The sequence below is a fragment of the Myxine glutinosa genome, chromosome 6 (assembly GCF_964187855.1).
Source record: "Myxine glutinosa chromosome 6, kmMyxGlut1.1, whole genome shotgun sequence".
In the NCBI taxonomy this organism is placed as follows: domain Eukaryota; kingdom Metazoa; phylum Chordata; class Myxini; order Myxiniformes; family Myxinidae; genus Myxine; species Myxine glutinosa.
In genome coordinates this window covers 125833972-126122329 of record NC_136266.1, presented here as the reverse complement: position 1 = coordinate 126122329, position 288358 = coordinate 125833972, and the positions used below count along the sequence as shown (strand labels likewise).

Genomic DNA, 288358 nt, shown 5'->3' with positions numbered 1-288358 from the left:
GTCGTCACCCTCTGCTTCGGCAGCCAGCGTTTTCAATGGACTTTTGTGACCGCCTGTGTCCCCATGGCTTTGCTGGGCGCCGACTTCCTCTGCGCGCACGGGCTGCTGGTCGACGTCAAACGTCGTCGCCTTGTCAACGCCAAGACCTTCAGCTCCCTGGCGTGCACGATGAGCAGCTCCGCGCCGACCGAACTGGCGTGCGCCCTCCCAGCAGCGAACGAGTTCGCTCGCCTGCTCGCGGAATTCCCGGCCCTCACGCGGCCGACGTTTTCGGCCGTCGCGGTGTGGCACGGGATCGAGCACCACATACCCACTACGGGCCCGCCGGTCTACGCCAGGGCCCGCCGCCTCGACCCGGCCAAGTTCGCCGTGGCGAAGGCCGAGTTCGACGCGTTGGAGCACCTCGGCATCGTGCGGCGCTCCGATAGTGCGTGGGCCTCGCCACTGCACATCGTGCCAAAGCCGGGGGGTGGATGGCGCCCATGTGGCGACTACCGCCGTCTCAACGACGCTACCACCCCCGACAGGTACCCGATCCCGCATATTCAGGACTTTTCCGCCCGTTTGGCGGGACGGGTCATCTTTTCGAAAATTGACCTGATACGGGGCTACCACCAGCTACCTGTCCGGGCGGCCGACGTCCCGAAGACGGCCGTCATCACGCCGTTCGGCCTGTTCGATTTTTTGCGGATGCCGTTTGGCCTCAAGAACGTGGCCCAGGCGTTCCAGCGCTTGATGGACGGCGTGCTGCGTGACCTGCCGTTTCTTTTCGTCTATCTGGACGATATCCTCGTCGCCAGCACGTCCCGCGCCGAGCACCTCCTCCACCTCCGAACACTGTTCGGTCGCCTCAGCGAGCACGGCTTAATTGTCAACCCGGTCAAATGCCACTTCGGCGCGACGACCGTTGACTTTTTGGGCCACCGCATCACCAAGACCGGGGCCGTGCCGCTGCCGACCAAGGTCGAGGCCATCACCACGTTCCCACGTCCCCGTTCCATCAAGGCCCTCCAAGAGTTCCTCGGCATGGTGAATTTTTATCACCGATTCGTGCCCCGCGCTGCTCAGCTCATGCGGCCCCTTTACGAGGCCCTCCGGGGCAAGCCGGCCAAGCATGACATTGTTTGGTCCGCGGCCATGGACGCGGCCTTCGCCAGCGCCAAACGGGCCCTCGCCGACGCAACGCTGCTGGCTCACCCGGTGCTCAACGCGCCCATCGCCCTCACTATGGACGCCTCCAACTACGCGGTGGGCGCCGTCCATGAGCAATGGGTGGACGGGGTTTGGCAGCCACTCGCTTTTTTCAGCCGGCAACTCCGGCCGAACGAGTTAAACTACAGCACGTTCGACCGCGAGCTGCTCGGGCTATTCCTGGCCGTTCGCCATTTCCGACACCTCCTGGAGGGCCGCCCGTTCACGGCTTTCGTCGACCACAAGCCGTTGGTCTACGCAATGGCTAAGGTCACGGAGCCGTGGTCGGCCCGCCAGCAGCGCCACCTCTCCGCCGTGTCGGAGTTCACCACGGACATCTGGCACGTCGCCGGCAAAGACAACGCCGTGGCCGACTGTCTTTCTCGGGCCAGCGCGAACGCGGTCCACCTCGGCGTGGACTTCGCGCTCATGGCGACCGACCAGACCACCGACGCCTCGGTGCAGGCACTCCATGCGGCGGACACGGGCCTCCGCCTGGCCGACATTCCCTTTGCGGGCACCGTCCTGCTCTGCGACGTCTCTCAGGGCCAGCCTCGCCCCATCGTGCCCGTTTCCTGGCAGCGCCGCATCTTCGCCTCCATCCACGGCCTTTCTCACCCGGGCCAGAAAGCTTCTCAGAAGCTAGTGTCGGCGCGTTTCGTCTGGCACGGCCTTCGACGAAACATCCGCGACTGGGCCAACGCCTGCACGGCCTGCCAGCGGGTCAAGGTCCACCGCCACACGCAGGCCCCGCTGGCCCTTTCGCCGTGCCTGAACGGCGTTTCGACCACGTCCACGTGGACCTGGTGGGTCCCCTGCCCCCCTCGCGGGGGTTCACCCACCTGCTCACCATGGTGGACAGGACCACCAGGTGGCCGGAGGCTGTGCCCCTCGCCTCCACCACCACCGCCGACGTGGCGCAGGCGTTCATCGCCACCTGGGTCGCGCGCTTCGGCGCACCAGCGGACATCTCGTCCGACCGCGGCCCACAGTTCACGTCTGAGCTTTGGGGCGCGGTCGCCCGTTCGTTGGGGGTCACGCTGCACCGCACCACGGCCTACCACCCCCAAGCCAACGGGTTGTGCGAGCGGTTTCACCGCTCCATGAAGGCCGCACTCATGGCCGGCCTTCAGGACGACGATTGGGCCGACCGGCTGCCGTGGGTCCTTTTGGGCCTTCGCACGGCCCCCAAGGAAGACCTCCAGGCGTCCGCCGCCGAGCTCGTCTACGGCCAGCCGCTCCGCGTCCCGGGCGAATTCGTGCCCGACGCTACCAGTCCCTGGTCCGCCGCTCGCCAGCGCTCGGACCTCCAGGAGGCCGCCCGACGATTTGCCCCCGTGCCGACGTCCCGCCACGGTGGCCCCCAGTCCTACGTCCCCCCGGCGCTTCGCACAGCGGAGTACGTCTTTGTGCGTCATGACGCGCACCGGGGGCCACTCCAGCCGCCGTACGACGGGCCCTTCCGGGTCCTGCGACGGGGCGACAAGTCTTTCATCGTCGACTTCGGCGGCCGGCCGGACCGGATTTCTGTGGACCGCCTCAAACCGGCGCACATGGACGTCGACCGACCACCACGGTTGGCCCTTCCTCCGCGGCGAGGCCGCCCCCCGTCCACAGTTCCCCCCACTCGACCACCCACCACCACGTCGGACCCCTCCCCACGACCCTCCAGGGGTCGCTTCGGCCGGGTCATCCGGACCCCCCTTAAATTGACCCTGCCGGTGCAGGTCGATTCTGGAGGGGCGTGTGTAGCGGTTACCGCTGGATGCACACAATCGCCTTGCACCGGCCAGAACACGGCCAGACGCGCCTCTCCCGGGCATGCCCGGACTCACTGTTCCCGGGCACGCCCGAACCTCCCGGGCACGCCCGGTCTCGTCTTTCCCGGGCATGCCCGCTCTCGCCTTTCCAGGGCTCGCCCAGAGCGTCCGGGCATGCCCGCTATCGCCTTTCCAGGGCTCGCCCAGAGCGTCCGGGCATGCCCGCTATCGCCTTTCCAGGGCTCGCCCAGAGCGCCCGGGCACGCCCAGCCTCGACTTGCCAGGCCGCAGCCAAACACGCCCGGGCAGGTCCAGACTCGCCTTTCCAAGGCTCGCCCTTGACACCCGGGCATGCCCGGTATAGCTTTTGCCGGGCAAACTTCCCGACATAAATGTGTATATATATTGCTGCCCGATAAACGGGCTTGGGAGAATACCTGAGCTGTTTTGTTTCAATAAAGCAACTCGGACGAATTCCGTCTTTGGTCGCGTCAATTCTTTCGACTCGCGTTGGAGCGCAGTTCCTTCAATATTATCATTATTATTATTATTGGCACACAACCCTGGTTTACCTGACAGTTTCCCACACGTGCTCCTCACCTGGCATACATGATACATAATTTCCAACGTTCAAGATCCACAATATTCGAATGAAACCCCCTGATAGACCCACAATTCGGTATAGGACCTTGAAAAGCCACGGTCCACCCACGGAGAGTGCGGCTGACGGACCCGCCAAGCCGATACAGTAACAATCCCGGGACACGGCGACAGTTCAACATACTCACCCAGACAACCTCTGCCTCTGCAACGGGAGGAAGACCCGGACCTGGCTGCGGCGCTCAAGGTGAGCAAGGTGAGCAGGACAAGCCGAGAACGGGGCGCGCCCGACCACGAGTCGCTGCTCCCCATCCCGGCCGAAGTGCGCTCACAGAAGGCCGCCCGCGGGGCGCATCGTGCTGCCTGCCGGGCGGCGGATCTTGCGCGGATCCACGGGGTGCGGAGGATGCGCTGGCGAGCGGGGACGCCCGACGCGGTGGCTTGAGCAGGAGAGCGAGGTATTGAAAAAGAGCGGACGGATGGTGGGTAACTGGGTGGGGATAAAATGGGAGGGGCGCAGGGAAGGTGCGAGGGGGTGGGGTCGATATTGGGTGTGGAATGGGGATGGACGGAAGAATGGGAGGAGGGGAGACTCGGGATGATGATTCGACTCACATGAAGTTAGTGTAGAAGAGATTTGGCGCCTGAATTAGTCCGGTGCTCGGTTGGGGAGGCAATGGACGCTCCAGAGCAAACTGTAATCATTACCGAAGCAACACCTCCGCTATATTAACACCTCCACCTCCACCGGAGGTAATTATATTCGAGTCGTACGAATGGCTGGCTATACCAGGTGCAATCAGCAGCATGCGTTTCTATACCTTTCCTCCAGAATATTTCGGCATGGCCACTCGGAGGTCTAGGAGGCAGACCCCTATACTCGGAGGACCTGAGCCCTATATGTGAACACACAAACATTTGCCAAATTACGAAAACAAGGACACCAGGTGACCAGACCTATAGCAGACCTGCTTTGGTCTGCTCGGGACTCTGTCAAGGATTCTTTGTGCCAAGTCTTGTATGGATCGGTCGAAATATAAGTGCTCGATAGGCCAAACCAAACAGCCCTAATTATAATCATTCCTATGTTCTGATATTGACCTTTGACCCATGTAAAATCAAAAACTGCCCTCTTGTAAACCAGAAGCGAAAAAAATAATGAAAAAATATATTACAAAACGTTGGTCAATGCAAACACTCTTACCAAGTGGCCACATAAACCAGGTGCCCACATAATCTAGGTTGTTCGACATCGCAAAATATTGCCTCTGTGCAAACCTGATCACCGCTGAGTATTTTGACCACATACGACAGACAGGTGGCTACATAATCAGAGTTCACTAGTTAGTATACATTGGCTAAAGGTCAAATCAGGCCATTAATAGGTCAGTGTGACCTAGTTTGCAACAAAGCTACTACGACACCCCAAGTGCATCATCACCTACATGTGGACGCATGAACCTTTGCTAAATTAAGTAAGTACGACACTAGACCAGGCCAATGTCTGAGGGGCTGTAACAAGGATTCTTTGTGAAAAGTCTTGCCTGTATTTATTGAAATATAAATGTTTGATAGGCTAAACCAATCAATTTCATGACCAGTTTTGACCTTTCACCCCTGTATAACCCTGAAAAACGACTACTCATCCCAAATGTTTTTTGTCATCCCTATAGGGTCTGTTTGAAATCACCTTTGTGTCAAACCCCCTCTCTGTCGGCTTAAATACAAGGGAATAGCAAAATGTGGGATTTTTAGTGGGAATGTGGGAAAAGTGGGATTTTTAGGGTTCCAACTTTGACCCCTTAGCATCAGAACAGGGAGCTACATCAAACAAATAAAGGGGCACCGTATGTATTGCGCTAAGGCACCTCAATGCTAAATTTCAAGAGGATTCAATCAGAAATGAAGGAATAGTGTGTGATTGTAATTTGTTGGAAAGAAAAAAAAGATGAAAAAAACCAAAACAAAATAAAAAACAATATGTCTCCACTCCCGATATGAGGGGAGACGTAATAATTCGATGAACAGAAGGAAAAGGACAGGAAGGGATGGTAATGGGAACACTGGGGTGAAGAGAGCAGTGGAGCGAGGGATTCTTAATAAGGAAAAGGACAGTCTTCGTGTATGGAAGGAATATTTTGAGGAATTGCTAATGGTGAATAATAGGACCAATGCCAAGTTCATGAAAATTCTTGACCTTTGACCCCTGTGGGATTGGTCAGCAAGGTGCAAGGGTCAGTTAGAGATTTAGAACAGGAGGAGGTTGTGGCATCTCTAGAGACTATTCGGATAGGGAAAGGTAGTGGACCACCAGGTATCGTGGAGGGTTGTGGGACAGAGAAGTGGATTGGATTTGGCAATTGTTGGTTAAGATCTGGAAGGAGGACAGCATACCGAACGATTGGCAGCCAACTTCCTTTCTGGACGTTTTCAAGAATAAACGGGATGTTGTGGAGTGTGGAAGTTACAGGTGTATGAAGTTGATGAAACAAGTATTAAAGGTATTGGAAAGGAATTGCGAATGATGGGCTGAGAGTTGGTGGGGATTGGTGGGTGGGATGCGGTTTTGGTTTACAGCAGGTAGGAAGACAACAGAGGTTGTCTACATTAAACAGAGACAGGAGAAACATTTGAAAGGGATCTGCAGCTTGTGTCATGTGTTTGTGGATCTGGAGAATGCACGCGATCGATTGGCTTCCAAGTGAGGTGGTGTATTGGTGTCTTAGGAAGTAGAGGGTACCTGACAGACTAGTAAGGATACTACTGAGGGAGCTGCGCTCCAACGCGAGTCGAAAGAAGTGACGCGACCAAAGACGGAATTCGTCCGAGTTGCTTTATTAAAACAAAACAGCTCAGGTATTCTGACAAAAGTCCGTTTATCGGGCAGCAATATATATACACATTTATGTCGGGAAGTTTGCCCGGCAAAAGCTATACCGGGCATGCCCGGGTGTCAAGGGCGAGCCTTGGAAAGGCGAGTCTGGACCTGCCCGGGCGTGTTTGGCTGCGGCCTGGCAAGTCGAGGCTGGGAGTGCCCGGGCGCTCTGGACAAGCACTGGAAAGGCGAGAGCGGGCATGCCCGGACGCTCTGGGCGAGCCCTGGAAAGGCGATAGCGGGCATGCCCGGACGCTCTGGGCGAGCCCTGGAAAGGCGATAGCGGGCATGCCCGGACGCTCTGGGCGAGCCCTGGAAAGGCGATAGCGGGCATGCCCGGACGCTCTGGGCGAGCCCGGGAAAGACGAGACCGGGCGTGCCCGGGAGGTTCGGGCGTGCCCGGGAACAGTGAGTCCGGGCATGCCCGGGAGAGGCGCGTCTGGCCGTGTTCTGGCCGGTGCAAGGCGATTATGTGCATCCAGCGGTAACCGCTACACATGCCCCTCCAGAATCGACCTGCACCGGCAGGGTCAATTTAAGGGGGGTCCGGATGACCCGGCCGAAGCGACCCCTGGAGGGTCGTCGGGAGGGGTCCGACGTGGTGGTGGGTGGTCGAGCGGGGGGAACTGTGGATGGGGGGTGGCCTCGCCGCGGAGGAAGGGCCAACCGTGGTGGTCGGTCGACGTCCATGTGCGCCGGTTTGAGGCGGTCCACAGAGATCCGGTCCGACCGGCCGCCAACGTCGACGACAAAGGACTTGTCGCCCCGTCGCAGGACCCGGAAGGGCCCGTCATACGGCGGCCGGAGTGGCCCCCGGTGCGCGTCATGACGCACAAAGACGTACTCCGCTGTGCGAAGCGCCGGGGGGACGTAGGACTGGGGGCCACCGTGGCGGGACGTTGGCACGGGGGCAAATCGGTGGGCGGCCTCCTGGAGGTCCGAGCGCTGGTGTGCGGCGGACCAGGGACTGGTAGCGTCGGGCACGAACTCGCCCGGGACGCGGAGCGGCTGGCCGTAGACGAGCTCGGCGGCGGATGCCCGGAGGTCCTCCTTGGGGGCCGTGCGGAGCCCCAAAAGGACCCACGGCAGCCGGTCGGTCCAACCGTCGTCCTGAAGGCCGGCCATGAGTGCGGCCTTCATGGAGCGGTGAAACCGCTCGCACAACCCGTTGGCTTGGGGGTGGTAGGCCGTGGAGCGGTGCAGCGTGACCCCCAACGAGCGGGCGACCACGCCCCAAAGTTCGGACGTGAACTGGGGGCCGCGGTCGGACGAGATGTTCGCCGGTGCGCCGAAGCGCGCGACCCAGGTGGCGATGAACGCCTGCGCCACGTCGGTGGTGGTGGTGGAGGGGGGCACGGCCTCCGGCCACCTGGTGGTCCTGTCCACCATGGTGAGCAGGTGGGTGAACCCCCGCGATGGGGGCAGGGGACCCACCAGGTCCACGTGGACGTGGTCGAAACGCCGTGCAGGCACGGTGAAAGGTGCCAGCGGGGCCTGGGGGTGGCGGTGGACCTTGGCCCGCTGGCAGGCCGTGCAGGCGTTGGCCCAGTCGCGGACGTTCCGTCGAAGGCCGTGCCAGACGAAACGCGCCGACACCAGCTTCTGAGAAGCTTTCCGGCCCGGGTGAGAAAGGCCGTGGATGGAGGCGAAGATGCGGCGCTGCCAGGAAACGGGCAAGATGGGGCGAGGCTGGCCCTGGGAGACGTCGCAGAGCAGGACGGTGCCCGCGAAGGGGATGTCGGCCAGGCGGAGGCCCGTGTCCGCCGCCCGGAGGGCCTGCACCGAGGTGTCGGTGGTCTGGTCGGCCGCCATGAGCGCGAAGTCCACGCCGAGGTGGACCGCGTTCGCGCTGGCCCGAGAAAGACAGTCGGCCACAGCCTTGTCTTTGCCGGCGACGTGCCGGATGTCCGTGGTGAATTCCGACACGGCGGAGAGGTGGCGCTGCTGGCGGGCCGACCACGGCTCCGTGACTTTGGCCATTGCGTAGACCAACGGCTTGTGGTCGACGAAAGCCGTGAAGGGGCGGCCCTCCAGGAGGTGTCGGAAATGGCGAACGGCCAGGAATAGACCGAGCAGCTCGCGGTCGAACGTGCTGTATTTTAACTCGTTCGGCCGGAGCTGCCGGCTGAAAAAAGCGAGTGGCTGCCAAACCCCGTCCACCCATTGTTCATGGACGGCGCCCACCGCGTAGTTGGAGGCGTCCGTAGTGAGGGCGATGGGCGCGTTGAGCACCGGGTGAGCCAGCAGCGTTGCGTCGGCGAGGGCCCGTTTCGCGCTCGCGAAGGCCGCGTCCATGGCCGTGGACCAAACGATGTCATGCTTGGCCGGCTTGCCCCGGAGGGCCTCGTAAAGGGGCCGCATGAGCTGAGCAGCACGGGGCACGAATCGGTGATAAAAATTCACCATGCCGAGGAACTCTTGTAGGGCCTTGATGGAATGGGGACGCGGGAACGTGGTGATGGCCTCGACCTTGGTCGGCAGCGGCACGGCCCCGGTCTTGGTGATGCGGTGGCCCAAAAAGTCAACGGTCGTCGTGCCAAAGTGGCATTTGGCCGGGTTGACAATTAAGCCGTGCTCGCTGAGGCGACCGAACAGTGTTCGGAGGTGGAGGAGGTGCTCGGCACGGGACGTGCTGGCGACGAGGATGTCGTCCAGATAGATGAAAAGAAATGGCAGGTCGCGCAGCACGCCGTCCATTAAGCGCTGGAACGCCTGGGCCGCGTTCTTGAGGCCAAACGGCATCCTCAAAAATTCGAACAGGCCGAACGGCGTGATGACGGCCGTCTTCGGGACGTCGGCCGCCCGGACAGGTACCTGGTGGTATCCCCGTATCAGGTCAATTTTGGAAAATATGACCCGTCCCGCCAAACGGGCGGAAAAGTCCTGGATGTGCGGGATCGGGTACCTGTCGGGGGTGGTAGCGTCGTTGAGGCGGCGGTAGTCACCACATGGGCGCCATCCGCCCCCCGGCTTTGGCATGATGTGCAGTGGTGAGGCCCACGCGCTATTGGAGCGCCGCACGATGCCGAGGTGCTCCAACGCGTCGAACTCGGCCTTTGCCATGGCGAGCTTGGCCGGGTCGAGGCGGCGGGCCCTGGCGTAGACCGGCGGGCCCGTAGTGGGTATGTGGTACTCGATCCCATGCCGCACTGCGACGGCCGAAAACGTCGGCCGTGTGAGGGCCGGGAATTCCGCGAGCAGGCGAGCGAACTCGTTCGTCGTCGGGAGGGCGCACGCCAGTTCGGTCGGCGTGGAGCTGCTCATCGTGCACGCCAGGGAGCTGAAGGTCTCGGCGTTGACAAGGCGACGACGTTTGACGTCGACCAGCAGCCCGTGCGCGCAGAGGAAGTCGGCGCCCAGCAAAGCCATAGGGACGCAGGCGGTCACAAAGGTCCACTGAAAGTGCTGGCTGCCGAAGCAGAGGGTGACGTTGCGCGGGCCGAAAGTGCGTATGGCCGAGCCATTAGCAGCGACCAAAGAGGGGCCGCAAACGGCGTCCCGCCTGTCCTGCTCGGAGGCGGGTATGACGCTCAGTTGGGCGCCGGTGTCACAAAGGAAACGCCGCCCGGACGCTTTGTCCCGAATAAAAAGCAAGTTGCCCGAGTGGCCGGCGCTCATGGCTGGGAATGAACGCCGGCCCGGCCGTTTACCGACTTGCCGAAAGTGCACGGGGGTCGGCACGTCCGAGCCTTGTGTCCGAACCTGGCGTGGTAATAACACCATGCCTGGTCAGGTGGAGGCCCCGGCCGTCGTGTCGGAAGCGGTCGGTGCGGCGTGGCGGCCGCCAGTTTCACCGGCAGTTCGGCCTCCAACCGCGCAGGGCGCTCGGGCGTCGTGGGCGTCGCCTCAGAGGGCGGCAGGCTCCAGGTAGCCACGCCGATGTGTTGGCCCGCCGAGGAGATCTTATCGGCTTCCCTGGCGAGGGCGCGGGGATCGGTGATCGACGTGCCAGCCAGGGCGAGGCGTACCGGGTGAGGCAGCTGGCGAAGGAACAACTCGCGGAACAGAAAATCTGGAGAGTGCTCACCGAGCAGCGAGAGCATATAGTCCATGCGCTCGGACGGGCGCGTGTCGCCGAGCTCGGGCAGGTCGAGCAGGCGCCGTGCGCGTGCCGCCGGTGAGAGGGCGAAAGCGTCGAGGAGGAGCGTCTTCAGCGCGTCATACTTGTCGGCAGCGGGTGGGTGCTCGAGGAGGCTCAGGGCGCGGGCCGCGGTGGCGGAACCGAGCGCTGCCACGATGTGGTGGAAGCGGGTGTCGTCCGCGGTGATGCCTCGCAGGGCGAACTGGGAGTCCGCCTGGGCGAACCAAACAGCCGCGTGAGCCTCCCAGAAGGTAGGCAGTTTAAGAGTCACTGCCGTGTCCATGTCGGTCGGTCACCAGTGAGGGAGCTGCGCTCCAACGCGAGTCGAAAGAAGTGACGCGACCAAAGACGGAATTCGTCCGTGTTGCTTTCTTAAAACAAAACAGCTCAGGTATTCTGACAAAAGCCCGTTTATCGGGCAGCAATATATATACACATTTATGTCGGGAAGTTTGCCCGGCAAAAGCTATACCGGGCATGCCCGGGTGTCAAGGGCGAGCCTTGGAAAGGCGAGTCTGGACCTGCCCGGGCGTGTTTGGCTGCGGCCTGGCAAGTCGAGGCTGGGCGTGCCCGGGCGCTCTGGACAAGCACTGGAAAGGCGAGAGCGGGCATGCCCGGACGCTCTGGGCGAGCCCGGGAAAGACGAGACCGGGCGTGCCCAAGAGGTTCGGGCGTGCCCGGGAACAGTGAGTCCGGGCATGCCCGGGAGAGGCGCGTCTGGCCGTGTTCTGGCCGGTGCAAGGCGATTGTGTGCATCCAGCGGTAACCGCTACACTACCATGATATTGTTGCGGATATGAGGATTGTGTTTTTTTTTATTGTGTGCTTTATTATTACTAGGACGTGCCCGTACGTGGGTGCCCGTTCCTTGCCAAAAAAAAAAAAATAAATAAAATTTGTGTAGGGGTGTGTGTGTGTAAACATCCTAGGGCGTGCCCATACGTGGGTGCAAAAAAACATGCGTGCAAACAACAACAACAAAAAAAAACTTTGAAACCACGTGGCAGTAACGACCACAGAACCCCCCCCCCTCTATTTACATGAATGGTTTGGTCCATTCGCAACGACCACAGAACCCCCCCCCCACTATTTACATGAAATGGTTTGGTCCATTCGCAAAGCCAAAGCGAACGGCGAACGGCTAAATCGCCATAGCTCGGTAACTACTTCTCCGATTAATATGAAACCTTGAAAAGGCACATCCTCGGGTCCCCAGCAATATACCTGGTAAGTTTCAAGTATATCGGACCCGTGGTTGTCGAGAAACAGCGGTCACAGACAAACACACAGACACACAGACATACAGAGATTACTGGAATTATAGATAGACTAGGGCATGCCCGTACTATATATATATCTAAAATTATATCCCCCCCCCCTCTATTTACATGAAATGGTTTGGTCCATTCGCAAAGCCAAAGCGAACGGCTTGCGAGTACGGTGACAATCCCCCCCCTCTATTTACATGAAATGGTTTGGTCCAAAGCGAACGGCTTGCGAGTACGGTGACAATCCCCCCCCCTCTATTTACATGAAATGGTTTGGTCCAAAGCGAACGGCTTGCGAGTACGGTGACAATCCCCCCCCCCCCTCTATTTACATGAAATGGTTTGGTCCAAAGCGAACGGCTTGCGGAGTTTGGTAAAGAAATCGCCATAGCTCGGTAACTACTTGTCCGATTAATATGAAACCTTGAAAAGGCACATCCTCGGGTCCCCAGCAATATACCTGGCAAGTTTCAAGTATATCGGACCCGTGGTTGTCGAGAAACAGCGGTCACAGACAAACACACAGACACACAGACATTCACACAGAGATTACTGGAATTATAGATAGACTAGGACGTGCCCGTACGTGGGTGCCCGTTCCTTGCCAAAAAAAAAAAAAAAAAAAAATTTGTGTAGGGGTGTGTGTGTGTAAACATCCTAGGGCGTGCCCGTACGTGGGTGCAAAAAAACATGCGTGCAAACAACAACAACAAAAAAAAACTTTGAAACCACGTGGCAGTAACGACCACAGAACCCCCCCCCCCCCCCTCTATTTACATGAATGGTTTGGTCCAAAGCGAACGGCTTGCGGAGTTTGGTAAAGAAATCGCCATAGCTCGGTAACTACTTGTCCGATTAATATGAAACCTTGAAAAGGCACATCCTCGGGTCCCCAGCAATATACCTGGCAAGTTTCAAGTATATCGGACCCGTGGTTGTCGAGAAACAGCGGTCACAGACAAACAAACAAACACACAGACACACAGAGATTACTGGAATTATAGATAGACTAGGGCATGCCCGTACTATATATATATCTAAAATTATATCCCCCCCCTCTATTTACATGAAATGGTTTGGTCCAAAGCGAACGGCTTGCGAGTGGTGACAATCCCCCCCCCTCTATTTACATGAAATGGTTTGGTCCAAAGCGAACGGCTTGCGAGTACGGTGTTTTTTATCGGACCCGTGGAATTATAGATAGTAGTTTTAATTAGTTTTAAAACATAGTTTAACGGCAACATAGTTTGCCAACGTGAAATAAATGAATACGCTCTCAAATGTGCCGTCCGAGGCAGAGTGTGTTCGCCACGTTCGGCACACGCGATAGCTCGCTGCTCTCTGATTGGTTGAATCGTTTTTTGGACATAGCTCGGTAAGTACTTGTCCGATTAATATGAAACCTTGAAAAGGCACATCCTCGGGTCCCCAGCAATATACCTGGCAAGTTTAAAGTATATCGGACCCGTGGTTGTCGAGAAACAGCGGTCACAGACAAACATACACACATACACACATACAAACACACATACACACAGAGATTAATGGAATTATAGATAGACTAGGGCATGCCCGTACTATATATAAGCTAGGACGTGCCCGTACGTGGGTGCCCGTTCCTTGCCAAAAAAAAAAAAAAAAAAAATTTGTGTAGGGGTGTGTGTGTGTAAACATCCTAGGGCGTGCCCGTACGTGGGTGCAAAAAAACATGCGTGCAAACAACAACAACAAAAAAAAACTTTGAAACCACGTGGCAGTAACGACCACAGAACCCCCCCCCCCTCTATTTACATGAATGGTTTGGTCCATTCACAACGACCACAGAACCCCCCCCTCTATTTACATGCAATGGTTTGGTCCAAAGCGAACGGCTTGCAGTGTTTGGTAAAGAAATCGCCATAGCTCGGTAAGTACTTGTCCGATTAATATGAAACCTTGAAAAGGCACATCCTCGGGTCCCCAGCAATATACCTGGCAAGTTTAAAGTATATCGGACCCGTGGTTGTCGAGAAACAGCGGTCACAGACAAACATACACACATACACACATACACACATACACACATACACACATACAAACACACATACACACAGAGATTAATGGAATTATAGATAGATTATTGGTTATTCTGCGCCTCCTGCCTCCGGAGCTGTGTAAAGGTCAAAAGGGCGTCCCATAATTAGTCCACAAGCATACATGTCAGCCAATCATAGAATACCCCTGTTCGATAGTTATATCTTATTCTGTGTTTTAGGGTAAGACTGTGTCTCCCATTAATAGAAGTACTCCATTGCACCAAGTGAAAGAGATAGATTCCCTTCATTCCCATTCCCAAAACCTCCATTCCCCCTTTTCGTCGATTGGAAACTACCTCCGCTCCAATTGCCGCCATTGACCACGAGGCAGGGTTGGGGAAGAAAGGCGGGTCCCCACCTCGTCATAGAGGGGAGGAGTGAGTCAGCCCCACTCAACCAACCACGAACAAGGGGTTGGACTTGGAGAGGGTGTGGAAAGAAACATCGAGGAGGTTCGCGAAGGTTGAGGGGTGGGGCCTATATAACCCACGGCAGGGCGTTCCCAAGGCAGACGGGAGAAGAGCTTTTGACGACAGAGAGACGAGAAGAAGTCCAGGGTTGAACTGCAGCTCGAGCCACCGAAACTGCACTCACTGCAGCTCGAGCCACCGAAACTGCACTTGCTGCAGCTCGAGCCACTGAAACTGCATTTGCTGCAGCTGGAGCCACCGAAACTGCAGCCACAGCAGCGTGAGGCCTGGACGGCAGTTTGGAGCAGGGCCGCGAAGGAGCGGCGGCTGCCCACGAGTCGATCAGCTGCAGGACCAGTTGGACCTCCCTATCCCGCAAGCCATCCATCACCTGCCATCCCTATCATCATTCCCCGCGTAAGTCTGTCCGTGTTTGTTCTGTCCCTGGGTTAATTAAGACTGTAGGTAAGCTAGCGTTGCACTGTGTATCTAATCTCGTCTGTAAATAAACGTGACTACTTTCTTCTTGATTATATGTGTAAATAATAAATCCAATTACTCTTCTGTACGTCTCCTCGTCTTATTCCTTTTCCTCTTTGTATTCGGTCGCTTTAGAGTTTTCCCGATTGAATAGCGGTGGCGCGATCCGGCCAAAGTTTGGGGCAAATCGGGTATTAATCAAGGAAGCACTGTTCGGTCGCGGTAATACCAACCGCTCGGTCAAAATAACATCTTTAACCGCGTCCGTAACAATTGGTAGTCAGGAGTTGGGATTCGAACCTGGGACTAAATTTATTTAGCCCAAATTTTGGACACCAATTGTGTTATTACCGTAACAATTGGTGTCGGGGAGTGAGATACGGGGCCCGAAGCGCGCTTAACGCGCTCAAAATTACAAGCAGCTGGAAATTGTTGTGTTTTAAAAGCAAAACCCGAATTTTGAAATCGCGCCATGGCTGGTCAAGGCGATCGGATGCCGGTGGGTGAGCTAGAGGAGGGGTTAGGAGTAACCCAGGATCAGAGGAACGAAGTAGAGGAGAACATTGGCAATGTGGTTGAGGGGGTATCAGACGCACAAAATGGCGCTCTCGCGCACGTGGTTGAGGGGGCCACGGCCGCGGAACCAATGAGCGCGACCCAAATGCAAGCCTTCATGACCCAATTCATGGTGGAAATGCAGAAAAAAAACGATAGTGAGAAAATGGAAAGCAGAAAAATGGGGGCCCTTATGGACAGGCTAGAAGCAAAAATGGATGCTCAGAGTGAGCGATTGGAGGGCCAAATGGGGGTAATGAGGGACGGAGCGAGGGCTGATAGTGAGCGATTGGAGGGCCAAATGGGGGTAATGAGGGACGGAGCGAGGGCTGATAGTGAGCGATTGGGGGGCGAAATGGGGGGCAAAATGGGAGAAATGGGGGGGAAAATGGGGGAACGGCTAGAAGCTAAATTTGAGGGGTTAGACAACGGGATAAAAGAGGTAAAGAATGGGTTAACGGGGGTGGAAAATAGAATGGCTGCCCAGGAGAATCAGTTAGAGGGGGTGAAAAATGGGTTAATGGGGTTAGAAAATAGGATGGAAGACAAATTGCGGGAGATAGGGGAGCAATCCGCCCGGGAAATCGAACAGATGGGGAACCAGATGGAGGAGATGAAGGAGGAGATACGACGAGGTGTAAGTGAGGAGGTCTCGGGGGTACGCGAGGAGGTAAAGCGAGGCGAAAAGCGTATAGAGAAAGAGGTGAGGAATAATACGGCGAGGTTACAAGGGGGAATAGAGGGTCTGACGAAGGGAGTAGAACAGCTGACAGTGGGACAAAAGGAACTAGTGGACCAAGTGGAAAAGAACACGGCAATAATCGGGGGGTTAAAAGCGACACAAAAAGACATTAAAAACGAATTAATAGCGACACAGAAGGAATGTCAGATGGTACATGAGGGGTTGACGAAGAAGTTGGAGGAGGTGACAGAAGTAATGGAGACGAAGGACCGAGAGGTGAGGACGCACATAGAAACGGTTAAAGTGGCGTTAGAGGAAGAGATAGAGGGGGCGCACAGGGAGATGAAGGAGGTAAAGGAAAAATTAGAGGAGGTGGAAGAAGGGGTGAGTGAAATTAAGAAGAGACGGAGGGAAACTAAAAAGGAGATAAGGGAGGAAGTGATGGAGTATGTGCAAGGTCTGTGTTCAAATCATGATGATGTGCTCACTAACCAAATAAAGAGTTTGCAGGTGGCAGAGGAGGTGCGACGACGAGGTACCGAGGTGAGTGGCGATATACGAGGAAATGTATATGATGTGAGGGGAGCTTCAGTCGGCTTGGGGGTTGATTTAGACCCGGGTGTTCGTGAGGGACCAATGGTGAGGTGTGTGACTGGTCCGGAGTGGGTGGAAAGAGGAGGTGTGCAAGGAGGTCTGGCTATGGGGAGTGAGGGGGGTGCTGGTGAGCAAGGATGTGGGGGTATGGAGTGGGTAGCGGGTTGCGGAAGGGCGACCCAGGCATCGACACCACGGGGGGTAGTGTTTGGAGGGACGGGGACGCGCGGGAGCCCCCCGGGAATAGCGGACTGTGGGAGCCCGAACGGTTTGGTCCCGCGTTGATCCCGCAAGGAGTGACGCGCGGGGTCCGACCTTCGGGCGCCCACAAGGTCCCACTCGCGCCGTATGACGGCAAAAGCGATTTGAGGGCGTACCTGGCGCAGTTTGAGTACGTGTGTAAAGGCAACGGTTGGAATCCGGACGAAGGTGGAGTACACCTGGTAGGGGCACTGCGCGGTGCGGCGGCGGAGGTGCTGACAGCTTTACCACCGGGTGCTCTCACCCTGTCAGCTCTCCGTGCGGCTTTAATTAACCGTTTCGGTATTGAGCAGCAAAGTGAGCTTGTTAAAGCTCAACTTGCGCAGCGTAAACGCAAGCCCCAGGAGACCATCGGAGAACTTGCTCACGATATTCGCCGCGCGGTAGGGATCGCAGACGCGGACATGGCAGCGAGTTCCCAGGAAAGCCTGGCGCTGGATCACTTTATTCAGGCCCTTCCGGATCTGGAGCTCCGACAACAGCTCGCCATGTGGCGCCCGCAGACCATGAGTCAGGCGGCCGACGCTGCAGCCCGTTGGGAAGCAGCGAGGCCCCTGGCCCGGGGAGGTGAGCGCCACGCAGTGGCGGTGCGTCAGGTAGGGCCCGTGATGGGGGTCGCCCCCCCTAGGGGGCCCGCCCCCGACGGGGGCCCTGACCTGGAGAGCATGGTTCGGAGGCTGGTGGATCGGCGTCTAGCGGGACCTGGACCATGGCAGGCGGCTCCAGTGGTGGCCCCCGGTAGTCCCCGACAGAGTACCCCAATTCGGACCTACAGGGGGGGAATTTGGAATACCGGAGGCAAGCATCCTACCAGGTGAGGTGCTATAATTGTGCTCGGATGGGTCACCGTGCGTGGGAGTGTCGAGCTCCGCGCCGGGACGTTCCCCGCCAACCGATGCCCTCAACTCCGCCCCGTATCGATCGGCCTAGCCGACCGCCAGGACCCGGGAAACTAGAACGTGCCGGGCATGCAGGGCGGTGTTCGGCAGTAGGGGATGGGGAGAAGCCCTCGTTGACGCGACAGGTCATTCATTGTGGCCAAATTGGAACGGGTAGTTTGACAATTCGGTGCAAAATTGCCGGCGTGGGGGTAGACGCCGTGGTGGACACGGGAGCCAGCGCCACGATCATCAGCCCCGTGGTCCTTAATTCGAGTGCAGATGGCTGGGGTAAAATCCAGCGTCTGGAAAATCATAGCTTGCAGCTGGCTACCGGGGCAACGGCTCCGATCATAGGGCGTGGTTTTGTGACCCTCAAGTTGGGATCGGTAAAGCAAGAGATAGAGGTTTGGGTGGCGGAGGTGTGCGACCCGTGCTTAATAGGGTTGGATTTGTTGACTGCCGGCGGTTGTAAAATCGACTTGGGCCGGGGGATCCTGCAATGGGGGGTGGAAGAGCTACCATTGGAGGGGGTGAGCACGGCCGAGAGGGTGGAGCTGGAGGCTCCTGAGGCCGTGACCATCCCTCCGGGGGCCGAGGCCATAGTGCCGGCCCGATGGTCAGCCTGCCCGACATGGCAGGAATCCTGCAGCCTGGTCGAACCGGTGGCAGCGCGATCCATACCTGGTTTAATCGTGGGCCGCACCCTTGTAAAAACGGACGGGCCGGTAGTGGCCGTCCGAGTAATTAATATTAGCACAGAACCACGCACTATAGTAAGGGGCACGAAGGTAGCTGGCTGCACCCCAGTTAGAGAAGTCGCGTCAGTGAGGGGCGAGAACGTCCAGCCGAGCCGGCCCCAGGGGGAGCCTTCAATAAATACTAGGAATTGGCCCGATCCCATTTGCGAAATGGTAAATCGTAGTAGCGTAGAGTTGGGAGGTACCCAGAGGGAGGCCTTACACAAACTGGTTGGGTCCCATTTGGACCTCTTCTCCTTGTCCACCGAGGATATTGGACGTACGGGCCTGGTGAAACATCAGATCCACACCGGTGAGGCCCGGCCTATTCGTCAGGCCGCCCGACGGCTCCCTTGGAGCAAGAGGGCGGAAGCTGATGAGCAGGTTGAAAAAATGCTCGACGCAGGCGTGATCGAGCCCTCTACTCGGGAAGTCCTTGGATGTCACCTGTTGTGCTGGTCAAAAAGAAAGATGGGACCACGCGGTTCTGCGTGGACTATCGCCAGCTAAACAACGTGACACTCAAGGACTCATATCCCCTGCCAAGGATTGATGACACCCTCGATGCCGTTGCGGGCTCAAATTGGTTCTCAACTTTGGACCTCAAGAGTGGGTATTGGCAGGTGGAGATGGATAGGGCAGGGAAGGAGAAAACGGCATTTTCCACAGGTAAGGGACTGTATCAGTTTACTGTGATGCCGTTTGGTTTGTGTAACGCCCCCGCCACCTTTGAAAGATTGATGGAACATGTACTAGGCGGCATGCCATGGCAATCATGCCTGGTGTACCTGGATGACGTCCTAGTACATGCCAAAACGTTCCCCCAGGCAGTAGCTAATTTTGACCAGGTGTTCGGGTGCCTCAGACAGGCAGGGTTAAACCTGAACCCGAGTAAGTGCACTTTGTTTGCAAGAGAGGTGGCCTATCTAGGTCACGTGATCGGCCGCAAGGGGGTAAAAACGGACCCAGACAAAATTAAAGCGGTAGAGGAGTGGCCCGTACCACGTACCATCAAAGAGGTGCGGGGATTTTTGGGACTCTGCTCCTACTACCGGCGCTTTGTGGCAAAATTTGCGGAGTTGGCCCGTCCCCTCCACCGGCTTACGGAGAAGGGGACGCGATTTAATTGGACACGGGAGTGCCACGAGGCCTTCCAAAAATTGAAGGGGTGTCTAACATCCGCACCCCTTCTAGCTTACCCCACTAGCAACGGGGCATTTACCCTGGACACGGATGCGAGCCAGGAAGGATTGGGCGCAGTTTTGTCTCAGACACAGGAGGGCGTGGAGAGAGTGATTGGTTACTATAGTCGGGCCTTAAGTAGGCCCAAGCGAAATTATTGTGTCACTCGCAAAGAGTTATTGGCTATGCTGGCTGCCATGAACCATTTCCACCCGTACCTGTACGGGCGGAAATTTTCGGTTCGAACTGACCATTCCTCCCTGCAATGGCTCCTTCGGTTCAAGGAACCGGAGGGCCAAATTGCAAGGTGGTTGGAAACGTTGCAGCAGTACGATTTCAATGTGACCCATAGGGCCGGGAAGGCCCATGGTAATGCGGACGCACTCTCTCGGCGTCCTTGTCTGGGGGAAAACTACAAATTTTGTGCGAGACACGAGGAGAGGGAACAATTGGGCGACTCTGCCCCGATTCTCGTCGTCCGGGCAACCCGGGTGAGAGGGCCAATTTTGCCACTAACCACGGACGAGGAATTTGGAGAATTGGCTTGGAGCACGGCCCAGCAGGAGGATCCTGTCCTGGGGCCGGTGTTCAATTGGGTCAAATTGGGGCAAACACCAAAGGGGGAAGAGGTCACCCCCCTCGGGGCGCAAACAAAGGCGTATTGGGCTCAGTGGCAGACCCTGGAGTTGAAAGGCAACATCTTATATCGCAAGTGGATGGAGGTTCCCTCTGATAGAACTTCCTGGCTGGTGATAGTCCCTGACAAATTCAAGAACGTCATATTACAACAGGTGCATGGTACCCGCTCCGGCGGCCATTTGGGCAGGACAAAGACAATATCTCGGGTCCGCCGGAGGTTCTATTGGGTGAATATGGGGCGCGACATACAGGACTGGTGTCGGAGATGCGACGCCTGTTCTGCCAAAAAGGGACCAGCACGGAGGATGAGGGCCCCCCTTCAATTACATCAGGTGGGGGCCCCCCTTGAGCGGGTGGCTATGGATATTCTAGGACCGCTGCCCCGCACCCGCGAAGGTAATAAGTATATCCTCGTTGTAATGGACTATTTCACCAAGTGGCCGGAGGCCTACGCCCTCCCCAACCAAGAAGCCGGGGTTGTGGCGCAGGCCTTCGTAGAAGGATTTGTATGTCGGCACGGGATTCCACAGGAGCTGCACACCGATCAGGGTCGAAATTTTGAAAGTCAATTGCTAAAAGATGTGTGTAGACTCCTGTCAATTCGGAAAACCAGGACCACGCCCTTGCGGCCACAATCTGACGGGATGGTGGAAAGGTTCAATCGAACATTGATCCAACAACTGGCATTGTTCACCACCACCCGTCAGGATGACTGGGACGAACATCTCCCGTACCTGTTGATGGCCTACCGAACTAGCCAGCACGGGGCCACCGCATGCAGTCCAGCGTTGCTTATGTATGGGCGGGAGTTACGGGCTCCCGCCGACTTGCTATGCGGTCCCGTGCCAGACACCACGGATACACCGCCGAGGGAGGGTTACGCACGTCATTTGGAGGAAGGCATGGAGCGGGTCCATGCCTTCGCCCGCCGCCAGCTCCATCTGGCGGGGGCCACGATGAAGCGCAGGTATGACGACCGGAGCCAGGGGAGTCAATACGCTCTGGGGATGAAGATTTGGTTCTTTAATCCCCGGAGGCGGAAGGGCAGGTGCCCAAAACTCACCTCCCCCTGGCAAGGCCCGGGAGTCGTCCTGTCGCAAATCTGTGACGTGGCCATTAAGAGGATCTTGGGGGATCTCGCGAGATCTTGGAGACGGCGGCAGGGATTTTCGAAGCTCCACACGGTCTCCACGTTTTTCGAAGTTAAGTCTGTTCACAATTGTATTTTGTCGAAACTGTATTTATCTTTCGGTGTGTGAAGTTATTGTGTGCAACTTTGGTTGTTTCTCGGTGTTTATCTTTCATAAATTGATCGTCTGTTTGCCGTGTCGTGTCTTGAGGCCTTGTACAGTGTGCACTGTACAACCTTGAGGCTTTGTTTTTCTCAGCGGTCCGTCGTTTGTGATCCAATAACTTTCGTTCTCTGTATTCCCAGGCTTTTCACCCATAGCCTACTTCCTTGTGTAAATCTCAACTCAAAAAAAAAAATAAAAAAAAATAAATAAACATTTCCTTCTCTGTTCTCATTCGTTTATTCATTCTTATTCGTTCGTTCGTTCTTCGACCACGTGTTTCTCCCCCATTTCCCCAGATAGTTTTCACTCATTAACCTTCAATGTTTACACTTTCCCCTCAAGTTATGTATTCCGTCATATTTTATAACACCTTTTTCTTCTTCTTCTTTAAAAGGCTGCTTTCGACTTGCTCACCAAATCAATTCATCCCAAAAAAAATATCCATCTCCTATAGTGCCTTTTTTCTACATTCCCTAAACTCTCCTGCACTCCATCCTCCATCCAGCGTCCTTAAACGTATTTTTAACTCGAAGGTCACAAGAAACTCATTTTGCAATAAATGTTCGTTTCCCATAAATCGTACACTTTCAAAAATCCAATCTCACCCCTCCCCTCCAAATCTTCCCCATAACCCCTCCCCTCCAAATCTTCCCCATCACCCCTCCCCTCCAAATCTTCCCCATCACCCATCCCTTTCAAATCTCCCCCCTTGCCCCCTCCCTCCTAAACTACCCCCTCACCCCTCCCCGCCAAGACGCCCCCTCGCCCCTCCCCTCCTAGACTCCTGCCTCACCCCTCCCCTCCAAATCTCCCCCATATCCCATCCCTTTCAAATCCCTCCCCTTGTCCCTTCCCTCCCAAACTCCCCCCTCACCCCTCCCCTTCAAATCTCCCCACCCTCATTGCTTCTCAATTTCCCCCCTCTCACTCCCCCTCCTCAAAGCGTCCTCCCCGCTTCTTCCCCCTTCAAACTCTCACCTCCATCTCCCCCAACCTTCTGCCTCGCTCTTCCCCCTCCTCAAATAACACCTCATTGTGGCTCACCCAATCACCATCAAACCTTTTGTCCGCCCCATCCTTCCCTTTCTCCGAGCTATTCTGAAATCTCTGACACACCTTCAACAGCTCTCCCTACCTCTTCCACCTCTTCCACATCTTACCCTACCCCTCCTCCCCCCTGTTCTGTATCTGATGCTCCCCCTTCCTCTTCATTAACGGTATGGACCTCAAACATCCGGGGCCTTCGTTCAAACTTAACTGATCTCTCCATACAGGTTGCTTCTGTCAAACCAGACGTGATCTGCTTAACAGAAACTTTCCTCCTTTATGATGTCTCTGATTCCATAGTATCTCTCCCGGGCTACTCCCTCCTCCGGTATGATAGACCTGAGCCTCGTCCTGGAGGCAGGGTTGCTATCTTTATCAAAAACTCTCTTCCTCACTCGCCCTGCACTGCACTCTCTCCACCTCACCCCCAGGAATACCTCTGGCTACGGCTTCCCCTTCGCTCCCACCTCTTGTTCATATGTGTGTTGTACCGTCCACCAAACAGTGATGACTCCATCTACATAGCGCTGTCTGATGATATGGACCAACTTCTATCTACTCATCCCAACTCTCTCTTCCTCATATGTGGTGATTTCAACTGTCATCATGCCAGTTGGCTGGGTGTGGGTTCCTCTCTCACCAGCCATGGCTCCTCAGCAAAGGACTTCTGCGACTCACTGGGACTGACACAATCTGTCAATTTCCCGACCCGGATCTCAGTCAACGGAACATCTTCTCTTCTGGACTTGGTAATGACTAACTTCCCTGAAAATGTCTGCTGCTCTTCTTCTGCTCCGATCGGATCATCTGATCATGTCCTTGTTAAAGTGGACATCTCTCTGACCATCCTCAGGGAGCCTGCTCAGCGTCGACGAGTCTGGCATTTCACTCAGGCCAACTGGCACGGTCTTCAAGCAGCCATCAATCATCTGGACTGGTCTCCCATCTCTACCACCTCTGACATCAACTCATCCTGGGAATTCTTCCAAAGTAAATTGCTCTCTCTCATGCACAAATTTATCCCATCTCGTCTTCAGTTGTCATACCCTTCCTCCCGTCCATGGTACACGGAATCTTGTGGTGAGGCTGTTGCCCAGAAACAACTTGCCTTCGTCTCCTGGAAAGCAAATCCAACGGAAGGAAATCTCATTTCCTTTCACAAAGCCCGAAACAAGTGTGTGTCCACCCTCAGGAGAGCCAGGAAACAATATCTCTCCGTTCTCAAGACCGAACTCTCTTATCTGTCTCCCTCTTCCAAATCCTGGTGGCGTCTGGTCAAATCCGTTTCTGGTGTTTGTTCCCCCTCCATCCCCTCCCTTACCTCAAACGGCTACACAGCTGACTCCGCCCGTGAAAAAGCTGAATGCCTCAACTCTGTGTTTGCCTCTAAATCTTGTGTCCCAAACCCATCCCTCTCTGTACCCACCATACCCAGTCGTACCCTGCTGCTCCTGGACTCCGTGTCCTTTCCTCCTGACAAGGTGGAAAAGTTTCTGTCAACCCTTGACTCTGATTCTGCAACTGGACCCGACGGCATCAGCCCACGGGTCCTAAAATCCTGCTCTGCTGCTCTATCTCACCCTCTCTCTGTTCTCTTCACCCTCTCTTTTGCTCAAGGTCAACTGCCATCTGCTTGGAAATCAGCCAACATCACCGCTTTGCACAAAAAAGGTGCAAAAACAGATCCTAGCAACTACAGACCAATCAGCCTTCTCCCAATTATCAGCAAAGTCATGGAATCCATCATTGCTTCGGATATGAAATCTTTCCTCTTCTCCAATGGCTTGATCTCTGATCATCAATTTGGTTTCAGACCAGGTCACTCTACTCTGGACATGCTGCTTCTGCTGTCTCAACAATGGATGGAGGTCCTCAATGCCAAACAGGAAATTAGAGCTGTCTCCCTCGACATATCACGTGCCTTCGACACGGTCTGGCACCCCGCTCTGCTCACCAAACTCTCCTCCTTTGGTATCCATGGAAATCTCCACGCATGGCTGGCGGACTTCCTCTCTAGTCGTCGTCAACGTGTGGCCCTGAATGGGTTTCTCTCATCTCCTCTTCCTGTTCAGGCTGGAGTTCCCCAAGGCAGTGTTCTGGGCCCCGTGCTTTTTCTGGTCTTCATCAATGATCTCTCTGACTCTCTCGAAAATCCTCTCTATCTCTTTGCTGATGACTCCACTCTCTGCCGCTCCATTCCTCTTCCCTCAGATCGGCAGTCTGCTGCCTCCTCACTCTCTGAAGACCTGGACAAAATCACAGACTGGTCAAACAAGTGGAACATGTCTTTCAATCCTGACAAATCTCACACTCTTACTATGTCTCTCCGAAAAGATCGACTGGACAACCCTCCCATCTACTTTCTCAACAATCCTCTCCAAGAAGTTCTGTCGCTCAAGATTTTGGGTCTCACTATCTGCCATGATCTTTCTTGGGAAAACCACATTTCCAAGCTGGCCTCCAAAGCCAGTCGCCGACTGGGCATCCTCCGTCGTGCGAAGTCCTTCCTCGGCACACCTGAGCTCCTCACCACATACAAGGCTTTCATCCGCAGCTCAATGGAATACTGTTCTCCCCTATGGGCCGGTGCTCCTGCCTCACACCTAGCTCGGCTTCACGCTGTTGAAACCAAAGCTTTCAGAATTATTGGAATCTCCCGCGATGAAGCTATCTCTGAGGGCCTTTCACTCACTCACCGCAGGCAGGTAGGTGGTCTTTCTGTCTTCTACCGACTCCTCTCCGGCCTTGCACCCCCAGCTCTCTCTGTGCTCTGTCCCCCAAATATTCCTACAGGTCGCACAAGATCTGCCAGCAACCCTCTTATGGTTAAACTGCCGAAATCTCGGCTCTCTGCTCACCTTCACTCTTTCATTCCTCTTTTCTCCCGCCTCTGGAACAAACTCCCTCACTCCCTTCAATCCCACTCCTCCCTCCAGGTCTTTAAAACAGCTGTTCACCACCATCTCTTATCTTCCCCCATCCAAAACCTTGATCTTTTCTACCCCCGCTAATTCACCCCAGATCCACGTTGTTTGAAATTCCAACTTCTTTCCTGGAAGTCCTGGCAGTGTCCATATGTTTTATACCTCTCCCACCGCCCCCTTCCCACGCCCCCCCCCCCAAAGCCCTCGCCCTCTCTCAGATCTCTCGATGTCTCCATGTCTCTCGGTCCCTGCTCTCAAATGTTGTGTTTGTGTCCTTCCCCTTCTCTCCCCATCTTGTCTACCGCTCCCTATGTTATATGTTTTATGTGTCGGTTTGTCTTTCTGTGTGATTAATGTTCGCTCTTTCACGAGCCTCGATCTTGTATACAAAAAAAAAAAAAAAAAAAAAAAAAAAAAAAATGGGGCCACGGGCCCCCTCTCGGATCGTCCATGCCGACCGGATAAGACCTTATGCCGGCGAGCAGGCGCCCTCATGGATCGCCTCGGCTCTAGATGCCGAGGCAGGACCCAGTACCTCTTGCGACGGGGGCTCGTAGCGTCAGAGGACTGGGGGGGATGATAGTGGGAACGTCCCCCATGTGGTGGGATGGCAACTCTGTCATCCCTCACAGGGGGGGGGCAAAGGAGCACTAGATTATGGGGTGTATGGCAGTGAAAACTAGCCCGGGTGGGTTTTAAGATATTGTGTGTAGGGCCCTAGAAGATGACATTAGGTAACGTTAAGATTAGTTAGTGACAATGATACCTGTAGTGGGGACGCAGGTAGATTAGAGTGGATGATAATGACGTGTATGTGCTTAGTTTAAAGGGAAGACGGGGAGCACTAAGTTAGCAGGGCAACAGGTAGTTTAGATGATGCCGTGTGAGGATTGAAAGTGTGTGAGGAACAGGTGTGATTGAACAGGTGAGGATTGCACAGGTGTGCAACTGAACAGGTGTGTGGAGCAGTGTATGAGTGAGTGAAGGTGATTGTGTATTGTGCTGACCCAATGGTCCAGGAAGAGGAGGAGGGTGCAGGTGGCACCAGGTATGATTGCACAGGTGTGCAACAACAGGTATGACACCAGGTGTGTGGAATAAATGGTAGTGTGGAATATCTGGGGTATTGGAATGGATGGTCGTGGAGTGAGTATGGTGGAAATTGTGGAGTGGAATGGATGGTGCGAACGTGTGAATGGGGGAAGGATGGACCCCCATCACGGATACCCGGGGCGGGTAGTGTAAGTGTTAGGTAGAGGGGATAGGTAAATTGTGGTTGGATATTGGCATCTGTGGTGCGGGTGAGAGAATGGTATTTGGATGGGTGCATTAGTGTTGTGGAAATGGCTGGGCGTGTAGCCTGTTAGTGTGTGTAGTTGGTTTGGGCACTCCACCACTGTGAGGATGTCGGCCAGGTGAGGCCGCAGGTGGGCTCTGGGAGCCGGTAGAGTTGTTGTGGATGGGGCCTGAGGATCCGGAGGACGGACCCAGGTAGCCCAGTGCCAGAGGGCACCAAGGGGTGACAGAGCCAGGAGGGGCCTTCCCCAGTTAGTTAGGTTAGGGTGAGGAGCTAGGTAAGCTCGGGTGGCAACTGCAGTGGTGGAGGTGTGCAGGTGGGTAGACCTGCTGGGAGAGCTACACGTCGCAGCCCAGAAATTGTGCAAGGGCACCGGGAGATGAATCGGGGGAGTGAGACCCCAAATTGAGAAGCACCACAGTTTGGTCAATGGGAATTGGTTTTTAGAACCCATAGTGTAAGTGGCCAATGGATTGGCAGGGAGAGACCCCGGGTAGTGTAAAGTGTGTTAAAATCATTAAGAGGATAGTTAGGATGAAGGATCTCCTCGCACCATCTACATCCACTCACCTGAGGTGACAGGTACTCCACACCATGCCATGTTTAATTATTTTTTTATGATGCAGATGTTTTGGATTGTGAGACGCATCATGACGTGGGTGTGACATTGTGCTTTATGTTCCATCTCTTCCTCCTTAAGAGGATTGATGATGAATTGGGTGATGGCAAATTTTGAAGTAGAGGGATTGTGGAGACGAATTTGGTATAAGGGAAATATGGGGAGACGAGACATTAGCGACAAATTTGTAAATGTGTAGATTTTTGTACATATGGGGTAAGGGCAAGGGTAGTGTAGGTGACAGGGGGGTGACGTACGGTAGGGACGAGTTTTCTCACTTCGCCCTCCGTACGCATTTCGCCTTGCATTGCCTTATTGATGTGTACCCTTGTGACCTTACCCCTCGCTCATTTGTCTCTTTTGTCTCCCACATGACCTGTGCGCCATTGGGCGCCGAGGGGAGCGTGCGTGAGTCCTCCATTGTGCGCCCGGAATTCCCAGAACCAGCTGTCTGCATCGATGCACCACATTATGGACCACATGCCTGTGGCCGAGCACCACTGATGGACCCCATGGGTTGGGGCATGGCCCCTCTGCTGGAACCGGCCATGAGGGCCCGAAATCTTGCTGGCGGACCTTGGCCACAGGGCACCGATGCCCCACAGGTGAACCACACGTAGTCGGCCCTGTGGGCCATAAATAAAGAAAATAAAATGGACACGTTGGGCACACTTTATTGCAAATAGGCCGCCAGTAAGAAAATGAGAGAGAATGACAACAACTGGAAGACATAATAATAGCCAGCAGAGGGAGCCGAAGAGCAAGAGACCACCTGCAGGGTTAGGGGTTGTTGGTTTTATTTTCTTGAACAATGGTGACTGCACCGATTGGTGCTTGGGGGTGTATTGGTGCGTTTTTGGGTGCTTTAATGGTGCATTGATGCAGAGCAGACTGTCTCCCCCCCAGAAAGAACAATTACAGGTCCTGGGTTAGTCTTGTAAATAAAAGCAGAGTCATTGTAAATAATGCTCCCCACCATCAGTGTATAGTTTGAAGACCATTCCGCAATTCGGTTAAATGTGGGCGTAAGTCTGTTAGGCAGGGTGCAATGGAGCAGCGGGACACATTTATTTATGTTTTAAAACTGTCGCACTCAGGGTCAGGTTAAAAGTAGAGGGAACTACACCTACGTGTCACACTAAATAAAAAGTTGTAGGCCCGGGCCGTGCCTAAGAGGAGGAGGGTGCAGTGTTGCGGATATGAGGATTGTGTTTTTTTTTATTGTGTGCTTTATTATTATTATTGGTTATTCTGCGCCTCCTGCCTCCGGAGCTGTGTAAAGGTCAAAATGGCGTCCCATAATTAGTCCACAAGCATACACGTCAGCCAATCATAGAATACCCCTGTTCGATAGTTATATCTTATTCTGTGTTTTAGGGTAAGACTGTGTCTCCCATTAATAGAAGTACTCCATTGCACCAAGTGAAAGAGATAGATTCCCTTCATTCCCATTCCCAAAACCTCCATTCCCCCTTTTCGTCGATTGGAAACTACCTCCGCTCCAATTGCCGCCATTGACCACGAGGCAGGGTTGGGGAAGAAAGGCGGGTCCCCACCTCGTCATAGAGGGGAGGAGTGAGTCAGCCCCACTCAACCAACCACGAACAAGGGGTTGGACTTGGAGAGGGTGTGGAAAGAAACATCGAGGAGGTTCGCGGAGGTTGAGGGGTGGGGCCTATATAACCCATGGCAGGGCGTTCCCAAGGCAGACGGGAGAAGAGCTTTTGACGACAGAGAGACGAGAAGAAGTCCAGGGTTGAACTGCAGCTCGAGCCACCGAAACTGCACTCACTGCAGCTCGAGCCACCGAAACTGCACTTGCTGCAGCTCGAGCCACTGAAACTGCATTTGCTGCAGCTGGAGCCACCGAAACTGCAGCCACAGCAGCGTGAGGCCTGGACGGCAGTTTGGAGCAGGGCCGCGAAGGAACGGCGGCTGCCCACGAGTCGATCAGCTGCAGGACCAGTTGGACCTCCCTATCCCGCAAGCCATCCATCACCTGCCATCCCTATCATCATTCCCCGCGTAAGTCTGTCCGTGTTTGTTCTGTCCCTGGGTTAATTAAGACTGTAGGTAAGCTAGCGTTGCACTGTGTATCTAATCTCGTCTGTAAATAAACGTGACTACTTTCTTCTTGATTATATGTGTAAATAATAAATCCAATTACTCTTCTGTACGTCTCCTCGTCTTATTCCTTTTCCTCTTTGTATTCGGTCGCTTTAGAGTTTTCCCGATTGAATAGCGGTGGCGCGATCCGGCCAAAGTTTGGGGCAAATCGGGTATTAATCAAGGAAGCACTGTTCGGTCGCGGTAATACCAACCGCTCGGTCAAAATAACATCTTTAACCGCGTCCGTAACAATATCAAACACCTCTGAACAACCATTCGTTGGTAGTACTCCATATGTTTTATATCATGGAAGTACTCCATATGTAGCGATGTGACGAGAAAAAATGGCCATCAAATGTGTACAAAATGATATTCTGAAAGTGTATATTACAAGAGGGATGTCTGTCTGTCTGTGTGTCTGTTTCACCATTTTTCTCTCTGAGATGTCCAAACCAATCTTCGTCAAACTTTCAGAGGTTCCTCAGTGAGTCCTGGGGAGTGTTTTAGGCAAAAAAAAAAAAAAAAAAAAAAATTCAATAAAAGTTTCTTTAAAAAAAAAATTTACTCTGGCGTATCGTTTATATCTATGTGAAAAGTTATATTAAATGATCCCCGACCCAATTCCTTAGTGGGTGAAGTGAAGTGTTTTGACCCCCACAAAAAAATAGAAAACAAAATTGATTTATTCAAAATGCCAACAGGATTAGAACAGCACCGGTCAATGCTGGGAACCCTTGACATTTGTTGATAAATGTCATCCATCAACAACAACAACAACATGCATTTTAAGGCCATGTTCCCTGCTAGAGCGGGGGTTAGCCTTGCGGTCCCCATGACAATCTTCTCCATTTTGCCCTATTTTCTGCATCTCTCCTTGTTAACCCCCTTGCCCGCATTTCTTCTTCCACCATCTTTAGCCAAGTCTTTCTCGGTCTTCCCCGTCCTCTACTTCCTTCTACATTAACTTCCATCACTCTTCTCAACCAGTCACTTTCATCCTTCCTCAATACATGACCAAACCATCTCAACCTGTTCCTCTTCACAGCATCAATCACAGGCAATATTCCCATCATCTTTCGCAATTCATCATTTGTCTTCCTCTCTCTCAACGATACTCCGCACATCCATCGAACCATTCGCATTTCCACCCTTTCCAGCCTTCGTTGCTGCTCTACGTTCATTACCCATGTCTCGCTCCCATAAATCATAACACTTCTCACACATGCAGCATACACCTTTCCCTTCAGCTTCAGCGACACTCTCCTCCTCATCAGCACGCCACTCAGTTCCCGAAACTTCTTCCATGCACATCTCACTCGAGCAACCGTTGCCGAGTCTGATCCACCTTCTCCATTCAGCATGTCTCCGAGGTAGCAAAATGTTTTCACACCTTCCAGCTTCACGCCGTCTCCAAGATCCAACTCAACATTTCCTCCATCTGCAGCTCCCTCTGTGCACACCTTACATTTGAATGTAGCTGCCACACTGGTTAATGACCCTCTCAGACCACTACATTTTTGATGAACCCACTCAGCGCACATTGTACACTGAATGGAGTTCACTCCGACACCCTTCCTACACACAGCACAGGGCCACTTCCCAGTTCTTTCCACCTCACCACATGCTTTACCACTTGCCATCACCTTTGTCTTTCCGATATTCACCTTCAGACCTTTTGTCTCCATACATTCCTTCCACTTGTTCATCTTTTCCTTCAGTCCATCCATACTTTCCGCAATCAACACCAGATCATCTGCATACAACAACTCCCACGGTAAACCCTCCTTTACGGTCTGAGCCAGCACCTCCATCACAGCTACAAATAGTAGTGGACTTAGTACCGACCCCTGATGCACTCCCACCTTCACCTCAAACTCACCACTGTTCCCGTCCTTCGTCCTTACAGCTGTGCGTGCTCTTTTGTACATTGCCATCACTACTCTGATCAACCATTCCTCCACTCCTAACTTCCTCAATGCCCATGTCAATACTTTGCGTGGAACCCTATCGAATGCTTTCTCCAGATCAACAAACCCAAAAAACAACTTCTTCCTCTTATCCATGTACTTCTCCTGCAACTGCCTCACAATGAAAAGCGCATCTGTCGTTCCTCTTCCTGGCATAAATCCAAACTGCATTTCGTCGATCTTCACTTTCTTCCTTATCCTCCTCTCCAACACCCTTTCCAATACCTTCATTCCATGCTCCAATAACTTTATCGCTCGGTACGAGCCACACTCCAGAGGGTCACCTTTCCCCTTGTATAGAGGGACGAGGGTACTCAGTTCCCAATCCACTGGAATGCGGCCTTCTTTCACAACCAAATTACAGATCTCTGTCATTCTCTTCACACCCCAACTTCCTGCTGCCTTCAACATATCTCCCACAACTCCCGTCGGCCCTCCCGCTTTTCCACTCTTCATTGCTTTTATCGCTTCCTCAACTTCCTTCTCAGTTATCTTCTCTGCCGGTCCTAAAACTGGGTTACTCTCTATGTTGCCATCCCATTCATTCTCTGTATTCAACAGCATTTCCATATATCTTTTCCATCTTCCTTTAATTCCATCTGGGTCGACAACGATTTGTCCCACTTCATCCTTCAAGCAACTCACCCCCATCAAATCACACCTCTCTTTCGCTATCTGCTTTGCAATCCTGAATACTGCTTTCTGACCCTCTTCCGAATCCAAGCGTTCTCCGAACATTTTCCTACATGCCTCCTGCGCCTTTGCTACCTCTTTATTTGCAGCCTTCCTGGCTGCCTTATAACTTTCATGCTCTGCTGTTTCTGCTCCCGTACCCTTCGCCTTCTGCCACTCTTTGAACTTCTTCCTCTTCTCGTCAATCCTCTTTCCAACCTCAACATCCCACCACCATGTTTCCGAGTGCCTCGGTGGTCCTTTTGTCCATCCACATACCTCACCAACGGCTCCCAACAGACTAGCTTTCATTGACATCCAACCACTTTCAAGCTCAACCACATCATCCTCTACCCTACTCAGCCTCTCTTTTAATGCCTCCCTTACTGTCACCTCTTTCAACCTCCACACCTTCATTCTCGGTTGGTACTTCACCCGCCGAGCTCTCCTCGCACCTTTCACCCTTATGTCGCAGACAACCAAGTGGTGCTGTGAAACAGCCTCCTCCCCCGGGATCACCTTTGTGTCCCGGAGGTGCCGCCTATCTCGCCGACGCACCATCAGGTAGTCAACGGTTGTCGTCGACCCACCTGACGTGTATGTAACAAGCTTATTGTCCTCTTTCTGGAACTGAGTATTACAAATCAACAAATCAGCTCCATCAGCAAACTCCAAAATCCTTTCACCTTCTCCATTTCTCACACCATATCCGTAACCCCCATGAACTCCCTCAAAACCATCCATACTCCTTCCCACATGTCCATTCAGGTCTCCTCCCACCACAACAACTTCCTCATCTTTCACGTTTTCCATCAGCTTCTCTATCGCACACCAGAACTTGTCCTTCTCTTCATCGCTTCGACCAACCTGCGGAGCATATCCCGAGATGACGTTCACCAAGAGCTTTCCAATCATCATTTTCACCATCATCAACCTATCACTCACTCTAGTCACACTCACCACACTGTCTACAAACTCCTCAGAAAACAGGACACCAACACCATTCACGCCCTCTGGGCACCCTTGCCACACAAACTTGTATTTCTGTCCCTGCCTACCCTTCACCATTCTCACACCACTTCCCTTCCATCTCGTCTCTTGCACACAACATATGTCCACTCTTCTTCTGACCAATACTTCCACCACTTCTCCTGATCTCCCTGTCATTGTCCCCACATTCCATGTCCCAAACCTCAGAAACCGATCTCCACTTCGGGCTGCACCCTGCCCATATGTACTTGTGATTGTCATGGTTCTCTTTCAATCCTAGCACACAATAAATGTCATCCATCCTAGCACAATAATGGTTAAAGCAATTACTACGATTCTAATAGAAGGAAGGGCCGTTGTTTCTTGGGTGTTGCATCTATATCATTTTTTTTATTTATTGGATTGAAAAAACAATTCAACACAATACACCACGACCTGTTGAAAGCCATTTACACAGGTGCAGAGTACATGTATGAAAGTAAGAACTCACTGTCTGCCGTAAAGTCTCTGTCATGGATTTGTGAGGCCTCCATGAAATGTAAGGTACGACAAAATGCATAATTTTCGAAGGAAAAGGGCCCAGAACGGTCTGCTGAGTCTTTCATTGAGGTTCACTGGGGGTCATACCGATTATACGTATATTGATAAGAGCATTCTAAATTCACCTTTCCATACACCATGTGCTTATTATTTTGCCATATATAAAATTTTGCCATGTTAGCAACTAGCGTACAAAATAAATAGACGACTCCAAAAGTGAAGGAGAACAGCATTGTGGAAAGTCTGAGTGGAGACAATTGGGACGGGAATATTGGACTGGATATTAATGGAACCAAGGAAGGGACTTGTATGAGATATATTGTTGAGGAGGTTGTGGATCAGAGGTGCTCCATATAAGCGCCCCTCAAAATAATTTACTGGATGATGACGTCTTTTTTTTTTTCTTTTTTTTCTTTTTCTTTTTTTTTGTATACTGAATCGAGGCTCGTGAAAGAGCTAACATTTACTTCACAAATAAATCAACCAGACAAACAAAACACACAAAAAGAGGGAGCGGAAAACAAGATGGGGAGAGAAGGGGAAGCACACAAACACAACATTTGAGAGCAGGGAGATGTGTGGAAGGGAGAGGGCTTGGGGGGAGGAGGCGTGGGAACGGGGGGGGGGGGGGGTGGAGGGAGAAAAGTATAAAACACAAGGACACCAAGGACTTCCAGGACAGAAGTTGGTATTTCAAAAAAGTGGAATTGGGGTGAAATTAGCGGGGGTAGAAAAGATCAAGGTTTTGGATGGGGGAAGATAAGAGATGGTGGTGAACAGCAGTTTTAAAGACCTGGAGGGTGGAGTGGGATTGAAGAGAGTGAGGGAGTTTGTTCCAGAGGCGGGAGAAGAGAGGAATGAAGGAGTGAAGGTGAGCAGAGAGTCTTGATTTTGGCAGTTTGACCATAAGAGGGTTGCAGGCAGATCTTGTGCGACCTGTAGGAATATTTGCGGGACAGAGCCCAGAGAGAGCTGGGGGGGCAAGGCCAGAGAGGAGTCGGTAGAAGATGGAAAGACCACCAACCTGCCTGCGGTACGCCGGTTTGACCGTCCAGATCGGGAAAATTAGAGTTAAACTAAGATACTTCCACCAGGCTGAACCGTTTACGTGTTGTATCCCACTGATAGGCCAGATCTGGACCTGGAACTGAACCTAAATCTAATCACGTTGTTATTGACGCCTCAACAACTCATCTACCAAGTTTTGTTATAAACTCACCCACAACTTTTTGAAATATCATGCTGTATATCGTTTTTGGCCACATATCCCAATGGTGAAGAATCACTTTAAGAAAATCTCGCATCCAGATCCGGATATTCACCAAATTCTAATCGATTCTTCCTTGTCACGCACCCAACCTCTCCACCAAATTTAGTCCGAATCCATCTATAAGTTTTTGAAATATCCTGCTATATATCATTTTCACCCTATCACTCAATGGTGAAGAATCACTTAAAAAATTCTTGCATCCGGATCCGGATCTTCACCAAAATCGAATCAATTCTACCTTGGAACACTCCCATCCTGTCCACCAAATTTCGTCCAAATCCATCAGTTTGTGGCGGACACGAAAGCACTGACGTGGTGACATCACCCCGCACACCAAGTGGGGATGGGCCACGCCAGGGAGAGAGGCGTGGCCTCACGATATACATGGGGCGCGCAGCCCTGAGCAGCTCAGTGCTGCAGTTTGAGTACTTTCAATAAAGACTCTTTTATGAACCGCGTTGTCCGCTTGCTCCTTGCGTAAGCATTAGCGCGCGCAGCATCGCGCTTCATATGGTGACCTCGACGTTGGATCTGCCGTAGCGATCCTTCCGAACACGAAGCCATTGCAATGTCGATTAAACTTCCCGAATTTTGGGAGGCCCAGGCCGAAGTCTGGTTCGTCCAAGCCGAAGCCCAATTTCGGCTTCGGCGCCTCACCAGCGACGACACGCGCTACTGCCACGTCGTCGCCTCCCTCGGGCCCGGCACATCCGCTCGAGTTGTGTCCGTCCTTCGCCACCCACCGGACGGCCACAAGTACGAGGCACTCAAGCGGCTACTCCTAGCCACGTTCGGCCTCACGGACGACGCACGGGCCGACCGCCTCCTGGATCTCCCCGAGCTCGGCGACACGCGCCCGTCGGTCCGAATGGACCATATGCTGTCACTGTTGGGCGACGAAGCCCCCGGTTCTCTATTCCAGGCGCTTTTCCGTCGCCAACTTCCAGCGCAGGTTCGCCTCGCGTTGGCTGGGACCGTGCTAACGGAACCCCAAGCATTGGCCGCCGTGGCGGACAGGTACTTCGCAGCTTCGGACACGCGGGCGAGAGTCGGTGCGGCCGTCATGGACCTCAAGGCTGATGCTGCTGATGCTGCTGACGATGCTGATCCACAGCATCAGCTTACACAGCATACGCAGCATGCTGATACGCCCCTCGTGACCGCCGCCACGCCCCGCCCACCGCCGCGGTGAAAACCGCCACCGCGGGGAAAACCGCCAACTCCACCGGCCTGGCAGAGCCAGCCGCACTCCTCCAGCTCCACCACCTGGTGCTGGTTCCACGCCAAGTTTGGCCACGAGGCTCGGCAATGTCATCCGCCATGCTCCTTCAACAGGTCGGGAAATGCCCGGGCCGGCGCTCAATAGTGGCGATGAGCACCGGCCGTTCGAGCAGCCTGCTGTTCATAACAAACACCTTATCCGGGTGCCGTTACCTGTGCGACACGGGAGCGCAGGTGAGTGTCGTTCCCGCCGGTACGTCAGACAAGCACGCCGCGGGCGGGGGCCCCGCGCTGCTTGCCGCGAACGGGACGCCCATCCGTATGTACGGAAAACGCTGCCTCTCTCTGCGGTTCGGAGGGCAGGTTTTCCGATGGACGTTCGTCACCGCCGACGTGCCCATGGCACTGTTTGGCGCGGACTTCCTGTGCGCTAATGAGCTCCTGGTCGACGTAAAGCGCAGACCTCTTGTCCAGGCCGAGACGTTCAGCTCGCTCGCTTGTGCGCTGCCCAGCTCGTCGAGCAGCTCAATGAGCGGCTTGCCAAGCGGCTTGCCGAACGGTTCGGTTCCGGCCACGTTGATCTGTACGCTTCCGGCAGCGGACGCATTCACCCGCCTCCTCGCCGGCTTCCCGGCCCTCATGCGGCCCACCTTCTTGGCGGGGGCCGTCAAGCACGGGGTGGCCCATCACATCCCCACCGTCGGGCCACCGGTCTACGCCCGGGCACGCCGCCTCGAGCCGACGAAGCTGGCGGTGGCAAAAGCGGTGTTCGCTACCCTGGAGCGACTCGGCATCGTTCGGCACTCAGAGAGTGCTTGGGCGTCGCCGCTACACATCGTGCCGAAGCCCGGCGGGGGATGGCGACCGTGTGGGGACTATTGCCGTCTCAATGACGCCACCACTCCCGACCGCTACCCCGTCCCCCACATTCAGGACTTTTCCGCCCGTTTGGCGGGCATGTCCTTCTTCTCGAAGGTGGACCTCATACGCGGCTACCATCAGGTCCCCGTCAGGCCGGAGGACGTCCCGAAGATGGCGGTCATCACGCCATTCGGACTCTTCGAGTTCCTGCGGATGCCCTTCGGTCTGAAGAATGCGGCTCAGGCGTTCCAGCGACTGATGGACAGCGTCCTGCGCGACTTGGATTTTGTCTACGTCTACCTGAACGATATCCTCGTCGCCAGCGCGTCCCACGAAGAGCACCTACGCCACCTCCGCATGCTCTTCGAACGCCTGGGCCAGCATGGCCTGATTGTGAACCCTGCAAAGTGCCTGTTCGGCGTCGCCGTAATCGATTTTCTGGGGCACCGTGTCACCAGGTACGGAGCCGTCCCCCTGCCGGCCAAGGTGGAGGCGGTGAAGGGGTTTCCGCGCCCCCGCACGATCAGAGGGCTGCAGGAGTTCCTGGGCATGGTGAACTTTTACCATCGGTTCCTGCCCCGTATCGCCCAGCTCCTGCGCCCCCTGCACGAAGCTCTCCGAGGTAAGCCGGGCAAAGGCGACGTTACCTGGACCGAGCAGATGGACACGGCGTTCACGGGCGCGAAGCTCGCCTTGGCTAACGCCACCATGCTCGCGCACCCGACGCCCGATGCACCGATCGCCCTCACCACCGACGCCTCGGACTACGCAATGGGCGCGGTACACGAGCAATGGGTGCGTGGAGCTTGGCAACCGCTGGCGTTCTTTAGCCGGCAGCTTCGCCCGCCCGAACGCCGTTACAATACCTTCGACCGTGAGTTGCTCGGGCTTCACTTGGCGGTCAGGCACTTCCGCCATCTGCTCGAGGGCCGTGCGTTCACGGCCTTCGTCGACCACAAGCCACTGATCTTCGCGATGGGCAAGGTCACCGAGCCGTGGTCGGCCCGGCAGCAGCGTCACCTCTCGGCCATGTCCGAGTACACGACGGACATCCGGCACGTCGCGGGGAAGGACAACCCGGTGGCAGATTGCCTTTCCCGGGCCGTCACCCACGCAGTCCACCTCGGCATCGACTATGCCCGGATGGCAGCGGACCAGGCCGCTGACCCCGAAGTCCAGGCCTTGCGGACCGCCGTCACGGGCCTCCGCGTCACCGAGGTGCCATTCGACGGCGCGGGTGCAGCCCTCTTGTGCGACGTCTCCCTCGGGCGGCCTCGCCCCATCGTGCCCGCGGGCTGGCAGCGCCAGGTGTTTGACGCCATCCACGGCCTGTACCACCCGGGCGCGAGGGCCTCCCAAAGGTTGATCGCCGACAAGTTAGTCTGGCATGGCCTCCGGAAGGCCGTCCGCGGCTGGGCCAGGACGTGCCTCGCGTGCCAGCGCGCCAAGGTGCACCGGCACACCCAGGCCCCGTTGGCCCCGTTCACGGTGCCGGAACGCCGTTTTGACCACGTCCACGTGGACCTGGTGGGACCTCTGCCCCCCTCGCGGGGTTTCACCCACGTCCTCACCATGGTGGACTGCACCACCCGGTGGCCGGAGGCCATGCCCTTGGCGTCGACGATGGCGGCGGACGTCGCGCAGGCTTTCATCGCCACCTGGGTCGCCCGGTTCGGCGCCCCCTCATACATCTCGTCCGACCGCAGCCCCCAGTTCACCTCGGAGCTCTGGGGGCGGTCGCGCAGGGGCTCGGGGTCCGGCTGCACCGAACCACGGCCTACCACCCCCAGGCTAACGGCCTGTGTGAGCGATTTCACCGCTCATTGAAGGCCGCGCTCCGGGCCACCCTCCGCGACGGCGGCTGGGTCGACAGGCTCCCCTGGGTCCTGCTGGGCCTCCGGACGGCGCCCAAGGAGGACCTGCGCGCATCCGCGGCGGAGTTGGTCTTCGGGCAACCGCTGCGGGTGCCGGGCGAGTTCCTCCCCGACTCCACGGCACCATGGTCCGCGGCACAGCAGCGCTCCGCTCTGCAAGAGACCGCCCAGAGGTTCGCCCCGGTGCCAACGGCATGCCACGGGCACTAGGCTGAGCCAAATCAGGGGTGATTTTCAATTTTTCATACTACAAGGTTGTAATTTACCTAAAAGTTGTGGCTGGTAACAGAAACAAAACCATGAAATTTTTTTTCAAAAATATTGACGTCTTACGGTAAAACAGCCCGTTACCATAGCAACTGTTACAGACGACTCAGAAAATTCTTTAAATCGATGATTTCTCAGGCTGTGTATGACCCCCAGAGTTGATTCTGGTACCAAAAGATTCAGAATTGAAAGCCAAGGATGATTGGATAGCTTAACAATGTCTGTGACACAATTCAATACAACTTTTATCCCAAAAACTCATTTTTATCTCAAATTTAAGGCATTTGTTTGAAAAAAAAATGAAAATTTTGCTTTTTAATCATAGGATAATCATTAATCAGAGCTATAGTCAAATTAAATGTACTTTAAATTAACTTTTGTTATTGATTAAGCTTTTTTGTCTCAAATTTAAGGTCTGACATTGAACATTGATAACAAAATAAAAAACCTAGTCCCAATTGTAATCAATGGAGGCCAATGACTTCTTAGTCACAACCTCAGTGGATGTTGCCAGTCCATGCAGCTTCTCCCTGACGCCCTTCACAACCCTGTATAGAGCCTGGAGCTGCGCCTCAGATTTGGGGGCCTTGTTAGTGTTCAAATCTGTGGCGAGTCCAAGTGTCCGCTCTGCTGCGTCATTGACAACTGGGAGTTTGGCCACAACTTCCTTGCCATGACGATAGCTGTCTGAGGTGGGCCACTGTGCAACGGGGAGCTTGACAAAACTGGAGTCAATACCCAAGAGTTCAAACATGCTCCAAGAGTCGTAACCAACAAAGTCTTTGAGGGTTATTCCCCAATTGCTGTGAGGCTGGCATCTCCTGTATCATGTTATGTGCAGTCCCATGGTACCTGAGCATAGCCCTTCTCATAGTCTGCTTGTCAGATGACGTTCTGTCCGAGAAGAGTGCCAAAGAGACCAATCTCTCTGAGAGGTACCACAAATGGTTTTGTAGCTTCTCTCGGGCCACAGTCACAAAGGACAGAAATTTGGCAGGCCACTTTGTTGGATTCTTTGCGATACTGGCCTCAGCCTTGAGGAGGTTCTTCATCAGGTACATGTCGTTAGATGGTGCATCTGCAGCACTGGTACATGTCAACCACGCTTTAGTGTAGAAGACTGACATGAATGCAGCGAGACTGGTTATGTCTTCCAGCTCTTCGGGTGTGTAGATATCTCCCAGCTGCCAACGGAAGAGTGCCACCTTTATAGTGTATAAAGTCTTGCTCATCCAACGGGCGTGGTGGAATGCCCCAGGAGCTTTGATAGTGATGGTCCTCATACCATCAGGGACATTCCCTCCAAGAAACAGCAGTGTGAGGTGTGCCAGCTCCAGGTAGTCGTGTCGAAGAGTCTCCTTTGTGCTATTGTCCATCCACGTCTGAAGGAAGGTGATGGTGGCATGTACATGGCCAGCCAGCTCTCTCTGTTGAGCAGACACCTCGACCAATGTGTAGTTGCCCTGGTCCAATTCACTCCAAGTGTTGAGCAGTCGCTTGAACAGCTGTTCATTAGGTCCTGTGGTGGGGCCATACACTATTGAGCAAGACGCCCCTCCAACCAATTCGTGGATGTGGTGCCGACACGCCAGTTGCAGAAGACTCCTGCCAAACTCAGTCTCCAGTCTTACTACGACTCCACTCTTGACCCCAGAGTTCACTGCCGTTGTATCGAAGACAGATGCTGGAGGAGCTGGATGCTGGATGATGGAGGTGCAGGCTCAGACCGTAAAGGAGGGTTTACCGTGGGAGTTGTTGTATGCAGATGATCTGGTGTTGATTGCGGAAAGTATGGATGGACTGAAGGAAAAGATGAACAAGTGGAAGGAATATATGGAGACAAAAGGTCTGAAGGTGAATATCGGAAAGACAAAGGTGATGGCAAGTGGTAAAGCATGTGGTGAGGTGGAAAGAACTGGGAAGTGGCCGTGTGCTGTGTGTAGGAAGGGTGTCGGAGTGAACTCCATTCAATGTACAATGTGTGCCGAGTGGGTTCATCAAAAATGTAGTGGTCTGAGAGGGTCATTAACCAGTGTGGCAGCTACATTCAAATGTAAGGTGTGCACAGAGGGAGCTGCAGATGGAGGAAATGTTGAGTTGGATCTTGGAGACGGCGTCAAGCTGGAAGGTGTGAAAACATTTTGCTACCTCGGAGACATGCTGAATGGAGAAGGTGGATCAGACTCGGCAACGGTTGCTCGAGTGAGATGTGCATGGAAGAGGTTTCGGGAACTGAGTGGCGTGCTGATGAGGAGGAGAGTGTCGCTGAAGCTGAAGGGAAAGGTGTATGCTGCATGTGTGAGAAGTGTTATGATTTATGGGAGCGAGACATGGGTAATGAACGTAGAGCAGCAACGAAGGCTGGAAAGGGTGGAAATGCGAATGGTTCGATGGATGTGCGGAGTATCGTTGAGAGAGAGGAAGACAAATGATGAATTGCGAAAGATGATGGGAATATTGCCTGTGATTGATGCTGTGAAGAGGAACAGGTTGAGATGGTTTGGTCATGTATTGAGGAAGGATGAAAGTGACTGGTTGAGAAGAGTGATGGAAGTTAATGTAGAAGGAAGTAGAGGACGGGGAAGACCGAGAAAGACTTGGCTAAAGATGGTGGAAGAAGAAATGCGGGCAAGGGGGTTAACAAGGAGAGATGCAGAAAATAGGGCAAAATGGAGAAGATTGTCATGGGGACCGCAAGGCTAACCCCCGCTCTAGCAGGGAACATGGCCTTAAAATGCATGTTGTTGTTGTGTTGTTGTATCGAAGACAAGAGCGCCTATCCTTGATGTGTGCAAGAGCGCCTTGAACGCCCTGATGAATGGTTACAGTAACAACCGAAAGCAGGCATTAAAATTAATGATTGTAAGCTGCTTTTGTTAACTTTTTTTAATTGAAATGAAGATGGCCAAATTTAAACAACGTTATAACAGTTATAAAAACTGGACAATACAAGGTTGTAAAAGACAATTTAAAGTAAATTTAATCTGATTAATGGTTATCCTATGATTAAAAAGCAAAATTTTCAATTTTTTTCCGTAAATATGCTTGAAATTTCAGACAAAAATCGGTTTTTTGGATAAAAGTGGTATTGAATTGTGTCACAGACATTGTTAAGCTATCCAATCATCCTTGGCTTTCAATTCTGCATCTTTTGGTACCAGAATCAACTCTGGGGGTCAAACACAGCTTGAGAAATCGTCAATTTAGGCATTTTTTGAGTCGTCTGTAACTGTTGCTATGGTAACGGGCTGTCTGACCGTAAAACGTCAATATTTTTGAATTTTTTTTTCATGATTTTGTTCCTGATACTCACTCACAACTTTTAGGTAAATTACATTGAATTAGGAAAATCACCTCCGATTTGGCCCAGCCTAACGGGCACCCACCGACGCACGTCGCCCCGGAGCTTCGTACGGCGGAGTACGTCTTCGTCCGCCACGATGCCCACCGGACACCACTGCGGCCCCCGTACGACGGGCCTTTCCGCGGGCTGGAGACCGGGGCGAAGCACTTCAACCTGGACATCGGCGGTACTCCTGACCGCGTTTCTGTAGACCGCCTCAAGCCGGCCCACCTCGACGTGGACCATCCACCGCCAGTGGCCCGACCCCCGCGTCGGGGCCGCCCCCCTGCGGGCGGACCCCCGACACCGCCCAGCCCCGCTGCCACGCCACCCCCCGGTCCTGCAGCCGGAGGCATCCCAGATAGCATCCCTGCACCCCAGACGCCGCCAGTCGCCAGGGGGCGCTTCGGCCGGGTCATCCGTTTGCCCCGCAAACTGACCCTTCAGGTGCGCGGGGATTCTGGGGGGGCGCGTGTGGCGGACACGAAAGCACTGACGTGGTGACATCACCCCGCACACCAAGTGGGGATGGGCCACGCCAGGGAGAGAGGCGTGGCCTCACGATATACACGGGGCGCGCAGCCCTGAGCAGCTGTGTGCTGCAGTTTGAGTACTTTCAATAAAGACTCTTTTATGAACCGCGTTGTCCGCTTGCTCCTTGCGTAAGCATTAGCGCGTGCAGCATCGCACTTCAAGTTTATATTTTTGAGATATCCCACTCACAGACAGACAGGCAGACAAACAGACAGGGATGAAAACATAACCTCCATCCACCTTTGGTGGCACAGGTAACAAGTCAGAAAAACCATTTTTAAATGAAAAAACTATGACGGGTTGGAATCCCCAAAAAAGAACCAACCAAGGTAGGAAGGAATGACAAGATAGGAATAACATCACAACACAACACCACAATCCCTTTACAGATTGCCATCATGACATCTTTTGACTTTTGACAGGACAGAGAGAAGAGAGGATACGGATATTCGGAAGAGGGAAGGCAAGGAGTCAAAGCAGGTGAGAAAATTTGATCAACTGGGTTTTCTTCTGGAGGAAAATGATGTTGGGGATTGGGCTTGAGTGTTTGCAGTGAGCATTAAAGGAAAGAGAGAGTATGAACAGGGTGGAGAAAGTGGAGGAGTGTTTCTGGGGTGGTCTATAATCAAAAGATTCCAGTTATGGTGAGGGTGAAAGTTACAACCTGATAATACTAGACGTTCTCCATGTCTGGGGGCTAGCAGGATAGCTTTGATCTGCCTAGTCCAGCTTCGAGTCCCGACTCAGCTATAAACTGTTACCCTAGTGTTTGTTTGTCAGACAACGTCGCTTCCTTCCATTGGAATCATTGTAATTGCTTTAACCATTATTGTGCTATGATGGATGACATTTATCAACAACTATCGGGGGTACCCAGTGTTTCCCGGTGCTGTTCTAATCTTGTTGGTATTTGAATAAATCAAATTTAGTTTTCTTTTCTATTCTTTTTGTGTGGATCTAAAACACTTCCATACACCCACTAAGGAATGGTGTCGGGGATCATTTACTATTACCTTTCACATAGATATAAAGGCTTAGGCACTTCACGTGAAGGGTGAGCCATCAATGCGTGCGCCATCCATCTGGTGTATGTTAAGCCAGTAAAAATGTCTGTCAGCACGAGTTGTTGATGGACATTAACGATGAAGGGAGTGTCTTTGAAGATGAAGGGAGAGACCAGGGTGTCTTTTGCAAAGAATTAGGCAAATGATCGTCTGCACCCTGAACAAACTACAATCCTTCAGCCGGTTTGTGTAAGACTTGGGCCGAAAACGTCCTCCGCGACCTCACAAGAAGATGAGGCTCATGGAAGAGCTGAATGACAGAGAGTGCGTATGTGCGTGAGATCTGCGTGTGCGTGCGTTTGTTCGGGCTGTAACTTTTTTTTAACCATTTTTTTTTCTCAACAAAGCTTTATTATGAGAATATAGAGAAGGCAAATTAATAATTCGGTCAAAGGTCATTATATAAAATCGTCATTTTCTATCCTATTGACCTGAAATTTTAAGAATTTGCATATTGGGACACTGAATTGATGCACCAATCAAAAGGTAGAAGCTGGTTGTTTTCTTTTTAGATCAAAAGGTCAAAGGTCAAGTTTGCATAAAATCGTCACTTTTCATCAAATTGACCTGAAATTTTAAGAATTTGCATATTGGGTCACAGAATTGGTTCACCGATCAAACGTTAGAAGGCAATTACTTATTTTTTTAATCAAAAGGTCAAAGGTCAAGTTTTCATGCGACCGGTACTTTTCATCCAATTGACCTGAAATTTAAAAAATTTGCATATTGAGTCAGAATTGGTTCACCAATCAAAAGCTAGAAGCTGATTTTTTTGGGTCAAACGGTCAAAGGTCAAGGCTGCATAAATCATCTATTTTCATTTTGTATTTTTTAAAACTGTTTTCAGCATGTCTATCATATGGAAGAAAAAAAGAAGAAGACGCCTGAATACAATCGGACGCGGACAGGTTTTGCATTTTCAGATGCTATCTAGTACCTGCAGTATATCGGCTCAAAAGACTATAATCCGCAGCACTGGTTGCATCACCTGGTTTTGTGCACAAGCCTGCAATGCTCACCGCAATGAAGAAATTAAAATGCATTCGTGCCCTACCCCAAAAGCAATGCCTTGTAAATTATAACAATCAACACAATCCCTCTGAGAATGGACCAAAGTCATTGTCAGCAATTAATTAGTCCACTGGAAGTAATCACTTACAAACCCTCTTAAAATTATTCCTCTTTCCCAAAAGAGAAATCGGCTGTTTGTCATGAGATGCAGACCAAAAAAAACATGTCAGGTGAGTTATTTTGACAGTTTTGTGTGAGGAGGCGTTATTATTGGGAAACAATTGTCAAAGTAGAAAGAATTTCAAAATACAAAGCCTGACCTCGTCCACTTCATACTTGAAATAAACCTGATGAAAACAACAGGAAAAAAGGTAAAGTTTATCAATTAGTGGTGCAACGAGTCTTAGACCCTTCAGACCCTCGAGACTCGTTAGGCACCTTCAGATGCACACAACACAAACGTCAATGATTCTTCACCATTGAACGACAGGGCCAAAACCATATATATAGCACGATATTTTAAAAAGTTGTGTCCAGTTTATGATAAAACTTGGTGGATGAGTTGGTTAGGTGACAAGAACAAACCGATTAGATTTTGGTTCAGGTCCAGATTCAGATCCGGCCCATCAGTGGGATACAAGACATAAATTGTTCAGTAATACAGATGATATTGCAGGTCAAATATCAGAAATCTTCCATATTATAAAACGAGCCACGTCTGTCTGTTTCTTTGTCGTGCTATAACTTGAAAACAAATTAACGGATTACAATGGAACCATCCACAGTGGATTCAGGGAACTCCCTGGAAGGTTCATGATGCAAAAACGGGGAAGGTTTGTGTATGGGCCCACGTGACGAAACTGCAAATGCCAACTTGCAATCGCAATCTCTCTCTCTCTCTCTCTCTCTCTCTCTCTCTCTCTGTCTCTCTCTCTCTCTCTGTCTCTCTCTCTCTCTCTCTCTCTCTCTCTATCTCTCTCTATCTCTCTCTATCTCTCTCTATCTCTCTCTATCTCTCTCTATCTCTCTCGATCTCTCTCTATCTCTCTCTATCTCTCTCTCTCTCCTATCTATCTCTCTCTCTCTCTCCTATCTATCTCTCTCTTTCTCTCCTATCTATCTCTCTCTCTCTCTCCTATCTATCTCTCTCTCTCCTATCTATCTCTCTCCTATCTATCTATCTCTCTCTCTCGCTCTCTCTTCTATCTATCTTCCTCCCGACTCATCTTTACCCCCTCCCCCTCCTATCTTCCTCCCGACTCATCTTTACCCCCTCCTAGGTACAGAATTACAAAAAAATGTCAAGGAGTGGCTGGGTGAGGTCCTAACGTCCAGTGCGGTTTGGGTCCATGTTGAGTGTCCTTTCTGACAGGGCACCTGGACCGAGTGGTGTCCCTCTGAATTCTGTCATAGGTCCCCTCCTATTCAGAATCTATATAAAAGACCTGCCCGACCATCTTGTAAGCCAATGCCTGCTCTTTGCTGATAATGTGAAACTCATATGAGATTCACCACATTGAATAACCTCCTACGGATTTGGTCATTTATGATTACGAACTTTGACCGTTAAAGGAATGGAGTTCGTTCGTCATGTGTACCCTCTCTCCTCCGCACATGACGCCTCGTGCTTGTCTGCATACAGGTGAGCGATTTGCTCCGTATAAATGCCGCATATTGTTTACTTCGCTATGTAAAGATAGCGCACTGAACACACCTCCATCATAGCACCGCAGAAAATGTTCGAGTATACAGCTTCGAGTCACCACAGTAAACTCATGGATTTTACGGCAGCAAGTGCGTTTTATGGCAGAAAGTGAGTTTTATGACAGTTTCTCAGTGTGCATGTGTAAATGGTGTTCAACAGCTTGTGGTGTATTGTGGTTATATTGTTTTTATTTCATTTTTTGTTTTTTTGATGGTACGGGTCAAATGCCCAAGAGACAATGTCGCTTCCTCCCGTTAGAATCATTCTAATCGCTTCAGCCATTATTGTGCAATGATAGATGGCGTTTATGATATTGATGATGAGAAAAAGATAAAGTACAATTCGACGATTTTGCGATCTCCCGATTTGGCACTTTAGCTACGTATTCTGGCATCTTTTTCATTATTCCTTATGAAAACACTCGAGAACTAGATGGTATTCATAGAATACTTACCCTGCGCAGTCAACCTGGTGCGAGCCAACTCTTCTATTTTTGAACGTTTTTTTCTTTGATACAATATGGCTGCCAGACCACGTGAGCGATGACATCACAAATGTATATTCTCTAATATAATTGCTGCATAGATCACGCTCAATAAATTTCAAACTGATCAGACTAAGCATTGTCCCTGTCGAATTATGACGGCACAATTATGGCACCAATGACGTCATCATTAACAACACCTATTCCCCATATGGAGTTCTTTACACTGAGCCACGTTTCAATTGATTCCATAGAGCGTTTTTTTCAGATATAGAGGTGCAATGCTTTTCGGGTTTTCCAAGAAGACCACATGACCTATTACGTCATGATTATCATTAAAATATTATAAAGGAGGAGGCGCTCCTATGGTGAAAATTTCGTGTCCATCAGTCCAAGAGTTCCTGAGAAAAAAAAATTCATAATGATCAGATAAGTGTTGTATTTGTCAAATTATGATGTTATAACTAAGGCACCGATGACATCATCATTAACTTTCAACCTTATTCTTCTTATTCCCCATGGGGAGTAGTTGACAATGAGCCAGGTCTCAAATTTTTTCCATGGAGTGGTTTCAGAGATATAGATGTGTGAAGTTTTTCCAAGATGGCGCCTGTTGGGCTAGCGGCTAGGGTGCCGGCTTAGGATCCTAGGATCCTGGGTTCGTAATCCCAGTCGATCGCTGAATTAACGCCAGGGGGGTTGACTCAGCCTGTCATCCTTCCAAGGTCGGCTAATTGAGTACCAGCTCACTGGTAATTCCCTGTTTGTCGTTAAAGGCGACAAAAAGGGTTGGCGTCAGGAAGGGCATCCGGCTGTAAAACATTGCTTCAAAAAGGGGACGAAAAACAACAACAACCATGGCTCCCGAAAAAGGCCAACCCCTGCTTTGCGGGGAAAAATGGCCTCTAAAGGTGGTTTTTTTTTGGGTTTTTTTATACTAACAGTTGCAGAGGATTTTTTTTTTCTCATACTGATCAGATTAAGCGTTGTACTTGTCGAATTATGACGTCATAATGAAGACACCGATGACATCATCATCAACATATCTTATTCCCTCATGGGAAGTACGTGACAATGGCCATGCTTCATTTTTTTCCATTGAGCGATTTGGGAGATATAGAGGTGTAACGTTTTTCCAAGATGGCGTCCATACCACGTGACCTATGACGTCATAATTATGAAGAAAATTATACAGGAGGGGTGAAACTTTCACCACTCCTATGGTGAAAATTTAGTGTCAATCGGACCAAGAATTGCAGAGAAAAAAATTCATACTGATCGATTTAAGCGTTGTACGTGTCGAATTATGACGTCATAATTAAGGTACCGATAACATCATCATTAACATATGTTATTCACCAAGGGGAGTACTTGACAATGAGCCTTATTTAAATTTTTTCATGGAACGGTTTCGGAGATAAAGATGTGCAACTTTTTTCGATTTTTCCAAGATGGCGCATGTACCACGTGACCTATGATGTCATAATTATCATTAAAAAAATTATACAGGAGCCGAACATATTCTGAAAATTTCCTGTCCATCGGACGAACAGTTGCAGAGGAATTTTTTTTATAATAATGATTAGATCAAGCGTTGTACTTGTCGAATTATGACGTCATAATGAAGGCGCCGATGACATCATCACCAACATATCTTATTCCCCATGGGGAGTACTTGACAATGAGCCATGTTTCTTTTTTTTTCCATTGAGCAGTTTGGGAGATATAGAGGTGCAATGTTTTTCCAAGATGGCGTCCATACCACGTGACCTATGATGTCATAATTATGAAGAAAAATTATACAGTCGGGGCACTCCGTTGGTAAAATTTCGTGCCAATCGGACCAACGGTTGACGAGAAAATGAATTTTTAAAATGCAGACACGTACGCCACACGTACGCACGTACGCGACCGAATGCTTAACCTTGTTTTTCGCTTCGGATCAACAACAAACAACAACATGCATTTTAAGGCCATTTTCCCCGCTAGAGCGGGGGTTAGCCTTGCGGTCCCCATGACAATCCTCTCCATTTTGCCCTATTCTCCGCATCTCCCCTTGCCAACCCCCCTGCCCACATTCCCTCCTCCACCATCTCCAGCCAAGTCCCTCCCGGTCCCCCCCCCCCCGTCCTTCACCTCCCTCTACACCCACCTCCACCACTCTTCCCAACTAGTCACCCCCATCCCTCCTCAACACATGACCAAACCACCCCAACCTGTTCCTCTCCACAGCATCAATCACAGGCTCTATTCCCATCATCTTTCGCAATTCATCATTTGTCTTCCTCTCTCTCAACGATACTCCACACATCCACCGAACCATTCGCATTTCCACCCTTTCCAGCCTTCGTTGCTGCTCTACGTTCATTACCCATGCTTCGGATCGCAGGATAATAAAAGGTGTGGCATTTAAAAGCTTATGACTTCACTCTATCGTAGCTTTTCAGCATATAATTTTGTACACATTTGAGGGGGTGGCCATTTTGTTTCCCATGCCATCCCGACATATGGATTACTACCGTATTCCATAACATTGAGAACCAGGAAAGGGGCATGCAGTAACGGACGTAGAGGGGGTGTGTGGATGTAGTACTGAACGGGAGAGTGCAGCACCGAACAAGGAAGGATACGGTATTGAAGAAGAAGATGAGTGGCGGTTGCAGTATTACGTTATATTTTGATTGTACACATTTGATGGGGTGGCCATTTTTTCCCATACCATCCCCGCATCTAGAGTTCAGTACTATTGTACTCCATGATACAATCAATGTACTTTTACATTAATTGCATGAACATTAGAGATTTGAACCTGGTTTACTCCTGAACCATAAGCTGGGACAACTACCAGGCTAAGCCAACTTTGACCTTAACTTTAAAATAACTGTTATTGTTTCTTATCTTGGGTTAAATATAATTTGACTGCTTTACTTTCCAATCTTATCTGAGTATCCCATCGAGATACAGGCTTTTTAAGAATTACAAGCTTCCCTCCTGATTTGACATGATGACATTTCATGGGCAGTTCGAATCTCTGATATTTGTCATGACATATAACATCACATCAATATTATATAAAGCTTGTTATGCAAACAGCTTTTACTGTCGGATTAGTGACGCACAATTCATCTGGCAGAATTCAACAAAAAGACAATATTTTTCACCTCTGTGTCCTTTGTTACAAGGATATACCAGGAACGTGGAAACAGAAGGTCATTTCGCCAATCATGTCCATGCTTCATCCATGCCCCTTTAATTAAATCTATCACTTTATCTATGAAATTGTCTGGATATCACGGGGATATGGGGGAAGAGGGTGGAGATAACAGGAGCAGAGGGGAGAAGGCAGGGAAGAGAAGGGGAGGGGAAGGAGTAAGGAGAACAGTGCGGGAGGCACAAGGACATCACCAGGGATTTTATATATATTTGGGTTAAAGGGTTTGTTGGGTGAAAAATGAACATACACCAACAAAACAGATATAGGATACCTTTTCATGATATCTTCACACACATTAGATCATTCGCATGGTGATGGTGAATATCACACTTCCAAAGGGGTCTTAGACTTACCAAAATGGCAGATATATGATGTTTTCAATTTAAAGCTGTGTTCAGCCAGCTATCCAGCCAATGAGTATAGAGTGGACGTAGATACATAAACAGTCGTGGCCAAAAATATTGGCACCCTTGCACTTTTTTCAAATAACTCACAATTTTCTCTAAAAATAAGTTGAAATTGACAAAAGTATTTGGTCTCCACAATTCTTTATTTCACTGTTAATATTACAGAACATTTGCTTTTCATTCATAACTTAATATATCCTTTTAAATCAGAAAATAAAAAGAAATGGCATTGACAAAATTATTGACTCCTTCGACTTAATATTTGGTAGCACACCCTTTGGACAAATTAACTGCAGTCAAGCACTTCCTATAGCCATGAATGAGCTTCCTACACCTCTCTACTGGCAGATTGGCCCACTCTTATTGTGCAAACAGCTCCAGTTCTCCCAGATTTGAAGGGTGCCTTCTCCCAACTGCTGTTTTCAGATCTCCCCACAGGTGTTCAATGGGATTTAGATCTGGTCTCATTGCTAGCCACTTCAGAGCAGTCCAGCGTTTTGTCTTGAACCATTCCTGGGTGCTTTTTGAAGTGTGTTTGGGGTTATTCTCCTGCTGCAAGATCCATGACCTTCGACAGAGACCCAGCTTTCTGAGACTGGGTTGAACATTGCGCCCCAAAATTCCTTGGTAATCTCCTGATTTCATGATGCCATGCACACATTCAAGGCACCCAGTGCCAGAGGCAGCACAGCAACCCAAAAACATCACTCAACCTCCTCCATGTTTGAATGTAGGGAAGGTGTTCTTTTCTTTGAAGGCTTTATTTTGTTTTCTGTAAACATAGAGATGATGTGCTTCACCAAAAAGCTCTAAATTGATCTCATCTGTCCACAGGACATTCTCCCAGAAGGATTTTGGCTTGTTCAGGTGTGTTTTGGAAAGCTCCAGTCAGGCTTTCTCAGGAGTGGGGACCTCCTGGGTCTCCTACTATAGAACCCCCTTTCATTGAGTTGGCGACGGATGGTGCGAGTTGAAACTGTCGTACCTTGTGTCTGAAGGTCAGCTTGAATCTGTTTGGCAGTTGGTCGAGGTGTTTTCTCCACCATTCGAACAATCCTTCGCTGCAATCTTCGATCAAGTTTTCTGTTGTGGCCACGTCCAGGGAGGTTGGCTACAGTGCCATGGGCCTTAAACTTCCTGATAACATTGCGTACGGTGGACACAGGAACATAAAGGTCTCTGGTGATGGACTTGTAGCCTTGAGATTGTCCATGCCTGTCTACAATCTTGTGTCTGACCTCCTCAGACAATTCTCTGGTTTTCTTTCTTTTCTCCATGCTCATTGCGGTACGCAGAGTGACACAAAACAGCAGAATGACTCCTTTACTAGATTCAAACTGGTTGCCGTTGACCCGGAAGTGACGTGTACCTGGAGTATATCCGGTTGTTGTAAATTCCGGACAGTGAGGTATAGATGTTGCCGACATCACATCTCCCCTTTTAGCTGGGTGATTAACAATAGTCCACATACAGCATTGTGTCAAGTGTGAAAATGTGAAAACAAATGTGAAAAATATCAAAAGTGATAACCATGGATAATATTTTGGCAAACACGTGAATCAACAAGAAACTGTGCTAAATTTAGGAAAACTAGAATTACACAACTTGATCAGTCAGGGGTGAACTATCCTTATGTAACAAGATGAATGACTGCCATATCTATTGGTCCATACAATCAGGGCGTTTCCTGATTTTGGATGATCGATGTGGCAGGTATGCAGGAAGGTCAGTGTCACTGTTTGCAGGTGGAACGGCAGCATCAATACCAGGCATGAGTGCATCAGAGATGCCTGTTAGAGGCATAACATTCCCAGATGCAGGCAAAACAATGGATTGTTGCTGTTCAGTCTCTGACATAACAGGCAGTATCAGAGGGTCGATAGGGCTGCAGAGATGGTAGACAACGTAGTCCTGGTGACGATGAACAACCTGGCCATCATGCAAGCTTATTGTATACGACCGTGGCCCTGGTTTGTCAATGACGTAACCGAGCAACCAAACAGCACCTGCGCCAAAGGGAGAACATTGGGTCCCCAGTGTGAAGTGAGGGGCTCATTGCTGACTTGTCGTGATGCAATTGCTGGTTTAAGTTGACTCTGTTACACGTTAGAAGACACATCTAGTTTCACACAGTCCAGGTTGGTCCTTAGGTGTCGTTTCATCTGATGGGGTTACCTCTGACATACCATGAAGCATAGCACGATACTTGAAGCGCAGGCACGAGAGCAGAGCTTGGTTTCAAGGTTTCCATCCTGCAGTTTGCGTAGTCCAGACATGATGACTCCAACTGAACGTTGATACAGGCCATTTGAAGCTTGGTGCTGTGGGCTGACAATTTTGTGTCTGATACCATTCCTACGTAGCGTCAATCCACTTTAAGTGGGCATCAATGATGATTAGTAGCATATGACCATTCAATGGTCCAGCACAGTCTGGCTGAACTTGATGTCAGAGTTCATAGGGGCCATTTCCAGAGATGCAGCGCTGCCTTCGCTGGTGCATTACTTGTGCTCTGGCAGGGATAGCAATGTCGAACGCACCCTTCAATATCAGTGTCTAGATTTGGCCACCATATATAATTCCTAGCCAGTGACTTTATCTAGACTATTGCAGGGTGAGACTCATGGAGTTCCTCCATTACCCTGTGATGAAGATGTTGCGGAATCACTCCACGGCAATCCCACAATATTCATCCACTGTCCACACGAAATTCATTTCTACATGCCATGCAAGGGACGAAGGCAGAGTCCCCATCGGCCATCGGGTAGCGACTCCCATCCGAGCTGTATAACTTGGATAACTCTGGAAAGGACTGGATCACGTCGTGTAGGTGCAGATCTGGTTGGCATGGACAGGACAGTCCTCCAGAGGATCCATCAGGGCGATCACACTGCCAAACGGTGGTGGGTTGGCGACCGAATCGGGCAATGGTAGACAGCTTATGGCCTCTGCGTAGAACCTGTGACCAGGATATCATTCTGATAAACTGAGACATGCCATTCTGTGGCAAACAAACTGTCCATACAACGCTAATATATCCCTGGGGCAGACTTCACCCCAAACCTCAGTCGGTGGTATTTGTACAGACCATTGTGCTTGTTAATTGTCAGGTACCTATTCGATTTTTCCTCAAGAACTTGAAGATATGCTGACTTGAGGTCGAGTTTGCTTTAACTTTGGCTTGTGCTCAACTTAGCGTACAAGTCGTCGATCCGTGGATTGGATAGTTGCCTAGCGCTGAGCTTTTGTTGACTGTCATATTGTATTCGCCGCAAAGACGAATAGACTGATCAGCTTTGACAACGGGGACAACAGGTGCAGCCCAATTGAGTATTGAACTGGCTCAACGATCCCAAGTTCCTGGAGTCGATCGAGCTGTTTTTCAACCTTGTCAGGCAGAGCAAAAGGGACTGGTCTAGCCTTGCAGAAAATTGGTTTAGCATCTTTGTCCATGTTGAGTTTAGCGGAGTAATGATATCCTGGTGATATCCTGGTCAAACCTTTCATCCTCCTCATCCTTCCCTTTCTTGGAACTCTTCTGCAATCGCTGACACACTAACAACTGCTCTCCCTACCTCCCCCTCTCATCCTTCATCTTACCCTACTCCTCCCCTCCCCTGTCCTGTACCCGATGCTCCCCCTCTCTCTTCATTAACGGTATGGACCTCAAACATCCGGGGCCTTCGCTCAAACCTGACTGATCTCTCCATACAGGTTGCTTCTGACAATCCAGACTTGATCTGCTTAACAGAGACTTTCCTCCTTCAAGATGTCTCTGATTCCTTAATATCTCTTCCTGGTTACTCCCTCCTCCGGTATGATAGACCTGAGCCTCGGCCTGGTGGTGGGGTGGCTATCTTTATCAAAAACTCTCTTCCTCACTCTCCTTGCTCTGCCCTCTCTCCTCCTCACCCCCAGGAGTACCTCTGGCTACGGCTTCCTCTCCGCTCCCACCTTTTGTTCATATGTGTTCTGTACCGTCCCCCAAACAGTGATGACTCCATCTACATTTCACTGTCTGACAACATGGACCAACTTCTATCCACTCATCCCAACTCTCTCTTCCTCATATGTGGTGACTTCAATTGTCATCATGCCACCTGGTTGGGTGTGGGTTCCTCTCTCACCAGTCATGGCACCTCAGCAAAGGACTTCTGTGACTCACTGGGATTGACACAATCTGTCAATTTCCCGACCCGGATCTCAGCCAATGGAGTATCTTCTCTTCTAGACTTGTTTATGACTAACTTCCCTGCTAATGTCTGCTGCTCTTCTTCTGCTCCAATCGGTTCTTCTGATCATGTGCTTGTCAAAGTGGACATCTCTCTGGCCATTCTCAGAGAGCCTCCTCAGCGTCGACGAGTCTGGCATTTCACTCAGGCCGACTGGGACGGTCTTCAAGCAGCCATCAATCGTCTGGATTGGTCTCCCATCTCCACTGCCTCTGACATCAATTCTTCCTGGGAATTCTTCCAAAGCAAACTGATCTCTCTCATGCACAGATTTATCCCATCTCGCCTTCAGTTGTCTTACCCTTCCTCCCGTCCATGGTACACTGAATCTTGTGGTGAGGCAGTTGCCCTGAAACAACTTGCCTTTGCCTCTTGGAAGGCTAATCCAACTGAAGGAAATCTCAGTTCCTTCCACCAAGCTCGGAACAAGTGTGTGTCTACCCTCAGGAGTGCCAGGAAGCACTATCTCTCCTCACTCAAGAATGAACTCTCAAACCTGTCTCCTTCCTCCAAATCCTGGTGGCGTCTGGTCAAATCCGTTTCTGGTGTTTGTTCCCCCTCCATCCCCTCCCTTACCTCAAATGGCCACACAGTTGACATCGCACGTGACAAAGCCGAATGCCTCAACTCTGTGTTTGCCTCAAAATCCTTAGTCCCAAACCCATCTCTCTCTGTTCCCACCTTTCCCAGTCGAACCAAACTGCTCCTGGACTCTGTGACCTTCTCTCCTGACAAGGTGGAGGAGTTTTTGTCAAACCTCGACTCTGATTCTGCAACTGGACCAGATGGCATCAGCCCACGGGTCCTAAAATCCTGCTCTGCCGCTCTATCTCACCCTCTCTCTGTTCTTTTCACCCTATCTTTTGCTCAAGGTCATCTGCCAGCATCCTGGAAATCAGCAAACATTACCGCTTTACACAAAAAAGGTGCAAAAACAGATCCTTGCAACTACAGACCAATCAGCCTGCTCCCAATTATCAGCAAAGTCATGGAATCCATCATTGCTTCGGATATGAAATCTTTCCTCTTCTCCAATGGCTTGATCTCTGATCATCAATTTGGTTTCAGACCAGGTCACTCTACTCTGGACATGCTGCTTCTGCTGTCTCAACAATGGATGGAGGTCCTCAATGCCAAACAGGAAATCAGAGCTGTCTCCCTTGACATATCACGTGCCTTCGATACGGTCTGGCACCCAGCTCTGCTCACCAAACTCTCCTCCTATGGTATCCATGGAAATCTCCATGCATGGCTTGCGGACTTCCTCTCTGGTCGTAGTCAACGTGTGGCCCTGAATGGATTTCTCTCATCTCCCCTTCCCGTTCAGGCTGGAGTTCCCCAAGGCAGTGTGCTGGGCCCTGTGCTTTTTCTGGTCTTTATCAATGATCTCTCCGACTCTCTGGAAAATCCTCTGTATCTCTTTGCTGATGACTCCACTCTCTGCCGCTCCATTCCTCTTCCCTCAGATCGGCAGTCTGCAGCCTCCTCACTCTCTGAAGACCTGGACAAAATCACAGACTGGTCAAACATGTGGAACATGTCTTTCAATCCTGACAAATCTCACACTCTTACTATGTCTCTCGGAAAAGATCGACTGGACAACCCTCCCATCTACTTTCTCAACAATCCTCTCCAAGAAGTTCTGTCGCTCAAGCTTTTGGGTCTCACCATCTGCCATGATCTTTCTTGGGAAAACCACATTTCCAAGCTGGCCTCCAAAGCCAGTCGCCGACTGGGCATCCTCCGTCGTGCGAAGTCCTTCCTAGGCACACCTGAGCTCCTCACCACATACAAGGCTTTCATCCGCAGCTCAATGGAATACTGTTCTCCCCTATGGGCTGGTGCTCCTGCCTCACACCTGGCTCGGCTTCACGCTGTTGAATCCAAAGCTTTCAGAATTATTGGAATCTCCCGCGATGAAGCTATCTCTGAGGGCCTTTCACTCACTCACCGCAGGCAGGTAGGTGGTCTTTCTGTCTTCTACCGACTCCTCTCCGGCCTTGCTCCCCCAGCTCTCTCTGTGCTCTGTCCTCCAAATATTCCTACAGGTCGCACAAGATCTGCCAGCCACCCTCTGATGGTTAAACTGCCGAAATCTCGGCTCTCTGCTCACCTTCACTCTTTCATTCCTCTTTTCTCCCGCCTCTGGAACAAACTCCCATACTCACTTAAATCACACTCCTCCCTCCAGGTCTTCAAAACAGCTGTTCACCACCATCTCTTATCTTCCCCCATCCAAAACCTTGATCTTTTCTACCCCCACTAATTCACCAAAGATCCACCTTGTTTGAAATTCCAACTTCTTTCCTGGAAGTCTTGGCAGTGTCCATACGTTTTATACCTCTCCCACCCCCCCCCCCCTTCCCATGCCTTCCCCCCAAAGCCCTCTCCCTCCCACAGTTCTCTCGATGTCTCCATGTCTCTCGGTCCCTGCTCTCAAATGTTGTGTTTGTGTCCTTCCCCCTCTCTCCCCATCTTGTCTACCGCTCCCGATGTTATTTGTTTTGTGTGTCTGTTTGTCTTTCTGTGTGATTAATGTTCGCTCTTTCACGAGCCTCGATCTTGTATACAAAAAAAAAAAAAAAAAAAAAAATCCCACAAAGTAACGAGCTCATCATTGAAGATATCTGGATATCTCGCCAGGATTTCTTCAAGTGATTTTGATGCATTGGTTGCACGAAGTTGATAAATCTGCTTCCAGTTAAGTTTGATTACCTCCAACCAGTTCCTACTGAGTAATGATGGTCCATCGCCTAGGTGACGATTAGGGGTAGGTTGAACTTACGATTGCCATAAGACACGGTGACATCACACACTCCACTGGTTTCACCGGTGTAGGTAGAGAGCAGATGGGACGTCTGGTGCAATTTGGGTCAGTGAGGTTCACGCCACAGATTGTTGAAAGCAGCTTGACTGACGAGTGAAACAGCGGCACATGTGGCAACCTCCATTTCCAAACGTCGATCATTGATACCAACGAGAGCCAGCAGAAGTTCCGCTCTGCTTTTAGAGAAGACATGAAATATGTCGTGCATCTCAGAGGTGTCACCAGAAGCAGAGCTTGCCTTGTTGGCATGCGACTCCGAACCGATGAAGTGCGTCTTTATACCACCTGCTTTCGACTTGTGTTTGCGGGAGAGACAGGCTGAAGCGATATGACCACTCTTGTGACAGAAATGGCATGTGGCATCTCTATAGTGCCATTCATCTGGCGAATGTCTACCATCTCAGCGATAACATGTGCTGCCACCATGACTCCTTGATGGTGGACGTCTTGAGTTTCCTTTTTTTGTCGCTGTGGTGAAGGGTGATCAACACGGTTGACAGTGGTGCTGGTCTGAGCCTGACCGGATGAAGAGCGAGTGATACCGATGTGAGCAACGTTTTTGTCCACACTATCTATGGTGATGGCAATGTCCTTGGCTGTCATCAATTTCAAGCTTGGTGCTTGGCATTTATCTTGCATTTAGCTCTCTCACCGCAGGCAGGTAGGTGGTCTTTCTGTTTTCTACCGACTCCTCTCCAGCCTTGCTGTCCCTGCTCTGTCTGTGCTCTGTCCCCCAAATATCCCTGCAGGACACACAAGATCTGCCAGCAACCCTCTTCTGGTGAAACTGCCAAAATCAAGACTCTCTGCTCACCTTCACTCTTTCATTCCTCTTTTCTCCCACCTCTGGAACAAACTCCCTCATTCTCTTAAATCCCTCTCCTCCCTCGAGGTGTTTAAAACAGCAGCTCACCACCATCTCTTATCTTCCCCCATCCAAAACCTTGATCTTTTCTACCCCCATTAAAACACCCCAAATCCACCTCTTTCAATCCTCAACTTCTTTCCTGAAATTCCTCGTAGTGAAATTCCTAGTAGTGTTCATTTTGCTTTATACCGTGTACCCCTCCCTGCTCCCCAGCCCTCCCCCTTCCACAGATCTACCGACGTCCTTTTCTCCACTGTTGTTGTGCTTGTGTGCTTCCCTCTCCCTCCCTCTCTTGTCTCCCGCTCCCTTCATTGCATGTTTTATGTGTCTGTGCATGTTTTCATGTTCAAGGTGTTAGCTCTTACACGAGCCTCGATTCTGGATACAAAAAAATAAAAATAAAATCAGTGTCACACGTCACAGTAAAGTCTTGACTTGTGCATTGAATGAAATCACTAATCAAGAATTACCTACTCCTTAATAGTATAGTATAGCCTGATGGTAGATTTTCAGACAAGATCCAGGTAGTTCTCCATGCTGGACCTCGACACCACCAGATTCCAATGGGTTCCTTGCGATCAACTTTGAAAGCTCAAGGTTGAATAGGTCTTCGTGGCATCACATTCCAACTCAGGGATATGCAGTGGCTCGCTCTGGACTCCAAAGGCTGGCTCGATGTGTGATTCAATGGAAGGCCACAGTACGGCAGAGAGGTGTCAGTCGGCGTGCTGCATTGCGGAGCACGGTTTCCTTCAGGGAACGTGAAGATGGCAGTTCCAGTTTCCCATTGATAGTATTGTTTGTTTACAAACATTGTTTATAACTATAATGAAGGACATTCCCTTAGCTCGTCATAATTTAAACCCATCACGTATGCAATACAAACGTCACGTGATCCAACGAAGTCAAGGCGAACGGACGGCATATCGGGCGGCGCGTTTACAAATAAATTGGACAAAAATCTCATAAAAAACAGAGATACATCGATTTCGTTCGACATTAATCGTCGTAGGTTATAAAACGGCCATAAATGTTAAAATCTGCATTTGGTGGGCGTTGAAACGGGAGAATGACGGCAGAGGCATGTGATGTCATACGCACATGATGTCATACGCAAGTGACGTCAGACGCACGTGACGCGGCACCCTTCGGCCTTCCAGGTACTGTGATGTGCTTGTCCTGATGCTTGACACGTTGCGTATTGAGGTTTAACGATGTACGTTTGTCAATGCAGAGATTGTTTTCGGCTTTTAATGCAACTGCTGTGTTTTGTTTTGTTTCGTTTGTTTTATTTCTGAGATTCTTCAGTGCTTATTTATTTAATTGTGAATGTGAAGGTGGTTTATCCGGCATTAAAGAGCCAGACATGGATGTCTGAGGTGTCACTGTCAGTGGCGTCCTGGTGGGGCTTTCTGTGGAGATGGGGGAATGGGTGTGGAGAAGGTGGGGTTAAGGGGGCAGGGGGTCCAATGAACCCAGTCTCCCAATCCGAATACACCACGACCTCTCGTATCGATATGGGTATGCAGTAAAATACTTGGGATGTATTGACGAGTAGGACACGTGACCAAGATTTTACACCGTGATTTATTTATTTTTATATATATATATATATATATATATATATATATATATATATATATATATATATATATATATATATATATATTAAAAAAAAAAATTTTTTTTAAACGGTATGTACTGCCTGACCTTTACATATCGTTTATAATCCTGGTCATTCACATGGATTGTCTTTACCTCCTGATACCATGGCGAGCTTGTTCCCCCCAGTGTGAAATCGTTTCTCCTGTCCGGATTCTGCAGAGCGGACAGTCGCGCGAGACGAGTATTTGCACAGGACGACAGTGGGTTGTGTGTTCAAGTTTCCCGTTTGGCACATCATGTGACATTGTCAGGAGTTCCCTGGATTGTCATAGTCGGGATTAGTAATTCTCACTTTTGTGAAACCAACAAGCAAGCTTAGGTTGTTGTTTGTTCTTTGGCCACGGGTGCGGAGTTGGAGTGAGAGTTGGAGTGAGAGTTGGAGTGAGAGTTGGAGTGAGAGCTGTAGTGAGAGCTGTAGTGAGAGCTGTAGTGAGAGCTGGAGTGAGAGCTGGAGTGAGAGCTGGAGTGCGAGCTGGCGTGCGAGCTGACGTGAGAGCTGGAGTGAGAGTTGGAGTGCGAGCTGGCATGACAGCTGCAGTGCGAGTTGGAGTGAGAGCTGGAGTGCGAGTTGGAGTGCGAGTTGGAGTGAGAGTTGGAGTGCGAGTTGGAGTGAGAGCTGGCGTGCGAGTTGGAGTGAGAGTTGGAGTGAGAGTTGGAGTGCGAGTTGGAGTGCGAGTTGGAGTGCGAGTTGGAGTGCGAGTTGGAGTGCGAGTTGCAGTGAGAGCTGGAGTGAGAGCTGGAGTGAGAGCTGGAGTGAGAGTTGGAGTGAGAGTTGGAGTGAGAGTTGGAGTGAGAGTTGGAGTGAGAGTTGGAGTGAGAGTTGGAGTGAGAGTTGGAGTGAGAGTTGGAGTGAGAGTTGGAGTGAGAGTTGGAGTGAGAGTTGGAGTGAGAGTTGGAGTGAGAGTTGGAGTGAGAGTTGGAGTGAGAGTTGGAGTGAGAGTTGGAGTGAGAGTTGGAGTGAGAGTTGGAGTGAGAGTTGGAGTGAGAGTTGGAGTGAGAGTTGGAGTGAGAGTTGGAGTGAGAGTTGGAGTGAGAGTTGGAGTGAGAGTTGGAGTGAGAGTTGGAGTGAGAGTTGGAGTGAGAGTTGGAGTGAGAGTTGGAGTGAGAGTTGGAGTGAGAGTTGGAGTGAGAGATGGAGTGAGAGCTGTAGTCAGTGCTGTATTCAGTGCTGTATTCAGTGCTGTAGTCAGTGCTGTAGTCAGTGCTGTAGTCAGTGCTGTAGTCAGTGCTGTAGTCAGTGCTGTAGTCAGTGCTGTAGTCAGTGCTGTAGTCAGTGCTGTAGTCAGTGCTGGACCGGGTTCTGGACCGGGTGCACTTGTTCATTTTTGGAGCAATAATTTAAAATTGCAATATTTAATACAACATATAGGTTCATGAAAGAGTAACGTGACAGAGAGGGTAAAAAGGCATCATATTGGCACAAGGGCAGCAGGGACACAGTTGGACGCAATGAAAGAGGGGAGGGAAGGAGACAGTTAGCAGAAAGTAAGGCATGGTTGATGGGGGTAGAAAAGATCGCAAATATGGATAGGAGATGACATGAGATAAAAAAATTTAGACAATCTGCCGGAGGCATTGGAAGGAAGAGTGGGATTGTTTGGTTCCATTAATGGGATAAAAGGAATAATAGAGTGAAGGCTCTAAGCTTAAATTTGGTATTTGGAACCTGGAGGTGGTTAATGGATGAACCTGTGTGGCCTGGTGGAGCTTGTGAGGGTTCGCAAGCCAATAGAGCTCGACCGGAGAAGAGGCAATGACCTACAATGTGAAATATACATGCCTTGTGCTGCATCCTCATCCTGGGAGATGGCGATAATGTTGGGAGATTTAGTATCCCAGGAAAGATAACTGATCCACTGAGACTAACACTGGAAATGTGAACAAAGGCCTTATGTTCTGTGAGTAGTTCTGATTTTCCAAGCAATGACCTGTAATGGCAGATGATGCCCAGTCTGCAGCTGGCTTTGGAGGCCAGCTTCGCTGTGTTGTTCGCCTCGGGGTGGTCATGGCTGACCATGAGGCCTAGAGGTTCAATAGGTAAACAAACATTTTGTGTGAATAACCAGGACTGTATGGGGGTATGGACTTGATTTTACATGAATAGCGAAAACACGAGCACACAGTTGATGTATTAACCAATCTTGCGAGATTGGAATCTGTGTTTCACGTTACGAGCCAAATGGTCAGATGGGATTGGGAAGCAGGCCAATCAATTTGACAACGTTGTTGTGTTTCTGGCACTTTGAGCTATAATTTGCATCCAATGTATAATTTTATAATAAGGCAGCTGCTCACCACTCCGTGATTGCAGTCAACTTCATTTCATTGTTGTGGAAGTAAAGGACCATTCACCAAATCTTGCCTTTATTACTTGAGCATCTGATTTATTTATTACTCTGGCATTTGATTTCTGTACATTCCAGGTCATTGGAGAATTTCTTGCCTCGAGTATACCATGTTCTACAATGCACCAGCCTTTCATACATTACCCCATAATGTTAGTTCGTGGTCTTATCTGCAGGATGAAATGTAGTCGGGAAGGGCGCGAGCTACTGTGCATGCCTGGAAGTATATACATGTACGGCGCTGATATTTCTCTCAAAGTCCATAATAATTACCTTCCTCACCGAAGGTGGATGCAGGTTATGTTTTCATCACCACACACTACCGAGTGGCTGTTTGTCTGTGAGAAGGATATCTCAAATAGTTGGGTACGGATTCGGACGAATTTTGGCAGACATGTAGTGTATGTGACAAGGACTAAATGATTAGATTTTGGTGATGATCTGGATCAGGATCCGGCTACGAGAATTTTTAAAGTGATTCTTCATCATTGGGAGATATTGGGCCAAAAATGATATATAGCAGGATATCTCAAAAAGTTGTGAACGGATTTGGATGAAACTTGGTGGAGATGTAGCGTATGTGACAAGGACTAAATGATTATATTTTGGTGATTATGTGGATTCGGATCCGGTTGCTAGAATTTTGTAAGTGATTCTTCATCATTGGGAGATGGGGCCAAAAATGATATATAGCAGGACATCTCAAAAAGTTGTGGACGGATTTGGATGAAACTTGGTGGAGATGTAGCGTATGTGACAAGGACTAAATGATTAGATTTTGGTGATGATCTGGATCAGGTTCCGGCTACGAGAATTTTTAAAGTGATTCTTCACCATTGGGAGATAGGGCCAAAAATGATATATAGCAGGATATCTCAAATAGTTGTGAACGGATTTGGATGAAACTTGGTGGAGATGTAGCGTATGTGACAAGGACTAAATGATTATATTTTGGTGATGATGTGGATTCGGATCCGGTTGCTAGAATTTTTAAAGTGATTCTTCACCATTGGGAGATGGGGCCAAAAATGATATATAGCAGGACATCTCAAAAAGTTGTGAACGGATTTGGATGAAACTTGGTGGAGATGTAGCGTATGTGACAAGGACTAAATGATTAGATTTTGGTGATGATCTGGATTCGGATCCGGTTACTAGAATTTTAAAAGTGATTCTTCACCATTGGGAGATGGGGCCAAAAATGATATATAGCAGGATATCTCAAAAAGTTGTGGACGGATTTTGGCGAAACGTGGTGGAGAAGTTGGGTGTGTGACAAGGACGGGTTGGTTCAATTTTGATGAAGATCCGAATCCAGATATGGATCTGAGCATTTTTAAATGTTTCTTCACCATTGAGAGGTATGCGCTCTACCGAGTGTCGCTCTCGTTGCTGCTGTTTTGTGTGCAAGTTTATATTCATGAATGTACAAAAAGACCTGTTTTACTGTACATTGATTTGTATGCAGCACATGAGTGTGGATTTGCATCAGTTTTTGCAGTGGTGTGGTGATGTGGGTAACAAACAAAAACATTTCCTTCCTACCGCTTTGCTGAATCATTCATGCTTACAAAAATCTAGGCACAGCTGTGTTTGGACCAAAACAACAACTCTGGTTAAAAAATAAAATAAAAATGCTCTGCATTTTTGCTTATTTTTTAGTGTTTGTCTTTTTCTTGTTAAAGTAATGTGTAAGGTGTTGAATGTCTGGTTATAAAAAGTCAACCAAGAAGTTGAAATCTTGATACGATGAATACCCAGTGTAAAATGCATGGTTCCTTGACTATTACCCTGCGCTCGTGAAGCGAAAATAAGGGTTAGGCATTAGTCTGTGTTGCGTACGTGTGGCGTACGTGCGTGTCTGCATTTTAAAAATCCATTTTCTCGGCAACCATTGGTCCGATTGACACGAAATTTTACCATAGAAGTGCCTTTGCCTGAATAATTTTTTAATTCATAATTATGACCTCATAGGTCACGTGGTACGGATGCCCTCTTGTAAAAACGTTCCACCTCTATCTCCCAAGCTGCTCAATGGAAAAAATTGAAACACGGCTCAATGTAAAGAACTCCAATGACGTCATTGGTGCTGTAATTATGATGTCATAATTCAACAGGGATAACGCTTATTCTGATCAGTTTGAAATTTATTGAGCCTGATCTATGCAACAATTATATTAGAGAATGTAAATTTATGATGTCATCGCTCACATGGTCTGGCAGCCATATTGGATCAAAAAAATAATAATTCTAAAACAAGAGTTGGCTCGCACCTAGTTGACTGCACAGGGTAAGTATTCTAAGAATACCATCTAGTCTTGGAAATAATTTGCAGAGAAAGTTGAAAGTTTCATTTCCTTTTTGACGCCTTCCATCTGGCCATCGTTGTCACCACCATCACCACCACTGCCATTGCCACCCTTGGAGACCGTCGGTCATTCTGCAGCATTCTCTTGCAAATCAGCAGGGTGATGGTGTACAGCTGGCTCAAGATTCGAACATCGGCAACACATACAAGTGTGTAAACCTCTAAACTACCCTGCCAGCCATACTGGACCAGAGTTGTGATATTTCCTTTGCAGGGCAATTCCACCAAAAATGTTACCTCAGGGTTAAAAAATGAAAATCTGAATTTGAACGAGATTTTAATGTCGAGTTATTGAGGAATGTCGCAATTATCATAATTTATGTGAACCTCCGTTTGGAGCTGATGTCACGTGACTTAGTGGCATCTTTGTTTTGACCATGTCAATGTCTATCAAGGCTTCAAGGGTGTCATTTTCGCTCTAAGAAAGGTGCTGAAGAATTCAAGTCTCTTAAATTCTGTACTGCATTGATTTTGTTTGGTGATTAGGACATATTAGAGATCCTTCATAGTCAGGTTCACTATGTTTTTTCGTTCAAAATCATGGTAGATTAGCAAACCTATACATTTTTGGAAACGTTATTACATGGAAAATCTGAAAATCAATGTTTACATTTGCCAATTCCGACCAATTCGATTCGACCAATCGACCAATTCCATTCGACCAATTCAACCATTCGACCATTCGACCAATCGCTTCGATCGACCATTCGACCAATTCGATCGATTCGACCAATCGACCAATTCGACCAATTCGATTCGACCAATTCGACCAATCGACCAATTCCATTCGACCAATTCGACCATTCGACCAATCGCTTCGATCGACCATTCGACCAATTCGACCAATCGACCAATTCGACCATTCGACCAATCGCTTCGATCGACCATTCGACCGATTCGATTCGATTCATCAAATTCGATTCGATCGACCATTCGACCAATTCGATTTGCCAATCAATTTGACCAACCTTTGCTTGTGTGAAACGGACTGTGAAAACGATGCGGACTATATTGTCGGATACGACACACAGGACAGTGATGACGAACTCTAAATGGCATATTCTGTAATCGTGTATGTTTGATGCCATTGACTGCCTGTGTAGATGTGAAGTTATACTGACTGCATGTGTATGTATGATTTTGCTGACTGCCTGTGTATGTTTGGTGATATGAATTATTGTGACACATTTTGATGTTATTTAACTGCCTGTACAAAATGATAACATGTATTTGATTATGCAACTTATCGCGAATATAAAGACAGTATTTTGCAATTCAAAACCTTTGATTCGTGTCTTACCATTCCCCATTGAGCACTAATTTGATACTTTCATTGGATTCCTTGTCCCTGAAAATATAGGTTTAGTATATTTTATAAAGTTTTTAGGGTAATTAGAGGCAGAAATAGAACAAAATATGTATTTTACAGTGGCCATTTTGAAAATCCAAAATGGCCGCCATACAGGTATCTCTCCAAATGTAAACATTGATTTTTAGTTTCCTTATGCTATAACCTTTCCAAAAATGTATAGGTTTGCTAATCTACCATGATTTTGAACGAAATATAATTTATTGACATAGTGAACCTGACTATCAGTTACAAAATTTATTTGGGAAATGTGGATTTTTCTCAATTAGGAGGTTAAGTCAGTTACAGAATTTAACAATTTTCACTCAGCGCATTGAAATTGGCCTTCGCACGCCGTCCTTTTCAGCTGTCCGAGTACTGGTGCTGCTTTATCTGTCGGAGTTTATTTAATTTAAAGTTCATAAAAAAGTACTTGTTGGTCAAAGTTCATTCAAATATTATTATAGACTAGCCGAAACCCGTGGAACATCCACGGAAGGGAGGATGTGGTGTATGGATAGTGTACCATTATGGATGGCATAGGGGATTTGCTTGTCCGAGTAAGAGTTAGGAAGAAAAATGAGAATGAAGAGTGCGTATATGAACAACGATCGCCGACACCGGCACAAATGCATGCTCTGGATTGTCCACTCAGTGGACGGCTTGCTTTCGCCTTCGCCTGTCCAATCAGCGGACGGCTTGCTTCGCCTTCGCCCAGCAGACGCCAATACGATGGCGTCGTAAGATGGCGTCGTATCGGCAGTTAATCGGATGCTTTTGGGCCCCAACGTCGGCTAATTCAGATTTTTCGAGTATGGCTGTACGACGTACGTGATAAACAAAGAGCGCGGTTTGTAGATCGTAAATCCATTAGTGCCGTGGGCATCGGGTCACTGGGTGCGGCGTAAAAGGGATAACAAAGTCGAGTCCTTACGCTATTATTATATAGATTTGCAAGTGCAACGTCAGCTTTGCAAGTGTTATGTCAGCACCAACGTCTTTCTAGGGTTAGCAGCTAGGGCTAGGCATTGGGGCTTGGTGTTGGGGCTAGGCATTGGGGCTAGGGGTTGGGGCTAGGCATTGGGGCTAGGGGTTTGGGCTAGGCGTTAGGGCTTGGGGTTGGGGCTAGGCGTTGGGGCTAGGGATTGTGGCTAGGGATTGGGGCTAGGGGTTGGGGCTCGGGGTTGGGGCTAGGGGTTGGGGCTAGGGGTTGGGGCTAGGCATTGGGGCTAGGGGTTGGGGCTAGGGGTTGGGGCTAGGCATTGGGGTTGGGGCTAGAGGTTGGGGCTAGGCATTGGGGCTAGGCATTGGGGTTGGGGCTAGGCATTGGGGCTTTTTCATTGGGGCTAGGCATTGGGGCTAGGGGTTGGGGCTAGGCATTGGGGCTAGGGGTTGGGGCTAGGGGTTGGGTCTAGGCGTTGGGGCTAGGCGTTGGGGCTATGCGTTGGGGCTATGCGTTGGGGCTATGCGTTGGGGCTATGCGTTGGGGCTAGGCATTGGGGCTAGGCATTGAGGGTTGGGGCTAGGCGTTGGGGGTTGGGGCTCGGCATTGGGGCTCGGCGTTTGGGCTAGGACTAGGAGTTAGGGCTAGGTGTTGGTGGTTGGGGCGAGGGGTTGGGGCTAGGTGTTGGGGGTTGGGGCTATGCGTTGGGGGTTGGGGCTGGGGGTTGGGGCTAGGCGTTGGGGGTTGGGGCTATGCGTTGGGGCTAGGGGTGTGGGGCTAGGGGTGTGGGGCTAGGGGCTCGGAGTTAGGGATAGGAATTAGGGCTAGGAGTTAGGGCTAGGAGTTAGGGCATGGAGTTAGGGCTTGGAGTTAGGGCTTGGAGTTAGGGCTAGGAGTTAGGGCTTGGAGTTAGGGCTTGGTGTTAGGGCTAGGAGTTAGGGATAGGAGTTAGGGCTAGGGGTTGGGGCTAGGGGTTGGGGCTCGGGGTTGGGGCTAGGGGTTAGGGCTGGGAGTTAGGGCTGGGAGTTAGGGCTGGGAGTTAGGGCTGGGAGTTAGGGCTGGGAGTTAGGGCTGGGAGTTAGGGCTGGGAGTTAGGGCTGGGAGTTAGGGCTGGGAGTTAGGGCTGAGAGTTAGGGCTGAGAGTTAAGGATCTTTGTTTCTTTCACATTTCTTTATACCTTTTCACATTTCTCCTTATTAGTCCCCGACCGGTGTACACCGTAGGGGACTATAGGTTTGCACTCCGTCCCTCTGTCTGTCAGTCTGTCAGTCTGTCGGTCCGTCACGCAAAGAACAGCTTTCCGGACTTTTTTCCCGAAACTCTTAATGCTAATGATTTCAACCTTGGTACATGGTTTCGTCATGATAAGTTACAGATCAAGTTCGAACTTCACGACGTTTCGATCATTTTTGACAAGGTTATGGCACTTTGAACTTTGGGAATTTCCCCAACAGTTTTCCGGACTATAATTTGGAGTGCGGTAAGTCATAATATTGTCTTTTATGACAGTGCTACCCAATGCCGGTAGGGGACATGTATTGCAACGCAATACTCAGAATGTTTGTTAGTCCCCTACCGGTGTACTCCGGAGGGGACTATAGGTTTGCACGCGGTCTCTCCGTCTGTCAGTCTCTCCGTCTGTCAGTCCGTCATGCAAATAACAGTTTTCCGGACTTTTTTTCTAAACTATTAATGCTAATGATTTCAAACTTGGTACATGGTTTCCTCATGATAAGTTACAGATCAAGTTCGAACTTCACGACGTTTCGATCATTTTTGACAAAGTTATGGCACTTTGTTTATTCTAGAGCTCTCCTCAAGCCGCACCGCGCGCCTTCAGCCTCGTCTCGCGAACGTCAAAAGCGCGACACAGCGCGCGCTTTCGGGAGGGGCGGAGCCAAGCCGAGCAACATATATATACACATCGATCATTTAATTGATCGTGAACCGGAAAATATAATAAATTACTGATATTTAGCGACTCAAAAGGTTCTTTATCAACAACTTATTTTCTCGTGCTTCTGCTGACCTGTCTGCAAGGTGTATAAATCGAAGTCCCGAGTGCGAATCACAGGTGAGCCCGTCCTGAGGTAATTAACGATTGGGAACTATTCAGAACCTGTAGGTAAATAACCCTTGGTAATTTCCCCAACAGTTTAACGGACGACACTGCCGGTATGGGACATGTATTGCAGCGCAATACTCAGAATGCTTGTTAGTCCCCTACCGGTGTACACCGGAGGGGACTATAGGTTTGCACTCCGTCCCTCCGTCTGTCAGTCTGTCAGTCTGTCAGTCCGTCAGTCCGTCAAACAAAGAACAGTTTTCCGGACTTTTTTTCTAAAGGCTTAATGCTAATGATTTCAAACTTGGTACATCGTTTCCTCATGATAAGTTACAGATCAAGTTCGAACTTCATGACGTTTCGATCATTTTTGACAAAGTTATGGCATTTTGAACTTTGGGAATTCTGATAATTCTGATGATCCTTAACTCAGTGCCATTTTAAGTTTTAATTTCCTTTAAAAAAGATTTTCTCTGCAATAATTGGACCGATTGAGATCAAATTTTCACCGTAGGGGGGACTCGGTCTGTTGAATATTTGAATGGTAATTATGACGTCACATGTCACGTGGTTCGGCCGCCATATTGTTTTTCGTGGAAACACGAAAACCCCTTTTTCTCTGCAATGTCGAGTACGTTTATTTTTTTTCTTTTTATGTATACAAGATCGAGGCTCGTGAAAGAGCTAACATTAATCACACAGAAAGACAAACCGACACATAAAACATATAATAAGGGGAGCGGTAGACAAGATGGGGAGAGAGGGGGAAGGACACAAACACAACATTTGAGAGCAGGGACATCGAGAGATCTGTGGGAGGGAGAGGGCTTTGGGGGTCGGGGGCATGGGATGGAGGGGTGGGAGAGGTATAAAACATATGTACACTGCAAGGACTTCCAGGAAATAAGTTGGAATTTCAAAAAAAGTGGATCTGGGGTGAATTAGCGGGGGTAGAAAAGATCAAGGTTTTGGATGGGGGAAGATAAGAGATGGTGGTGAACAGCCGTTTTAAAGACCTGGAGGGAGGAGTGGGATTGAAGGGATTGAAGGGAGTGAGGGAGTTTGTTCCAGAGGCAGGAGAAAAGAGGAATGAAAGAGTGAAGGTGAGCAGAGAGCCGAGATTTCGGCAGTTTAACCATCAGAGGGTTGCTGGCAGATCTTGTGCGACCTGAAGGAATATTTGGGGGACAGAGCACAGAGAGAGCTGGGGGTGCAAGGCCGGAGAGGAGTCGGTAGAAGACAGAAAGACCACCTACCTGCCTGCGGTGAGTGAGTGAGAGGCCCTTGGAGTTAGCTTCATCGCGGGAGATTCCAATAATTCTGAAAGCTTTGGTTTCAACAGCGTGAAGCCGAGCTAGGTGTGAGGCAGGAGCACCGGCCCAGAGGGGAGAACAATATTCCATGAGAAAGATTATTCCATGGTGAGAAAAGCGGCGCAATTCTTATGACGTCGCTGGTACCCAGAGTATCCCGGAGGTGATGTTAGTGACGACAGTACTTCCCCCAAGCTCAGTGGCTGTTACATGCTTGGTGTGTGTGTGTGTGTGTGTGTGTGTGTGTGTGTGTGTGTGTGTGTGTGTGTGTGTGTGTGTGTGTGTGTGTGTGTGTGTGTGTGTGTGTGTGTGTGTGTGTGTGTGTGCGTGCGTGTGCGAGCTCTATTACGAGCCTTAGCCCAAGTATATTTAAATTATTTTTTTTTTAAAGCCAGCTTCTGACTGAGCATCCTCCACCATGCAGTCTTTCCTTGGCACATCTGAACTTCTATCTATCTACAAGGCCTTTGTCCGCAGCTTGATTGAGTGGTACTCTCCCTTTCAGGCTTATGGCCTTGCTCTAACACCTTGCTCAACTTGTCACCTTGGAAACCAGGGCCTTCAAATTCAGTGGTATCTCCCTTGATGAATCTGAGTCTTTGGGCATATTACTTTCATTTTCATTTCATTTTTTTACAGGTCGGCGGTCGCTATCTTTCACCACCAACTTGCTGGTATTGTCCCCACTTCCCTTTCCATGCTCTGTCCCCGCACTTCCCAAACTCCCAGGTTCTGCGGGCTGCAGTTCTAACCCATTTCTGGTAAAATTTGGAAAACACAGACTCTATTTCACCTCTACTCATTCGTTCCTCACCACCCTACCACATGTGGAACCAACTCCCTCACTGTTCAATCTCGTTCTTCCCCTGCAGGGCATCGTGACAACTGTTCACCACCTACTCAGGTCATCCCCCAATCTACAACCATGAGCTTTTCTACCCTCATTAACCCTCTCCAAGCCCACATCTTTATAGTTTTAGAGGTTACTGGCTCTCACCCCTCACATCCTCTCCCTCAACATGTTATTAATTTTTTATATTAAAAAGAATTTTGTTACTTTTATGTTTAATTTTTGTTCCATTTCTACTTCTACCCTAGCTTTCCCTTTCACCTCTGTTGAGAGTTTGCAGCAGCATCCATCCTGCTCTCTCAGGCTGTGACCTCTGGTCCTGTCACTTTCCTTTTTACTGAAAGCTCTTCTGCATTTATTTTGTCGATACCCTTGATTGTCACATTCATATCAGATGCTGTCATAATTACCTACTTTCTCATTAACCTGCGCATGAAGCACAAAGTAGGACTTCAGCTATTGGTTCACTTTGTCTGTCAGTCCATGGTCGAGGAAGTACTTGATTACATTTGAATTTTATATTTTGAACACTTAGAACACAAACCTGCATTTAGCAGTACTTCAGCTCTGAATTTGGCAAATTGTACGGAATCTCGTCCCGAGCGTGCATGCACACAGAGGAGTAAGTAAGGTTTTATTCTGTCTACCTGTCTGGCAATAAAAAAAAATTGAAAATCATTCCAAACAGGAAACTTACTGTTTCTAAGGACGTTGTAAAGGACACCAACAACAGGCATGACGAACTAACGTGACGTGTTAGATAAGGTGGTTTAGAAGGCAGTGCATCAACGGTGGGAAACTTCCGAATTTTTTTTTTTCCCAAAAGCCTTAAAAAATTTATTTTATTTTAATTTAATTATGTAGTTTAACACGGGAGAACACAAACCGCCTTGTTGACACTCCAGAAACCTCCAGTTTAGCAGTAGTTGGACCTAATATTAAGCCATTTTATGCCATCTCGACCAATGTAGTTCGCTGATCATGGGGAATATCGAGATTCAGAAAAAATATTGTGGCTCGTTGGAAATACAAATCGTGCTTTGGAATTTGAAAAGCAAGATTTGAAAAGACCCTTCCCATGTCCTTCATCTCAAGACTGCATGGGGTTAGGTGTTCCATGAACTCTCAAGTTCCTAAAGTTTTCTTCTTCATCCACTCCTCATGGCCGAGTCTACCTAGCCCAGGGATCAATCTAGTCACTCTATGCTAAAAAGCTCTGTCATGACAGCTATATCCTTTCTTAGATGTGGTGACCAATTAAAAACTCGACTATTTTAGATGAGGCCTCCCCAAACACCTGTACAGTGTTCACACTATCTCTTTTGATTTTTATAATTTACCCCCTTGTGAACACAACCGAAAACCTTGTTAGCTATACCTACAGCTACCTGCACCCTACAACCCTCCGGTCCTTTCCTGTTTTGTATGCTCCATGTCACATGTATTACGTAATCCCCATGTTAATTATCATTACAAATCCCAGTGCGTCCGTCGTCTCCCATCAATAAACATAATCTGGCAATATCTCAGCCATGCTGCAAGAGCATCTCATCTTTCCTGAATGTGATGGCTACCTTCTTTGCTGTCTACCTTTCCTCCATGTTTTGTGTCCATCTGTACATTTGGAAAGTTTACCCTTTAAAATGACATTGTCCAAATCATTGATGTAGATTACACTATTACAGATAATGATGGTCCTAGCACTCACCCCTGAGATGTCCGTTCCACTTCTTCCATTCCCTATGCTGACATCCTCACACTGATAGTTACACATTGCCTTCTATGTCTGAACCAGTTCTCATTTGAGTTAGCTGCACCACCTGCCGTTCCACAGGCCTTAACATTTAACTTGCAGCTTCCTATGTCCTACCCTATTAAATGCCTTTTGTAAGTGTAGATATTGTTACAAAAATGGTAATTTATTTGAGTGGAATGGTTGATAATGTATTGCTTATTGCGATGTGAGTTATAATTTGGCACATGCACAGCTATTATTGTTTGGTCATAGAATCAATTAGTATATATAGAGTTAACTAAAGAGAGAAATGTGAAATGTGATGACCATAGTAAAATGGAAAGTACAGTAATTGATCCAGGTCTGGTTAGATTGGCTGCTCTGACTCTGGGATTCGAGGGCCGGCCGAGTAATTCCAAAGATTGAAAGAAATATTGTATGTTGTGTTACGGATTCGTCACTTCCGCTGTTGTGGTTTTCACCCACTTGACATATTTCTGATATTAGGTACTATTAATTATTATTCTCAAAAGGTTTAGTATTCAGGAACAGCTATCTAAAGTTAAAAAGGTTAATGTAAAATGATATAGGGATCGTGACCCGGAAGAAAAGGAGTAAAGAAGAAGAAGTCGTGAGGAAAAGGTGGAAGACGAAACGTGTCTTGAAGCTCCGTTGCGAGCGTGGTTGAGCGAACGTCGCGAGTGGACTTTGAGTCCTTGAAAGGAAGTTCGTGCGATAGGTGATATCGCCGGAGTATTGTGGAGCCTGCGTAGTCTGGTATCGGCATTGAGATTCCGGAGAATCCTTGCCTAGAAGCTCTGGCTTGAGTGAGAGCTGTCCGCCATTTCGCCCCACGCGCTACCTTCATCGGAAAAGGTTTTTGTCGCGTCGGTTGGGCTTATCCTCCGGTGGTTTGCCGGGGACGGCTGTGCAATAAAGCGGCGTTTGAGGAGTACATGGCGATTCGCTGATTGAATGGCAGACGTGTACATCGGCGCGCGTCTTTGGAGATTTTCCATTCTACCGCGAGTTTGCTGGGTGTTGGACCACGTGACTTCGTTGTCGCGTCGACCGCCTACGCCTCACTTGATCTGGATCGGACATGGTTCCAACGATCGCTGGAGCGAATCAACTTCGCCTTGGAGGGTTATAGAGACATTGAGGAGGGCTCGGTTCCATTTCCTGGGAGTGCCGTGAGTTTGGGGTTAAGTTACTAGATAAGGTGGTACCATCTTAAGATATTGATTGTGGGGTTGATTACTATTATTGTTGTATCGTGATTCTTGTGTGCTCTTTAATATATTCTTTGGTTGTGGATAACTCATGGTGTGGTTTCCCTATTGATTTCGACACGGAATAACATATATATATATATATATCTTTCTGCCGGGGTTCCTCTCGGGGTTCGGAGGTTACCGAGACCAGGAGATTGTAGAGGACTCCGTAACAGTTGCTGCTTCCTTGCTTGATGCTCGGCATTCACAAAGAATAGAGCATGGACAAGCAACTATTGTGCAGACTTTATGGGTCTGCATTGAAGTTTCTTGGAAGGGAACTCGTATATAGCACTTACCATGAGTCAAAAGCAAGCAGTGTTACGTGCTCCTCCCCGACCCCCTGGTCACGGTGTACCTCCGAGACTCGAGAGGAGTCACGGCAGAAAAATGTGTTATTCTGTATGTCAAAGATCAATGGAGAAGCCACCCCAATTGTTACTCACAAACAAATATTGTATTAAGACACACAAGAATAACAGTACAACAATAATAGTAATCAAAAGTACAATCCATATGTCCTATGATGGTACCATCAATTTCGTAATATATAACTCACTGTGCTCCAAGTGAGTGAACTAAGAACATTCCCCAATGTCTCTTATTCCCGGCTTCAAGCCAAAGTTGATTCGCTCCAGCGATCGCTAGAACGATGGCCAATCGAGACCCGAATCCCGTGCGGATGGCAAGTAGTCACACAGCCAAAGCTGCACAAAGGCACCCTCAAGGCGACTGGGAAATCAAAAGGCGCCCTCCAGGCGACTGGGAAATCACACCCTCGGGTATGGACTTTCACCGCTCACAGTCGGCGAACCGCAAATTAATCTTCAAAAGCCACGGTGCACACACACACACCAGATACGTCTGAAAGCGGTGAAAACGGCTGATGAAGCAAAGAAGCCTTGCTCGACGTGCGAAGCGCGCGAGTCAAAATGGCCGACGACCCGTTCTTGAGACGTAACGGCCCGACGATAATTCTCCTCGGAATCCACCGCCAAAAACCTGACACGCAGGTTGATCGGTCGCAGCGATGACAACTCTGTCGCAGGAATCCCTTTCCCGGGAAACCCGAAAGTTCGCGAGTGACTCCGGTTCGCCAACGTTCGCTTCAGAACTCGGAGCAGCTCGGCTTTCTTGTCAGACTCACTCGCTCCGCCTTCTTTCTCTCCTCTTCCTCTTCGTCGCCGTCCGGTTCCTGTTTCATTTAAAACATTAACCTTTTTACCTTTTGACAATAATAATTGCTATTTCCCTCAAACAACAATAATAATAATACATGGAACCAGAAATGTTTCAAGTGGATGAAAACCACAACAACGGAAGTGACGAATCCGTAACAGCAGGCATATGGGATGATGGTATGGCTGCTTGGCTGAGAAAAACTTTGGCCAGGTAGGTGGAGGCCTGGGAGGCTGTTGGCAACTGTCTGATTGGACCTTGAACGACCAACCCGCAGCTATTAAATGTGTGAACCAGATTAAGTCAGGAAGACATCAGCATACAGACAGAAAAAAGTGGTGCTGTGAGGATGTTGACAGAGGGAGGAAGCAGATGAGTGAGAGAATTGGTGAAGCAGATGAGATTGGTGAAGTCAATTCATTGGGATCGCATTGCATCGAGTCGTATTCAGGTGAGTTCTCCATTCAAAATGAGGAAATTCAGAAACTCAGGCTTTAGAGGAACCGGACTGGCTGTCTGGATCCTCCTTTTTAACTCAACTGGACTACCGTCCAGTTGAGTTCATCACATACTGAACCCTCGTCGTCTGTCGTCCGTTAACTTTTCGACGTTAACACTCCAGCGTCCACAAATATCAACCGATTCTGATCAAACTTGACATGCAGCATCCTTACCCCAAGGACCAGGTTGGTATTACACTTCAGCCCGATCCGTTGAAAAATGGCGGACTTAGGCGACCATTTTGTTTTTGGTCATGAAAACGACGTTAACACTCTAGCGTCCACAAATATTAACAGATTTTGATCAAACTTAGAATGTTTAACCCTGACCACACAAGGTAGGTTGCTATTGCATTCCAACCCGATCCGTCACAAAATGGCCGCCATAGGCCGCCATATTGTTTTCAGCTCAAACGACTTTAAGACTTTAACGTCCACAAATATTGATGGATTTTGTGATCAAACTTGGTGGGTGAGACTCTTACCCCACAAGGTAGGTTGCTATCGTATGTCAACCCGCTCTGTCACAAAATGGCCGCCATAGGCCGGCATATTTTTTTCAGCTCTTAAGAAAAGCACAAGAATTTAGGATGCTGAAACTGAGAAAGAAGTGAACACAACATTTACGGAAGTGAAATGTATATATAGAAATTGACAAAAATCTTTTTAATTTCAGGATGCCGAAGCTGAAGAAGAAGAGTGCTAGTCAGAGACGTGCTGTTGCTGCGCGCGGAATGAGTGGGTTGAGAGTGCATGATATTGGCTCTGGATTGACAAATCAGCAAGAGTATAGTGAAAGCGCTGGCTCTCGTGCTAAAATTATTACACAAGGTTGTTGGCTTTTCTTTTAAGTCAAATCTAGTACAGACAACTGACCTACTTTAAAGTTGTCCAGTCAGTTCAATTGAGTTCTGCTTCCCTGGAAGCTCTAGTTATCAACCTATTCCTTTTGTGTATTTGCTTAGTTAAGATAATCTGGGTAATTTAGTTAAAGTAAATAAAGTTTTTGTGCCTCCACTGACCAAGTCACCAGGGCCATTGTTTTTGGGTTGTCCGTCCGTCCGTGACGGGTTTCATTACCGCGATAACTTAAGAACGGCTGAAGGGATGTGAGACAAACTTGGTCCAAGTATGTATAACGACGTAAAGATGAACTGATCAGTTTATGGGATCAAGAGGTCAAAGGTAAAAATGTTATCGAGGTAGGGATCTGAACTAAACTAAGTACATGTACCATGATGCATATTATATATACATGTCCAGATTATATATTGAGGTCAAATGGTATTGAGGTTTTAGGTCAAAGTTAGAATAAGCAAATAGTTAATGTGGGTGAAGACATATCGATGTTGACGTTGCGTCATCAAATTGTCTTTTTTCTTCTTCCAGGGTTTGCAGGATAGCCTAGAGTTGTTTAGCCTGGGTTTGAATCTCAACCGAGATGTAAACTGTTGTCTGGTGTTTCACATGCAGGGTAAGGCATCGATGTGCCGACCTTTGGATTTTATTTTTTGTATACACCGTCCAGGCTTGTGGAAGAGCTAGCACACTGAACAGATCAGGACGCAACAGACAAAAACAAGATGCAAAACATGCACACATGGAGAAAGAAACTCCAAGAAGGAAAAACTGGAAAATTAGTTGGGATTTGGGTGGGGTTAATGAGGATAGAAAAGATCGCAAAGATCATGGTTTTGGATTTGGGACTATGTGAGATGGTGGTGAACAGCTGTCTTGAAGACCTGGAGGTAAGGATGAGATTGAAGAGAATGTGGAAGTTGATTCCACAGGTGTGAAAAAAGCGGAACAAATGAGTAGTGAGCAGTGATCCTGCATTTGGGGAATTTACGTCAAGAGGATTGATGGGATTTGCGGAAACCTGTGGTTAAGGAGGGGGGGGGGGGGTGGGTTAGGTGGGCGGAGTAAGTTAAGGGAAGTTTTTGGTTGTAGTTAAACGTCCCATCCTGCCCTTCGCAAAGAGTGGACACATGCTATTGCTAACACCTTGGCCAAATTCTCAATTCCTCCTTTGACTATGACTAGTTCAACATCAGGCCAGCCAACGCATAAAATAGTTTGGTCGGAAACTTGTGTTTCTGCATGATGACACGGCAGGTACAGTGTCTGCAGCATGCATTCTTACTACAAATGAAGTGCCCACTACAAAATGGATGTCTGTCGGTCTGTTTGAGGAGGCTGTTTTCCTGTTCTTTTCAGCTTTGTTGTCTTTTTTGTTTTTTCCCTACGATGTAATTTTTGCATCCAAAGATCTTTTCTTGTTTTCATTTTCCAGTAAGCCACGTGATTACTTAAAGGGCTTAGACTTAGATGATACAAACACAGCATTTACCTCAATATTCTTAGGACATACACTTCAACCGATACAGGCAAATGGTCTAAACCCAGCTCACGTTCCCTGTTGGTGGGAAAACGATCCAAAGCTTGGTGAATACACTTAGTTATAAGAATCGGTAATGTCTTAAAATTTTCAGATGTCACTCCAGATTTCAACACTCAACACTCATTCCACAAGATCTGCACCTCAAACTCAAACACAGATTTATATTGTATGCTTTAATTCTCCCATGAGAGTATATCATGTTTCGAAGGCAAGGCACGTTTGAATAGGCCAAAACCAAATGGTGGCTAATTCCCCTGTGACGTGAAGTTGAACTAACCAAGGATAAAAGCTTTCGTGAAGGTAAGTGTTAATTATCTTCAAAAGGGGTGTTTAAATTTACCCAAACACAGACCTTTCATTCATGCACTCCTTTGGTGTTCCTGTAGTATGCAGGCAAAGTTTTGGGCGGCTAGGTTTCATGGTTTTGGAGTTATGGAGGAGTCACGTACTAATTACTTCCGCAAGGGAGTAATGCATTCGAGTGTGTGTGTGTGTGTGTGTGTGTGTGTGGTTGCGTGCGTGTGTGCGTATGTGTGTTCATATGTTTGTGTGTCCGTGTGTTTGGGAACAAGATATCTGGAAAAGTTCTGAACGGATTTGGATGAAAGTTGGTGGGATGATTGCCCTTGGGATAAGGAAGAATTGATTAGTTTTTGGTGAAGCTCAGGATATTATTCCGGATCCAGGAATGTTTTGAAGGATTTTTTACCATTGGAAGATGGGGCTCAGCAGCGGCCACCCACGGCGGGAGTATGCGCTCTACTGAGCGGCGTTCTAGTTGACTGACTGACACACGTACTCTTTTTACCGAAGGTGGGAGGAGGTTACGTTTTCACCACTGTCTGTTTGTCTGTCTGTTTGTCAGTGAACAGGATATCTCAAAAAGCTGTGGATGGATTCGGCCGAAATTTGTTGGAGAGGTTGGGTGTGTGACAATGACGAAATGATTAGATTTTAGAGAACATCCGAATCCGGATACTAGAAATTTATGTGATTCTTTCCTCTCCCCTTCCTCTTCAGACTTATCATTATCATTATATCTCCTGAAGCTGTTTAGGGGTGGATTCATTTTAATGGTCAATTTGAAACCCAATAACATTTTTCAGTTTATCAGCATCTTCATTTTCATAGTGTGCAAAGTTGGAGAACAATGAAAAAATAAATGCAGATATAACTTTCTTCATCATTGCCCTTTGGCATGTCTGGAAATTTTCCACTCATTGTTGCATATCTCAGCTATGTCACTCGTGCCCGACAAATGAACATTAGAGTGTGTGTCGTTGGTTTTTATGTACAAATGTGGGTTTCTGAAGGTGGAACTGTGTGTGTGTGTGTGTGTGTGTGTGTGTGTGTGACTGTATGAGTGTGTACATGTATGTGTGTTTATATTTACGAGTGTGTACATTTATATGTGTGTGTGTATGAGTGTGTACATGTATGTGTGTTTATATTTATGAGTGTGTACATGTATGTGTGTTTATATGTATGAGTGTGCGTGTGCACACACACAAACACACACAAACACGTCAGGCCTTAAAAACTTTTTTTTTGCAATTTCAGCTTTTGTCATAAATTTTTCAACAAACCTTTGTTATGGGAATATGGAGAACACAAATGGATAAAATGTACAATGTTTTTGACTGTCTTTTCCCTCAACTTCAGTTTGAGTACATAGCGGACGTGGACAGACTTTGCATTTTGAGATGCTTTATAGTTGTATCTTGTGTTATACATTTAAATTAGCAACTTGTAGCAGAAGCTTTCAAGATTGAAGGCGCGTGTGCATGTTGTTTTGCTTCATCAATGAGCATAAATTGGTTCAGAAATTGGGATTGTATTTATCCATAACCTAGTTATTTCTGCCACCAAATGTTATGTTTATGTTTTCACCCCTGTCTATCTGTTTGTCTGTCCATCTGCAAACAGGGTATCTTAAAAAAGTTGTGGACAGATTCGGACGAAATTTGGTTGTATGAGAAGTTGGTTGTATGACAAGGAAGAAATTATAATTAGATTTTGGTGAAGATCTCGATCTGGATCCGGATACTCTAATTTTTAAAGTGATTCTTTACCATTGAGAGATTGGGAGAGGGAAGGGTGAAACGATATTGTAGCACGATGTCTCAAAAAGTGATGGACGAATTCAGACGAAACTTGGTGGACAGGTTAGGTGTGTGGCAAAGACGAATCGACTCGATTCTTGTGAGAATCCGGATATGGATACGAGAATGTTTCTAATATCCCAAGTGATTCTAGAATGAGCGATGTGGCCAAAAAACGATGTTTCAAAAATGTGTGGACGGATTACCAGATGATGACAAAACTAGGTGGATGAGTTGGTGAGGTGACAAGACACTTCGATTTTGGTTCAGGTATCAATCCAGATAAGCCTAGCCTGGTGTTGGCTTAGCGGTTAGGGTGCCGGCTGGGGATGCTAGGATCCTGAGTTCGAATCCCGGTCGATCGCTGAATTAACACCAGGGGGGTTGACTCAGCCTGTCATCCTTCCGAGGTCGACAAATTGAGTACCAGCTTGCTTGGATGAATGATCCCGGTGTGTACCCCGGTTTAGAATAGGTACACCGTATCTCTGCTCATCGTAAGAAGTGACTAAGGGTTGGCGTCAGGAAGGGCATCCGGCCATAAAAAACTGCCTCAAAGAGGGAACCATGAGGTCATGGGGCCCGCAAGGCTAACCCCCGCTTTGGCGGGGAAAATGGCCTCAAAACGATCATTCATTCATTCATATCAGTCCAGATCCGGCCTATCAGTGGGATACAAAACGTAAACTGTAAAGCCTGGTGGCGGTATGCTCTCTACCGAGTACCCTTCTAGGATAATCTATGCAATATATGAACCCTTTAATCATCTTTAAGTTTACTGGATGTGCTTGTATGGAGCAGGGAATGTACAGGTTGCTAAAAACTGTTGTGCTCTTCCTTCTAGCCACCTTCCTTCATAGTGAGCCCTGGGCCGAGCCGGAACCATGTGCTGCATGTTCCGCAGTGAGGAAATGACCTTGGCCCAGCTCTTCCTCCAGTCTGAGGCAGCTTATTGCTGTGTCAGTGAGCTTGGGGAGCTCGGCATGGTGCAGTTTCGCGATGTAGGTCTTGTGCATTCACACACACACACCTCAGACATGTTCCGTGTTTTTCGGCGTACGCGTCAGTGTTCCCTCTCCATCCCCCATTCCACCCCCCAGAAGTCTGGACCTCGACTCGTACTCAGAATCGACTTATGTATGGTTTAAGACATTGAATTGCATAAATGAAAACAAAAAGTTGCAAGGTGATATTTTCTGAAATATTTTGAATAATTGTCACCTCCGTCACCAAAGGAGGTTATGTTTTCCACCCTGTCTGTCTGTTTGTCTGTCTGCTTGTCCGTTTGTCTGTCCGGTTGTGAAAAAAATATCTCAAAAAGTTGTGGACGGTTTCGACATTTCGCAGAGAGGTAGCGTATATGACGAGGACGAAATGATTAGATTTTGGTGAAGATCCGGATTCGGCTCCGGCTACTCGAATTTTTTAAGCGATTCGTCACCATTGAGACATGTGGCCAAAATCGATACATAGCAGAATTACTCAAAAAGTTGTGGTTGGATTTGGTAGAAACTTCGTGCACCGGTTGGGTGTCTGACAAGGACAATTCGATTCGATTTTGGTGAAGATCTGAATATGGATTCGGATATGAGAGTTATTTAATTTGTAAGTGATTCTTCACCATTGGGAGATCGGGCCAAAAACGATACACAGCAGGATATCTCAAAAAGTTATCGATGGATTTGGCCGAAACGTGGTGGACAAGTTGTGTGTGTGACCAGGAAGAAGCGATTCGATTTTGGTGAAGATTCGGATCCAGGTAGTATAATTTTTTAAGTGATTCTTCACCATTGGGTGATATGGCCAACCAGGTGGAGGTATGCTCTCTACTGAGTGCCGTTGTAGTTAATTTTAAAACACTGAAGCCAGTTTCCACTTAGTCTTGGATGTGCTCCTAGAAAGAGTGACATTAAGCAGACGAGATATTCCCATAGTCGTGTTATAATGGAGGTAGGGAGGGGGAGGGGGGGGGGGCGTGCGTTCCCAGGGCACATTTTTGGTCACCCTAACATAACTTTAATCTCACTTAACTACATATCTCACTTAATCTCTGGCACCCCGCTCTGCTCACCAAACTCTCCTCTTTTGGTATCCATGGAAATCTCCACGCATGGCTGGCGCACTTCCTCTCTAGTCGTAGTCAACGTGTGGCCCTGAATGGGTTTCTCTCATCTCCTCTTCCTGTTCAGGCTGGAGTTCCCCAAGGCAGTGTTCTGGGCCCTGTGCTTTTTCTGGTCTTCATCAATGATCTCTCTGACTCTCTTGAAAATCCTCTCTATCTCTTTGCTGACGACTCTACTCTCTGTCGCTCCATTCCTCATCCCTCAGATCGGCAGTCTGCAGCCCCCTCACTCTCTGCAGACCTTGACAAAAATCACAGACTGGGCAAACAAGTGGAACATGTCTTTCAATCCTGACAAATCTCACACTCTTACGATGTCTCTCCGAAAAGACCGACTGGACAACCCTCCCATCCACTTTCTGAATAATCCTCTCCAAGAAGTTCTGTCACTCAAGCTTTGGGTCTCACTATCTGCCATGATCTTTCCTGGAAAAACCACATTTCAAATCTAGCCTCCAAAGCCAGTCGCTGACTGGGCATCCTCCGTCGTGCGAAGTCCTTCCTTGGCACACCTGAGCTCCTCACCACATACAAGGCTTTCATCCGCAGCTCAATGGAATACTGCTCTCCCCTCTGGGCTGGTGCTCCTGCCTCACACCTAGCTCGCCTTCGCGCTGTTGAAACCAAAGCATTCAGAATCATTGGAATCTCCCGCGATGAAGCTAACTCCAAGGGCCTCTCACTCACTCACCGCAGGCAGGTTGGTGGTATTTCCGTCTTCTACCGACTCCTCTCTGGCCTTGCCCTCCCAGCTCTCTCTGGGCTCTGTCCCGCAAATATTCCTGCAGGTCGCACAAGATCTGCCTGCAACCCTCTTTTGGTTAAACTGCCAAAATCAAGACTCTCTGCACACCTTCACTCCTTCATTCCTCTTTTCTCCCGCCTCTGGAACAAACTCCCTCACTCTCTTCAATCCCACTCCACCCTCCAAGTCTTTAAAACAGCTGTTCACCACCATCTCTTATCTTCCCCCATCCAAAACCTTGATCTTTTCTACCCCCGCTAATTTCACCCCAATTCCACTTTTTGAAATACCAACTTCTGTCCTGGAAGTCCTTGGTGTCCTTGTGCTTTATACTTCTCCCTCCCCCCCCCCCCTTCCCATGCCTCCTCCCCCCGGGCCCTCTCCCTTCCACACATCTCCCTGCTCTCGGATGTTGTGTTTGTGTGCTTCCCCTTTTCTCCCCATCTTGTCTTCCGCTCCCTCTTTTTGTGTATTTTGTTTGTCTGGTCGATTTGTTTGTGAAGTAAATGTTAGCTCTTTCACGAGCCTCGATTCAGTATACAAAAAAAAATAAAAAAAATAAAAATATGAGCGACAAATATTAAATGAATCGATAAAGAACAAATTAAACACACAAATGAACAATTAAACGAACAGTTCTAGGGCTGCTCATCAAGATGTAGGATGGAGATTGCTTGTTGGGATGGGAGAGGTGCGGCTGTGGGGTAGAGGTGTTACATAGAGTGAGAGGCAATCCTGTGTGTCTCAGATGGACTGGTGGAAGAATTTGTGGGCTGAGAAGGCAAAGGGGACGCAAGCCCTGAAGCGATGCGGTGCCCCCCCCCCAACCCCCTTTTCAAATTTGGAATCGAGAAATCTCCACATGAGCTTTCGAAAGGGCCAAGTGGCAAATCCAAAGCTGATAAGTCATCACTGAGATGCTGTGAGATGGTGGGATCTGAGCGCCAGGAAATATGGGGTCGTTCCACAAAGGGGTTCAAATAATATGCACAAACCAGCTCATTGATATTCATCACTCTGGAAGTACCTAGTGGCCGCTTGAGTGTCAGGGAGTAATTGACACCTCTATTGTTCTGACTGACAGTTTTGCCAGCTACACGTAGTTCATCCACCTTCGCATGTACTCCAAATTGACTTATCCATGAATGAAGGAAATAAAAAATGGGAAAATTAGCCAATTAAACTTTACACCACATCGACTTGTATTCGGAAAATTCGATATGTGTACCCCATGCTGGTTATTAGGTACATTACTGGAGTTAACCCAATGGTAACTAAGCTCTGTAGGTGTACAGCCTCACACCAGCGACCCTGTTCGGATCACGTGAAAGAAGACAAATGATTTGTTTTCTTTTTATGCCTCCGCCCCCGAAGGTCGGCGGAGGCATTATGTTTTCGGCTTGTCCGTCCGTGCGTACGGGCTAAACCTCGTTTTTCTCAGCCACCATATGTCTGATTGAGACGAAACTTTCAGGGTAGGAATGACACCCATGCAGAATGTTTTTATAATTGTGACATCATAGGTCACGTGGTATGGCAGCCATCTTGGATTAAACGCATATAATTAAAAAAAATTTAATCACAAAACACTGAATGGGAAAATTTGAAACTTGTCACATTGTAAAGTACTCCCAATGGGGAACAAAAGCATAATGATGACATCATAGGTGAAGTGGTATACCAGCCAAAAATGTTTTAATCAAATTCCTTATCCTAAAAATCTGAAATTGCATGCACATGATGTATGGCCCATTTGTATTGAAATATTAAATTTATGATATCATGGGTCACATGGTTTGGCAGCCATATTGGATTTAACCTAAAATCTTTTAAAAAACGTCTTCTCCCAAACCACCAAATTGATTGACTCGAAACTTTACTTGTGTCATTGACTAGGCATGTCGATTAAAAGATGATCACGAAAACATCATTGGTAACATGGTGTGGCAGCCATATTGGATTGAAGGAAAATATTAAATAATAATATCTCTGAAACTGCTTACCCTATCAATGCGAAATTTTATGAATATCATCGAACACTATTGTTGCATATAGTTTGAAAATGACGTCGTAGGTCATGTGGTTTGACAGCCATCTTCGATAGAAAAAACGAACCCATCCGATCAACACAAAACTTCACAAACGTGATCCCCTACCCATACATATGCAGAGTGTACATTTTTAAGGTCATACGTCACATGGTGTGGCAGCCATATTAGCTTTAAAGCCAATATCGAAACAAATCCCATCTCTGAAACCGCTTTACCGATCGATGTGAAACCTGTCATGGCTGGTGAAAATGTGATACTTCAAAACAGCTGAAGGGATTTAAATCAAACTTGTTTATTTTTTAGGACAGTGAACGAGGGCATCTACCCGTTGTGGGACTATGTGGAGGCATATTGGCGACACAGTCGCATTGCTCTAGTTTTTCTTTCTTTTTGTTCCATAAATCCATATCAACGCTTATCTATTTTTGAATCCTAAACACTGTATAGTTCAAAAATGGTGGTGCACAATTTGGTTTCTATCATATTTATCAAAGTGTGCTGGAAATCTTGATTCTAAAATATGAACTTGTTTGCTTCTTGCAATATAATTAACAGCAGTTTGTAATTTCCTGAATTTCAACACCTGCCTTTTTATATTGTTGTCCATTTCAGCTGAACCCATGCATAAATGTGTTCCAACGCAAGTTTGTGAATGAGGTGCGGCGGTGCGAGGAAATGGAACGCAAGCTCAGTAAGCATTCTGTTTACAAAACAAATGGGATGTGCTTCAGCTAGGCAGCCGCTAAGACCTGAACGGAATTTGAACCATCCCTTGTAGTTTGACTTTCGGATTGTGTCTTTATTCGTGTGAAGGGATTAAAATTGCATGAGTTCGCAGAGCAAGTTAAAATAGATGCAATAGTGAGGATTACATTTGAGGCTTGATGGAAGTGAAGTTAATATTGGAATGGGGTACGTGAGAGATGGAGATTTGCACAAACCTTAGGTTTCACAGGAAATATTTAATATGTGCTGAGTGATATCTGGGGTGAGGTTCTTTAACCGGAAGATGGAAATGAGGGAAAATATAGTTGAGATTTGAGACCAATTGTATTTAAGAATGTTTGACCATGTCATGGTCTGTTTGTTGCTCCTTCCTGATTGCTTTGCTCATGCTACTGGGATCCAATATGTCCGTGTCCTATCTAAAATTAATTGATGTTATTTCATGAAAGTTAGAGACTTTCTAGTATATATATTTTGTGTGTGTGTGTGTGTGTGTATGTGTGTGTATACACGTACTAGCAGAAGTACCCGGCATTGCCGGGCGGGGGAGGGGAGGGGGAAAGGGAACGGGGGGGGAGCGAGCCCCTTGGCAAAGCGAGCGATTTTTTTTGTCATAGCGTCATAGCGATTTTTTTGTTCATAGCGTTTCATAGCGTGTCATAGCGTTCATAGCGTCATAGCGTTTCATAGCGTCATAGCGATTTTTTTTTTCATAGCGTCATAGCGTCATAGCGTTCATAGCGTCATAGCGTCATATCGTTCATAGCGTCATAGCGTTCATAGCGTCATCACGTGATCGCTCTGAGCGAATCAGCGCCCACCTGCTCTGATTCCGTTGATTCCGTGCGCTGAAATGCGCTGAGGTAAATATGAATAAAAAATATGGATCGTCAAATATTTTGAGTTCGGCCATGTTCGTCCCAGGCTCAATGGCCATGTCTATGCCAAATATCAAGCACGTAAGCCTCTCCGTTTAGGAGTCTATCGGTAACATTACACACACACACACACACACACACACACACACACACACACACACACACACACACACACACACACACACACACACACACACACACAAACTGTGTTTTATATATATAGATGTGTGTGTGTATACACGTATGTGTGTGTATATGTATGAGTGTGTGTGTGCACATGCGTGTGTATCCACCACATTTCAAAAACGGTTTTTAAAAGCCTTATGGATGTTTCATTTCTGTTATTGTTTTTGGTCTTTGTAACATGATGAACATCTGCCACCACTTTTAGGGTTTGTTGAAAAGGAGATCAAACATGTTGGCATCCCAATCGTCGACACAGGGGAAAATCCTGAAGTACCTCTCCCAAAGGATATGATTGACATGGAGGTGAGAGTTTGTCCTTTCTCCAGTGATTCTGCTGTGTAATGACAAACTAAACTAGAATGGCACTTAGTAGAGAGCATACCTCCGTCAGGTGAACAGTTTACGTTTTGTATCCCAGAGTAGACCAGAAAATCACAATACAGAATCACATTTAATCAAAATAATCCATCCACAACTTTTTGAGATATCCTGTTATGTATCGTTTTTGATCCCATCTCCCAATGGTGAAGAATCACTTGAATTATACCAGCCGGATCCGGATCAGGATCTTCACCAAAGTTAAATCAATTCTTCCTTGTCACACACACATAACCTGTCCACCATGTTTCGTCCAAATCCGTCCATAACTTTTTGAGATATCCTGCTATATATTGGTTTTAGCCCCTTCACTCAATGGTGAAGAATCACTTAAAAATTAAACAATGCTCTCATCCGAATCCATATTCAGATCTTCACCAAATTCGAATCGATTAGTCCTTGTCACACACCCAACCTGTCCACGAAATTTCGTCCGAATCCGTCCACAACTTTTTGAGTATCTTGTTCACAAACAAACAAACAAACAGATGAAAAATCACTCATAGGGCGACACTTTGCAAAACAGAACAAAGTAGAATGGCACTCAGTAGAGCATTCTTTTGACCTCAAAAATAATTAGTGGTTGAATTCAGTGACCTGATCTGGAAATCGTCTTCAAAGTTGAAGTTAATCGGATGAAAATTGACAATTTCAGAAATTTGGCCTATGTTGACCTTTTGGACTATGTTGACCTCAACAATAGTTGGTGGTTGGTTTCACTAAGCTGATATGAAAATCCTTTTCAAATTTCAAGTCAATCGGATGAAAATTGAGGATTCTAGAAATTTGAAAAAAGTGGTTGACCTTTGGCCTGTGTTGACCTTATGACCTATGTTGATCTCAAAAATAGTTGGTGGTTGAATTCAGTGAGCTGATGTGAAAATCATATTCAAATTTCAAGTCAATCGGATGAAAATTGAGGATTTTAGAAATTTGAAAAATGTGGTTGCAACCTATATTGGCCTATGTTGACCTTGTAACCTATGTTGACCTCAAAAAATAGTTATTGGTTTAATACAGTTAACTGGTGTGTAAATCCCATTCAATTTTCAGGTCAATCGGATGAAAATTGAGGATTTTAGAAACTTGAAATTGTTGTTGACCTTTGGAGTATGTTGACCTTTTGACCGATGCTGATCTTAAAAATAGTTGGTGGTTGAATTCAGTTAGCCGATATGTAAAATTCCATTCAAATTCCAAGTCAATCGGATGAAAATTGAGAATTTTAATGATTTGAAAAAAAGTCGTTGACCTTTGCCCGATGTTGATCTCAAAAATAGTTGGTGGTTGAATTCACTTAGCTGATATGAAAAGCCTATTCAAAGTTCAAGTCAATCGGACGAAAGTTGAGGATTTTAGAAATTCGAAAAAAAAGTGGTTGACCTTTGGTCTATGTTGACCTTTTGGCTTACGCTGATTTCAAAAATAGTTGGTGGTTGAATTCAGTTCGCCGATATATACATCCTAATCAAATTTCAAGTCATTCGGATCAAAATTGAGGATTTTAGAAATTTGAAAAAAGTGGTTGACCTTTTGGCCTGTGTTGACCTTTTGACCTCAAAAATATTGTTGGGGTTTTGAGAACCCTGCACTTTGTAAAGTGTTGTCAATATACCCCTTTGTAAATAATTTTTTTTGTAAATACCTCCATTCATTGTAAAGGTCAAAGGTCGTCCCCTAGTTAGTCCACATTGCAACACGTAGCGAACCATAGGCCCTCTTTGTAGTTATTTCGTTATTATGTGTTTCAGGTAAGGCTGTGTTTCCAATAGTTTGACTCTATGTTGCATTAATCAAATAAGATAGGTCCCCTTCAACTTCCCCAATCATCTCTTCGAAGTGCCAGTAACAGTGGGGCGGCGTTCGCCGCCGTTGCATTGGGCTGTTTTTGTTGGCACCACGCCGCCAAAACTCCATTGCGCACGAGGCCAAGAACAGAGAAGAAGGGGGGAGGAGCCGCCGGATCATGGGCGTGGCACCAACTTGTCATCAAAGGTGGAGTCAGCCAGCCCGAACCAGCCAACCAGCACCCGGTAGGCGTGCCCTCGCAGCCCGCGGCTTGATCCGGTGACGGCCGATAAAAAGGCAAGAGGAGGGACTGCTTGGAGAGATGACCGAAGAGGAAGAACCAAGAGACACCAGCTGAGCTGAGACGTGCTGCAGTTGAATTGAGTCAGAGACGTGCTGCAGTATAATTCAGAGAGAATTCAGATAAGCTGCGAGAGACGAGCTGCAGTTGAGTTGAGTAATAACCAGCGCTGATGACCGGGTTTTCGCCGCTGAACCTGAGCGAGGGCGTGCACGCGGGACACCAACGGCGTGCTGCGATCCCCGGGGCCGGACCTCCCTGCCCGCCAGCTCTGTGGACCGTCTGCCCCTCTCATCCTTCCAGCCATTCCTGCCTGCAATTCCCATTCGTGTACGTGAGTTTGTTCTGTCTGTATTGTCCCGGGGATAAGTAAGCCTGTTTAAGAATTGCTCTGTGTCCTTCTGCTCCTTCCATTTCCTGTATATACTCGCCCCTTTCATTTCCTTATAGTTAGTTAATAAACCTGTGTTCTTTCTTCTTACTTTGGTTTCATTCTCGTCCGATCGCTTTCGTGATTTCTTTCAATTGAGTATCTGTGGCGCGATTTTGGCCGAACCGCTTTATAATCGGGTTTAGTCCATCCCTAACAGCTCGGATTCCGGATTGCTAAACCGCTCGGCAAACTCCATCTTGTCCAGGATTCGAGCGGGGCCATCCACCTGCTTTGTGGAGGGATTGGCGGAGGTGTCCGGGAATCCCTTGACCAATCACCTTGGCCAATCCCACCCCACAAAGGAGCGGGGTAGTTCCAGGAACGGAGACGGCCAGCTTAACAAGACAAGGGGATTAACCCCCCCCACCCTCCCCCCCTTGCTAAGGGGAGTGCCGTACTCCGGTTCCGTAACAATTGGTGTCGAGGAGTGGGATTTGGACCCGAACCAAATTTTTAATCCATCGAGGAAATTTGGTCAAAATGTACGAGCGGCCGAAATTTTATTTAATATTCCAAATTAAAGTCGTGCCATGGATAGTCAAGGCGATCCGATGCCGGTAGGGGAGTTAGAAGAGGAGTTAGAGGCAACCCAGGACCCCAGGGAGGAATTGAGAGAGAGAGAGGGAGGAGGAGAGTGATGAGGATGTGGTAGAGGGGGTTGCAGGCGCACAAGATGACGGAGTCTCGCACGAGGTTGCAGCAGCACAAAATGGCGCCTCGCACATGGTGACGAGGGCTGCGCCCGCTGCGCAGATGGGGGTGGTAGATATGCAATCGTATATGGACACCTTTATGGTACAAATGAGGGCTTGTATGATAGAGTCAGAGCATAGGATGAATGCTCAGAGTAAACAAATGGGGGAGCAATTGGGAAGTCAATTTGGGGATTTGAGGAAAGAGATGGGAGACATGAGGGCCGATAGTGAGGGAATGGAAGATAGAATGGGTGGTCAATTGAAGGAAATAAGGAGTAACATCAATAAATTAGAAAGCAAATTGGAGGGTTTAGACAACAAATTTGAGGGGTTAGACAACAGATTGGAAGGGGTGGAAGGTAAATTGGGGGGCCAACTTGAGGACGTGGGTAGCCAAATCGGGGAAATGAAGGATGGGTTAGCGGGGTTGGAAAATAGAATGGCCGCCCAGGAGAACCAGATGGAAGGGGTGAAGAATGGGGTTATCGGGGTTAGAAAACAATATGGAAGGCAAATTGAGGGAAATAGGGGAGCAATCCGCCCGGGAAATTAAACAGATGGGGAATCAGATAGAGGAGGTAAAAATCAGGCTAGAAACCAAATTGGACACCCACAACGGGGATTTGGAGCAGGTGAGGGCGGCATCTACCAAAGAGATGGGAGAAATGGGGGAGGATATAAGGCGAGGTGTGAGTGAGGAGGTCGCGGGGGTACGCGAGGAGGTAAAGCGGGGTGAGGAGCGCATGGAGAAAGAGGTGAGGAACAGCACGGCTAGGTTACAGGGGGGAATAGAAGACATGACGCGGGGAGTAGAGCAGCTGACGGTGGGACAAAAGGAGTTAGGGGAGCAGGTGGAAAAGAATACGGTGGTAATAGGGGGGTTGAAAGCGACGCAAAAATAGATCAAGAAAGAACTAATAGCGACAAAGAAGGAATGTCAGATGGTACATGAGGGACTGACGAAGAGGTTAGAAGAGGTGGTAGAGGCAATGGAGACAAAAGAACGGGAAGTCAGGACGCACATATAAACGATCAAGGTGGCCTTAGAGGGAGAAATTAAAGGGGCGCACCGGGAAATAAAGGAGGTGAAACAAAAATTAGAGGAAGTGGAAGAGGGGGTAAGTGAAATTAAGAAGAGACGGAGGGAGACTAAGAAGGAGATAAAGGAGGAGGTGATGGAATTGGTGCAAGGTCTGTGCTCACAGCGTGATGATGTACTTACTGACCAAATAAAGAGTTTGCAGGTGGCGGAGGAGCGAAGGAGAAGAGGTGCCGAGGTGAGTGGCGATATGCTCGGAAATGTATATGGTGTGAGGTGAGATTCAGCGAGCTTGGGTGTTGGTCTAGACCCGGGCATTCGTGAAAGGCCGCTGGTGAGGTGTGCGACTGGGGCAGAGTGCGTGGAAAGAGGATGTGGGCAAGGATGTCTGACTATGGGAAGTGCGAGGGGTATTGGTGAGCCAGGGTGTGCGGCGGTGATCGGGTGTGTGCAAGAATGCACCCCCATGAGTGGTATGGAGTATGTACCGAGAGAGGGTGCGCAAGAAGGGGCGCGAGAAAGGTGTGGAACGGAGGTGTGTGTGTGAGGAAAAAGTTGGCGCCGAGGAGTGAGTGTGCTGTCGAGAGTGAGGAGGAATGCACGACAGAGTGTGGTGGTGAGAGTGACACGGAGAGTGAGTTGGTGGTGGCGCGGGTGCGGGAGGGCACATTGAAGCGCGTGATTGGGTGTGCAAAAGAGTGCACACCCATGGTTGTCACAGATGATGTGACCGAGGAGTGGGCGCGAGGAGGTGTGTTGATGGAGTGTGCGAACGACAAGTGTGTGCCAAGGTGTGCGGTGGTCAGGTGTGTAACAAAGTATGTGAGCGTTATGAGTAGACCTGAGTTTGTGCGAGGGGAGAATGCACGAGCGAGTGCTGTGACAAAGTGTGTGGGATATACGAGCGGCGTTGGAGCGCCGGGTTTGGAGAGTGTGAAAGGGGTCGCGTATGCGTGTGAGCATGCGAGTAAGGCATCGACGTTAAATGGAGCAGCGGTTAGACCGAAGTTTAGCCGACACGAGCCCTCGGTCCGTGCCGGGCTTTGGGTACTGCGGGAACCGGCGGGGGTCATAATCACGGCGGTTTCAAAAGAACCGCCGTGCGCGATCCGCGCTGGGCCTCGCCCTGCACGGTCGCGTCCGCGCTCTGCTAAGCGGAGCGGGCGGCCCGGTGCGAGGGAAGGTAGGAAGGGTCGGGACGGCGCCCCCTTGTGGTTGCGGCGTTCCGGCCGGGCGAGATTGGGCCATCGGCTGGGAGACCGAAAGGCTCCGCGCCGATGTGGACCTTGGAATCTCGGGCCGAGTAAACCTCCTCCCCTGAACCGAGTGCCGGACGGACCCAACCGGGGTAGACAAACCACCCGCATTCATTGCTCGGCTTTGCGAAGCCGCGCTTTGAGAATGTAATGAGTAATGACGCACCGAGGCTCGAAGTTTAATGGACATTTGGTAGGAGTAGGAAATTGATGATTGGCAAATTGGATTGGTAAATTTGATTGGCGAAGATGATTGGCAGTAAAGATTGGCAAATTTTGATTGAGAAGAATTGGATGGGCGAAATTGATAGCGGGAGATGTCCGAGGTGGAGGGATGGCAAATCCACCATCCCTCACATCCACCCGGGCACATGAGCTATAGTTTATGGGGTTTGGCAGTGTAAGCTTGCCGAGGGAGGGTTTGGATAATTTTTAGGGATCTAGAGAAATGACAATAGGTAACTGTAGAGTTAAGTAGCGACATTATACCTGTAGTAGGGGACGTAGCAGATTAGATGGTTGTTAATGACGTGGTATGTGCAATAGTGTAAGGGATGACTGGGGATGCCCTAAGTTAGAAGGGCACCAGGTAGTTTAGATGATGCAGTTGTGTTTGTGTGAAGATCTTTGTGTTGAGCAAATGAGGAATTGGTTGAGAATGGCCATGTGTGTGAGAATCTCAGTGTTGAGCAAATGAGGCAATGCTCGTGAATGGTGCAGTGTGTGTGAGGGAGGTGATGGAGCAGCATATGGTGAAAAGTGCGATTGTGAGTTGTATTGAGCGAATGGTCCCGGAGGAAGGAGGGTGCAGGGAGCACCAGGTGTAACGGAACAGGTGTAACGGAACAGGTGTGCAAGTGAACAGGTGTGCAAGTGAACAGGTGTGCAAGTGAACAGGTGTATGGAGAATGGTTATGTGAAATAGCTAGTATGGAATGGATGGTGTGGAGTGAGTAGTGTGGAATATGTGGAGTGGAGTGGTTGGTGCGAAGGGAGTGGATGCGGAGGATGGACCCCTATCACGAATACCCGGGGAGGGTAGTTTAGGAGTAGGTAGAGGGTGTAGGTAAATTGTGGTGGATATTGGCATCTTTGGTGCGTGTGGTAGAATGGTGTTTGTATGGGTGTATTCGTGACGTGGAAATGGCTGGGCGTGTGGCCTGTTAGTGTATGGTTAAATGGGCACTCCGCCACTGTGAGGATGTCGGCCAGGTGAGGCCGCAGGTGGGCTCTGGGAGCCGGTAGAGTTGTTCAGTGGGGCCCGAGGATCCGGAGGACGGACCCGGGTAGCCCAGTGCCAGAGAGGGCACCGAGTGGGGAGAGCGCCAGAGGGCCTTCCCCAGGTAGATACGTTAGGGTAAGGAGCAGGTAAGCTCGGAGGCAACTGCAGTGGCGGAGGTGTGCAGGTGAGTAGACCTGCTAGGGGAGCCACATGACTCAGCCCCGAAATTGTGCAAAGGCACAGGGAGTTGAATCGGGGGAGTGAGACCCCAAATTGATGAGCACCACAGTTTGGTCAATTGGAGTTTGGTTTTTAGAACCGCATAGAGTAAAGTGGCCAATGGTTTGGCAGGGAAAGACCCTGGGTAGTGAAAATAATGTTAAAGTCATTTATATTAGAGGATAGTTAGGATTGAAATCTCCTCGCACCATCTACATCCACTCACCTGGGGTGATGACAGTGCTCCACACCACACCATGGTTTGGTATTTTTGTTGCAAATGTTTTGGAATGGTAAGACGCATCATGAGGTGGGAGTGACATTGTGCTGGTTCTTCCATCTCTTCCTCCTTAAGAGGGATTGATGATGAATTGGGTGATGGCAAATTTGGTAAAGAGGGATTGGGGACGAATTTGGTAGAAGGAGATATGGGGAAGACAGGACGTAGAGACGAATTGTAAATTGGTGTAAATATGGGGTAAGGGGCAAGGGTAGATTAGGTGACAGGGGGGGTGACGTACGATAGGGACGAGCTTTCTCCGCTCGCTCTCCATGTGCACCTCACCTCTGCATTGCCTTGTGTTGATGTGTACCCTTGCGCCCTTGCACCCCGCTAACTTTGCTTTGTCCTCCTTCCCCACCTATGGACCGTGCTCTCTGGGCACTGAGGGAAAGCGTGCGGGAGCCGCATCTGTGTGCCCGAGCCGCCGCTGCCAGCTGCCTGGACCGGTACACCACTTTATGGACCACACGTTTTGTGGCCGCCCACCTTATGGACCACGGTTCTGTGGCCAAGCACCACACTGATGGACCCCACATGTCGTGGCCTGGCCCCTCTGCTGGGGCCGGCCATGATGGCCAGGGAAGAGTTGGCTTGCGGACCACGGTGAGGTGGCCCCTTTTGCCCTACAGGTGGACCACCCATAGTTGGCCCCTGTGGGCTCTAAATAAAAAAAGTGGACACGTTTTGTGCTTTTGTTTTATTATTGTGCAAATAGGCAGCAAGCCACAAGAAGGACAACACCAGGAAGAAACATCGGCCAGCAGAGTGAGCAGAAGAAAGAAGAACCGTGCAACAGTTTCTTTTTTTTATTGCAATGTATGACTGTGCACTGGATGGCACTGGATGGTGCTTGATGGTGTTTGCTATGGTGTTTTTGGTGCTTGCATGCTCGGGGATGCATTGCAATATCAATTCTGCATCCCCGGGCATGTGAAGGTGGTGTATCGGTGCAGTGCATGCTTTTCCTCCCTCCCGCAGGGTTCTTTTGTTTCCCAAACAAATGACAGGTCCTGGGTTTGCCATGTAAATACAAATTAGTGCCGTGTAAATAATGCTCCCCACCGTCAATGTTTAGTTTGCGAATAATTCTGCAATTCGGTTATTCTGTGGGTGTGAATCTGTGAGGCAGGATGCAACGTAGCAGGGGGACATACTTAATTGTGTTTAAAATTGTTGCACTCAGGGTAAGGTTAATAGTAGAGGGGTATTACACCTGAGTGTCACATTAAGTTAAAGTTTTTTTCGGCCCGGGACGTGCCTGGAGGAATGAGGGTGCTGTGTTGGGGTTTTGAGAACCCTGCACTTTGTAAAGTGTTGTAAATATACCCCTTTGTCAATAATTCTTTTTGTAAATACCTCCATTCATTGTAAAGGTCAAAGGTCGTCCCCTAGTTAGTCCACATTGCAACACGTAGCGAACCATCGGCCCTCTTCGTAGTTATTTCGTTATTATGTGTTTCAGGTAAGGCTGTGTTTCCAATAGTTTGACTCTACGTTGCATTAATTAAATAAGATAGGTCCCCTTCAACTTCCCCAATCATCTCTTCAAAGTGCCCGGAACAGTAGGGCGGCATTCGCCGCCGTTGCATTGGGCTGTTTTTGTTGGCACCACGCTGCCAAAACTCCATTGCGCACGAGGCCAAGAACAGAGAAGAAGGGGGGAGGAGCCGCCGGATCACGGGCGTGGCACCAACTCGTCATCAAAGGTGGTGTCAGCCAGCCCGAACCAGCCAACCAGCACCGCGGTGAGCGACCCGGTAGGCGTGCCCTCGCAGCCCGCGGCTTGATCCGGCGACAGCCGATAAAAAGGCAAGAGGAGGGACTGCTTGGAGAGATGACCGAGGAGGAAGAACCAAGAGACACCAGCTGAGCTGAGACGTGCTGCAGTTGAATTGAGTCAGAGATGTGCTGCAGTAGAATTCAGAGAGAATTCAGATAAGCTGCGAGAGACGAGCTGCAGTTGAGTTGAGTAATAACCAGCGCTGACGACCGGGTTTTCGCCGCTGAACCTGAGCGAGGGCGTGCACGCGGGACACCAACGGCGTGCCGCGATCCCCGGGGCCGGACCTCCCTGCCCGCCAGCTCTGTGGACCGTCTGCCCCTCTCATCCTTCCAGCCATTCCTGCCTGCAATTCCCATTCGTGTACGTGAGTTCGTTCTGTCTGTATTGTCCTGGGGATAAGTAAGCTTGTTTAAGAATTGCTCTGTGTCCTTCTGCTCCTTCCATTTCCTGTATGTACTCGCCCCTTTCATTTCCTTATAGTTAGTTAATAAACCTGTGTTCTTTCTTCTTACTTTGGTTTCATTCTCGTCCGATCGCTTTCGTGATTTCTTTCAATTGAGTATCTGTGGCGCGATTTTGGCCGAACCGCTTTATAATCGGGTTTAGTCCATCGCTAACGGCTCGGATTCCGGATTGCTAAACCGCTCGGCAAACTCCATCTTGTCCGGGATTCGAGCGGGGCCATCCACCTGCTTTGTGGAGGGATTGGCGGAGGTGTCCGGGAATCCCTTGACCAATCACCTTGGCCAATCCCACCCCACAAAGGAGCGGGGTAGTTCCAGGAACGGAGACGGCCAGCTTAACAAGACAAGGGGATTAACCTCCCCCCCCCCCCCCTTGCTAAGGGGAGTGCCGTACTCCGGTTCCGTAACAATATATAGGATTTGGTTGGACCACAAACTCTACCATTTGGTGAGGTTTTGTGAAGATCGGTTTAAGATTATGATCTGTAGGCAAGTATAAGTGTGCGGACAGACAAACACACAAACAAACACACACACGTAAACAAACAGGAGTGATCAGCATACTTGTCAAAAATAATAAATAAATTTTGCCTCGTAACATACAGACAGACAGACAGACAGGGGTTAAAACATAACCTCCATCAACCTTTGGTGGCGGAGGTAACCAGAAAGCCATGTCGTGTGTCAATGTGTCGTATCTTAACACGGGAATGGCTTAACCTCGACCCTACTTAAAACGGTGATACCTTCATTCTCAGGCTACTTTTGAGAAACTTGAGAATGAGCTGAGGGAGGTAAACACCAACCAGGAGGCTTTGAAGAAGAACTTCTTGGAGTTACTGGAGCTTAAACACATCCTTCAGGAAACGCAGCAATTCTTTGACGAGGTGCAATTCGCATGGTCTATTTGATGTGTTTGGTTTATCTGTTTGACTATTGGAAGAGGTCGATGTCTGCTTTTCCTGCTTAGTATGTTGAAGAGTCCATTTTTAAGGCTTCAATGGCTTTTGGCTATATGTACTGTACATTTTAAGGTTATGGTAATTGTTCTGAATGTGTACTTAGCTCTTTAGTTGATTTAACCCCCCCCCCCCCCCCCCCCACTCTCCTTCCCCACAGCTATTTCTTTTTTTTAATGTATTCTGATTGAGAAAATAATGTAGTTATATTGCTCAAAATTCCTCGTACTTTTCATTTGCCAGCCTCACCTATTAGGAGAAATAGTAGAGGCTATTGTATTCAGTCTGTGTATCAGTGTGAGTCCACACAGTTCTACTTTAATATACACTACCGGTCAAAAGTTTTAGAACATCTCAGTTTTTCAAGTTTTTATTGAAATTTACGCAGTTTAATGTCTCAAAGTACTCTGAAATTAAGCATAGAACAAATAAACAATTGGAGATAAAAAAGAAATCATAGAATCATTTTGTTTAACAAAATTTAATTTAAATTTTGGACTCTGCAAACTATCCACCTTTTGCAGATATAACCGCCGAACACACTCGTGGCATTCTTTCTACAATGGAAATTAAATATTGTTCGGGAAGTTCTTCCCAACACTGTTGCAGAAGTTCCCACAAATGTGTTGCACTTGTAGGTTGCTTTGCTTTCACCCTTCTGTCCAGTTCATCCCAAACCAGCTCGATGGGGTTTAAGTCTTGAGACTGTGCTGGCCATTCCATGATTTGAAGCCTACCGTCTTGTTCTTTCCCTCGAAGGTAGTTTTGACATAGCCTGGAGGTGTGTTTAGGGTCATTATCTTGCTGTAGGATGAACCCCTGACCAACTAGGTGTATACCAGAGGGTATTGCATGGTGCTGCCAAATGCTGTGGTAGCCCTTTTGGTTCAGTGTGCCAGGCACTCTGTGCAAGTCGCCGACTCTGGATCCAGCAAAAGAGCCCCAGACCATCACACTTCCTCCTCCATGTTTGACAGTTGGTGTCACACACTGAGGAACCATCCTTTTGCCTCGTCGACGGCATACAAAAACCCTGCGTGATGAACCAAAGATTTCAAATTTTGATTCATCGGTCCATAAGACCTTCTTCCAGTCTTCATTAGTCCACTTACGGTGCTTCATGGCCGAGGCAAGCCTCTTTTTCTTATTTCGCCATCTTAGCAATGGCTTTCTTACTGCCACTCGACCTGTCAAACCTGCAGCTCGAAGTCTTCTTTTCACAGTTGAAACTGAGACTTGATTACTTCGACCAGTGTTAAGCTGTGCTTGAAGCTGTTGTCCTGTGAGACGCCTATCATGCAAGCTGGTGACTCTCAGAAACTTGTCTTCTGATTCTGTTGTGGCTTTGGGTCTGCCAGACCTCTTCCTGTCAATTTCCTCCAGTTTCCAATATACTACTTCCTGGAGTGCAATATTTTCCAAATAATGCTTCAGAGGATGTAATAACAGTCTGTTCCAATACTGCTTTTATACAGACAGGGGGTTTGTAATCAAGTCATCAGCAGAGGTTGGGACACCTGTAGGAATTGTTTGCATCAACTTTCAAGGCTTAATTTACTTACATTGCTGCAGAACAGCTGTAAGTTGTTAACCCATTACTTGTTCCCTGAAGAAGGCCTTTTTTTTTTTTACAATATAACTGTGCAATTTACATTATTTTCCCGTTTTTGCTAACCTAAACTTTTTTTTTTACCTCGAGCAGTTTACTGCTTACCTTTGTACCATTTCAGGTTATTCACTGGACATTAAACTGCGTAAATTTCAATAAAAACTGGAAAAATTGAGGTGTTCTAAAACTTTTGTCCGGTAGTGTGCATCATTCATTCTTCCTTCTAATTTAATCTTATGTATCCCAGCAGCACGTTGCAATTAAAAGCTCTTTCTATTTTTTTTTCAACAATGAAATTTTAACGTTTTAAAAATTTTACCATCTACAAGTACGGATACATTCAAACTACACCACCCCCATGCGAAATAAAGAAATATCCTCCAGCGTGGTATTGCAGCTCATAGAGACTGTATTGGGTAGGAGAGGTGTACAATAATTGATTGATTAATTGCATAATTAAAATTAATAAATAGTGATCATAAAATATTTTCTTAATCAATTGGCTAATAGCATACCTAAATCACCAGTGCTTCATCCGAAGCTGTAACTTTTTGAAAATTAATTAAAGAAGTAATTAATCGAAAAAATCAAATAATTAATTGATTAATCAATAAATAATGAAATGATTAATTGATTAATCAATAAAACAAAAATATCCTTTATAGCCACATCACTTGGTTACTGTCATGTTCAAATATTAGATTCCTAGCTCAAAAGGTGCCTGATGTAATGCCCAGAAGAGAAAGGAAATAAATAAGTGCTTATTTAATCGATAATAATTCAATAACTAATCACTTAACTGATGAATCAAAAAACCAAAAATACTGTTTTTGCCAAAGCACTTGCTCACTATTGTGCCAAAATTTCAGCTTCCTAGCTCAAAGGATGACTGAGATATTGCCTGGACAAACAAAAAAACAACCAAGAAAACAAACAATCAAGAACACAGATACATTCAAAGTACACCGCCCCCATGCGAAATAAATAAATAACATCCTCTAGCGCAGCATGGCGCCCAGTTCATAGAGACTGTATTGGGAGGGAGAGGTGTACAATAATTGATTGATTAATTGCATAATTAAAATCGATAAAGAATAATCGGAAAATATTTTCTTCATCGATTGGCTAATAGCATACCTAACCCACCAGTGCTTCATCCGAAGCTATAACTTTTTGAAAATTAATTAAATGAATCATTAATCGAAAAAAAAAAAATTGATTAATCAATAAATCAAAAATATCCTTAGCCACATCACTTGGTCACTGTTGTGTCCAAATATCAGCTTCCTAGCTCAAGAGGTGCCTGAGATATTGCCCAGATGAGAAAGAAAATAAATAAATGATTAATAATGAAAATAAATAAATAATAATCATTAAATAATTCATCAATTGACTAATAGAATATCTAAACCACCACCGTTTCATCCGAATCTAACTATTTTTTAAAATGGATTAATTAATTATTATTATTATTTTTTGGTATACAAGATCGAGGCTCGTGTAAGAGCTAGCTAGCTAACATCAATCACAAAAAAAAAAAACCGACACAAAACGTACAATAAAGGGGGCGGGAGACAATATGGGGAGAGAGAGGGAAGCACACAAGTACAACAGCAGAGAACAGGGACAACGGGAGATCTGTGGGAGGGAGAGGGCTTGGGGGGAGGAGGCGTGGTGGGGGGGGGGGGGGGGTGTAGGTATAAAACACATGGACACTGCTAGAACTTCCAGGGAGGAAAGAAGTCGGGATTTCAAAGTGGATCTAGGGTGAATTAACGGGGGTAGAAGAGTTCAAGGTTTTGGATGGGGGAAGACAAGAGATGGTGGTGAACAGCTGTTTTAAAGACCTGGAGGGAGGAGTGGGATTGAAGAGAGTGGGGGAGTTTGTTCCAGAGGTGGGAGTAAAGAGGAGTGAAGGTGAGCAGAGAGTCTTGATTTTGGCAATTTCACCAGAAGAGGGTTGCTGGCAGATATTGGGGGACGGAGCACAGATAAAGCTGGGGGAGCTAGGCCGGATAGGTGTCTGTAGAAGACAGAAAGACCACCTACCTACCTGCCTGTGGTGAGTGAGTGAAAGGCCCTTGGAGTTGGCTTCATTGCGGGAGATTCCAACGATTCTGAAATTCGTTAATCATTCATTAATCGAAATTCATTTATTCATTAATCAAATAATTAAATAATTTATTGTTTAATTGATTAGTCAATAAATCATAAATACCATTTACAGCCAAATTGCTTGGTCATGTCTTGTCCAAATATCAGCTTCCTAGCTCAAAAAGTGGCTCAGATATTTCCCAGATGAGAAAGGAAATAAATAAGTACTTTATGAATCGGTATTAATTAAGTAACTAATCGATAAATTGATTAATCAAAAAGCAAGAAATACAGTTTTTGCCAAAGCACTTGCTCATTATTGTGCCCAAATTTCAGCTTCCGAGCTCAAAGGATGACTGAGATATTGCCTGTACAAACAAACAAACAAACAAACAAACAAATAAACAAGAAAACAAACAAACAACCTGAGTGAAAACTGAGTACTCCCTTTCAGCGTGCGCGTCATCACTGGGCCCCCTTCAGTGCCCGGCGATGACATCATGCAGTGCCTGGAGATGGCATAGGAAAGGAGCGGTGTACAACAAGAACACAAGAAAACAAGAAAAAAACCGGAGTGAAAACTGAGTACTCCCTTTCAGCGCGCGTCATCACCGGGCCCCCTTATGTGCACGACGATGAAATCATAAAGCACCTGGAGATGGAATAGGAAAGGAGCGGTGTACAATATATGAATGCACGACTGTCTGTTTGTCTGTCGTCTGTCCATCACTGAAGTATTGTCTGTTTTGCGGCCAGCCCCGCCAAACTTTCTGTGGAACCTGTTTAGGTCTAAGCGGGTGTTCTTAGGTGGGTTGGCATTTAATAAATTTTCTAAACAATTATGATTTTGAGTTTCTACCTGTACAAAGCTGCTGTCTTTCTCCATATGTAAAAAACATTCATGGGTTCGGCATTCACAGTTTTGCCTTTTATTGCATGTAGAAATATTCGCTCATTTGATAATATCTCGATACAATTGAGATTTTGCGTTTCCACCTGTATGATGCCGATTTTTCTCCGCATGTAAACGTATTCGCAGCTTCCGGGAATTTCTCAATACAATTGAGTTTTTCTGTAATAACCCATTTCCTTCATCATGGCACATAAGAGCCAATCCCCCTCCCCAGCCAACACCATCAGCTTCATCATCATTAAAGGTATATTGATTTTCCATCGTACTACTACAGATTTGGGGCAAGCCCCACCAATTTTTTTGTGCAGCTTTTAGGGTCCTTGCACGTGTCCAAAGGTGGTTGGGAGTTTTCAGAAAATTTCTCAAAACATTTTTTCTTTGAGATTTTGGCCTCCCACGCATGCATAGCATGGGTACCTCGCTCGTAATAAATATACGTGTGCCTAAGATCTACGCTCTACTGGCTCGACTAGCGCTCCTCGGCGGCCTGAGGCATAGTTTGACAAAGTTGACTGATTTGACCACAAGGTTATTTTATAACTTTGCATGTCCAAGTTATTTGCACCATGTGAGTGAGTGAGTCCACCCACACTGGGTCTCAGATCCATTGTAATTTATGTACCCCTTGAAGCTCTGCATTGTCCTGGTTATCTTCATTTTATTTTGACAATAATATACAAGTGTATTTATGCAACTTTCATTTCTCAAAAGCATTATGAACATTTTTTTTTTGTGTTACCTGTATACGATGACGATTTGGGCTTTGCCTTTTTATTCCGCATTAACACTGCCACTCCTCAAATCTGCTTCTCTCAGAATGCAAGTCGTTCGCAGTAACATGCAACCTTGCACACAGGCTTTGAATGCGTGCTACATGTTTTAAGCAGTTATTTTTAAAAACCCATTTGTTTCCAATGCTTATTCCTAGAGAATTGAGCATTCCACATGTTTAACTTAAGTCTGTTGGATCTGTGGATGCGCTTGATTATAAAAAATTTGATTTGTTTTATTTTCATATGCAGTTGTTTTTTTCTGTTTCTTTATGGGATGGGATTTAATGTTCGCTTTTGACATTTTAATGCAATGGAAAGCCTTTTGGGGATTTAATGAATAGCATTATTAAATGGAGATTGGGTTCAGGTTTTTTTCCGCAATTGAACGAATACTTGATGTTTTCACCGACAAATTCAGGGAAAATAGATGTTTCGGTCAACTACAGCTCTGTTCATTCGCTATGCCTGTGGTTCTGTTGATTGCCAAAGTGAAATGTTACAAGGCATTTCAAATTTGTTTGCGTGCATGCCAAATAAACATGTTATTGCTGTCAGTGGCGATTGAGTTATGTTATAAGGCCGTTTTCATATGGATGTCACTGATATAATCGAGCTCTTTTCTTCATAGCTTTGTCTTCTGAATTTGGATGTGTGTGTGTGTGTGTGTGCACCTTTATTTACTTATTTTATTGAGATGTTACCCCTCTAGCCAGGAAATTATTGTTTGGCCTGCAGTTTGTGGATGTACTATTCTCACAGGTTTCTGTGTTTGGAAACGTCTCAAGATCCAGCAGTGGACAAATGCGTGATTACACATCCTCCAACCCCTTTACAGTAAAGGTTTGCCTTTTCCTTAAATCAAGGTAGAAGCTTCATGGTTGAAATTGTACTGTTTTTGGATACAAATTGTATCATCACCATCATGTGACAAAAAAAAAAAAAAACCTGGATTTTTTTTGAATTCTAAATGCCCTCGGATAGCCATGTTTGGCAGTTCCATGCGATGCCTATTAAATAGTGAATTTCATTTGTTCCATTTTTAATCCCATTGGAAAGCTGATTGTTAAACAAGTAAAAATCTGATCTACTTAGGATCAAGATCAAGTTATTCGTTTGCATACTCCAGTTCATTCATTCATCAATTCACCTTTGAGCTATTTCATCCGGATTTGAATCTTGGCCTAGCTATAATTTGTCCCCCTGGTATTTCACATGCAGGACAAGGAGTCAATGTGTGCACCGTCAATTTGAAGGATATTAAGCCGGAGGACCTCCTGTCTGCTAGCGCTGGTCATTAGTGGACGTTAACAATCCCATGGTGTATTTGGTGAAGAATGTGCTAGTTATTCCCGGCACCCTGAACAAATTACAAATTCCTTCCCTAGCTGACTGCGAAGGCAAAAACAAGCCATGAAGTGTGATCTTTCCCCTGGAATTACTTTGGCAGCACTGATGTTTTGGCAGCACTTAGAAGTATGGTACGTTTGCATAAGTCCCCAGCACATCAAATGCCTCAATACAGTTCCAAACGTTTTCTTTAATTTGGTGTTTTCCTTTACTTTTTTATTTATCTATTTTGTATACAGAGTCCCGGCTTGTGGAAGCAAATCTCGAACACTGAACGGATCAGGATGCAATGGAACAGTGGCAACAGTTGAGAGAGGAAGGGGGAGACCAACAGCAGGGTTGGAGGACAAACTAGAGGAAGACTTGGCCAAACAATCAGTGTGGGGAGGAATGGGGGCACGAAAGGATGCATGTGGTAGACCGGATGGATAACCACCGTTTAGAGGCCATTTTTCCCCGCAAAGCGGGGGTTGGCCTTTTCGGGGACCGTGGTTGTTGTTGTTTTTTGGGTCCCCTTTTTGAAGCAATGTTTTACGGCCGGATGCCCTTCCTGCCGCCAACCCTGTTTGTTGCCTTTTACGACAAGCAGGGAATTACCAGTGAACTGGTACTCAATTAGCCGACCTCGGAAGGATGACAGGCTGAGTCAACCCCCCTGGCGTTAATTCAGCGATCGACCGGAATGAAGACCGGATGGATACAGAAGGAAATACAGTGGAACCTCGACTTACGAGTGCCCCAACTTACGAGTTTTTCGAGATACGAGCCGTCACTCTGGCAGTTTATTGCTTTGAGATGCGAGCCGAGATCCGAGTTACGAGCTTTCGCCACCCGGTCACGTGGTTATCTTGCCGTGCACGTACAGTATCTCTGTCGTAGTATAGCGCTGCATTTTAGATTTCGCATTTCGGTTATTTTGAGTTTACGCCGCCAGGTGGGCTCCGGTCACGTGGTTATCTTGCCGTGCACGTACAGTATCTCTGTCGTATAGCGCTAATGATATATAACGCCGCCGATAATGATATGATAATTTATGATAATCTATGCAGCACGACGTGGTCCTCACGTCACACAAGGCGCCTTTGCCGGCGCAAAACGGCTCTCTCAGGGTCAAACTCGGTATCGTTTTGAGCGCACGGTTCAGACCTTCAAGAAAAAGTTTATTTTGTAAAAATCGAGCCACGCGTTCAAAAGATATGACCGGTTTTGTTCGCCGGCACGTCGGCGCTCGAATCGAATCGAGTTAAAACGAACACTGCCGTTGTCGGGTCCGTCTGAGACAACCACCGGGCCTAGAACGCTGGGACCGGTCTCGTTGGATAGGCCTGGATCAGATCTCGAAACGCTGGAAGCTGCACCTCTCTGTGATAATCTTGTGGACCATGACAAGAGATCGTGCGACACGTGGTTATCATGCCGTGCAAGTACAGTATCTCTGCCGTCAACTTGTTCAGAGTGCCGGCGATAGCTCGCCTTCTCTTTGTGGAAAACACGGTGAGATCCTTAACATCCAACAACTAATGGGACACAAACGGGGCGCCCAGTTTAGCGGTACACCCATTGATGAATCACCCTGCCTGTGATTCACCCATGACAGGTTATAGCTGGGTCGGGATTCAAACCCAGGCTGGACAGTTTAGACTTTAGAGTCAAGTGTGCGTACCTCCAGTCCAGGCCATCCTGCCAACTTGTATGCTGCATACAGGTGAAATATAAAGCGCGAGATATTTTTATATATACTGTATATTTAAAAAAAAATTGGTGTGGTTTTTGGCGGGCTGGAACGGATTAATAGCATTTCAATGCATTTCAATGGGGAAATTTGATTTGAGATACGAGCAATTTGACTTACGAGCTCGGTCACGGAACGGATTAAACTCGTAAGTCAAGGTTCCACTGTACTGGAAATTTGGAAGGAGTGTAGTGACAGGTTGGTGGGTGGGGTTAACGAGGGTAGGAAAGATCATGTTTTTGGATTGGGGGGTGGAGGGGGGAGGGAGTGATCTGACTTGTATGTGAACAGCTGTCTTGAAGCATATTTTGAGTGAATATATATATGAATACTTGTATGTCAATGAATTTTTCAAACCTTATCTTTTGATAATTCTAAGCTTCCGTGATTTACATTTTATTAAATATAGCAAGGGTTTGTGTTCTCGCCCAAAGTCTTCTCGCCCAAAGCTTTAAGCCTGGCCAACAAGTCCAATTTTAACCATAAAGCGTCTATCCTTGTTTAATTGTGTGACTTTGGAATGTTTGACGATGGGATCGACAGATTTTCACTGTGAGCATTAAGCCATTTCTTGAATCTTCTTGGAGGTTAAACGATTTTAATGCATGATTTTAAACTCGCACACTGTGATTTATTGAAATGAATCCTGGAATGAATCACTATGCACTTTCATTTCTGAGCTCATCCGTAAGGGATGCAGGCCGAAATAATGGCATTTTTGCCATTAACTTGTAATGCAACATGATGAAGTATTGGATTTGTTTGACATGGAATGAATGATCCGAATGGATGCAGAGTTGCCAGTTGAAAGTTGATTGATGAAAATTCTTCACTTTGTTTGAATCATGTTCTCTCTGCTATATAATCATGCAATATCCCAAGCTGTCTGTCTCATAATTTGAGTTCATATTGGTTGAAGGTCGTCGGGGAATGTGAAGCGAGGTGGTTGTTGATGGAACTCACCTGAGTGTGTTTGCATCATATTTTAAAGATAGCTTTTTTTTAATTAGTAGATTATTGTTTATTCGATGGGGGAAAAAATGGGGTTGGGGGGAGGTCAACACTGCTATGTAGCTACAAGTAAAGCTGGGAGGGTTTTAGGTTGTATTCGCAGAGGAAGAAATTGTACATCAGAAGAGCTAGTGTTAAAATGTAATAATAATAAATAATAATAATACATTAATTTTGTATAGCACTTTTCAAGAAACCCAAAGACGCTTTGACATAGTACGTAAAACAAAGACAAAAAAGACAAAAATACATAAGTAAATAACCAAACAGAAAGGAAGGAGAAGGAGAAGAGACGGTCAGGTGTTGAATGCGGTGTTGAACAGGTGGGTCTTGAGTGATGATTTGAATGTGGTGAGTGAGGAGGAGTCTCTGATGGTTTGAGGTAGTGAGTTCCAGAGTGTGGGAGCGGCGATGGAGAAGGCCCTGTCCCCCCAGGATCTGAGTTTGGTCCGGATGGGGGGGGGTGGGGGGGGGACAGGAGGTTGGCAGCAGCAGGGCGGAGGGTGCGGGTGGGAGTGTCTGGGGAGGAGGTCAGTCAGATAGGATGGGGCCAGGTTATGGAGGGCTTTGTATGTCAGGAGGAGGATTTTGTACTGGATTCTCTGGGAGATGGGGAGCCAGTGGAGCTTGTGAAGGACGGGGGTGATGTGGTCCCGGGCCCGGGAGTGGGTGAGTAGACGGGCAGCGGAGTTCTGAATGTATTGAAGTTTATTGATGATATTTGAGGGTGAACCATAGAGGAGGCTGTTGCAGTAGTCCAGACGAGAAGTGATGAAGGCGTGGATGAGGGTTTCTGCAGCTGTGGAGGAGAGGGATGGACGGAGACGGGCAATGTTTTTCAGATGAAAGAAGGCTGTCTTGGTGATCTGTTTAGTGTGTTTGTCGAAGGAGAGGGTTTGGTCAAAGATGATGCCAAGATTCCGGATGTGAGGGGAGGTGGATACTGGGATACCGTCGATGTTGAGGGTGAAGTGGGTGGATTTGGTGAGCGTTTTTGGTCCAATAATGATTATTTCGGATTTATCACAGTTTAGTTTGACGAAGTTGATTTGAAGCCAGGATTTTATTTCAGTGATGCAGTTTGTCAGGATAGAGTGGGTGACGGTGGAAATTGACTTGGCGGAAATGAAAAGCTGGATGTCATTGGCAAAGCAGTGGAATTGGAGACCATGACGACGGATTAAGTGACCAAGGGGGAACAGGTACAGGATGAAGAGGAGGGGACCGAGAACTGAACCTTGGGGGACACCTTGGGGGGAGGGGAGCGGTGGGGGATTTGCAGTTGTTGATGGAGATGAACAGGTGCCTGTCGGAGAGGTATGATTTGATCCAAGAAAGGGGGCAGTGCCAGTGATGTTAAAGGTGGTTTCAAGTCGGGTAAGGAGGATGATGTGATTGATGGTGTCAAAGGCGGCGCTGAGGTCGAGAAGGATGAGAATGTTGAGGTTACCGGCATCGGAGGAGAGGAGAAGGTCGTTTGTGATTTTGAGGAGTGCAGTTTCCGTACTGTGGTTGAGGCGGAATCCGGATTGGAATGTTTCATACAGGTTATTGGCAGAGAGGTGATGTTTGAGTTGAGTGGCTACAGCGCGTTCCAAAACTTTTGACAGAAAGGATAGGTTGGAGATGGGTCTGAAGTTATTTGGGGTGTCAGGGTTGAGTCCAGGTTTTTTCAGAATGGGGGTGACAGCAGCGATTTTGAAGGATGGTGGGACGATGCCAGTAGACAGGGAGGAGTTTATCGTTGCAGTGATAAGTGGAGAGAGAGCAGGAAGGCAAGCCTTAACAAAGCTGGAGGGGATGAGGTCCAGAGTGCAGGTGGCAGTTTTCATTCCTGTGAGGAGTTCAGAGAGGTCAGTAGGGGAGACTGGGGAAAACTGAGATAGGGGTTGGCAGGATAAGGGGGGGGGCAGATGGTTTGAGGGGGAGCAGGTGAGGTGGTGGTTAGCTGCTGTCAATGTTGTCTATCTTGATTTGGAAGAATGAAAGGAAAAAAAATGCAATTGTTGACTGTGAATGACTAGGTGGTGGTATCCAGGGGGCTGAGGAGTTTGTTTATTGTGGAGAAGAGTGCTTTTGGGTTTCCAGAGCCAGAGTGGATTATTTGAGAGTAGTAGGTGGAGCGGGCGTGGGAAAGGGCATCTTTGTAGTGCTGCAGGTGGTCTTTGTAGGCTTGGGAGTAGATTGCGAGACCTGTTTTATTACGGAGTCTTTCAAGTTGGCGGGCACGGGTTTTCATCAGGCGGAGTTCAGGGGTAAACCAGGGAGCAGAATGGGTGAAGGAAACTGTTTTGGTTTTTATAGGCGCAAGCTGGTCGAGGCAGGAGGAGAGAGTGTGGTTGTAGTAGTCAGTGAGGTCAGAGGGGCTGTGCAATTCAACGAAGGGAGAGGTGGACATCTTTTCGGAGAGGGAAGATGAGAATGAGGTAGGTGAAAGAGAGTTTAGCTTACGGGAGTTGATTATGCGTTTTTGCCTTGGTGCTGGGGTGGGAATGTTGATGGTCATAGTGATGGCTAAGTGATCGGGGAGGGTGAGGTCAGAGCCAGAGAGATGGTGTAGATTTAGTCCAATAGAACAGACAAGGTCCAGAATGTGACCACGGTTATGGGTGGGAAAGTTGACATGTTGAGTGAGGTTAAAGCAATTAAGAATATCAATGAAGTCAGCGGTTATTGTGGAGTCAGTGGAGTCCATGTGGATATTTAAATCACCGAGGAGGATGGTTGAGGGGGAGAAGGAACAGAGCTGGGTCAGAAAGTAAGAGAAGTCAGACAGGAATGATGGGTGTGGTTTGGGAGGGCGGTAGACAACTGCCATAACTGACTGTGTGTAACCAGAAAGTTTAAAAGCCAGGTGTTCAAATGATGGAGCAGATGAGATGGAAATGAGGCTGGTCTTGATGTCCTGTCGGTGTATTACAGCAATTCCACCACCTCGGCCCTCCGAGCGTGGTTTATTGATGTAAGAGTAACCATTGGGTGTAGTGAGGTTGAGTGAGAGGTAGTCCAGAGGTTGTTGCCAGGTTTCAGTCACACAGAGAAAGTCCAGTTTATTGTCCAGAATGAAGTCGTTCAAGATGTGGCTTTTATTGTTGAGGGACCAGGTATTGAACAGAGTACGCTTCATATTGCTTTGTATGGTGCGGATGGACTCGGGTGATTTTGCCATGGCTTGCAGACAGGGGACGCGTTCGTGTATGTTGCTGTGATGACGTAATCGACGGGTGAGAGTGCGCTCAGCTGACCAGAGTGAGGGGATGGAGTGACCTGTCTGGGAATAAACAAACTTGCGACCGGAGCCTCTATGGATGTATCTGGGTCGTCGTAGGAGTCCGTGGTTTTTGATGACAGAGATGTATGGCGGAGTGGAGTGGTTGTTGAGTTGAAGAAGCCTAGCGGCGGAGTACCTCAGTGCCATGCCAGGCAGGAGCGAAGGGGCACAAAGCCCGGAGAGGTCAGCCAGCAGCCGCAGGCTGGTTGACCAAAGCGCCAGGCACAACAGGCTGGTCCAGAGCACGACACGCGAGGAGGGTCGAGAAATGAAGATGAGCAGCCCGAGGACCAATAGAGAGCCAAGGACGAGCAAGCCGAGAGCCGAGGAGGCAGCCAGGCAACAGCCAGCGTCAACAGCCAGCGAGTGTCCTGCAGCTCGACGACCGCAGCAGTGGCCAACAGGGAGCCAGCCAGCCGTCCAGGCAACCCACAGGAGAGCAACCCAAGAAACAAAAGGCAGGACAGGTGCGAGATGCCCGGGAGCGGGCAGGAGGCAACGGCAGAAGAGCAGGACAGGTGAAGCCGGGAGGATCAAGCAGAGAGCAGACCCGTCAGCCAAAAAGCCGCCAAGAGTACTAGAAAAGCAGAATCCGTACCTTTCGATTCCGTATTCCGTACCATCAAAAGCAGATTCCGTTATCCAGCCGGAGAACGCACGGCACGTGCGCCTTCCGTTGGAAAACAAACACCACCAGCGTCCCCATACGCGACGCCATGGCGGCATCCACAATCCACATATCAAAGTCCACAATCCACAAATCCAATCCAATCCACAATCAACAAAAGGCAGGACAGGTGTGAGATGTCAGGTCAGAAAAGTAGAAGCAGACCCTGTACATCCATCCAGTCGGAGAAGCGGCGAACATGCAGCGCCAGCATCCTCTCGCAACCGCACCAACAATGTACAGTGATTTAGTAAGGTCTCACCTCAAATATTTTCTACAGTTTTGTCACCACACCTGAAAAAGAACAGCTTTCATAAAGCAGGCTCAGTGTAGTGACTCGATGGATTCTGGGGTGACTCAATGAATGTAGAGTGATGAGATGGATTCTGGGGTGATTAGATGGATGTAGAGTTACTAGATGGATTCTGGGGTGACTTTATGGATGTAGACTGACTAGATGGATTCTAGGGTGATTAGATGGATGTAGAGTTACACTATGGATTTTGGGGTGATTCAATGAATGTAGAGTGACTAGATGGATTCTGGTGTGATTAGATGGATCTAGAGTTACTAGATGGATTCTGGGGTGACTTTATGGATGTAGACTGACTAGATGGATTCTGGGGTGATTAGATGGATGTAGAGTTACACTATGGATTCTGGTGTGATTAGATGGATGTAGAGTGACTAGATGGATTCTGGGGTGATTAGATGGATGTAGAGTGACTAGATGGATTCTGGGGTGATTAGATGGATGTAGAGTTACTAGATGGATTCTGGGGTGACTTTATGGATGTAGACTGACTAGATGGATTATGGGGTGATTAGATGGATGTAGAGTTACACTATGGATTTTGGGGTGATTCAATGAATGTAGAGTGACTAGATGGATTCTGGTGTGATTAGATGGATGTAGAGTGGCTAGATGGATTCTGGGGTGATTAGATGGATGTAGAGTTATGCCATGGATTTTGGGGTGATTAGATGGATGTAGAGTGACTAGATGGATTCTGGGGTGATAAGATGGATCTAGAGTTACTAGATGGATTCTGGGGTTACTTTATGGATGTAGACTGACTAGATGGATTCTGGGGTGATTAGATGGATGTAGAGTTACACCATGGATTTTGGGGTGACTCAATGAATGTAGAGTGACTAGATGGATTCTGGTGTGATTAGATGGATCTAGAGTTACTAGATGGATTCTGGGGTTACTTTATGGATGTAGACTGACTAGATGGATTCTGGGGTGATTAGATGGATGTAGAGTTACACCATGGATTTTGGGGTGACTCAATGAATGTAGAGTGACTAGATGGATTCTGGTGTGATTAGATGGATGTAGAGTGACTAGATGGATTCTGGGGTGATTAGATGGATGTAGAGTTACACCATGGATTTTGGGGTGACTCAATGAATGTGGAGTGACTAGATGGATTCTGGTGTGATTAGATGGACGTAGAGTTACACCATAGATTCTTGGGTGACTCAATGGATGTCGAGTGACTAGATGGATTCTGGGGTGATTAGATGGATGTAGAGTTACACCATGGATTTTGGGGTGATTCAATGAATGTAGAGTGACGAGATGGATTCTGGTGTGATTAGATGGATGTGGAGTGACTAGATGGATTCTGAGGTGATTACATGGATGTACATAGAGTTACAAGATGGATTTTGGGGTGACTCTATGGATGAAGAGTGACTATATGGATTCTGGGATGATTAGATGGATGTAGAGTTACTATATGGATTATGGATTCTGGGTGACTAGATGGATAAAAAAAAAACACCTTTAGAGGCCATTTTTCCCCGCAAGCGGGGGTTGGCCTTTTTCGGGAACTGTGGTTGTTGTTGTTTTTCGGTCCCCTTTTTGAAGCAATGTTTTACGGCCGGATGCCCTTCCTGACGCCAACCCTTTTTGCCGCTTTTAACGACAAGCAGGGAATTACCAGTGAACTGGTACTCAATTAGCCGACCTCGGAAGGATGACAGGCTGAGTCAACCCCCCTGGCGTTAATTCAGCGATTGACCGGGATTCGAACCCAGGATCCTAGGATCCTAAGCCGGCACCCTAGCCGCTAGCCCAACACCAGGGATATAGTTACTAAATGGATTCTGGGTGACAAGATGGATGTGGGGTGAATGGATGGATGTGGGGTGAATAGATGGATGTAGAGTGACTAGATGGATTCTGGGGTGGTTTGAGGGATGTCGAGTTACTATATGGATTTTGGGTGACTAGATGGATATAGTTACTAAATGGATTCTGGGTGACGAGATGGACGTGGGGTGAATGGATGGATGTGAGGTGGATCGATGGATGTGGGGTGAATAGATGGATGTAGAGTGACTAGATGGATTCTGGGGTGGTTTGAGGGATGTCGAGTTACTATATGGATTTTGGGTGACTAGATGGATATAGTTACTAAATGGATTCTGGGTGACGAGATGGATGTGGGGTGAATGGATGGATGTGGGGTGAATAGATGGATGTAGAGTGACTAGATGGATTCTGGGTGACGAGATGGATGTGGGGTGAATAGATGGATGTGGGGTGGATAGATGGATGTGGGGTGAATAGATGGATGTAGAGTGACTGGATGCATTCTGATAGAAGAAGCTTAACATTATGAAGGGTATAGACAAAATAAATGTGACAGTTTTTCAGTAGATTTGATGGTGACTGGACCAGGGGACACAGCCTGGGGTTAGGATGGTAGTAAGGTGGACAGTCTTTCTCTCAGAAAGTAATTAATGCATGGAATGGTTTCCCTGGAAAGGTAGTGGCAGCAGTTGTGTTTAAATTGGAATTGGATAGGTACCTTGAAGCATTAATTGGGGTAAAAGGGAAACATGGACATTGGCTGGACTGATAGATAGCTTAAGTATGGATGGGTGGATGTGTGCGTCTGTTGTGGTTCGTGATGCGTGTGAGAGGGTTCATCAAAAAATGAATGTGCTGTTGGGGTTTGTTCATTCCTCACCCCACGACCCCTTATGTCCACTTCTTCTCCCCAAAAATCACAAACTTGTAATAAAAGAAAAAAACCTATGCCTACCTACCTCACTGTTCTCCTTACCCACCCCAGTGAAATCGAGTATACGAACATATGGATTGAATTAATGTTGGGTTCGTAGACCACAAACATGATGTCTAAATGACCTCCTGCTCTGTCCAAATTTCTTGTATATCCTTGTGTATATTGTGCATTCCCTTTATTATGGTATCTTTTTCTCTACCCTAGCAGGAGCACCACAGTCAGATGTGGCAAATCTTCCTTGTGAAAATGAATACATCTTCCCTTCAGTGGACATCTCTCTGACCATTCTCAGGGAGCCTCCTCACCGTCGACGAGTCTGGCATTTCACTCAGGCCAACTGGCACGGTCTTCAAGCAGCCATCAATCATCTGGACTGGTCTCCCATCTCTACCACCTCTGACATCAACTCATCCTGGGAATTCTTCCAAAGTAAATTGCTCTCTCTCATGCACAGATTTATCCCATCTCGTCTTCAGTTGTCATACCCTTCCTCCCGTCCATGGTACACGGAATCTTGTGGTGAGGCTGTTGCCCAGAAACAACTTGCCTTCGTCTCCTGGAAAGCAATCCAACGGAAGGAAATCTCATTTCCTTTCACAAAGCCCGAAACAAGTGTGTGTCCACCCTCAGGAGAGCCAGGAAACAATATCTCTCCGTTCTCAAGACCGAACTCTCTTATCTGGCTCCCTCTTCCAAATCCTGGTGGCGTCTGGTCAAATCTGTTTCTGGTGTTTGTTACACCCTCCATCCCCTCCCTTACCTCAAACGGCTACACAGCTGACTCCGCACGTGAAAAAGCTGAATGCCTCAACTCTGTGTTTGCCTCTAAATCTTGTGTCCCAAACCCATCCCTCTCTGTACCCACCTTACCCAGTCGTACCCAGCTGCTCCTGGACTCCGTGTCCTTTCCTCCTGACAAGATGGAAAAGTTTCTGTCAACCCTCGACTCTGATTCTGCAACTGGACCTGACGGCATCAGCCCACGGGTCCTAAAATCCTGTTCTTCCGCTCTTTAACTCCCTCTCTCTGTTCTCTTCACCCTCTCTTTTGCTCAAGGTCTACTGCCATCTGCTTGGAAATCAGCCAACCTCACCGCTTTGCACAAAAAAGGTGCAAAAACAGATCCTAGCAACTACAGACCAATCAGCCTTCTCCCAATTATCAGCAAAGTCATGGAATCCATCATTGCTTCGGATATGAAATCTTTCCTCTTCTCCAATGGCTTGATCTCTGATCATCAATTTGGTTTCAGACCAGGTCACTCTACTCTGGACATGCTGCTTCTGCTGTCTCAACAATGGATGGAGGTCCTCAATGCCAAACAGGAAATTAGAGCTGTCTCCCTCGACATATCACGTGCCTTCGATACGGTCTGGCACCCCGCTCTGCTCACCAAACTCTCCTCCTTTGGTATCCATGGAAATCTCCACGCATGGCTGGCGGACTTCCTCTCTCGTCGTAGTCAACGTGTGGCCCTGAATGGGTTTCTCTCATCTCCTCTCCCTGTTCAGGCTGGAATTCCCCAATGCAGTGTTCTGGGCCCTGTGCTTTTTCTGGTCTTCATCAATGATCTCTCTGACTCTCTTGAAAATCCTCTCTGTCTCTTTCCTGATGACTCCACTCTCTGCCGCTCCATTCCTCATCCCTCAGATCGGCAGTCTGCAGCCTCCTCACTCTCTGCAGACCTGGACAAAATCACAGACTGGGCAAACAAGTGGAACATGTCTTTCAATCCTGACAAATCTCACACTCTTACGATGTCTCTCCGAAAAGACCGACTGGACAACCCTCCCATCCACTTTCTGAATAATCCTCTCCAAGAAATTCTGTCACTCAAGCTTTTGGGTCTCACTATCTGCCATGATCTTTCCTGGGAAAACCACATTTCCAAGCTGGCCTCCAAAGCCAGTCGCCGACTGGGCATCCTCCGTCGTGCGACGTCCTTCCTTGGCACACCTGAGCTCCTCACCACATACAAGGCTTTCATCCGCAGCTCAATGGAATACTGCTCTCCCCTCTGGGCTGGTGCTCCTGCCTCACACCTAGCTCGTCTTCACGCTGTTGAAACCAAAGCGTTCAGAATCATTGGAATCTCCCACGATGACGCTATCTCCGAGGGCCTTTCACTTACTCACCGCAGGCAGGTTGGTGGTCTTTCCGTCTTCTACCGACTCCTCTCCTGCCTTGCTCCCCCAGCTCTCTCTGGGCTCTGTCCCCCAAATATTCCTGCAGGTCGCACAAGATCTGCCTGCAACCCTCTTATGGTTAAACTGCCAAAATCAAGACTCTCTGCTCACCTTCACTCCTTCATTCCTCTTTTCTCCCGCCTCTGGAACAAACTCCCTCACTCTCTTCAATCCCACTCCTCCCTCCAGGTCTTTAAAACTGCTGTTCACCACCATCTCTTATCTTCCCCAATCCAAAACCTTGATCTTTTCTACCCCCGCTAATTTCGCCCCAAATCAACTTTTTTGAGGTGACTTTTGACTTCTTTCCTGGAAGTCCTTGGTGTCCTTGCGTTTTATACCTATCCTGCCTCCCCCCAGGCCTCTGCCTCCCACACATCTCCCGATGTCCCTGGCCTCAAATGTTGTGTTTGTGTGCTTCCTCCCCTTCTCTCCCCATCTTGTCGACCTCTCCCATTTTTATATACTTTGTTTACTTGTTTGTTTGATTTGTTTGTTTCATAAATGTTAGCTCTTTCACGAGCCTCGACTCTGTATACAAAAAAAAACAAAAAAAAAACTAATACCAACCTACGACAAAAATTAATTTGCATAATTTGTTGTGTATATTGTGCATTCCCTTTATTATGGTATATTTTTCTCTACCCTAGCAGGAGCACCACAGTCAGATGTGGCAAATCTTCCTTGTGAAAATGAATACATCTTCCCTTTACAGTGTTTTGTTTGATTACACCTCTCTTATACTTGTAACGTTTGCTTGGAGAATGAGTGTTGTGATTATACACACTTCTCGAAACCTTTTTTGTTTTTGACATCAACGGATCCTATTTAAGTCGACGCATGCCTTGCGCTTCAGTAAACTGTACAATGTTTCTCAACCTTGAAGTAATCGTCCTTTTCTATAAATGACATGATGGAAATACCTTTTTTTCGTCATCTTTGCATTTGTCATTTTTTCCACCACCTCTTGCTTCTTGCTCACTGCCTGATTGAGCATAATCGCCATACCATGCTTTGCTTTACTCTCATGATCAGTCATCTATGTTGATTTTCTTTTGCTTTGAATTCCCACTGCTGCATCCAAATATATTGCTGATTTGTATGGAAAAGAAGTTCGGTTTTGTGCATTTACATGCACACTACAGGCCTGCCTACTGACCCTCCTCTCCCCCACCCACCCCTTAACCGTACAAGTCCAAACAGTAATACCAACCTACGACAAAAATTAATTTGCATAATTTGTTGACATTTTACCGATGTTGCCACCCTTTCTTCGTGCAATAATCGTTTTTGTGCAAATGTTTGCACACTATCGCATCACTTTGCCAGCTTCTGGAATTCACCTATCTCGAGCAGGGGCAATATCTGGGGCAATAGCAGGGGCAATATCAAGGCCTAAAAACAGGGCCAAGGGACAGGATATATGGAGATGCACAAATGAAGGATTCATGGAAGAATGAGGGGAAGGAGAGGACCCAGGTGGACAATATGGAGATGGAATCAAACTCAGTATGGAACGATGGGGAATTTGGAAGGAGTTGGGCGTGGGGTATGAGTGGATGGAGGTGTTAACGGTGGTAGAAAGGATCATGTTTTTGGATGGCGAATGATCTAAAATGGTGGCGAACAACTGGCTTCAAGACCTAGAGGAGGGATGAGATTGAAGTTAATGCAGAAGTTGGTTCCACAGACAGGAAAAAAAGAGGAGCGAATGAGTGGTGGTGACCAGTTATTCTGGATTTTGCGAGTTTCACCAGAAGGGGGTTGATTGTGGGCTACATTACATGCACCCTTACAGAAAGTTGAGGGAGACAAAGCATAGAAAGAGCAGAGTGTGCAAGAACAGAAAGGAGACTGGAGAAGACAGAGAAACCACCGACCTGTCTGTGGTGGGAAGGTGATAGGCCTGTTGACTCAGCTTCAGCGTGGGAGATTCCAATAACGTTCAACGCCTTGGTTTATACAGCGTCAAGCTGAGCAAGGTGTGAGGCAGGGGCACCAGCTCAGAGGGGAGTGGAATAATCCACCAAGCTGTAGATTAAGGCCTTGTAGGTGAAAACGAGTTCAGCTGTGCCAAGGAAGGACTTTCTATGATGGATAATGTCCAGTCGGGTGGCTGGCTTAGGAGGCCAATTTGGAAATGTGCTTTGCTCAAGAAAGATCGTGGTTCTAGTGAGACCCAGGAGTTTGAATGACTGAACTTCCTCAAGATGATTACTAAGAAAGTAGATGGAGGATTTGCCAGACGGTCCTTTTGGAGAGAGATGGTGAGAGTGTGAGATTTGTCAGGATTGAAGGACATATTCTAAGTGTTTGACCAGCTTGTGATTTTGTGAAGGTCTGAAGAGAGGGAAGAGTTCACTGCCTTCATATCTGAAGGATGAGGGATGTCACAGCAGATTGTGGAGTCATCAGCAAATAGGTAAAGATGATTTCCTAGAGAGTTAGAGAGATCTTTGATAAAATATTAGGAATAGGACTGGGCCCATAACACGATTAACACGGCCTTGTGGCACTCCAGCTTTAATAGGGAGAGGAGGTGAAAGGATTTGCCATTGAGATCTACATATTGGTTATGAAAGTAGAGGAGGTCAGTAAACCATGTGTGGAGTTTGCCTTGCATGACATAGGCAGATTTTGGAGAGCAAGGCAGGATGCCAGACTGTATCAAAAGCTTGAGATATGGCTATAGAGACTGCCCTGATTTTATGTCTGACATGGAGGGCTTCCATCCATTGTTGTGAGTAGGAACAGCTTGTCCAAGGTAGAGTGAACTGAAATGATGCCATTGGAAAAACAGAAGGATTTTCACATGAACTGCTATGATAGATTCCATCACTTTTCTGATGATTGGAAGCAAACTAATAAGTCTGTAGTTGATGGGATTGGTTTTTGCACCTTTTTATGTAATGCAGTGATGTTGGCTGATTTCCAAGGAGGTGGAAGATGACCTAGGGTAAATGGCAGGGTGAAAATAGCAGAGAGGATGTGGAAGAGCAGGTTTTTAGGACTGGTGATGTGATGCCGTCCGGTCGAGTTGCATAATTGGTGCGAGGGTTGACAGAAACACATGTTGCGGGTTTTGTGGAATGAGCTGAGATTGCCTTTGATCAGGTTTGCTTTCCAGGAAAACAAAGCATGTTGTTTCAAAGTAATTGCCTCACCCCCAAGAGTCAGTGTACCATGGGTGGGAAGAAGGGTAGGATTATTGAAAATGAGATGGGATGAATCTGTGCATGATAGAGAGATAGCAGGTTTCTGTGGAAGAATTCGCAGGCTGTGTTAACATCAGGGGCAGTAGATATAAGAGACCTGTCCTGAAGAGGGATGTCTGCTTGCAGTCCCTGCCAATGTGCTGGAGTGCACTGCCAGACTTGCTGGCACTGAGGCAGCTCTCTGTGAATAGCTGGAGATGTCCACTCCTTCAAGCTTATATGATTAGAGCAGAGGAAGAGCAGGAGACTTTTTTTGCAGGGAAGTTTGTCATCATCAAGTCCAGAAGGGAAAATTTGCCATTTGGAGAAATCCGGGTTGGAAAGCTCACAGTTGGTCACAGAAGTTCTTTCCTGAAGCACCATGGCTGGTGAGAGACATATCAACACCCAGCCAATTTGCATAGTGATAAAGGAAATTGTCACATATGGGGAAGAGGGAGTAGGAATGGGTGGTTAAAAGTTGGTCTATGTTGCCTGAGACAGAGAAACAGCCAGACGTAGATTTAATTGTCACTGTTTGGAGGGCAGTACAACACACAGACAAATAAGAGGTGGTGGCGGAGGGGAAGTCATAGCCAAGGTATTCCTGGGGGTTGGGATGTGTAATATCAGTATAAGGGCAGTGTGAATTTGAGTACTTGATATGAAGTTCAACTCTGCCACCATAGCTGGCTACAGACCTATCAAGTTGGAGGACACAATAGCTGAGGAGAGACACTACAGAGTCCAAAACTAGGTAGGAATGGAGGGCTAGTCGCAGCCAAAGGGTACTCCTGTGGGTTGGGATGTTTAAGATTGGTTCACAGAGTGAGAAATTGAGTTCTTGATGTACAGTGTGACTCGGTCGCCAGGACAGGGTTCAACTCAATCAAACCTTCAGGAGACAATAGCCAGGGAGAGGCACGAAGGAGTCAGGAAGTCCTTTTGGTGGAAGGATTCTGTTAAACAGCTGATGTCTGGTTTATCAGCAGCAGACTGGATTGAGAGATCTGTCATGTTGGAGTGGAGGCCTCGATGTTTGAAGTCCAGACAGTTTGGGATGGGAGGGATGCAGGAAGGGAAGGAGGGTGCAGGATGGAGGAGGTTGTTTGGTGGGGACAGGATGGGGAGGCTGGGTGTGTGTGGGAAGGTTTGGGATGGGGAGAATGGGAGGGTGTGGGGGAGACTGGGAGGTTGCAGGACGATGAGGAAGGGCGAGGAATCCGTGGTTGCGGAATGGTGGGTGAGGAAACTGGTAGAGTGTTGGATGTTGGGGTCAGGGGGGAAGGATAATCTGAGAGGGTGTGGGGCAAGGGGGAAGGGCCCGGCTAGGGGAGAGGCTGGTAGTTGCACACATAGAGGGGGTGGGGTTGGAAGAATGCAGCCGTGGCGGAGATGTAGGTGTTGGTACTGACATGGAGTAATTTTACACTAGAAAGGACCTCTGCAAGCTGGTCTTCTCAAGATTCACATTCTGTACATATGGAGACAAAGATCATGGGATATGTGGGAAAAAAATTATTGTTGAAGGCACACGGAAGGTGGTGCTGTAGGTATGGGAGGGTTGATGATCCAAGCATTTTGGTGGGACAGTTTTGGAACATAATCCTCCTGAAGAAGAAGAAGAGGAATAAATCCTGGTGAAGAAGAGTATGTGGAGTGCTCATGATGGATATTGAGGTTTATTTTTGTGCCTTCAAAAATATATATATTTTAATTATCTTGGTAAAACCAAATTTCTGTCCATTGCCGCTTTAATCTACTTTCCTTAACTTTTCAGGCTTGTCCGTACCTGCGTACTTTCATCACAATTCGTATATCATTACGGACCATCCACGAAGGCACGTCTGACAATGTAATATTCAGAATTGCTTATTTTGTACATTTTGAGATTCCAATTGGCTGATATTAAAACTATCTTTGGTTTTGAGCCCATTGGTTTGGACCACTGTTTGCTCTGTGCACACCAGGAATAATCAATATTGGTCCAAATGCAGCGAGCATTTGGGTGTATAATTTGCCCCCAAATGCTGACAATCAATAAATTTGATCTGTTGATAGGGCAACTGCAGAAATGATTTTTGTTTTTCTTGATTGAGTTTAATCATCTACTGGTACTCGAGATGATACAATTGTTCACACGAGCACAGCAAAATGAAAATTAGGCCAATACGGTTGCTCGGAGATTGACTGATCTGTGAATGTGTGTAGATGGCAGACCCAGAGATGATCGAGGAGTCTTCAACACTGCTGGACCCCAGTGAGGTTGGACGTGGGGCTGCTCTGCGACTGGGGTAAGGTGTCTGACTTGTGATTGTTTAGGGGCACTGGGTTGCTTCAACTTCCACTATTGGGGTTTCACCTTGAGATGCACCTTGTTAACCATAATCATCACAATCGGTATTGATTTTCCACAAGGAAATAGGTAAAAGATTTTTGATCGGAATTAGCTCCTTTAAAATTTGTTCAGCAAGAACTGCAGGGAAGAAGCTAGAAGAAGCTAAAGTGAATGACTTTAGAAGATTGTCCAAAAGTGTCCCTGCTTAAGAGGGACTAATGAGGCCTAACAATCCCTCCTTTGCTCTCATTAACAATGAGACACTCAAAATGCAAACACTTAAAATGTCAACCGCATCATTTCTAATGACTTAACATACTCTTTTCCACTTTTAGTCGATTTCATCCAATCTATATCCTGTTCACCAGTGCAGACTGGCAAAGAATAGTATTCAGTTGTACCTCCATTAGTTTATTTTCCAGTCTAAATGTTGTGCTTTTATTGTTCACGAGCAGGAGTACCCAGCATTGCCTGGCGTCTATTATTGTTGTTTTTTCTTCCTATTTTTGTGGGTGACTAAAACACTCCCCTACACCTACGAAGGAAAATTTATATTTAATATTATATTACTTAATATTTAATATTATAATATTATATTATATTATATTATATTACACACACACACACACACACACACACACACACACACACACACACACACACACACACACACACACACACACACAGACACACACACACACACACACGTTTGTGTGGCAAGGGTGCCCGGAGGGCGTGAATGGTGTTGGTGTCCTATTTTCTGAGGAGTTTGTAGACAGTGTGGTGAGTGTGACTAGAGTGAGTGAAAGGTTGATGATGGTGAAAATGATGATTGGAAAGCTCTTGGTGAACGTCATCTCGGGATATGCTCCGCAGGTTGGTCGGAGCGATGAAGAGAAGGACAAGTTCTGGTGTGCGATAGAGAAGCTGATGGAAAACGTGAAAGATGAGGAAGTTGTTGTGGTAGGAGGAGACCTAAATGGACATTTGGGAAGGAGTATGGACGGTTTTGAGGGAGTTCATGGGGGTTACGGATATGGTGTGAGAAATGGAGAAGGTGAAAGGCTTTTGGAGTTTGCTGATGGAGCTGATTTATAATACTCAGTTCCAGAAAGAGGATAATAAGCTTGTTACATACACGTCAGGTGGGTCGACGACAACCGTTGACTACCTGATGGTGCGCAGGTGAGATAGGGGACACCTCCGGGCCACAAAGGTGATCCCGGGGGAGGAGGCTGTTTCACAGCACTACTTGGTTGTCTGCGTCATAAGGGTGAAAGGTGCGAGGAGAGCTCGGCGGGTGAAATACCAACTGAGAATGAAGGTGTGGAGGTTGAAAGAGGTGACAGTAAGGGAGGCATTAAAAGAGAGGCTGAGTATGGTAGAGGATGATGTGGTTGAGCTTGAAAGTGGTTGGATGTCAATGAAAGCTAGTCTGTTGGGAGCCGTTGGTGAGGTATGTGGATGGATGGACAAAAGGACCACCGAGGCACTCGGAAACATGGTGGTGGGATGATGAAGTTGGAAAGAGGATTGACGAGAAGAGGAAGAAGTTCAAGGAGTGGCAGAAGGCGAAAGGTACGGGAGCAGAAAAAGCAGAGCATGAAAGTTATAAGGCAGCCAAGAAGGCTGCAAAGAAAGAGGTAGCAAAGGCGCAGGAGGCATGTAGGAAAATGTTCGGAGAACGCTTGGATTCGGAAGAGGGTCAGAGAGCGGTATTCAGGATTGCAAAGCAGATAGCGAAAGAGAGGTGTGATGTGATGGGGGTGAGTTGCTTGAAGGATGAAGTGGGACAAATCGTTGTGAACCCAGATGGGAATTAAAGCAAGATGGAAAAGATATATGGAAATGCTGTTGAATACAGAGAATGAATGGGATGGCAACAGAGAGAGTAACCCAGTTTTAGGACCGGCAGAGAAGATAACTGAGGAGGAAGTTGAGGAAGCGATAAAAGCAATGAAAGCAATGAAGAGTGGAAAAGCGGGAGGGCCGACGGGAGTTGTGGGAGATATGTTGAAGGCAGCAGGAAGTTGGGGTGTGAAGAGAATGACAGAGATCCGTAATCTGGTGGTGAAAGAAGGCCGCATTCTAGTGGATTGGGAACTGAATACCCTCGTCCCTCTATACAAGGGGAAAGGTGACCCTCTGGAGTGTAGCTCGTACCGAGCGATAAAGTTATTGGAGCATGGAATGAAGGTATTGTAAAGGGTGTTGGAGAGGAGGATAAGGAAGAAGGTGAAGATCGACGAAATGCAGTTTGGATTTATACCAGGAAGAGGAACGACAGACGCGCTCTTTATTGTGCGGCAGTTGCAGGAGAAGTATATGGAGAAGAGGAAGAAGTTGTTTCTTGGGTTTGTTGATCTGGAGAAAGCATTTGATGGGGTTCCACGCGAAGTATTGACATGGGCATTGAGGAAGTTAGGAGTAGAGGATTGGTTTATCAGAATAGTGATGGCAATGTACAAAAGAGCGCGCACAGCTTTAAGGACGAAGGACGGGAACAGTGGTGAGTTTGAGGTGAAGGTGGGAGTGCATCAGGGGTCGGTACTAAGTCCACTACTGTTTGTAACTGTGATGGAGGTGCTGGCTCAGAACGTAAAGGAGGGTTTACCGTGGGAGTTGTTGTATGCAGATGATCTAGTGTTGATTGCGGAAAGTATGGATGGACTGAAGGAAAAGATGAACAAGTGGAAGGAATGTATGGAGACAAAAGGTCTGAAGGTGAATATCGGAAAGACGAAGGTGATGGCAAGTGGTAAAGCATGTGGTGAGGTGGAAAGAACTGGGAAGTGGCCATGTGCTGTGTGCAGGAAGGGTGTCTGAGTGAACTCCATTCAATGTACAATGTGTGCTGAGTGGGTTCATCAAAAATGTAGTGGTCTGAGAGGATCATTAACCACTGGTTAATAACCAGTGGGGCAGCTACATTAAAATGTAAGGTGTGCACAGAGGGAGCTGCAGATGGAGGAAATGTTGAGGTGGATCTTGGAGACGGCGTGGAGCTGGAAGGTGTGAAAACATTTTGCTACCTCGGAGACATGCTGAATTGAGAAGGTGGATCAGACTCGGCAACGGTTGCTAGAGTGAGATGTGCATGGAAGAAGTTTCGGGAACTGAGTGGCGTGCTGATGAGGAGGGGAGTGTCGTTGAAGCTGAAGGGAAGGGTGTATGCTGCATGTGTGAGAAGTGTTATGATTTATAGGTGAGAGACATGGGTAATGAACGTAGAGCAGCAACGAAGGCTGGAAAGGGTGGAAATGCGAATGGTTCGGTGGATGTGCGGAGTATCGTTGAGAGAGAGGAAGACAAATGATGAATTGCGAAATATGATGGGAATAGAGCCTGTGATTGATGCTGTGAAGAGGAACAGGTTGAGATGGTTTAGTCATGTGTTGTGGATGGATGAAAGTGACTGGTTGAGAAGAGTGATGGAAATGAATGTAGAAGGAAGTAGAGGACGGGGAAGACCGAGAAAGACTTAGCTGAAGATGGTGGAAGAAGAAATGTGGGCAAGGGGGTTAACAAGGAGAGATGCAGAAAATAGGGCAAAATGGAGAAGATTGTCATGAACACACACACACGCAAGGCTAACCCCCGCTCTAGCAGGGAAAATGGCCTTAAAATGCATGTTGTTGTTGTTGTTGTTGTACACACACACACACACAAAATTTCATAGCCCCCGCCATGGTTTTAGTAATTTTGCTTTACAGAGTTAAAGGCTGTCAGTCGGCCATCTTGGATCTGATCTCGAAAAATAAATGACAGGCATATGTAACCCACCATTCATTATGTGTGTGCCAAATTTGACTAAGAATGGAAAAATGCATCTCCGAGAAATGGTTGAGGACGTTGTCATTATCAGTATTTTTACAACTAAAATGGCTGCCAGTCTACAGTCGGTCATCTTTGATCAATCGCAAAATTAAGTCAAGTGCATGTATATGCCGTCATGTGCTGTGCTTGTGCCAAGTTTGAACATAATTGGACCATGCATGTTCAATGAATGGATGGGTAAATGTTTAAGTAACAAAATGGCCACCAGTCGGCCATATTGGATCTGATCTCGAAAAATACTGGTGGGCATATGTGAGCCATCATTCATTATCTATGTGCCAAGATTGAACAAAATAGGTAAATGCATTTCCAAGAAATGGTTGAGGTCGTGTTCAACATCGGTTTTTTTTACAACTACCATGGCCGCCAGTCGGACATCTTTGATTGCTTCACGAAACAAAATCGTGGGCATATCTATACCATTATGTATTGTCTTTGTGCCAAGTATGAACAAAATCGGTCCATGCATCTCCGAGATATGGTTGCGGACATATGGACAGATGGACGAGACCAAATCCATAAGCCCCTGGTTCGGATTAAGTCCAATGGGGGGCTAATAATCGGGGATAATTTAATATTACCTTTCACATAGCTACAAAGGCTCAGGCACTATAGAGCGATATGTATTTATTAGAATTTTTATTTATTCAAAAACTTTTTTTTTTGCCTAAAATACTCCCCAACACTACTGATGAACCTCTGAAAGTTTGACAAAGATCCATTCAGCCATGTCTGAGAGAAATGATCACACACACACACACACACACACACACACAAACGGCTTTTTATTGTATAGATTATTTAAAAAAAAATCACTTTAGTTTGACTTTAATGGCCATACTCCAGCCACATCACTGATAGACGAGTCGAGTGAATTTCTGTGCCTGGCTCATTAGCTTGATCCTGGTGCATTAGTTTGATCCTGGTGCATTAGCAAGCTCCGTTGGCCATGAGATAAGAATTTTAAAAGTTGAGGATTGCTGAGTTTTGACCAAAAGTGTGTTTTTTGTGGTTTTTACATGGCACCAGATTTGTCGCTGGGGTGATTACCCGTGAACGTGTGGCTACGTTTGAGCGCATGCTGTGGCGAGTCTGCCGTGGAAATGTTTTCTTGAGGCACACCAATATCGCCCAGCCCCTGGAGGATCCTGTTACGGTATGCACAGTGGTCCTGCAGTTGGTGTGTTCAGGGGTGCAGCGGTGGTGGTGGTTCAAAAAAAAATTCATTCGTTTTTTTTGTTTCCCCACAAAGATTCTGAAGCTGTTATTGAACTGTTGAAGTCTCTCGTTAAGATTAATAATTTTTAAGATTATTGTTTTTTGAAAATGGTCAAAAATTAATTTAAATAAACAAAGCAATTTCAATGATTTTGCTAGAATTTTATGATAAATCATCTCTCAAATGATCCGTCTTGATGGAATTTATTGTGAATGTGTATTGTTAAATTTATTGTGAAAATTCCGTCTGTGAATGTGTATTGTATTCCACTGCCTCGTGGGTGTGGGTATTACAAGTCATACTAAAATACACCAAGTCTGGGGGAATTATACTTGGGGTTCCCCATCATTTGGGTGGTATGAGGAATAGATCTTTGTAATATAAAAGCTAAATATTGAACTGTATTTGAAATATCACGTACATAACCCAAGTTACTGAGGTTGCTGTCATGGCAGCATAATTCAGTCAATCACTGCCATGATCTAATCAGGATCACGTAATGTTATGAGGAATAGATATCTGCAATATGAACGCTAAATGGTCAATGGTTTTTGAAATATTGTGTACACAAAAGTACATGGACAGATTTATCGGTCACTCTAACGTCGACGCCGACCAAACTGCCATCCCCTCCACTCGTGTTATGGCTGGACTCTGTGCCTCGCTCCAACAGGACTGTCTAATTAACTCTTTAGCGGTTAACTGTCTCGAACTGGACTGTCTTCTCCTTTATCTACTCAACTTAACTTGCGCATACCTGCAGTTTACCATTTATAGGTCTGGTCTGCACTGGGTCTTGCATGGCTTGTTCCTATAAGCGTCGCAAGTAGATGTGCACCAATTCCAGGCCTTTTGGTGAAACTCCCAAAATACAGACTCACTGTTCACCTCCACACATTCGTTCCTATTTTACCCCCCCCACACCCTCCCTCACCTGCCGCTCCCACCTGTGGAACAAAGTTTCTCAATGTCTTTAATCTGATTGTTCCCTCCAGGACTTCAAGACAGCCGTTCATCACCATTACAGGCCATCCCCCATCCACACCCATGATTTATTCTACCCCCATGAACCCTCACCAGACACACTTCTTTCTGGGTTTCCAGTTTTTCTTTCCACTTCTGTAATTGAGAGTTTGCATCTGTGTCTATCTTGTTCACCACCTGTGTCCCTCCCTTGCTCTCATTATTCATTGCGTCCCCTCTTTCTCTGAGTCTCCCTCTGTTGTGTCTCTCAACCCTGCTGTTGTTATCTTCCCCACCCCACTCTTTATACTTTTATTTTTGTCCCCCACCCCTCCGACAAGTTAGGAGATGTGGGACATTAAAATGAGCTCCGTCCAACTGACCGATCATTTGTCCATGTACTTTTGTGTACGATATATTTTTAAAAACCGTTGAACATTTAGCTTTCATATTGCAAATATGTATTCCTCATGACATTATCCCAACCTAATTAGGTCACGCCTGTGATTGGCTGAGTTATGTTCCCATAGCAACCATCTCGCTAACTTTGCTTGTGTACGCGATATTTCAAAAACGGTTCGGATTTTGCTTTCATATTACACAGATCTATTCCTCATACCACGCAAAAGGTGGAGGATTTAGAGTATCAGCTCCTTGTTTTTTGTTTTTTTGTTGCATCATCATCCATTCTGTGTTCTATCAACATCACGAGCCAGAGCACTGTATACAAAACTAGAGCTTCCAGGGAAGCAGAACTCAACTGAACTGACTGGACAACTTTAAAGATAGTCTTAATGTCGTTTCGGAGCTGAAAACAATATGGCGGCCTATGGCAGCCATTTCGTGACAGATCGGGTTGGAATGCAATAGCAACCTACCTTGTGTGGTAAGGGTTAAACATTCTAAGTTTGATCAAAATCTGTTAATATTTGTGGACGCTAGAGTGTTAACGTCGTTTTCATGACCAAAAACAAAATGGTCGCCTAAGTCCGCCATTTTTCAACGGATCGGGCTGAAATGTAACACCAACCTGGTCCTTGGGGTAAGGATACTGCATGTCAAGTTTGATCAGAATCGGTTGATATTTGTGGACGCTGGAGTGTTAACGTCGAAAAGTTAACGGACGACAGACGACGGACGCCGGAGGGTTCAGTATGTGATGAACTCAACTGGACGGTAGTTCAGTTGAGTTAAAAATGGTTTCAGGCTCATGGAACGACATCATTTCATTGAGGCAATGGGGGAGGAGCAAGGGGGATCATAATCATAAATGGGTGAATGTGGGAGACCAGCTTTATGGGACATCTGTGTGTCACTATGTTTGACTTCTGACCACACCCCCATAACCCAGCCATCCCTGCAAAGGCGAGCCAAATAGTGCGAAGATTTTTATTTTATTTTTACTAAAAGAAAGATTTTTTTTTTTTCTTAACAACACAGGTGATTCCCACACTTCCACATATAAGTAATAATATATGACACTATTTTTCTTTATAATTGCAGTGCATAAATTGTTTAATACTATATCTAATGTACAGAAAATATAATAACTGTAAAATAGCTCCAAAGATGTCATTGTTCCCTCACCAGGGTGACTACGTTCTGAAGTCAGTATTTATCATTTTCTTCCAAGGAGACCAGCTTAAACATCGTGTCAAGAAGATATGCGAAGGGTATGCAAATGTGAAGTGCTGTGGGAGTGTTTGTTAAGTATAAAATTTGCTTCTACACTGAGCATTGGAAATAAAATATGCTTTTTTATTCACCGAAGTGTCTTCACCAGAAGTTTTAAGTGTCTTCACCAGACTGATTTAGGCCTTTTAGGTTTATGCATTAAGAAAGCACAAAATTGATTCAAACTTCCATGAGTTCAACTAAAATGTGTTGTGTATGCATTATCCTCTGTATGCTAGACGATGCAGTGCGCCCCTGTAGGTCAGGGCAGGAATTTGGAATTTGTTCAGATGCCGGCGATAGCTCACCTACTCTTCACGAAGGACACCTTCGATTTTTAACGTCCACCAACTAATGCCGGCAGACGGGGTGTCCAGTTTAACGTCCATCCGAGGGACGGCACATAACTCGCCCTGTCTGCCAGTAAAAGAGTTTATAACTGCCTCAAGATTCAAACCCTGGCTAGACTGCTTAGATGCGAGTGTGCGTTCCTCTGGGTGATCCTGCCAATACAACTGAAATGGGAATTCTTGCAGTGACGTTTGTTTTATGGACAAATAGACTTACCCTTTGTGGATCAAAAAAAACAACAACATTACTTTGTCTCTCTTTCAAAAATAAAATGCTCTCTGAAATAGTTGCTTCTCTCCTTACTAAGTTGCATTTACCTCTTTTGCTCCGACAAAGGGTTAACACTCTATGTCAGCCTAATCTTGCTTTACCTGGCATTTCCTTTACCTCCAGAATCCTTAGATCAACCTCATGTCGATTCCATCCTCTGTTTTACTTGTCCGCTGACATAGAACGACACTCGTCTTCACCAGCAAGACAAGTTATCCATTCTTTTTTTGGTTAACTTGATTGTTGTTCTCATATCCATGTTCTCCATAAAAGCCAGTGGCTGGGGTGTATGTGCACATACTGAGCAGCGCACAGCAGGCTGTTTTGTCAAGGAAATGTAAAATTATAATTAAAACCATTTTACGTTTTGTTAGGAAAGGTAATTTGATGCACTCCGAATTAGGTCTCTTTTATTTTCCCCATTTTGTCGTCTCTGAACCTCCTCAAAGCGTTTGTACACAAGTTGCACAAAATAGTAATGTTTGAAGGCAAAGCTGATTTCCCACCCTCTCCCCTTGAATAATACGAGGGACATTATCCATTGCCAATGTTTTTTTTTAGATGGACAACAAGGACATTAGGATGCATCAAGAGTGCAGATTTATTGTTGTCATTTGTATCGGTGTACTCTCTGGCAGGTTTCGCGCCACACTCTATCCTTGCCCCGAGACCTCCCAAGAGCGCGGTGAAATGGAGACAGGCGTGACTTCGCGTATTGAAGATCTACAAACGGTCCGTCTTCCATCGGCGTCATATCTTTATTTGTAAATGAATCGCTATATTTATTGTTCATACGTAAAACGTTGAAGGTTGAATGGAAAGAACAGTTTGGTTTTATAGTGTTGTTTTTACTTGAAATGTTTTCCATTAGGGTGGTAGAAGTGCAAAGGTCATAGAGGAAAACAATTGGAAGAATTGCTGATCTATTCTCGGCATTTTTTTCTCCTTCTTCCTCTTTCAGGCTGGTTAAAAAATATACTTGGCATCGATTCTCACTTCTTCATTTCCCCCATCATCAATCATCCTCATACCCGCTTGCCATTAAATGACGAGGAGAGTTCTCTTAAGATATCACCCACCTCTTCTCTTTGCACACATGCAAGAATGGCTTGCTGTGTTTGGAATCTGGAAGCCATAATGCTCAGACACGGGCCTTTTTGGAGTGAATAAAGCGGATTAATGGTGCTCACTCGGTTCCCGAAAACGATATCCCTATAGCTCCTCGGTGGCCCATGGAGATTGAAGTCATTTATCTTGCAGACAGGTCATCAGTGCACCTGCCCATATGAGAGTCACAATATCTGCTTGTTATCAAATTGTACAAAACCGTCTTCGAGCATTCTCTTACCGAGGAGATGATGATGTCGCTTTCCTTTTAAAAAGTTGTGTTTATGATGAATGTGCTCAGTTGAATGTTCTGCGCTTTTATCGAGAGGTCACCTTCGTGTTGCACCTTGCAGCAGGATGTGTAAAATCGCTGGAAAAACGTTCTGTTCGGGGCGAAGGAAACCAATTGTATTTATTTATTTGTCTCGTCTTTGTCTGTAGTTTGTTTATTTATTTGTTTAATTTCTTTAATTTAATTTTGAAGGTTATTAATTTAAATATTCTGCACTTGGATCTAGTTAGACTTGGCTATTTTCAAATGGAGTTTGTACGATTCCTTTTGCTGTTAAATATTTTACTAATGTTTTTTAATTGATTTTAAAAATGGATGCATATTTTATATATTTTAATTTGAAAAAGGTATGATCAGTAAATATGTTCATCATATGGAACTGTAGGTAGGAGAGGAATGTGCTGGTTGTGCTTGTTGCTGATTGATTGAAGTAGACTGGAAAGCAGTGGTTGAAAGGCCGATGAGTTGTGTGAATATCTAACGAGAACAGTGGTAGATTGTTTGAACCCAGGACAAGCTATGTGCCATCCAGACCAAATATCAAGATTCGTGTATGAAATTATACCTTTTATTTTCTTGTCATCCTTGACTTCAGAAATCCATTCTTAACAACCCTACGATGATGGTATTTTTGGAAGTCGTAAATTGAAGTCCTGACCTAAACCTTTTGTCACATTTCTGGTACATTTGTCATCGGTTCGACGTTGTCATGTCTGCTGCTTGGGGGCGGCTGGGGGGGAGTGGGTGGCACATAGACTGCTAACAAAACCCCAGTAAAGTGTGAGGTACTGTCCTCTTATTCAAACCAGTTTAGTGCTCACAATTTAATTATCCTGCAATAATTTATGGCTTGGTAGTTTTGTTACTACTGTATAAATGTGATTTGTCGAAGTAAAATATGGATAAAATAAATCTGAAATTATAGGGATGTAATGGATTTGTGTGCATGGGGGTGAATCTGAACCCATTACGATGGCACTCCATACCTGAACTTACAGGTACTGAGTCAAACTGAAGACCACAGGCAGCGTATGCTCGCTTCGGCAGCTCAGAACATCCGCCTTTGGACCATTAAGATGCGCAAGATGAAGGCCATATACCACACTCTCAACCTGTGCAATATCGACGTCACCCAGAAATGTCTGATTGCTGAAGTGTGGTGCCCTGTGGCTGATATGGACTCCATTCAGTTTGCATTGCGGCGTGGCACGGTAGGCCCATTGCATGAATCTCTTTTTTCCCCACCCACATAAAAGTTGAGCAACTGGGATTGATGGCTTTGTCTCACATGTAATCCCTCAGGAACATAGTGGTTCCACGGTACCATCAATTCTCAACCGCATGCAGACCACGCAGACACCACCAACGTATAACCGCACTAACAAGTTCACTGCCGGCTTCCAAAATATTGTTGACGCGTATGGTGTTGGAAACTACCGTGAAATAAATCCTGGTGAGTTGTGTTTATTTTACTGTAGAGATGAAGCTACTTTCTGATCAGTGTGTGAAGATTTCTTTCCGTAATGAGGGGTGTTTAGTTAAGCCTGATATGAAAATTCCAAACCTGCTTACTTTTATGGATGTGCATAATATTTATGGAAATGTACTGAAATTAAGGTGATCATGGACATGGCCAAAATGTTGCGGAAGTATGATGTTGTAGCAAAAATGCAAGGAAGTCAGGTTTTATAACGAGTAATTGGTGATAAAATATGAAAATGAAATTGCAAAGGAATACTTATTTGTTTCACAGCAAAAATACTTACATGATGTTGAAAAACTAGTCACATTTGTGGTATTGTGGAAAGCGCAACTGAACCTGTGCTGAGGCTTCTCCCAGAAGTTGGCGATTATGTTGCATAATTTGTAATATGAACAACTCGATTTTGATAAGAAAAATACAATTTTCAATATTGTTGGACGTATTTGTACTTGTATGAATTTCCTGAATTTAAGTTTGAACAACGAGTCATCAAACAATTGGAGTCATGATAAGCCGAACTGCGCCTGTGTAGACTGTAGAGATCAATTCTGGAAGTTGGCGAAGTAAGCACATGGTGAGCAAGCGTTGCCGTAAAGAAGATTGCATTATATTCGTAAATTCCTGCAAAGGGAACTAAGGTTAATGAAAATTGTGCTTCTCACAGCTCGATATTCCTAATTTCACCAGTACAGGGTGGTCAGGTCTGAAATAATGCAGAATGTTTGGGAGGGCATTGCACATGATGGTGTCTTCATGCTTCACTTTCAGTCACTCTTCTTCTTCCCTCTTTTTCCTCTTTTGTATGTAGCACATGGCTGCGATAGCATAATTTGTTAAGCAGGAACATTAATTTGTTAACCATTTTTAACCCCTTTAGGTTAAGCAGGAATTTGGCCAGGGTACTGGCGATAGGTCACCTACTCTTCGGGAATGGTTCCATTGGATATTTAATGTCCACTAACTAATGCTGGCAGACAAGATGCCCAATTTGATGTGCACATTAGGGACGGCACCCACATTGATGCTTCGCTCTGCATGAGGAACACCAGAATGACAGTTTATAGCTGGGCTGAGACTTGAATCCAGGCTCAGCTAATGTGCATACCTCTTGGCTATCCTGCCAGCCTCTTCCTTAACAAGAATGACCACTCTGTGGTCACAACATGCAACAAAATCCGGTAACGGGCCGATTGGGAAACATTTAATGCGCTAATAAAAAATTAACATGACACTTTTTATTTATGTCGCCCTGCCCACGGTTATATCAGAATGAGCTGATTTGTTACACTGTCACGGATTGTTTAACCCCAATACGGGGTCGTTCAAAAATTACATAACGCTACTTTTAAAGTAATTTGCATAACGTAGCTCTTGATTACCATGCGTCCTGACGTACTTGATTAAACCCTACTATTTATTCGACATATGATTTGATGTTTCTGGGTTCCTCATCGTAAATAATACTCGACCCAAACAAAACCAATGGAAATCTGATGCAACAAAGCCGGGCAGTGCATAATCGGCAGGAGACTACAGACCTAATGTTATTACTGTTAGGCCCACCGGAAAATCAAGATGGTGGCCATATAATTTCGCCTCGGCGCTATGGTGGGTGTCGTCAAACGACAGATGTGGGTGTGGTCCGGCAGCTGGCTGACTAATGGGTCCACATTTTTAAAATGTACCCCCAACAAGAACCTCAACAACAACAACAACAGCAATGTGAAGCTCTTTTAGACCTGTGACATGTAGCAGGTAAAAAATATCTGAAATGTCATCTGTTTTGAAGTTGTACTATTGGGGAATCTAGGGGGCCAATGCAAATCTCATCTTCAGTTTGACAATTTGTTACTGAAATATATCCACTCTTCACACAGCAACAAACTGCAATGTTGCTCAACATCTAAAGCATCATCCTTTTCCTTAAAGAACAACATACATTTAGTTTGTGTGATAAACATAGAATCAGCAATGAATATCTTACACAATTCTTTGAAAAACTTCCAGTCTTAGTTTCAGCGTTAAACTAGGGAGCAAAGGCAAACCACCCAGTGTAATCCTCGCAAGACTGCTGGAAGACTGCTTTGGCAGCACCGAACCTGCCTTGGTAGCAGAACACCGAATCCATTTATGCATTTAGTGTACAGTTCAACAGTTGACAATATTGCCCAATTAACACCCTCTCTAGTCTATAAAGACTTTGGCAGTCCCATGAGGCTCCATTAACAACAAATCTCTTGAAAGGAAATGGTATATATCAGATAAAATGAGATATCCAATGAAAATGCTTCAATGTTAAAGTCCCCACTGCTTTTTTTTTTTTTTAGCTTATCTGGAATTCCAATTCCAGATAAGGTATTGCCATCGTGCACCGTGCGTTCATCTGTCTCGTATTTCGACTTCTCTAGCCAAACCGCTGCGCCGATCCAACTGAAATTGGCAGCAAGGTTCCACTTCCGAATGGTAATGGAGATTGCAAAGCTCGTTCCAATCACGTGACTTTAAGTAGGTCAAAATGGCGGTCTTATTAAATTCCTTTAAAAATCTTCTCCAGACCCACCAGTTAGAATGCTACCACATTTGGGTTACAACATTAGGCCAGGGCTCATAAGCTACAGGTTCAGTGGTTCAATTTTTGGTGACTCCGATTATATTTATGATGGACCATTGTTTAACTACTGTCGTGGCACCGCCATATTTAAAAATATATATTCTTTTAATACCGGTATATCTACAAAAATGGTATGAAATGGACAATTAGGCAGTAGCATTCAGCGGATACATGTTTCCATTGTCCACAGAATTTTAAAAAACTATGTGATTCTGAAGTTTTCTGAAAAGTTTGATTCTGAAAAGAACTTGGCCTGGAAAACTGTTAACAAGCTAATGTGGCATTGTGAAACCATTATGTTATGCAAACCCTGGTCCCAAGTCCATGCATCTTGATGCTGGATGAATCCCCACTCGGTCTCTCACAATTATGCAGCAAATAACTCAGAGTCGACAATTTTCCATGAAAGCAATGCTTGAGAGCAATCAGTTTCTACTCTTCCTGTAGTTTGTTTACAAAATGATCGGCACGCCAAGATGGCCACCGGAGCACTTCCGTTGCTCCCTTCCCGAGCCTTATTGCACCTCCAGGTTTATTATAAGTCCTCCGTGGTTTGGAACTGGCAAAATGTAAAGTGCTGATATTGATTCTGGAGCTTGTTTTAAATACTGTAACTCCATAGTCTATATGATACCAAACATGTTGAAAAGTTATTTGTATTCCTAATTGATCCAAAAGGTCATCCCACTCGGTAATTCAAACAAGAAGACGTCATGCAGAGCACGATACTTGCAAAATCCACCCCCCCCCCTCCCCAAGAAAAAAAATTCCATTGATACAGCAAATTTTCCATTTCATCAAGATTGAAATTGACAATCTTGATCAAAGCTCGGGTCAATAGGAAGAAAAGTGACGATTTTTCAGATAAAAAATGATTTTGTAAGGTTGACCTTGAGTTGACCTTTGACCTTTTTACCTCAAAGATAGTTGGTTTCCCTATTTAGTAACTAAATGTGCAAATACTGTTCAATTTTCAAGTCAATCGGATGAAAATTGACGGTTTTTCAGATGAAAAGTGATGATTTTGGAAGTTTGACATTGAGTTGACCTTTGACCTCAAAAATAGTATGTTTCCCAATTTAGTGACTCGATATGCAAATGCTGTTCAATTTTCAAGTCAATCGGTTGAGAATTGACGGCTTCTTAGATGAAAATTGATGATTTTTAACATTTGACCTTGAGTTGACCTTTGACCTTTTGACCTCAAAAATAGTTAATTTCCCAATTTTGTGACTCGATATACAAATGCTATTCAATTTTCAAGTCAATCGGATTTAAAATGGCGATTTTATAAATTTGACCTCCAGATGACCCTTGACCTCTGACCTCAAAATCAATAGGCTTCTCAATTGGGACGACCTATGCAACTTGGTAAAGTTTCGTGATGATCGGTTTAGAATTGTGACCTGTAGGCCGGTGACAAACAAACAGACTACCTACTTGCTAGGAATCAGTGGTTGCTAGGATATGGCAGCATGCAAAAAACCGTTATAAATTACAGTTTGAACATTCGAAGTGTACAATATAATATTATTATATTACAGTACAATATAATACAAGTACAGTACAATATAATACAAGTACAGTACAATATAATATTATTCATGAGATCTTTATGTAAATACAGTACAACATAATAATTAAATATACTACAAATTAATGTTTCTAGGAATCAGATACTCTGTTTAGTACTCTACTCTACTCTAATAAACAGACTACTCTGTTTAGACAGACAGAACCACAAACGGAACCGACCAATATACTGGACAATTTGCTGTATCAATGGAAAACTTGAAAAATCTTCGATTGCGGAGACAAACAAGAAGACGTCATGCGGAGCATGATACTTGCAAAATAGAAATTTGGCCTATGTTGACCATTTGGCCCATGTTGACCTCAATAATACTTGGTGGTTGAATTCAGTGACCAGATATGCAAGTGGTCTTCAAATTTCAAGTCAATCGGATGAAGATTGAGGATTTTAGAAATTTGGCCTAAGTTGGTGACCTTTGGCCTATGTTGACCTTTTGACCTATTGACCCCAAAACAATAGGCTTCTTGCTTTTGACCAACTCTACCATTTGGTGAAGTTTCGTGAAGATCGGTTTAAAATTGTGACCTGTAGACCGGTGACAAACAGACAAACAAACATACAGACAGACAGACAGAACCACAAACACAACCGACCAATATACTTGAAAAATCTTCAATTTTGCAAGTAATAATATGTACAAAACCACTCACTAATATCCATAATCCTGGAAATACCGCAGGCAGTGATGTGTTGAGTGTCTGGGAGGAATTAACATATCTATTGTTCTGACTGATAGTTTTGCTATAACTACCATAGTTGATCTGGCTTTGTCTTGTACTCCAAATCGACTTATGTATGAATGAAGGAAAAGAATGGCGAAATCAGCCAATTTGACTTGTACTCCACATAGACTTGTACACCAAACAATACGGTACCTTATTTATCTATAAGAATTCAAATTAAAACAAAAGCAACCTTCATAGAATGGAGATTAATCATAATATGGATGATTTTGTGTGCATGCGTGATCGAGGCGAGATTCCGTACATTTTGCCAATTTCAGAGCCAAAGTTCTGCTCAACTGCAGGGCCGCTTTTGGATTAATGTTCTGATCCGTGTTCTCCGGCATTGAAAATATAACATTCACATGAAATTGAGTAGTTTCTTGACCATAGACTGACGTCTGTAGGCAGGCGGTCAAAATGACAGACAGACAGACAGACAGACAGACAGTGAACCATTCCCTTAACCCTGCATTTTGCTTCGTGCATTTAGTAATGAGCAAGAGGGCTTGTGCTTTCTATGATACTGTGATATCCAACCAAGAAAAACTAAAATCCTGGAGTGTTTTTCCTCTGCAAAATCGTGTTTTACCATAGCCATTTGCCTGTTCTTGAGTATTATGAAGAAAGTTTGTGAATTTGCTTGCAGACCATGGTGAGACTTGCATAAAACACCAGTACAAGTAGAAACTCTTTTGCTTTCAGACGATTTATGTACATGTGTGTAACATCTTAAACAAGCATGCAAAGATCTTCATACTAATACGGCGTTTTGCTATTGAATTCCTCTTGTGTAAGGTAATCGTTGCACAAAGCAGATATTAAGGGGGAACAACTGTTTTGGAGTATTCCTCCTGAGTGAGGCAGGACCAGCAACACACGTTAATTATAGGATTTTAAGATGATTCCTGCAGCTATACCTCCCAAATCTTGGACAACACATTTATGTTTTGAAAACTTTTTACAATAAAAAAAACTGTTCCAATGTGACAAAATGCTTAAAGTTTTTATCTCTTTCGATTCTTGAATTACTTTGCCATTTTGAGCTTGGACAAAATGCAATCAACACTTTTCATTTCCATTGCAAAAACTAAAGCTCCGGATTTATAAAATGCAAATTAAAACAAAAGCAACCTTCACAGGATGGAGGTCTATCATAATCTTTATGATTTTGAAGGTGCAGGCCACATTGTCACAGAGATGGAATGCAACAGAGTCGTGGACCCGTTGGCTCTTCACACATATGCGTTATGGTTGTAGCTCTTGGTGGAATTTCTCTTCTGGGACATCGTGTGGATGGGAGCTCCACTTAATTGCGATTCCAAAGCTTGTGACCCTTCATCAGAGTCGCTCATTTCTTGCACAGGCAGCAATGTTTGGTGGATCTCAGGAATGGTGCTTTTTTGGGTGAACACGGACTCCTTGTGTGGTACATTCGAAACCTTGTGCGAGTCCGTGTAATTTGTTGGCTGTGAAAACATGGACATCTTTTTGGGATCTTCTTTGTAGTTATAAGAATAATCCGAGAGTGGTTCGCTTAACACTCGCTTCATTGGCATATTGGTGGGGATTTGGAGGCTTTCCCTCTTTCCACTAGCACAGGAAGCACAGAGCATTGCACCACCAACAAGTGCCACCAAACCGGAAACCCAGCCAAAGTAAAGAGCCATCCCCAAGTCTTTCTTGGGGGCTAGGGCAGGGATATAATCGATGTACGTTTTCCAGGCGTAGACTGAAACCACAGCGATAACCGAGATTCCAGCTAGAACGTTCAAAACCCCTCCAGCACCGACGACTCGTCCTTTCACTTTTGGGTCGTCTCCACCTATTCGAGCGCATTTCATGGTCATTATAGCCAGTATGATGCCTGTGAGAGACAATAACATAGCGAGGATCATCACCGCTTGGCTCGCCCGCACGTACGCTGGCAGGTTGAGGTTGTTGAAGTGACGTCTGCATACCCGTGACCCCATCGAGTTGAGCGTGCAGTCTAGCCACAAGCCCCGGTAGATCCAGGCGGCTGTTATGGGGGAGTTGCCTTCAATCCTCAGTTGCCACTGGTTTGATGCAGTAGTCACGGTGAGGCCCAGAAGAGCCACAAAGCACAGGAAGCAGGCGAAGATCTCACAGGCCGTATTGGCCATGCCCGCTTTGTTCCTTTTAGCTTTGTTTGGCGTGCGGCAGTTCACGGTGTGCGTCTCCTCCTCCTCCACTCCTTGCTCACGTGCTTGAAGGGTCTTCTTAATGGCAGATCCAACGTCTCAACCTCAACATGAGCTGGTGGTTGCAGATCGCTGAGCTTCGAGGATAAGGTGCCATGAAGCGACTTTGCTCACTCTCCACACCCAGTAGACCTTTGAGCTGGAGCTTTATGGTTATAAGGAAATAATCCGACCGTTGTACTTTTAATGGTTTTATTGATGTGCCAATCATTGATGGTAACAAGGCGCAAAGCCCAAACTCATCATCGCATGCGTTTCCTTTTTTTGTTTGGCTCGATCTCACGTTATTCTCCGTCTCTGCATGAACAGAATACTCCCGTTCTCGAATTTATATTCCCTTGAACTCCCTGAATGCGAGCGATGTAATATTTTTAGTTGGCATGTTTTCTATGAACTGCCAAATACGAACTGACTTTGTATTGATCAAAGAATTGGTGCACTATATTTCAATGTGAGTTGCCCCTTTTGATGTGTTTGAAATAGCTTTTTGCTGTTGCTGAATATCCCTGGATGCAGCCATCAGTGTGAACGATTGCGTAACAAGGTTAATACAGACCTGGTTTGGGATCTGTTTACGTTGTTACCACCAACTTGACAACTCCCCAGCCCTCCATTTTCATCCCTCTTGTGTGCCCAGCCACCCTCACCATTCCTTTGATGCCTGCTACCCTGCTTTCTTTATCTCCCCTACCCCACCACCTTTCCATGACATTTTTCATTAATTATGTCTTGATTTATTGACCTTAAGAACAGGAGGGCAGCTGTTTGGTCGATGGCAAAACAGATGAAGCATCCAACCCTTTTTACTTCCACCACCGAAGGTGGATGGAGGTTATGTTTTCACCCCTGTCTGTCTGTTTGTTTGTTTGTCTGTGAACAAGATATGTCAAAAAGTTGTGGACGGATTCCGACGAAACTAGGCAGAGATGTAGTGTATGTGACAAGGACGAAATGATTAGATTTTGGTGAAGATCCGGATCCGGCTCGTAGAATTTTTTGTGATTCTTCACCATTGGGAGATCGGGCCAAAAACGATACATAGCAGGATATCTCAAAAAGTTGTGGATGGATTTGGGCGAAACTTGTTGGACAGGTTGTGTGTGTGTGACAAGGACGAATCGATTCGATTTTGGTGAAGATCTGAATATGGATTCGGATACGAGAATGATTTAATTTATAAGTGAGTCTTCACCATTGAGAGGTCGGGCAAAAAGCGACATATAACATGATATTTCAAAAAGTTGTGGACCAGTTATGACTAAACTTGGGAGACGAGTTGATGGGGTGACAAGACCGAGTCGATTAGATTTTGGTTCAGGTCTGAATCCAGATCCGGCCTATCAGTGGGATACAAAACATAGACTGTTCAGCTTGGCGGAGGTATGCGCTCTCCCGAGTGCTGTTCGAGTTATTTCTGTATTTTTAATTTAATACCAATGGTGTATTTGAAGTTCTATTTGTTTTTCAAATGCAGCTTTCGGCTCTTGCTCAGGAATTGAGCACTTGGATTGTCTTTCTTGTCTATTCTCAATCGTTAATTTATTGCATGTTACTTGTCTCGATTATGTTATTCTTTAGTCCTGTGGATTCCAGCAACAACAAGACAGGTTTTTCCATTTCAATATCGCCCATGTAAAGCAGATCCACCTGTGTTGTATTTATCACCTTGAGCACAACAGAAGTATGATATCACACGTGGGTGAACGCATTGATGTAAATGATAATCCTTGGACCACCTGACTTATTCCATCACTGGTTGGTCAATCATTACCGGTATTATCTAACAAAGGTACATTGCTTTGAGATACAGATATCGACCGCATGAGTGATATGGAGGTGAAAAGGCAGCCTCCAAAATTTAAAGTCAGACTTGCCAGACTTACACCGATTAGCAGATCAGCTTTTTTCATCAAACGAGGTCGATGTGAAGTGCAATAATTGATAAAGCAATCTGCCCCTCCTCCACCCTGCGTTTCCACCTGCATCTTGGTGTTTAATGCTGACATGAATGATGTTTTAAAATGTCAAATTATTATTATTTTTTTTCATGTGAGCACTTTTTTTTTTTTTTTTTTTTTTTTTCTTCTATACTGAATCGAGGCTCGTGAAAGAGCTGACAACCGCGAGGGAAAGACAAAGACAGTACATGGGGACCGCGAGGGAAAGACCACATGGGGACCGCGAGGGAAAGACAGTACATGGGGACCGCGAGGGAAAGACAAAAACAGCACATGGGGACCGCGAGGGAAAGACAAAAACAGCACATGGGGACCGCGAGGGAAAGACAAAGACAGCACATAGGGACCGCGAGGGAAAGACAAAGACAGTACATGGGGACCGCGAGGGAAAGACAAAGACAGCACATGGGGACCGCGAGGGAAAGACAAAGACAGCACATAGGGACCGCGAGGGAAAGACAAAGACAGTACATGGGGACCGCGAGGGAAAGACAAAAACAGCACATGGGGACCGCGAGGGAAAGACAAAGACAGTACATGGGGACCGCGAGGGAAAGACAGTACATGGGGACCGCGAGGGAAAGACAAAAACAGCACATGGGGACCGCGAGGGAAAGACAAAGACAGCACATAAGGACCGCGAGGGAAAGACAGCACATGGGGACCGCGAGGGAAAGACAAAAACAGCACATAGGGACCGCGAGGGAAAGACAAAGACAGCACATAGGGACCGCGAGGGAAAGACAAAGACAGTACATGGGGACCGCGAGGGAAAGACAGCACATGGGGACCGCGAGGGAAAGACAAAAACAGCACATAGGGACCGCGAGGGAAAGACAAAGACAGCACATAGGGACCGCGAGGGAAAGACAAAGACAGTACATGGGGACCGCGAGGGAAAGACAAAGACAGTACATGGGGACCGCGAGGGAAAGACAAAGACAGCACATGGGGACCGCGAGGGAAAGACAAAGACAGCACATAGGGACCGCGAGGGAAAGACAAAGACAGTACATGGGGACCGCGAGGGAAAGACAAAAACAGCACATGGGGACCGCGAGGGAAAGACAAAGACAGTACATGGGGACCGCGAGGGAAAGACAGTACATGGGGACCGCGAGGGAAAGACAAAAACAGCACATGGGGACCGCGAGGGAAAGACAAAGACAGTACATGGGGACCGCGAGGGAAAGACAGTACATGGGGACCGTGAGGGAAAGACAAAGACAGCACATGGGGACCGCGAGGGAAAGACAAAAACAGCACATGGGGACCGCGAGGGAAAGACAAAGACAGCACATAGGGACCGCGAGGGAAAGACAGTACATGGGGACCGCGAGGGAAAGACAAAAACAGCACATGGGGACCGCGAGGGAAAGACAAAGACAGTACATGGGGACCGCGAGGGAAAGACAGTACATGGGGACCGCGAGGGAAAGACAAAAACAGCACATGGGGACCGCGAGGGAAAGACAAAGACAGTACATGGGGACCACGAGGGAAAGACAAAGACAGCACATGGGGACCGCGAGGGAAAGACAAAGACAGCACATAGGGACCGCGAGGGAAAGACAAAGACAGTACATGGGGACCGCGAGGGAAAGACAAAAACAGCACATGGGGACCGCGAGGGAAAGACAAAGACAGTACATGGGGACCGCGAGGGAAAGACAGTACATGGGGACCGCGAGGGAAAGACAAAAACAGCACATGGGGACCGCGAGGGAAAGACAAAGACAGTACATGGGGACCGCGAGGGAAAGACAGTACATGGGGACCGTGAGGGAAAGACAAAGACAGCACATGGGGACCGCGAGGGAAAGACAAAAACAGCACATGGGGACCGCGAGGGAAAGACAAAGACAGCACATAGGGACCGCGAGGGAAAGACAAAAACAGCACATGGGGACCGCGAGGGAAAGACAAAAACAGCACATGGGGACCGCGAGGGAAAGACAAAGACAGCACATAGGGACCGCGAGGGAAAGACAAAGACAGTACATGGGGACCGCGAGGGAAAGACAAAGACAGCACATGGGGACCGCGAGGGAAAGACAAAGACAGTACATGGGGACCGCCCCCATGTTAGGGTTGTTAGGGTTAGGGTTACACTTGAATAATTTTATGATTTTTCTCATCGATGCTGTCGTGTTTAATTGCTGAATCAAAATGGAATTGTTGGTCTTCATTGTGATGGGAATTATGCCTTTTTCTCCTGTCTTTAATATTCCATCCGGCCTGCAGATATCATTGAATGTAACGGAATTATTGCCGTTTGTAGTAACGCATTTTCTGGATAGAACTGTCACGTTGCTGTTTGAGAGTTACAAGCCGTAAAACATCTGTTTTGTTTTTTGTTTTTTTTCTCAACTCGTCTTTATGAAACCCTACTACAGTGCATGTGTTTGCTCTGAATAAATGCTTGGTGGCTACAAGCCATTAAAGCTAAGGTAAATATTGTATGTGTGCTTGTTTGTGTTTTTGCATGTGTTATGGGGACAGCCTTGTTGACGTTGTGCCTTGGCCATGGGGTCAAGGTGCACGTCCGAGGCTGTTCGAATGTTTGACTTTTTACCTTTTTTCACAAGCAAAAAAAGGCAGGCCCTCACTGGGGCCCTAAAACAGTGTGTGTTTGCATGTCGCGCTACTCCCCCTGCATTCTGTCCCGATTCCATCCAGATTTGCTGCATAGGATCAGCATGACCTCAATTAGTGTATTGGGATGTTTTTTTCTTTGCCCATGGTCTCGGGGGTTGGGAGGGTGAATGTGTATCATGTGAATTACTCTGTGAATGTGTATCATGTAGCGCCGCCTCTAGGTGGGAAAGGGTATTACAAGTCTCCACCCTTTACAGCACAGTATTCCTGTCTCCACATTATCCAGTGCAGTGACGTGTTTTGAATTCTAAGCAGTAGGCTTGTTTTTGCTGCATGCACTTAACCAGCATTATTGTTTTTATTCTTCCGCCAATGAAGTCGCCAGAGGCATTATGTTTCAGATTGTCCGTCCATCCGTGATAGGTTTTCATTACCGCGATAACTTGAGAACAGCTGAAGGGATCCTAGTAAAACTTGGTGCAGGTATGCATAATGAGGTAAAGATGAACTGATTAGATTTTTGGGTCATAAGGTCAAAGGTCAGAGGTCATGTTAGGTAAAAATCCTGTTACTGCAATAACTAGTGAACCAGGAATGGGATTCTGACCAAAGTTGGTACAAGTATGTATTGTGTTGCAAAGATAAACTGATTCGATTTTGGGGTGAAGAGGTCAAAGATGAGAGGTCATGTTAAGTTGCAATTACTTTGTTACCGCGATAACTTAAGAACGTCTGAAGGGATCTTGGTCAAATTTGGAGCAGGTATGTATACTGAGGTAATGATGGACTGATTACATTTTAGGGTCACGAGGTCAAAGGTCATGTTAAGTAAAAATTATGTTGCCGCGCCAACTCGTGCACAAGTGATAGGGTTTTGAGCAAATTTGGTACAGTTACGTAGAATGATGTGAGGATGAACTGATTGGATTACGGCATCAAGAGGTCAAAGGTCAGAGATCATGTCAGGTAAAAATGTGATAACTTGGGAACAGCTGAAGGGATTTAAATTAAAACTTGGTACAGGTATGCATAATGATGTAAACATGAACTGATTAAATATTGGGGTCAAGAGGTCAAGTTAAGTAAAAAATATTGTCGCCACGCCAACCTGTGAACAAGTGATGGGATTTTGAACAAATTGTGTATAAGTACAGTCGGACCCCCGCTATTCGTGGTTCCGCTACTTGTGGGTTCCACGTATTTGCGGTTGATAAAATGCGACCTGTTTCTCTATTCGTGGAAAAGTGTCCCGCAAATGTGCGGGGTTTTTTTCCCTTTTCGCGGCCGTGTTCCGCGAATTCGCAGTTTTTCAGGGGCGCAATTTTTTTTTTTTGCGAGCCGCTAGCTTGTCAAATTTATAAAACCAATCTTTCACCAGCCATGCATAAAGCAGCTGACATACACACAAAAAAAAAAAACCATCTACGATCCGCGAGCATGAACTGCTTCTACATTCGCTGCTGTGTGCTTCGCGTTTTTATTGACCTTTGAGGATTATCGTCACCATTTGCGGGATTATCGCCGTCATTCGAGGGTTTTGCAAAAACACAGGGAATAAAATAAATAAAAAAATTTTTGGTTTTGATCTTTTGCCAATCTCATTAGTAGGTCATTCTTTGAAGAAGAATAAGAATAAGAATAAGAGGATGAAGAAGCGCTAATGCTTTGTTCACACTGTTTATCCATATTCTGTTTGTTTAAAAATCACAACAATGAAATTATGACAAATGGGAATAATGTTTAACTCTTTAACTTGAGAAAACACTGTCCTTATGGAGGTGTGAATTCAGACAACAGCCTTGCTTACATAAATACACTTAGGTGTAACAATCGCTAATGTTAAATTTATATAAATGAAAAGGATAAAAAATAACCGATATATGTGTTCATTTATATAATCCTGTTCATTTATATAATTGTTACTACGCCCCCAGTGGTGTCTATATTAGCAGACATGGATTTGTCCTCCCATTGGGGGAAGACCCTCTCGTCATCAGGCCATTGTTGCTCCTGTCATTGGCAGCGAGTGCCCCGAAAGCAATGGCGGAAAGAGTGGCAATTCTATGTGTGGGAAAATTGCATGCTTGGTCAGGGTCGCCCAGATAGCTCAGATGGCAAAGCACTGGTATGGTTCACCAGAGGACCTGGGTTTGATTCCTGGTCTGGGCATGTAAATTTCCCACATATATCAAATGTTAAATTGCTTTAATTAGTCTATGTGCTTTAATTAGTCCGTGTGAGTAGATAGTGTTTCCAAGCCAAGGCATGTTTCAATAGGCCAAAGCAAAATGGTGGCTTAAGAACCCAGCAATGTCAAGGAGGGCTGACCAAGATGGTGGACCGCCATTTTTGTAAGGCTTTTTTTAATGAGCACCCTGTAAATCATCTTCAAAAAGGGTATTTTAACACACTCAAACACCCAATTTCAATTCATGCACCCACTTGGAGTTCGATAAGTATGCATGCAAAGTTTGGGGGTGCTAGGTTTCATGGTTTTGGAGTTATGGAGGAGACACACACACACACACACACACACACACACACTTCCTTTTTTTATCATTATAGATTATTTTTGAAAATATTGTACCAAAACAGCTTATTGCCCTATTATGCTCATGCTTTTGCATAATGATCACTTTTGTGGATGGCTAATTACACAGTGCATGCTACCATGTTTATTAATAGCAAATGCAATTGATCTTGCCCTCAACCCTTGTGAAGGGTAAGCCATTACGAGATGCATATGAGAATATCTAATTATTGGTTACCCATTTCGCATTTCCTCTGCGTGCTTTGTGCATGCCTCGCTTCGCTTTGGTCAGCACTGTAGCCGTGTGCTTGGTGACATACCGTGAAAGCCAAGGTAAAATATTGCATTGGGACTATTTGTTCATCAGCAGAATCCTTTAGTTAATATTGTTGGAGCATAACGCACTCAAATTGTAATTACCTTCTACCTGAGTCCCATAGATCCAAGCTATCATTTGTGACTGATGCGGATGACATGATTGCTGTCGTTGAATGATACTACAAGAACCCTTCCCCCAACCCACATCACCATCCTGTTGCAGGGAGAAGGGGGGGGGGGGGGGGGCACATGTTGTGGCCAGGTTGATGCTTCAACATCTGTTTTCCCAAAAGGCTATGTGGCCATGCTAATTACAGCAAATTCTGTTTGGCCTCTCGCTGTTCCCACTTGCAGTGGAAATCTGTCTGCATGATGTGCCAGCCATGGTTGTGACGTCATGGGCAGAGAAAGGTGGCTCTTTCATCGTAAACATGATGTGTGTTTGCAGATGATTTAGCTCTGAATAAATGTGTTACATATTGAAGTTGAGCTCAGGCTTACAATGCCAGAACCTTTCCCATGTTGGCCTAGAGAGAGGATCATATCTCTGTTATAGGATTAGTGGATCATGAATGGTTTGCAGATGCTTTGGCACAAAAGGTTGCAGCATCAATCAATCGTAAGTAATGCATTTCCAAGAATATTATTAACTCACAGATATAACTGTCAAGGAACTGTCGTGGAATGGAATGGCATTGGATAAACCAGTTGGGCCGCAGAGCGATAACAACGAGAGGAACAATAACAACGATCCTGTGATGAATGGAGTAAATGGTGACAACAATACCGTGGCACTGCCCACGTGGCTTGAAACACTGCCCTCCAGAATGCTCTGATATCATACACATACAAACACAACCGGCCAAAAATAATAAACCTCGTAAGTAGATTTGCATGCTGTAAGCAAAATTTAAGACTGTTATTTATGCACATGGAGTTTGGTGACAATGCGTGGATTGCTGAGAGAGCAGATAACAATTGGACAGCCACCGTCATATTACTTGTACTAGCAACGGTACCCGCCCTATTATATGGGCAGGGCTCCAATTGGGAAGCCCAAATGAAAAGGCAAAATATCAGAAATTGAAGGGTTTTTTTTATTTTAAATGATTCATATAAACATCCGTTGAATCATATCACACGCAAATCATCAAAATCTAAACAGTATCTTTAGAATTTCAATAAAAGCCACATCACTGTTCATATCGGTAAATATTATTCCATCGTGTTTCAAATCGTGATCGATACACGATTATCGTGATCGTGAATCGTGATCGTGAATCATGTTCACAATCGCTATGTCGTATGTACTCCCGACACGTGTACCAAATTCCCGATACGTGTAACTGTAACAAATCAACAGTTAAAAGGATTTTGAGCCGATAGCTGTTACGGCCTTGGCAAGATCGATGGAGACAGCGATCTGTTAGCGATCGATGGAGACAGCGATCTGTTAGCGATCGATGGAGACGGCGATCTGTTAGCGATCGATGGAGACAGCGATCTGTTAGCGCTCGATGGAGACAGCGATCTGTTAGCACTCGATGGAGACAGCGATCTGTTAGCGCTCGATGGAGACAGCGATCTGTTAGCGCTCGATGGAGACAGCGATCTGTTAGCGCTCGATGGAGACAGCGATCTGTTAGCGCTCGATGGAGACAGCGATCTGTTAGCGCTCGATGGAGACAGCGATCTGTTAGCGCTCGATGGAGACAGCGATCTGTTAGCGCTCGATGGAGACAGCGATCTGTTAGCGATCGATGGAGACAGCGATCTGTTAGCGCTCGATGGAGACAGCGATCTGTTAGCGATCGATGGAGACAGCGATCTGTTAGCGCTCGATGGAGACAGCGATCTGTTAGCGATCGATGGAGACAGCGATCTGTTAGCGCTCGATGGAGACAGCGATCTGTTAGCGATCGATGGGGACAGCGATCTGTTAGCGCTCGATGGAGACAGCGATCTGTTAGCGCTCGATGGAGACAGCGATCTGTTAGCGATCGATGGGGACAGCGATCTGTTAGCGCTCGATGGAGACAGCGATCTGTTAGCGCTCGATGGAGACAGCGATCTGTTAGCGCTCGATGGAGACAGCGATCTGTTAGCGATCGATGGAGACAGCGATCTGTTAGCGCTCGATGGAGACAGCGATCTGTTAGCGATCGATGGAGACAGCGATCTGTTAGCGATCGATGGAGACAGCGATCTGTTAGCGCTCGATGGAGACAGCGATCTGTTAGCGATCGATGGAGACAGCGATCTGTTAGCGCTCGATGGAGACAGCGATCTGTTGGCGCTCGATGGAGACAGCGATCTGTTGGCGCTCGATGGAGACAGCGATCTGTTAGCGCTCGATGGAGACAGCGATCTGTTAGCGCTCGATGGAGACAGCGATCTGTTAGCGCTCGATGGAGATAGCGATCTGTTAGCGATCGATGGAGACAGCGATCTGTTAGCGCTCGATGGAGACAGCGATCTGTTAGCGATCGATGGAGACAGCGATCTGTTAGCGCTCGATGGAGACAGCGATCTGTTAGCGCTCGATGGAGACAGCGATCTGTTAGCGATCGATGGAGACAGCGATCTGTTAGCGCTCGATGGAGACAGCGATCTGTTAGCGATCGATGGAGACAGCGATCTGTTAGCGATCGATGGAGACAGCGATCTGTTAGCGCTCGATGGAGACAGCGATCTGTTAGCGATCGATGGAGACAGCGATCTGTTAGCGCTCGATGGAGACAGCGATCTGTTAGCGCTCGATGGAGACAGCGATCTGTTAGCGCTCGATGGAGACAGCGATCTGTTAGCGCTCGATGGAGACAGCGATCTGTTAGCGCTCGATGGAGACAGCGATCTGTTAGCGCTCGATGGAGATAGCGATCTGTTAGCGATCGATGGAGACAGCGATCTGTTAGCGCTCGATGGAGACAGCGATCTGTTAGCGCTCGATGGAGACAGCGATCTGTTAGCGCTCGATGGAGACAGCCATCTGTTAGCGATCGATGGAGACAGCGATCTGTTAGCGCTCGATGGAGACAGCGATCTGTTAGCGATCGATGGAGACAGCGATCTGTTAGCGCTCGATGGAGACAGCGATCTGTTAGCGATCGATGGAGACAGCGATCTGTTAGCGCTCGATGGAGACAGCGATCTGTTAGCGATCGATGGAGACAGCGATCTGTTAGCGCTCGATGGAGACAGCAATCTGTTAGCGATCGATGGAGACAGCGATCTGTTTGCGCTCGATGGAGATAGCGATCTGTTAGCGATCGATGGAGACAGCGATCTGTTAGCGCTCGATGGAGACAGCGATCTGTTAGCGCTCGATGGAGACAGCGATCTGTTAGCGATCGATGGAGACATGTTGCTTTCCTGGGTGCCGCACAAACGGCTGCACCGATCGCGCGGCACCCGGGAAAGCAACATCGTCACAATGAGAACAATGACGTTATGCGAACGCGAATGTTATGCGGGAGTCCAAACCTGAGAATGCTGGAGACTAAAGCTGAAATTGGGACAACTAAATAGCTTATTTTACTCCTGGAGATCCCAGGATTATCCACCCAAAATATCTTTGCGATTGGTTCAGCAGTTTTTATGGTACCTTCGAACAGACAGACAGACGGACGGACATTTGGTGAATTATAGTAGGATATATTTTATAAGTGACAAGCAGGAGTACTCTGCGTTGTCGGGCGGGAAGGGGGTGAGGAAGGGAGTGGGCGGGGGGGGGGGGGGAGTGGAAGGGGGTTCATCACCCTTTCGTTGAATATATGCTGATGAATGTGCCGTTCATCACGTTTCTGAGTTGTGTGATGCCGATCAGGAAGAAGAAGCCGTACTACCAACTTCATACACTTCCGGAATTGTTTGATTTATTTGTGTTCAAATGTCTGGTGATTGTTTTTTATTTATTTATGTGAATGTGTACTTGTATATAACTGGCATTAATTGAAAAAAGGCTTCGGCACTATTGAGCAATTTTTTTTATTTTTTATTTTTGGCCTAAAACACCCCCAGACACTCACTGATGAACCTCTGAAAGTTTGACGAAGATCCGTTTCGCCATCTCTGAGAAAAATGGCGACATAGACACACACACACACACACACACACACACACACACACACACACACACACACACACACACACACACACACACACACACACACATAGTCAGACCAACAGCTCTCTTATATAGTAGATAAGAATGAAATAAGCAGTGTTTGTTTGTATTACCGGTTCTTTACGCCTTTTCAGCTCCTCTCTTTTGTCTTGCACAACTTTCTTATGAGGCTTCTATGTATGCACTCGTGGTCCTTTAAAGTTTCCCAGTGTGTGTCTAATGAGATTTCAATTGTACAGTTGCCATTGTTTACCACACACTAACTTTCTAATGAAGTGAAATTGTCTGAGGACAGTCACTGAAGGTGTGTGTGTGTGTGTGTGTGTGTGTGTGTGTGTGTGTGTGTGTGTGTGTGTGTGTGTGTGTGTGTGTGTGTGTGTGTGTGTGTGTGTGTGTGTGTGTGTGTGTGTGTGTGTGTGTGTGTGTGTGTGTGTGTGTGTGTGTGTGTGTGTGTGTGTGTGTGTGTGTGTGTGTTTTGCATGACAGCTCTTTACACGACCATCACATTTCCCTTCCTGTTCGCGGTCATGTTTGGAGATCTTGGTCATGGAGCCCTCATGTTGGCATTCGGGCTGTGGATGGTTATTCGGGAAAGCCGCCTGCTCGCTCAGCGAGTAGACAATGAGGTTTGTGCTCAAATGTGTTGTCAAATATCGAGGTAGTGCATCCGTGCTGGAAGTGGAAGACCTGCATTTGGCAGATTTGTCAGATATGTCACAAATGTCAGAATATGAAGGATACATTGTTCTTCGTGTCACATGGTCAAATGTGCCAATTCTCCCCCTACCTCTGCACCCCAACCTCCCACCCTTTTCGACCCACCTCACCACATTGGTGTAGATTTGGAATACATTCTTTGCTGGGCGTTACATCATCCTTCTGTTGGGTGCTTTCTCCATGTACACGGGAATCATCTACAACGATTGCTTCGCCAAGAGTCTGGACATGTTTGGGTCTTCATGGAGTCCACGTGCCATGTTCACCACGCACAACTGGACGTTAGTTTGGGGTCTTGGCACGGGGTGCAGGCGGGAATGTCTCGTAGCATCACGGCCTATGATGCGAATGAGCATTTCAGGGTTTTTCTTTCGTGATGAATTTCATTTTCTCAAAATGTGTAGTTTTAAAAAAATCTTGTATGTTTTGCGCTTCAGAATGTGAGTGGTATTTGCAAATAATTGTTATACACACCACGTGAGAATTATTGTGATCTGTCTGCGCTTCCTTCATCTTCACGGTTCACGTCGATGTGCTGCAGAGATGCTGACCTGAAGGGCAACAGCTTGCTGCAGTTGGATCCAGCAGTGCCCGGCGTTTTTAACGGACCGTATCCCTTTGGCATTGATCCAGTGAGTGCAACCAACTCTTTGACCTCTACCACCCTTGCACCCTCCTCCCACCGCATCCTTTACTCCCCTGTTTAGTGTCGTATTTCTTTTTTATGAAGCGTATGTGTGTCTAATTTACTGCCAAATGCACTTGCTGCTAATTGCCTTGAGCTTTTTTTATGGACTTCAGTGAAGTCGTTCTCGGCTTTCCGTGTTGATTTCATCGTGCAGATTCTTCAGTTGCCAAATTTGATAAAAAACGGTTGGACACCAATATAATTGATCTTTAGTTGTCGCACAATGAATGGGCCTACATATCCGGAGAGGCTAGTTATTGAGCAGTTTCGGTGTAAATCTAATATAGCCTTTGTAAATGTCTTGTGAAGCCCTGGTGTTGGCTTAGCGGTTAGGGTGCCGCCTTGGGATCTTAGGATCCTGGGTTCAAATCCCGGTCGATCGCTGAATTAATGCCAGGGGGGATTGACTCAGCCTGTCATCCTTCTGAGGTTTGTAAATTGAGTACCAGTTCACTGGTAATTCCCTGTGTGTCGCAATAGGCGACTAACAGGGCTGGTGGCAGGAAGGGCATCTCTCTGTAAAACATTGCTTCAAAAAGGGGACCACGGTGCCCAAAAAAAAAGGCCAACCCCTGCTCTGCGGGGAAGAATGGCCTCTAAAGGTGGTTCCTTGTAAATGTCATGTGAACCTCACCTCATGGTCAAATTACTCTATCTGCACTTGCTCCCCACGACATCTCCCTGAGCCATACATCTGTCGGGTTGAGGGTTTGCAAATTGTTGTCCACCTGGGGTAACTTTGTGAAATTGCATTTTGGATAAGACTTTGACTTTGATAAGCAGTTTGAGCCGATATGGTGACCGGTTAAACGCAGCAGCGAATGCGAATATCCGAGAATTCTTGTGGCATTCTGACGAAGAATTTTCATGCAACCGCCTCGCATCGTCGATATCCTGCGTCGACGCAGCGGCAATTAGTCTGCAGTTGATTGTACAAATCATGCAATTCGTTAACAAAAGATGTGCTGTTTGTAAGAGCAAATGTTCCGCTCAAAAGAATTGTCACGTAGGATGTGTGCTCGCACTAATGTATTTTGGTTTGTGTCGGCAGGAAGGCATCACCAGAACAGGTGGTTAGTATCAATTTGCCTTTGCTTTCAGCAGCGGCACGTCTTCATATGTTTAACTGGGTGAAATTTTTTTTACCACATTGCATGATCCCAACACTGTTGCAGCCGACTGTAGTTTGGATGCACATGTGCACAGTGGAGAAATAAAGGACAAAATGCTGCAACCTGAGTTTACTGTAGATAACGGCCTTGTGGGCATGTTATTTTTGCTTCTCGCGTCGATACGTGCAGCCATCGCAATCGTCTCCTTAATATTCCTCCTCCGTCAACTTTTCCTTCATCGAGCTTGGAACGGCAGCTGCGCTCATCTTGATACAATTTGCGGTCATTGCGGTACTTTTATCACATGGCCACTAATTTTGTGCCGGATACATGTTGGAAATTTTTTAACGATTGTATTTTGATAACCCAGAAGCTGCTTTCATTTTTAAATCGTAAGATTGGCCTTTGGACTCGGACGTCGCATTGGCTCCATAATTCCCACTCACATTGATTTTGTGACTGCATTTCTTTTTTTTTTCCCGTTTTTGGTTTTTGCTACTTTTATTTATTTCTTTTTACTTTTATGCAAAGCTCGTAAAAACAAGTTTATATAATTAATTTTAAAATGCTTCTCAAGGAAGGTGACAAACTCTGCAAGTTTTCTGTTTGATGTTCCGACTAAAATCAGACCATTTGATGCGTGATCATTACCGTGCTACTGTCTCCGTTTTGACTCCACAGATCTGGCACATCGCAACAAACCGTCTCAACTTCCTCAACTCGTACAAGATGAAGATGTCTGTGATCTTGGGTATCATTCACATGGTGTTTGGAGTCATGCTCAGCTTTTTTAACCACAGGTGTGTTTGTGTGTCTATCAAATCGCGAGCACTGATAACAAAGTCAACAACACCAACAGAGGAATGCAGTTACCTCAAACTTTGGTTTGAAATGACAATTATCCTTTGATCAATAAGTGTTGGAAGATTTGTCATTCATCTTTCATCGAATAATGATGCTTCAACGTTTTGTTAAAAAAAAAAAAAAATTTGTCCTTATAATGTATTTATTCATAAATATTTGGGTTTAAAAGTTATAATTTGCAACTTCTAATTCCCTGCATGCCATTCGTGGATGACAATAATGTTCATGCCATGCTTTTGCTCGTCGCTCTCAGGTTCTTTCAAAAGAAGTGGAACATTTACCTCCAGTTCATTCCAGAGATGTTATTCATCTTGTCACTCTTCGGTTACCTTGTCATCCTCATCTTTTACAAATGGTGCAATTATACAGTGCACGATTCTCGAAATGCACCCAGCTTGCTCATCGCCTTCATAAACATGTTCCTGTTCACGTATGAAGACTCAAACCCGCGCCTTTACCGCGGTCAGGTATGCTGATACATCCGTGCGCTACCGTTGTCTGTGTGCGCGGACTCTTTGAGCTTTCATGACACATGTTCTGCTCTCTCCAAACTCTAGCACTGCCTTCATTAACCGAACCAATGGGTTTATTAAGCAGTTGTAATGTGATAGGGACTCTCGGAAAAGAGATTTGTTTGCTTTGACCCACACCCATCTGAAAAATTCTTGCAAAACTTTACTTTGATTTGTTCCCTCTGGAGTGAATGGTTCTGCTCCTGTCTGTTTGAAATGAGTGAATGCTAGGTCATTTGATCAAGAACGTCATTGTGTGCTTGTCCAGAATGGATTCCAAACGTTTCTGATGGTGTTGGCTCTGCTATGCATCCCTTGGCTTCTGTTTGCCAAACCTGTGGTTCTGTGGTATGAAGATCGAAAGAAAAAGCATCTCGTGAGTGTTTACATTTTTCTCCCGCTACCTTCGGAATTGAGTGATTTGAGCTCATGTTCTTGAACAAATTGTTTCAACGACAGAGGTTGTTCAACATTTTTGGACTCTGTCATGGAGTGCTGCAGTCAGACCATATAGCCATAGGCCTGTGTAGCTTGAGAATTTAATTGGATTAGAACACTTTCCACCCCACAGAGGGAGGCACATCATGGTATGTGGACAACCCAACCTGACAGATGATTCCTCTCTAATTGCCAGGTTCTTCATGTTAACTGTCAAGGGGGTACGAAGGAAGGACTTTTCTTTCGAATACTGTGAATTTTACCTGAGATACGAACTTATAAATTCCTATCTCCCATATATATATATATATATGTATATATATATATATATATATATATATATATATATATATATATATATATATATATATATATATATATATATTGTATCCAGAGTTGAGGCCTGTGGAGGAGCGAGAATATAGATTGGATCAGGATGTTGCAGAACAAAAGGAACAGCAGAAAGAGGATGGAAACAGCAACAGCAGAGATGAGGGCCAACATTGAAGAAGACTTTGACAAATAAGGATTGTGGGGAATAATGAGGGGTAGGGGAAGAATGCATGGGGTGATCAAGATGGATACAGAAGCAAACTCTCAGGAAGGGAAAGATTGGAAATTTGGAAAGAGCTATTCTTGGGAAGGGTTAATATGCATAGAAATGATCATGATTTTTGGGGTGATCTGAGATGGTGGTGAACAGCTGTCTTGAAGAGTAACATTGAAGGGAATGTGGAAGTCATTCCACAGGTGGGGAAAAAGTGCGAACGAATGAGTGGTGGTGAGCAGTGATTCTAGATTTTGGGAGTTTCACTGGAAGGGGGTTGATCATGGACTGTGTAAGCCCTGTAAAAACCTGGGGGGAGGATGGGGGAACAAAGCATGGAAAGAACAGTGTGTGTAAGACCAGAAAGAAGGTGGAAGAAGAGACCACCAACCTGTCTGTGATGGCGTAGTGATGGGCCCAGAGATTCAAGTTGCAGAATCAGAATCGGAGGCAACCCTCGCCTTGCCAAAAACTTATCCACCTTCACTGGTGTAAAAGATAGAGTCCTGGAGCAATTGTTTGCGATTGGGAACGATGGGAACTGGGAATTGGGTGTGACCAAGTGCAAGGGATTGGGGATACAATATTTGGAAGCAAACACAGAATTGAGGTATTTGACCTTCTCACGAGCGGAGTTTGCTGCGGTGCTATTTGAATAGAGGAAAGGGATGGAGAGTGGGTATACTCCGGAAACAGATGTAACAAGGTGTCATCAGATTTTCGTGGAGGGAGACAAGTTTGAAAGTTCATTCTTGAGGTTGGACAGGTGTTGCTTTCTGGCTCTCCTGAGAGTTGACGCACTTTTTTTTTCTTCTTTTTTTTGTATACTGAATCGAGGCTCGTGAAAGAGTTAATATTTATTTCACACACAAATCAACCAGACAAACAAAATATACAAAATGAGGGAGCGGAAGACAAGATGGGGAGAGAAGGGGAAGCACACAACCACAACATTTGAGAGCAGGGAGAAGTGTGGGAGGGAGAGGGCTTGGGGGCAGGAGGCGTGGGAAGGGGAGGGGGGGGGGGGGGAAGAGGTATAAAACACAAGGGGACCGAAATTAGCGGGAGTAGAAAAGATCAAGGTTTTGGATGGGGGAGGATAAGAGATGGTGGTGAACAGCTGTTTTAAAGACCTGGAGGGTGGAGTGGGATTGAAGAGAGTGAGGGAGTTTGTTCCAGAGGCGGGAGAAAAGAGGAATGAAGGAGTGAAGGTGAGCAGAAAGTCTTGATTTTGGCAGTTTAACCATAAGAGGGTTGCAGGCAGATCCTGTGTGACCTGTAGGAATATTTGGGGGACAGAGCCCAGAGAGGGCTGGGGGGGCAAGGCCAGAGAGGAGTCGGTAGAAGACGGAAAGACCACCAACCTGCCTGCGGTGAGTGAGTGAAAGGCCCTTGGAGTTAGCTTCATCGCGGGAGATTCCAATGATTTTGAACGCTTTGGTTTCAACAGCGTGAAGACGGGCTAGGTGTGAGGCAGGAGCACCAGACCAGAGGGGAGAGCAGTATTCCATAGAGCTGCAGATGAAAGCCTTGTATGTGGTGAGGAGCTCAGGTGTGCCAAGGAAGGACTTCGCACGACGGAGGATGCCCAGTCGGCGACTGGCTTTCGAGGCCAGATTTGAAATGTGGTTTTCCCAGGAAAGATCATGGCAAATAGTGAGACCCAAAAGCTTGAGTGACAGAACTTCTTGGAGAGGATTATTCAGAAAGTGGATGGGAGGGTTTTCCAGTCGGTCTTTTCGGAGAGACATCGTAAGAGTGTGAGATTTATCAGGATTGAAAGACATGTTCCATTTGTTTGCCCAGTCTGTGATTTTGTCCAGGTCTGCAGAGAGTGAGGAGGCTGCAGACTGCCGATCTGAGGGATGAGGAATGGAGCGACAGAGAGTAGAGTCGTCAGCAAAGAGATAGAGAGGATTTTCAAGAGAGTCAGAGAGATCATTGATGAAGACCAGAAAAAGCACAGGGCCCAGAACACTACCTTGGGGACCTCCAGCCTGAACAGGAAGAGGAGATGAGAGATTCAGGGCCACACGTTGACTACGACCAGAGAGGACGTCCGCCAGCCATGCGTGGAGATTTCCATGGATACCAAAGGAGGAGAGTTTGGTGAGCAGAGCAGGGTGCCAGACCGTATCGAAGGTACGTGAAATGTCAAGGGAGACGGCTCTAATTTCCTGTTTGGCGTTGAGGACCTCCATCCATTGTTGAGAAAGCAGAAGCAGCATGTCCAGAGTAGAGTGACCAGGTCTGAAACCAAATTGATGATCAGAGATCAAGCCATTGGAGAAGAGGAAAGATTTCATATCTGAAGCAATGATGGATTCCATGACTTTGCTGATAATTGGGAGAAGGCTGATTGGTCTGTAGTTGCTGGGATCTGTTTTTGCACCTTTTTTGTGCAAAGCGGTGATGTTGGCTGATTTCCAAGCAGATGGCAAATGACCTTGAGCAAAAGAGAGGGTGAAGAGAACAGAAAGAGGGAGTGAAAGAGATGAAGCACATGATTTTAGGACCCGTGGGCTGATGCCGTCAGGACCAGTTGCAGAATCAGAGTCGAGGGTTGACAGAGACTTTTCCACCTTGTCAGGAGGAAATGACACAGAGTCCAGGAGCAGCTGGGTATGACTGGGTACGGTGGGTACAGAGAGGGATGGGTTTGGGACACAAGATTTAGAGGCAAACACAGAGTTGAGGCATTCAGCTTTTTCACGTGCGGAGTCAGCCGTTAAGCCGTTTGAGGTGAGGGAGGGGATGGAGGGGGAACAAACACCAGAAACAGATTTGACCAGACGCCACCAGGATTTCGAAGAGGGAGACAGATAAGAGAGTTCGGTCTTGAGAACGGTGAGATATTGTTTCCTGGCTCTCCTGAGGGTGGACACACACTTGTTTCGGGCTTTGTGAAAGGAAATGAGATTTCCTTCCGTTGGATTTGCTTTCCAGGAGACGAAAGCAAGTTGTTTCAGGGCAACAGCCTCACCACAAGATTCCGTGTACCATGGACGGGAGGAAGGGTATGACAACTGAGACTTTGTGGAACTTGTTGCGGACTTTGTGCAATTATGAGTTTTCCTTTGATCAAATTTACCCTGCAGAAAGATGAGGCAAATTGTTTCAAATCAACTGCCTCTGCGTGAAAATTGCATGAAAAAAAAATACATTAAGGTTATCCCAAAAGCATTTCCTTTTTGTTTTCGTAAGGAATCGGTCTTCTTTGGCTGAATATTTACTTTCACTCATCATCAACATCATCATGTACCATACTCTATGCAGAGTGTTGGTGCTGCTGAAGCTGTTACTTATCTGCAATCGTGGTCAGGTCTCCACTCTGGCTCAGTTCAAGTTTGTTAATGGTGCTCGCCTATTCTTTGCGAATGACACCATGGGATATTTAACGTCCACCAACTCATTCCGGCAGACGAGAGGCCCAGTTTAATGTCCATCCGATGGACGGTACATACCTTGATGAATCACCCAACCTTTGAAACACAGGGATTGCCGTTTATAGCTGAGCCGAGATTCACACCCAGGCTTCACAACTTTGATGAGTGTGCATCCTTCTAGAGTCTAGAGTCTAGACCATCCTGCCAGCCCTTACTTTCACTAATTTCATGAATTTATGGTTTTCAGTTTTGTACTCTCGTAATATCGTTGGGTTTATGCGTATTTTTGATCTGCTATCTCATTACCGGCATCAGTTTGATTTTGGTGGAAGTATATAAGATCCTGGTTGCATCAATGTTTGCACGAGGTGCTGTTCTGTGCCTGCACGACACAGGCTATGCTTTTGGAGCAACCCTTGTATTATTTTTGAATGCCTGACAGATTGTTACATTTAGCTTTACAGTAGACCACACTCCTGATAAGCAGGCATAATTCATGAGATGAAGTTGCACAAATGTCAATGCTTGCTGTCCTGTTGCTTTTCAGTGCTGCCTTTTTGCAAGCGAGGTAATAAGATGAGTGCATTCAATGCATGGTTTCTGCGCACGCATATTACTTCATTTATTTTCAACTATCTTATGGCTACAACTTGTAAATGGCAAAATTGGTTTTCGTTTTTAAAAAAATTGGTAATTACGGAGGAATTTAATTACGTGTTGGAGTTCCTTAATAGGTATGCCAACCACTAAATGCTAATGCTAAACCTTCAGAGTTTTAGTCATCGTGTAGCTCCTCAGAGTAGCAGAAAGTTGAACAGAGAACCTAAAGGTCAAAATTGGACGCTGCCTTGCTTGCCCCCTGCCACGACAGGCTAACCACCTGTCTTGTGGTAGTGACCAAGTAGAACCACCTTCGGCAATGACCTCGCCGCCATCTGGTGATGAAGTAGCATTTCGCCCTGGGCACGCAGCCACGGTGAGTGTCAGCATGTGAGGCTCGATGGTTCATCGGTTCTCTTGGCATTCTATTGAACTGCCATTTGCAGGCATGACGAGGCCAAATGCAATCTTACGTCCTTTTCTGGAATAAAATGAAAAAACATCCATTTAGCACATTTGCAGTAAGGGGCATTGATATTGGAAACCCGTAATGTGCAGTTTTCCTTGGTTGACGTCCACCCCGGAATCGCGTCACTGTTTGCTTTGCTTTTACTTAACATGTCCTGGGTAAAGGCAACTTGACACATTTTGCTGACATTTTGTATTGCTTGTGCAAAGCTTGAAAGAATGACCTTTAACTTTCATCTTGGTGCGAAGCTGAACCTCTAAACTTTTTCAATCAGTTTCTGCCCCACCTACTCCAATCTCCCCATCCTCTGCCCCAACACCAATCTCCCAATACCCTGCTCCACACTCCCCAACTCAAAGGAATCCACCCCTGCAGTTTTAAACAAAATTGAGAGCTGTGTGTGTTCCTCGTTGGTTATTGCTTTTCAACTTAAATATTCTTAATGTGACCTCACCTTTTCCCATAACAATGGCTTGATGGCTCGCTGCGTTTTCAATGAGTATTTACGATACTTTGGTACAGCTGAATGGATAACCGGATGTTCTTTCCGATGTACACTGCAGTGCGATTTTTCTCATCTGGAGTAACCCATATGCGTTTCAACCAAACTGTGCAGAGATGTCTCTCCCTTTTTGGGACGCAGTGCCCTGGCGTCCCTGACCAGGTGTCACCACAATGTGCCTCACTGTAGGGAACCACGACCTTTGCAGGGCTGCGTGTGGGGAACGGCCCGACTGACGAGGATGCCGGCATTATCGAGCACGACGAGTTGAGCAATCGCTTGGATGAGGACGAGCCGGTGAGCTGACCAAGTGTATGCCTATAGATCGTGGTTTGCATGGGACATCTCTCTATTACCTATCCCTCCACCCGTTCTTTCGTCCGAGACCATGTTGCACCAATGAAGCCTCCCACTCCTCCCTCCCCTCCCTGCAAATTAAGCATTAGAACCTTGTCTTCACAAGTTGGCACCATACTGCCAGAGCTGCCTCTGTAATTGTTAAAGCTTGTGCCAAACGGAAAACCTTTCTTTCCAACAACAGCAAAATGTGATGGTAATTATGTTCATCAGGAAATAAAATTTCTGAAAGCGTCTTAAGAGAAAAGCATCTCATACAAATTATTCTTCAAAACATGGGAGTTAATGTTGCAAGCATGTTAATCTTATTCTTCTTCCTTTTTTTTCTTTTTTCCAAGATGCAGTTAATTTTTGCAACTGCTCCAACGTTACAACTACTCCGCTTTTTGCACATACAGTTGGACTGTGAATTTATAATCGCAAGTTACTTACAATAAAGTGATGTATATTTTAAGTTTGAGGTTAATTTAAAAAATGAGAAAAGTAGATTTATGGATAACGTGAGAGGGTAAGGCACAGGTATGATGGGCCACATGACCTAACCCCATGGTCGTGAAAGTTGATATAATTACCCTTGGTAGGGTAGTTCTTCCCCACAATCGCTATCCTTATAGAATGAACATACTTTTGACCAGTTACATATCAATACAATACTCAGGCTTACAAAATTGAGAGCTTTTTGAATACCAAAATATACAATAAATCTGAAACGCATGATTGAGGAAATCAATCATCATGCTGGTATTGGCATATATCCATAATTGGCTTTCTCCGCAGCCTCTCTCCTACCCCCTCCTACTACGATACCTTTTGCATATGTAAGCAATATACATATAGAAAAATAGTGAGCATGGGCTGCGTTTTCCTGGATCCATTGCAATACCAGAAAATTATTCAACAATCGTAACATTGATCAAAAATAAAAACATGTACAGTATGTCTTAGTGGTTGAAGATATCTTCGTGGTTTCCTGGTTTTTGTAACATGCTGGTTTGGGATGGTTCTCGTGGATAACCTCTGAGGGAGATTCCATTCTTGCCACAACACCGTGCCCAATCCCATGGCAAAAGGAATGCATCTGAGAAGCAGGATCAGAGCTGCATTTTCTCTGTTTGAGATGCACTGAATTGTCCAGATCGAGCTCGGTTTTTGGTTTGTTTATGTTTGTTATTGTTTTTGTCAAAAAACCAAGACCCGGTTTTTGTTTTTCATTGCTTTGTTTACACTTGCTAACCAACCGACTGATAAAATAGTCCAATGTAAGCCATTTTGACATCCTATTTCACTGGAGGACATCCCAGCATTGTTCATCCCAATAATGCGCCATGTTTGGGCTTCAATAAATTCTCTATGGGCCGTAGTAGCACAGTCTGCAAATGGAAGAATGCAATGATATAATTATTATTATCCAAACATGGAGCAGGTGAAAGTGATTTTTTTGAGGGGGAGGGTGGAGTGGAGGAGGGGAGGGAGATGCATGGTCAAGGCTCATGGAATATCTTGAGCAGAAGGGAATGGAACAAACTGGAAAGAGGAAACACCAACAGCAAAGTAAAAGAGAGTGGCATCAAGGGGAGGGGGGAAGGACACATGGGGTGAACAAGTTGAAATACAGGAGGAAGAAGAAGAATGAGAAGAAGAATACATTTAAGATGAGGCCGTTATTTTTGCACCTTTGAATGTATGTGGTGATCCCGGCTGACTGAAGTAGATGGGAAATTAGCTAGGGCAAATTTTAGGGTGAAAAGAGCAGAAAGAGGATATGCATGATCAGTACAGCTAGTTTTTAGCACATGTAAGCTGATGCCGGCTTGTACAGTTGCAGAATCAGTCTAAGTTTGCCAGAAATTTCTCCACCTTCACAGGTGGAAAAGACAGAGTCCAGCAGCAGTCGTGTATGACTGGGTAGGGTGGATATAGAGATTGAGGCATTTGGGACAAGATTTGGGAGCAAACACAGAATTGAGGCATTTGATCTTCTCACGAGCGGAGTCGGCTGTGGTGAAGAAAGAGATGTAGAGTGAGTATACTCCAGAGACAGATGTAACAAGGTGCCATGAGGTTTTAGAGGAGGGAGACAAATTTTAAAGTTCAATCTTGAGGTTGGACAGAGTTGTTTTCTGGGTCTTCTGAGAGTGGACACACTTGTTGCAGGCTTTGTGGAAATCTATATATATAAAACTGTGTGCGTGTGTGTGTGTGTGTGTGTGTGTGTGTGTGTGTGTGTGTGTGTGTGTGTGTGTGTGTGTGTGTGTGTGTGTGTGTGTGTGTGTGTGTGTGATGTTACCGATAGACTCCTAAACGGAGAGGCTTACGTGCTTGATATTTGGCATAGACATGGCCATTGAGCCTGGGACGAACATGGCCGAACTCAAAATATTTGACGATCCATATTTTGTATTCATATTTACCTCAGCGCATTTCAGCGCACGGAATCAGAGCAGGTGGGCGCTGATTCGCTCAGAGCGATCACGTGATGACGCTATGACGCTATGAACGCTATGACGCTATGAACGCTATGAAAAAAAAAAATCGCTATGACGCTATGAACGATATGACGCTATGAACGATATGACGATATGACGCTATGACGCTATGGCGCTATGAAAAAAAAAATCGCTATGACGCTATGAAAAAAAAATCGCTATGACGCTATGAAACGCTATGAACGCTATGAACGCTATGACGCTATGACGCTATGAAAAAATTAATCGCTCGCTTTACCAAGGGGCTCGCTCTCCCCCCGTTCCCCTCCCCTCCCCGTTCCCCTCCCCTCCCCTACCCCCTCCCCTCCCCTTCCCCCTCCCCCTCCCCTCCCCCGCCCGGCAATGCCGGGTACTTCTGCTAGTATCTGATATTGCCTTCGGTTGGGTTTGATTTCCAGGAAGAGAAGACTAGTTGTGTTTCAGAAAACTGCCTCATTCGGTGTATCATGAGTTGGAAGAAGGGTAGGATAACTGAAGATGAGATTGGATGGATCTGTGCATAAGCGAGAGCAGGTTTCTGTGGAAGAATTCCCATGCTAAGTTAAGATCAGGGGCAGTAGATGTGGGTCGACGTAGATATGGGATGGGTAAAAGAATTTTTGTTGAAGGCACGGAGAAAGGTTGGGGTGTTGTTTCGAGGTGAGGGTTGATGGACCAAGCGCTTAGCTGAGCGGCAGGTTTGTAAAATATATTCCTTGTGAAAAATAAGAAGAAGAAGAACAAGAATACATCGTGATGAGAACACTTGAAGTACTCATGACGGAGGGTTGACCTGATGGCCTAGACCATTGACGTTTCGGGCCCGCCTCCAAGCTGTCTAGCTTGGGTTTGAATCCCGACTCAGCTATAAACTGTCATCCCGGTTTCACATGCAGGGTGATTAATCAATATGTGTGTGCCTTCCTTCAGATGGATGTTAAAGGGGCGTCCCATCTGCCAACATTAGTCGGTGGATGTCAAAGACGCCATGGTGTCTTTCTCGAAGAGCAGGCGAACTATCCCACACCCTAACCAAATTCCAAATTGCATCAGCGGTACAGCTGTGCCCTCAGCCAATGATGCTACCCGCAGCCTTGTGCTGTATATGAACGAAGACTCATGACGGAGAAAGAAGGAAAGTGAAGCGTTTTTGAATCTTTTATAAAGCTTTTAACGGAAGAAGCGTTTCCTTCAATGAAGAATCAGTTTGGAGATGTATCACTAAGGGATAAGTATAGAGTGGAGTACAAGCAAAAGGAATTTGAGGCAGAATGAGATCACCTTTTGGTGTGAAAATAGTTGTTTTTTTTTTAAGCGAGGAGTGGGGGGGGGGGGGGGGTAGGATAACTTTGAGAAGGCATAAAGGACCATACCTGTGGCGGGTGGTGGAAGAAGTGGAGCGAGAAACAACTTTAAAACGGGCAAATTGCCCGTAGGCAAACTGAGCAGTAGGCCTTGGGCAACATGAAAGCCAATTCAGCAATACAGCACAACAAAGTGTGATTTAACATGGAAAATTGGACGAAAACACAAACAGCAGCACAAGGACGAAAATATAACTGAAAAACATGATTGATCCGGTTTGTAAAAGTTAGCTTTGATTGAGGTGGAAGGAGGAGTTGAATATTCCACTTACTGTATGCCTGAACATTATTTGCTTCTCCCTCCCTTCAAAATATTTTTTGCTTCCTCCTGATCATCCATGTCACTTTGTGTTTCCCCTCCCTTTCCACATCCATTCGTTTCCTTCTCCCCTCACATCCATTTGTTCTCTCCCGCCACATCCATTTGTATCCTCCCACCACATCCATTTGTGTCCTCTCCACCCTCCACATCTTTTTGTCCCCTCCACTTCCCGTATGCTTTCGTCTACCCGCCCCCCCCCCCCCCACATCATTTTGTCTCCTCCTCCCCCCACATAATTTTGTCTCCTCCCCCCCCCCCACATAATTTTGTCTCCTCCCCCCCCCCACATCATTTTGTCTCCCCCCCCCCACATAATTTTGTCTCCTCCCCCCCCCCACATAATTTTGTCTCCTCCCCCCCCCCCCCCACATACTTTTGTCTCCTCCCCCCCTCACATACTTTTGTCTCCTCCCCCCCCCCCACATAATTTTGTCTCCTCCCCCCCCCCCCCACATAATTTTGTCTCCTCCCCCCCACATAATTTTGTCTCCTCCTCCCCCCCACATAATTTTGTCTCCTGCCCCCCCCCCCCACATAATTTTGTCTCCTCCCCCCCCCCCCACATAATTTTGTCTCCTCCCCCCCCCCACATAATTTTGTCGTCTCCTCCCCCCCCACATAATTTTGTCTCCTCCCCCCACATAATTTTGTCTCCTCCCCCCACATAATTTTGTCTCCTCCCCCCCCCCCCCCCACATCATTTTGTCTCCCCCCCCCCCCCCCCACATCATTTTGTCTCCTCCCCCCACATCATTTTGTCTCCTCCCCCCACATCCATTTGTACCGCCTTCCACATGCATTTGTGTCCTCCCTTCCCTCATATCCATTTGTGTCCTCCATCCATATCCATATGTGTCCTGCACGCCCCCCCCAACCCCCCCCTCTCCACATCTGTTTGTGAAGTCCCACTCCACATTCATTTGTGTCACCCTCCCAAAACCAGCCCACTTTATTGTCCCTTTTATGTTCATGGTTTTACTGTTCTCCTTCCCACCCTATTTATTTATTTATTTATTCTCTTTAACTTTCCTTCCACCAAGTTATTGTTCAATATTCCTTGACCAATTTTGACATCTTCAGTATCCAACGATGTTTAAATGTTGGTGTGTGCTCGTGCCTTGAAAGCCCCAGTGAAGTAGTACTTCATGACCATCTGAACGGGCAATAGCTGAATGCGTGCACATTTGTCCTGTACTTTTGGCATAAATTTCCTGAGAGCATTTTGAAGCATTTTAATACAATGAAAGCTGTTCACGTGACCCACGTGTCTCAAAATGTTGTATAATGAAAAAAAGATTGTGGAATACTAGCCCGGCGTGTGCAAAGCTGTTCATGTGGAATGTAAACGGACTCATTGCTGTCTCATTCTGAAGACGGTTTCCATAGAGGTGAGTGTGACGTAACGAAACGAGACACGTTCGCACGCCAAGCGCATCACAGAATGAAATGTGCCCATGTGTGCTAGCGAGAAAGATGTATTATTTGTGCTACGACTGCCAGAGTTGGATATAATGTTTGCATTATGACTGAGGATTAACGTGAGCAAGTCGAAGTCATGTCGCTCCAATAAGAATGTCTGCTCATAATGTCTCTATTAACTCATCAACATTTTCTTTTTCTTTTTTTTAACTGTATCTCTCTCTCGTACACATGCCATCACATGGGAACCCTTCTCTGATCCTTTACATCGGATCACCGTGGCCCTTAGGCTCTCGAAACAGCTCCTTTGGTAAGTTAAATGTGATGAGGGTTGATTATTCAAGTTGTTTGTTTTGATATTATTGAACCACAGTCACTACCACTCCTCCCTCCCGCAAACCTTTCCTTTCTTTATATTCGCTCTTTTATTGGATCCAATTCCCTATGGCCCAACAACGCAGCTTACATTTTGTATTGGTCTAGCAGGATAGATTGAAGCCATGCATATTTGCCTCTGAGTTGTCTAGCCTGGCTTTGAGTGTCGACCCAACTATAAACTGTCATTTTGGTGTTATGTGGGCTTTTTCCCATGGGCTTTAAACTGGATGACCCATCTGACAGCTTTGGTCACTCGTGATCTTTGACGATCCCATGTAGTCTTTCACGATGAATAAGCGAGTTATCGCCGGCATCCTGAACAAACGACAAATTCCTGCCTAAAATTGCGGATAGTATGTTGACTGGTCTTTCTGGATGCCACTTTCTGGATGCCACTTTCTGGATGCCACTTTCTGGATGCCACTTTCTGGATGCCACTTTCTGGATGCCACTTGCCACCAGGTTAAACTGCTTGCTATTGCAGAGTGTAGTTTTTCTCGAGGCAGCAGCTCCTATATTATAAACAAATTAATGTTCCCAGGTTGTTCACATGTCATGTCACATGTGAACTGCGATCTTTGGCTACAAAAGGCAACAATGATGATCATGATCATGGTGATTTATTGTTCACTAGCAGGACTACCCAGAATTGTCCTAATCCTGTTGGTATTTTGAAGAAATCAATTTGTACCTCTGCCACCTCTGCCAAAGGTGAATGGAGGTTATGTTTTCAGCCCTGTTTGTTTGTTACTTGCAAAATCGAAGATTTTTCAAGTATATTGGTCGGTTACGTTTGTGGTTCTGTCTGTCTGTTTGTCTTTTTTTTTGTCACCGGCCTACATGTCACAATTCCAAACTGATCGTCAGGACACTTCAAGTTGTATAGGTCGTCCCAATTGAGAAGCCTATTGTTTTGGGGTCAAAAGGTCAAAAGGTCAACATAGGCCAAAGGTCACCAACTTTGCCAAATTTCTAAAATCCTCAATTTTCATCTGATTGACTTGAAATTTGAAGAGGACTTGCATATCTGGTCATGGAATTCAAACACCAAGTATTTTTGAGGTCAACATCGGCCAAAAGGTCAACATAGGCCAAATTTCAAAAATCCTCAATTTTCATCCGATTGACTTGAAATTTGAAGAGAACTTGCATATCTGGTCACTGAATTCAACCACCAAGTATTTTTGAGGTCAACATAGGCCAAAAGGTCAACATAGGCCAAGTTTTTTAAATCCTCAATTTTCATCCGATTGACTTGAAAAGTGAACAGCATTTGCACATTGAGTCACTAAATAGGGAAACTTACTATTTTTGAGGTAAAAAGGTCAAAGGTCAACTCAAGGTCAACCTTAAAAATCATCATTTTTCATCTGAAAAATCGTCACTTTTCTTCCTCTTGACTCGAGCTTTGATCAAGATTGTCAATTTTATCTTGATGAAATGGACAATTTGCTGTATCAATGGAATTTTTTTTCTTGGGGGTGGGAGCGGATTTTGCAAGTATCGTGCTCTGCATGACGTCTTCTTGTTTGTCTGTTTGTCTGTGAAGAAGATATCTCAAAAAGTTGTGGACAGATTCGGATGAAATTTGGCGGAGAGGTAGTGTATGTGAAAAGGACGAAATGATTAGATTTTGGTGAAGATCCGGATTCGGATCCGACTAGTAGAATTTTTTAAGTGATTCTTCACCATTGAGAGACGGGGCCAAAAACATTATATAGCGGGATATCTCGAAAGGTTGTGGACGGATTTGTACGAAATGTGGCGGAGAGGTTGCGTATGTGACAAAGAAGAATTGATTCAATTTTGGTGAAGATCCAAATCCGGATCTGACTCGTGGAATTTTTATAGTGATTCTTCACCATTGAGTGATCGGGCTAAAAACCGATATATAGGAGGATATCTCAAAAAGTTGTGGACGGATTCGGATGAAACCTGGTGGAGAGGTCGTGTGTGTGAGAAAACCAAATCAATTCTATTTTAGTGAAGATCTGAATATGGATTCGGATACGAGAGTTATTTAACTTTTAGGTGATTCTTCACCATTGAGAGATCGGGCGAAAAGCGACATATAACATGATATTTAAAAAAGTTGTGGACGAGTTATGACTAAACTTGGGATGAGTTATTTAGGTGACGAGAACAAGCCAGTTAGATTTTGATTCAGGTCCGAATCCAGATCCGGCCTATCAGTGGGATACAAAACATAAACTGCTCAGCCTGGCGGTACTCTCTACCAAGTGGCGTTCTAGTTTGGACTATTTGGGGGTTTTTTATGGGGTCTAAAGCACTTCCCTACACCCACTAAGGAATGGGGTTGGGGGTCTTTTAATTTTGAAAGTTTTACGAAGATCTGTTTGGCCATCTCTGAGAAAAATTGGCGACAGACAGACAGACCTCCCCTACAGTAAAGATAATACAAAATATTGTGTTTTAATTTGAACACGTGCACACGTGCCATTATATCATTAAGTGTTGTGGATAAGTGACATCTCTGGGCCTATTTAATTTCATTTTAAAAGTTAGTTATATTTGGCATTGACGTAGATACCAGATTTGCCAACAAGCACAGTGTACCATGATTTCCGGTGAAATTGTTCGGAATAAATACAGCTTGTATTCTGTGTTGTAAAAGTGAAGCTTTGGTCGCTGTGATGGAGATTGAAATGCAGCATTTACTAACATGTCAAAGCCTCCTTCCTGTATGTGTGCAAAGTTTGGAGCATGCTTGGGATGTTATTTATTAATTTTTTTTTAGAATCATGGCCTTGTGATAGAGGGGGCCCTCCAGGGGGAGCCACGTTTTGATCCTCATGTAATTGATTACTAAAAATATATGTGCATTCGAGAAACCGAGGCAATTGGTTCTGGGTGACTGTGAATGGTAAGAAAATGTGCAGAGCTTCATGTTCATTGCAGTTTTGGAGATCATGTACAACAAATGTGCATTGCCTTTGCCCAACAGATTACAGATAGATCTTTGCAGATATCCTGATGAGGTTTTAATATTTTTTAATTACAAATTTCATTTTGGTCTTGATAGGGCTGGCATAGTGGCCTGGAGGTATGCACGCTCGCCTCTAAGCTCTCGAGCCTGGGTTTGTATCCCGACCAGCTATAAACTCTCATCCCGGTGTTTCCTGATGTTTTCACTGCATGCGCCGCCTTTCGGTTGCTGTCACCATGGCCACATTCCAAATTCCTGCCCTAACCTTAGTCGAGTGTCGGACCTGGCCAGCCGGTTCATAAAAAAAGTTGTGCCAAACTTCCCCCAGCCAACCCTACAAGAATGTGGGATTAATTGCGGCCATTAAACGAGAATGGAAGGAGAAGAAGAAGTAGAAGCAGAAGAAGAAGTTTGTTCCATGTGGGATTAATTGCGGCCATTAAAGGAGAATGGAAGGAGAAGAAGAAGTAGAAGAAGAAGAAGTTTGTTCTTAAATACTAACTCCTATATTTTAACCTTTTGCTATCATCATCGAAATATTTTTTGCCCTTTGTAGCCAAAGACGGTTGTTCACATGTGGCATCCAAAGTGGGGAACGTGATTTTTGTTTATAGAGTTGGAGCGTCTGCCCAGCCAACAACCATACCTTGATATACCTCGACATAGCAAGCAGTGTAACCCATGGTGTCCAGTGATATCCAGGAAGACTAAACCACTTGCTATCCGCATGTTTTGGCAGGAATTTTTAGTTTGTTCAGGGTGCCAGCAATAACGCCTATTTTTCATGAATGAGGTCATGGGATCTGCTCGTGCTGGCAGACAGATGGACCCTCCAGATTGACGTACTTTGAATGTGCAGCACACACACTGATGCATCACCCACTGTGTGGAACACCAGAATGACAGTTTGTTGCTGGGTCTAGATTTGAGCCCACGCTTAGACAGCTTAGAAATGAGTGTGCATACCTTTAGGCAATCTTGCCAGTCCACCTCTTTGGCTACAAATGCTTATTCAAAGCTTGTTTTTTATCTCCTCGTTTAAAGTAGAGACATTTTACTTTCATTGACACTTTTTGTAGCTTCATGCATCCCAACAATGGGATGCTGAAACCAGGTTTTGTGCTATGAGTGGTGTTCAAAAAGTTCAACAACTGAGGTACTGATAAAAGTGATATAAAATCGACTCACTTTTTATGCCTCTGCTCCCGAACGTGGCCGGAGCATTATGTTTTCGGCTTGTCCGTACGGGCTAAACCTCGTTTTTCTCAGCAACCATATGTCCGATTGAGACGAAACTTTCAGGGTAGGAGTGACACCCATGCAGAATGTTTTTGTGATAATTGTGATGTCATAGGTCACGTGGTATGGCAGCCATCTTGGATTAAACGCAAATAAATAAATAAATGATTTCTCGGAAACCGCTGAATGGAAAAATTTGAAACTTGGCACATTGTTAAGTACTCCCAATGGGGAACAAAAGCATGACAATAGGTGAAGTGGTATACCAGCCAAAAATGTTTTTTTCAAATTCCTTATCCTAAACATCTGAAATTGCATGCACATGATCTACGACCCATTTGTATTGAAATATTAAATTGATGAGATCATAGGTCACATGGTTTGGCAGCCATATTGGATTTAACCTAAAACCTTTAAAAAAACATCTTCTCCCAAACCACCAAATCGATTGACTCGAAACGTTACGTGTGTCATTGACTCGGCATGGCGATTGAAAGATAATCACAAAAACATCATTGGGCACATGTTGTGGTAGCCACATTGGATTGAAGGAAAATCTATATACTGTATATGAAAGCGAAATGTCCGTTTGTTACTTGCCGGAAAAATTTTTCCGGCAAGTATGTTGATCTGTTCGTTACTTGCCGGAAAAAAATTCCGGCAAGTATGTTGATCTGTTCGTTTGTTTGTTACTTGCCGGAAAAGATTCCGGCAAGTATGTTGATCTGTTGGTTTTTTTTTTTTTTTTGTATACAAGATCGAGGCTCGTGAAAGAGCGAACATTAATCACGAACACGAACAATCACGAAATCACGAATCACGAATTAATCACGAACAATCACGAAAGAGCGAACAGTTTGTCTGTTTGTCTGTCTGTCTGTTTGCAGCACTGCGTCTACACCGTTGCACGGAGAATTGCCAAACTTTGCACACATATTCGTCTTGCCCTGGAATAGACTGTGCCCAATTTATGACGTCATCGGTCACGTGTTTCGGCCGCCATCTTGGAAAAACCGAAAAACTTTGCACCTCCATATCTCCGGAAGTGCTGAATAGAAAAAATTGAGACATGGCTCATTGGAAAGAACTCTCCATGGGGAATAAAATATGTTAATGATGATGTCATCAGTCACGTGGTTCGGCCGCCATCTTGGAAAAAACGAAAAACTTTGCACCTCCATATCTCTAAAAGTGCTGAATAGAAAAAATTGAGACATGGCTCATTGTCAAGAACTCTCCATGTGGAATAAAATATGTTAATGATGACGTCATCGGTCACGTGGTTCGGCCGCCATCTTGGAAAAACCGAAAACTTTGCACCTCAACATCTCCGAAAGTGCTGAATTGAAAAAATTGAGACATGTCTCATTGTAAAGAACTCTCCATGGGGAATAAAATATGTTAATGATGACGTCATATGTCACGTGGTCGGCCGCCATCTTGGAAAAACGGAAAAAAATTTCACCTCCATATCTCCGAAAGTGCTGAATAGAAAAAATTGAGACATGGCTCATTGGAAAGAACTCTCCAGGGGGAATAAAATATGTTAATGATGACGTCATCAGTCACGTGGTTCTGCCGCCATCTTGGAAAATCCGAAAAACTTTGCACCTCCATATCTCCGAAGGTGCTGAATAGAAAAAAATTGAGACATGGCTCATTGTAAAGAACTCTCCATGGGGAATAAAATATGTTAATGATGACGTCATCGGTCACGTGGTTCGGCCGCCATCTTGGAAAATCCGAAAAACGTTGCACCTCTATCTCCAAAAGTGCTGAACAGAAAAAATTGAGACATGGCTCATTGTAAAGAACTCTCCGTGGGGAATAAAATATGTTAATGATGATGTCATCGGTCAGGTGGTTCAGCCGCCATATTTGTCCTAAATGGCCGATAAAAAAGTAAATTCCGGCAAGTCCTCGGTCTCTGACCGATTTTTCATCTGTTTGTTACTTGCCGGAAAAGATTCCAGCAAGTATGTTGATCTGTTCGTTTGTCTGTTTGTTACTTGCCGGAAAAATTTCCGGCAAGTATGTTGATCTGTTCGTTTGTCTGTTTGTCTGTCTGTCTGTTTGTCTGTCTGTCTGCAGCACTGCATCTACACCGTTGCACGTAGAATCGCCAAACTTTACACACATATTGGTCTTGCCCTGGAATATAGACTGTGCCCAATTGATGACGTCATCGGTGACGTGGTTCGGCCGCCATCTTGGAAAAACCGAAAAACTTTGCACCTCTATATCTTCGAAAGTACTGAACAGAAAAAATTGAGACATGGCTCATTGTAAAGAACTCTCCATGGGGAATAAAATATGTAAATGATGACGTCATCAGTCACGTGGTTCGGTCGCCATCTTGGAAAAACGGCAAAACGTTGCGCCACTATATCTCCAAAAGTGCTGAACAGAAAAAATTGAGACATGCCTCATTGTAAAGAACTCTCCATGGGGAATAAAATATGTTAATGATGACGTCATCAGTCACGTGGTCGGCCGCCATCTTGGAAAAACGGTAAAACTTTGCACCACTATATCTCCAAAAGTGCTGAATAGAAAAAATTGAGACATGGCTCATTGTAAAGAATGCTCCATGGGGAATAAAATATGTTAATGATGACGTCATCGGTCACGTGGTTCAGCCGCCATCTTGGAAAAAACAAAAAACCTTGCACCTCGATATCTCCAAAAGTGCTGAATAGAAAAAATTGAGACATGGCTCATTGTAAAGAACTCTCCATGGGGAATAAAATATGTTAATGATGACGTCATCGGTCACGTGATTCGGCCGCCATCTTGGAAAAACCGAATAAACTAGCACCTCCATATCTCCGAAAGTGCTGAATAGAAAAAATTGAGACATGGCTCATTGTAAAGAACTCTCCATGGGGAATAAAATATGTTAATGATGACGTCATCGGTCACGTGGTTCAGTCGCCGTCTTGGAAAAACCGAAAAACTTTGCACCTCCACATCTCCAAAAGTCCTGAATAGAAAAAATTGAGACATGGCTCATTGTAAAGAACTCTCCATGGGGAATAAAATATGTTAATGATGACCTCATCGGTCACGTGGTTCGGCCGCCATATTTATCCTAAATGGTCGATAAAAAAGTACATTCCGGCAAGTCCTCGGTCTCTGACCGATTTTTCATTTGTTTGTTTGTGGACCTACTCCTCTGAGCTCCCAAGGTTAATCGGCACAAAACTTTATAGGATAATTTCTTCTACCACCCTGCACATAAGTAGGGGTTTTAAAACAGTTATTTTCTCACAATTCATAACTTAAACCCATCCGAGCCGCCACCTGTCGCCATGATCTCCGAGGGTCGATCCACATATACAAATCTTTATTAAAAGCCCAATTGTTATCGGATTTCAACACGGATATGGATATAATTAGTTTGATGGTGAGCTCCGATCATCAACTATGTTATTATATGCGAGAATCGACTCTTAAGACGTTACCATGATCGGTAAGTTAGGCAAAGAAGGAGTCACGTGACCTCTCAAATGTGCTAATTATTCAAAAACAGAAAATAGTACAAACACAACCTACACATCATTTTTAAGGTAATTTTACTGCTCATCTACCATCACTCTCAAGTGTGGGAAAAATAGATTGTACAAAAAGGACCCACGTGACGCCAACGACAAACCGCCACTTGACGGTGAACCTCCAATGATTACCTCATCCTCACAACAAAGTGAGTTGTTTTGCTCTTTGTTTAGGATCATACTGCTTTGAGCTCCCAAGGTTAATCACAACGAAGCTTTCTACAGTCAGATTTTTAACCACAATATACCTGAAAATGGGTTCTATACCGTGACGGTGATGAGGAGGTCATTTGGCCCGTTATTGTCGTGTTGCACTCCCAAGTTAATTTATTTTCGAACCCGAGGTTATGTCTACTGCACCTTCACTCCTTCACATACGTTAGAGCCTTTCCATCCCTTAGACCCCTCTAGACTCTTTACACCCCTTAGGCTTAGACCCTTTGCACCCCCTGAGATCCCTTTGACCCTTTACACTCATTTAGACACATTTGACCCTTTACACCCCTTAGACCCTTTCGACCCTTTAAACCCCCTTCGAAACCATTGACCCTTTACACCCCTTAGACCCTTTGCACCCCTTAGAACATCTTTACACCCCTTATACCTCTTATTATTATTTTTTTCACTTTTGAAGTGACCCTTTACACCCTTTACACCCTTTACACCCTTTACACCCCTTAGACCCCTTTAGACCCATTACACTCCTTAGACCCCTTTGACCATTTATACCCCTTAGACCCCTTTGACCATTTCCACCCCTTTAGACCCCTAACACTCCTTAGACCCTTTACACCCTTTAGACTCCTTTCAACCCCTTTAGACCCCTTTAAACCCCTTCGACCTTTTACACCCCTAGGACCTTTACACCCTTTAGACCCTTTCATACCCATTTCGAGCCTTTTGAGACGTATACACTTTTTGACACTTTTCAGACCTATTGACTTTTTAAGACACTTTGGCCAATTTAAAACCATTTGGACACTTTTGACCCCTTTTGCTCTTTCGTTCTTAGACACCTTTAGACCCCATTTGGCCCTTTTAAGATGATTGTTTCCTTTAAACACTTTAGACCGCTTTACGACCCTAAAACAACTTTAGACCCCTAAGATAATTCGAAAAAATTTCCTCCCAAAATCGGTTTTGATGACCTTTTCTGTGCACTATTCGCGTCGCATCACAAGTTGCGATGATGAATCTAAACTGATATCTCAAAATGAAACTGATGTTGAAAACTGAAATTGAAACTACTGATTTATGGATCATCGAATGGGAAACCAGAATGAAATGCTCTGGGAAATTGCTGAAAGCAAAACTATGGTGAATATAGAGAGAGGGGAGAGTTTGGAGCTGAAGAAACGATGTGCAGAGGGATAGGTGCCTGGAGGTGGTCGGTTGGTATGGAAAGAACTTTGGTGATCTTCCATGAGGCTGTAGGCCCAAAACCTGCCTAAACCCGTTTCCCAGATGAGCTTTCATAATATCACCTTCACTCCCAAGCAGTTCTTCGGAGGTACAACAAACATGGATTGGAAATCTTAGCTGATAGAATGGAATGAAGTTGTCGAGGTTACCAGCTGCACCCATTGTGACATATGCTCACTGAATATTTACACTGAATTCCCATTTCTATCAATACACACTCCAAAGGAAATTGCTCATTTCATGTGAGGCATTTATGCACCCCCCGCACTGGTACCTTTGCTAGTATTAAATAATTATATCTCTGAAACTGCTTACCCTATTGATGCGAAATTTTATATATATCATCTAACATCACTGTTGCATATAGTTTGAAAATGATGATGTCGTAGGTCACGTGGTTTGGCAGCCATCTTGGATAGAAAAACTAACCTTATCCGATCAACCCGAAACTTCACAAACGTGATCCCCTACCCATTCATATGCACAGAGTGTACATGTTTAAAGGTCATATGTCATGTGGTATGGCAGCCATATTAGCTTGAAAGCCGATGTTTAAAAAATTCCCTTCTCTGAAACTGCTTCACTGGTCGATGTGAAACCTGTCATGGCTTGTAAAAATGTGATACTTGAAAACAGCTGAAGGGATTTAAATCAAAGTTGTTTATTTTTAGGACAGTGAACGAGGGAATCTACCTGTTGTGGGACTTTGCGGAGGCATATTGGTGACAGTCACATTTTTCTAGTTTTCCCTGCACCTCTGATAAGGCCAGACATAGGGGACACTAAAATGAGCTCCGACCAACCGACCGATCATCTGTGCATGCAATTTTGTGTACGTGATATTTCAAAAACTGTTGAACATTTGGCTTTCCTATTACAGATGCCGATTCCTCATGGCGTTACCTTAACCTGATTTGATCACGGCGGTGATTGGCTGAATTATGTTGCCATGGCAACCATCTCAGTAACTTGGCTTGTAATAAACGTTCAAGATTTAGCTTTCATATTACACAGATCTTTTCCTCATACCACACAAAAGGTTTCTTCAGCGAGCGATTGACCATTTCCAAATTTTGATATTTGTCAACTGGCTGATGCAAATGGTCATTTTGACAGGAAAGCCACTTTAATACCATGCCGTCTTTGTCTTTGCTGCTTCATGACTCGTTATTTGATCGGACTTTGAATTGCCCTGCTGACCAACGTTCCGCAAAATTATATTGCGTCTTCATTTTGCAATTTTCTTTGTCCTTTCTGCCATTTTAAATAATGCTTCAAGCATGTGCTAATGGAATAAAGCAAAACAGTGCAACGTGGATGACAGGGAATAGGGACCCTCATTCAATTGCAGTATCTGTAGTTGTTGCAAATGCACATCTGCCTGTGAATTTTGTGTGATCGACGTGTGATACAAATGTCATTGGCATGGAATAAAGCAAATTATTTGGTTAATGTTATCACATCTCCTACATCAGCCCTAATCATTGTTACTTCTGCCTTTTCTTAAGTTCATTGCGTAATATCTATATGTTTCGACATTTATGTTGTTACAGAAATTCGATTGGCTGGTCTTTAGTATGATTAAATATACATACTGCAAGGATTATGGTTCAATTCTTACTTTTTTTGCACAAGTTGTGGCAATAAAGCTTCGCAGGCAAATTAAAACCAAAAAGCGCTGCTTTTAGTAGAACTATATCGAACAGCTCTTATTTGCAAGCTTTGTGATGACAATCAACGATTCATGGCCTGCTCTCAAAGATGTATTCAAACCTGGCATTTGGGATTTACATTTACTTGAACTAACAATCCATTGGTGTGATCTCAATTCCAAGAATGATTGTTTTAAAAGTAATCCTTGAAGCCACTGCCGATGTAATTTATGTTTATTAATTTTAAACTCATCCGGGTAGGTAGTTGGAGTTTAAAATTGGTTTGTGAAGCTGTGTCCATACACTTGATGAAATGGTCAAACGTTCACGTGCTTTCTCCACACCATCCCCATTGCCCCACATATAAACGAACAATGGAGAAGCTTTGGCTAAATGGATTTCACGGAAAGGGGAAGATAACTGCATTGCCCCTTAAAAGCCACACAGAAATTCCCTGTTTCTCGATCAATAGTTGAACTTTCCAGGGGGCACCGGTAACATTAATTATTTTTGTTTGGAGTGGTTTGTATTGCAAGCTGGTCATTAGCAAAATGGAATTGTGTAAGGTGTCTAAAAATGCCATCGAAGATTGGATGAATCTCCCAGGTTGCTGCTGAACCACACTTATTTTAATATATTTCTTGCTAGGCTGGGAGTGTGTGGGACAGAAAGAAGGAGGATGTGTGACAAGGTGGCCCAGGTTGCCTTGAAAGGCTCATTTTGGATATGGAGGAAGTTTATGGAGGCACGTCGAACGGTGTAGGTTGGTTGGTTTTTTTTGTTTTTGTTTTTGTTTTTTTTGTTACCATTATTATTTCTTATTTTGTGTATATGAGTGAGTGGGTGATGGTGTGTGTTTTTGCATGAATTAATTTTTGTGTGTGTTTTTGTGTGTCGAGTGGTGTTTGATGTAAGGGTAGGTGGTTGGTTGGTTGGTGTTGTGTGTGTATGTGTGTGTATGGGTGTGTATTTGTGTGTATGAATGATCTGGTGTGTTTTGTTGGTGAGTGGTGAAGGGTATAAAGGTGGGTGTTTGAGTGTTCCACCATGTTTGTTTGGTGCTGTGGATTCTGGATGTGGAGGTGTTGTTATTGTTCGCACTGGCTGGGGGTGGGGGTATGTACGCATCCAGGTGCAGTTGCTGCATGTGGATGTGTATGTGCCCCTGCTGGCCCACCTTAGCTGACCGTATCGAGGTTGAAGGGCCGAAACAGGATGATGCTGAGGACCTCGACTGAGGATCCAGTCAGTGCGGCACACTTGTGACCAGGTGTGTTTTGAACTTTTATTTATATGTATATGTGTGTATGACTATGTATATATATATATATATATATATATACATACATACATACATACATACATACATACATACACAGTAATACCCCGGCCTACGTCATTAATTGGTTCCATAAGCCGTGACGTAACTCGGTTTTTGACGTAAACGGGGCGTAATGCCTTTTAGCTCTTCCTCGATCTTGTATTCAATCTTGTATTCTTCGATTCCTCGATCCTGTATTCAAAAAAAAAAAAGCCTTAAAAATGCCTTATAATGAAGACAAACACAGTAAAACTAGAGTAAATAACTCGTGAAAGAATATAACTATCACTAAACCTTAAAGAACACTAAACACACATTTTAGTCATATTTTTTAATGAGTAATGAACACAATTAATAAATGAATTTGTAAAGAATAATAAATAAAATTAATAAGATTATGTTCTTCACCTTAAACATGGCGTCTCTTCTGAACACAAACACACATTTTAGCAGTCTTAGCCGGCGGCGCTTTTTCAGTGACGTATGCGAGAATACGTTCCCTATCATGAATGATGGTCGATACCGTCGACCGTGGCAGCCCTAAGGCATAGACCTTATCGCGAATCGGTAAATATCAATAGAGGGCGCTCCACCGCAAAGCATGATGGGATCGAAAAGGGGCAAAGGTAAACACGAACCCAGAAGAGGAAGTGTCTGTCTACGATCGACGCTGTGTTTACGGAAAGGAAGATGGCTAATGTGAAAGAAATTCAGCGTTTTTTGGCATTAAAATCCAGCGATTTAAAGAAATATTTGGGGGAAAGGGGGGTTCCCATTGTAGAAGAGAAACAACCTGCTTATGCAAGAACAGTTCCTGAATGTTGAAACCTCGATCGGCCATACAAATATCGCCGGGCTGGAACTTGTCTACAATGTTCGTCATCTTTACAATTTTTTTGTCCGACGTGTTTCCTCCTGTAGGTTTGGAAATGTATGAAATTGTTTCGCTAGGTGTAATACCAACAAGGCACTTGAGAGTATGTCTTGACTTATATTGGCTGTACACTTGCGAACAAAACTAGGGAGACGGTGCTTTGTCCTAATCCAAAGCGAAATACGAGGTCCTCCTCGCGAAGATTAAGCCGAAGCTTCATGAGTGTCATGAGTGTCATGAGTAGTTGATCCTCTAAATATTGAGATCGCTTAACTCCGAGTTTTGTAGTATTGTTTATTTGCCAGGTCTTGTCTTCCATTGATAATTTCCGCTTATAATAATGAAGGTTCTGTGCATGAGGGGATACTTCTGCTAATAACTCCTTAAATAGGTCATAACTAGGTAAACCTGTATAAAGTTTCACAAGTTCATCACAGTTTGCTATGTCCGAAACAGTAAGCTTCTTGTTACATACTGCAATGGCGGCTTTCAGTTTTGCGACGGTGTCCTTGGCTGCAAATACTGGCTCATGAGCCGATCACAGTTCACAGTTAATTTGTCACAGTAAAAAAGTCCTAAAAGTAGTTTAAAGTGGTAAGGATCACGTAGTGTGTCAATGTAAAGAAGCAGGCTGTCAAAGTGACAGCGACCGCCAGCGCCGCTATTGCCCCTTTCCGATCCCATGACGCATTGCGGTTCCGATTCGCGATAAGGTCTATGCGCTATCACCGACACTTTTTCACCTTTTTCATACCTTTTAATCAGATTTAACTTATTTTCCATCGTAACCACATTACACTTGGAAACACTAGCACTATCCTTCTTAGGACCCATGGCTAACAGACACAGTAAAGGAATACTGTACGTCGCCTCTGTTTTGAATGAGAACCAGCAGCTGCGCATACGTACAGTATACTGTACGTACATTTTTATATTTTTTTAATATGCTTTTTATTGTATTTGAAATTGTTTTTTTTAGCTTCTTTTATTGTTAATTTATGTACTATTTTATTTATTTTAAATAAATTTTTAAGGAATTTTTTTTTTCACTTGACGTAAAGTCACACATAATGACGTTCGCTGAACTGAAATTTACTCTAGAAGAGTGGCGTAAAGTCGGATTTGGTAGGTCGAAATGGCGAAAAAAAGGGGTATGACTATATATATATATATATATATATAATATATATAATATACATTATATATATATATATATATGTATATATATATATATATATATATATGTATATATATATATATATATATATATATATATATATATATATATATATACATATATATATATATATATATATATATATATATATATATATATATATATATATACATATATACATACACACACTGTACGGTGTGTACCCTGGTTAGAATAGGTACACCGTATCCCTGCGTGTCGTAAGAGGCGACTAAGAGGGTTGGCGTCAGGAAGGGCATCCGCCCATAAAAACATTGCCTCAAAAAGAGAACCATGACAATTACAACAACATATGGGCAGGGTACAGCCCGAAGTGGAGATCGGTTTCTGAGGTTTGGGACATGGAATGTAGGGACAATGACAGGGAGATCAGGAGAAGTGGTGGAAGTATTGGTCAGAAGAAGAGTGGACATATGTTGTGTGCAAGAGACGAGATGGAAGGGAATTGGTGTGAGAATGGTGAAGGGTAGGCAGGGACAGAAATACAAGTTTGTGTGGCAAGGGTGCCTGGAGGGCGTGAATGGTGTTGGTGTCCTGTTTTCTGAGGAGTTTGAAGACAGTGTGGTGAGTGTGATGAGTGAGTGATAGGCTGATGATGGTGAAAATGATGATTGGAAAGCTTTTGGTGAATGTCATCTCGGAATATGCTCCGCAGGTCGGTCAGAGCGATGAAGAGAAGGACAAGTTCTGGTGTGCGATAGAGAAGCTGATGGAAAACGTGAAAGATGAGGAAGTTGTTGTGGTAGGAGGAGACCTAAATGGACATGTGGGAAGGAGTATGGACGGTTTTGAGGGAGTTCATGGGGTTATGGATATTGTGTGAGAAATGGAGAAGGTGAAAGGATTTTGGAGTTTGCTGATGGAGCTGATTTGTTGATTTGTAATGCTCAGTTCCAGAAAGGGGATAATAAGCTTGTTACATACACGTCAGGTGGGTCGACGACAACTGTTGACTACCTGATGGTGCGCAGGCGAGATGGGGGGCACCTCCGGGACACAAAGGTGATCCCGGGGGAGGAGGCTGTTTCACAGCACCACTTGGTTGTCTGCGACATAAGGGTGAAAGGTGCGAGGAGAGCTCGGCGGGGGAAGTACCAACCGAGAATGAAGGTGTGGAGGTTGAAAGAGGTGACAGTAAGGGAGGCATTAAAAGAGAGGCTGAGTCGGGTAGAGGATGATGTGGTTGAGCTTGAACGTGGTTGGATGTCAATGAAAGATAGTCTGTTGGGAGCCGTTGGTGAGGTATGTGGATGGACAAAAGGACCACCGAGGCACTCGGAAACATGGTGGTGGGATGATGAAGTTGGAAAGAGGATTGACGAGAAGAGGAAGAAGTTCAAGGAGTGGCAGAAGGCGAAGGGTACGGGAGCAGAAAAAGCAGAGCATGAAAGTTTTAAGGCAGCCAAGAAGGCTGCAAAGAAAGAGGTAGCAAAGGCGCAGGAGACATATAGGAAAATGTTCTGAGAATGCTTGGATTCGGAAGAGGGTCAGAGAGCTGTATTCAGGATTGCAAAGCAGATAGCGAAAGAGAGGTGTGATGTGATGGGGGTGAGTTGCTTGAAGGATGAAGTGGGACAATTCGTTGTGGACCCTGATGGAATTAAAGGAAGATTGAAAAGATATATGGAAATGCTGTTGAATACAGAATACAGATGGCGACATGGAGAGTAACCCAGTTTTAGGACCGGCAGAGAATATAACTGAGAAGGAAGTTGAGGAAGCGATAAAAGCAATGAAGAGTAGAAAAGCGGGAGGGCCGACGGGAGTTGTGGGAGATATGTTGAAGGCAGCAGGAAGTTGGGGTGTGAAGAGAATGGCAGAGATCTGTAATCTGGTGGTGAAGGAAGGTCGCATTCCAGTGGATTGGGAACTGGGTACCCTCGTCCCTCTATACAAGGGGAAAGGTGACCTTCTGGAGTGTGGCTCGTACCGAGCGATAAAGATATTGGAGCACGGAATGAAGGTATTGGAAAGGGTGTTGGAGAGGAGGATAAGGAATGAGGTGAAGATCGACGAAATGCAGTTTGGATTTATGCCAGGAAGAGGAACGACAGACACCCTCTTTATTGTGAGGCAGTTGCAGGAGAAGTACATGGAGAAGTGGAAGAAGTTGTTTCTTGGGTTTGTTGATCTGGAGAAAGCATTCGATAGGGTTCCACGCGAAGTATTGACATGGGCATTGAGGAAGTTAGAAGTGGAGGAATGGTTGATCAGAGTTGTGATGGCAATGTACAAAAGAGCGTGCACAGCTGTAAGGACGAAGGACGGGAACAGTGGTGAGTTTGAGGTGAAGGTGGGAGTGCATCAGGGGTCGGTACTAAGTCCACTAATATTTGTAGCTGTGATGGAGGTGCTGGCTCAGACCGTAAACGAGGGTTTACCTTGGGAGTTGTTGTATGCAGATGATTTGGTGTTGATTGCGTAAAGTAGGGATGGACTGAAGGAAAAGATGAACCAGTGGAAGGAATGTATGGAGACAAAAGGTCTGAAGGTGAATATAGGAAAGACGAAGGTGATGCAAGTGGTAAAGCATGTGGTGAGGTGGAAAGAACTGGGAAGTGGCCATGTGCTGTGTGCAGGAAGGGTGTCGGAATGAACTCCATTCAATGCACAATGTGCGCTGAGTGGGTTCATCAAAAATGTAGTGGTCTGAGAGGGTCATTAACCAGTGTGGCAGCTACATTTAAATGTAAGGTGTGCACAGAGGGAGCTGCAGATGGAGGAAATGTTGACTTGGATCTTGGAGACGGCGTGAAGCTGGAAGGTGTGAAAACATTTTGCTACCTCGGAGACATGCTGAATGGAGAAGGTGGATCAGATTCGGCAACGGTTGCTAGAGTGAGATGTGCATGGAAGAAGTTTCGGGAACTGAGTGGCGTGATGATGAGGAGGGGAGTGTCGTTGAAGCTGAAGGGAAAGGTGTATGCTGCATGTGTGAGAAGTGTTGTGATTTATGGGAGTGAGACATTGGAAAGAACGAAGAACAGCAACGAAGGTTGGAAAGGGTGGAAATGCGAATGGTTCGGTGGATGTGCGGAGTGTCGTTGAGAGAGAGGAAGACAAATGATGAATTGCGAAAGATGATGGGAATAGAGCCTGTGATTGATGCTGTGAAGAGGAACAGGTTGAGATGGTTTGGTCATGTGTTGAGGAAGGATGAAAGTGACTGGTTGAGAAGAGTGATGGAAATGAATGTAGAAGGAAGTAGAGGACGGGGAAGACCGAGAAAGACTTGGCTAAAGATGGTGGAAGAAGAAATGCGGGCAAGGGGGTTAACAAGGAGAGATGCAGAAAATAGGGCAAAATGGAGAAGATTGTCATGGGGACCGCAAGGCTAACCCCCGCTCTTGCAGGGAAAATGGCCTTAAAATGCATGTTGTTGTGTTGTGTATATATATATATACCGTATATATACTGTATATATATATATTATATATATATATATATATATATATATATATATATATATATATATATATATATATATATATACACACAGACTTGGCATTTAATATGGAATATTTTTTTTGTGGGGGTGAACTTACTTTTCAAGATGACTTAGAACCAAAAGTTCATTGGAATTATGTTGAAATTATTCTAGAATTTTGCTAATGTGACTTTTAAAAGAAACAAAACCAACTTTGGCATTTCGAAGCAAATAAATTGATCCTTGAAAGTGATGTAAACTGATACCGAACTCAATTCACGGACAGTACTGTGTTAAACTTCTGTACGTTTTCCAGAAGTATCTCTTTATTTTGCACATTAGCCAAAAAAAATTTTCAACAAAAGCTAAATTATGACTGGGATTACGGACAGTAAAATTACAGTTCAGTACTTCGTGTAACCCCCACGAGCATTCAGGAGAGCACGTACACGTCGAGGCATGCTGTTCACGAGATTTGCCAAGGTTTGGACAGGAATCGCTTGCCATGCAGTGACAATAATCTGCTGCAATTCACGCACAGAGGAAGGCTGCTGGTCCAAGTTGTCGATTTGACGCGTTAATTCTGCCCACAAGTTCTCTATCGGATTCATATCAGGGGACATGGCAGGCCACTCCATATGCTTGACACCACGGTCAGCAAGAAAGTGTTGGATCATGCGAGCACGATGAGGCCGTGCATTGTCATCTTGGAAGACAAAGTTTCCTCGAAAGGCTGCACGAGCAAATGGAAGCAATGTTTCTTCCAGAATGACCCTGTACTTGAACTGGTTCAGGTTTCCATTCAGAACAACCAGGTCAGTTTTGCCCCCTGCATGAAAAGCAGCCCAAACGGTCACCCCACCACCTCCAGCTTGGACTCTTGGCACTATACAATCTTCGTTGTGGGCTTCATGCACTTGTCTGCGCACTCGGACGCGGCCATCTTGATGATAGACCAGAAATCTAGACTCGTCACTGAAGGTCACGTGATTCCAGCATCCTGGCTGCCATTGACGGTGCTCTCTGGCCCACTGCAATCGGCGCTGGCTGTGTTGTCTGGTCAGGCATGGCTTTCTCAGGGGACGGCTGGCACGATAGCCTGCTTGAACCAGTCGTTGGTTGACTCGCCTTCTGGATACAGGCACATTTGTCAGTTGCTGCCACTCAGCCCTAAGCCGATTAGCTGACTTGGTACGGCCGTTGCAGACTAACCGGTGCAGCTGGCGATCATCTCTCCTTGTGGTTCTGCGTGGACGTCCTGGCCTCGGTATTGGAGTAGGGACACCCCTCTGAGCATTTCGTTTCAGGATCTTTGACACCTGACATTGAGTGATGCCATACTGCCGAGCAATAGCACGCTGTTTCATGCCAGAGTTTCGTAAAGCCACCACTCCATGACAAACAGCATTGTCAAGTTGACGGACCATCTCCAGAGGAAGCGGCAATAACTTTTGCTGCAGCAGTTGTTTTACACTAATACAGAACGCAACAACCCTTATATACCCGATTGTGAAGCCAATCGTCAAATGTACCTGTCCTTACATTTTGTCACGCCACCTGTGATATAATCCTGTTATTGACTAATGGCTGCGAAAGACAATCAGTGACATGGTTCTTTCAACAAAGACATCACCGAAGGGTAAAAGAAACTCACCAGATTGATATACTGAGTTCAGAAAGTAAACCCAAGTCAAGAAAAAATATATATTCCATATTAAATGCCAAGTCTGTATATTGTTGCGGTTCTCCCGAAGCCCGTCGACGTACAGAGGGGGGGGGTTCAGCCCCTTTTCCCCCTCTGGTCTTCGTGTTCACGAGGCCGAGTCTCCACTCCTGCAGCGACCGTGGAAAAGGGTATTGGGTCGACGCCGCACGTACCTTTGATACCCACGCTGCCACGGAAACAGGGACCACCGGACCTCGCACAAGCCACGCCAATCGAGTATGCCTGTGCGGTGTGCGTATCACGTGACTCGTGCCGTTACCTTTTATTGAACCCGATTCGAGCGGTTCTGTTCGTGCGATGCTAAGCCAATTGTGAAATGACGTGTACGGTCAAATAAGAGGAAGAACACGGTTTATTTATAATGTACAATAATCAGGATAAAGGAAAGGGGACACAGAGCAGATGCTTAACAGCCTTAACTTAAGCCCAGACAAAGGGCCCACTCACTCACGCGGGGAAAAGAAGAAGAACAAGTTCGCGCGCCAAACACGCCTTGCCGTCGGTCGCTCCGGGACAGCTCACCCGGCGTGGCCCTCTGGTGTTCACGGCACATATGCTTGGAAGCGCGGGCATGAGGAGATCGCACGTCTGTGGCCCGGAATGGGTCGTCTCCACACAGCGCGATTAATACAGCGGCAGAGTGCAGGGCACAGGGCACGGGCAATGTTCGTGTACAGTGAGGCTATAACAAGTAAGGCACTTTACTTGTGGCGAGACAAAAGCTCTGACTTGGAGGTCTGACGACCCGGCTTGCTCTCTGGCGTTCTGACTCTCACTCAACGCTCACGATACTCCGACTTGTCTCGACTTGTCACAGGGGCTCCGACTAATTCGCGACTCAAGCTCTCGACTCAACTGATGCGGGGGGCCCGGGGCAGGGTTTTATGGCTCCGCCCCGGCCTTACCCGAATGTTCCATGCCCCTCCCCCCATTGCCGTTGTGAGCCGCTCTCCTCGAGCTCTGATTGGTGGCTCGTTGCTTACCGGCCACTCCCCCTGCAGCTCCTCCCTTCGGCCTTGCCAGACTTGTTCCAGGCCGAGCACATGGCATCCTAGCCCAATTGAGGCCTACTCACTGGCCTGCTCAACGCAAAACTAACACAGGAAAGGAGACTACGCTAACATTTACTAAGAGATAACTGAACTACAGCGAGGCTACATGTTGTTGTGCAACTACCTACGAGGGGGTGAGGGAGGGGTCATCCTTTATTCTCAAAACCACAACAATATATATACAGTCACGTGAAAAAGTAAGTACACGCCATGTAAAGTTTTGATTTTTTCAACATATTTCAACATACAGCTATTTGATCTTCATTTCAATAATATTGATAGATAAAGGTGATATAAAAAAACAAATATCATGAAACATTTACATTTTGTAGTCCATTGTATAATTTAAATAAACATAAATGCAAATTTCGCATGTGGAAAAAGTAAGTACACCCTTGGCTCCAATAGGTTGTATTGCCCCCTTTGGCAGAAACAACCTCAAGTAGGCGTTTCTTATAACTGTCTATCAGTCTCTGACATCGACTGGGAGAAATTTTTGCCCACTCCTCCATGCAGAATTCTTTCAGCTGTGCGATGTTTGAGGGATTTCTTGCATGCACAGCTCGTTTCAAATCCCCCCACAACATCTCAATGGGATTTAGATCCGGGCTTTGACTTGGCCATTCCAGAACCCTCCATTTCTTTCTTTTCAGCCATTCCTTGGTGGATTTACTGGTATGTTTAGGGTCATTGTCATGTTGCAAGGTCCACCTTCGGTTGAGCTTCAACTTTCCGACAGATGGCCTCACATTATCCTCAAGCACCCTCTGGTACAATGAAGAATTCATAGTGGATTCTATGATGGTGAGCTGCCCAGGCCCTGATGCAGCAAAGCTGCCCCAAACCATAATATTTCCACCACCATGCTTTAAAGTTGGTATCAGGTTCTTGTGGTCAAATGCTGTCTTTGGTTTTCGCCAAACATGTCTTCTGGTACTGTGGCCAAATTGCTCTACCTTTGACTCATCTGTCCAGAGCACATTGTTCCAGAAGTGCTGGTCTTTGCCGAGGTGTTCATTGGAAAACTTTAGTCTTGCCCTGATGCTCTATCTGGACAGCAAAGGTTTCCTCCTGGCACACCTCCCATGCAGATCAAATTTGTGCAGCCTCTTTCTAATGGTAGACTCGTGCACTTTGACATCAACAGTGGCAAGAGCTACCTGTAGGTCCCGTGATGACATTCTGGGGTTCTTAGAGACTTCTTCCAGCATCTTGCGGTCTGCTCTCGGGCTGAACTTGCTGGGGCGGCCTGGCCTGAACAAGTTGGCAGTTGTTTGGAATCTTCTCCACTTGTAGATGATCTTCCGGACAGTCGAATGATTGATTTCAAATTGTTTGGAGATCTTTTTAAATCCCTTCCCAGACTCGTAGGCATCTATAACCTTTTTTCTGAAGGCCTCAGAGAGCTCTTTTGATCTCGGCATGGCGATGCCACACACTTCAACAACAAAGAGCAAACCAAACTAAATGTCTGAGGTTTAAATAAGACAGGTTCCTCCAAGATCCTCTCTAACGATGTTCTAATCATTTGCACCTGAGCTGGTGCACCTGATTCTTATTTTAGGTTTTTGAAGTAGTGATAAATGTAGGGGTGTACTTACTTTTTCCACATGCGAAATTTGCATTTATGTTTATTTAAATGATACAATGGACTACAAAATGTAAATGTTTCATGATATTTGTTATATTATATCACCTTTATCTATCAATATTGTTGAAATGAAGATCAAATAGCTGTATGTTGAAATATGTTGAAAAAGTCAAAACTTTACATGGGGTGTACTTACTTTTTCACGTGACTGTACATACAGTGCATTCAGAAAGTATTCAGACCCCTTCACTTTTTTCACATTTTGTTAAGTTGCAGACTTATGCTGAAATCGTTTAAATTCATTTCCAATGACTCGCTCATCAATCAACACTCGATACCCCATAATGACAAAGAGAAAACACGATTTTAGAAAGTTTTGCAAATTAATTAAAAAGAAAAAACTGAAATATCACATTGACATAAGTATTCATACCCTTTGCTATGACACTTGAAATTTAGCTCGGGTGCCTCCCATTTCTCTTGATCATCTTTGAGATATTTCTACACCTTGATTGGAGTCCACTAGTGGTAAATTCAATTGATTGGACATGATTTGGAAAGGCACACACCTGTCGATATAAGGTCTCACAGCTGACAATGCATATCAGAGCAAAAACCAAGCCATGAGGTCGAAGGAACTGCCTGCAGAGCTCAGAGACAGGATTGTGTCAAGGCACAGATCTGGGGAAGTCTACAAAAAAAAATCTCTGCTGCATTGAAGGTTCCCCAGAGCACAGTGGCCTCCATTATTCTTAAATGGAAGAAGTTTGGAACAACCAGGACTCTTCCTGGAGCTGGCCACCCGGCCAAACTGAGCAATCGGGGGAGAAGGGCCTTGGTAAGAGAGGTGACCAAGAACCCGATGGTCACTCTGGCTGAGCTCCAGCGATCCTGTGTGGAGATGGGAGAATCTTCCAGAAGGACAACCATCATAGCAACACTCCACCGATCTGGGCTTTATGGCAGAGTGGCCAGACGGAAGCCTCCCCTCAGTGAAAGACACATGAAAGCCCGCTTGGAGTTTGCAAAAAAGCACCTAAAGGACTCAGACTGAGAAACAAGATTCTGTGGTCTGATGAAACCAAGATTGAACTGTTTGGCTTCCGTCTGACCACTTCGGCCACTTCCGAAGAAGAACTTCCTTCGGCCACTTCAGTCTGGCCACTTCCGAAGAAGAAGCACTTTTTCCACCTTTATTTACAAATCGTAAACCTCAACTTCCAAATGAAAAAAAATGCTGCAAATTTCAGAAAATCTATTTAAAATGCAAAACCATAATATTGTTACGGACACGGCTAAAGATGTTGCTTGACCGAGCGGAATGGCCGCCGTGTTCGTACAGTTTACCCGATTACCCCCAACTCACCCGATTCGCCCAGACGTTGGCCAAATCGCGCTACGCTAAATCAATGATTGGAAAGGACACAACGACTGGGATAAATGAAACGACGCAAGGGGTACAGTTCTCAAGACCTCCGGAGGAGGATATAATTAGTGGTGGAGAAAAGGGGTAGATTACAAGGTAGAGTGAGGTACAAGACACAGAAGAGATAGGCACTTAGATACAATCTTATCTCTCCCAGACAGACCACAGACAAACGGAACAAGGCTGACTTACACAGGGATTGATGGCAGGGAAGGACAGGTCGGTTGATAGCACAAGGTGCACCTTGGCTCGGGGACAGGATCAAGCACGGTCCAAAAGATGCAGGGAGGCCTCACAGCGCTCGGAGGTGGCGTCTTTCTTCTCCGAGCTCAGCGCGCATCTGACGTCATCTCCCTCTTCCTGCGCATGCTCAGCGGGGAGTGACACGCCCTCGGCTGGTTGACTCCGCCCCAGATGGGACCGGTCCGCCGCTTCTATTGGGTGCGGGGGTTACCGGGCTCCGCCCTTGACGAGGAGCTGACAGGGAGCCCCTGGTTGGTAACCCCGTCGAGCACATGTTCGATGGCGGCTCGTTGGAAAGGCCTGGTGCCCTCCCAACACCCCCTACCAACCAAGCCGGAGTGAGGACGCACACTCCCCGCGCCCGCCGCTGCTGTTGTTGTTGTTGTTGTTGTAGCTGAACCGTGAGGAAGAGCTGCGGGGAGGTATTGGGAGGTCCTAAACTTCCTAACGGTGCCATACAATCACATTCTGGTGCAACGAAGAGTCAGAATTAATGGAAACGAGTCCTTAACTGACATAGACTAAGAATAACTAGCAAGATGTCCTATAGTTGTCTACGTGAGATGCGGTGGACCTGGATGCGACATTTAATGGGGGAAATAGGGGGAGGTCGGGTCTACAGAGTGTTGTTTACAGCAAATGGGACTAGGGAATGGGGGATTGGGGATAGTTGGGAAGTATTGAGGAAATAGGGGAATATTTACAAGCGGATATGGATGGATGCAAATCCCATATCCGCAACATTGCACCCTTCTCTACCTCGGGGCGGCCCGACCCGATAGATTTTTACCTACTTTAGTGTGGCACTCAGATGTAGTTCCCTCTACTATTAACTCAACCCTGAGTGCGACAGTTTTACAGATGTTCACAAATGAGTAAATATGTCCCCCTGCGACGTTGCACCCTTCTCCTAACAGAAACACACCCACAGGATAACCGAATCGCGGAAAGCATCCTCAAACTAAACATACAGCCGGTAGGGAGCATCATTTATACAAGACTACACTGATATTTACACTGCGATCCAGGACCTGTTCTTTGAGGAACACATGCAGATGTTATGCATAGGGAGAGCACGCATGCCAGCATCGATACACCAACCCACGAGTGCCCTGTGGCCCTACGGCCTTTAATAATGTGCAGAGCACCCCGTCCAAGCACCAAAAGCACCACCCCATTATGTACAGTCAGCACCATCCGGTGCACCAATAAAGTGTTCAATAAAAAAAAGGCACAAACAAGTGTCCATGGTCACCGGTGGTGTCGCAGCCGGCCGATGTTCTGCTGCTGGTCTTGCCTTCTTGGAGTGCACTTGGCCTTCTGGCTTCTTTAGAAATAAAGAAAGGCGCCAACCGCGTCCATTTCTAAATTGTGGCCGTCAGGGGGGCCAACTAAAAGTGGTTCACCTGTATGGCATAGGTGCCACGTTGACCCAGGTCCATCACGGGTGGTGCTTGCCCGCAAAAGAACTGCGGTACATGGTGGGCGGCCACAAAAATTGCGGTCCATATGGTGTATCGATCCAGGCAGCAAGCAGCGGAAGTACAGGCCCACAACTGCGGAGCCAGCACCTCTCTCTCCTCTCTCTCTGCCCCAAATCCTCGGAGGTGAGAGACAAAAGAAAACAAGTGAGTAAGGTGGTAAGGGCGCAAAAGTGCATGCAATATAAGGTAATGCACACTGGGGGCACATGGGAACCAGGTGAGACAGGTACGTTCCTACCGTACGCCCCCCCCCCCCCCACCAGGTAACCTACATTGCCCCTCCCTTACCCCTTACTGTATCCACAAAACACAACACTACCCATAAACATCTACTTTACACATCAACAAACGTCCCTACTGTCTTCCCCGTTCCTCCCATAAACCAAATTCGTCTTCTCTCCCTCCTAACCAATCAAATTTGCCATTTCCAACTCAACATCAAAATTTGCCATCACCAATTAATCATCAGTCCCTCCTAAGGAGGGAGAGATGGAATCACCCCAATGTCTTATCCACGTCGTGATGCGACTCACAAATCCACACAGCAATTCTCCTTTCCTGCAACACAGAACAAAGGAACACAGGTGTGGAGTCATCATCATCACCTCAGGTAAGTGGCTGCGTATGGTGCGACAGGTTCATCAATCCTAACTATTTCCTAAATGACTTTAACAACTTTACATTACCCGGGGTCTTTCCCTGCCAATCCATTGGCCAACTTACACTATGGGTTCTAAAAACCAATTCCCATGGACCAAACTGTGGTGCTTCTCAAGTTGGGGTCTCACTCCCCCGATTCAACACTCGGTGCCCCCGCACAATTTCGGTGGCTGGGTCGTGTGACGCTCCCAGCTGGTCCGCCCACCTGCACACCTCCACCACTGTTGTTGCCTACCGAGCTCACCTGCTCCTCACCCTAACCTAACTAACTGGGGAAGGCCCTCTCGCACTCTCACCCCCTCAGTGCCCTCTCTGGCACGGGCTGCCCGATCCACACCCGGGATCCTCAGGCACCCACTGACACTAACGGCTCCCAGAGCCCACCTGCGGCCTCACCTGGCCGACATCTAACAGTGGCGGAGTGCCCAACCATTCACACTCATACTAACAGGCCACACGACCAGCCAATTTCACCACACCAATGCACCCATCCACAATACCATTCTGCATCCGCACCACAAATGCCAATATCCAACCACAATTTACCTATACCTTCTAACTATTCTTTAAACTACCCTCCCCGGGTACTCGTGAAAAGGGGTCCACTCTTCACCCCATCCACACCTTCGCACCATGCACACCACTCCGTACCACTTACTCCAACTCTCTCCACACCACTCATTCTCTGCTCCATATATTCCACACACCTGTACTTGCACACCTGTGCTCTCATACTTGGTGCCGCCTGCACCCTTCTCTCCCCCAAGCGCATTTGCGCTGATCCACAACACTCACTACTCGTACACTGCTCCACACACCTGTCCAGTTCTCACACAGCATCATCTCATCTAACTACTCCCCTCTGAAACTTGCGCTTCTCCGTCTTCCCTTACACTCAGCGCTCCCACGTCATTATCAAACACTAAGCTACTACGTCCCCACTACAGGTATCATTGTCACTAACTAACCTTAACGTTACCTAATGTCATCTTCGCTAGATCCCTATCAATATAACCTAACCCACCCGGGCTAGTTTTCACTGCCATACACCCCATAAACTATAGCGCATTTGCCCCCATCATGGGAAGGGTGGCAGGGATGCCACCCTTACCCACCGGGCCCATCGCTCATCAATCCCCCAGTCCTCTGGCACTAATAAGCCCCCCTTATTCAGAGGTACTGGGTCCCGCCTCGGCATCTAAAGCCGAGGCAATCCACGGGGGCGCCTGCTCGCCGGTGTAAGGCCTTCTAGTTTCCCGGGGTCTGGCGGGGGGGTGTCTGGGGTCGGCTAACCCGCTCCCCCCTGGGCGGAGTTAAGGACCTCAACCGCCGGGGATCATCCCGGCGCGTGGCTCGACAGTGCCGCGCCAGGTGACCCAGACGGTTGCAAGTATAGCACCTCACCTGATAAGGTGCTTGTCTCCGGAATTCCAAATTTCCCCCCCTGAAGGTCCAAATTGGATTACCCGCTCGTGGTCCACCGCGGGCCACCTCCGGGGCCGCCTGCCATGGTCCAGGTCCCGCCAGGCGCTGGTCCACCAGCTTCCGGACCATGCCCGCCAGGTCAGGACTCACGTCGGGGGCGGGCCCCCTAAGGGGTCCGCCCTCCATCGGGGGTCCCACCTGGCGGACCGCCATTGCGTGACGCTCGCTCCCCCGGGCCAGGGGCCTCGCTGCTTCCCAACGGGCCGCAGCGTCAGCCGCCTGGCTCAGAGTCTGCGGGCGCCACATGGCGAGCTGTTGCCGGAGCTCAATATCCGGGAGGGCCTGGATAAAATGGTCCAGCGCCAGGCTTTCCCGGGAATCCGCTGCCATGCTAGCATGTGCGATCCCCACTGCGCGGCGAATGTCGTGGGCAAGTTCCCCGATGGCTTCCTGGGGCTTGCGTTTTCGCAGCGCGAGCTGAGCTTTAACAAGCTCGCTCTGCTGTTCAATGCCGAATCGATTAATTAGGGCGTCGCGGAGGGCTGGCAGGGTGAGAGCACCCGGTGGTAATGCCGTCAGCACCTCCGCCGCCGCGCCGCGCAATGCGGCCACCAGGTGTACTCCACCTTCGTCCTCACCCCAACCGTTGCCCTTACACACACAGTCAAACTGCGCCAGGTATGCGCGTAGATCACTCTTGCCGTCATACGGCGCGAGTGGGACCTTGTGGGACCACCTCGTATGCGAGTCGTTGCCCGCCTGCCGGACCCCGTGCGTCGCCCCTTGCGGGGTCAGCGCGGGGCCGAACCGGCCGGGCCCCCACAGTACATTACCCCCAAGGGGCTCCCGTGCCTCCCCTGTCCCTCTAAAAACTACCCCTGTTGGTGTCGATGCATGGGTCACACTTCCGCAACCCGCTACCCATTCCATACCACCACAACCTTGCTCACTCACACCTCGCACCTCTCCCATCACCGGACCCTCTCGCTCGCACCCTCGTTCCATACCCTCCGGACCAGCCATACACCTCACTCTTGGCCTCTCACGAACATCCGGGTCCATCTCGACCCCCAAGCTTATTAAATCACCTGGCACATCATACGCGCGACCATATTGGTCACCACTTACACCGGGTCCTCTTTCTCTTCGCTTCTCCTCCATCACCTGCGAATCCCTCATCCGGTTAATGAGCACATCATCACGATCCGAACACAGACTTTGGACCAATTCTTTTACTTCCTCCTTTATCTCTTTCTTATCCTCTCTCCGTCGCTTCTTAATTTCGCTCACCCCTTCTTCCACTTCTTCTAATTTCTGCTTCACCTCCTTCATCTCCTCGTGCGCCCCCTTAAGTTCTTCCTCTAACTCCACCTTATTTTTTTCTATGTGCTCCCGCACCTCCCGCTCTTTAACCTCCATCACCTCTACCACCTTGTTCATTTTCCTCGTCAGGTCCTCATGTACCGTCTGACACTCTTTTTTAATTACCCCTACGTCCTTTTTCATCTCCTTCTGTGTCGATTTTAAACCCTCTATTACCGCTGTGTTCTTCTTTACCTGGTCCCCCAACTCCTTTTGTCCCACTGTCAGTTCTACTCCCAGCGTCAACTCCTCTATACCACCTTGCAGTTTTACAGTCCCCTTTCTCACCTCCTTCTCCATGCGCCCCTTACAGTGCCTCACCTCCTCGCGCACTCCTCCGACCTCCTCACTCACACCTCTTCTGATCTCCTCTCCCATCACTTGCATCTCCTGCCCAGATGCCACCCTCATCTGCTCCATTTCCTCCCTGTGAGCATCCAATTTAGTTTCTACCCCCATTCTGACCCCCTCTATCTGCCGCCCCATTTTTTAAACTTCCCTTTCCGCTTGGTCCCTCATGTCCCTCAATTTGCCTTTCATACTGTTTTCTAACCCCTCTAACCCATTTTTCACTCCCTCTATCTGATTCTCCTGGGCAGCCATTCTATTTTCCACCCCCGTTAACCCCTCCTGTATTTCCCCTAATCTATTGTCTAATCCCGCTATTCTACTCCCTAACCCTCCGATCTGGGCCCCCATCCTTTGTTCTAACCGTTGGCTATTGGCCCCCATGTCCTCCCTCAATTTCTCGCTATTGGACCCCATCCTTTGTTCTAACCGTTCGCTATTCTGGGCCATAAGGGCCTTCATTTGTATTTAAAAAAGGTTCAAATCTACCAGCGGCGCTGCTACGGTCGCGGGCGCGGTCGCCATAGCCATCTGCGAGGCGCCATTTTGCGCGCCGTAACCTCGTGCGCGAGGACGCCATTTTGCGAACCTGCCGCCCTCACTGCTTCGCTCTCCTCTTGTCCCTCAATTTGGTCCTGGATCGACCCTGCCTCACTCTCCTCTACCGGAACCCAGCCGTCTTGATCTGCCATAGCGCGACTTTCAAAATTCGGGTTTTTTTTTTTAAAACAAAACAAATTTCACAGTTAATAATTTCGAGCGCGTGAAGCGCGCTTCGGGTCCAATCTCACTTCCTGACACCAATTGTTACGGACACGGCTAAAGATGTTGCTTGACCGAGCGGAATGGCCGCCGTGTTCGTACAGTTTACCCGATTACCCCCAACTCACCCGATTCGCCCAGACGTTGGCCAAATCGCGCTACGCTAAATCAATGATTGGAAAGGACACAACGACTGGGATAAATGAAACGACGCAAGGGGTACAGTTCTCAAGACCTCCGGAGGAGGATATAATTAGTGGTGGAGAAAAGGGGTAGATTACAAGGTAGAGTGAGGTACAAGACACAGAAGAGATAGGCACTTAGATACAATCTTATCTCTCCCAGACAGACCACAGACAAACGGAACAAGGCTGACTTACACAGGGATTGATGGCAGGGAAGGACAGGTCGGTTGATAGCACAAGGTGCACCTTGGCTCGGGGACAGGATCAAGCACGGTCCAAAAGATGCAGGGAGGCCTCACAGCGCTCGGAGGTGGCGTCTTTCTTCTCCGAGCTCAGCGCGCATCTGACGTCACCTCCCTCTTCCTGCGCATGCTCAGCGGGGAGTGACACGCCCTCGGCTGGTTGACTCCGCCCCAGATGGGACCGGTCCGCCGCTTCTATTGGGTGCGGGGGTTACCGGGCTCCGCCCTTGACGAGGAGCTGACAGGGAGCCCCTGGTTGGTAACCCCATCGAGCACATGTTCGATGGCGGCTCGTTGGAAAGGCCTGGTGCCCTCCCAACACCCCCTACCAACCAAGCCGGAGTGAGGACGCACACTCCCCGTGCCCGCCGCTGCTGTTGTTGTTGTTGTTGTTGCTGAACCGTGAGGAAGAGCTGCGGGGAGGTATTGGGAGGTCCTAAACTTCCTAACGGTGCCATACAATCACATTCTGGTGCAACGAAGAGTCAGAATTAATGGAAACGAGTCCTTAACTGACATAGACTAAGAATAACTAGCAAGATGTCCTATAGTTGTCTACGTGAGATGCGGTGGACCTGGATGCGACATTTAATGGGGGAAATAGGGGGAGGTCGGGTCTACAGAGTGTTGTTTACAGCAAATGGGACTAGGGAATGGGGGATTGGGGATAGTTGGGAAGTATTGAGGAAATAGGGGAATATTTACAAGCGGATATGGATGGATGCAAATCCCATATCTGCAACAATATCTTTGTTGCATAAGTGTCCACCCCCCTTATAATACCAATTGTAAATTAGCTCAGGTGTAACCAACCACCTTAAAAATCACACACCAAGTTCATTGGCCTCCACCTGTGTTAAATTGTCGTGAATCTGATTATTACCCTGCGCTCCCGAAGTGAAACCAGGGTTTGGCATTCGGGTGTGTGGCATACGTGTCTGCATTTAAAAAATTCATTTTCTCGGCAACCTTTGGTTCGATTGACACGAGATTTTACCAAAGGGGTGGCTCCTCCTGTATAATTTTTTATTCATAATTATGACGTCATGGGTCACGTGGTACGGACACTATCTTAGAAAAACTTCACACCTACATATCTGAAACCACTCCAGGGAAAAAATTGAGACCTGGCTCATTGTCAACTACTCCCCATGGGGAATACGATATGTTAATGATGATGTCATCGGTGCCTTCGTTATGACGTCATAATTTGACAAGTAAAACACATCGATCATTTTGAAGTTTTTTTTCTCATCACTGTTGGTCCGATGAACTCGAAATTTTCACTATAGGAACACATCCTCCTGTAGAATATTTTAATGATAATCATGACGTCATAGGTCATGTGGTACAGGCGCCATCTTGAAAAAAACGAAAAACGTTGCACCTCTATATCTCCAAAACCACTCCATGGAAAAAATAGATACATGGCTCATTGTAAAGAACTCTATTTGGGGAATAGGTTTTGTTAACGATGACGTCATTGGTGCCATAATTATGACGTCATAATTCGACAGGGACAACACTTAGTCTGATCATTTTAAAATTTATTGAGTGTCATCTATGCAACAATTATATTGGAGAATATATAATTATGATGTCATCGCTCGCGTGGTCTGGAAGCCATATTGGATCAAAGAAAAAACAGAACTGTTATGGATTCGGCACTAATTGTTGTTGTTGTTATTATTATTATTGTTGGTTCTCAGTAAGGGTTATTGTGGTTAAAAGGTTTAAAAGCGCTCATGATAAAAATGATGCCGGAAATCGGATAGTGCACCGGAAGAGGTGGAGAGAAGAGGAAGAGCGCGTGAGGCGGAGGTGAAACGAGGCGTTTTGTAAAAGCTCCATACCCAGCGTGGTTGAGCGTCCATGGAGAGTGAACTTTGAGTCCTGGAAAGGAATCTCGTGCGATCGTTGTTATCGATGGAGTCGGGGGAAAAGCCAGGTGCAGGTGTGAGATTCCGGAGAATCTTCGCCTAGAGGCTGCGGCCCGAGGAAGAACCGACCGCCATTTCGGGGACCTCGGGCGTCGTTCACGGACCCTTGGTTAGCCGTGTCCGCTGGTCCCGCCCTCCGGTGGTTTGCCGAGGATGTGTGTGCGCGACAGCGGCCTTTGAAGAATACGGTGCGATTCGGGACTGCATGGTGTATGTGCACGTTTGGATAGCGTCTTTGGGATTCCTCTTTCCACGGCCAAGTGGGGTTGGCTGGGACCACGTGACGGTCCCCGCCTTACCTACATCTCCTTACCCACCTCATCGCCATCGCCATCGCCTCTTCGCCGGGAGCACCATTGTGTTCTAGAGACATTGAGAAGGGCTCTGTTTCAGTCCCTGGGGGTGCCGTGAGTTTGAGCTGGGTTACCATCTTAAGATTTGATTGTAGGGTTGATTGCCCCCTACATGGTAAATCTTTTAATGTAATGTAATGGTAAATGGTAAATGTAATGGCAAATGGTAAATGTAATGGTAAATCTTTCAAAGGGAGGGAAAATACAAAATGTACGAACTATTGGATGTGCTGTTACATAGTTTAAAATAAAAACGTGATGTTACGTGCACCAACACCATACATTTTTGATAACTTGGGACATCTACATACAGGTGTCATTTGTATTCACTAGTTAAAGTGTAACTACGAAAATTGTAAAATTTGATGATGAAACTAGGTTATTTTTCTTGTAAAAATGACTAACCCGCTGGCTAAAATGGCTAACCCCCGCTCTAGCAGGGAAAATGGCCTTAAAATGCATGTTGTTGTTGTTGTTGTTGGTTGATTGCCCCCATTGTTGTATGGTTCTTTTTGTGTGCTTTTAATATATTGTTTGTTCATAACCCTTGGTGTGGTTTCATTTTATTGATTAATTTCAACCAAGGATAACATATCTTTCTGGCGGGGACCCTCTCGGGGTTCGGAGGTTTACCGAGACCAGAGGATAGGGGAGGACCCCGTAACAGAACGTTCAAAACCATAAGAGTTGGCTCTCACCAAGTGGACTGCTCAGGGTAAGTATTCTATGAATACCATCTAGTTTCAGAATAAAATCAGCCGTTCCTGTAGGTTTCCTCCGCTGGGTAGCACATTTCACAACAAAGACTCAACCATAAGCACCAAGGAGCTTTCAAAAGATCTCCGGGATAAAGTTGTGGAAAGGCACAGATCAGGGGATGTACAAAAAACATTTCAAAGGCCTTGAATAGCCCCTCGGAGCACAGTTAAAGCACTCATTAAGAAGTGGAAGACGTATGGTACCATCAAGACCCTGCCTAGATCAGGCCGTCCCTCCAAACTGGATGACCAAACAAGGAGTAGACTGATCGGAGAGGCCACGAAGAGGCCATTGGCAACTTTGATAGAACTACAGGCCTTTATGGCAAAGACTGGTCACTGTGTACACATGACAACAATATACCAAGCACTCCACAAGTCTGGCCTGTATGGTAAATGCATGGAACAAAATACTGAAAAATCCGAGAGGAAAACCTGCTTCCCTCTGCAAAAAAGGTGAAATTGGGATGGAAGTTCACCTTTCAGCCTGATAACGACACAAAGCACACCGCCAAAGCTACACTGGAGTGGTTAAGGAACAAAAGGATAAATGTCCTTGAGTGGCCCAATCAGCGCCCCGACCTAAATCCAATCTAAAATCTGTGGCATGATTTGAAGATTACTGTCCATCAACGCTCCCCACACAACTTGACTGAGCTTGAACAGGTTGTAGAGAAGAATGGGCAAATATTGCCCAATCAAGTTGTGCAAAGTTGGTAGAGACCTATCCCAACAGACTCACATCTGTACTTTCTGTCAAAGGTGCTTCAACTAATTATTAACTCAGGGGGGTGGAAACGTATCCAACGAAGATATATTAGTTTTGTATTTTTAATTAATTTTCTGAAATTTGTAGAATAAAATAACTTGAGGATGGCACTTCCGTCTCCAGAGCGCATTAGACCGCCATGGTGACACATACTGCCCAGAAAGATTGGCCAGATACAAATTGGTGATCTGAGATGAGGCTGTTGGAGAAATGGAATTATTTTATATCTGCGATGATGGACTGCATGACCTTGCTGATGATTGGAAGTAAGCTAATTGGTCTGTAGTTAAGGGGAGCCGGTTTTGCACCTTTTTGTAATGCAGTGCTGTTGGCTGATTTCCAAGCAGATGAAAGATGACCTCGGGCAAATGATAAGATGAAAATAGCAGAGAGAGGATGTGAAAGAGCAGCAGAGCAGGATTTTTGGACACGAGCTGATGCCCTCCGGTCCAGTTGCAGAGTCAACAAAATGCAAAACTCTTGAACAAATTCTAAATTCACTGGAATCCTGAACTAATTACAAATCCTTTCCCCTATCTTTAAGATGAGGAGAGCAGCAATGCACTTTGTACTAAACCATATCGAACAGTGAATTTCATTATTGGATCCTATGACTTTTTACTGTGGAAAATGATGGATGGATGAACTTCTCATCGGCACGAAGGCTGCAGGGTGCATAATAAAGGTTACTAGTTGTGCCTACCCGTCGCTTTGCTGATGGATTTATTCACAAGACCACAATTTGAACTTCACAAACATATTGCATGTCTATCTGTGAGTCTCATTGACGATGGAGAGGAAGTAAAACGCCAAAACAAACTTTTATAACACGTTGCTGTTGTTGCTGCTGTCATCTTGGATGTGGTTGTTTATGTTTGTGTGATTCTTTCATGTAGTATTATATATTTATCTCCGCCACCAAAGGTGGATGGAGGTTATGTTTTCACCTCTGTCTGTCTGTTTGAGAACAAAATATCTCAAAAGGTTGTGGACGGATTAGGACGAAATTTGGCAGAGATGTAGCGTATGTAACACCGACGAAATGATTCGATTTTGGTGAAAATCAGGATTTGGATCCGGCTATGAGAATTTTTTAAGTGATTCTTCACCATTGGGGGGAAAAAACGATACATAGCAGGCGGGATATCTCAAAACGTTGTGGACGGATTTGGACGAAACTTTGTGGACCGGTTGGGTGTCTGACAAGGACGATTCGATCCGATTTTGGTGAAGATCTGAATATGGATTCGGATATGAGGACTATTTATTTTTTAACTGATTCTTCACCATTGGAAGATGGAGCCAAAAACGATGCATAGCAGGATATCTCAAAAAGTTATGTATGGATTTGGACAAAACTTGTTGGACAGGTTGTGTGTGTGACAAGGAAGAATCCATTCAATTTTGGTGAGGATCCTGATCCGGATCCGGCTAACAGAAAATTTTAAGTTATTCTTCACCTTTGAGTGATATGGCCAACCAGGCGGAGGTATGCTCTCTACTGAGTGCCATGCTAGTTACCTCTGCCACCGAAGTAGGACTTAGGTTGTGTTTTCACCCCTGTTTGTGTCTGTATATCCCTCAAAAATCACCAATAAACTCCAATACATTCAGAACTCCGCTGCCCGTCTACTCACTCATTCCCGGACCCGTGACCACATCACCCCCGTCCTTTACAAGCTTCACTGGCTCCCCATCCCCCAGATAATCCAGTACAAAATCCTCCTCTTGACATACAAAGCCCTCCATAACCTGGCCCCATCCTACCTGGCTGACCTCCTCTCCAGACACACTCCCACCCGCAACCTCCGCTTTACTGGTACCAACCTCCTGACCCCCTCCATCCGGACCAAATTCAGATCCTGGGGGGACAGGGCCTTCTCCATCGCTGCTCCCACCCTCTGGAACTCACTACCTCACACCATCAGAGACTCCTCCTCACTCACCACATTCAAAACATCACTCAAGACCCACCTGTTCAACACTGCATTCAACATTCAACCCACAGCATTTAACCCCTGACTATCTCTTCTCCTTCTCCCTCCTTTTGCTTTAAATATTTCCCTATTGATTCTTGTCTTTTTGCAATTGTTGTTTTCATGTATTGTTATGCATTATGTTTTCCACTCTGTCAAAGCGCCTTTGGGCTTCATGAAAAGCGCTATATAAAATAAATGAATTATTATTATTATTATTATTATTATTATATCCATCTGTGAACAGGTTATTAACTCAAAAAGTTATGGAATTATTCGGGTGAAACCTGGTGGACAGGATGGGTGTGTGACAAGGACAAAATGATTCGATTTTGGTGAAGATCCGGATACTAGAATGTTTCGAGTGAATCTTCACTTTTGAGAGATGGTGCCAAAAAATTTATGTATAGCACAATACATAAAAAGGTATGGACGGATTCTGATGAAAATTGGTGGACAAGTTGTGTGTGTGACGCGGACAAATTGTTTCGATTTTGGTAGAAATCTTGATCCAGATTTTAAGTGATTCTTCATCATGGAGAGATGGGGCCAAAAACGATGGAGCACGCACGATGCATGTATCTCAAAAAGTTATCGACAGATTATGACAATACCTGGTGGATGATTTGCGTAGGTGACAAGAACAAGCCAATTAGGTTTTGGTTCAAGCCCGGATCCAGATCAGTGAATTACAAAACATAACCTCTTCTGCTTGGCGAGGTAGGTGCTCTACCGAGTGCCGTTCGAGTATTCTATTGGTTCATTAAGAGCTAGTACAGGTACCGCAGCCCGGTGTTGTTCTAATCCTTTCAGCATTTTTAAATCAGATGTTTTTTTTTTTTGTAAGGGCCTAAAACACGTCCCTACACTAAGGAATGGGATTGGTGATCATTTGATCATTTACCATTACGTTTCACATAGGTACAAAGGCTTAGGTACTATAGAGTGATTTCAAACAACTTTTTTTTTTCTTTTTTCTTTTTTTAAACATCCCACCCCCCAACCCCAAGCCCTCTTACAACACTCCCCGACACTCACTAATGAACTTCTGAAAGTTTGATGAGATCTGGTTATCCATGTCTGAGAAAAGTGGTGATACACACACACACACACACACACACACACACACACACACACACACACACACACACACACACACACACACACACACACTTGTAGACGCACAAATGGCTGTTGTAGTATCGTATACTATACAGTACTGTATATAATTTTGTGTTCTCCTTCAGTGGCCGTCCCATTTTAATTTAAAGGGTTCTTGTTGTCATCCAGTTGTAACAGCTACATTAAAGCTCTGGATCATGCTTCTTCCAGTTCAATCCCAGAATGACGCTTCAAATTCGAAATTATTTAAATTGATACAAAATTTTGTTCCAACTTTATCGATTATTCGCTTTCCAACGGTACCATTTCCATTATTCTACAACAGCAGGACCCTTTAGAATAAAGCGTGACAGACGGATGGACGGGACGCACACAAATACATACATACATACATACATACATACATACATACATACATACATACACCCATACTGATGGAATGTTCTCCTTTTTGAAATCGATGCTTTATTACCCTCACCAGAGGAGAGGGTATTGCATTTGAGTCCGTTTGTTACTTGTCGGAAAAGATTCCGGCAAGTATGTTGATCGGTTGGTTTGTCTGTCTGTCTGTCTGTCTGGCTGTCTGTGTGCAGCACTACGTCTACACCATTGCATGTAGAATCTCCAAACTTTACACACATATTTGTCTTGCCCTGGAATAGACTGTGCCCAATTGATGACGTCATCGGTCACGTGGTTCGGCCACCATCTTGGAAAAACCGAAAAACTTTGCACCTCTATATCTCCGAAAGTGCTGCATAAGAAAAATGTTAACATGGCTCATTGTAAAGAACTCTCCATGGGGAATAAAATACGTTAATGATGATGTCATAGGTGCCTCCATTATGACGTCATAATTCGACAAGTACAAAACTTCATCCGATTAAGATGAAATTTGTTGAGCATAATCTAGGAATAAATTAGTTTAGATAATGATGACAAAATAGATGATAATAAACAAATAATGATGACGTCATCGGTCACATGGTTCGGCCGCCATATTTGTCCAAAATGGCCGATTTAAAAAATGTATACTCCGGCAAGTCCTCGGTCTCTGACCGATTTTTCATGTTTGTCTGTCTGTGCGCAGCACTACGTCTACACCGTTGCACGTAGAATCGCCAAACTTTACACACATATTTGTCTTGCCCTGGAATAGACTGTGCCCAATTTTTAACTCTCTCGGCCCAAGACCTCCATTATGACATCATAATTCGATAATTCGACAAGTACAAAACTTCATCCAATCAAGATGCAATTTCTTTAACGCCATGTGGGCATAATAGAAGTGGAGAAAAAAAATAATAATGATGACGTCATCGGTCACGTGGTTTGGCCGCCATCTTGGAAAAACCAAAAAACTTTGCACCTCCATATCTCCAAAAGTGCTGAATAAAAAAAAAATTGAGACATGGCTCATTGTGAAGAACTCTCCATGGGGAATAAAATATGTTAATGATGATGCCAAAGGTGCCTCCATTATGACGTCATAATTCGACAAGTACAAAACTTCATCCGATCAAGATGAAATTTCTTGAGCATAATCTAGGAATAAATTAGTTTAGAAAACGAAAAATGATGACGTCATCTGTCATGTGGTTCGGCCGCCATATTTGTCCAAAATGGCCGACTTTAAAAAAAAAAAGTACATTCCGGCAAGTCCTCGGTCTCTGACCGATTTTTCATCTGTTTGTCTGTTTGTCTGTCTGTGCGCAGTACTACGTCTACATCGTTGCACATAGAATCGCCATACTTTACACACATATTTGTCTTGCCCTGGAATAGACTGTGCCCAATTTTTAACTCTCTAGGCCAAAGGCCTCCATTATGACATCATAATTCGATAATTCGACAAGTACAAAACTTCATCCAATCAAGATGAAATTTCTTGAGCGCCATGTCGGCTTAAACTGGTGGAGAAAAAAAAAATGATGCCGTCATCAGTCATGTGGTTCGGCCGCCATCTTGGAAAAACCGAAAAAATTTGCACCTCCATATCTCCAAAAGTGCAGAATAGAAAAAATGGAGACATAGCTCATTGGAAAGAACTCTCCATGAGTCCATGGGGAATAAAATATGTTAATGATGTCATAGGTGCCTCCATTATGACGTCCTAATTCGACAAGTACAAAACTTCATCCGATCAAGATGAAATTTCTTGAGCATAATCGAGGAATAAATTAGTTTAGAAAACAAATAATGATGACGTTATCAGTCACGTGGTTCGGCCGCCATCTTGGAAAAACCGAAATACTTTGCACCTCTATATCTCCGAAAGTGCTGAATTGAAAAAATTGAGACAAGGCTCATTGTAAAGAACTCTCCATGGGGAATAAAATGTTAATGATGATGTCATAGGTGCCTCCATTATGACGTCATAATTTGACAAGTACAAAACTTCATCAGATCAAGATGAAATTTCTTTAGCATAATCTTGGAATAAATTAGTTTAGAAATCAAATGATCCAAAATGGCCAATAACAAAAAGTACATTCCGGCAATTCCTCGGTCTCTGACCGATTTTTCATTTGTCTGTTTGTTTGTTTGTCTGTTTTTTCAGCACAGAATAAATAAGATTTTCTCTGCAACCGTTGGTCCGATTGACAGGAAATTTTCACCATAGGTGCAACTCCACCTGTAGAATTTTTTATGATAATTATGAAGCCACAGGTCACGTGGTTCGGCCGCCATCTTGGAAAAATCGAAAAACTTTGCACCTCTCTATCTCTGAAAGTATTGAATAGAAAAAATTGAGACATGGCTCATTGTAAAGAGCTCTCCATGGGGAATAAAATATGTTAATGATGTCATAGGTGCTTCCATTATGACGTCATAATTCGACAAGTTCAAAACTTCATCCAATGAAGATGAAATTTCTTGAGCGCCATGCCGGCATAAACTGGTGGAAAAAAAGAAAATAATGATGACATCATCGGTCACTTGGTTCGGCCGCCATCTTGGAAAAACCGAAAATCTTTGCACCTCTATATCTCCAAAAGTGCTGAATAGAAAAAATTGAGACATGGCTCATTGTAAAGAACTCTCCATGGGGAATAAATATGTTAATGATGATGTCATAGGTGCCTCCATTATGACGTCATAATTCGACAAGTTCAAAACTTCATCTGATCAAGATGAAATTTCTTGAGCATAATCTCGGAATAAATTAGTTTAGAAAATAAAAATGATGACGTCATCAGTCACGTGGTTCGGCCGCCATATTTGTTTTAACACAAAAGCCTTAAAAACCACTGAAAATACATCCTGGTGAGGGTTTGCAATCTCTGATTGCTCTTTTTCTTGTTTTCTATTTGGTTTTCAGCGCTACATTATGTCTTGTTCAATTCTGTTCACTTGAGCAGTTAAGAGAGACGATCTATCCCCCATGCACACGATTAGCACTGAGTGCTGTACGTGGCTTTGCCACCTTTTACACCTCAAATAGGTCCTTGTTTTTTATTATGTTGCCAGAGGTGAATGTGTTTGTGGGTAATGGTAATCACGGGAATGGTTTTGCCTTCAAGTGCCTTGCAGAGCAATGGGCAAGTGTTAAATTATTTAATCCAATTGCCTTATTTGTTGGTACTTTATATTTTGCGTTTTTATTCGCCTCAAGTCATTGTGTGTATGTTTCAAAATTAACTTTAAGAACGTCTGTGCATTATATTGGCGCCTCGGTCAGTCTGTGTGCGTTTCTATTTTGCATTCTTTGCCGGTTTGTTTTCTTCTTTTAGTCGCAGCTTGACCTGGCCGATGTGTTCGTGAACCAAGCGATCCACACCATCGAGTACTGTCTGGGCTGCATCTCAAACACAGCATCGTACCTCCGTCTCTGGGCCCTGAGTCTCGCACATGCCCGTGAGTCCATGCACCAAGCATCAAGGCCTTTTCATTCGTCGGTCTTTGGTTGTCTTAGTTCTGCCAGGAAACTGCCTTTTTCACCATGAAACTGTCTGAAAACTGTCTGATCCTCACTGCTACTGCCAGACCGTTTCGCACACATAGCACTCGGTGATGAATGTCTGTTTGTGTACAACCCCTTCCAAAATGTATCTAAATCAAAGAACCACTTTCAATACTTTGGTTTTACAAATGTTTTCACGAGCCTGCAGCATTGAACAAATCTTTCCTGTGTCATGCATTTTCAGAATGTTTGGGACTCCATAATGAAGCCTGAACTTTAATGTAGTCTCTCGACTTCTAATTTTTGCTGATCTTCTTGTTCTTATTGTACTTCTTCTTCTTCAGTTCCTGTTCTTCTTATTATTATTCAGTTCCTGTTCTTGTTCTTCTTCTTCAGTCTTGTTCTTGTTCTTCTTCAGTTCTTGTTCTTGTTCTTCTATGCAGTTCCTCTTCTTCTTCTATGCAGTTCCTTTTACATGGGGGTTTAGAGGCTGCTCCATTGTCACATTTTCATTTCCGTATGCAAGGCGGCCTTTTTTTTTTATCCCGGTAAATTATTCCTGTTATCATGATTTTCACATTTCCATATAATGTTCTCAATATAGCGTGGTGCGCAATCTCACCGCACAAGAAAGTTTAAGATACGGTATCCCATAAAATGTCAGATGAGTGCTATCAGTTTGGTGCGCTCGTGTATTATTAATGTATTTTGATGGTGTTTTATTTATTTATTTTTAAATTCTGATATTGCTGCTGTGCATTCCATTAGCTGGAAGATGGCATTTGTATTGAGGTGATGAATGAATAAACGCCAGTAGGTGTATAATTATTTCTCAGCTGCACGTACATGATGCAAATACCTCCAGCTTCAAGGTACAGCCATGTCTTTTGTTTTGCCCTTTACCTGCAAATCCTGCTTGAGGCCTAAGCACAACTTTGTTGTTTGTGTATCACTTTTCACTCTCATTTATTTACTCGATTTGCTCTTTTTTAAGGCTAGGCATGTTAATTCTGTGCATTGAATGGCTTGTCCACACTACTACGCAGTACCATCGTTTTGCTGGAATATATTAATCAATACTCTTTGCTTTGTACTCGCATCCAAACAGATCATTTTATCTAATTTATATGTCGCTTTTAATTTGTTGATTATTTGTTACACTTTTACTTTCCTGTGAACTCTTGAAAACAGCTACAAATGGGTGTTTACAAGGCAGTAGCCAAAATGAGTCGTCAGATTTTTTTTTTTTCATGAATGGGCTGGCCGGATAACCGAGAGGTAACACCTGCCGTTGAGCCATCTGTCCTGGGTTTCAATGTCGACCCAGCCATAAGAACTGTCACCCTAGTGTCATCATGTTGGGTGAATCGTCAGTGTGTGGGCCGTCCAACGGAGGGAGGTTATGCAGGGGGAACCATCTGCTGCCAGCGCTATTGGTTGGTCGATGTTCAAGATCCTATGGAGTCTTTCGTGAAGAGTAGGCGAGTTATCATCAGCATCCCAAACAACTTGCAAATTAATGCCCTGGCAGACTTCCTGCGAAGACAATAACAATCAAAGCAGCATAATCCTTGCCAAGAGACCGATTCGGCAGTACCACATTCCTTCAGGAATATGATACATTGATGATTATGATTAATCTACGAACATCCAGCCAGCTTGTAAAATGCCCATCACGTGAATAAGATTCAGATCGCTGTTTAATCCAAAGCCCCTCAGATTCTTCAGTATCACTATTGATTCTTTCTTTTTTAATGATTCTCCAAATAAGAAAATAACCATTTGCTATCAAGCTTAATTTGTGTTAGTGACATAAAGAACTATATTTTAATCCGTTTCATTGCGGTACCTCTGTGATCATGAGCACCAAAGGTATATATTTGTGTGTGGCAAGATCGAACAAGTGCTCATTAATTACCTCCGCCACCAAAGCTACGTAGCTAGATAACGAACCGAAGGTCGACGGAGGTTATGTTTTCACCCTTGTCTGTTTGTCTGTGTGTTTTTTGTCTGTGAGCAGGATATCTCAAAAAAGTTATGGATGGATTTGGACGAACCTTGGTGGACAGGCTGGGTGTGTGACAAGGACAAATAGATTCGATTTCGGTGAGAATCTGGATATGGATACAAGAATGTTTCTAATATCCTAAGTGATTCTTCACCATTGAGCGATGTGGCCAATTTTTAACTCTCTAGGCCCAAGGTCAAGCTCAAGGTCACCCAAAACGTGAAAATCGTGACCGCAGTGTAAAGCCGGGGCGAGGCGGAATGGTACAGTGGAAGGATTCGACGGTTTAAATGAAGCCTTGATGAGGCGGATTTTCATTGGGACCTTCATCCTGATTTCGTTACTTCTGCCATCAAGGGTGGATGGAGGTTATGTTTTCACCCCTGTCTGTTTGTCCGTTTGTTACTTGCCGGAATAGATTCCGGCAAGTATGTTGGTTGGTTGGTTACTTGCCGGAATAGATTCCGGCAAGTATGTTGGTTGGTTGGTTACTTGCCGGAATAGATTCCGGCAAGTATGTTGTGTTACGGATTCGTCACTTCCGTTGTTGTGGTTTTCATCCACTTGAAACATTTCTGGTTCCATGTATTCTTATTATTGTTGTTTGAGGGAAATATCAATTATTATTGTCAAAAGGTAAAAAGGTTAATGTTTTAAATGAAACAGGAACCGGACGGCGACGAAGAGGAAGAGGAGAGAAAGAAGGCGGGGCGAGTGAGTCGGACAAGAAAGCCGAGCTGCTCCGAATTCTGAAGCGAACGTTGTCGAACGGGAGTCACTCGCAAACTTTCGAGTTTCCCGGGAAAGGGATTCCTGCGACAGAGTTGTCATTGCTGTGACCGATCAACCTGCGTGTCAGGTTTCTGGCGGTGGATTCCGAGGAGAATTATCCTCGGGCCGTTACGTCTCAAGAGCGGGTCATCGGCCATTTTGACTTGGGCGCTTCGCGCGTCGAGCAAGGTTTCTTTGCTTCATCAGCCGTTTTCACCGCTTTCAGACGTATCTGGTGGGTGTGTGTGCATCGTGGCTTTTGAAGATTAATTTGCGGTTCGCCGACTGTGAGCCGTGAAAGTCCATACCCGAGGGTGTGATTTCCCAGTCGCCTGGAGGGCGCCTTTGGATTTCCCAGTCGCCTTGAGGGCGCCTTTGTGCAGCTTTGGCTGGGTGACTGTACTTGCCATCCGCACGGAATTCTGGTCTCGATTGGACATCGTTCTGGCGATCGCTGGAGCGAAGCAACTTTGGCTTGAAGCCGGGAATAAGAGACATTGGGGAATGTTCTTGGTTCACTCACTTGGAGCACAGTGAGTTATATATTACGAAACTGATGGTACCATCATCGGACATATTGATTGTACATTTGATTACTATTATTGTTGTACTGTTATTCTTGTGTGATCTTAATACAATATTTGTTTGTGAGTAACAATTGGGGTGGCTTCTCCATTGATATTTGACATACAGAATAACACATTTTTCTGTCGTGACTCCTCTCGGGGCTCGGAGGTACACCGTGACCAGGGGGTAGGGGAGGAGCACGTAACAGTTGGTTGGTTGGTTACTTGCTGGAATAGGTTCCGGCAAGTATGTTGGTTGGTTGGTTTGTTACTTGCCGGAATGGATTTGCCGGAATAGATTTTGGGTGGTGAGGGGGCTTGAAGCCAGATTTTAATCTTACAGTTGGTGCTCGCCGTCACTACGATGCGAAGCGAAAGATGCCTCAGAGCTGTCACATTCACAATCGCTATGTCGTATGTACTCCCGATACGTGTTTCCTTCATTGTAAAAACTACCAAGTCAACTGTTATAAGGATTTTGAGCCGATAGGTGTTACTACCTTGGCAAGATCGTTGGAGACAGCGATCTGTTAGCTTATACACCGCCCAAATAGCTATGTGGAATTCTCTCGTGTAGAGATTAAACCCATGTCGTTTGAACTTTGGCAGAGGTCACCATTTACTTTTAATGATCCAAAATGGCCGATTAAAAAAAAAAGTACATTCCGGCAAGTCCTCGGTCTCTGACCGATTTTTCATTTGTGTGTGTGTGTGTGTGTGTGTGTGTGTGTGTGTGTGTGTGTGTGTGTGTGTGTGTGTGTGTGTGTGTGTGTGTGTGTGTGTGTGTGTGTGTGTGTGTTTGTCTGTCTTCATACAGAAAAATTGAAGTCACTTATACTTGCCTACGTGTCACAATTTTAAACCGATTTTCACGAAACTTCACCAAATAGTAGAGTTCGTGGTCCGACAAAATCGTATATATTTTTGAGGTCAAAAGGTTAAAAGGTCAACATAAGCCAAAGGTCAACCACTTTTTTGAATTTCTAAAATCCTCAATTTTAATCCAATTGACTTTAAATTTGAATAGGATTTACATATCGGCGAACTGAATTCAACCACCAACTATTTTTGAGATCAGCGTAGGCCAAAAGGTCAACATAGGCCAAAGGTCAACCACTTTTTTCAAATTTCTAAAATCCTCAATTTTAATCCGATTGACTTGAAATTTGAATAGGATTTACATATCGGCGAACTGAATTCAACCACCAACTATTTTTGAGATCAGCATCGGCCAAAAGTTCAACATATGCCAAAGGTCAACCACTTTTTTTCAAATTTCTAAAATCCTCAATTTTCATCCAATTGACTTGAAATTTGAATAGGATATACATATCGGCGAACTGAATTCACCCACCAACTATTTTTGAGATCAGCATCGGCCAAAAGGTCAACATAGGCCAAAGGTCAACAACCATTTCAAATTTCTAAAATCCTCAATTTTCATCCGATTCACTTTAAATTTGAATGGGATTTACATATCAGCAAACTGAATTCAACCACCAACTATTTTTGAGATCAGCTCGGTCAAAGGTCAATTGTGAGGTCCAAAGGATGCTCTACTGAGTGCCATTCTGCTTTGTTCTCTTTTGCCAAGTGTCATTCTATGAGTGATTTTTCATTTGTTGTCTGTTTGTTTGTCCGCACAGAATAAATATGATTTTCTCTGCAACCGTTGGTCCGATTGACAGGAAATTTTCACCATAGGTGCAACTCCACCTGTAGAATTTTTTATTGATAATGATGACGTCATAGGTCACGTGGTTCGGCCACTATCTTGGAAAAAACGAAAAACTTTGCACCTCTATCTCGAAAGTGCTGAATAGAAAAAAATTAAGACATGGCTCATTGTAAAGAACTCTCCATGGGGAATAAAATATGTTAATGATGATGTCATAATTCGACAAGTACAAAACTTCATCCGGTCAAGATGAAATTTCTTGAACGTCATGTAGGCATAAATTGGTGGAGGGAAAAAAATAATGTTATCGGTCACGTGGTTTGGTCGCCATCTTGGAAAAACCGAAAACATTTGCACCTCTATATCTCTGAAAGTGCTGCATAAGAAAAATTTAGACATGGCTCATTGTAAAGAACTCTCCATGTGGAATAACATCTGTTAATGGTGATGTCATAGGTGCCTCCATTATGACGTTATAATTTGACAAGTACAAAACTTCATCCGATCAAGATGAAATTTTTTGAGCATAATCGAGGGATAAAGTGGTGGAGGAAAATAAAATAATGATGACGTCATCGGTCACGTACGTGGTTCGGCCGCCATATATGTTTTAACACAAACGCCTTAAAAAACACTGAAAACATCCTGGTGAGGGTCTGCAATCTTAGATTGCTCTTTCTTGTTTCATATGTGGTCTGTGTCTACTAGTTGCATCATTGCTGAGAGTACAGCCAGTGCCAGTGCCAGTGCCACTGATAAATTCCTTCTTTTAGGTTAGAGCAGGAATTTGGAATTTGTTCAGGGTGCCGACGATAGGTCACTTACTCCTTGCGAAGGACACTGTGGGATCGTTAACGTACGCCAACTAATGCCAGCTGATGGTATCACCAGTTTAATGTCCATCCAATGGACAGTACACACCTTGATGAATCGTGTTACTTGTGTACAAGCGAGACAACAGGATGACAGTTTATAGCTGGGCCAATATTCCAGCCCAGATGAGTTTGAATGCATCTGGGCAAACCAGCCTCGAGGGAGTGTGAAATGTGGATAATTGTCTGATTTCACGTATTTCATTCACCAGTTTGTAATCGGCAAAATGCAGTAATCCCATTTGGCCAAACAGGGACATTGGTAGCTTATCATCAGGTGCAGCTGCATCCAAATTTGACCATTAAAACACTGGTTTTTAAATGATGACAATTTTAAGGAGTTTTGGGGAAACTTTTCTATTTTCTAGTCCAAATACAATTGTGTGAAATTTGTTGGTCCTATTATTTATTACCTCCACCACCGAAGGTGGATGGAGGTTATGTTTTGACCCCTGCCTGCCTGTTTGTTTGTGAGCAAGGTATCTCAAAAAGTTGTGGCTGGATTTCGACCAAATTTGGCAGAGAGTATGTGACAAGGGGATTCGATTTTGGTGAATATCCGGATTCAGATCCTAGAATTTTTTAGGTGATTCTTCACCATTGGGGAGATGGGGCCAAGAACAATATACATATAGCAGGATATCTCAAAACGTTGTGGATGGATTCGGACGAAACTTGGTATAGAGGTTGTGCGTGTGTGTGAGAAGAAAGAATTGATTCACTTTTGGTGAATATCCGGATCCAGCTACTAGAATTTTAAATGATTCTTCACCATTGAGTTATTGTGCTAAAACCGATATACACTACATGGCCAAAAGTATGCGGACACCCCTTCTAATTAGTGGATTCAGCTGTTTCAGCCACACCCATTGCTGACAGGTGTATATATAATCAGGCACACAGCCATGCAATCTCCATAGACAAACATTGGCAGTAGAATGAACCATACGGAAGAGCTCAGTGACTTTCAACGTGGCACCGTAATAGGATGCCACCTTTCCAACAAGTCAGTTCGTCAAATTTATGCCCTGCTAGAGCTGCCCCGGTCAACTATAAGTGCTGTTATTGTGAAGTGGAAACATCTATGAGCAACAACAGCTCAGCCGCAAAGTGGTAGGCCACACAAGCTCACAGAATGGGACTGCCGAGTGCTGAAGCACGTAGCGCGTAAAAAATCGTCTGTCCTCAGTTGTAACACTCACTACCGAGTTCCAAACTGCCTCTGGAAGCAACGTCAGCACGACAACTGTTCGTCGGGAGCTTATGAAATGAGTTTCCATGGCCGAGCAGCCACACTCAAGCCTAAGATCACCATGTGCAATGCCAAGCGTCGGCTGGAGTGGTGTAAACCTCGCCGCCATTGGACTCCCGAGCAGTGGAAACGCGTTCTCTGGAGTGATGAATCGCGCTTCACCATCTGGCAGTCCGACGGACGAATCTGGGTTTGGAGGATGCCAGGAGAACGCTACTTGCCCGAATCCATAGTGCCAACTGTAAAGTTTGGTGTAGGAGGAATAATGGTCTGGGGCTGTTTTTCATGGTTTGGCCTCGGCCCCTTAGTTCCAGTGAAGGGAAATCTTAACGCTACAGCATCTGACATTCTAGACAATTGTGTGCTTCCAACTTTGTGGCAACAGTTTGGGAAAGGCCCTTTCCTGTTTCAGCATGGCAGTGCCCCCGTGCACCAAGCGAGGTCCATACAGAAATAGTTTGTCGAGATCGGTGTGGAAGAACTTGACTGTCCTGCACAGAGCCCTGACCTCAACCCCATCGGACACCTTTGGGATGAATTGGAACGCCGACTGCGAGCCAGGCCTAATCGCCCAACATCATTGCCCGACCTCACTAATGCTCTTGTGGCTGAATGGAAGCAAATCCTTGCAGCAATGTTCCAACATCGAGTGGAAAGCCTTCCCAGAAGAGTGGAGGCTGTTATAGCAGCAAAGGGGGGGGGGGGGGGAGGGGGGAAGGGGGAACCAACTCCATATTAATGCCCATGATATTCGAATGAGATGTTCGACGAGCACATACGGGTGTGATGTTCTGGTGTCCACATACTTTTGGCCATGTAGTGTATATCACGATGTCTCAAAATGGTTTGGACGGATTTGGACGAAACTTGGTGGATAGACTGGGTATGTGACAAGAACGAATCGATTCGATATTGGTGAAGATCTGAATATGGATTCGGATATGAGAATTATTTAATTTTCAAGTGATTCTTCACCATTGAGAGATTGGGCAAAAAGCGATATATAACATATTTTTAAAAAGTTTTGGACGAGGTATGACTAAACTTGGGGGAGGAGTTGGTTTGTTTACAAGAACAAGCCGATTAGATTTTGGTTCATGTCCGAATCCAGATCCAGCCTATCAGTGGGATACAAAACATAAACTGTTCAGCCTGGCGGAGGTAGGCCTGTCAAGCCTACCCTAACGAGTGCCGTTCTCGTTTGGACTATTTGATGACTCATTCAGATCTTGCTTGTTAAATACATTTAGCATTATCCACAAAATACTGTAACTCTTCATTAATACATGGCAGCAAGTTTGGATCAACATGATATTTGGAGTCAAAGGTTAAAAAGACTTGATTTTACAGATGTTTTTTGGGGCCTTGACAGGGCTACTCAGAAAGATGTTTGCCTGTTATTACCAATGATCAATATAAAGTTTGGGGAATTAATTTGGCATCGGCACTGTCTACAAGCTTTAGTTTCGAGGAATGGCCCAGCTCACATGTCACATTATTCCATGAAAGTAGTCTAAATGTAAGGGAATGCTTGCCAAACCTGTCTCTCAGAGATCCTGTTGATGTAACGATTTTCCAAAGTCTACCCCCCCCCCCCCCCCTCTCTCCAACGCCCCCCTTCCAACCGTAAAAATGAATCTGAGGATATTTTTGGCCTGGTTGAGGCCAATGGCGCTTGCCCCTCTGTTCGGTCGATCGAACCTGTAACATTTATCACACCGAAGCAAATGCCATCATAGCTGTGTAATAAGAGACGGGTGCCATTTGTCACCGCTGTGCTACAGTTTGGGTTGAAGGTAACTTCTTGCATTAAGGCAGCTGTCGGCACACGAGCTAATGTGATCACCGCAGTCCCTCTGCTGACTGCACACTCACCAATCTGCATTCGAACCCTGAGTATAATCGTTATTTTGGAAGTAAATAAAGCATTTTGGTGTTTGTTTCGTAGAAAAACAATTCATTCAAAAAACTTTTTTTCGAATTTGCGTTTTTTACCATTTTCAAACTTAACGTTGGTTTTGGAATGCCAGCTTTGAATTTCATGGGCACTGGGCACTTCATCATGTTTGCTATAGGTCACCCATATGCCACGTGCATTACGAGGGAGCATCAAGGTTAATTTGCACTTTTTGCTTTATGTAATGTGATAGGAGACTTTGTCAAGCCTACCCTATTTTTCAAGTTATTCCTTTACTCTCTTTCTCTCTCTCCCTCTCTCTCTCTTGCTCTTCCTCTCTCTCTCTTGCTCTTTCTCTCTTTCTCTCTTTCTCTCTTGCTCTCTTTCTCTCTTTCTCTCTTTCTCTCTTATCTCTTTCTCTCTTTCTCTCTTTCTCTCTTTTCTCTCTTTCTCTCTTTCTCCGATTTACCATACTCTTCAGAGCGTCAGTTCCGCAGAAGGAGCTTCCTGAGCCAGGGTCATACTGGGTAGTTTGCTATTGCTTTCCCAGCTGTAGTTAAAGCAAGAATTTGGAACTTTGCCCTGGGATAGCTCACCTACTCTTCACGAAGTCTTTAACATTCACCAACTAATGCTGGCAGATGGGACATCCAGAACACCCAGTAATATCCATCTGAATGATGACACACACACACACACACACACACACACACACACACACACACACACACACAGATGAATATCCCTATGACACCAGGATGGCAGCCTGTAGCTTCACTCTTTCGAACTTCACTCTTTGAACTTTTTTTCTGGATTTAAAAAAAAATCTTGTAAGCAATCATTGATTGTAAATTATGAATATGTATGCATATGTATTTCAGCCATTGGCTGCCAGACATGCTTATGAATGATCGTTTTAAGGCCATTTTCCCCGCTGGAGCGGGGGTTAGCCTTGCGGGTCCCATGACAATCATGGTTCCCTGTTTTGAGGCAATATCTTTATGGCCGGATGCCCTTCCTGACGCCAACCCTTGGTCGCCTCTTACGATGCGCAGGGATACGGTGTACCTATTCTAAACCGGGGTACACACCGGGATGAGAGCATGAGGCTTATAATAAACCATTTTTGATTGATTGATTGAATCCAGGCTGGACAGCTTGGAGGCAAGTGTGCGTACATCAAGGGCTTCTAGGCCATCCTGCCAGCCCCATACCCCTACTGCAGCTACAGTGCCTTCAGAAAGTATTCAGGGACTTTTTTCACATTTTGTTGTGTTACGTCCTGAATTTAAAATTGATTAAATTGAGACTTTTTTGTCACTGATCTACCTAATGTGATAATGTGAAAGTGGATATTTTTTGGGAAATTTCCACAAAATAATTAAAAATAAAAAGCTGAAATGTCGAGTCAATAAGTATTCAACCCCTTAGCTATGACACACCAAATTGAGCTCAGACGCATCCAATTTCCTTTGATCCTCCTTGAGATGTCTCTACAATGTCTCTACATGTTTGGAGTCCACCTGTAGCCTATTCAATTGATTGGACATTACTTCGAAAAAAAGCACGTTTCTATATAAGGTCCCACAGTTGACAGAGCAGAAACTCCACAATTAAGTCCAAGGAACTGTCCGTAGAACTCCGAGATAGAATTGTGAGGAGGAATAGATATGGGGAAGGGTATAAAACAATTTCTAGAGTGTTGAAAGCTCCCAAGAGCACAAAGAACTCCATCATTCGGAATTGGAAAAAATATGGAACTATCCAGACTCTTCCAAGAGCTGGCCGTCCAACCAAACTGAGCTACCGGGCAAGAAGGACCTTGGTCAAAGAGGTAACCAAGAAGCCAATGACCACTGACAGAACTACTGAGTTCCTTAGCTGAGATGGGAGAACCTGCCAGAAGGACGACAGTCTCTGCAGCACTTCACAAATCTAGGCATTATGGGAGAGTGGCCAAAGGGAAGCCACTCCTGAGAAAAAGGCACATGAGAACATGCCTGGAGTTTGCAAAAGGTTCCTGAAAAACTCTGAGAGCATGAGGCAAAATATTCTGTGATCTGATGAGACGAAAATTGAACTCTTTGGCCTGAATGCAAAGCGCTATGTCTGGTGGAAACCGAGCACAGCTCATCCCCCATCTTACCCCATCCCCACCACGAAGCATGGTGGTCGCAGCATCATGCTGTGGGGATGCTTTTCAGTGGCAGGGATTGAGAGACTTTTAAGGATAGAGGGAACAATGAATGGAGCCAAATAAAGGCAAATCGTTGAGGAGAACCTGCTTCAGAGACCAAAAGACCTTAGACTGTGGCGAAGATTTACATTCCAACAGGACAATGACCCCTATCATACAGCCAAAGCAACAGTGTAATGGGTTCAGAACAAGAACGTGAAAGTCCTTAAGTGGACCAGCCAAAGCCCAGAATTGAATTCCATTGATAATCTGCAGAAAGACTTGAAGATTGCTGTTCACCGATGCTTCCCATCCAACTTGACAGAACCTGAGCAAATCTGCAAGGAAGAATGGGAGAAACTCCCTAAATCCAGAGGTGCAAAGCTGATAGACATACCCAACAAAAACAACAACAACAGGCATTTTAAGGCCATTTTCCCTGCAAGAGCGGGGGTTAGCCTTGCGGTCCCCATGACAATCTTCTCCATTTTGCCCTATTTTCTGCATCTCCCCTTGTTTAACCCCCTTGCCCGCATTTCTTCTTCGACCATCTTTAGCCAAGTCTTTCTCGGTCTTCCCCATCCTCTACTTCCTTCTATATTCATTTCCATCACTCTTCTCAACCAGTCACTTTCATCCTTCCTCAACACATGACCAAACCATCTCAACCTGTTTCTCTTCACAGCATCAATCACAGGCTCTATTCCCATCATCTTTCCCAAATCATCATTTGTCTTCCTCTCTCTCAACGATACTCCGCACATCCACCGAACCATTCGCATTTCCACCCTTTCCAGCCTTCGTTGCTGCTCTACGTTCATTACCCATGTCTCGCTCCCATAAATCACAACATTTCTCACACATGCAGCATACACCTTTCCCTTCAGCTTCAACGACACTCCCCTCCTCGTCAGCACGCCACTCAGTTCCAGAAACTTCTTCCATGCACATCTCACTCCAGCAACCATTGCCGAGTCTGATCCACCTTCTCCATTAAGCATGTCTCCTAGGTAACAAAATGTTTTCACACCTTCCAGCTTCACGCCGTCTCCAAGATCCAACTCAACATTTCCTCCATCTGCAGCTCCCTCTGTGCACACCTTACACTTGAATGTAGCTGCCACACTGGTTAATGACCCTCTCAAACCACTACATTTTTGATGAACCCACTCAGCGCACATTGTACATTGAATGGAATTCACTCCGACACCCTTCCTGCACACAGCACACGACCACTTCCCAGTTCTTTCCACCTCACCACATGCTTTACCACTTGCCATCACCTTAGTTTTTCCGATATTCACCTTCAGACCTTTTGTCTCCATACATTCCTTCCACTTGTTCATCTTCTCCTTCAGTCCACCCATACTTTCCGCAATCAACACCAGATCATCTGCATACAACAACTCCCACGGTAAACCCTCCCTTACGTTCCGAGCCAGCACCTCTATCACAGCTGCAAATAGTAGTGGATTTAATACCGACCCCTGATGCACTCCCACCTTCACCTCAAACTCACCACTGTTCCCGCCCTTCGTCCTTCCAGCTGTGCGCGCTCTTTTATACATTGACATCACTACTCTGATCAACCATTCCTCCACTCGTAACTTCCTCAATGCCCAAGTCACTACTTCACGTGGAACCCTATCGAATGCTTTCTCCAGATCAACAAACCCAAGAAACAACCTCTTCCTCTTCTCCATGTACTTCTCCTGCAACTGCCTCACAATAAAAAGTGCCTCTGTCGTTCCTCTTCCTGGCATAAATCCCAACTGCATTTCGTCATTCTTCACTTTCTTCCTTATCCTCCTCTCCAACAACCTTTCCAATACCTTCATTCCATGCTCCAATAACTTTATCGCTCGATAAGAGCCACAGTCCAGAGGGTCACCTTTCCCCTTGTATAGAAGGACGAGGGTACTCAGTTCCCAATCCACTGGAATTCAGCCTTCTTTCACCACCAGATTGCAGATCTCTGTCATTCTCTTCACACCCCAATTTCCCGCTGCCTTCAACATATCTCCCACAACTCCCGTCGGCCCTCCCGCTTTTCTGCTCTTCATTGCTTTTATCGCTTCCTCAACTTCCTTCTCGGTTATCTTCTCTGCCGGTCCTAAAACTGGGTTACTCTCTATGTTGCTATCCCATTCATTCTCTGCATTCAACAGTATTTCCATATATCTCTTCCATCTTCCTTTAATTCCATCTGGGTCCACAACAATTTGTCCCACTTCATCCTTCAAGCAACTCACCCCCATCACATCACACCTCTCTTTCGCTATCTGCTTTGCAATCCTGAATACCGCTCTCTGACCCTCTTCCAAATCCAAGCGTTCTCCAAACATTTTCCTGCATGCCTCCTGTGCCTTTGCTACTTCTTTCTTTGCAGCCTTCTTGGCTGCCTTATAACTTTCATTCTCTGCCTTTTCTGCCCCCATACCCTTCGCCTTCTGCCACTCCTTGAACTTCTTCCTCTTCTCGTCATTCTTCTTTCCAACTTCGTCATCCCACCACCATGTTTCTGAGTGCCTCGGTGGTCCTTTTGTCCATCCACATACCTCACCACGGCTCCCAACAGACTTTCTTTCATTGACATCCAACCACTTTCAAGCTCAACCACATCATCCTCTACCCTACCCAGCCTCTCTTTTAATGCCTCCCTCACTGTCACCTCTTTCAACCTCCACACCTTCATTCTCGGTTGGTACTTCACCCGCCGAGCTCTCCTCGCACCTTTCACCCTTATGTCGCAGACAACCAAGTGGTGTTGTGAAACAGCCTCCTCCGCCGGGATCACCTTTGTGTCCCGGAGGTGCCCCCTATCTCGCCTACGCACCAACAGGTAGTCAACGGTTGTCGTCGACCCACCTGACGTGTATGTAACAAGCTTATTATCCTCTTTCTGGAACTGAGTATTACAAATCAACAAATCAGCTCCTACAGCAAACTCCAAAATCCTTTCACCTTCTCCATTTCTCACACCATATCCGTAACCCTCATGAACTCCCTCAAAACCATCCATACTCCTTTCCACATGTCCATTTTGGTCTCCTCCTACCACAACAACTTCCTCATCTTTCACGTTTTCCATCAGCTTCTCTATCGCACACCAGAACTTGTCCTTCTCTTCATCGCTCCGACCAACCTGCGGAGCATATCCCGAGATATCCCGAGACGCATATCCCGAGACGTTCACCAAGAGCTTTCCAATCATCATTTTCACCATCATCAACCTTTCACTCACTCTCGTCACACTCACCACACTGTCTACAAACTCCTCAGAAAACAGGACACCAACACCATTCATGTCCTCTGGGCACCCTTGCCACACAAACTTGTATTTCTGTCCCTGCCTACCCTTCACCATTCTCACACCACTTCCCTTCCATCTCGTCTCCTGCACACAACATATGTCCACTCTTCTTCTGACCAATACTTCCACCACTTCTCCTGATCTCCCTAGACATAGATATACATAGATATACATAGATATACCTAGAAATAGACACCCAAGAAGACTCAAATATATAATCGCTGCTAAAGGCGCGTCTACGAAGTATTGACTCAAGGGGCGGAATACTTATGTAAATTAGATATTTGTGTATTCCATTTTTTATTATTTTGTAAAGGTTTCCCAAAAAAATGTCCATTTTGACATTAATGGGGTATTATGTGTAGATCAATGTCAAAAAAATCAATTTATTCACTTTCAAATTCAGGCTGTAACACAACAAAATGTGAGAAAAGTTAAGGGGTGTGAATACTTTCTGAAGGCACTGTATGTGTTTTTGTTCAGTGGTGTGGTGAGACTGGTGCCAGAAGCATATAAGGGGTGTTCAGAGTTTCTTACCCACCAGAGCAAACGACAACATATGCTTTCAATTGCCTATATTTATTTTTCAACATCACCCGCCCGCACCCCTACTCTCCCCCTCCACCCTTCCTACCACCCCCACAACTCCTCTCTACCGCACCCTTTAATGTGATGCACTCGGTCCAACACTTACTGCAGCTTGATTATGCGTATTTTCTAAAAGTCTTTGTACTGGTTCTTCAGAAACTCCTAACTGCTGTGATCTTCCCACAGAGTTTGTCCTTCAATTTGGGAAACAGGTAGAAGTTTGAGGGAGACAAGTTTGGTGAAAAGACTGGATTGGGAAGCAATTCAGTCACAGTTGGTTACTGTGTTTGCTGCAACATGCATTGTCCTCTTTGACTCAACTTTCCACTGTGCTTTGTTCTTGTTCTTGATGGGCTTCTCTCAACCATGGCAGTTTGTCAGAATAGTACTTACTCCCCATTGATGGTCTTGCCTTTTGGGCCCAGTAATGCCAGTCAATAATGATCACCTGATCATGACTGATTTTAGTATTTTCTATTTTTAAGTCTCTGATAGACTCATGTGGGAATTTAAACAAAAGGGTGTTCACAAGTAAACTTACCAAATCACGAGTTTATTTGATCTGTGAAATTGCTTTGGGTCTTATCGCATCATTAAGTGGGTCAGTCTGGAAACTCTCTGTATGTCTCCTCATATAAATCTTTAAGATAGACATTGAGTAATTTTGGAACCTCTGTTTTAACATATTAATTCCCAAAACATCATCATCACAGATGCTTCTGGAGTGGTCTGAATAGATTGCAAATCACACGGTGATATATCTGGGACGTATCGTAGGGATCAGCACTTCCTCTCTCTGATCAAATGAGAGTTCCTTTGGAACCCATCCAGTGCTCACTTTATTTAATTTCCGATGAAAATGATGGCTTCCAATCCCCCATTGCTAATACACCGTTCTGCCGCAGTGTCACACACATTGAAGCGGCGATCACTTAAAATAAACTATTCGACACTGCCACGGCTATTCCTTGTTTGAGTTTCATCACTTCGCTGCACATGAGAATATTCATCATCCATTGGTGATTCATATCTATTTTCAAACATTTGGCACCACTCAAACACCACTTCCGTGTGAGAGACTATCACTGGACTGTATGCAGCTAATGCATTGTAAATTTCATTTGATTTGACATGTTCACCTACCAGAAATTTCATCACAGTCCCCCTCTCCTTCCCCTCCAAGCACATGACACACTTCACTGCTTTCTGAAAGTACCCAGAATACTTTGCCTTGCTGAGATGTCAGTTCATACAAGAGATGCCATAAATTCAATCTCCCACTCCCATTCAAACTTCCAGCAATGCCATTGTTTTGCCATTTTGTAGAAGAGAAGTGCAGGTTCACCTTAAACCACTCTTTTTTTTTTTTTCTTTTTTCTTTTTGTATACTGAATCGAGGCTCGTGAAAGAGCTAACATTTATTTCACAAACAAATCAACCAGACAAACAAAATATACAAAAAGAGGGAGCGGAAGACAAGATGGGGAGAGAAGGGGAAGCACACAACCACAACATTTGAGAGCAGGGAGAAGTGTGGGAGGGAGAGGGCTTGGGGGGAGGAGGCATGGGAAGGGGGGGGGGGGGGGAGAGGTATAAAACACAAGGGGACCTCTAATACAAATATGTATGATAATTACCTGTTTTCCTCATAAGAGAATAACATATATCATGTGACGTAATGTTGATGATTTTTATACGCAAATCACGATTCTTGGATGAAATAAATAATAGAAGGTGAAAGGTTGACATTTGGACAAAATTGCAGTGTGAGAATAGGAGTAGCAGGAAGGAAAAAAGCTTTGGGAATCAGCAATGAGTAGAATTGGATCTTTAACGTCCATCAGCTAATGCTCGTAGTTGGATCCCCAGCTTACCGTTCACCCGAGGGACACCACACTTTATGTTGCAATGTCCCGCCTGCGATGGACCTATCCGATAGTTTGTAGTCGGGTTGTGAATTGCATTCAGACTGGACTGCTCAAAGATAAGTGCACTATCTGTCAGGAGTAAAATGATACAAGAAGTAACTTGAGGTGTGTTTATCTTGTGCTCAAATGGCCAATAATTCCTCCAGAGAATGCCAGTCATGAGCATTTACATGTGCTTTAAACCCTCGTGAAGAACCAACACGGCAGGAATTGTATGCTGTTTGCAAGGCCAGCATCCCTCTCTGCAATCTGAAAATTATTAGACTGTGGTCTGATAATTGGAGTATGTATGTCCTTCAATCTTGGAAAATCGCACAATTTCACCCCATCACTCCAGAATGATCATAAAAATGAACCCACCTACTTCTTTGGTCATCTACTGGTAGAAGTTAAGTCTCCTGAACTTTTAGGCCTCATCAGACAGGACCTTCCCTGGGCCAACCACGTAGCAAAGCTTGCCTCCAATACCAAGCGCAGAGTGGGCATCCTCTGTCGATCCGATTCTTTCCTTGGAAAATCAGTTACTTACACTCTGCAAGACCTTTGTCCGTAACTCAATGCAATGCTACTCTCCACTATTGGCTGGTGCTACAGCATCATATCATTACTTGCTTCTGGATTCTGTGGAATCTAAAGCTCTCAAAAGTTTTGAAATCTCCAGTGATGAGGCCGATGCACAAGGTCTGTTACTCTCACATCGCAGGCTGGTGAATAGTGTATCTGTTTTCTTCCATCTATTACCCAACATTGCTCCTTCTGTTCTCTGTCCTCCAGCCCTTACCAGCCAACAGCAGGATGCATGCGTTATTCCAGCAACCCCTTCCGAGTTGAACTTCAAAAATCCAGGTTGACTGCTCAGCTCAACTCTTTTATTCCTCGCTTTTCCTGTCTGTGGAACCACTTTTCAGATGCTGTTTTTGTATCACTTTTCCCTCCAGGACTTCAAGCAAGTAGTCCGCCGCTAACTCTTGCCATCCCTATTTCTGTGTCGCATGATCTTTCACCTTTCCTAACATAGCCATTTTACTTAGTTTGCTTTCTCCCTTCCTCATGTTTGTTTATTCCTTTGATGTTTCTCCCACTGTCAGTCATACCTTGTTCTTCCATGAGCCTCGTTCCTGTAAAGAAAAATTAAAAAGCTTTGGCCAAGCAACAGCCGAGCAAGACTTAGATGGCTGTTGTCATTATGTTTGGGAAGATGGCAAACGCTCGTGAGTGTCACCACTCACTATATCTTCACCGACCAAGCTGGTCTATCCAGTCTTGTCGTTTCTTATAGCCTGGTTTTTTTTCTTAGCCGATTGGATCAATCTAAACTTGCCTTTAGAGCTCACCAACCTATCTTTGGGTTGCCTGCAGACCCTGAGACATTGTGCCTCCTGCCATAAGATGTCAATAATTTGACTGCCTCGAGGGGTAGTAAGTTGTGAACCAGCTGCATCAGTGTCAAGAGTAGGGAGCCAGACTCAATTGTACTTCATGTGAAGGCCTTGTACATTGTAATGAGCTGTGTATGATTTAGAATTAACTTTGTGACAGGAGAATGCCAAGGTAATAATGAGCCTTAGAGGCCAGTTTTGAGATAGCCCACCCAAGATAGTTTATTGTTAATGGTGAGGCCCTGGACTTCCAGAGACGTCACTGCCCAGGCATTGGCCATAAATGGAAATTTTGTTTGGGAGGGGAGCAGGGGTGTTCAGGAGCGAGATTCGGAGCCGAAGTGGCGATTTTTAAGCAAAATCCCTTGGAGGAATTAAAAAAACAAACTGCAATGAAGAAGGAGCCGCACATATAGAGGAGGTGCGGCAAATAATTGTGTAAGTGGAAAGAGGCAGAAGAGAGATGAGTGCGAGTTTTTCATTGAAATACATTTTACGTAGCTGAGCTGTGACCTTTTCCCCAAAATCTGCAGACAGTGTGTCCTGGATACCTGAAACTTGGGCCCTGGCAGAAATCAGACTTGTGATCAGAGATTGAGAAGAGATGAGACTTGTGGCCTGCAACAATGATAGATTCCATCAATTTGCATATGACGGGAAGAGGGCTGGACCAGTCTGCAGTTGAGGTTATCAGTTTCTTGTGGAGGGTGATGCCATTGGCAGCTTTCCAAGAGGAAGGTAGATGACGATGTGAGAAAGACCTGGAAATGAGAGCAAATGCATTAAGAATAGGTTGTTGAAGACAGCTCATCAGTACTTATGATGCCGTTTGCCTTAATAATCTTCTGCTCTCCTCTACCCTTTAATAAGGGGTAAGGTTCAATGACACCAACCTCCTGCACTGCCTTGAGCACAATTCTCCTCCACTTCACTCTGTCCTCAGCCAACCTTCTTCACCCTTCCATCCACCCCACCTTACTGATATGCCTCTTTACACAAACCTCACAACCTTGGTATACCTCTTTTCCTCCTACGTTGTTCCCTCCACCTGTCCGCTCTTTTTGCCATTCTCTCTTCCCCCATCCGCACCAAGTGTCCAGCCCATCCCAACCGGCATTTCACCAATCTCCCCGTCAAGCTCGTCTGCACACCAATCTCCTCCCTCAGTTCATCCATTCTCCTTCTCAAAATAATAATACTTAAAATAATTGCTGGACCCTAATATTCACCCACTTTAATACGGATTTTAAGACAAAAAGTACCAAACTTGCTGAAGTTGCATTTGCTGCACCATGTTGAAAATACTGTAATTTAATTACCGGCTTATTTCACATTTCACATGCTTAAACAAACACCATTGTTTGTGATTGTTTGGAAGTACTAAGAACATTTAAGACGGAATGCCAAAAATGAAATGGTTACACGATTCCCCAAACAGGTGTCTTTACCCCCCAAACAATATCCGGTATTAAAAAAGGAAAAATTGATGAAATTCTCACATCTATTCCACATGGATTTGCTCCATATGCTGGGCGAATATTGCATGGCAGAAAATGATTGCTCGCAGGCCTGAAGGTGCCTTCTCAGCCTTGGGTTATGTTGAAGTTCTAGTAATAACTTTTGCAATTCTGTTTTTTGCAGAGAGGTAGTTTCTCTTTAATTTTATTTCCTTTTTTCTGTTTTAATTGTGGAGATAAATAATACGATGTTCTTTATTCTTCACTCTATTCCAAGGTTGTTAGTGCTGTTGGAATTGGTCGATCGTAACATGTTGTTAGTTGTGCATACAGGTCATTTATTGGTATGTTTAATATCTGTTATAAGCTGGAATCTTAATATGCAAGAATCCAAATTGCTTGTCCAGTTCGATTTTGCATACCCAAGGATGTATTTATTTAAAATGCCAGGGATTCTTCATTATTGTTTGTTGGAAACATTTCCTGTGTTTTCAATACTTTATTTCCTGTCGGCCACAGGACACAGATCAGCATGTATTATATACGAGTATTATGCGAGTAAAAAGTCTGTCAAAAATGACAAGTAGGAACAGTTTATTTGATGGTGCAGCCTCATGAGCGTGCCAAAATCTGAATCCTCAGCCTAGTGTCAGGTGTGCTTTTTATCTTCTTCATTTATTAGATATCATACAGATGGAAATGAACACTCGTTTTACTCTGCGCGTGTAGCACATCACGTGCAGCGAATTTCACCTCCCTGCGTCTTGTATTTATTGTCTTGTATCGAGTTTGTTTTATCCTCAAAAATAGGCCAGACTGAACACACATTCCTGTTAAAAGATTGGCCTTTAAAACCTACCCTTATGAAGGGGGGTAGACATCTGTACAAACACATAAACTGACATAGTTTTATATGGCAGATTATATTTTATTATATTATACTAGCAAAAGTACCCAGCGTTGCCGGGCAACACAGAGTCGCTTTGTGTCGGGAATAGGAAGATAAGAGGGTTGAGAGAGGAGAGGAAGGGAGGCGAGGGAGGAGAGGAGTGGTGGAGGGGTCAGGGAAGGGTGAGGGATGGATGAAAGTGGAGAAGGGAGTGGAAGAGGGAGAGGGTAGGGGGAGGATAGAATAGGGAAGGAGAGAGAGGGAGAGGAGTGAGGGTTGGAGAGAGGATGATGGTTGGAGAGAGGAGTGTGGTGAGGTTTAGAGAAAGGAATGGGGGTTGTAGAGAGAGGAGAGTGAGGTTTTTACCCATTTTGTAAAACTCTTCATGCACCATCTAACACCGTGGTTCTTAACCTGGGTTCGACTGAACCCCAGGGGTTCAGTGAGCCAGTCTCAGGGGTTCGGCAGATGTCCTCTGAAACGCATTGCAATGTTTTTTATTTTTTTTAGTTTTGTATCAATTTTGAATCTATGTGTAATTACGCTTATTATTAATATTATTATTATTTTGCTATGTATGTTACGAACGAATGGAAATGTTATTTGTAATTGTATTCCCATCCCATTCATGGTTTCTCTGGTCTGTGTTTAAGATAAGTTGTTTCACACTGACTGTAGTAAGTTGAATCAATGAGCAACTTGCTAATTATTCTGTTTATGGTGCTTACTTGCTTACTTACTGGATTTTGGACTTTGCAGGTGTTCGGCAATTCCAGTGAATAGCCTCGATTCGCTTGCCGTGTGCCATGCGTCATTGGTTGCGCCTTACTTTGGAGTTAGATTAATTGAAAAGTAAGTTGGAAATGTTTGTGGATATGCAGGGCGGGTTCAGAGTTATATTAAAGTCAAAAGTGGATGGTGATTATAAAATATGATTGAATTACTCAGAAAATTAGGGGGAGGTGATATAACTCCTTTGGTCGAAATTCAAAACGAACAATTCGCAGTTTTCTATGTTATATTATAATGGGATTTGAGGTGACATAGAGTTGAGTAGATAATAAATCCCGTCATTGTAACTATAAGTTATGTTTTTCTTTGTTAAAATAATCTCAGTTTTCAGAGGGGTACTGATTATATTTAAGCATGTTCCTTTTTTAATTTTTGTCATATAATTATTTGCCCGAACTCAATTAAGATCAGTTTGTTCCTTTTTTTTTTTTTTTTTTTTTTTTGCAGTATGCCGAGCAAAAAAAGGAAGTGGTCGGAGGATTACGTGCGGTACGGGTTCACGTGTTTGATGGAACGGGACGGAAGTCAGCGTCCTCAATGCATGCTTTGCATTGTTAAGTTGACTAACTCCAGCCTAGCACCAGCAAAACTACGGAAACACTTCAAAAAACTGCACGGCGAGGGGCAGTACAAAGACGCAACGCTGGATGAATTCAAATTTAAGAGAGTCCGATTCGACGCAAGTGCTACCTTGCCCACTCTCGGCTTCGTTCCAATTGACAAACCGATCCTCACCGCATCCTATGAAGTTGCGTACCTGATCACAAAGCAGGGCAAACCGCACACCGTTGGTGAGACACATCAAACCGGCCGTGTTGAAGATGGCCAACATCATGCTGGAAAAAGCTGCTGAAAACAAGTTGTCTCTCGTTCCACTCTCAAATGACACCATCAGATGCAGAATCGATGACATGAGCGACGACATCCTCGCCCAGGTAGTTGCAGATTTAGTCGCGAGCCCGACGAAATTCAGCCTTCAACTTGACGAGACCACCGACGTTTCGAATTTGAGCCAGCTCATCTTATTTGTGCGTTATGTCAAAGTAGATGAGATCAAGGAAGACTTTCTGTTCTGCAAGCCTCTCACAACAACGATGAAGGCAGCTGGCGTGAAGAAGCTTGTGGACGACTTCTTCAGGAGCAACGGCCTCTCATGGAACATGGTGGCTGCAGTTTGCTCGGACGGAGCTCCACCATGCTGGGATGCAACTCCGGTTTTGGAGCGCTGGTGAAGGCCGATGCACCACACCATCGTCACGCACTGCGTCCTGCACAGACACGCGCTGGCATCAAAAGCCCTGCCTCCAAAACTGGCCAATGTTCTGAAAATCGTCGTTGAACTGAATTACGTGCGAAGCCGTGCTCTGAATCATCGCATCTTCAAAGAGCTGTGCAATGAAATCGGCTCTGAATTTGAAGTCCTTCTCTACCACTCTGACGTTCGATGGTTATCATGAGGGAAAGTAGTGAGCTGTGTTTTTGCCTTGCGTGTAGAATTAGCCCTGTTTTTGCGAGAACACCAGCATTGCCATGCAACGCACTTCCAAGAGTTAGAGTTCATCCTCGCCTTGGCATACTTGGCTGACATCTTCGATGCACTCAATCATCTCAATTGCCAGATGCAGGGCGGTGGAGTGAATGTCATCGAATCTGAAGAAAAGCTGAGCGCTTTCCGAAAGAAGTTACCGTTGTGGAGGCGGCAAACAAAGAACGACAACTTCGCGAACTTTTCGCTACTGGACGAGTGCGTGAGCGGGATCGAAGATGAGTCTGAAGTTGGAGGCACTGCTGTACCGGGGGAGCTGAAGCAGGCGATTGCCACGCACTTGGATGAGCTGGGAAAGTCATTCGACGTCTACTTCCCCGACCAAGATCAATACCCAGCATGGGTGCGGCAGCCGTTTACTTTCGACGTCGCAACGGCAGATGTCAACGACCAATACCTCGACGACCTCATCGAACTTCAGCAGAGCCAGACTCAACAACAACTCTTCGGCACAAGAACACTCTCAACGTTTTGGTGCCGCCAAATGGAAGGGTATCCTCACATCGCTAAAATTGCCCTTGAGATCCTCACGTTGTTCGTTGCAACGTATCTCTGCGAGCATGCGTTTTCGAAACTGGTGGACATTAAAACAAAGAAAAGAAGCAGGCTTGCATGCGAAAATGATTTGAGGGTGGCCCTTGCCAAAACAAAACCACGCATTTCCCAGATCGCCTCCCGAAAAGAAGAACAGGAAACGCATTAATATGCAATTCTTAATTTTTTGGTCAAATTTGAGGGGTTCCGCGAGTGTTCGGTGGGTTTCGTTAGGGTTCGGCACCTTTAAAAATGTTAAGAACCACTGATCTAACAGCTAACTCAACATGTCCAAATGTCATTAAAGTCTATGTCCACGGGTTTCCCACGGGTTCACCACTCGTCTCATAAATTAAATTCATCAAATATCAGTCTGTCTGTTTGGGTTTTTTTGCAAAGACCACTGGGCCGACAACACCAAATGTGGCACACAGACCAAGTCTGACCCGGGGATTGTTATGAGGGTATTTTCATCCACTACCTCAGCCTTTAAAGACCCCCAAAGTATCCCTAACACTCTTTCACACATGCTTTTTACATGCTTGCGAGATTAGATTACATGCTTGAGAGAAGATTTTTCACATGCTTGGGAGATTAGACTCCCAAAACCCATAACACCATTGTCCATTAAGACCCTTGAAGACCTTTAGCCTACTCTTTTCAAAGGACACCATGGGATATTTAACGTCCACCAGCAGACGGGACTCCAGTTTAGCGTCCATCCGAAGAACGACAAAACCCATTGATGAATCACTGTTCCTGTGAAGCACCAGGATGACGGTCTATAGCTGGGTCATGATTGAAACCCAGGATTGAAAGCTTAGAGGTTAGTGTGCATACCTTTAGTCTCGGCCAACCTGCCAGTCCTTAGTGTAGGCATAATAATACTCTATTATATACTCATAACGGCAGTTATTTCAGAATTTCTCCAAAATAACCTTATAGTCCTGGTGTCCATATGTCCGTTTGCATTTGACTAAAACATCTTGTGCTCACAAATTAACAAACCAATATGGACCAAATTTGGTACGATGCATCAAGACAGGAAAGTCTAATGGGGTTGTGTATCCCATCCGGATATGCCCCCCAAATAAGGGATGAAAGGGGTTTTGCCTCCAATATTAGTATGTCATTCAAAAATCTTCTTCTCAGAAACTGCCAAACAGTTCCAGACCAATCTCGCCACAAGGCATCCAGACCGTGTCCTAATCCTAAGTTGTGCTCCTCATGACCGTATATCCCCAGAAAGGGGGCCACGGGCCCCTTCCCCGAATTGCTCATTTTCACTAAAACATCCTCTCCACAACTACCTGAGGGATACGGATCAAATTTGGTACAATGCATCAAGACAGTAAGGTCTTGTGGGGTTGTGCTCCACATCCGGATCTGCCAATTTAAAGGAGGGTGAAAAAGGGGTTTTGCTCCAAAGGGGTGTTTCGCCTCAAATTCAGGTAATTTATTTTAAAATCTCAGAAACCCTAGGGAAATAACCATCAGTCCCCCACAGGACTATTTTTAAGCGGTGAAGCCGCTTCAATATTTGGCTATGTCCTATCTTTCCATAATGAAGAAGAAGAAACTTTCTAACCTACCGTGTTTAATTATAAAGGGTTCTAAAGGGTAATTCTAATGGGATATAAAGGGTAATTCTTAAGGATTCTAAAGGGTAATTCTAATAGGATATAAGGGGTAATTCTTAAGGATTCTAAAGGGTAATTATAATGGGATATAAAGGGTAATTCTTTAGGATTCTAAAGGGTAATTCTAATGGGATGTAAAGGGTAATTTGAAAGGGTTTCGTTTTTTCTCGGTTTTGACAATTTCCTACTAAAAATACCAAATCGAACCGCTTCCTTTGTACACGTTAGTGATTTATTTCTTTTAGTTGTATTTCCAAATCATAATAAAATATGCTTATTTTAATGAAGGATAAATATTAGCTTAACCTCGTCAATCAAATATCTCATGTTTTATTATCCATGGTCCATTTAATCCTTGTTTAAAAAAACAACAAAAAAGAGCCAGTTGTATGTGATTAAACTGGAATAATTGTTCAGCTTGAGCTTTGCCACATCACTTTTGCCTAGTCCTGATGAGGCCTTTGTTAGCACACGCTTTCAAGCTGCTGCCGAGTGATGCCTGACCCGTGACCTCTTTTAAGCCACCAAATGAAATGCAGGGAAGCTCTTGACCCAGAATGGCCCAGACCAACATTTTCCTCGTGCACCTGTCCTCCTCATTATGGCAAGGTTGGTCTTGTAAATCTAAAATATAAATGAGGGCCTCCTTTACGAGGGGATTCTGGCTCCATCAATCAGCACAGATGTGCTGCTGGTGTAGTTTTTTGATTTGCATGCAAATTTCAAATACTCCAGTGTAATGATTGTGCGCATGCAGGAGAACCAGGATGGAGTTTGTGAGGTTATTGTTAAAAAAAAATTTAAACTCTTTTGTATGTACTTTAATTGGGTTATGATTATTTCTGTGAAGCCATGTAATTATGTTTGAGGCAAATATTTTGGAGTTATATATTCCATGGAAATGTTAAATGCACAGTTATGAACCACTGGTGAACTTATTCCAGGGGCTTTCTTAGTTTTCTTCATTTACAAGATTGGGGTCAGCGTTGTCACGCTCGCTCACACATTGGTTTGCTCAACATCGAGAACCTGCTGCCTGTGCTGCACTTGTTCCCATGCACCCCCCCTCCCCCCCGATAGTATAGTAAAAAACAAATCTATACAGTAACACCCACACTATTATGATGAATGACTTGTTCGCATCGGAATAATTAGCGCAATGCACTCTTTAATTGTCGTTGCTTTTGAAGTTCACAAACCGCTGGCTGTTACTGCCGGTGGCTGATGAGCTTTCACCAATACACGGGAGCAGTGCGTTGAGGTTCAAAGGTTGATTGCGAGGGAGCTGCACTTCAGTAATCAAGCAGAGAGCTTGTAATTGTACATGCCAAATGTGAAAGTTCTTTTAAATTGTGTTTGCCGTTTTTTTTAATTGCAAGCAATTTCGATTTTTTGACTTTTTCTCGATATAGAAATTTCTAATAGGGCATTCCGCTCGGTGTGTGGTGTTCACCGCGTCGTCTTCCTTTACTATGATTATTCCTCACGTCTACGTCCTGTAATTATTGAGTGAGTGTGTACCACCTTTAGAGGCCATTTTTCCCCGCAGAGCAGGGGTTGGCCTTTTTCGGGCACCTTGGTCCCCTTTTTGAAGCAATGTTTTATGGCCAGATGCCCTTCCTGCCGCCAACCCTGTTAGTCAGGTCTTGCGACACACAGGGAATTACCAGTGAACTGGTCCTCAATTTGCCGACCTCAGAAGGATGATGGGCTGAGTCAACCCCCCTGGCGTTAATTCAGCGATCGACCGGGATTCGAACCCAGGATCCTAGGATCCCAAGCCAGCACCTTAACCGCTAAGCCAACACCAGGCTCTATTGAGTGAGTGTGTGATGGTGATAAAAAAAAATTAAATGTAGTTTAAAAAAATGGTCAAACATAATTTAAAAAACAAAACAATTTGCAGCAAGCCCCACCAGTGCACGGCAAAATGAATGTAACTGTGATGGGATGGAGCAGATAATTTTCTCTGGAGCACATGCTCTTTTTGTATAATCTTTTATTGATCACATGAGCATTTCTGGAACCTCTTTGTTCATTATCTTCAACTACATTTACCATGTTGTATGACATTGAATATGCCTTGTAGAATTGGCCAGCTTCTTCACCCACACAGTGCTGTGTATTCGTTTCTTTTTTTGCAGCTTTTGTTAAGTTTATCACGTGTACACTGTTTGATGACTTCCCAATCGAGATCCTTTTTTCACATTGCAAATGAATCTTCGTACCAGCCTTTATTTCTTAGTTTTAATTATCCACTTGAAATGCTTTGTTGAGGTTAAAAAGGGTGCCAGAATTAAAGCATGTATTTCCTTTCCTTCTCCCTCTTCCTTTGTGGTGTGACGCGTTCAATTTGACGCCATCCTCATGCAGAGCTTTCCGAGGTCCTGTGGTTGATGGTCATGCACAGCGGTTTGCATGTGGCCAGCGGTGCAGCCTTCATCCTGCTCTTCTTCGTCTTTGCCTTCTTTGCTGGCCTCACTGTCGGTGTGCTTCTCATCATGGAGGGACTGTCAGCCTTCCTCCATGCACTGCGTCTCCATTGGTACACTTTTGCTGTTAGACGCATATTGGTCCCTTTGCTTTTCCCCTAACCTTGCAAACACCACTTCTTCATGTTTTACTTAACAGGCAATGCAAAAAGTTACAGTATCGTGTTGCTCATGTACACACACACACATTTACAGTGTACACGCTAACTTTGATATTCAGTTGTTGGGCACGGGTGGCATAATCGCTCAGATACGCAACATTGAGTGGAACATTTCCAGACATGTCAAAGGACAAAATGATACAGAACGTCGTTTTTCGAAAATATTTTTACATGAATGAATCACTTGTGTAATCTAAGCAACAAACTGAAACGATCATAATAGCAGCAAATGCATGCGGTATTAGTGATGAGCCCTATATAACTATTCATACATGAAGCCTCGTGTTGGCTTAACGGTTAAGGTGGCTGGTTTAGGATCTTGGGGTCTTGTGTTTGAGCCCCTGTTGTGCCTTTGAATAACACCATGTGGGTTCACTCAGCCTGTCATCCTTCCGAGGTTGGAAAAATGAGTACCAGTTTAGCTGTAATAGGGGCACTGAATCAGCGGCGCAGCTGCACTTTTAGAAAACGATGCAACCAGCAGGAACAGGATACATGCGAAACAACAAAAACGATTGATACATAAAATTAAATGAGCAGGGAGACACATTGGAAAATGTGAAGAAGAGCAGCTCTGTCGCAAGTCTTCATGCAGGAGGATCCATTTATATAGAAGTCGGTGCCATGTGCGAGCACGAGTGATGGCCTTGGTCATAACGACTTTAATGCATTATGTATTTTGGGAGGGGAGCAGGGAGACCACCATGGTTGGAGATTACTTGGGTTGGTCTAGTGGTAACAACACTAGACTGGCATCCCATACATAGAGGATTCAGATCTCCTTGAAGGTTGTGGTATTAAGGATTTGGATTCGGATTTTCTGGAAACCAAGCTCGTCTCAGGAGAATCATGATGTTACTATCGGATTAAGAAAGAAAAGAAGAACCACCCTTAGAGGCCATTTTTCCCCGCAGAGTGGGGGTTGGCCTTTTTTGGGCACCGTGGTCCACTTTTTGAAGCAATGTTTTATGGCCGGATGCCCTTCCTGCCGCCAACCCTGTTAATCGTCTCTTGCGACACACAGGGAATTACCAGTGAACTGGTACTCAATTTGCCGACCTCGGAAGGATGACGGGCTGAGTCAACCCCCTGGCGTTAATTCAGCAATCGACCGGGATTCGAACCCAGGATCCTAGGATCCCAAGCCTGCACCTTAACCGCTAAGGCAACCCCAGGCTTTTATTGGATTGTCGGAGAAAAAAAAAGTTTGCTCTTGAATGACATTCATGGAGTGGATGATCCAGTCTTCATGTGACGACACTTTCTGGTCATCTTTTAATACGATGCCCTCAGAGTAATATACGATGGGCACAAAAATGCTACTATATAAAAAGGCCCCAAAATACCTCCTAATTGATAAGAAAACCAATTAATTTAAGATTCCAGTTGTCCTGTTTTTCCTGTCTGGCACAGCTGCATATTAGGGGAAATGTCAGACATGTGTAAAACTTATTTTACCCAAGTTGATGGATATATGATGGGTGCTTAAATAAATTGCTTTAAAAATCAAATTAACCTTCAAAACGGCAGCACCACGGACAATCGACTGTTTGTGTGAAGATCAGCTGTGAAGTGTGAAGAGAAACTTTCGGATTACTTGGGGGTTACAGGGCAGAATACGGAATGAGAAATCTGATCGGCACGGGGCACTCGTCTGAGGGCAGCGGCAAAGATGATGCTCTGTTTTGACCATAAAGTGTTTCGAAAATGAGTACACTGATCTTGTTGCACTTGGAGGGATTGAAATGCCTGTCAGTTATCTGACCCAAAACTCTACCCTTTATTTTTATTGGAGCAGCTGTTCCCTCGACCGCACCAACTTGCACACGTGTGCCGTCTTCGTTTTACATGTTCCTTACATAAATTGCACCTTTTCCACAAGGAGCGTTCGTATTTTATGCCTTTCATCCTGATTTGCAACTTGTCCTTGCTCGCAACTTTCACTTCAAAACGGGTAATGTTGTTTTGATGACTGGGCCTTCAACAATCGCGTTGCTTTTGGAACACCGACGCTTGGCGAGTATTAGTCATAATATATGTATAACCTCTGATTTCGGGTGATGTTTACTTGGAATAGATTTTCCATAAAATTATATTGAACATGAATGTGCTGTCTCTTATAAACTCAAACCAATCACATATCTTACAAACACTGAACAATCATATATCTTTCAAACTCCTACCAATGACGTATCTTTCAAACTCCGACTAATCAGGTATCTTTAAAACTCCGACTAATCATGTATCTTTCAAACACCAACTAATCATGTATCTTTAAAACTCCGACTAATCAGGTATCTTTAAAACTCCGACTAATCATGTATCTTTCAAACACCAACTAATCATGTATCTTTCAAACTCCGACTAATCAGGTATCTTTAAAACTCCGACTAATCAGGTATCTTTAAAACTCCGACTAATCAGGTATCTTTAAAACTCCGACTAATCAGGTATCTTCAAAACTCCGACTAATCATGTATCTTTAAAACTCCGACTAATCAGGTATCTTTAAAACTCAGACTAATCATGTATCTTTAAAACTCCGACTAATCATGTATCTTTAAAACTCCGACTAATCAGGTATCTTTAAAACTCCGACTAATCATGTATCTTTAAAACTCTGACTAATCAGGTATCTTTAAAACTCCGACTAATCATGTATCTTTAAAACTCCGACTAATCAGGTATCTTTAAAACTCCGACGAATCATGTATCTTTAAAACTCCGACTAATCATGTATCTTTAAAACTCCGACTAATCATGTATCTTTCAAACACCAATTAATCACGTATCTTTCAAACACCGACTAATCATGTATCTTTCAAACACAGACTAATCAGGTATCTTTCAAACACCGACTAATCATGTATCTTTCAAACACCGACTAATCAGGTATCTATCAAACACTGACTAATCATGTATCTTTCAAACACCAACTAATCAGGTATCTTTCAAACACCAACTAATCAGGTATCTTTAAAACTCCGACTAATCAGGTATCTTTAAAACTCCGACTTATCAGGTATCTTTAAAACTCCGACTAATCAGGTATCTTTAAAACTCCGACTAATCATGTATCTTTAAAACTCCGACTAATCATGGATCTTTCAAACACCAACTAATCACGTATCTTTCAAACACCGACTAATCATGTATCTTTCAAACACCAACTAATCAGGTATCTTTCAAACACCGACTAATCATGTATCTTTCAAACACCGACTAATCAGGTATCTTTCAAACACCGACTAATCATGTATCTTTCAAACACCGACTAATCAGGTATCTTTCAAACACCGACTAATCATGTATCTTTAAAACACCGACTAATCAGGTATCTTTCAAACACCAACTAATCAGGTATCTTTCAAACACCGACTAATCATGTATCTTTAAAACACCGACTAATCAGGTATCTTTAAAACTCCGACTAATCATGTATCTTTCAAACACCCACTAATCATGTATCTTTCAAACACCGACTAATCATGTATCTTTCAAACACCAACTAATCAGGTATCTTTCAAACACCGACTAATCATGTATCTTTAAAACAACGACTAATCAGGTATCTTTAAAACACCGACTAATCAGGTATCTTTAAAACTCCGACTAATCTGGTATCTTTCAAACACCGACTAATCATGTATCTTTCAAACACCGACTAATCATGCATCTTTCAAACACCAACTAATCAGGTATCTTTCAAACACCGACGAATCATGTATCTTTAAAACTCCGACTAATCATGTATCTTTAAAACTCCGACTAATCAGGTATCTTTTAAACTCCGACAAATCAGGTATCTTTAAAACTCCGACAAATCGGGTATCTTTCAAAAAACGACTAATCATGTATCTTTCAAACACCGACTAATCAGGTATCTTTAAAACTCCGACTAATCATGTATCTTTCAAACACCAACGAATCAGGTATCTTTAAAACTCCGACTAATCATGTATCTTTCAAACACCAACGAATCAGGTATCTTTCAAACACTGACTAATCAGGTATCTTTCAATCACCAACTAATCATGTATCTTTCAAACACCGACTAATCATGTATCTTTCAAACACCGACTAATCATGTATCTTTCAAAAACCGACTAATCATGTATCTTTAAAACTCCGACTAATCAGGTATCTTTCAAACACCGACTAATCAGGTATCTTTCAAACACCAACTAATCAGGTATCTTTCAAAAACCGACTAATCATGTATCTTTCAAACACCGACTAATCGGGTATCTTTAAAACTCTGACTAATCATGTATCTTTAAAACTCCTACTAATCAGGTATCTTTCAAACACCGACTAATCATGTATCTTTCAAACTCCGACTAATCATGTATCTTTAAAACTCCGACTAATCAGGTATCTTTAAAACTCCGACTAATCAGGTATCTTTCAAACACCAACTAATCAGGAATCTTTCAAAAACCGACTAATCAGGTATCTTTAAAACTCCGACTAATCATGTATCTTTAAAACTCCTACTAATCAGGTATCTTTAAAACTCCGACTAATCATGTATCTTTCAAACTCCGACTAATCAGGTATCTTTCAAACTCCGACTAATCATGTATCTTTAAAACTCCGACTAATCATGTATCTTTAAAACACCGACTAATCAGGTATCTTTCAAACTCCGACTAATCATGTATCTTTCAAACTCCGACTAATCATGTATCTTTAAAACTCCTACTAATCAGGTATCTTTAAAACTCCGACTAATCATGTATCTTTCAAACTCCGACTAATCATGTATCTTTAAAACACCGACTAATCATGTATCTTTAAAACACCGACTAATCAGGTATCTTTCAAACTCCGACTAATCATGTATCTTTAAAACTCCTACTAATCAGGTATCTTTAAAACTCCGACTAATCATGTATCTTTAAAACTCCGACTAATCATGTATCTTTAAAACTCCGACTAATCATGTATCTTTAAAACTCCGACTAATCATGTATCTTTAAAACACCAACTAATCAGGTATCTTTAAAACTCCTACTAATCATGCAATGATACAGTGGAAAATGTATACAATGATTCTGATGAATTTTTACACTGATCTTCGGTTCATGGAGGAGCATGTATACAAGTGACATGCAGGACAAAGACAGAGTTAGACATCAGTGCACTTTTATATGAATTGCATAGTAGACATTAGTGTACATGGTGGACAATGAACAAATAAATTTATTGTGTGGTATGTGAACCTTTGTTCCCTGCATCATCAACTAGTGATTCAGATGGGAGCACGAAACTTTAAGTTTTTTTTTTAACCCCGCAAACATGATCAATAGTAAATGCCATCATTTTAAACTTACCTTGAGCATGCAATTGTACCACACATATGGTTGCCACTCTCTTATCGTCAATTCTTCCGGGTCATTCGCTGCCAACCATAGGAGCAGCAACGGCCTGATCATGAGAGGGTCTTCCTCCAATGGGGGGACAAATCCATGTCCACTATTATAAACACCACTGGGGGCGTAGAAACACAGTTACCCGGTATATTAATGAACAGGAATTATACGTGGGTAAATTGAATGGTCAGTCGGGGTCGCCCAGATAGGTCAGATGGCAGAGCACTGGTACGGTTTTCCAGAGGACCTGTAGTAGGGGAGCTCCCAATAGAGTTCGTGACCATTTTCCCATGATCAAGGTTTGAAGGTTGATTTTGAAAGATAAAAATATATATAAAAAAATAAGCTTGGGTATCTTTTTTTAAAATGCGGGCTAACTCGGCCAGAGGACAAAATCCAAGATGTCCGCCAAAACCGCGAAATCGGGCATATTTCCGCCTACGTGAATGCTACATATACATATTGGGTGTCCATATGTGGGTTTTTCTGGGCCCAGATCTTGCATCTTACATCAGTCAAGTGATATTGTGACTTAAAATGATATTAAATGATTAATGTTGACCAAAATCCAAGATGGCCGCTGCAAAAAACCATGTATTGTATATGTTCATAATTGTGCATACCATAGATTCATCGCTGGCGTCTAAATACAGTTTTACATGACTAGTGTTTTCATTTATAACCTTACTGTTACTATGAATGACTTTTTGAGCAGGTAACGAACCAAGATGGCTGCCTCTCGCCCGTTAGATAAGCAGTTATGGCTACTGTACATTGTATCTATTGCAACGTCTTTTATTTGACACAATGTTCAAGGTTTTCATTTGCAATCAGTAAGAAAGAATTTATCTTTCTCTATTTTGTTTTATTATATTTACAGTGACATGACATTACATTTACAAGCAGTGATACACATTGCACAAGTAGCATATACGGTAGGGTTGAAAATGACAATAGTTGTTATAACAGTTTGTTTGTGTTGGATAGATTGAAATTGTTATTCACTGTCCGAATCGTCCGTCTCGGACCCAGACTCGACTGGATCATCCATAGTTGGGCTGCTTTCCAAAGCCTGAGTTAGTTTTTCTGGGAGTGCTGGGTGAATGTACCTCAATGGAAGACACATGCCTTCCTCGAGATGCCAGCCATGAGATAAAGGAGACGGTGGCGCATCAGGTTTTTCGTAGTTGAGCAACACGTAGGTTTGATAGTTCACTCTCTTGACTTTCAAATCGTGGGATTCTTTGTCTGGTGGAAGCCGCAGTATTGATTTCCTTTTCATTTGTCGCCACTTCCTGGCCCGAGCATCACACAGAGTGGTACTTTGTTTGTCCTTGTATATGTACCGTATGGTGTACAGCGTCATATGATCAAGCACCTGCTGAGGGACCGGTAGGTGTTTCCCTACTTCACTGAGGAACGCTCTAGCTTCAGGTGAAGTGGATGATATGTCGAAGATGGTTTTCTTCCCATGTCCAAAGAATGCTGCTGTTGTGTCTGAGCCGCTGTGGACGTGAAGAGGAACTATGATATCTGCTATTTCCTTCGGGCAGAAAGCTGTACAATCTATGAACTGCTTTTTGTACTTCATTGCGAGCACCCCTTCAGTTCTATGAGCAACATACGATGCCAATACAAGCACGTCCGTATCTTCTGCGTCGATGATAACAGGTGTTTCTAGTCCAGCTTTACGTATTTGTGAGTAGATGAAGAACATGCATGTGTCTGCTTCTAACTGTTCACACTGGAAGTCTGTAACAGGCAAACCTGTCGATAGATTGACACATGTGGGCCCAACGCAGTAGACAAATTCAGTGTTAGAATAGTTTCGGTACAACACGCTGAACTCGTTTCTGAGAAAGATCTGTAGGTGCTGCTTGTTTGTTGCATTGTGGAAGAAGTCTTGAAATCCTTTGGCAGATGGGAATTTGTCCGACTGCTTGAAAAATACATTCTTGGAGCCATCTGAAAATCCAGAAGTGCTTTTTCAAAGCTTGCGTTCGCTATCCTTGACGGTCAGGGAAACATCATATCTGTCATTGACAAACACAACTTGTGATGCATATTTATGTCTGCTCATAATGACGGCGAACACCTTCGATGCGTAGTCTCCCCAGGTGTAGGAAATTCCATCAGCCTTTTCCCTGTCTTCTACCGATGGCGTAGACAAACGCCATATAAATCCCATGTCCAGGATCGCCGTGTACTTGTCTAGTGTTGGTTCCAACGCATGTAGCTTGAATTTTTCTACCAACTTAGATTTTTGCACTTTTTTCATGGTGCCGTTGATATTGAATATTGGCAGACATTCATCTGTGACTCGGTACGACATTATCTCTGACAAGGTGAAATTTTCGGTGTCATTTTCAGCAAGTGAGACAACTGCTGCCATCGCTCTGTTCTCCATTGCGTCTGACTTCATGATGCGCTCGCCAGTCTTGACTGAAGGTGGGTTGCTGAAGTTCCGTCTCAAATTCCTGTGAATGGTTGCATGGAAAGGTTTGTTGCTGCTGAACATTCTGTCTTCACAGAATGCCTTCAAGCATTTCTCGCCATCGGTGTGGACCGATTCAAAATCTTGAATGAGGTCATCAGAAGCTACCATTCCAGACTGTAGTGACTTCAAGACCTTGTTTTCTTCATTGAAAGGGTCACAGCCGAATTCAGTGATGCAGTTGTTAATATCTTGTACAGCTTGTTCGTCTTCCTTCATGCGAGTGGGAGCATTTTCACTTCAAACCAAATCATGACGTTGCATGAACCAAATCAAGTGGCTGGACAAACATAACATTTGTACGGTGTGAAGTGTTCGCGCCAGTTAGCGTGTCCTCAGAAAAGTCATCATTGTCCATTACTGCTGTCCCTGGCATACCCAGTGCAAGCTCCTCTGGACATGCTTTGTTCTGCTCAATATCGTACTTGGCCCAAGCATCATAGAGATGTAGCACGTCTTTGTAGCTGATCCCAATTGAGAATTTTTTCAATAACTCGACAAGTTCCCGGCTTCTGGTTAGTCCGTGTATCATAACAGACAACCTTGTTCCAAATGAAGTTCGTTTGCCTGTCATATATGAAGAGAGCAAGGCAGTCAAAGCGATAACTGCAGAGTCGTCATCCTCCATATCAAGGTCACGCTGAGGTTTTGAAGACTTTAGACGGGAAATGAGCTGTTTCAGTAGGCTGCTTGTTTCGTCCTCATTGAGTAAATCGTCAATGTGAGGTGGCCAGATCATTGGCGATACTTTTGCTGCTTCAGCTCTAATTCGTTGCGCTACAATTGAGACGAGTTGGTCATCAGTTGCACCTAGGCAATTTACAGCAGCTTCTATGTATGTTCCACCAGCTGACGTGTCAAAAACCATTGAGCTCTTGTTTTTTGTAAATCTTTTGTGGAAACCAATTTGGTCGCTGAATTCCGTTTGGAGCATAGATTTTATTGTGCTAGACTTCACAGTGTTCACAGTCATGCCAAAGTTCACCAGCATTTGCGTGTAGCCTTGTAGAAGGCTCTGTAGTGTTCGGAGTTCATGTCTTTCAAAAATTACAGTGCGCACATGTTTGAAAAACATTTGACGTACTTCTGCCAGTCGTACATTGTGCATGTGCAAATGTTGATCATTATAATCATGGACTTTGATGTATTTCGTCCAACATGACCGATGGTAGCGGATCTCTGTGGCAAATGGACTGACGTGGAATCAATCAGTGTCAAAATGCGATCCCGCATATTCTCGTCGTCCAGATGGACTGTGTGACCTTTGAAGACATGCCATGCATCCATTTGTTGCATGATGTGCCACTTGTCCCGTCCAGGGTGTTTCAGGTCTTCTCCCTTCATACACCAAATACACAAATGTTTGTCTTGTATAATACCGGTTTGTGATCGTGATTGTCTCTGAGCGCAAGATGGTCCAGGTGCTTCGTCAGCTACATCATCGCTGCGAGAGATTTCTGTTTCAAAACATTTCTTTTGTCGCTTTAGTGCCTGCTCCAATTTATAGTTACTGGCCAGTTGAACTTTACACAGTTTGTGGAAATATATTCCAGCTGGTCCATTGTGCCATGGCACTGCATCAAAGACTTGACCGTATTTGTCCAATCCTCTCCATCGTTCTGCTTGTTGTTGGAGATGCTGCCAGGCTTCTGGGCTTAAGCTACTCTTTTCCTCATCACAATGCTTATGACAGAGGATACACTCACTGGAGCTTGATAGTCCTGGAGGCTGGTCCTCATCTTCACTCTTTCTCTTCTTTCCTTGAATGGGTGGTGTCGCCATGGTATACTCTGCAATGAAAAATAAAACCTATTACTTACTGTACATACCGTACATCAGACAGCATGATATGAATGATGTTAATACTTAACTGAACTTAAATATTGAACAGGACAGATCTTTATCTCTTAAAGAAAGGGACTTAACTAATATTTTAACTATTATTAGTTGAATATACTTAACTGTAATGCCTTGATCCATTGTCCACCCTGGTACTCCCTGGAAATTAATACTAACAACTACCTGTGAACAAATACCTGTGAAACTTAATCAAACCATCTTGTAGATAAGGCAGCAATCTTGGTTCGTTACCTGCTCAAAAAGTCATTCATAGTAACAATAAGGTTATAAATGAAAACACTAGTCATGTAAAACTGTATTTAGATGCCAGCGATGAATCTATGGTATGCACAATTATGAACATATACAATACATGGTTTTTTGCAGCGGCCATCTTGGATTTTGGTCAACATTAATCATTTAATATCATTTTAAGTCACAATATCATTTGACTGATGTAAGATGCAAGATCTGGGCCCAGAAAAACCCACATATGGACACCCAATATGTATATGTAGCATTCACGTAGGCGGAAATATGCCCGATTTCGCGGTTTTGGCGGACATCTTGGATTTTGTCCTCTGGCCGAGTTAGCCCGCATTTTAAAAAAAGATACCCAAGCTTATTTTTTTATATATATTTTTATCTTTCAAAATCAACCTTCAAACCTTGATCACGGGAAAATGGTCACGAACTCTATTGGGAGCTCCCCTACTACTGGGTTCGATTCCTGGTTTATGCGTGTAATTTTCACACATGTATTAATTAATTAAATGAGAGAGTTTTTAATGGATGTTAGTGTTTTCATTTTTGAAGGAAGTATTGTTCAGGGGGCAGCAGGAGAATTGTGGAACTTGTTCTCAGAGGCATCATTGTTTTGGTGTCATTAGGTTATATTAGGTGTGTACAAGGTGTTTTGCGTTTTATTTGCTCTTCCTCTTCTTCCTCTTCATCTTCGTTTTCCGCCTCCACTTCCACCTCCACTTCTTCTTCTTCTTCGTTCCTCTCTTTAATGGCCCAAAAAGTTCTCAGGATCAGACTGAGGAAATGGTTCTGGCGCAGGTCTTTTACAAAGCAGTTGGCAGAGCTTGACGTTCGACTACCAGGAATTTGTATTTTGTTCAGGTATTTTTTTTTTTTTTAAAGATTGACAACGATCACTCCCCTACTCTTTGTCTAAAACACCGTGGGATATTTTTTATCTGCCAACCTCTTCCTCTCTACCCCCTCCCCTCTCCATTCCACACACCACACACACACACACACACACACAATGCTGGCAAACAGGTGCTCCAGCTTGTCGTGTCCTTCCAATCGCTGGCACACACATTGCCTCGCCCTGCACGACTGAAACTGGGGTGATCGTTTGTAGCTGGGTCAGCAATCAAACCCAGGCTCAACTAACGGTTCAATGTCGAATTGTTTGCCTACCTCTAATCTATCTGGCCAGCCCTACTTTAAGCACGTGATTATGTGGGCATGCTGTTTTTCTCCATTCAATAACAATTGGTATTTCGAATCCCATTCCATGGTGCCACACTAACGTCCAAGGGAGCGAGCCATTCCACGTACCGTGCGCCAACGTGTTGAGTGTGATAGTTCAGCATGTGATGATAGATTGACCTCTATGAAACGCTTCATCAATCTTCCGTCCAATGGCCCTTGATTAATCTCGTAATCGATACCCAATTCAAATAACCTCCTTTCACACTAAAAGGAGCATCATTCCATATGCTACTACTGGTGGTGGTGGCGGTAGAGGTGGGTTTTGTTGTTGTTCCCATTATAACTACTTTCTAATCCTCATTTTCTCTTGACTCGATAGCTTTCTGGATTCTTGACTCAAATTTACTATCCTGTAATCTCTGCAATGCAACTCACCGCAACATACATACTAATGTGATTTGTGGGATTAACTACCCTCATATAACATGTATAAATACAACTAACACTCCAAAGATTTACAACTAAATATCTGAAAGTAAACACACCATTGAAACCACCACAGAAACCACACCCGAATGCATTTAATAACAGCAGTTATTTTGTATTATTGCCTCGATTCCAAAGATGAAAATCCAGGGCACATTGTTGCAGCAATAAATAAGTGGAAACATAAACCTCCAGTGCATCCTTTCGGCTCAGCACAATGACTTGAGTGTGACTGCTGTGTTCGTCCTCCAACTGCTGTGTTCGTCCTCCAACTGCTGTGTTCGTCCTGCAACTGCTGTGTTCGTCCTCCAACTGCTGTGTTCGTCCTCCAACTGCCTTGTTCGTCGTGTTCGTCGTCCAACTGCCGTGTTCGTCGTCCAACTGCCGTGTTCGTCATCCAACTGCCGTGTTCGTCGTCCAACTGCCGTGTTCGTCGTCCAACTGCCGTGTTCGTCGTCCAACTGCCGTGTTCGTCGTCCAACTGCCGTGTTCGTCGTCCAACTGCCGTGTTCGTCGTCCAACTGCCGTGTTCGTCGTCCAACTGCCGTGTTCGTCCTCCAACTGCCGTGTTCGTCCTCCAACTGCCGTGTTCGTCCTCCAACTGCCCTGTTCGTCCTCCAACTGCCGTGTTCGTCCTCCAACTGCCGTGTTCGTCCTCCAACTGCCGTGTTCGTCCTCCAACTGCCGTGTTCGTCCTCCAACTGCCGTGTTCGTCCTCCAACTGCCGTGTTCGTCCTCCAACTGCCGTGTTCTTCCTCCAACTGCCGTGTTCGTCCTCCAACTGCCGTGTTCGTCCTCCAACTGCCGTGTTCGTCCTCCAACTGCCGTGTTCGTCCTCCAACTTTTAGCTCTTTCACGAGCCTCGACTCTGTACACAAAAAAAAACAAAAAAAAAACTGCCGTGTTCGTCCTCCAACTGCCGTGTTCGTCCTGCAACTGCCGTGTTCGTCCTGCAACTGCCGTGTTCGTCCTGCAACTGCCGTGTTCGTCCTGCAACTGCCGTGTTCGTCCTCCAACTGCTGTGTTCATCCTCCAACTGCTGTGTTCGTCCTCCAACTGCTGTGTTCGTCCTCCAACTGCTGTGTTCGTCCTCCAACTGCTGTGTTCGTCCTGCAACTGCTGTGTTCGTCCTCTAACTGCTGTGTTCGTCCTCCAACTGCTGTGTTCGTCCTCCAACTGCTGTGTTCGTCCTGCAACTGCTGTGTTCGTCCTCCAACTGCTGTGTTCGTCCTGCAACTGCTGTGTTCGTCCTCCAACTGCTGTGTTCGTCCTCTAACTGCCTTGTTCGTCGTGTTCGTCGTCCAACTGCCGTGTTCGTCGTCCAACTGCCGTGTTCGTCATCCAACTGCCGTGTTCGTCGTCCAACTGCCGTGTTCGTCGTCCAACTGCCGTGTTCGTCGTCCAACTGCCGTGTTCGTCGTCCAACTGCCGTGTTCGTCCTCCAACTGCCGTGTTCGTCCTCCAACTGCCGTGTTCGTCCTCCAACTGCCGTGTTCGTCCTCCAACTGCCCTGTTCGTCCTCCAACGGCCGTGTTCGTCCTCCAACTGCCGTGTTCGTCCTCCAACTGCCGTGTTCGTCCTCCAACTGCCGTGTTCGTCCTCCAACTGCCGTGTTCGTCCTCCAACTGCCGTGTTCGTCCTCCAACTGCCGTGTTCTTCCTCCAACTGCCGTGTTCGTCCTCCAACTGCCGTGTTCGTCCTCCAACTGCCGTGTTCGTCCTCCAACTGCCGTGTTCGTCCTCCAACTGCCGTGTTTGTCCTCCAACTTTTAGCTCTTTCACGAGCCTCGACTCTGTACACAAAAAAAAACAAAAAAAAAACTGCCGTGTTCGTCCTCCAACTGCCGTGTTCGTCCTGCAACTGCCGTGTTCGTCCTGCAACTGCCGTGTTCGTCCTGCAACTGCCGTGTTCGTCCTCCAACTGCTGTGTTCATCCTCCAACTGCCGTGTTCGTCCTCCAACTGCTGTGTTCTGCTGTGTTCATCCTCCAACTGCTGTGTTCGTCCTCCAACTGCTGTGTTCGTCCTCCAACTGCTGTGTTCATCCTCCAACTGCTGTGTTCATCCTCCAACTGCTGTGTTCGTCCTGCAACTGCTGTGTTCGTCCTCTAACTGCTGTGTTCGTCCTCTAACTGCTGTGTTCGTCCTCCAACTGCTGTGTTCGTCCTCCAACTGCTGTGTTCGTCCTCCAACTGCTGTGTTCGTCCTCCAACTGCTGTGTTCGTCCTCCAACTGCTGTGTTCATCCTCCAACTGCTGTGTTCGTCCTGCAACTGCTGTGTTCGTCCTCCAACTGCTGTGTTCGTCCTCCAACTGCTGTGTTCGTCCTCCAACTGCCGTGTTCGTCCTCCAACTGCCGTGTTCGTCCTCCAACTGCCGTGTTCGTCCTCCAACTGCCGTGTTCGTCCTCCAACTGCCGTGTTCGTCCTCCAACTGCCGTGTTCGTCCTCCAACTGCCGTGTTCGTCCTCCAACTGCCGTGTTCGTCCTCCAACTGCCGTGTTCGTCCTCCAACTGCCGTGTTCGTCCTCCAACTGCCGTGTTCGTCCTCCAACTGCCGTGTTCGTCCTCCAACTGCCGTGTTCGTCCTCCAACTGCCGTGTTCGTCCTCCAACTGCCGTGTTCGTCCTCCAACTGCCGTGTTCGTCCTCCAACTGCCGTGTTCGTCCTCCAACTGCCGTGTTCGTCCTCCAACTGCCGTGTTCGTCCTCCAACTGCCGTGTTCGTCCTCCAACTGCCGTGTTCGTCCTCCAACTGCCGTGTTCGTCCTCCAACTGCCGTGTTCGTCCTCCAACTGCCGTGTTCGTCCTCCAACTGCCGTGTTCGTCCTCCAACTGCCGTGTTCGTCCTCCAACTGCCGTGTTCGTCCTCCAACTGCCGTGTTCGTCCTCCAACTGCCGTGTTCTTCCTCCAACTGCCGTGTTCGTCCTCCAACTGCCGTGTTCTTCCTCCAACTGCCGTGTTCGTCCTCCAACTGCCGTGTTCGTCCTCCAACTGCCGTGTTCGTCCTCCAACTGCCGTGTTCGTCCTCCAACTGCCGTGTTCGTCCTCCAACTGCCGTGTTCGTCCTCCAACTGCCGTGTTCGTCCTCCAACTGCCGTGTTCGTCCTCCAACTGCCGTGTTCGTCCTCCAACTGCCGTGTTCGTCCTGCAACTGCCGTGTTCGTCCTCCAACTGCCGTGTTCGTCCTCCAACTGCCGTGTTCGTCCTGCAACTGCCGTGTTCGTCCTGCAACTGCCGTGTTCGTCCTGCAACTGCCGTGTTCGTCCTCCAACTGCCGTGTTCGTCCTCCAACTGCCGTGTTCGTCCTCCAACTGCCGTGTTCGTCCTCCAACTGCCGTGTTCGTCCTGCAACTGCCGTGTTCGTCCTGCAACTGCCGTGTTCGTCCTCCAACTGCCGTGTTCGTCCTCCAACTGCCGTGTTCGTCCTCCAACTGCCGTGTTCGTCCTGCAACTGCCGTGTTCGTCCTGCAACTGCCGTGTTCGTCCTCCAACTGCCGTGTTCGTCCTCCAACTGCCGTGTTCGTCCTCCAACTGCCGTGTTCGTCCTCCAACTGCCGTGTTCGTCCTCCAACTGCCGTGTTCGTCCTCCAACTGCCGTGTTCGTCCTCCAACTGCCGTGTTCGTCCTCCAACTGCCGTGTTCGTCCTCCAACTGCCGTGTTCGTCCTCCAACTGCCGTGTTCGTCCTCCAACTGCCGTGTTCGTCCTCCAACTGCCGTGTTCGTCCTCCACCTGCCGTGTTCGTCCTCCAACTGCCGTGTTCGTCCTCCAACTGCCGTGTTCGTCCTCCAACTGCCGTGTTCGTCCTCCAACTGCCGTGTTCGTCCTCCAACTGCCGTGTTCGTCCTCCAACTGCCGTGTTCGTCCTCCAACTGCCGTGTTCGTCCTCCAACTGCCGTGTTCGTCCTCCAACTGCCGTGTTCGTCCTCCAACTGCCGTGTTCGTCCTCCAACTGCCGTGTTCGTCCTCCAACTGCCGTTTTCGTCCTCCAACTGCCGTTTTCGTCCTCCAACTGCCGTGTTCGTCCTCCAACTGCCGTGTTCGTCCTCCAACTGCCGTGTTCGTCCTCCAACTGCCGTGTTCGTCCTCCAACTGCCGTGTTCGTCCTCCAACTGCCGTGTTCGTCCTCCAACTGCCGTGTTCGTCCTCCAACTGCCGTGTTCGTCCTCCAACTGCCGTGTTCGTTCTCCAACTGCCGTGTTCGTCCTCCAACTGCCGTGTTCGTCCTCCAACTGCCGTGTTCGTCCTCCAACTGCCGTGTTCGTCCTCTAACTGCCGTGTTCGTCCTCCAACTGCCGTGTTCGTCCTCCAACTGCCGTGTTCGTCCTCCAACTGCCGTGTTCGTCCTCCAACTGCCGTGTTCGTCCTCCAACTGTTGTGTTCGTCCAACTGCTCTGCCAGCAAATTGTTTCACTTCTCGACGCTTGCTGTGCACACGAGTAGTATATAACCTGTGAACTGCAGGGCAGGATGCAGGAGGAGAAAGACTATGTGATGTTCACCACGATGATTTTAATTAATCTTTTGCCTTGCACCAACCACTGCGTAATCCTGATGAAAGTTTACATGATGCTTGCCCATCACAAAGCACAGTCGGCAGCTCCGTGTCGTGTGATCGTGTGAGCAAAGCACGCCAGAGCGAGCACCGACGGACTATTAAGTGACCCGCTTCCAATGAATATCTGTGTGGCCATGTGGCCCAGGATGAGAGATGGGCCTTGGCACGGCCAGACGATCCACTTCATCGATCGCTCGCCCATTAGCATGGCGAAGCCGGAGGCTGATGGATGACCTCGGTGTGCCTGGCCAATGTTCCACGTTGGATGGGTTCGAGGTTGGGGTGGGCTGCAGGAAAACAGGAGGAAGGAAAGGAGTATTGCAAGATGTACGAAGGATTCAAAGAAAGAACTCGAGATAAAGTACTCAGGAGGTGGAACGGAGAAACTTTTGGAACGTATTGTTGTGCAAGTGCTGAGCAGCGGTGTTAGAGATGTTCTGTGCAATAACCAAGTGGTGTTGGAGATGTTCTGTGCAATAACCAAGTGGTGTTGGAGATGTTCTGTGCAATAACCAAGTGGTGTCGGAGATGTTCTGTGCAATAACCAAGTGGTGTTGGAGATGTTCTGTGCAATAACCAAGTGGTGTTGGAGATGTTCTGTGCAATAACCCAGTGGTGTTGGAGATGTTCTGTGCAATAACCAAGTGGTGTTGATGTACTGTGCAATAACCAAGTGGTGTTGATGTTCTGTGCAATAACCAAGTGGTGTTGATGTTCTGTGCAATAACCAAGTGGTGTTGATGTTCTGTGCAATAACCAAGTGGTGTTGAGAGTTTTCTGTCATAATCCTCAGTGATGGGTATTGAAGGCTTTGTGAACACATTGCAGCCAAATTGGTGTTACAGATTCCACAACGTTTACCGAGCTTTGGAACCGCATTCAAGTGGTTCACACGATGAAGGGACGCCATCATTGCATAAAGGATTTGAATCATGAATATCTCCACACATTATTTCACCTCTTCATCAATGAGTCATGTCCTTGGGTCTGTCTTTCATCTCCCATCTTTATGTTTCTCCTTCCTTCTTTTTTGTTCCACACTGAGAATATTTTTGGATTGAGATTTTATTTTCAACACAAAATGTTCTCCTTGTTTGGTGTATCTTCCACGTGTGTTAACTCTTGCATTCCAAAAGGCAATTCAGTTGATAACCAAACGTTAGCCAAAAGGCCTTGTTTGACAATATTCTACGTACTCCAGCGCTTTGACTTTGAACAACCATTTTGTTTCAATTTGCCAATGTTTCCGTCAATAATCTTAATGCCACCTCATCCAACGTGCTCCTCCCAACATCTAAACGCTGTCCAGACATTTGTGTAATTTGCTGCAATTTATTTTCATCGGTTAATGTTACCAATCCTTTTGGGCTTCCTTCATTTCAAATAACGAGCAATGTTAAAGCTTTATTGTATTTTGGAAGAACAAAACTGTGCTATGTGTGGTCGATGCCCAAAAACTTGTGCATTTGCGAGGAGGAAATTGAAAGCTTCAGCTTGCATTGCACTATAAAAAGCCGTGAGACAAATGAACTACTGATACTACAACGGCCCCAATTATCCCCACCACCTCGTGTGATTGGCCGGGGAAGGTGTTTTTTGTTTGTTTGTTTGTTTTTACAAAAGTCATTCACGAATCGGCTAGCCAGGTCTGACCTTTGTGCAAGCGTGGTTGGAATTAAGAATTTGTTCAAGGATTTCGACAATAACTCACCCACTCACAGTGAAAGACACCCACTCACAGTCACAGTGAAAGAATTAAGAATTTGTTCAAGGATTTCGACATTAACCCGCCCACTCAGTCTTTTAAGAGCACTTTAAATGTGTTTCCCAATCATGCTGCTCATCTTTTAGGAGTGCTTTAGATGTTTCCCAATCGTGCTGCTCATCTTTTAAGAGTGCTTTAAATGTGTTTCCCAATCCCAGTGTTCATCTTTTCAGAGTGTTTTAAATGTGTGTTTCTTAATCGTGCTGTTCATCTTTTAAGAGTGTTTAAAATGCGTGTTTCCCAATCGTGCTGTTCATCATTTAAGAGTGCTTTCAATGTGTGTTTCCCAATCGTGCTGTGCATCTTTTAAGAGTGTTTTAAATGTGTGTTTCTTAATCATGCTGTTCATCATTTAAGAGTGCTTTCAATGTGTGTTTCCCAATCCCGCTGTTCATCTTTTCAGAGTGTTTTAAATATGTTTCCCAATCGTGCTGTTCATCATTTAAGAGTGCTTTCAATGTGTGTTTCCCAATGTGTGTTTCCCAATCATGCTGTTCATCTTTTAAGAGTGTTTCAAATGTGTGTTTCTTAATCGTGCTGTTCATCTTTTAAGAGTGTTTTAAATGTGTGTTTCTTAATCGTGCTGTTCATCTTTTAAGAGTGCTTTAAATGTGTGTTTCTTAATCATTCTCCTCAACGTTTGAGAGTGTTTTAAATGTGTTTCCCAATCGTGCTCCTCATCTTTTAAGAGTGCTTTAAATGTGTGTTGCCCAATCGTGCTGTTCATCTTTTATGAGTGTTTTAAATGTGTGTTTCCCAATCGTGCTGATAATCTTTTAAGAGTGCTTTAAATGTGTGTTTCCCAATCGTGCTGCTCATCTATTAAGAGTGTTTTAAATGTGTTTCCCAATCATGCTACTCATCTTTTAAGAGTGCTTTAAATGTGTGTTTCTTAATCATGCTCCTCAACGTTTGAGAGTGTTTTAAATGTGTTTCCCAATCATGCTTCTCATCTTTTAAGAGTGCTTTAAATGTGTGTTTCCCAATCGTGCTGCTCAACTTTTTAGAGTGCTTTCAATGTGTGTTTCCCAATCGTGCTGTTCATCTTGTAAGAGTGTTTTAAATGTGTGTTTCCCAATCATGCTGTTCATCTTTTAAGAGTGTTTTAAATGTGTGTTTCCCAATCGTGCTGTTCATCTTTTAAGAGTGTTTTAAATGTGTTTCCCAATCGTGCTGTTCATCTTTTAAAAGTATTTTTTTAATGTGTGTCCAATCGAATCTGTATCAGTTGGTAATATTTTGGGCACATCGTCTAAATTTATGATGGAATGTTTTTTGTCAAATGTAATCGTGGTAAAAGATAAAGCTGATTGCCCTCCTTTAGTTTGACCAAATCTAGAGCACCTAACTATCTTCTCACACCTGCAAAGTTTGCCTTTCTCAAATCTAACAGCCTTACCTTGTCTTTTCACTCATAATGTGACATATACTGGCGCAGCCATATGTACCATGGTACCCCGAACTACACATATTGGGATCATTGCTTTAAAAACTAGAACGGCACTCAGTAGAGAGCATACCTCCGCCTGGTTGGCCATATCACTCAATGATGAAGAATCACTTTAAAAAATTAAATAATTCTCATATCCGAATCCATATTCAGATCTTAACCAAAATTGAGTCGATTCTTCCTTGTCACACACCCAAACAGTCCACCAAGTTTCGTCCAAAACCGTCCATAACTTTTTGAGATATCCCACAATGTATAGTTTTTGGCACTATCTCCCAATGGTGAAGAATCACTTTTAAAATTCTCGTCCCTGAATCCAGATCTTCACCAAAATCGAATCATTTCGTCCTTGTGACATATGCTACATTGCCAAATTTTGTCCGAATCCGTCCACAACTTCTTGAGATATTTTGTTCACAAACAAATAAACAAACGGACAAACAGACAGGGGTGAAAACATAACCTCCATCCACCTTTGGTGGCGGAAGTAAAAAGACCTAACACCACGCACATCCCTGTGTCCCTATTTTTAACCACTATTTTAGCTCACCTGGAACGAAGTTCAGGGGAGATTATGCGATGGTTTATTTTTTTATGTCCCACATCCCTATTTTTACAATGTCTAATCTCAATCCACACATAACTATTTCCATTAGTTTCCTCCTTCATGTCTGTCATTTCTTACTTTGGATACAATAAATATTGTAAACTTTTAGTCGGTTTGACGTTTTGTACTCAATACCCAACCTAGAAATGTTCTATCCAATGAACTTTTTTCGTTGATTTGTACTCCCATGGGGTCCTAGAATAAATTCAGCTTGGTTGCCCAAATTGCAAGTTTGGGCAACTCTGGTAATTTGCATAAATCCAATATTGCCGCCGGGCGCCATTTTGAAAATCTAACTTTTAAACCACTTGCCCAATAATGATATGTAATATATCTTTTAGGGGGTTTTGGGGGTGTGTAGAATCTATTTCTTCTGTTATTGTTTCAATTCAAGGTGAAGATCAGATGCAAAAGGCCAGGTTAAGTGTCATTTTCGTAAATGCCGAGTGGGTTGCCTGTGGTTTGTTCAATAACTAGTTTCTAGTTCCCAGGACGGATAAAGAAAGATGGCGGATGCACTGATCGAGTTTGCTTTCTAAGTTCTGTAAGTTTGGGTATATCGGCGCATCTTGGATATATATGATAGGGGTCTCATTTATGCGGAGGTAGAGAAGTACCCACACCCACTGGAAGATCACCGTCCTCATCTGTACAATCCTGTCACTGGTCAAATTTCCTCCGCTGATGTGAATGTGGCGGATTCAATTGTGATTGGAGAAGAGATGGAGAGAAAATTCATCGCCAGTCTCCCTGATGGGTTCTACAAATCTATCAGCAGCCCCATCAAGACGATGGATGTTCTCAAGAATAAGGTCAAGCGCAACAATGAAAGGCCAGTAATAGACCTTGAGAACATTTTTCTCCGGCTATTGATGATTGGTCATTGTTTTTTTTTTTATTGATGATTGGTCAGTGGCGGCAGTTGGAGGTTGAACCTCTGTTTGCCTACGAACTGTGTGTAGTACCTTCATCGCTCATCGATGGTTATGGTTGTCTCCTCAAAGGCAACAAGTCGGGTCTGGTCAAACGCCTCGGTGTGCTTGAGATCTTGCCAACTGCTCCTGACATTGTTATTGTGGATGTTTCACAGCTGTTCTACCATATTGTCTGGCCACACGGTGGCAGTCCCTCAGATCTGATTGCGTCCATCCAGAGTCGTTTAAGTCAATATCCCGATCGTACTGAGAAGGTCGTTGTCTTCGACAAGTACCAAGATGTCGTCTGTGCCAAGGATCATGAGAGAATACGGCGAGCTGGTGAAGTTATCACCGACTATGAGCTCTCCATCATCAGTCCTCTGCCCAAGAGAGATGCAATCCTGAAGAGCAAGAATAACAAACGGAGGCTGGCGAGCATGTTGTGTACCTTCAATCTAGGAGAGAATTCGGCGATGGAGACTCTGGACTAAGGTGTGTTCGGTCATGACGAAGCAGATGTCACCATGATCTCCTATGCCCTTGAGGCTGCCAGACGTGGCCATGGCGTGATCCGTGTGCTTAGTGACGACACAGACGTGTTTGTCATACTGGTCTATTGGGTGCATCGGGCGAAGCTGCAATGCGAGGTGCAGATGGAGCTTTGCAATCGGACAGTGCTGGACATCAAAGCCACCTGTGCTGACCTAGGGCCAAAATGTCTGCAGCTGCTTGGCACGCATGTCCTCAGCGGGTGCGACACAACATCATATCCATATGCCAAAGGGAAGATCCGTGCACTGAACATCTTGCTTGATGGGGACTTTCCAGGCTTGGCTGATGTTCTGGGTTAGGTGGGCACCACACAGGCAGATATGATGGAAGCAGCAAAACCCTTCTTCGTTGCTCTGTATGGTCAACCGCCAAGAACATCCATGGAGTCTGCCCGCTTCACACTCTTCACCAAAAAGGAGAAAAGTCCGAAAATCATGGCCCTGCCTCCAACATCTGCCAACCTGTTGCAGCATGTGCTGCGGGCTCATCTGCAGGTCATGTTGTGGAAAGCTGCAGATCACCAAGCCCCACCCGACGAGTCAGCCGATATCACTCGCTTTGGATGGGAGATCCGGGATGGCATCCCCGTTCCTGTCATCGCTCAGGGTGACCCAGCTCCACCAGATCTGATTGACGTGATTTTGTGTCAGTGTAGGGCACATGGCAAGAAGTGCAGGACCGAGGCATGTGGCTGTCACAAACAACATCTTTCATGCACGTCATACTGTAACTGCTCTGGTCAAGAGGGATGCTGCAATCCGTACACTAAGAAACGAGATGCTCAGACTGGAGATGAGGTTGATGTCGAGAGGGAGGATGTTCAAGGAGACGATTTTGAAGAGGGTGTGGATCAGGAGAGTGAAGGCGATGAGAATATTGACGATGGTATTGTTGATTCTGAAGACAATGAGGTTATTGAGGATGAAGACGATGATGAGTGGGAGTAAAGATGAAGGTTATTAGGTGATACCCGGTATATACTTCATTACGGTTATAGCATATTGTATAAAACCACCCTTTATCTGCAGTAATGCCAAACCTTGTAACATCCTTACAATGACGTTTATGCATAATTACTTAATGCAATCGTTTTCCTCATCATGAAATGTGAATGGCCAAAGCAATGTGTTAGTTTCAATGTCATCTAAGCTAGGCTAATATCCATAATGATCTTTCAAATATGAATTATTACTACTTTCTCAAAGACAAATGTGTCAAATGTTACATGATTATCCATTCCGTGGCATGAACATGAATAAACTATTAAAATGTAATTTTGTTAAACTTTTCATCTGTTGTCCACCGAGAGGTCAAATTTGACCTTGACCTGAAATGACCTTCAGCACCTGAACTTGACCTTGAATTGAAAAACTAACAGAATAAATAGATTCTACACACCCCCAAAACCCCCTAAAAGATGTATTTCATATCATTATTGGGCAAGTGGTTTAAAAGTTAGATTTTCAAAATGGCGCCCGGCCGCAATATTGGATTTATGCAAATTACCAGAGTTGCCCAAACTTGCAATTTGGGCAACCAAGCTGAATTTGTTATAGGGCCCCATTGGAGTACAAATCAACAAAAAAAGTTCATAGGAAAGAACATTTCTAGGTTCAGGAAATATCAAATCGACTATTTGCCCTCTTTCAGTTTCGTCTGTTGCTATCATTGTAGAAACGTTCCCTTTGCCCCTTAACAGACTCCCAGTGCTTTGAAAACCCAAATCCATGCTTCCCACAACATTCCTCCAACCACGAGTCAACATCTATCGCTCTACTTGTGAATTCCCCACTGCCGCTGTTCTGTTCTCGAGAGAATCCTGGGGGGAAAAAACACATTGAAATCCCTTTCCCTCAATCGATAAACCAATAATTCGTACCTCGCCTTCAAGTCCTCTGAATATATTCTTCCAACATCGTTAGCCACCCAATTTGTTATCGCGAACACTATTTTCTGATCTGAAGTGGAATAATCTTGGTCTGGCACATTTTTTCAGGTAAAAGCATCAACTGATCTTCAGAGTTTATCAATGAGGACTCGACATTAAAGCATTTTGTTGCAATGGTGATTCTCCACCTTACAAACCAGTGACAATGTTTTTGATTGCTTGATGTGGGGCCAAAATGGGTTTGATGGCCCATTGTAGACAAAAAATGGGTTTCATCACCCAGTGTAGAGACAAAATGGGTTTGATGGCTCAGTGTAGAGGCAAAATGGGTTTGATGGCCCATTGTAGACAAAAAATGGGTTTCATCACCCAGTGTAGAGACAAAATGGGTTTGATGGCCCAGTGTAGAGGCAAAATGGGTTTGATGGCCCAGTGTAGAGGCAAAATGGGTTTGATGGCCCAGTGTAGAGGCAAAATGGGTTTGATGGCCCAGTTTAGAGACGAAATGGTTTTGATGGCCCAGTTTAGAGACGAAATGGTTTTGATGGCCCAGTGTAGAGACAAAATGGGTTTGATGACCCAGTATAGAGATGAAATGGGTTTGATGGCCCATTGTCGAGACAAAATGGGTTTGATGGTTTAGTGTAGAAACAAAATGGGTTTGAAGGCGCAGTGTAGAGACAAAATGGCTTTGATGGCCTAGTGTAGAGACAAAATGGGTTTGATGGCCCAGTGTACAGACAAAATGGGGTTGATGGCTTCGTGTAGAGACCAAATGGGTTTGATGGCCAGTGTAGAGACAAAATGGGTTTGATGGCTCAGTGTAGAGACAAAATGGGTTTGATGTCTTAGTGTAGAGACAAAATGGGTTTGATGGCGTAGTGAGACAAAATGGGTTTGTTGGATGACCTTGGAAGGATGACAGGCTGAGTCAACCCCCCTGGCGTTAATTCAGCGATCGACTGGGATTTTAACCCAGGATCATCGGATCCCAAGCCAGCACCCTAACTGCTAAGCCAACACCAGGCTTAGTTGAGAGACTTAGAGTTCTTCAAATTTTTTTAATTCTTACATTATTTGCTAACTGGTATCTCCACCCAGGTCATACTATCCTCTTCAACTAAAGTATCAAACAAGCCTGGCTACGCCACTGTTAGACTTTCGGTCTTGTTTTCATATCCTTTAACATCTTCAACAGAAACTTGGTACATGTGTTTATTATGATAAATTGCAGAACAATTTTGAGTTTTGGGGCGTTTTGCCAATTTTAATGGAGTTATGCCCTTTTTGCTTGGAGCAAGAACATTCATTGGGAGCGGTAGGGGACATGTGTTGCAAAGCAATTCTCCCTCTTGTTTATGATAATCTTTGCACAATAAATGCCAAACCAAGAAATGTATTTTGGTTCAAATTAATTTTAGTGATCCCTTTTAAGCTTCTTTTAATATGTTTGCCCTTTCACATGATGCAATGTTGATCAACATTGCTTTAATTAAATGCCATTTTCGGCAGATATGTAGTTCGATGGTTTTAATTGTGGCAATTTAGGCAGTGTATCTGCGTAATTGTGCCTCTTGGAAGCGTGGCCACCTGCAATTGAAGTCTTGTCCATTATGACATGTCACTACGTTCCACCACCAGCTCGTTCCAGCTGTTCGAAACATTTCACAACCTTACATTCTGGAATGTCTCATTTCTCCCAAAACCAGAAACCTTGTGTTCCCCCTTTTGGTATAATGGGCATTCAGATAGTTTCTAACCTCACTTACTTGATAGTCAGGACACTTCAAGGAGGCCACCACACCAGAAAAATTTGATTCAGTCCACGATTTTGATGAATGCCAGAATATCACAAGTAAAGTCGGACACATCCCTGACCCATTGCACTGGGTGAGTGCTTTCCATCTTAACTGAAACATTTGACAGGAAAAATGTTTCAACAAAATGAGTGCCCAGAATGTTGACTACTACTCAGAACAGAGCTCTGCTTGACATTTCCAGGGAACTTATTGAGTAAACCAAGACATCTTCATCCGTTGCAGACAATATCTCGTAGACCAAGTGGTTGCATGCACTTTATGGATTTTATTAGTTGTGGTGAGGATGAAGTATAAAAATATGCCAGAGACTATATCCATGCTGATTGGCTTTTACAGGATCTATTAATACATCAGAGAACCTGTAGGATTTTAATCTCTGCGCAATAGGATGTTTTGTTCAGTTTTCTTTACCTCTGCCACGGAAGGTGGATGGAGGTTATGTTTTCACCCCTGTCTGTCTGTTTGTTTGTTTGTCTGTATGTTTGTTACTTGTCGGAAAAGATTCCAGCAAGTATGTTGATCGGTTGGTTTGTCTGTCTGTTTGTTCGGAGTACTATGTCTACACCGTTGCACGTAGAATCGCCAAACTTTAGACACATATTTGTCTTGCCCTGGAATAGACTGTGCCCAACTTTTTAACTCTCTCGACCCAAGGCCTCCATTATGACGTCATAATTCGATAATTCGACAAGTACAAAACTTCATCCAATCAAGATGCAATTTCTTGACCGACATGACGGCATAAACTGGTGGAGAAAAAAAAATAATGATGACGTCATCGGTCACGTGGTTCAGCCGCCATCTTGGAAAAACCGAAAAACTTTGCACCTCTATCTCTGAAAGTGCTGAATAGAAAATATTGAGACATGGCTCATTGGAAAGAACTCTCCATGGGGAGTAAAATATGTTAATGATGTCATTGGTGCCTCCATTATGACGTCATAATTCGACAAGTACAAAACTTCATCCGATCAAGATGCAATTTATTGAGCGCCGTGTTGGCATAAGCTGGTGGAGGGAAAAAAAACAACTATGACGTCATCGGTCACGTTGTTCGGCCGCCATCTTGGAAAAACGGAAAAACTTTGCACTTCTATATCTCCGAAAGTGCTGAATAGAAAAAATTGAGACATGGCTCATTGTAAAGAACTCTCGATGGGGAATAAAATATGTTAATGACGACGTCATAGGTGCCTCCATTATGACGTCATAATTCGACAAGTACAAAACTTCATCTGATCAAGACGAAATTTCTTAATCATCATCAAGGAATAAATTAGTTTACAAAACAAATAATGATTACGTCATCGGTCACGTGGTTCAGCCGCCATATTTGTCCAAAATGGCCGATAAAAAAGTACATTCCGGCAAGTCCTCGGTCTCTGACCGATTTTTCATTTGTCTGTTTGTTTGTTTGTCTGTTTGTTTGTCTATTTGTTTGATGGTTTGTGAACAAGATATCTCAAAAAGTTATGGAAGGATTTGGACGAAACTTGGTGGACAGGTTGTGTGTGTGACAAGGACGAATCGATTCAATTTTGGTGAAGATCTGAATATGGATTCGGATGCAATAATTATTAAGTGATTCTTCACCATTAAGAGATCGGGCGAAAGGGATAAATAACATGATATTTAAAAAAGTTATGGAGGAGTTATGAATGAACTTGGGGGATGATTTGGTTCCGTGACGAGAACAAGCTGATTCGATTTTGGTTCATATCCGAATCCAGATCCGGCCAATGAGTGGGATACAAAACATAAACTGTTCAGCCTGGCGGAGGTGTGCGCTCTACCGAGTGCCCTTCTAGTTGGCATTTTTTTACTCGGACATACAAATTAAATATCTGACAATGCTCACATCCCTCATCAGCGACAGGTCTCGTTCCATTGATTTGTTTTTTAAAAATCAACTGCCACATGTTCGTGAGGATTGCTTGGTAATCATTGTGGGAACACTCAGGTAACCTTTTCACAAAGCAAAACATTTTAAAATCTGAATGCAAGTTATTACAAACAGTCTCTCAGCCTTGCAACGAGGTCCACTGTTGTTACATCAGCTGTGACAGAGTGGATTGTGAGGTTAACTGTGAAATTTGTGCATTAACAGTGTTAGAATAAGTTTGTTAAGGAGAAAATCACATTCAATTACATCCTGGTTTAAATAGTCGCACCAATTTGCATCTGGCTGTTTTCTTTCCTTCTGAATCGATGGCCGGCTGTCGTCTTAGTGAGGTGTTTGGCTACTGCTATTAATATTGTGCCAGGAAGAACGCCTCCTGTCAATGGTTAGCCACACTATTTGCAGCAATTAATTTGGATTGTTCAAATTGGCACACTTGCCTGCTGACCACGTGCTACTCTGACAGGCTGAAGATTCACGGACCCATCACCATTGGGCGCCTTATCTGTGGGGGACCAGCTGTCATAGCATGCCTATTTCATTAGTGCACCGCTGCATGACAGGCCACCGGGCCAGGATTTGGCCAGTTAAGTAGCCATGGCAAGATGAGGGACACTTCTCCCCATGCCACCAGAGTGTGTGGATTTTAATAGCTTCCATTCTTTGACAGACCTGATGGATGTCGTTACGCCCGTGTAGCAGCCGCGTCTGCAGGAAAAGCCATGCAAAAATGTTGACGACGACTTCCATTTCTGGACAGTTTCATTTTCAGTGATGTGGAGGCTCAGCGAGGAGCTTCTACATGTACAACATTCAGAGCAAATACATTGGTAGACATCAGTGTACGTTTACATGAATTACAAGGACATTAGTAAAGAATGAACAAACACATATCATGCTTATATGGGATTTGAACTTGTGTTCACCTCTATCATGAGCAAGGGGTTCCCATGGGAACACTAACTGGTCTTCATCTCAGAGACGGTACATTTGCTCTGCCCACTTGTAGCAAAACCTCCAAATGTAGTTGAGAAAGCCATTTTATCCTGCTGGATTATTAATTTGCAATAATTGGTCATTGGCTTTGAATATACACCAATACAAATGTTTGTTACAGACCCTAGGTATCAACAAGCTACATATATGGAACAAACAGTTTCAAATGCAGCACCCCGCCACCATTAGAGCATTTAAATTTCATCATATGGGGCAATAAATGTGAATTGTTGCTCCCAGCTTGCCGGCTCAATGACAAAAAATGGACGCAATTTGCCTTTTTGCCGTCTCCCTCCCTACTCTATTTAGAATCCCGTGTGGGCATGGGCAACTTTCTAATAATTATTATTTTCTAATAATTAAAATTAATTATTATTTAATAATTAAATAATATTATTATTAATAATAATATATTAATAATTCTAATATTTAATAATTTAATATGAATATATAAATAATATTTCATATTATAATATTTAATAATATAATAATATGTTTAATAACATATTTCTAATATATTTATTATAAATAAATATATAAATAAATAATATGTTTAATATTTAATCATATATTTAATAATATTTATTTCTTTATTAAAATATAATATTTAATAATTAATATTGCTACGGCTTCCGCGCGACCCTCCTGCCCTTACCAAGGGGAGATTAAGCCGCTTGTTATTTTTGGGTCGTCGCAACCGAGAGACTTGAGTCGCCCCTCCCGGGCAGACGCGGGGTAGGGTTCCGGCACAATTCTCGCACGTACCTAAGTACCTACGCCGCCGCGGAAGCGGGGATCAAGCCTCGCATGAACCACGCGTAATTTGAGTACGTCCGAGCGGGTGACGTACCAGGTGGTCCATGCAGTTACCTGGTATTGGAACCCGATTAGAGCGATAATTCGTACCACGCTTAGTCAATGATGGAAAACACAAAAGCGGTAGAATCAAAGGAAGAACACGTTTAATTATTATTTACACTATTATGTACAATGGTTCGGTAGAAAAGAGAGAGACACAGGGCAGGCACTTAAACAGTCTTAGCTTATACCCAGACACGGGCCCGTTCACACTCACAGGGGGAAATGAAGAAAGGAAATGTTCAGGCGCTGAACACGCCGGCTTGGTCGTCCAGGAACAGCTTCGCCCGGCGTGGCCCTCCCCGGTCACAGCACGTCCCTCGATGAAGGCAAGCAGGCGGCGGGAGGGATCCTTGCAGCACGTCTCTCGAACAAAGGCAGAGCAGGCAGGCGGGAAAATATACGCGTCTCTCGCACGGCTCGATGGTTCCTCACAGTGCTATTAATCAGCGGCGCACTTTCACTCGCGTAACTCAATAGAGAGGATCCGCCTCAAGCTCAACCGAGCAATTAACTTGTTCAAACGCCTCTTCCCTCAAAACTCGTTTGGCTTCTTTCAGCGCACCTCTCCTCAGAACTTGTTCACTTGTCAAGCGCCTCTCCCATAACTTGTTCAAGTGCCTCTCTCCCCAGAACTGGGGTGGGGGCTTTACGCAAAGGGTTTTATTGCCACGCCCTTAGTCCGCATCAAATGTTCTAACCACGCCTTTTGACGCAGTGCTAAGCCACTCCCTTCGAGCCCTGATTGGCGGCTCGCGCTTACCGTCGGCTTCTCCTCCGCCTTCCTTCGGTCTTGCCTCGACTTGTCAGGCCTGCCTCGTGTTAATTTGTGCCAAAAACCACAGTATCGAGGCGGCATAAGCAATGGAAGGACCTAACTCTCATTATTCTACTCAACGCAAAACTAACACAGGAAAAGGACTATGCTTACATTTACTAAGACATAACTGAACTATCGTGAGGCTACGTGTTGTAGTGCGACTAAACTATGAGGGGGAAATTAACCTTTATTGTAAAAACTCAAAACCGCAACAATATTAATAATATTATTAGTTAATCTTATAATTATATTCCTTGCTATTAAAGATGACTATTTAAAGATGATGTCCAGATAAAAAAGATTGAATGGCTCTGATGATTACAATGTAGTTGGAAATAATTGATTGCTCAATCATTCTGATAATTGCACATTTTTGTCAATAACAAATTTCAATGGGTGGACAAAGTTTGTGTTGAGGCAATTTCAGATTCGATCTGAAGAATGTTAACTTTTGCATCAATTCTCCTTCCATTGCAGTGATCAATTGAAGTGTGTGCTCATGTGTGTGTGTCAGGGATTTCATACATTTGGCTCTGTCACTAGGCAGCCCTTAAGCATTCTGGGAACTGAACCAAGCTGGACAGCACCGACCCCTAGCCTGTAATAACATAGCTTGTTGTTGAAGTTATCCAAGGCTCCGACCTTGGGCAAAGCTGAGTGGATGAGAAGATAGCTTTTCCCTTACTAAACAGCCCCCAATTGTTATGCCTTTCCTTTTATCTTGAAAGTCTCCTTTCATTAGTTTCTGTACAGTATATAAACCCTGGCCTGCTGTGTCCTAATTTGAGAAGCTGGCCCGTTACTAGCTTATACGGCAGCTTTCCCATGTACATGTAACCCCCCTTTAATAAATTCTCCTGTAACTGTCTGAGTTTGGTCAAATGATCATCCCTGGGGGGTTGCTGGCGGCTAAATCCCTAATGTGTGTGTGACGCGTGCGCGCGCGTGCATACCCTCTGGTTTGAATTGTGATTATCCCCATGCTTTTTGAAAAAAATGGGGGGGGAGGGGGGGATATTGTAATCGGGTCTGTCAATCCGTCACGCTATCTCCTCCAATACAGTTGGGCAGAAATTCACCAAACTTGGTAGTTAAGATCAACACATGGCACAAAGGTGCAAGAGCAGTGCCATGTTGGCAATGCCCCCTGGGGCTGGGTCAAAAGGTCAAATACCAAAAAATGGAATTACGGGCACATTTTAAAATGTTTTAAAATGAAATGTTGTTTATGCAATTAGCATTGGGGGACGCATAAAAAATGTAATGATTTTTGGATTTGACCTCCACTTCATGCCCCATGGGTGGGGTCATATGGTCACAGAGGTCAAAATGGAAATAATTCTTAAACTCATTTTATTTTGGGTCATTCCTTGTGGTAGTTTTTTTCCATCTTTCAACTGCTTTTGGTGGGAAGTGTGGGGGTTCGTGATGGCGTGCAATCGACTTCACTCTCGTTCCTTTTTTTTCTTCTTTTTTTTCTTCTTTTTTTTTCGTAAACCCCAATTATGTTTTCCTTTTAGCTTGTCTGTTCGAATTTGTCATTTTTGCATCTCTTGATAAGTCTTTGATAACGTCGTCATCACTTTTCATGTTCAACATCAAAATTGGCAAATATTGTCTCCGTCGCAAAGCATCAATCTGATCACATGATTTTGTGTTAACGTTTGACTGTCATTCTAATCTATCCGAGATGGCGGAAGACTCTTTCCACTTTGTGTGAAGCATGATAGCATGTCCGTTTCACGATAGAAACTTGGGATTTAAAGCCTGCTTCATGTATTGAAAAATAATCTCCAATTTCTGAATAATCTAGCCCCTTCCCTCCAGGCTCCTTGCAGTCTTAGGCCTATGGTGGACAAGGATAGACTGTGGGAGACTGTACTTTTTAATGAATTGCAGGGACGTTATGGGATTTGAATCTGGGGTGCCAGCTTCATGAGCAGTTTTGTGTAACTGTCAGTTGAACAAAACACGTGCCGAAACGGTTCAAATCAAATTTTAAATGGTAGCTGTCATTCAGAGATGAAAATCCCTTCAGGAGGCACTGATGCAGGAAATGACATCGTTAATGATAAGAAACCCAAAATAAGAACATGCTAAATGATGCTCGCAATCATCATTGATAAATCAACTACTAATGAACTAAACTTCTTTGGAATCCAATCTGAGTATTCGACTCATGATGCTGATACTTAGGGTTCTGATCCTGCGTTCATTTGCCCATCGTCTGCTCTTCTCGAATTGATGTAAAACTCCAGCCGATGTCTCAAAATGTACTTAAAAGCGAATCTAAAAACATTTTTCTGTCCTTTGTTTTTTTTCCCCAGCTCGTGGAGGAGCTTGTACATAGCACCAGGTACATTTTACGAGCCAACGAATGAATCGATACAGTATATGGAATTTGAACCCGGGATAACAGCAACATGTGCTAAGTGCTCAAAAGATACCAACAAACGGGTCGACCCAAATTTCCTTGCGATGTCATGTATGTGGCTCCTTAACAAGGCCGAGACACCATGGGAGAGGAAATAGCAAAGATTTTCAAAAACAATTCTTTGTTGAAAACTCGATGCTAATAATATGCCTTAATAAGTCTGTTGAGAAATTGAAGGTCAAGGGAAGTTGCACTTTGATATCTTCGATGAATTATACCTCTGCTTTTAATAATGGCCCAAGTTCATCCCTTAAAGACAACAACAACAGGCATTTTAAGGCCATTTTCCCTGCAAGAGCAGGGGTTAGCCTTGCGGTCCCCATAACGATCTTCTCCATTTTGCCCTATTTTCTGCATCTCCCCTTCTTAACCCCCTTGCCCGCATTTCTTCTTCGACCATCTTTAGCCAAGTCTTTCTCGGTTTTCCCCATCCTCTACTTCCTTCTACATTCATTTCCATCACTCTTCTAAACCAGTCACTTTCATCCTTCCTCAACACATGACCAAAACATCTCAAACTGTTTCTCTTCACAGCATCCATCACCGGCTCTATTCCCATCATCTTTCGCAATTCATCATTTGTCTTCCTCTCTCTCAACGATACTCGACACATCCACCCAACCATTCGCATTTCCACCCTTTCCAGCCTTCGTTTCTGCTCTACGTTCATTACCCATGCCTCGCTGCCATAAATCATAACACTTCTCACACATGCAGCATACACCTTTCCCTTCAGCTTCAACGACACTCCCCTCCTCGTCAGCATGCCACTCAGTTCCCGAAACTTCTTCCATGCACGTCTCACTCAAGCAACCGTTGCCGAGTCTGATCCACCTTCTCCATTCAGCATGTCTCCTAGGTAACAAAATGTTTTCACACCTTCCAGCTTCACGCCATCTCCAAGATCCAACTCAACATGTCCTCCATCTGCAGCTCCCTCTGTGCACACCTTACACTTGAATGTAGCTGCCACGCTGGTTAATGACCCTCTCAAACCACTACATTTTTGATGAACCCACTCAGCGCACATTGTACATTGAATGGAATTCACTCCGACACCCTTCCTGCAAACAGCACACAGCCACTTCCCAGTTCTTTCCACCTCACCACATGCTTTAACACTTGCCATCACCTTTGTTTTTACGATATTCACCTTAAGACCTTTTGTCTCCATACATTCCTTCCACTTGTTCAACTTCTCCTTCAGTCCATCCATACTTTCTGCAATCAACACCAGATCATCTGCATACAACAACTCCCACGGTAAACCCTCCATTACTTTCCGAGCCAGCACCTCCATCACAGCTACAAATAGTAGTGGACTTAGTACCGACCCCTGATGCACTCCCACCTTCACCTCAAACTCACCACTGTTCCCATCCTTCGTCCTTACAGCTGTGCACGCTCTTTTGTGCATTGCCATCACTACTCTGATCAACCATTCCTCCACTCCTAACTTCCTCAATGCCCATGTCACTACTTCACGTGGAACCCTATCGAATGCTTTCTCCAGATCAACAAACCCAAGAAACAACTTCTTCCTCTTCTCCATGTACTTCTCCTGCAACTGCCTCACAATAAAAAGCACGTCTGTGGGTCCTCTTCCTAGCATAAATCCAAACTGCATTTTGTCAATCTTCACTTTCTTCCTTATCCTCCTCTCCAACACCCTTTCCAATACCTTCATTCCATGCTCCAATAACTTTATCGCTCGATACGAGCCACAGTCCAGAGGGTCACCTTTCCCCTTGTATAGAGGGACAAGGGTACTCAGTTCCCAATCCACTGGAATGCGGCCTTCTTTCACCACCAGATTGCAGATCTCTGTCATTCTCTTCACACCCAAATTTCCTGCTGCCTTCAACATATCTCCCACAACTCCCGTCGGCCCTCCCGCTTTTCTCCTCTTCATTGCTTTTATCGCTTCCTCAACTTCCTTCTCGGTTATCTTCTCTGCCGGTCCTAAAACTGGGTTACTCTCCATGTTGCCATCCCATTCATTCTCTGCATTCAACAGTATTTCCATATATCTCTTCCATCTTCCTTTAATTCCATCTGGATCCACAACGATTTGTCCCACTTCATCCTTCAAGCAACTCACCCCCATCACATCACACCTCTCTTTCGCTATCTGCTTTGTAATCCTGAATACTGCTCTTTGACCCTCTTCCAAATCCAAGCGTTCTCCGAACATTTTCCTGCATGCCTCCTGCGCCTTTGCTACCTCTTTCTTTGCAGCCTTCTTGGCTGCCTTATAACTTTCATGCTCTGCTGTTTCTGCTCCCGTACCCTTTGCCTTCTGCCACTCCTTGAACTTCTTCCTCTTCTCGTCAATCTTTTTTCCAACTTCATCATCCCACCACCATGTTTCCGAGTGCCTCGGTGGTCCTTTTGTCCATCCACATACCTCACCAACGGCTCCCAACAGACTATCTTTCATTGACATCCAACCACTTTCAAGCTCAACCACATCATCCTCTACCATACTCAGCCTCCCTTAGTTCATCCCTTAAAGATTAAATATTTTTGTTCGACCGCTCCTCACAGATGAGGATTTTCAGTTTGATCCAAGAGGCCAGGAATGAAGTCGATTAGGGGACTATTGGTTTATCTATACACAGAGGACGGTGGAGTGTAAATCAAGAAAATTTAGAATGGTGAAATATAAGGGAATAGGGAAGGATAGGAAAAAGAAAGGAGTGTAAAGGAGGAGTGGGGAAAATAAGGTAGGGATTTTGGGAGGATATCGAGTGAGAGTTTGGGGGGGTGGGGTGGGGCTATCGGGGGGCTTTGTATGCTGTAATTTTGTGTACGTACTAAGTCGATGGTCCCCTGTGAATGCAAGGGAATTTGCCTTTTGCGATGCTTCTTGTCCTGCCTTCAAAAAGTGGATTGCACTGTAAAATACAAACTAAACCTGGAATTTTTCATTTTGGCAAATTTGCTTTTGTCAATTCATTTGTTTTAAAATCAAAGCAGCCGGGCTGAACCAGTGTTGTGACGTGCGGTTTCTTAATAGGTGGGAGTCTTAGGCATCGGTTCTTCCTATAAAAACATTAACCACCAGTGGTTGTGACTCTGATGCCCATTAGCTTTTCCTGGCACTCAGAAGTACCTAACCCTAACTCCCCTCAATCCCCCTTCCCCCAAAGTATTATCTCCTTACAATCTCATGTCATGGAATTTTCTGTTCACCTCCACAAAGTGGCAATAAATGGAGACAGATTAAGATGTTTCTAAGAAAAATGCAAAATAATGTTATATGCAAATAGTAACAAAAAAGAGCAATCATATATTGCACACCCTCGCTAGGATGTGTTTGTGTGGTGTATTTTGTGTGTTTATTAGCTGCTGTGTTTGTGTGCTTTATTGATGCCTTCGATTTATGTTCAATCCAGTAAGGCTACTGAACCACGTGACCGATGACGTCATCAATTTAACTCTCCCATACCATTGTTGTGTAGATCACGCTCAAGAAATTTCAAACTTATCGGATCAAGCAATCTACAGGTCTAATTATGACGTAATAACATCGTCATGAATATATGTTATTTCCCATGGAGAGTAGTTGACAATGAGCCATGTTTCAAATTTTTTCCCATGCAGTGGAGTTGGAGACAGAGGTGCAATGTTTTTTGGGTGTTTTCCAAGATGGCGCCCATACCATGTGACATATGACGTCATAATTATCATTCAAAAAAATTATACAGCAGGCGCTGCTCCTCGGGTGAAAATTTCTTGGCAATTGGACTGACGGGTGCAGAGAAAAGCATACTCACATTCTGTGCGGACAAACAAACAAATGAAAAATCGGTCAGAGACCGAGGACTTGCTAGAATGTACTTTTTATCGGCCATTTTGGACAAATATGGCGGACGAACCACGTGACCGATGACGTCATCATTATTTGTTTTCTAAACTAATTTATTCCTGGATTACGCTCAAGAAATTTCATCTTGATCGGATGAAGTTTTGTATTTGTCGAATTATGAAGTCATAATAGAGGCACCTATGACATCATCATTAACATATTTTATTCCCCATGGAGAGTTCTTTACAATGAGCCATGTCTCCATTTTTCTGTTCAGCACTTTCGGAGAGATAGAGGTGCAAAGGTTTTCGGTTTTTCCAAGATGGCGGCCGAACCACGTGACCAATGACGTCATCATTATTTTATTTTTTCTCCAGCAGTTTATGCCGACATGGCGCTCAAGAAATTTCATCTTGATGGGATGAAGTTTTGTACTTGTCGAATTCTCGAATTATGACGTCATAATGGAGGCCTTGGGCCGAGAGAGTTAAAAATTGGGCACATTCTATTCCATGGCAAGACAAATATGTGTGTAAAGTATGGCGATTCTAGGTGCAACGGTGTAGACGTAGTACTGCGCACAAAGACAGACAGACAGACAGATGAAAAATCGGTCAGAGACCGAGGACTTGCCGGAATGTACTTTTTTATCGGCCATTTAGGACAACTATGGTGGCGGAACCACGTGACCGATGACGTCATCATTAACATATTTTATTCCCCATGGAGAGTTCTTTACAATGAGCAATGTCTCAAATTTTTCTATTCAGGACTTTCGGAGATATCGAGGTGCAAAGTTTTTTGGTTTTTCCAAGATGGCGGCCGAACCACGTGACCGATGACGTCATAATTAACATATTTTATTCCCCATGGAGAGTTCTTTACAATGAGCCATGTCTCAATTTTTTCTATTCAGCACTTTTGGAGATATAGTGGTGCAACGTTTTTCGGTTTTTCCAAGATGGCGGCCGAACCACGTGACTGATGACGTCATCATTAACATATTTGATTCCCAATGGAGAGTTCTTTACAATGAGCCATGTCTCAATTTTTTCTATTCAGCACTTTTGGAGATTTAGAGGTGCTAAGTTTTTCGGTTTTTCCAAGATGGCGGCCGAACCACGTGACCTATGACGTCATCATTAACATATTTTATTCCCCATGGAGAGTTCTTTACAATGAGCCATGTCTCAATTTTTTCTATTCAGCACTTTCGGAGAAATGGAGGTGCAAGGTTTTTCGGTTTTTCCAAGATGGCGGCCGAACCACGTGACCGATGACGTCATCATTAACATATTTTATTCCCCAGGGAGAGTTATTTACAATGAGCCATGTCTCAATTTTTTCTATTCAGCACTTTCGGAGATATGGAGGTGCAATTTTTTTCCCGTTTTTCCAAGATGGCGGCCGAACCACGTGACTGATGACGTCATCATTAACATATTTTATTCCCTATGGAGAGTTCTTTACAATGAGCCATGTCTCAATTTTTTCTGTTCAGCACTTTCTGAGATATAGAGGTGCAAATTTTTCCCAAGATGGCGGCCGAACCACGTGACCGATGACGTCATCAATTGGGCACAGTCTATTCCCGGGCAAGACCAATATGTGTGCAAAGTTTGGCGATTCTACATGCAACGGTGTAGACGTAGTGCTGCAAACAGACAGACAGACAAACAAACGAACAGATCAACATACTTGCCGGAATCTTTTCCGGCAAGTAACAAATAGACAGACAAACCAACCAACCAACATACTTGCTGGAATATTTTCCGGCCAGTAACAAACCCAAATGCAATACTCGCTCATCTGGCGTGGGTAATTCTTTTTATTTTTTTATTTTTCTGGAAATTGTGTAAAGAATCCTTGAAATTTGTCATTCTTCATTGCCATTAAAATGGGTTAAATTACTTTGTTAATGAATGATTTGAACAGTTAAACGAGTATTTTAAAGAAGTTTCCAACTTTTCTTGTTTGGATTTATCATTGACCTTTTTTTTGGTGTTAAAATATCGGGTACCGCACAATCGGGCTGGCAGGATAGCTTTGATGGATGTGCACTCACCTTTAAGCTGTCTCACCTGGGTTTTCATACAGACAACTACAAATTACTATTACCCTGGTGATCCACATGTATGCGTCATCCATCGGAAGGACATTGAAGACCTGTCTGGTAGCACCTGGTTGTTGGTGGACGTAAAAGAGCGCACGTTGTCTTTTCGTCAAGGGTTGTCGAGTTGTGACTGGCGCCTTGAACAAACTCAACATTCCTGCTGTGAAACCGCCTTGCGTCAAACGTTATGCCTGTCCAGCTGCTTCGTGAAAGACTAGGGACAAAAACATTCCCTGCCCGATTATCCCACATGAAGGTGGGATACAACAATGGAATTCGTTAAAGAAGTAGCATGACATTGCAGGACAATTGCTGATTACACACGACCCTCCTCACAGTCCATTGTGTATGCACTGAGCTTAATATTATTCATGTTGATATTTTAAAATATTTATATATTTAATATTCAATAATATATATTTAATAATAATAATATATATATAATTATATATATATTTAATAATATATATTTAATATTTATCAATATATTTATAATTATATATATTTAATAATATATATTAAATATTTATTAATATATATATAATTTAATAATATATATAATATATATTTTTAAAAATATATTTAATATTTTAATATTTTGGAATAATATTCGTGTTGATATTTTAAAATATTTATATATTTAATAATATATATTTAATAATAATAATATATATATAATTATATGTATTTAATAATATATATTTAATATTTAATTATATATATTTAATAATAATAATATATAATTATATATATTTAATAATATATATTTAATATTTAATAATATATATATATAATTATATATATTTAATAATATATATTTAATATTTAATAATATATATATATATAATTATATATATTTAATAATATATATTTAATAATATATATTTAATAATATATATAATTATATACATTTAATAATATATATTTAATTATATATATATATAATTATATATATTTAATATTTAATAATATATATATAATTATATATATTTAATAATATATATTTAATATTTAATAATATATATTTAATAATATATATTTAATAATATATATATAATTATATATATTTAATAATATATATTTAATATTTAATAATATATATTTAATATTTAATAATGTATATTTAATATTTTATATATATATATATATATATATATATATATATATATATATACACTAGCAACGGTACCCGCCCCATGGGTGGTGCTTCAATTGGGAGGCCCCAATGAAAAGGCAAAATATCAGAAATTAAAGGCTTTTTTTATTTTAAACGATTTATATAAACATCCGTTAAGTCATATCACACGCAAATCATCAAAATCTAAACAGTATTTGTAGAATTTCAATAAAAGCCACATCACTGTTTATATCGGTAAATATTATACCATCGTGTTTGGAAAAACTGGAAAATTGGAAAAATTGGAAAAAGAATTGGAAAAACAATATAGCCTATTTTACTCCAGGGGGTCCCAGGATTACCCACCCAAAATTTTGTTGCGATCGGTTCAGCCGTTTTTGCGGTACCTGGGAACAGATGGACAGACGGACAGACATTTGGTGAATTATTTTAAGATTCAATAATGTATATTTAATGTTTAATAATATATGTAATTATATATATTTAATAATATACAGTCACGTGAAAAAGTAAGTACACCCCATGTAAAGTTTTGACTTTTTCAACATATTTCAACATACAGCTATTTGATGTTCATTTCAACAATATTGATAGATAAAGGTGATATAATATAACAAATATCATGAAACATTTACATTTTGTAGTCCATTGCATAATTTAAATAAACATAAATGCAAATTTCGCATGTGAAAAAAGTAAGTACACCCCGACATTTATCACTACTTCAAATACCTAAAATTAGAATCAGGTGCACCAGCTCAGGTGCAAATGATTAGAATATCGTTGGAGAGGATCTTGGAGGAACCTGTCTTATTTAAACCTCAGACATTTAGTTTGGTTTGCTCTTTGCTGTTGAAGTGTGCACCGTCACCATGCCTCGATCAAAAGAGCTCTCTGAGGCCTTCAGAAAGAAGGTTATAGATGCCTACGAATCTGGGAGGGGATTTAAAAAGATATCCAAACAATTTGAAATCAATCATTCGACTGTCCGGAAGATCATCTACAAGTGGAGAAGATTCCAAACAACTGCCAACTTGTTCAGGCCAGGCCGGCCCAGCAAGTTCAGCCCGAGAGCAGACCGCAAGATGCTGAAAGAAGTCTCGAAGAACCCCAGAATGTCATCATGGGACCTACAGGTAGCTCTTGCAACTGTTGATGACAAAATGCACGAGTCCACCATTAGAAAGAGGCTGCACAAATTTGATCTACATGGGAGGTGTGCCAGGAGGAAACCTTTGCTGTCCAGAAAGAACATCAGGGCAAGACTAAAGTTTGCCAATGACCACCTAGGCAAAGACCAGCACTTCTGGAACAATGTGCTCTGGACAGATGAGTCAAAGGTAGAGCTACTTGGCCACAGTACCAGAAGACATGTTTGGCGAAAACCAAAGACAGCATTTCACCACAAGAACCTGATACCAACTGTAAAGCATGGTGGTGGAAATATTATGGTTTGGGGCAGCTTTGCTGCATCAGGGCCTGGGCAGCTCACCATCATAGAATCCACTATGAATTCTTCATTGTACCAGAGGGTGCTTGAGGATAATGTGAGGCCATCTGTCGGAAAGTTGAAGCTCAACCGAAGGTGGACCTTGCAATATGACAATGACCCTAAACATACCAGTAAAACCACCAAGGAATGGCTGAAAAGAAACAAATGGAGGGTTCTGGAATGGCCAAGTCAAAGCCCGGATCTAAATCCCATCTAGATGTTGTGGGGGGATTTGAAACGAGCTGTGCATGCAAGAAACCCCTCAAACATCGCACAGCTGAAAGAATTCTGCATGGAGGAGTGGGCAAAAAGTTCTCCCAGTCGATGTCAGAGACTGGAAGACAGTTATAAGAAACGCCTACTTGAGGTTGTTTCTGCCAAAGAGGGCAATACCCACCTTTTCGAGCCAAGGGTGGACTTACTTTTTCCACATGCGAAATTTGCATTTATGTTTATTTAAATTATACAATGGACTACAAAATGTAAATGTTTCATGATATTTGTTATATTATATCACCTTTATCTATCAATATTGTTGAAATGAAGATCAAATAGCTGTATGTTGAAATATGTTGAAAAAGTCAAAACTTTACATGGGGTGTATTTACTTTTTCACGTGACTGTATATTTAATATTTAATAATATATAAATATAATATCTTACTATAATTCACCAAATGTCCGTCTGTCTGTTCGAAGGTACCGTAAAAAGTGCTGAACCGATCGCAAAGATATTTTTGGTGGGTAATCCTGGGACCCCTGGGAGTAAAATAGGCTATTTAGTTTTCCCAATTTCAGCTTTGGTCTCCAGCATTATCAGGTTTGGACTCCCGCATAACATTCGCGTTCGCATAACGTTCATTGTGACGATGTTCTTATTGTGACGATGTATGTGTTCACGGTAGTGTTTGACGTGACGGTGTGAACGTAATTTCGTAATGTTTTTCGTTTCGTAATCCTTTAATGAACGTTTAATGTTTAATGAACATTTAATGCCCTTTGATGTCCGGGTCCGCACCCGCGCTACACTGGACGGGCCCGCGTGTACCTTGCCCTTCGCCGCCAGGCTCGGGTAAACCGCTGAGCCCCATCCGTGATGGGGACTGGGGCTTGAGACGGTGTCCCATGAACGAGGAATTCCCAGTAAGCGTGAGTCATCAGCTCGCATTGATTAAGTCCCTGCCCTTTGTACACACCGCCCGTCGCTACTACCGATCGGACGGTTTGATGAGATCCTCGGATCAGCCCCTGCACGGGCTGTTCTCGGCTCGTGCTGGTGCACCGGAAAGATGAGCGACCTTGACTGTCTAGAGGAAGTAAAAGTCGTAACAAGGTTTCAGTCGGTGAACCTGCGGAAGGATCATTATCGGGACAACATGAGAGCGAGACGCGAGATGTACGTGGTACGTGATCGTCCATGTACTGTTTAGATTTTGATGATTTGCATGTGATATGATTCAACGGATGTTTATATGAATCGTTTAAAATAAAAAAGCCTTCAATTTCTGATATTTTACCTTTTCATTTGGGCTTCCCAATTGAAGCCCCGCCCGTAGGGTGGGTACTGTTGCTGGTATATATAATTTAATAATATATATAATATATATTTAATAATATATATTTAATATTTTTTATATTTTGGAATAATATTTGTTGTTTTGTTTTTTTCCTGTGTTTAGGATCGAGTTCCAAAACAAGTTTTACTGCGGTATGGGGTACAAGTTTGCACCGTTCTCTTTCACGGCCATCTTGGAAAGCCACATGGAGGAGTGAAACATGGTGAAGTTGCTACCTGGTTGCTGTGGCAACGCATGGACCCTTGATGTCTGCATGATAATTTAATACTAATGTTAAATCTGCGGTTATTCCCTTCTGTGTTGTGGTTACAGTATTGCTGTTTGTACCTGCCAAGGGTTGGGAGGCCTTGGTGTCGTCCTCTTTCGGGTTTCCCTCCATTGACAAGTCGATTGGCATTCAAAATTGTGAGGTCATTATCACGATGCACGCCATACGGTTTCCTACCTAGTTATACAAGATTGTAGGGGTTCCTAAGATGTGGCTTTCATTGATTGATACAAACGTACGTGTTGCATTGTGGGGATTGTTTAGCTTACACTTACACAGACAATTCGAGTATTAACGAACATGTACTGGGGCATGGTTTCATCTTTGCACTTTCGATGTGCACACCATGTGAAAGACTAACAATGTGGAGGAGCCGTGCCCATCGCCTCATCCCTGCTTTCCATTGCCTTTGAGATTTGAACTTTCTTTGCTAAGAACGGTCACCGATACAACTCGACAGGTAATGAATGGCTATACTGATGTTATGCGACTGTCCGATAGAGAAATCTTCTGAGCCGATCCTGCTCGTTTGTGTCTGTGTCTGTGTCTACAAGTGCGTGCGCAGGTCATGACTGATATTGCAATACTGTATTTATTATAGGTGTGTCTTCACCTTCAAACGGGGTGTTTTAGGTGTGGTTGTGATATATTTATTTAATAGCGGGTCTTCAATAATGTGTGACTGACTTCCAGGAAGAAACAATGTTGCTGCAGATTTTTTTGTTTGTTTTTTCTTTGGTGTTGGCATTATTAAAATGGTGATGGATGTCTGGCGATTTGGTTGTACGGTAAACTGTTACGGCTTTGATTATATCAAAATGTCATCCTATAAACAACAACAATCCCCCAAATGGCAGGCCTACGTGCTTTGCCTTCCATCATGGCTCACGATAATATTGCAGAGAATTATTTTTCTGGTCGTTCTTCGTTAACTGGAATTTTTCTGTTCAATTTGCACTTCGAAATGTTAACAAATGGCAATGCGATTTTAAAAAGAAAATCGGTAAGTCGAGTGCAGCTTGTTTCGCCGAAATTTCCTTCCTGGGCATTTTTATGGAATCCTGGTTAATCGTACTCGACTTCAAATGCACTTTCACTTTTACAAGTCTTGTGGGCCCTTCGTTTCCATTTGGCTACGTGATGTCCAGCACACGTGGCACATGAAGTTGCAGCGAGAGGGATGAAATTTTTGGTGTGTCTGGACCATCACGAGGCTCTTGTAAGTTTAATTTTTTTGGACCGATTTGCTGGTAAATTTCAAGGACGTTTACAAAATGTTCACTTCGCAAAAATATGCTTTACATCGATTCGTGACTGTGAGACCTTTACCGATATAACTAGTGTGGATCTTGTTGCTATGGTAAGGAATTGTACGAGACTGAGATGCAATAAATGCTTCATCACCGTTTTTCTTTTATTTCAATTATACAGTTATTTCCACGCCAAACGGTATATATCTTTCAATGTGAAGTAGTGACATGGGCATTGAGGAAGTTAGGAGTGGAGGAATGGTTGATCAGAGTCGTGATGGCAATGTACAAAAGAGCGCGCACAGCTGTAAGGACGAAGGACGGGAACAGTGGTGAGTTTGAGGTGAAGGTGGGAGTGCATCAGGGGTCGGTACTAAGTCCACTACTATTTGTAGCTGTGATGGAGGTGCTGGCTCGGAACGTAAAGGAGGGTTTACCGTGGGAGTTGTTGTATGCAGATGATCTGGTGTTGATTGCGGAAAGTATGGATGGACTGAAGGAAAAGATGAACAAGTGGAAGGATTGTATGGAGACAAAAGGTCTGAAGGTGAATATCGGAAAGACGAAGGTGATGGCAAGTGGTAAAACATGTGGTGAGGTGGAAAGAACTGGGAAGTGGCCGTGTGCTGTGTGCAGGAAGGGTGTCGGAGTGAATTCCATTCAATGTACAATGTGCGCTGAGTGGGTTCATCAAAAATGTAGTGGTCTGAGAGGGTCATTAACCAGTGTGGCAGCTACATTCAAATGTAAGGTGTGCACAGAGGGAGCTGCAGATGGAGGAAATGTTGAGTTGGATCTTGGAGACGGCGTGAAGCTGGAAGGTGTGAAAACATTTTGTTACCTCGGAGACATGCTGAATGGAGAAGGTGGATCAGACTCGGCAACGGTTGCTCGAGTGAGATGTGCATGGAAGAAGTTTCGGGAACTGAGTGGCGTGCTGACGAGGAGGGGAGTGTCATTGAAGCTGAAGGGAAAGGTGTATGCTGCATGTGTGAGAAGTGTTATGATTTATGGGAGCGAGACATGGGTAATGAACGTAGAGCAGCAACGAAGGCTGGAAAGGGTGGAAATGCCAATGGTTCAGTGGATGTGCGGAGTATCGTTGAGAGAGAGGAAGACAAATGATGAATTGTGAAAGATGATGGGAATAGAGCCTGTGATTGATGCTGTGAAGAGGAACAGGTTGAGATGGTTTGGTCATGTGTTGAGGAAGGATGAAAGTGACTGGTTGAGAAGAGTGATGGAAATGAATGTAGAAGGAAGTAGAGGACGGGGAAGACCGAGAAAGACTTGGCTAAAGATGGTCGAAGAAGAAATGCGGGCAAGGGGGTTAACAAGGGGAGATGCAGAAAATAGGGCAAAATGGAGAAGACTGTCATGGGGACCGCAAGGCTAACCCCTGCTGTTGCAGGGAAAATGGCCTTAAAATGCCTGTTGTTGTTGTGTTGTGTGCAAATATATATATATATATATATATATATATATATATATATATATGTATATATACATTGTCTATAGAAAGTCTACACCCCCTTTCAAAATTTTCACCTTTTGTTCCCTTATAGCCTGGAATTAAATTGCATTAAATTTGACTTTTTCCACCTTTAGTTACGCATCGTAACCCACAACTTCCAAGTGAAAAATTAATTCTACAAATTTCAGAAAATTAATTAAAAATACAAAACTAGAATATCTTGATGGATGAGTGTACACCGCCCCTTGTAATATCAATTTAAATTGGCTCAGGTGTAACGAATCACCTTCAAAATCACATACTAAGTTAATTGGCCACCACCTGAGTTAAATTGTCATGATTCTGATTATTTCAGATTAAAATCAGCTGTTCCTGTAGGTTTCCTCTCCTGGGCAGTGCATTTCACAGCAAAGACTCAGCCATGAGCACTCAAGGAGCTTTCAAAAGACCTCTGGGATAAAGTTGTGGAAAGGCCCAGATCAGGGAATGTGGGAAAAATATATTTCAAAGGCCTTGAATATCCCTTGGAGCACAGTTAAGGCACTCATTAAGAAGTGGAAGGCGTATGGTACCATCAAGACCCTGCCTAGATCAAGCCGTCCTTCTAAACTGGATGACCAAACAAAGAGGAGACTGACCAGAGAGGCCACCAAGAGGCCATTGGCAACTTTGATAGAACTACAGGCCTTTATGGCAAAGACTGGTCACCGTGTGCATGAATAAAAAAGAACCACCGTTAGAGGCCATTTTCCCCGCAGATCAGGGGTTGGCCCTTTTCGGGCACCGTGGTCCCCTTTTTGAAGCAATGTTTTATGGCCGGATGCCCTTCCTGCTGCCAACTCTGTTAGTCGCCTTTTGTGACACAGGGAATTACTAGTGAACTGGTACTCAATTTGCCGACCTTGGAAGGATGACAGGCCCCCCTGGCGTTAATTCAGCGATCAACCGGGATTCGAACCCAGGATCCTCGGATCCAAAGCTGGCACCCTAACCGCTAAGCCAATTGAAGGGAAAATGGATGGAGGAAAATACAGAAAAATCCTAGAGGAAAACCTGCTGCCCTCTGCAAGAAAGCTGCAATTGGGACGGAAGTTCACCTTTCAGCATGACAATGACCTGGACTACACAGCCAAAGCTACACTGGAGTGGCTAAGAAACAAAAAGATAAATGTCCTTGAGTGGCCCAGTCAGAGCCCCGACGTAAATCCAATCGAAAAACTGTGATATGATTTGAAGATTTCTGTCTGTCAACGCTCTCCACACAACTTTACTGAGCTAGAACAGTTTTGTACAGAAGAATGGGCAAACATTGCCCAATCAAGGTGTGCAAAGTTGCTAGAGACCTATCCCAACTGACTCACAGCTGTAATTGCTGTCAAAGGTGCTTCCACCAAGTATTAATTCAGGGAGGTGGATATATACAGGTTGATTGAAAAGTAACTCCCTATTTTAAAATACTTATAATTTATTTCTTAACTATAATTTTTACAAGAAATGGAGATAAGAAGAAAGCGTATAGCATGAAGTTTTATTTAAAATTCGATATGGGCACCAGAATTCGCCAGCAGCTTCTCAAGCCGCCCGGGAACCGCGTCAACTGATTTCACCAGGAACTCTTGTGGGATGGAAGACATAACTTCTCGTATTCGCCCTTCAAGTTCTTCCAAAGTCGTTGGTTTGGTACAGTAGACTTGCTCTTTTCCCCAACCCCAAAGAAAAAAGTCACATGGTGTTAAGTCAGGGCTCCTGGCTGGCCACTCATACGGACCACGACGACCCATCCATCTCCCAGGGAAGTGGGCATTCAGCCATTCACGAACAACAATAGCAAAATGTGGAGGAGTGCCATCTTGCATGAAAATCAAATCTTCAACATTCTCCGAAGCACTGATAATTGGCCAGATTTCGTCTTGCAGCATGGTGAGGTACCTTTTGGCATTGATGGTATCGTGAAGAATGAAGGGACCTACAATCCTTTCCGAAGTCATTCCACACCACACCGTTACCTTGGGCCGATATTGCGTTTTTTCAGAAATAACACGAGGATCTTCTCCTGCCCAGTAATAGCAGTTGTGACGGTTCACAAACCCACCGATGTGAAATACCGCTTCATCAGACCAGAGGATATTTTTAAAGAGATCAGACCAATCTTCATACCACTAGCTGGGCACGCTCCTGCAGGGTAAGACCCATGTTTGTAGGGCTTCCGAATTTCAAACAAAAAATAATCTGAAAAAAAACCAACACAGATTAAATTCTCATACATTAAGGAACAAACACTAAAATTTTGAGAAAAATATTACAATAAATAAATAATTTCTAAATATTTTAAAATAGGGAGTTACTTTTCAATCACCCTGTATATATACTAGCTGAATGCACCTGGGGTTGCCCAGGTTATTTTTGAATGAATTTAATCTTCTGTACATAGGTCTGATGCGAGCCCAGTATCAGATAGTGCCAAACGATTCCTTGTTCTTTCTTCTGTCGCGCCCCGCAAGAGACCATTTTGAAAGCATGTGTTGCAATCAGTCAGATATTCCTATTTCGTGCATAAGTTGTACTTCAAGAGAATTTTGAAAGAAGAAGAAGATTTATTGCGAAATGGGCCCAGCCTGACCAAGGCGGCCTCGACCGGCCTCGCCACCTCGCCTATAACCTTCCCGGGCCCGTCCCGATATTTTTTGTCAGAGGTTTCCTCCTATATTTCCTGGGAAAACCACATTTCCAAGCTGGCCTCCAAAGCCAGTTCCCATCGAGGCATCCTCCGTCATGCAAAGTCCTTCCTTGGCACACCTGAGCTCCTCACCACACACAAAGCTTTCATCCGCAGCTCAATGGAACACTGTTCCCCCCTCTGGGCCGGTGCTCCTGCCTCACACCTAGCTCGTCTTCACGCTGTTGAAACCAAAGCTTTCAGAATCATTGGAATCTCCCGCGATGAAGCTGATTGCGAGGGCCTTTCTCTCTCTCACCGCACGCAGGTTGGTGGTCAATTACACAGTTATACTTAAGAATTTTACTGCCTTATATTTGTATGGGACATGTAATAATAAAGACTCTTAAATCTTGACTCTTGAATCTTTCTTTCTTCTACCGACTCCTCTCCGGCCTTGCCCCCCCAGCTCTCTCTGGGCTCTGTCCCCCAAATATTCCTACAGGTCGCACAAGATCTGCCTGCAACCCTCTTATGGTTAAACTGCCAAAATCAAGACTCTCTGCTCACCTTCACTCCTTCATTCCTCTTTTCTCCCGCCTCTGGAACAAACTCCCTCACTCCCTTCAATCCCACTCCTCCCTCCAGGTCTTTAAAACATCTGTTCACCACCATCTCTTATCTTCCCCCATCAAAAACCTTGATCTTTCTACCCCCGTTAATTCACCCCAAACCCACCTCCTTCAAATTCCGTTTTCTTTCCTGAAAGTCCTTGTGTCCATCTTGTTTATCCCATGTACCCCGCCCCAGCCCTCTCTTCTACAGATCTCCTGATGTCCCTGCTCTCTTCTGTTTTTGTGCTTCCCTCTCCCACCCCCTCTTCTCTCCTGCTCCCCTTGTTATATACTATGAGGCGCTTTGGTCAATTGGACCAAATTTACATTGGTTTTCACTGCCTTGTAGCATACCTGCCTGACAGAATTGGGGGGTCTTTTGGGTGTTCTGGGTCTTTTGGGTCCTGGAAAACTTTTGTGTCTTCAGGGTATTTTGGGTCCTCTGAGTCCTTAGTGGTCTTTGGGGTCTTAAGGATCTTAGGGGTCTTGAATGTCTTCCAAGGTCAAAGGGGTCTCAGCAGTCTTAAGAGTTAAAAGGTACATTTCAATCGTACGTAATGCGTAATTAATTAATAGCCGTACGTAATTAATAAACACAAAAAGTATGCCTCACACACATACACACAACTCCATTTATAGTAGATGTTCTGTATGTTATATTAGCTCTTATATGAGCCTCGACTCTATTACAAAATGGTTATGTATGACAGAATGGTCAAAGTAAAGCGGTTCTAGTTGTTTATTTGTTTTGGGTTTTTTGTATGCATAGCTAGTCGAGGCTCGTGGAGGAGCTAGTACCGGTACACTGAACGGATCAGGACGCAACGGAATAAAAAGAGAACAGCAAAGAGAGTGTGGGGGGTGGTGGGCACCAACAGCCGAGCCGACGGCGAAGACAGGTTATGTATGGAGGTGGACAAACAATGGGTGTGGGAAGGACAAACAAATGGGGGGCAGGAAAGGATGCTTGGGGAGGCCGAGATGAATACAGAAGGAAACTCGTGGGAGGGATAACTGGAGAAATTTGGATGGAGGATGAGTTGGGTGGAGTGGGACTGGGCACGATGTTTATTTTGTTTTTACACTTTGTATGTGGCACAATATATGGACCGGGCACGATCTGAGATTGTGATGAACGGCTGTCTTGAATACCTTGGGGGAAGAATGTGATCGAAGAGGATGTGGAAGTTGATTCCACAGGCAGGAAACAAGAGGATAAAACGAGTGGAAGTGAGCAATGATCCCGGGTTTAGGGTATGCCCTGCAGAAACCAGGGGAGGGCAAATCTTGCACAGAGCAGAGAGTGCAAGACCATAAGGGAGGCTGTGCGAGACTGAGAGAGCACCGACCTGTCTGTGAAAGCGAACCGATCGGCCCGTAGACTCGGCTTCATCGTGGGAGATTCCAGTGATCGTGGAATGCCTTGGTTTTCACGGCCTCAAGCTGCGGATGAAGTCCTTGTCGGTGGATAGAAGTTCAGATGTGCCAAGGAAGGACCTTATACGACCGGAGGATGCCCAGCTGGCGGCTCGTTTTGGAGGCAAACTTTTTTGTGTGATTGTGTGTGTGTGTGTGTGTGTGTGTGTGTGTGTGTGTGTGTGTGTGTGTGTGTGTGTGTGTGTGTGTGTGTGTGTGTGTGTGTGTGTGTGTTTTTTTTTTTTTTGTCTGTGGTGTTTTCACCCCTCAGCCCAAATTGGGCTCAGGGGTATTGTGGTCACGGGCGTCGTCCGGGCATCCGTCAACTTTTAGTTTCCGTCAATTTCAAGGAGAACGGCTTGTCTGATTAAATTCATGTTTGCAGTGTGTGTTGGGGTTGAGGAGAGGAAGGTTCCTTTCGAAAATGGGCGCGCTGCGATTTTCAATATGGCCGCCATGGCAGCCATCCGGGCGTCCGTCAACTTTTGGTTTCCGTCAATTTCGAGCAGAACGGCTTGTCTGATTAAATTCATGTTTGCAGTGTGTGTTGGGGTTGAGGAGAGGAAGGTTCTTTTCGAAAATGGGCGCGCTGCGATTTTCAATATGGCCGCCACGGCAGCCATCTTGAAATTGGTTTCCGTCAATTTCAAGGAGAACGGCTTGTCAGATTAAAACCATTTTTGCAGTGTGTGTTGGGGTTGCGT

The 288358-nt window shown here is 45.5% G+C and overlaps 3 protein-coding genes across 16 annotated transcripts in view; 1 reads left to right on the top strand and 2 right to left on the bottom strand.

Moving 5' to 3' along the window:
* LOC137412624 (tomoregulin-1-like) overlaps positions 1–4033 on the bottom strand; it is a 152223-nt gene extending 148190 nt beyond the window's left edge. The window contains exon 1 of the mRNA XM_078780486.1: positions 3740–4033. Coding sequence (XP_078636612.1) covers positions 3740–3863 — 124 coding nt within the window. The 5' untranslated portion in view covers positions 3864–4033. The remainder of the gene's footprint in view (positions 1–3739) is intronic.
* Positions 4034–59990: 55957 nt separating this feature from the next.
* Positions 59991–281652, top strand: LOC137415338 (V-type proton ATPase 116 kDa subunit a 1). 14 transcript variants are annotated; one of them, XM_068100925.2, is made up of 24 exons: positions 60020–60073; positions 81847–82003; positions 86533–86611; positions 87916–88013; positions 98330–98458; positions 104679–104759; positions 122583–122665; positions 127576–127702; positions 130319–130401; positions 131662–131755; positions 133421–133633; positions 133725–133875; positions 153071–153210; positions 153425–153582; positions 153843–153933; positions 155783–155901; positions 156219–156432; positions 156746–156853; positions 161720–161824; positions 162609–162716; positions 168636–168656; positions 209535–209658; positions 237364–237535; positions 280079–281652. In XM_068100925.2, exons 2-24 carry the CDS (start codon positions 81887–81889, stop codon positions 280170–280172), a joined length of 2709 nt encoding a protein of 902 aa, XP_067957026.1. In that variant the 5' UTR covers positions 60020–60073; positions 81847–81886; the 3' UTR covers positions 280173–281652. The 14 variants fall into 14 exon arrangements, 13 of the variants coding, with proteins under 13 accessions (XP_067957034.1, XP_078636610.1, XP_067957033.1 ...); XM_068100927.2 differs by having other exon boundaries at positions 60023–60073; positions 104679–104753; XM_068100926.2 differs by lacking the exon at positions 60020–60073 and adding an exon at positions 60100–60119.
* Positions 139524–141205, bottom strand: LOC137412392 (claudin-7). Its single transcript, XM_068097669.2, has one exon. The coding sequence runs from the start codon at positions 140974–140976 to the stop codon at positions 140068–140070; it is 909 nt and encodes a 302-aa protein (XP_067953770.1). The 5' UTR covers positions 140977–141205; the 3' UTR covers positions 139524–140067.
* Positions 281653–288358: the final 6706 nt, after the last annotated feature.

Bases quoted from the DNA above. Each gene is read 5' to 3' on its own strand.
- LOC137412392 (XM_068097669.2), bottom strand. From the start codon at position 140,976: ATGGCCAATACGGCCTGTGAGATCTTCGCCTGCTTCCTGTGCTTTGTG.
- LOC137415338 (XM_068100925.2), top strand. From the start codon at position 81,887: ATGTGCTGCATGTTCCGCAGTGAGGAAATGACCTTGGCCCAGCTCTTC. The intron at 133,634-133,724 runs GTAGGCCCATTG...GTAATCCCTCAG, and splicing joins TTGCATTGCGGCGTGGCACG to GAACATAGTGGTTCCACGGT. The intron at 162,717-168,635 runs GTGAGCTGACCA...CGTGGCCCTTAG, and splicing joins GCTTGGATGAGGACGAGCCG to GCTCTCGAAACAGCTCCTTT.